Source organism: Neovison vison, chromosome 1 (genome assembly GCF_020171115.1).
Source record: "Neovison vison isolate M4711 chromosome 1, ASM_NN_V1, whole genome shotgun sequence".
Classification (NCBI taxonomy): domain Eukaryota; kingdom Metazoa; phylum Chordata; class Mammalia; order Carnivora; family Mustelidae; genus Neogale; species Neogale vison.
The window spans coordinates 121,338,853-121,590,135 of NC_058091.1; the positions used below are offsets into that span (position 1 = coordinate 121,338,853).

At 52.3% G+C, this 251,283-nt stretch overlaps 18 protein-coding genes, 1 long non-coding RNA gene and 1 pseudogene across 36 annotated transcripts; 11 read left to right on the forward strand and 9 right to left on the reverse strand.

Annotated features, from left to right (window-relative positions):
* The first annotated feature begins 13,600 nt into the window (after positions 1-13,600).
* Positions 13,601-35,922, forward strand: NOTCH4 (notch receptor 4). Of its 2 annotated transcripts, XM_044255814.1 has the most exons (31): positions 13,601-13,799; positions 14,566-14,647; positions 14,843-15,135; positions 16,562-16,909; positions 16,985-17,107; positions 17,224-17,289; positions 17,401-17,460; positions 17,577-17,732; positions 18,029-18,223; positions 19,598-19,711; positions 20,834-20,947; positions 21,034-21,156; positions 21,938-22,097; positions 22,910-23,055; positions 23,337-23,489; positions 23,694-23,811; positions 24,032-24,119; positions 24,483-24,633; positions 25,470-25,654; positions 28,164-28,416; positions 28,651-28,763; positions 29,545-30,068; positions 30,641-31,024; positions 31,134-31,309; positions 31,810-32,029; positions 32,185-32,257; positions 32,361-32,499; positions 33,153-33,448; positions 33,670-33,817; positions 34,333-34,430; positions 34,613-35,922. In XM_044255814.1, the coding sequence occupies exons 1-31, from the start codon at positions 13,742-13,744 to the stop codon at positions 35,324-35,326; spliced, it is 5,871 nt and encodes a 1,956-aa protein (XP_044111749.1). In that variant the 5' UTR covers positions 13,601-13,741; the 3' UTR covers positions 35,327-35,922. The 2 variants fall into 2 exon arrangements, with proteins under 2 accessions (XP_044111749.1, XP_044111741.1); XM_044255806.1 differs by having other exon boundaries at positions 17,224-17,460.
* Positions 35,923-37,578: 1,656 nt separating this feature from the next.
* Positions 37,579-39,391, forward strand: GPSM3 (G protein signaling modulator 3). The gene is made up of 4 exons (XM_044238137.1): positions 37,579-37,707; positions 37,917-38,025; positions 38,245-38,444; positions 38,649-39,391. The coding sequence occupies exons 1-4, from the start codon at positions 37,666-37,668 to the stop codon at positions 38,784-38,786; spliced, it is 489 nt and encodes a 162-aa protein (XP_044094072.1). The 5' UTR covers positions 37,579-37,665; the 3' UTR covers positions 38,787-39,391.
* Positions 39,392-40,259: 868 nt separating this feature from the next.
* Positions 40,260-43,292, forward strand: PBX2 (PBX homeobox 2). Its single transcript, XM_044248104.1, has 7 exons — positions 40,260-40,480; positions 41,388-41,461; positions 41,698-41,945; positions 42,033-42,223; positions 42,369-42,504; positions 42,644-42,797; positions 43,183-43,292. The coding sequence occupies exons 1-7, from the start codon at positions 40,260-40,262 to the stop codon at positions 43,290-43,292; spliced, it is 1,134 nt and encodes a 377-aa protein (XP_044104039.1).
* AGPAT1 (1-acylglycerol-3-phosphate O-acyltransferase 1) lies at positions 43,269-51,670 on the forward strand. 3 transcript variants are annotated; one of them, XM_044255930.1, is made up of 7 exons: positions 43,269-43,343; positions 48,475-48,683; positions 48,903-49,036; positions 49,327-49,502; positions 49,665-49,760; positions 49,883-49,955; positions 50,482-51,670. In XM_044255930.1, exons 2-7 carry the CDS (start codon positions 48,484-48,486, stop codon positions 50,664-50,666), a joined length of 864 nt encoding a protein of 287 aa, XP_044111865.1. In that variant the 5' UTR covers positions 43,269-43,343; positions 48,475-48,483; the 3' UTR covers positions 50,667-51,670. The 3 variants fall into 3 exon arrangements, with proteins under 3 accessions (XP_044111865.1, XP_044111874.1, XP_044111855.1); XM_044255939.1 differs by lacking the exon at positions 43,269-43,343 and adding an exon at positions 44,542-44,672; XM_044255920.1 differs by lacking the exon at positions 43,269-43,343 and adding an exon at positions 47,479-47,733.
* EGFL8 (EGF like domain multiple 8) lies at positions 51,598-56,354 on the reverse strand. 2 transcript variants are annotated; one of them, XM_044255906.1, is made up of 9 exons: positions 56,304-56,354; positions 53,689-53,815; positions 53,314-53,436; positions 53,101-53,213; positions 52,906-53,001; positions 52,630-52,800; positions 52,479-52,558; positions 52,242-52,395; positions 51,598-51,970 (listed from the first exon to the last, which is right to left on the reverse strand). In XM_044255906.1, exons 2-9 carry the CDS (start codon positions 53,787-53,789, stop codon positions 51,894-51,896), a joined length of 915 nt encoding a protein of 304 aa, XP_044111841.1. In that variant the 5' UTR covers positions 53,790-53,815; positions 56,304-56,354; the 3' UTR covers positions 51,598-51,893. The 2 variants fall into 2 exon arrangements, with proteins under 2 accessions (XP_044111841.1, XP_044111833.1); XM_044255898.1 differs by lacking the exon at positions 56,304-56,354 and adding an exon at positions 54,283-55,227.
* PPT2 (palmitoyl-protein thioesterase 2) lies at positions 55,292-63,655 on the reverse strand. Of its 6 annotated transcripts, none has more exons than XM_044255853.1 (10): positions 62,359-62,591; positions 61,748-61,798; positions 61,227-61,420; positions 60,819-60,972; positions 60,266-60,361; positions 60,069-60,176; positions 59,456-59,539; positions 59,252-59,336; positions 56,304-56,358; positions 55,292-56,116 (listed from the first exon to the last, which is right to left on the reverse strand). In XM_044255853.1, the coding sequence occupies exons 3-10, from the start codon at positions 61,410-61,412 to the stop codon at positions 55,973-55,975; spliced, it is 912 nt and encodes a 303-aa protein (XP_044111788.1). In that variant the 5' UTR covers positions 61,413-61,420; positions 61,748-61,798; positions 62,359-62,591; the 3' UTR covers positions 55,292-55,972. The 6 variants fall into 6 exon arrangements, with proteins under 6 accessions (XP_044111788.1, XP_044111806.1, XP_044111760.1 ...); XM_044255871.1 differs by having other exon boundaries at positions 61,227-61,442; XM_044255825.1 differs by lacking the exons at positions 61,748-61,798; positions 62,359-62,591 and adding an exon at positions 63,554-63,655 and having other exon boundaries at positions 61,227-61,442.
* A 188-nt stretch (positions 63,656-63,843) lies between these two features.
* On the forward strand, positions 63,844-67,716 carry PRRT1 (proline rich transmembrane protein 1). The gene is made up of 4 exons (XM_044255884.1): positions 63,844-64,200; positions 65,096-65,634; positions 66,315-66,500; positions 66,642-67,716. The coding sequence occupies exons 1-4, from the start codon at positions 64,182-64,184 to the stop codon at positions 66,816-66,818; spliced, it is 921 nt and encodes a 306-aa protein (XP_044111819.1). The 5' UTR covers positions 63,844-64,181; the 3' UTR covers positions 66,819-67,716.
* A 15,159-nt stretch (positions 67,717-82,875) lies between these two features.
* Positions 82,876-84,457, forward strand: FKBPL (FKBP prolyl isomerase like). Its single transcript, XM_044238148.1, has 2 exons — positions 82,876-83,061; positions 83,312-84,457. The coding sequence occupies exon 2, from the start codon at positions 83,384-83,386 to the stop codon at positions 84,431-84,433; it is 1,050 nt and encodes a 349-aa protein (XP_044094083.1). The 5' UTR covers positions 82,876-83,061; positions 83,312-83,383; the 3' UTR covers positions 84,434-84,457.
* Positions 84,458-84,941: 484 nt separating this feature from the next.
* On the forward strand, positions 84,942-93,336 carry ATF6B (activating transcription factor 6 beta). Its single transcript, XM_044255951.1, has 18 exons — positions 84,942-85,077; positions 85,451-85,530; positions 85,667-85,745; positions 86,206-86,297; positions 86,828-86,963; positions 88,324-88,409; positions 88,552-88,687; positions 88,775-88,906; positions 89,058-89,191; positions 89,853-90,038; positions 90,128-90,219; positions 90,643-90,822; positions 90,982-91,089; positions 91,233-91,314; positions 91,506-91,573; positions 91,797-91,908; positions 92,047-92,131; positions 92,630-93,336. Exons 1-18 carry the CDS (start codon positions 84,972-84,974, stop codon positions 92,857-92,859), a joined length of 2,124 nt encoding a protein of 707 aa, XP_044111886.1. The 5' UTR covers positions 84,942-84,971; the 3' UTR covers positions 92,860-93,336.
* Positions 93,337-98,344: 5,008 nt separating this feature from the next.
* On the forward strand, positions 98,345-154,911 carry TNXB (tenascin XB). Of its 6 annotated transcripts, XM_044256008.1 has the most exons (43): positions 98,345-98,463; positions 98,774-98,972; positions 107,989-108,399; positions 108,779-110,617; positions 111,115-111,230; positions 115,541-115,697; positions 115,894-116,157; positions 118,839-119,207; positions 120,257-120,550; positions 122,282-122,572; positions 122,924-123,229; positions 124,721-125,053; positions 127,901-128,203; positions 129,387-129,686; positions 131,153-131,440; positions 131,701-132,009; positions 132,549-132,857; positions 132,987-133,289; positions 133,697-134,035; positions 135,469-135,786; positions 136,178-136,528; positions 138,080-138,376; positions 139,764-140,093; positions 140,502-140,852; positions 144,131-144,463; positions 145,893-146,210; positions 146,598-146,948; positions 147,553-147,840; positions 148,226-148,501; positions 149,737-150,024; positions 150,783-151,106; positions 151,409-151,744; positions 152,024-152,146; positions 152,248-152,391; positions 152,551-152,670; positions 152,772-152,915; positions 153,011-153,141; positions 153,267-153,399; positions 153,495-153,646; positions 153,739-153,835; positions 153,930-154,091; positions 154,171-154,334; positions 154,619-154,911. In XM_044256008.1, the coding sequence occupies exons 3-43, from the start codon at positions 108,000-108,002 to the stop codon at positions 154,721-154,723; spliced, it is 12,156 nt and encodes a 4,051-aa protein (XP_044111943.1). In that variant the 5' UTR covers positions 98,345-98,463; positions 98,774-98,972; positions 107,989-107,999; the 3' UTR covers positions 154,724-154,911. The 6 variants fall into 6 exon arrangements, with proteins under 6 accessions (XP_044111943.1, XP_044111907.1, XP_044111898.1 ...); XM_044255972.1 differs by lacking the exons at positions 98,345-98,463; positions 98,774-98,972; positions 107,989-108,399; ... (3 more) ...; positions 115,894-116,157; positions 135,469-135,786 and having other exon boundaries at positions 119,126-119,207; positions 133,697-133,804; positions 136,298-136,528; XM_044255963.1 differs by lacking the exons at positions 98,345-98,463; positions 98,774-98,972; positions 107,989-108,399; ... (3 more) ...; positions 115,894-116,157; positions 135,469-135,786 and having other exon boundaries at positions 119,126-119,207; positions 133,697-133,728; positions 136,210-136,528.
* Positions 154,912-154,944: 33 nt separating this feature from the next.
* Positions 154,945-157,454, reverse strand: LOC122911378 (steroid 21-hydroxylase). The gene is made up of 10 exons (XM_044256019.1): positions 157,256-157,454; positions 157,076-157,165; positions 156,817-156,971; positions 156,633-156,728; positions 156,424-156,525; positions 156,237-156,323; positions 155,890-156,090; positions 155,494-155,672; positions 155,301-155,404; positions 154,945-155,210 (listed from the first exon to the last, which is right to left on the reverse strand). The coding sequence occupies exons 1-10, from the start codon at positions 157,452-157,454 to the stop codon at positions 154,945-154,947; spliced, it is 1,479 nt and encodes a 492-aa protein (XP_044111954.1).
* A 2,828-nt stretch (positions 157,455-160,282) lies between these two features.
* C4A (complement C4A (Rodgers blood group)) lies at positions 160,283-174,562 on the reverse strand. Its single transcript, XM_044256028.1, has 41 exons — positions 174,409-174,562; positions 174,074-174,272; positions 173,676-173,877; positions 173,400-173,470; positions 173,231-173,316; positions 172,973-173,055; positions 172,702-172,798; positions 172,431-172,536; positions 172,157-172,289; positions 171,610-171,725; positions 171,329-171,505; positions 170,998-171,183; positions 170,677-170,862; positions 170,358-170,516; positions 169,983-170,109; positions 169,742-169,813; positions 169,271-169,468; positions 169,066-169,177; positions 168,905-168,975; positions 168,486-168,625; positions 168,161-168,370; positions 167,870-167,921; positions 167,678-167,767; positions 167,334-167,543; positions 167,080-167,155; positions 166,759-166,915; positions 166,545-166,661; positions 166,274-166,445; positions 165,823-166,055; positions 165,581-165,748; positions 165,174-165,233; positions 164,098-164,191; positions 163,834-164,020; positions 163,607-163,697; positions 163,369-163,443; positions 161,699-161,801; positions 161,453-161,542; positions 161,255-161,353; positions 161,059-161,142; positions 160,658-160,790; positions 160,283-160,527 (listed from the first exon to the last, which is right to left on the reverse strand). The coding sequence occupies exons 1-41, from the start codon at positions 174,471-174,473 to the stop codon at positions 160,386-160,388; spliced, it is 5,229 nt and encodes a 1,742-aa protein (XP_044111963.1). The 5' UTR covers positions 174,474-174,562; the 3' UTR covers positions 160,283-160,385.
* A 579-nt stretch (positions 174,563-175,141) lies between these two features.
* On the reverse strand, positions 175,142-180,980 carry STK19 (serine/threonine kinase 19). The gene is made up of 6 exons (XM_044256071.1): positions 180,591-180,980; positions 177,336-177,431; positions 176,941-177,080; positions 175,996-176,093; positions 175,734-175,881; positions 175,142-175,591 (listed from the first exon to the last, which is right to left on the reverse strand). Exons 1-6 carry the CDS (start codon positions 180,927-180,929, stop codon positions 175,546-175,548), a joined length of 867 nt encoding a protein of 288 aa, XP_044112006.1. The 5' UTR covers positions 180,930-180,980; the 3' UTR covers positions 175,142-175,545.
* On the reverse strand, positions 177,500-180,584 carry LOC122911417. Its single transcript, XR_006385462.1, has 2 exons — positions 180,129-180,584; positions 177,500-179,191 (listed from the first exon to the last, which is right to left on the reverse strand). It is a non-coding gene; the product is annotated as an uncharacterized LOC122911417 (long non-coding RNA).
* Positions 180,981-181,110: 130 nt separating the features above from the next.
* DXO (decapping exoribonuclease) lies at positions 181,111-183,394 on the forward strand. 3 transcript variants are annotated; one of them, XM_044256041.1, is made up of 7 exons: positions 181,111-181,440; positions 181,535-181,942; positions 182,074-182,309; positions 182,398-182,617; positions 182,736-182,871; positions 183,008-183,102; positions 183,186-183,394. In XM_044256041.1, exons 2-7 carry the CDS (start codon positions 181,584-181,586, stop codon positions 183,334-183,336), a joined length of 1,197 nt encoding a protein of 398 aa, XP_044111976.1. In that variant the 5' UTR covers positions 181,111-181,440; positions 181,535-181,583; the 3' UTR covers positions 183,337-183,394. The 3 variants fall into 3 exon arrangements, with proteins under 3 accessions (XP_044111976.1, XP_044111984.1, XP_044111992.1); XM_044256049.1 differs by having other exon boundaries at positions 181,111-181,421; XM_044256057.1 differs by having other exon boundaries at positions 181,111-181,366.
* A 59-nt stretch (positions 183,395-183,453) lies between these two features.
* Positions 183,454-194,242, reverse strand: SKIV2L (Ski2 like RNA helicase). Its single transcript, XM_044256091.1, has 28 exons — positions 194,182-194,242; positions 194,001-194,104; positions 193,277-193,386; positions 193,071-193,188; positions 192,869-192,983; positions 192,671-192,745; positions 192,330-192,383; positions 192,043-192,233; positions 191,737-191,865; positions 191,368-191,513; positions 190,847-190,993; positions 190,631-190,715; positions 190,348-190,454; positions 189,874-190,020; positions 189,701-189,797; positions 189,303-189,515; positions 189,110-189,220; positions 187,148-187,378; positions 186,286-186,423; positions 185,994-186,131; positions 185,766-185,870; positions 185,267-185,414; positions 185,045-185,171; positions 184,694-184,904; positions 184,416-184,526; positions 184,117-184,335; positions 183,785-183,925; positions 183,454-183,697 (listed from the first exon to the last, which is right to left on the reverse strand). The coding sequence occupies exons 1-28, from the start codon at positions 194,201-194,203 to the stop codon at positions 183,497-183,499; spliced, it is 3,741 nt and encodes a 1,246-aa protein (XP_044112026.1). The 5' UTR covers positions 194,204-194,242; the 3' UTR covers positions 183,454-183,496.
* Positions 194,243-194,416: 174 nt separating this feature from the next.
* NELFE (negative elongation factor complex member E) lies at positions 194,417-200,264 on the forward strand. 2 transcript variants are annotated; one of them, XM_044256139.1, is made up of 11 exons: positions 194,417-194,517; positions 194,952-195,034; positions 196,422-196,491; positions 196,594-196,739; positions 197,227-197,301; positions 197,426-197,463; positions 197,652-197,995; positions 198,115-198,259; positions 198,414-198,468; positions 198,685-198,787; positions 199,953-200,264. In XM_044256139.1, the coding sequence occupies exons 2-11, from the start codon at positions 194,960-194,962 to the stop codon at positions 200,048-200,050; spliced, it is 1,149 nt and encodes a 382-aa protein (XP_044112074.1). In that variant the 5' UTR covers positions 194,417-194,517; positions 194,952-194,959; the 3' UTR covers positions 200,051-200,264. The 2 variants fall into 2 exon arrangements, with proteins under 2 accessions (XP_044112074.1, XP_044112084.1); XM_044256149.1 differs by lacking the exon at positions 194,417-194,517 and having other exon boundaries at positions 194,935-195,034.
* A 2-nt stretch (positions 200,265-200,266) lies between these two features.
* On the reverse strand, positions 200,267-206,285 carry CFB (complement factor B). Its single transcript, XM_044256105.1, has 18 exons — positions 206,080-206,285; positions 205,759-205,992; positions 205,174-205,359; positions 204,855-205,028; positions 204,503-204,604; positions 204,263-204,399; positions 203,831-203,969; positions 203,369-203,500; positions 202,968-203,069; positions 202,741-202,878; positions 202,169-202,266; positions 201,912-202,029; positions 201,625-201,778; positions 201,442-201,518; positions 201,124-201,236; positions 200,905-201,037; positions 200,775-200,824; positions 200,267-200,476 (listed from the first exon to the last, which is right to left on the reverse strand). Exons 1-18 carry the CDS (start codon positions 206,141-206,143, stop codon positions 200,321-200,323), a joined length of 2,307 nt encoding a protein of 768 aa, XP_044112040.1. The 5' UTR covers positions 206,144-206,285; the 3' UTR covers positions 200,267-200,320.
* A 393-nt stretch (positions 206,286-206,678) lies between these two features.
* C2 (complement C2) lies at positions 206,679-219,304 on the reverse strand. Its single transcript, XM_044256117.1, has 18 exons — positions 219,161-219,304; positions 218,812-219,018; positions 217,758-217,943; positions 214,943-215,116; positions 214,759-214,857; positions 214,429-214,562; positions 213,005-213,143; positions 212,018-212,158; positions 211,123-211,212; positions 208,856-208,996; positions 208,637-208,731; positions 208,430-208,541; positions 208,148-208,313; positions 207,963-208,039; positions 207,730-207,821; positions 207,400-207,526; positions 207,211-207,260; positions 206,679-207,090 (listed from the first exon to the last, which is right to left on the reverse strand). Exons 1-18 carry the CDS (start codon positions 219,204-219,206, stop codon positions 206,923-206,925), a joined length of 2,244 nt encoding a protein of 747 aa, XP_044112052.1. The 5' UTR covers positions 219,207-219,304; the 3' UTR covers positions 206,679-206,922.
* A 15,276-nt stretch (positions 219,305-234,580) lies between these two features.
* On the forward strand, positions 234,581-235,752 carry LOC122911455 (annotated as a pseudogene).
* The last annotated feature ends 15,531 nt before the right edge of the window (positions 235,753-251,283 follow it).

Sequence of the window (251,283 nt, forward strand, 5' to 3'; positions counted from 1 at the left end):
GGTTCTGTGACCAAACCCTGGAGGAGCCAGGTCCACCCCAAAGCTCATCTGAGCTCTAAACAGAGAGCAGCAGGCTGGGGCCCAGAAATCAGAGAGGGAAGCAGCAGGACCTCACTGGGAGGCCACCAGACAGGCAGCTGGGAGGGGACAGTCACCCTGAGGCCCTTAGCTCTTTCAAGTTCCATCAGGTTCTGCTGCCCCCTAGTGACCAGAACGCACAACACTGAAGGAGGACTTCCCTGGGGGAGGATAGAGAGATAAAGGGAATGTGCTATACAAACAAGGAATCTTAGAAATGTGGATGGAACACAGGAAACCAGACACAGAAGACCACCCTCTACAGGATACCTGAAAGATGAAGTTAGAGAACAGGCACAGATCTGTGGTGGGAGAAGTCGATGAGTTTCCCTGACACTGAGAGGGCAGTTAGTACAGGAAGACACCAGAGAGTGTCCTGGGGGGTGCGGCCTAATTCACATACTTACTCACTTCCTGAAGTTAGTTTACTCATTTAATTTATTAGCCCTATTTTATTTCTTTATTTTAATTGAATATTATTCATTTTTTAAGAACACAGGAAAGTGCTAGGACAATGTCAGCATCTCTGTGCAACCAAATCCCCAGACATTGGTCTGTCCCACAATGTTCCCCATTGTCACTGTTCCCCTGAAGCCTAATAGGGTGAGGATGCCCCTTCACAGACACCCCTATGGGCCCAGCACGCTTCCGCTTCACAGACACCCCTATAAACACACACACACACACGCACAACTGCACCTTGTCTTTGCAAAAGGCCCACGCACAGCAGACCTTGGCTCTGCCATTACCCCCAAACCGAAAGCTTTCTTCCCCACCTTCCCCCTCCCTTTTCACCCCTTACTGTGCCCCTAGTGAAAGGTTATAGGACACAATGCCCACACTCACTTGTTCAGTGGGCATTTATTGATAGCCAGCTGCACACATCTGGGGAAGAAAAAGAAAGTCTCTTGCCCCAAACAGTCTCACAACCTGGCCACTGATAGAACACATGGTGAAGCGGAGAAAATCCTCAGCAATATGAGCAAGAAGCAGAGACTCTGAGATACACTGAAGGCAAGATAAACCTAAGGGAGGCCCTGGGCAGAGATGCTAGAGAAATGCCCTGGATTTCCAGCCTTGACTCCCCTGGGGAAAACTCCAGATTCCCTGCACAAAGCTGGAAATGGCTGATCCAAATCTGACGTGTCTGAGAAGATAGCTTCCTTGCTGAGGAGACACTGACACAGAGTTGGAAACAGAGGTTTAAGGTAGAGGGAGAAGTTGAAGTTGGAATCCCAAGAGCGTGGGCGATGGAAAAGACGCTGAACACTCTGCCCTACGGTTTGTGGTGAGAAAGCACAGTTGTGAGTGAGGCGAGAGTGTCCTCCACCACATGCAAACTCAGTCCTTATCAGCCCAACTGAGGGCCAGAGTAAGAAGAAGAGAGGTGGACAGGCCCAGAAGAACGCAGAATTCCATCGAGAGCTCAGACAAGGGCAGTGAGGGAGCAAGGGAAAATATCCCACCTGCTCTCCTTCCACCAAAGCCTCCCTCTAGTGCCTCCCACAGGCTATACTCAGTGAGAAGCTGCCCCAAGTCCCCTGTGTCCTCCTTCCCCGTGATCAATCCACAGTGGTCAGTCTCCCCAGTTACAGAGCAGGCAGGGAAAAGTGAGAAAGGACGAGAAGAGGGGACAGACAGAAAGCAAAGCAACAAAGGGCAAAGGGACCCCGGGGGAGAAGTTAACATGAGAACCCCCACACTGATCCATCTCTACCACAAGCACCCTTCCCAGGTGACCCATTGATTGCTTCTGCCAGATGGCAACCCGCCTCCAACAAAGATAAGGACACAGGACCAACCAGTGACAAGTTCAGTGAGTGGGGAATCCAGGTGCACGTAGAGGTGGGAGAGCTAGGGAGGCCTGTTAGGGGGCTCTGGAGTGGAAAAAAACACAGCTTTTGATGTCTCCAGACCAAAACCCATAGCCCAGACCGCCCTGTGGGGCCAGCAGAGCCCCTGCCACCACTTCTGCTCCATTCCCTACTGCTGGCTTAGCCTCCTGGGAACAGGCAACCTCCTCAGCTGGGAAGGTGGGGGCCTCCCAGCAGGTGTTAAAGCAGACCTCAGGTCTGGGCTGTATGTAAGTTAACCCCCAGGAGACTTCCCCACACACAACCTCCATCTACTCCTGCCCCCACCACCACAGAGAAGAGGAAGAATTGCCCTCTTTGTTCCTTTAGTTCACACTCAAGAGGTAGAGATTTTTAGAGAATTTTGCATAGGAAATGCAAATGGGAACACATGCAGAAGGGACACAGAGAAGAAGGGTTTTCAGTGTACATGGCTCTCAGAAAACCAGTCACAGCTGACCTAGGTGCAAAGCATGGTCCCAGCTAAGGACCACCTCCTCTCCCTAAATCTCTCATCCCAGTGAGCTCTGGGGCTCTTCCTCATGACCCTGCTTCACTCTGCAAGTATGTCTCCATCCCCTCAGGACTTTCCTGTCCCATCTGCCTGCTCTGGGAAGCCCAGTGCCTCAGCTCCTGATCCCAGCTCACCTTCCCCCGTGTTGCTCTCCTGCTCCCACCCACACTGTCCTCATGTACCATCCCCCGTCCCTGCCCTCACTGCCGCCCACACAGACTAGCTTCTGTGGGCAACAACCATCCTCAATTTCCTTCCACTATGACTCTGAACCTTTTTCTGCCAGTCTATTGTGCTCAGTCCCTCCTCAAACTACTCATTGCCGCCTGGGGTCAGACAGGAGACAGAAAGGAGCACCCAAAATGTCTAGTTCATGCAATAGGCTTCACCTGTACACTAACCCTGCTCACCATTTCCCACTCTATCCCTCTACCTGTGAAGTGACACCTTCTCCTTAACTAAAATGGATGAATGGAGTGGCTCCCAGTGATTGTGACAGGCTGCCCCTTCCCAAGGCTGCCTGCCCTCCCTGGCCCTGGGATTTCCCATTTGCTTCCTCCATTTCAGGGCGAGGGTCCTTTCCTGTCCTGGGACTGCACCCAACAGATAACACAGTTCCTCTTCCAAAGGATCAAGCATGGCCACCAGCTTCTGAAGAGGTCTATGGTGCACAGACCACATCAGTGCCTCCCAGGAGACAGGGCTCAACCTGCTCCTCTCCTCCCACAGCCAAGAGTTTGGACACCCTCAGTGAGCAGAAACCAGGTGCTCACACATCAACGAGGCTTTTCCCCCAGGGAGCAAGTGACAGGTCACATTCATCAAAAGATATGCTGGGGGATGGGAGTGGGAAGTATTCCAGAAACTTCCTAAAGGCCTCCTTATTTCCCCAGTCCCCCATGCCACAGAAGGGGAGAGACTTCAGTGCTCAACAGCACCCAAGGAATTCCTATGCCCGGAAGGACAGAATCCAGAGCACCTCTGCCCACATCCAGCCCAGAGCACTTCATTGCAGGGAGGGGAATCACAAGTTTGGAGGTAGACATATTTCTGTTGACTTTCCTGTTAGACATCTTGGTGGGGAGTGGAAGACACAATTGAACATGTGGGTCTTGAGCCCATGGAAAGTTCTGGGCTGGAAACATCCATTGTTTGGCTACAGGGCCATTGATGGTGGTCAGAGCTGAGGGCATGGAGAATAGTTTTCTTCTCCCAGAGCTTCCACAAGGGATGTTTGCACCCCTTCCCTTCACATCCACAGTTCTACTTGTTATAACTGTCTGGGATCTCCCATGTAGGTTAGGAACCTCTAGAGGGCAGAGAATGGGAGGCCAAGATCCTTTAGTACAGACAGATCCTCCAACACCTAAAGCTAGGTTAGTTCCAGAAAACCTGGAAGGAAGAGGAAAAGGAAGGTAGACCAAGGCTAGGCAGCCCTTGCCCCATGACTGTTGTCCTGGGCTGGAGCCCAGGATCCAGAAGAGTCACTCCCAGCTTTGCCATCAACACAGACCATGGACTGGAGAATTTCCTCCAGTCCCAAACACCCAGGGAGGGTGGGTTGTGAGAAGAGCAGAGCAGCCCAGGAAGGTGGCCAGCTGCCAGTCTAACCACCTCTAGCTACTTTCACAGCACACTGACCTCTTCACTCCCACACCATGCATCTTGGGACCCTCTGCATCTCCACCGAGTCTGCCCCTTCATCCACCCCTAAACAGCCCCCGGGAGAGGCCCTAAAAACCGCAGCCAAATACCTGTTGCCTCCACTCTGTGTCATACTCCACCTCTATTACCTCCCTAACTCTGCCCCTCCCCATCATACCTTCAGCCATCCCACTCCCTGCCCACCCAGCAGCTCCCCCTTCCTACTCCAAACCACTCCCAACCCAGGCCCTTGCCTAAGGGCTTTCTTCTACCACTGACAAAGCACTTCCTCTGAAAATACATCTAAGGGCCCTCTCTCCTCAGCAAGTGTTCTATAAACTTTGGCAAGACAGGCAGGAAAAAAAGGAGAAAATAAACTCCCAAACCCTTTGGGTCCCTGGGGCTTTGAATTGGGGGATATTCACTAAAGATGGACCAGTTGTTTTGTTTCTGTTACTTGTCCTGCCACTCATTCGTATACTTGGTAATTTTTGGACTTAAATTTCCTCCATATTGTAATAGATTTGCTCCTCAAAGTAGACCCCAATACAAGACTGTTTTTCTCTTCAGGAAAAAATAAATAAATAATTTGTTGTGCTATCTTTAACTTTGGCCTGTTTATGCAATAGTTTCTAAATTTAAAATGGGGGATTTGTGGTGGGGGGGCGCCTGGGTGGCTCTAGTGGTTAAGTGTCCAACTCTTGATCTCAGCTCAGGTCTTGATCTCAGCATCATGAGTTCAAGCCCTGCATTGGGCTCCATGACTAGTATGGAGCCTACTTTAAAAAAAAAAAAAAAAAAAAAAAGGAGGACTTACTTTTTGAATCGGTCCTTGATCATCTATGTCTAGTAAAAATTTTAGTCTATTTTCAGGGTTTAATTGTTGATCTTTCTCGGAAAGGGATAGCCCATGATGCTGCACCTCCCAGTTTAAGGTCTTCTAGGACAGTTTCCGACACTGGCCAAGTACCCATGTATCTCCCTGTCCATCTCCATGCTCCTCATTCAGCACCCACTCACTGACCCTCATCAGCTCCTGGCCTCCACAGCCAAGGTCTGAGGACCCAGGGCCAGTTGTATGCAGGTGAACGGGTTGCGGGGGTGGGCAGACACAGCTCACTGACTTAAGAAGAACACACCCTGTGTTGTGGCAGGAGCCACTCTCAGCCCCTTCCGAATCCCAGCCCTGGAGCAGTGGCCATTTCCTCAGCCTACCACCTCCTCCCAGGTCAGGCTTTTCAGAAGGAACTACTGTGGGCTCTGACATTATGAAAGGATGTCAGCATCATCAGGGTCATCTTCAGAGCCACTGTCCAAAAGTCCAAGGGGCCCTTATCTACATCTTCCATGAATCAGATCATGGAGTGTACTCACTCCATGTAATGAATTCTCCAGAATATCCAAGATCCCTGTAACGGTCCTTTGTGGGGAGAGGGCCAGGGCAGCTGGGAGATGGATGTGGGGGGAAGCAGTCCCTACAAGGAAGGCAATAAGCCTAATTCACAAAACCCCTGGACCCAGGAAATGGAAAGGCTTCTCTGAAGCTGAAGGGAGGTCATTAGAAAATACTGAATGTATTTTAAGTATCCCACACTGTGCTCAGCACCTCCTGTCCTTGCAAGTCACTGTCTCCCCTGCCCATCCCCCACAATTTTTCCTCTTCCCAGACTTCCAGCCCCTTTGACCCTAACAGTAACAGATTCTGCCCCATTTCAACAATATCCCACTTAAATTTCGTGACCCATTGTTATAACTACCTTGCACACTCAATTTCTATTTTCCTCACTGTCTCCATCATACCAGCCTGGAAAAAATTCAGCTCTGCCTAAATTCAACTTCCCACCTACTCCATGCCTGCATCCAAGCAGCCAAGTGATTAGATAGAACTATTCAAACATGCTTATAGAATATTTATAATCACACCCTTCAAGTTGGCTGATAAGAAGACCCAGCATTTTCCTGGCTACTCACACAAACTTTCAAAGCAATTATTTCACATTTTCTTCTTAATCTCATACCCTCCCCACTCTTCACCTTCAACTGATAACCAACTCCTTCACCAGAGCACAATAGCCCAGGCCCTCTCATCTACTCAAGGACATTCCTCCAGCAACCCTCCCTCTTCTGCAATGCAAAAGATCACCCACCAGCAAGCTAATATGGTGTACTTTCTATCTTAAAAAATAAATAAGTAATAACCTTCCCTAGCACCTAAACGGAGGTCTCTTACTACCATTTTCACTAAAAAGAGGCATATGTGGGCGCCTGGGTGGCTCAGTGGGTTAAAGCCTCTGCCTTCCGACCGGGTCATGATCCCAGGGTCCTGGGATTGAGCCCCACATCGGGCTCTCTGCTCAGCAGGAAACCTGCTTCCCTTCCTCTCTCTCTGCCTGTCTCTCTGCCTACTTGTGATCTGTCAAGTAAATAAATTTTTTTTAAAAATTGTCAAGATCATCAAAAACAAGAAAAGTTTGAGAAAATGTCACAGCCAAGAAAGACCAAGAATACATGACAAATACATGTAATGTGGTATCTTGGATGGTATCCTGGCACAGGTAAAGAACATTAGATAAACACTGAGTAAGTACAAAGAAATAATGAACTTTAATGATAATTTATCAATATTGATTCGTAAATTAGAAGAAATGTACTATAGTCACATAAAATATTAGTAATAGGAAGTCACCTAGGTGGCTCAGTTTGTTAAGACTCTTGATTTCAGCTCAGGTCACAATCCCAGGGTGGTGAGATTAAGCCCCGTGTCCAGCTCTACACTGAGTGTGGAGCCTGCTTAGGATTCTCTCTCTCCCTCTCCCTTTGCCCCTCACCCCCACCCCATCCCCACTCACTCCAGGGCTCTCTTTTCTCTCTTAAAAAAAAAAAAAAAGGTTAGTAGTAGGAAGCAGCTAGTGCAGGATACATGGAATATACCAACTTCTCAATTTTCTAAAACTAAAACTGTTCTTTAAAATAAAGTGTAGGGTGCAGATTGTGGGGAGCACTGGGTGTTATACACAACCAATGAATCATGGAACACTACATCAGAAACTAATGATGTGGGGAACCTGGGTGGTTCAGTGGGTTAAAGCCTCTGCCTTCGGCTCCGGTCATGATCCCAGGGTCCTGTGACTGAGCCCCGCATTGGGCTCTCTGCTCAGCAGGGTGTCTACTTCCCTTCCTCTCTCTCTGCCTGCCTCTCTACCTACTTGTGATCTCTCTACCTACTTGTGATCTCTCTCTCTCTCTGTGTCAAATAAATAAATAATCTAAAAAAAAAAAAACTATTAAAAAGAAGAAGAAGAAGACTCTGAAAGATGGAGAGAAGGCAGACTGGCTAGGAATGTCAAGACCAAAATAACAACATAATGAGTTCCCTAGGTTTTCTTTTTGCTTCATATACATGAGACTTGGCGCTAGAAAAGCCAGAGCCAAGAAACTCTTAACGGGCACATACACACACACGCACAGACCCAAAAGTCTCTAGCGGAAGAGCCAAGAAAGGGACAGCCTAGCTAGACAGAAAACTTTTAGACAATAACAGCTATACTCCAGCCCAAATATTACAGGGGGAAAAAGAAAAAAACCTGCCAGCAAAGGTTAAATGGGGAGCCTAGACACTCACATTTACCCACAAGGTGCTCCTCCCTACAGCTGGCATGGTGTCAAAGAAGGCCAAGTGGGAAGCTGGGACTTCCAGCCCTGCCTGCTGGTAACAAGTCCCCTTCCATCACAGTGTCACTGAAAACCTAGTCTGAACAGTAAAAAGGTACTTCACACTCCCCGTCAGGATGTGTCAGCAGAGGTTTCATGGGAGCCCTATGAAGTGAGGTTGGGGGAGCCCAACCCCACCTAGCAGTATTAACATGTCCCCCACAAGTGTCAACGGAGACCAAGTGAGGAATCTGGACTTTGCCCATCTAACAGCAATGAGGCGGCACATCTTTCCCTTACCAGTACAGTGTCAGAAGATACCTGTTAAAATAGATTTAACTAAAATCCAGAGTCTTATAACATGATATCTAAAACACCCAGGATACACTTCAAAATCTCTTATCATAATAAGAACCAGGAAAATCTCAAATTGGATAAGAAAAAACAATCAACACTCAAGATGACCTTGATCTTGGAATTATCTGACACATATTTTAAAAAAGGCAAGTTTTTTTTAATTTTTTTTTAATTTTGAGGTTTTTGCATACACTTTTTTTTAAGATTTTATTTATTTATTGGACAGAGGGAGAGAGAGAGATCACAAGTTAGCTGAGCAGCAGGCAGAGAGATGGGGGGAAGCAGGCTCCCCACCCATCAGAGAACCCGATTCAGGGATCCATTTCAGGACCCTGAAATCATGACCTGGGCCGAAGGCAGAGGCTTAACCCACTGAGCCACCCAGGTGCCCCAAGAAGGCAAGTATTTTAAAGTAAGAATTAAAAACGCCTCAAAAAAGATTTATGAACTCTCTTGAAACAAATGAAGAAATAAACAGTCTCAGGAAAAGAAGAGGAAGAGGAGGAAGAAGAGGAGATAAAGAAGAACCAAACAGAAATTTTCAAACTTAAAAATACCATAAACAAAATTTTAAACTTAGTGGATTGGCTTAACAGAAGAAACAGCAGAAGAAAGAATCAGTGAACTTAAAGACAGAAAAATAGAAATTACTCAATCTTGAAAACAAACAGAAAATAGACTTAAAAAAAAAAAAAAGCAGAGTTTCAGAGATGTAGAGGACTATAACAAAAGATCTTTCATGTCATCAGAGTCCCAGAAAGAGAGGAGAGAAAAGTTATAGCAGGAAAATATATTCAAAGAAATAATGGCTTAAAGTTCCCAAATTTGGCAAAAGATACAAACCTATGGATCCAATAAGCTGAGTGAATTCCAAAGAGTGTATTTCCATGTATTTATTGGCCATTGGTGTACCTTTGGTGAAATACCTATTCAAATATTTTGCCCATTTTCTATTTCTCATGATTGAGTTATAAATTCTTTATATTCTAGATACAAGTTCCTTTGTGATATATTGCAAATATATGATTTGCAAATATTCTGTTGCTTAACTTTTCATTTTCTTGATGTGCTTTATGGAGCACAAAAATTTTTAATTTTGATAAAGTCCAATTTGTCAAAATTTTAATTTGTTGCTTGTGCATTCAGTATCATGTTGACACCACTGCCTAATCCAAGATCATGATATTTACTCTTAGGGTTTCTTCTAACAGTTTTATAGTTTTAACTCTTACATTTAGGTCTATGATTTTTGAGTTAAATCTTGTGTATCGCGTGAGGTAAGTGTCCAAATTCACTCTTTTTGCATGTAGAGAACTATTGTCCCAGTACCATTTGGAGAAAAGACTTTTCTTTCTCCCTCTGAATTGTCTGCGCACCTTTGTTTACAATCAATTGACCATAAATCAATTCTATTGCATTGAACTTTATGTCTAAACTTATGCCGATACCACACTGCCTTGATTACCATAACTTTATAGTAACTTGTGAAACTGGGTAGTGTAAATCTTCCACTTTGTTGTTCTTTTTCAGAATCATTTTGGCTATCCTAAGTTCTTCATATTTCCCTATGAATTAAGAGGACTTTTGAGCTGAGGGAGCAAGCCATACAGATAGCTGGGAAAGAAAGCAGTCCGGGCAGTAGGAAGAACAAGTACAAAGGTCCTAAGGTGTGAATATGCCCGTTTAAAGAACAGTTAGGAGGCCAATGTGGCACAGTGGACAGGAAGATGAGGTCAGAGAGGTAAACAAGTCAGGACAGGGAGGGAGTCAATATGTAGGCCCTTGCCTGCCCCGTAAGAAATTTGGCTGTACTCTGAGTGCAGGAGTGATGGGAGAGTTTTGAGCAGAACAGTGACATGGTCTGACTCATATTTTAACAGACTCACTGTAGTTACTGCATGGAGAAATTACCAAGGAAGCAGTGACAGCAGCAAGCGGGGGAAGTCAGGAGATGCAAGAGATGATGGTGGCTTGGACTGGAGTGCTACCAGTGGGATGAGAAGAGATGAGAAGTGGTAAACCAATAGGATTTAAGACAAAGTGGATGTAGAGTATGAGAGAGAGGAGTCAACAATATCTGAACAAGTGAAAGGAAAGGATGGCAAAGCCCACGTGCATTGGGAGGGAGAAGGTTTAAAGAAGCAGATCACGTCAGTTCTGGACATGACCAGGTTGAGGCACTCATGAGACACTGGAAGTACATGTTTAGGTTCAAGAGAGTGGACTGATCTAGAAACACAAATTTGGAAGTTATAAACACAAAGATAATCTTCATAGGTAATATTTAAATCTGGTAGGAGCATGAGACTAGATGAGATCACCTAGGGACAGATAAAAAATAGAAGAGGTCCAAGAGATTGCACAATGGACGCTATAGTGGTAAGAAGCTGGGGAGATGAGATGTCACCAGCAGGGAAGCAGAGGGGAGACTGAGGGAACAAAAGCAGCTCCAAGTCTTCTGAACTATATATTCACAAGTAATCTCTCAGGGTAGGACACTTGTGTATTTCTACATCTACCGTGAACTATTATCTCTCCTGTGTTTGGTCCCGTTATCAAGGCCCAGCTTAGAGATGGATCCTCTTAAAGCCAAAAGTCTGTAGGACTAAAGTGTGAATGATAGGCAAGCTTATCCTCATCTGAGATATACGATGTAAGAAAAGTCAGTTGTGTAAAACAAACCTCTATTTGATGGGCTATTGTAAGGAATGAGGTCATCTTATACCAGAAAGAACTTTCTTTGTCTTCTGGAATGGAGAAAAAAGCTCTTAAGGAATCCTCTTCTGGAATCAATCCTCTTCTGGTCCATAAGATCCTAGAGGCCAGGAGAGTGTCTGGGGCCCAAGCACAGCTCATAATACCTTTAGCAGGTGCATACTACCTTCCTTAGGCAGGGATAAGGCCAGAAGTGGGCCGTGCACCTTGCTAAACACTGTCTTTAAACTCAGGTTCTGCCCTGTCATGCCCCCTGCTTCCCCTTCCACTATCCCTGTCCCTGTTACCATTTCCTCTTCTCTCAAGCTGCAGCCTAGTCCCCCAGCCTCCTTTCTCACAAAAAGGGTAGGGTCAGGAACATGGAAGAAATGGAGAGTTGTTTTTTTCCACTCAGGTCTTCATAGTTCCATGAAGAACCTAGTGTCCTTATTTTCCTTCCCCTTCTCACAAACACCAAATCCCACACTCAGTCAGCAAACCAGAAGGTGGCAAAAGCAGGGACTTTTCACACTAGGTTTTTTCTGCCCAGGACTCCATCCCCACACTGCCACCAATTAAGAAAGATGATAGGAAAGTGACAATGACATGAATAGGACAGAAACGTGGACAGGAAACTCATGAAAAAAACAAGAATAGTCACTCAACAGAAGAAAACAATTTTAGCCCTGCAACCAAGTGCAATTTAAAATAACAATGAGACACCATTTCACCTGGCAGAGAGGTAAGTATTTGGATCCACAGGGCTGGAAACACTAAGGGCATGTGTAGACACTACTTGTCCACGTGCAGTCTTGTCTGCTTTCTGGAGACTGGCTCAGTAACACTTAGATACCAAAATCTTGTGAAATAAGTCTGTCCTTTGACCCTTTGAATCAGTGGTTTCACTTCCAGGAATTCAGCCTAAGGAAATAATTTAGACAACCATGCAAATATGTTCAAGAATCTTTATTGCAGCATATAGTGGGGTTTTTTAGCATCTAGGATTTTTAAAGTTTGAGATCCACCTAAATGCCCCCACAATGGTAAAGTGGTTTCAGTGAACTAGGGGCCATCAAATAGTGGGATACTGGCTGACCATTAAGACTGATGTTAGCCCATGTGTCTTCCAGTGGGCTGCACTGAGGATATAGCCTCACTTCGGCTGTACAACAGACATACCTAAATTTAGGAATAGTCTACAAAATAACTGACCTGTCTTCTTCAAAATGTTAATATAATGAAAGGCAAGGAATTGTGCCTATATTAAAGGATGCGGAAAGGACATGACAACTAAATGCAAGACATGATCCTGAACCAAGAAAAAGAATTCATTACTGAGGACATTATGGGGCAATTGGCAAGTTTGGGATATGGACAGTAGATTGTAGCATTGAGTCTATTTAAGTTTCCTGATTTTGATAGTTGTACTGTGGTTATGTAAAACATGTTCTTGTTCTTAAGATATTCACATCCATGTGTTTATGAGTAAAGAAATACCTTGGGTACAGCTAAGGAAAAAAAAAAATCCCGTATTTAGAGAAATAATGTCAAGCAACTGTGGTCATGATGTTGATGGGTGATTCTGAGTTTTTCTGAGAATATAATTCTCAGAATATGTAATATAATTCTGAGAATAATATAATTTTGAGAATTATATTCTTGCTCTTTCTCTGTGAGCTTTAAATGATTTTTAAATAAAAAGGTTTTTAAGAAGAAGAAGGTACTCTGGGCACACCAGGCTGCAGCATTGGGCACCCCAGTGCTGGGGGCTTTGCATGGCTGTGGATGACACCTCCTGTCACCCAGACTCTCTGTTTTCAGTGCTACTAAAGGAACTCAGTGTGTGGCTGACCCCAAAGCTGTCCTGGGTTGACTCACAAAGGTAGGATGAGTCAAGGCAATGAATTTTCTTTTGTCATTTTATTTACTACAATTTTGAATTCAAAATCTGACATTCCTGGGGCGCCTGTGTGGCTCAGTTAGTTAAGTGTATGACTCTTGATTTTGGCTCAGGTAATGATCTCAGAGTCATGAGATTAAACCCCACATGGGGCTCCACACTCACCTCAGAGTCTGCTTAAGATTCTCTCTCTCCCTTTCCCTCTGCTCCTACCCCCCACACACACTCTCTCTTTCTCAAAATAAATAACTAAAATCTTAAAAGAAAAAAATGGCATTCTTTGCATCCGAGGGATCTCTGTGGTAGAGGGAGGGAAGGGGAAGCTACCCAAATGTAGTGTTTGTTGTGGATAATCCAGACTGCAGATTTTAGTATAAACAACATTCATTTATCGTTGATGATGTTCTTACACGTTCTCGGGCAAAGGCAGGCTGAGATTTCCCCCAGAACCAGCCCAGCATCTTGCCTATTCCCCAAAAGGAGAAAATTAAGTCCCCAGCAAGGGCCAAGGTAAGGACAAGAAAGTACCTTGGGTTCCCTCCACCAAGGTTAGTAGTTTCAACTTATGGAAAGTTGCAGATTGTCCAGGAAGCACAGATACGGACCTGGAAGAGATGTCCCAGCACCTCACACCTCTGTTTCCCGGTCCTGACCCTCCCAAGGCAAAGGGCAGCCACCTTGCCATTCTCATCTCTAGAAAGGGGAGACCACACAATAAGATTCAGTCCCAGCACCACCCCCAGCCCAGGGTTCCCCTCCTATCACCTGCCCTCCAGCCCACAGTCCCACTACCCCCTCTCCCCGGGGTTGTCAGGGACAGAAGGCCCCTCCCTCATCCTCCTCAATGTTCCTCCCCCTCCCCCTCCCATCACTAGGGTGTCCAGGACATTGTGTGACTCAGGAAACAGCTCAGACGAGAGGCTTGCAGCAGGCAGAGGAGGAGGAAGGGGCCGTGGGAGCAGAGGAGGTGGCTCCGGCCACAGTGAGGGCTCTCAGGGTCCTTGCCTGAGAGGGCGGCGAAGGGCTCAGGGTCTGAGCTGGTGCTCTGGAATGCAGCCGCCTTCACTGCTGCTGCTGTTGCTGTGTCACTCAGTCGTCAAGACCAGAGGTGAGGCATGGGGCAGGGGAAGTGAGGGGACCCATCTTCCTTAAGAGGCTGTCGGTGGGTTGGGGGCAGAGGGCCAAGCCCCGTGCTTTTGAGGGGACACTGGATGGAGGAGAGTTTCACACAGGGAGGGAGGACTCTGCCCCTGGAGTTGCACAAGTCACAGCGATGGTGACTATCAAGGGAATGGGTGGGAAGGTGCCTGCCCCCACGGAAAACCCAGCTGGCCTTGGAGCCGGGGGACAGCAGGCCCTCACAATCGCATTTAGGAGGTGAAGAGGGGAAAAAAACGGACCACCTGCTAAGGGGAGGCTGCGACAAGAAAGCAGGAGATGGAGACACAGGAAGGTCAAGGGCTGACCGAGTCCGTTTCCCCGGCCCAGCTGTCCCCACCCGCCGGATGGCTCAATGCTGGGCCCTTCCGGGAGGAAATCCCTTCAACGTCTCAGCCATTCACCTTCCTGGAGTCCCTTGGGCCCCCGTCCTGAGCCCGGCTGTCCTGCTTCCCAGGGATGGAGCCTGAGGCTGGACTTGGGAGTCTGGAGAATAAACAGGAAAGGGGGTGGGGATTAAGAGCTGAAAGAATCTAGAGGCCTGGGGGTGGGAGGGGCTGGGGCTGGAGCACCACGTGGGGACCAGGAACCGAGCGGGTGGTGGTTGTGGGCACGTGTGTGGAGCTGGTGCAGGTAGGTCCCTCCAAAGCAGCTAGAGGAGGAAACAGGGAGCACAAATCTCCCCAGTCTCAAGCCATCCTCATCTCCATCCCTAGTGCTGCACTGTGGGGACTCCCCAGAGCCTTGTGCCAACGGAGGCACCTGCCTGAACTTATCTCAGGGACAAGGGACCTGCCAGTGAGTGTGCTCCCTGGGAGAGGGAGACTGGGGGTGGGGTGGGGGGCGGCGCAGGGCGGAGGGAGGACTGGGAAGGAAGGAGAAAGGGAGGTGGTAAAGGCTCTGAAGGGAAAGGAAAGCAAAGAAGGGAGGTGGGCAAGAAGGCAAAGAGGGCCCAATGACATGAGTCTTCTTCTCCCCCTTCCCCGCCCTCAGATGTGCCCCTGGCTTCTTGGGTGAGACCTGCCAGTTTCCTGACCCCTGCCTGGATGCCCAGCTCTGCCAGAATGGGGGCAGCTGCCAAGCCCTGCTTCCCACCCTCCCAGGCTCCCCCAGCCTTCCCTCTCCCTTGGCCCCCAGCTTCTCCTGCACCTGTCTCTCTGGCTTCACTGGCCAGAGGTGCCAGGCCCAACTCAAGGACCCCTGTTCTTCCTTCTGTTCCAAAATGGGCCGCTGCCACATCCAGGCCTCAGGCCGCCCACAGTGCTTCTGCCTGCCTGGATGGACAGGTGAGCACTGCAGGGGTGAGGGAGAGGGGACAGGCAGGAGCAGGGGCTGGGAAAGATAGAACGGGAGTCTGAGCGACAGGGAGCCCTTCTGAAGCCTGTGAGATCAAGCAGCTACTCTTGCTGACCATTTACCAGACACTGACCTTCACCAGCCCAGTGGTACCAATGGTTAAAATGTTGAAATATTTCCAAACCCGTCAGTGAATGGTTACTGCCATAGCCCCCTTATTGTACCACCCTAACCCTTCTCCTGGCCCCTCCACCCAGCAGCTAGAGGGTTCTTGCCCAGCACAAGGTGGGGGAAGGGGGAACCTCCAGGATTCTGCCTGATAGACATCTGAATGGCCTCTCTCTGAGAAGTGGGAGCCCGTGACAGCGCCTGGAAAAATGTGCTGGTGGAAGGGATCTGGCCCAGAGAGAGGAATGGGTGTCAACCCTGGGAAGAGGGGTGCAGCCCTGGGGCAAGGTGAGGGACCCCCGGCAGCAGGGTGTGCTAGCCTGAGGAAGCAGTCGGGAGTGCAGAACAGCGGAGAGCCCCTGGAGAGGCAGGCCCCTCTGACTACGAGGATGGAGGGGACTGGACGACTGGATAGGGTAGTGGAGGCCATGGGGGTAGGAAAGTGCGCTGTGAGCAGTGGACTAGAAACCAGGCTTCTCACACTTGGCCATGCTCAGCCCCTGAACATCCCAGAGAGGCTGATTTAGTGGGTCAGGAGTGGGTCCAGGCATGGAGATTTTTTAACTGCCCAGGTAATTCTGAGGAATTGGGGGTGAGAGGCCAGGCTGTGTGACAAGCACCATCAGTGTTAACTTGCCAGGCCCCGTGCTCGGAGCAGGGGCTCTGGGCAGCCATTCTCAGCCCAACCACCAAGGAAGCGTGTGCCCTTGAACTAGCTCTCTATGTCCTTGGTTGTCTGCTGATTTCCACATACAGTTGTTGAGAAAAGGACAGGGGCCATGCTCAGGCGGGGCTGACTTAGCTCAGTGCCAGCCACCCCCTGGCCATTGCCCCTGTGCCAGCAGCTGAGGGGGGCTCTCCTTATCATCTGGAACACTGTAGCCACCCAAAGATTAGGGAATCCAGAGGAGAGCGGCCAGAGAACTGCCCGAGGGTGCACAGCCAGCGGTGGGGAGGGGTGGGGGGCAGCAAAATGCTAAGTCTCCTGGGAGTTCCCACCTCCCCACCAAGGAAAGGTGACCCAGAGTTTCTCCGGCAGGGCCAATCAGCCATGCTCCCACCAACAACCACATGTCATATTTTCCAGAATGGCGAGGGGTGGTGGAGCAGGGCAAAGCAGGTATGGGAGGAAAGGGAAAGAAACATGAAAATCAGCCACAGAGAGAAGCCAGCCTGAGAGCTGCATTCTCTCAGATGAGCTGGGATTTGTGTAGTGCTACTGACAGCCCTCTCTGTCCTCTGGCTCAGGTGAGCAGTGTCAGCTTCAGGACTTCTGCTCTGCCAACCCCTGCATCAATGGAGGGGTGTGTCTGGCCACACACCCCCAGATCCAGTGCCTCTGCCCACCCGGCTTCGAGGGCCATGCCTGCCAACACGATATCAACGAGTGTTTCCTGGACCCGGGACCTTGCCCCAAGGGCACTTCCTGCCATAACACGCTGGGATCTTTCTGGTGTCTCTGCCCCACTGGGCGAGAGGATCCACACTGTGACCTTCAGCCAGGACCCTGCCCCTCTAGTGGCTGTTCCAATGGGGGCACCTGTCAGCTGTTTCCAGGAAGAGACTCTACCTTCCATCTCTGCCTCTGCCCCCAAGGTGTGTCCTAACCCGCAGCCCCTCTCCCTGAGTAAGGAGGGCACCTTCCCTCAGCTAATCTCATGAACCTGTCAGGTTTCACAGGCCCGGACTGTGAGGAGAACTCAGATGACTGTGCTGGCCACCAGTGTCAGAATGGGGGCACTTGCCAGGATGGGCTGGGCACCTACAGCTGCCTCTGCCCAGAGGCCTGGACAGGTGAGTCATGTAAGCCAAGTCCAGAGCACCTGCGACCCAGGTGGTCAGCCCCTGGCCTCCCCTCCTTGCAGGGCTCCCAGCTCCAGCTTTTGTCCCCTTCCCACCCAACCCTGCAGGTTGGGATTGCTCTGAAGATGTGGATGAATGTGAGGCTTCTGGTCCCCCTCGCTGCAGAAATGGTGGTACGTGCCAAAACTCGGCTGGCAGCTTCCACTGCGTGTGTGTGAGCGGCTGGGGAGGCACAGGCTGTGAAGAGAACCTAGATGACTGTATTGCTGCCACCTGTGCCCCAGGATCCACCTGCATTGACCGCGTGGGCTCCTTCTCCTGCCTCTGCCCACCCGGACGCACAGGTGTGACAGCGGGCCCAGGGAGGGGGCGGTAGAGACAGCAAGTGAGAGAGGCACCAAAAGGACAGCTGGGGGCTTTGAGCGGCCCTAGAGAGCCTCACAGCCACCCTGCCCTCCAGGACTCCTGTGCCACATGGAGGACATGTGCCTGAGCCAGCCGTGCCACGGGGAAGCCCAGTGCAGCACCAATCCCCTGACGGGCTCCACACTCTGCCTGTGTCAGCCCGGCTACTCAGGGCCCACCTGCCACCAGGATCTGGATGAGTGTCAGATGGGTAAGGCACCCCTGCCCACATCAGAGCCTCTCTCAGCCCCCAAGCAGCCTCTGCAAATTGTTTTTCAAGTGAAAAACACAATCATCTCTTTTTTCCTGATTTTGCCCAGATTTGGCATCTCTTCCCTACATAGTCTTCTCACCAATGCTCCACCCTCCAGACCTCATTTAGTCCCTCTGTGTCTTAAAGACACTGGCTCTCTCTCTAAACAGGCCCTCATGCCTTCCCTGGCAGTCTGGCCTCCTTGCCTTTCCATCCCGGGCCCCTGCGGACTCCTGACTCTTCTCTCCTCCCAGCCCAGCAAGGCCCCAGTCCCTGCGAACACGGCGGCTCTTGCCTCAACACCCCTGGCTCCTTTGACTGCCTCTGTCCCCCTGGCTACACGGGCTCCCGCTGTGAGGCTGATCACAACGAGTGCCTGTCCCAGCCCTGCCACCCCGGCAGCACCTGCCTGGACCTGCTCGCCACCTTCCACTGTCTCTGCCCACCAGGTATGAGATGCATGGGGCCTTGGGTATAGAATCAGGGGACTAATCCTGAACCCCCCAGTCATGACCCCTGCGGAATACAAACGGCCCCAGGCTAGCTAGGCTCAATTACCAAAGAATGCTTCTCATCTCCCACCCCAGATAAATGTTCTGGGATACCTGAGGCTCCTAGGAGAAGGGCTGCCACAGATGATAGCGAGCTTCACGCCGCTCAAGTCTGGGTGAGGGAAGAGCATTCATTTCATAGTCATTGTAAAGTGCACAGCCTGGTCCACTATACACAGAAGCTGCTCAAAAAAGAGCAGAACAGCAGCCTCTGCTCATGCCAACTCAGAATGTTCCTCCTAAACACAGAAACTCTCCCCTGTAGAGGCGCTTTAAATCTCAAAGGGCCTGTGTGCTTGGATTTGATACAACAGAAAAAAAGGTGCCACAGGAAATTCTCCTCAGGGACATATAGCCAATACCAGGAAGCTGAATGAAACCAGAAAAATACTAGCTTACTTCATGCCAGGAACCACCTGAGCATCTTACATGCCTTTTGTCATCTTTGCAACAATCCTATGAGGTCAGCATTGTTGCTGTGCCCATTTTATAAATGAAGAAACTGAGGCACAGAGAAGGTAAGTGAGTTGTCCAGATAGTAAGTGGCAGGGCCGGGATTCAAACCCACGGCTTCTGTAGATTTAACCACTACACAAAACAGCCTTTCTCAGTGGAGCAGCATCCAAGGTCAAAAGCGGAGAAAACCGTCCAGCAATCCAAGGGACAGGGATAGATGCCGGGGATCTTCACAAGCAGACTCCCCAGGCAAGAAGTGGGAGGCAGCTGAGGACTGGAGGCCCATCCAGTTTCAGTTTAGGGTGAGACTGTGGATACCAGGAGAAGCGCGAAGATACAGGACAAATATGGGACAAACAAACTCCCCAAATGCCCTTCAAATACCCACCTTGGGGATTCCTGGTCTCCCTGGCACAGAGGCCCACTTGGGTAGAACAAGAGACTTGAAGCTCCTCTAAGTAGATGCCCATTTGTCTCACTTGTACCTTGAGAACCTCCAGGCTCATTAGTCCAGCCGGGTGAGCCCACCTTCTGTGCAGAGAGTGGCCCCAATAGGTACTTCTTGCTGCCCCCATAGATCCCAGCAGGTGCCCCGCTCCCTGAGCTTACTCATCTGGAGAGGGCAGAGCTACACAGCAGAGCAGCAAGACCGCAGGCTCATCTCCAGCCCGCAGGCAGAGCATACCCTGGGAGGGGCTGCCTGATGGGGACACATACTGGTTCTAGAACCCGGGCCTCCTGGGCAGAAGGGGTGAGCTGTCCAGGCAGGGCTGACCTGGCTGAGCCTCAACCCGCACCACACCTCCATGTCCTCAGGCTTAGAAGGGCAGCTCTGTGAGGTGGAGACAGACGAGTGTGCCTCAGCTCCATGCCTGAACCAGGCCGACTGCCACGACCTGCTCAACGGCTTCCGGTGTGAATGCCTGCCCGGTGAGTGCCGATCCCACTCCAGCCCTCTGCCCCACTCTGAACCATAGTGCAGGCCCTGCGATCACCCCAAACCTCTTGAAGCTCACTCTGGCCTGGCCAAGGAGGCCCCCATTTCTCCAGCTCCTCTGCCCCCCAAACTCTCTTTTACCTTCCCCAGGTCTTCCCTGTATACTCACCCATCTTCATCTCTGCCCTGCCAAATGGCCCAAACTACCCTTTCCAGCCCTCCTCCAGAGTCCTCTGTGTGCTCTCCCTGCTCGTAGGGATCCGGGGCTGGTCCTGGCACCGCTCACCCTGGACACAGGGAACATTGCCCTGGCCTTCCTCTTCCAGCTTCATCAGACCCCTCTGTTCCCTGCTCTGATGATAATGGATGTTTATTGAATATTTACTCCAGGCCAGGCACTTGGCTGTGTACTTTTCAGACATTCTTCATTTAATCCTTTCAATGACACCATGAGGTATGTTCCCTTTTACAGAGGAGGAAACCGGAACCTAGAGAGCTCGATTAGCTTGCCCAAAGTCACACAGATAGCGGGTGGCTGAGCATCATTCCCTTGTTCTCTCCACCTGCCCAGGTGTCTTCTCTGGGAAGCCCTCTAGGTTCACCTTTCCTGGTGAGGGGAAGGGCTAGGACTTGCATTTATGCTTTCACACAATATATTTTTAGCCTTGATACAAATATCCAGTTACGGCTTATTTATATGAAGAATGAACTTACCAAGTTACTCTCTGTTATGTTCTCAAACTCAAATCGGTATTTGAGAAGCCCCGAAATTTGTGCCTCATTATATAATGAAACATGTAGACAAACCCCCAAACCAAGCCATCTGAAACAAGAACCTTTCCATTGCCATTTGTACCAATGTAATTTCTACATATGTAAAGAGAAGACTCTAAGTATTAACTCTAAATTTCTTATTTAAATCCATGAAATCATACCTGTACAGCTTAGTCAGAAATATTTGTAACAAACTGCCTAATGAATCTAGAGAAAAATCACTAAAAGGGAAGGAAGGAAAGGAGGGAGGGAGGGAGGAGGAAGGAAAGGAGGGAGGGAAAGAAAAAAAAAACATAAGACAACCTTTGCCATCTCTCCGCACTCACTCCCTGCCCCACCAGGATTCACTGGGTCCCAGTGTGAGGAGGACATCAATGAGTGTGGGAGCTCTCCCTGTGCCAATGGGGGGCAGTGCCAGGACCAGCCTGGATCCTTCCATTGCGAGTGTCTCCCAGGTAAACCAGGGCTCAAACACTGGAGGGGAGAGTGGGGCAAAGGACAGACTTCTGGTCAGGCTCCTTACCCTCCTGCTGTGCCACAGGCTTTGAAGGCCCGCGCTGTGAGGGAGAGGTGGACGAGTGCCTGAGTGGCCCATGCCCCGCTGGAACCAGCTGCCTGGATCTCCCCGGAGCCTTCTTTTGCCTCTGCCCCTCTGGCTTCACAGGTCAGCCAGGGAGGTATTAGAAAGGACTGGCAGGAGAGCTGAGCCCATATAGGGTGAGGCAGAGGTCACAACTGGGCATTCGAGGGCTGGGACATGAGAAGAGAAGGAGACGGGAACCCCTTGGAGTTATTCCATGCGCAACCTGCACAACTGTACAACCTGGGGCTGACGGCAGGTGTCATCCTTAGGGCACATGCTGGGCCCAATTATGAATCATGTGTGATTAGGGTTCCACAGGAAACCATTCATTTGCTTATTTAGCAAAAACATATTAAGTGTCTCCTCTGCCAGACACAGACACAAGCACAGTAAGAAAATTGCTCTCCTCAACTGGCTTTAAATCTAGAGCAGAGAGACCGCGAAGTCTTGTTGGTTATGGCCCAAAGGTACTCTAGGAGAGGACTGCACAGGATTCTATAGGAGCACAAAGGACCAGCCGACCAGACTAGAGATAAGAGGGCTTCATGGAGGAGGTGATGGCTGAGCCAAATTTTGAAGAATGAGTAGGAGTTTGTCATGATAGAGTGATTGCTTGTTTTAGCTGCAGGTTAACTGCATGCACAAAGGTGTGGAGGGAAAACTGAGCAGCTCAGCAGTTACAGGAAAATCCTGTCACACAGGGCCCTGTGTGTCATTCTGAAGAAGTTAGACTGTATCCTGAGGCAATAGGGAGCCACTGAAGGACAGCTTCATGGGGTGTGAGCAAGTCATACATAAGAAGTGGCTTTGGCCCCATCAAGGACATGGAGGGACTCTGTTTTCTCCCATCTCCCCACTGCAGGTCATGTCTGTGAGATTCCTGTGTGTGTCCCCAACCTGTGCCAGCCCACGAGAAAGTGCCAGGATCGGGAAGACAAGGCCCACTGCCTATGCCCCGACGGGAATCCTGGCTGTGCTCCCATTGAGGGCAACTGCACCTGCCACCATGGGCACTGCCACAGGTAAACTTCCAGGCCTCCCTGCACCGTCCCCCTGTCCTTCTCAACGAGGGCAGAGCACAGCCAGTGAGCAGGGAGCCTACGGGAAATGACAAAGAGAGAAGATGAAGGAGATGGCAAAGTGCTGAGCTCATTGCCAATTTGAGGGCACAACTAGTGAGTGATGTCCCATGGGGGCAGAAGTCATAAATCATGGGGGGAACCAAAGGCTAGGGGGTCAGAGCAGAAAGAAAAGCATTAGATCCCAGGGCCAATTCATCATACATTAGACAAATACTGAGCATCTACTATGTGTGGGTACTTTTCTAGGGACTGGAGAAATCACACAGAACAAAAGAGATAATGTGTCTGTTCTATTTTTTTTTTTTTAAGATTTTTATTTATTTATTTGACAGAGAGCGAGCATAAGCAGGGGAGCAGCAGAGGGAGAGGGAGAAGCAGGCTTCCTGACCCTGAGCTCCTGAGCAGGCTCCTAGGCAGGGAACCCAATACAGGGTTCGATCTCAGAACCCTGGGATCATGACCCAAGCCGAAGGCAATGCTTAACCGACTGAGCCACCCAGGTGCCCCAACACTTCTGCTCTCATGGAGCTTTCCTTCTAATTAGGAAAGAGAGACAATAAACAGTTACAGGAGAAATGTAGAGTATGGAAGGGGGACAATGCTAAGAGCAGAGCCACTGAAGAAAGGGGCCAGAGTCTCAGGGCAAAAAAAAAAAAAGAAGAGGTCCTAGGGGTTTGACCATTGATGGAGAGGATGAAGTGAAAAAACACCCACCAGAAGAAGAAAACCCTCCATTTTCTTTTCATGACCAGATCCTCATGTGTGTGTGACGTGGGCTGGACAGGACCAGAATGTGAAGCAGAGCTGGGGGGCTGCATATCCATGCCCTGTGCCCATGGGGGGACCTGCCAGCCCCAGCCCTCTGGCTACAACTGTACCTGCCCCCCAGGCTACACAGGTGAGGCCCTCCCTAAGCCACAGACATTCTGGGCTGGCCACCCTCTAATCGAGGGCAAGGCCAGTAGAGACATGTCCCAAGACTCTGGGTCTGGGTCACCACCCAGGAGAACGGGGCACAGGCTATAGGGAACACAGGTGATGTGCAAGAGGCAGTAAGAAAAGACAAAAGGTTGGATGGGAGAAAATAGGGATGGAGATGAGGGAAAGGAAGGGGAGGGGAGTGGAGGAAGACAAGAGAGAAGAGGATTCCCTCTCTCAGACCCTACTCACTTCCCTCAGGACCTACCTGCAGTGAGGAGGTGACAGCTTGTCATTCAGGGCCTTGCCTCAATGGTGGCTCCTGTAGCCCCAGGCCGGGGGGCTATTCCTGCACCTGTCCTCTGAGCCACACTGGGCCGCGTTGCCAGACCAGCACTGACCACTGTGCCTCTGGTGAGTGCCCACCGCATCCTCCAGCTGGGCCACAAGAGGATAGAGGAACCGGTCGGGGGGTGCCAAAATAACTGGGTGCCATAATGGGGTGCTGTTTTGATGGGGACAGGAGGGAGGGCGTGTGTGTCCTGTGTGTGGTGTGACTAAGGCTACAGGTCAGGTTACAGGCAAGGAACCCAAACCCTCACAGCCTCCTCTCTCCAGCCCCGTGCCTCAATGAGGGTACCTGTGTGAACAGGCCAGGCACCTTCTCCTGCCTCTGTGCTCCGGGCTTCCAGGGTCCACATTGTGAGGAAAGGACCCGTCCCAGCTGCGCTGACAAGTGAGCGAAGACCACCAAGAGGAAGGGAGGGGACCCCCTCAGCCTTCCCACCCTTCCTCTCCATCTCCTCTGGGGCTCCAGGCTGCCTCGAATTCCATATCGCAGATCCTTTCACTCTGCTTCCCTTTCTGGTTCCGCATCTCACCATCACGTCCCAACCTCCCTCCCCTTTGATTGCCCGGACTTCCTCCCACTGTGCCCTGTGTCCGTCCTGTTCCAGCCCCTGTAGGAACAGGGCAACCTGCCAAGATGGCCCCCAGGGCCCCCACTGCCTCTGCTCCCCTGGCTACACAGGAGGCAGCTGCCAGGTGAGCGGTGCTGAGCCAAGTTGCTGAGGAGGGTAGTGGCTGGAAGGCTCTGGTAGAAGGGTCTCTGGGACTAAAAGACAGAGCAGGGAGCTGGGGAGAGGTATCCACAGGAAAGGGGGTCTGGAATCTAGGAGTGGAGTGAGGTTTGCATGGAATAGAAAGAATGAAAGGATTTCTGATGCCAGGGATGCTCTGGGATGTGGGTATCAGAGGAAACCAGGGTGGGAGGGGGGCTATCACCGGTCCCCAGACCATTCAGGAGAGAGTTTGAGAAGTAAGGATTTTGAGGAGCTAGCTGAAAACCTTCTCTGGGTCTAAACACATGATATTCTGTCCTGATTCTTGCTCCCTCCCAAACCTCAGACTCTGATGGACTTATGTGCCCTGAAGCCCTGTCCACACAATTCCCACTGCCTCCAGACTGGGCCCTCCTTCCAGTGCTTGTGCCTCCAAGGATGGACCGGCCCTCTCTGTAACCTGCCACTGTCCTGTCAGAAGGCTGCTCTGAGCCAAGGTACTGACCCAAGGACCAAGGGGGAGCAGATGAAGAGAGTAAGGGTGTCCCCTCTACCTGATCCCTGATGGCATACACACACAACATTTGTCCAAAACAACCAACTGAGAGTCAAAGTAACACAAACCAAACACTATTACTGATGCTACAGCTCTTGGGGCAGCCTACCACCACTTAGCTTCTATCCCCATGCTCAACACAACTCAAGCAATACCAACCCGTCCAGCCAACAAGACTCCAGCTTAACACAACCCCTGGGACATAGCTCACTGCGAAGCAACCCAACTCTGTCATGACCAATCATAACTCACCTAGAGTGGACCACACTTCACTTCACTCAACTCAACGGCTGCTTCCCACTCACTAGGGGCCAAGCCCCTTGTAAAAGAACATACCCCTCATTCATATGAGGCTTACTATGAACAGAACTCAAGCAGGAGCCTCTTGTGGGCTTAAAGGATAGAAACCACAGTGAGGGAACATCAGAGGATGCAAATTCAGGAGACAGACTTAGCCCATTAGTTAACCCCCCTCCCAAAGTTTCCTTTGAGTTCTTTCTTCCTTGAGACTTGTTTTAAACTAAGAATACAGTTGCTTATAATGATCTAAAAAGCTTAACAGGAGGTATCTCTCCCCATTCTGGCACAATAGGCAGGAGGGGGATCTTGATGTTACAACCTTTTCAGCACCAGAAGTTACTGACTCCTCTGGCTCCAAGTGGCCTCCCCCCACCCCAGGAATGTCAGTGATCCCCAAGAGCTGCTCTAGGTCTGGGGCCCCTGAGAAACTTTCCTCTCCACTTAGCTACATCCATCCCTGTTTGCCTCTCTCCTCAGGCACAGAAGTGTCTTCCCTGTGCCAGAATGGAGGCGTCTGCCTTGACAGAGGCTCCTCCTACTTCTGCCGCTGCCCTCCCGGATTCCAAGGCAGCATATGCCAGGACAGGGTGGACCCATGTGAATCCAGGCCCTGCCAGCATGGGGCCACCTGCATAGCCCAGCCCAGCGGCTATCTCTGCCAGGTGAGCAGGCCTAGAGGAGAATGGGGAGGGGAGACAAGGGCGGGCTGCACATGGGAAAAGCCACTGGGCAGGGCACTAATGCATTCATCTGCTTTTCCTTTCTTTACCCCACACAGCCAACCTATCCCCAAATCATGTCCTTTTGCCTCCTAAATCTTTTTTTTTTTTTTAAAGATTTTATTTATTTATTTGACAGAGAGAAATCACAAGTAGGCAGAGAGGCAGGCAGAGAGAGAGAGAGAGGAGGAAGCAGGCTCCCTGCTGAGCAGAGAGCCCGATGCGGGACTCGATCCCAGGACTCCGAGATCATGACCTGAGCCGAAGGCAGCGGCTTAACCCACTGAGCCACCCAGGCGCCCCTGCCTCCTAAATCTTTATCAACTCTGGCCTTCCTCCTTCACCCTTTGTCCCACTGCCTCCGTCCAGGCCTCTGCTGCAGGCTACCTGGGCACCTGGAGCTCCCTGTCCCTGCCCTAGAGGCTCAGCCTTTACTCCACCACCAGGTGCTCTGCTGAAAATGTTAAGCTGGCCTGTCACTCCCCACTTAAACCCCTTCAGTGGCTGCCCACCTCTTTGACAGTGAAGTCCGAGGCCCTGGTGACCGGCCTGCCTCCCGGGTCTCATCCCACCCTATGCCCACACTCCTGCTCTCTGCTCCAGCAGCTGCTGGCTTCCCTGCACACCCCGTTTACTGGCTCTTCGTGCTCTTCCCCACCCCTCTTCCACTGATGGTGCCCAAGAGGTGCCTTCCTCAGGAAAATTTCCCTAACTTCTCTCCAGACTGGGTTTGGGCCTCTCTTTGGTGGTTCCAGTCACCGAGCAGCAGAGACAAAGCTGGGATTCAAGTCGGAGCAGCCTGATGCCTGTACTCCGAACTCCCAGCTTTGGGGGCGCCTGAGTGACTCAGTCAGTTAGGCATCTGACCTTGATTTCAGCACAGGTCATGATCTCAGGGTCATAAAATCCAGCCCTGCATTTGGCTCCAGGCTGGGTATGGCACCGGTTTAAGATTCTCTCCCTCTTCTTCTGTGCCACACAAACACACACCAAAAAAAAAAAAAAAAAGAGGGGCACCTGGGTGGCTCAGTCGTTAGGTATCTGCCTTTAGGCTTGGGTCATGATCTCAGGGTCCTGGGATCAAGCCCTGCATCAGGCCTCTTGCTTGTGTTCCCTCTCTCTGTGTGTCATCTCTGTCAAATAAATAGATAAAATCTTAAAAAAAAAAAAAAAAAAAAAAAAGAACCCTGACTTTGAATAAAAGACATGATGCAGATCCCCTAAACATTTTCTTTGACTTTTTAAATTTTTTATTCAAACACACATGAAAGCAATGTACTAATTAGTAGTGAACAGCCCTGCACCCATGACTCAGCTTTACCTCCCCTTTCCTGAGACTCCTTCTCTCAGACATCCCCAAAACACCCCACTCACCTGCTTCTCTCAACCCTCTGGCCACTCCCCAGATTCTCTGTTAACTCCCTCTTTTCTCCGCCTTTCGGAAGCCTTGCTGGTACTGTGTTCTTACATGCTCTCCTTTCTCTTGCAAGAACTAAGCCCATGGTACAGAACCTCAGCAATGACCCTGCTCCTACTAGCAGAATGGCATGAAGCAAGCCCCAAATGCTTAAGGGCACTGGTTAGGACATCACAGACTCGCACTGAATCCCAGCTCTGCCACCAGTTAGAAGTGTGACATGTGCAAGTCACTCAGCATTTCCAGGAATCAGTTGCCTTTTCTATAAAGTGAGAATCAAATGAGATACATCTGCTGGGTTTTGGGGGAGAGTTTTGTGAGGTTATGTATAGAAACCATGTAATAAATGCTGTCTCTCTCTTCTGGTTGAATGAGAACTTAACAGAAGTGGGGAGGAGTTCTAATTCTCTTCATATTCCTAGTCCTTAAAACAATGCCCGGCACAAAGTCTGCACTCAGTAAATGCTTACAAATTAATCAACAAAGGATGCCTGGGTGGCTGAGTCATTAAGCGTTAAGCGTCTACCTTCAATTCAGGTCTCGATCCCAGGTTCCTGGGATTGAGCCCTGCACTGGACTCCCTGCTTGCCCTGGAGGGGGTGGGGGGTTAGGGGGCCAGAGATGGGGGCTGCTTCTCCATCCCCCACTCCCTCTGCTTGTGTTCCCTCTCTGGTTGTTTCTGTCAAATAAAGAAATAAAATATTTTTTAAAAAATGATAAAGCATGACAGAGCCTGGTGGAGGTATGGTGGGGGAAGGAGGTCTTACCAAAAATGGACCTATTGCTTAGTGGCAGTGGATCCTAAGATGCTTCGGGACTGCTGGAGGGGCTAAGTTGCAAGCCACTGAACGAAGGTGTGTCATGGAGTTGAGACAGAAGGGTTGGGCTACACAGGGCTGCAATTGACAGTAAACTGAATGATGCTTTGAACTGGAAGGTGGGGAGAAGGCTGGGCAGATGATCTTGAGCTGGGTCCAAAGTAGCGCTGGGATGGGTGGGATGACTGCTTCCCTGTCTGACCCTCTTTGCCTACAGTGTGCCCCAGGCTACAGTGGACAGAACTGCTCAAAGGAATCCAACGCTTGTCAATCCCAGCCCTGTCACAACCATGGGACCTGCACCCCCAAAGCTGGAGGCTTCTACTGCACCTGCCCTCCAGGCTTTGTGGGGCTGCGGTGTGAGGGGGACGTAGACGAGTGTCTGGACCGGCCCTGCCACCCCACAGGCACAGCAGCCTGCCACTCTCTGGCCAATGCCTTCTACTGTCAGTGTCTGCCTGGATACACGGGTGAGGCCTGGGAGGGTGTGTGCAGGCACACCTGGGGCACAGCTGATCTCCCAATCCCCACCCACAAGGCAACCTAGTCACTGTGTTTATCCCCCTGCCTCCACACCACACCCTAGAGACTATGCCCAGGATTCCCCTGCCTGAGCAGGTAGGGCTGGGTTAATTCCCAGGAATGAGCTAGGGAGGAGGCAGTGACAGAAGCAGGGTGTGACATCTGATCCCACCCCATCACAGGCCAGTGGTGTGAAGTGGAGACAGACCCCTGTCAGAGCCAGCCCTGCTCCCATGGAGGGTCCTGTGAGACTAAAGTAGGACCACCCCTGGGTTTCACCTGCCACTGCCCCCAGGTGAGTGAACGCAAAGCTGTCTTCTCTGTTGCCCCCAACACTGATGCAAGGTGAGAATGCCTGAACTGGGATCCTAGAGGGGAGCCCAGGGAGCACTAGAGGTCTATTACTGTGAAAGCTAGCCCATGTTACAGTGGTAAATGATTCAGAACCAATTCAGGGGGAAAGGCAGGATCAGGTGGTAGCATGAATGGAATTTTCAGAAATCACAGGCACTGCCTAACACAAGACCCCAAAGTCAAGCTGGGTGAGACCTTGGATAAGTTCTTTTACCTGTGTGTGTGTGTGTGTGTGTGTGTGTGTGTTTGTGTGTGTGTTTATGGACTTCAGATCAGGTTAATTGTAAGACTTGGTTCATGGTACACTAACATCATTGATTTGTGCATGTCTTTCTTTGATTTCTTCTTACAACACCCATAAACCGATAAACAATAACTCACATGTGCTTATGTCTTCCTCTATCCCATTCCCCTTCCAGAGAAGGAAAAGTATATAACCCTATGTACAGCGATAAAGATATTAATTACTACCACTCTGTAGGTGGTTAGTCTCCTAGGTTGTTGCACACAGCTGTGGTTCATCTATTTTCACCACTGCGCAATATGTCATTGTGTGAAAGTACCACGGACCATGGTTTCAACATCTATAAAATGATGAACTTGATGTTCTCTGAGGCCCCTTCCAGATATGAGACTATAAGACCCACTGAGAGTCTGCTTGTCTGGGGGAGGGTTGAAAGAATAATAAAGGGCCTCCCCCAATCTCTCTCTCCTCTTCACAGGGTTTTGAGGGCCCCACCTGCAGCCACAGAGCCCCCTCCTGTGGCCTCCATCACTGTCACCATGGTGGCCTGTGTCTGCCCTCCCCCAAGCCTGGCTTCCCACCCCACTGTGCCTGCCTCCGTGGCTACGGGGGCCCTGACTGCCTGACCCCTCCGGCTCCTCACGGCTGTGGCCCTCCTTCTCCATGCCTACACAATGGCAGTTGCTCAGAGATCCCTGGACTTGGGACCCCAGGCTTCCGATGCTCCTGCCCTCCCAGCTCCCCAGGGCCCCGGTGTCAGAGGCCTGGAGCAAAGGGATGCGAGGGCAGAGGTGGAGATGGGGCCTGTGACGCTGGCTGCAGCGGCCCTGAAGGAAATTGGGATGGGGGAGACTGCTCTCTGGGGGTCCCGGACCCCTGGAAGGGCTGCCCTTCCCACTCCCAGTGTTGGCTTCTCTTCCGGGATGGGCAGTGCCACCCGCAGTGTGACTCTGCTGAGTGTTTGTTTGATGGCTACGACTGTGAGACTCCTCCGACCTGCACGTGAGCCTGAAACCCTGACTTGGGGGTGACGTGTGGGGGAGGGCAGAGTGAGGCAGGAGGAAGGACATAGATGCCTCTGGGTTGCAGTGTGAGTACAGCCTCAAGCTCCGGGGAGTTTCCACCCTAATAACCGTTGCTAAGTAGGAGTAGAAGACACTGGGCTCCAGTCCAGGGGAGTAGGGCAGCATCAATATTTAACATGGGGACCAGGAAGGAGGGCACCACCTCTGTCTGGCCTCCTCTCTCAGAGTTGTGGGACCTCTGACCTCAAGCCTCTTTCTCTGTGCCCATTGCCATGGAGTATCTACCCTAGCAACCAGCGCCCCTGGTTGGGCCTTGGACTCTCCTTCAGGGTGACAGGAGTGCTTGGGAGGGTGTGACACAAGGGTGTGACAGACATTAGAGGGTCTGGGCTACCTGCCATCCAGGACCTGACTAAGCCCGTTGCTCCAGAGCTCTCCCCACTTAGCAATCAGTACCTAGAGGCAGTGGAATATCAGACATCTCTCTGGAATGAAAAAGGGGGTCGGGTTTCTTTGGGAATCCTGAGTCCCCCTTTCCTCACCCTACAGTCCAGCCTATGACCAGTACTGCCACGATCACTTCCACAATGGGCACTGCGAGAAAGGTTGCAACACTGCAGAATGTGGCTGGGATGGAGGTGACTGCAGGCCTAAAGATGGGGATTCAGAATGGGGGCCCTCCCTGGCCCTGCTGGTGGTGCTGAGCCCCCCAGCCCTGGACCAGCAGCTGCTTGCCCTGGCCCGGGCGCTATCCCTGACTCTGAGAGTGGGGCTCTGGGTAAGGAAGGATAGTGATGGCAAGGACATGGTGTACCCCTATCCTGGGCCCCAGGCCGAAGAGGAGCTGGGAGGAACCCCGGACATCTCCCATCAGGAGAGAGCAACCCCTCACACACAGCCTGTGGGCAAGGAGACCGACTCTCTCAGCACTGGGTAAGAAGGCGGGGCCAGGGGAGCGGTGCGCCAGACACCAGCTTTTTAGTGGGTGGAGGGAAGGGAGCCAGGGACCAACACAGGGGTCTCTGGGGCACCTCCCCTACAGGTTTGTGGTGGTGATGGGTGTGGATTTGTCCCGCTGTGGCCCTGACCACCCTGCATCCCGCTGTCCCTGGGATCCTGGGCTCCTGCTCCGCTTCCTCGCCGCCATGGCGGCAGTGGGGGCCCTGGAGCACCTGCTGCCGGGACCCCTACTGGCTGCCCATCCTCGTGCTGGCACCGGTAGGTGACCCCCCTCATCTCCCCTGACATTGCTCCCGACCCACTTCCAGCAATGGAGGCCAAATGACACAGGATTGCAGGGACTGCAGATGGTAGGTGTAGAGACTGACCCTTGTGAACCTCGTTCTCTAACTGGATCTCCTCATGGCCCCTTTGCCCTTCAGTCTCCTTCCTCATTTCCCTAAGTACTTTATCCTAACCTTTATCATCTGGTCCATCCTCTACTAAGTGCAATCATCCCTCTGTCAAACAGCTCACAGTACAGGAAAGAATCATAGCCCATACAACACTTCCTACAGGCCAGGCCTTGCTCTAAGGGCTTTTTATAGTATCAACTCATTTAATCCTCCCAACAACACCATAAAGCAGGTACTATTATGATTCCCGCTTTGCATGAGGAAACTGATGAAAGAAGTTACTGCACTTGCCCAGAGGTCTCACAGTTAGTTCCCAGCCTCAAGAGAAATGGTCTCTTTTTGTGACTGTGTCTCTCCCGCCAGCACCACCCACCAACCAGCTTCCCTGGCCTGTGCTGTGCTCCCCTGCGGCCGGGGTGCTTCTCCTGGCCCTTGGGGCTCTTCTGGTTCTTCAGCTCATCCGGAGGCGGCGCCGAGAGCATGGGGCCCTCTGGCTGCCCCCTGGATTCATTCGAAGGCCTCGAACTCAGCCGGCTCACCGCAGACGCCGGCCTCCCCTGGGTGAAGACAGCATTGGCCTCAAGTAAGAGTGAGGAGGAAAGGGGTTCAGGGAGGGAACCCTTTTCTGTGGAGGCATTTATGATCAGAATTTGATGACAGAGGAAGGGGAGACGGGGAGGAAGGCTGCTGGAAGTCCTGGGGACCCTGAAGGTCCTCTACCCAAACACCCCCTTCCAGGGCACTGAAGCCAGAGGCAGAAGTTGATGAGGATGGAGTTGTGATGTGCTCAGGCCCCGAGGAAGGAGAGGAGGTGGGCCACGTGATAGTACTGGGGCAGGAATGGTCCTGAGGTAATGGCAGAGTTGAAGGGAAGAGTCAGCCTTCCTTCACTCATCCTTGTTCTGATCCCCAAGGCTGAAGAAACGGCCTCACCCTCCAAATGCCAGCTCTGGCCTCTGAGCAGTGACTGTCAGGAGCTCCCCCAGGCAGCCATGCTGACTCCTCCCCAGGAATCAGAGATGGATGTCCCTGACGTGGACACACGTGGACCTGGTATGTGAGTTAACCCAGACCAAGAAAAGGAAAATTCCCGTTGACTCTTTTAGAATCAGAAAGTCTTTTGATATTAGAACTGAGAAAATTAAGTTTAGAGTTAGTGCCTTAGAATAGTGATTCTTAAAGTGTGGTCCCGGGACAGAAGAATCAGGCATCATCAGGGCAATTGTTAGAAATGCAAATTCTCAGGCTCCACTCCAGAGCTACTGACTCAGAAATCCTACGTCTGCTGTCTTACTGCTTTACAAACTCCTGTCAATCACTGAGGTACACATTAGGTGAGTGAGAGGAAACCAGAACACTTGTTCATAGCTGAGGGTTTTTTCTTTTTTTAAAAGGCATTTACTTACTGTAATACTAGGGACTGTGTATTTTAACCACCCCTCCAGGTAAGTCTGATCCAGACTCAAGTTTGAGAACCACTGCCTGGAATGTCTAAGAATTAAGGCACACTGGCTCCTTTACAGACGAGGAAACCGAAGCACAGAAAAAAGTAAAAAAGTCATGATTAAAGACACACAAAATCAAGAGCCAGAGCTGGGCTTCCTGACACCTCCGGCTATGATTCTCCCCGAACTGTCATGTTCTCCTCCCACAGTCACGTCCTTTTGACTAACTTGTCTCCCATTCTTCATGTCTCCCATCCACAGACGGGGTAACACCCCTGATGTCAGCAGTTTGCTGTGGGGGAGTGGAGTCCAGGACCTTCCAGGGGGCATGGTTGGGAAGCCCTGAGCCCTGGGAACCCCTGTTAGGTGGAGGGGCCTGTCCCCAGGCTCACACTGTGGGCACTGGGGAGACGCCCCTGCACCTGGCTGCCCGATTCTCCCGGCCAACTGCTGCCCGCCGCCTCCTTGAGGCTGGAGCCAACCCCAACCAACCAGACCGAGCAGGGCGCACCCCTCTGCACACTGCTGTGGCTGCTGATGCTCGGGAGGTTTGCCAGGTCAGTGCACACTGGGGTCGCTAAAGGAACAAGGGATGCTTACAAGGGCAAGGCAAAAGCATCCCCTAGGGTTTGGCAGAGAGGAAGGTGATGTGAGATTGGGGGTCTGAAAGAGAAACAACAGATGGCCAAATATGGACTGGGAGCTGGTTAAGAGTGTGAGGGGCCTGAGCGAGCAGTCCAGGACAAACAGGGTTCACTGGCCCTCTCTGGACCCCCAGCTCCTACTCCGCAGCAGACAGACTGCCGTGGATGCACGGACAGAGGACGGGACCACAGCCCTGATGCTGGCCGCCAGGCTGGCGGTGGAGGACCTGGTTGAAGAACTGATCGCAGCCCAAGCAGATGTGGGGGCCAGAGATAAATGGGGTACGGATCTGGAGAGGTTGGTGTTGTGCTGTGGAGAAGTGGCACAGATGGAGTGTGAGAGAAGATGCAAAAAAAGGAAGCAGCAGAGAGTCCAACTGCAGACGGGGGGGGGGGGGGTCCCCTCCCACCTAGCCATGAGGGTGGTAAATCTGCAGTGCGACGTCAGTATGGAATCTACCCTGTGATCCTCAACAACATACCCACACTGCCCTAACCCACTGGAAACTAGGCTGAGGAAGGAGTGTCTGTGAGAAGGGGGAGAGGTCTAGTGGGGGTAGGTCTCCCGGTCCCACCGAGCCCAGAACAATGCCCCATTGTCCCTCCCGCGCGCCGGTGACGCTAAGAGAAGCAGGGCTTCCTGCCGGCCGGCGGTCACCCGGGTAACGCTTCCGCCTTTGAGGTAACCCCCGCGGGCCCAAATAAGTCCTTCCCCCAAAACCAGAATCCGTGGGAAACAGGAACCCTGGCGTCTGTTTCCCAGCCTCGGAGTAACAACCACCCACGTCGTTCCCTAGGAAAAACCGCGCTGCACTGGGCCGCCGCCGTGAACAACGCCCGGGCTGCCCGCTCCCTTCTCCAGGCCGGAGCCGACAAAGACGCCCAGGACAGCAGGGTTAGACCAGGAGCGGGCTCTACTAAAACAAAGCACAACAGGGCGTGGGAATGGCGGAAAGCGCGGGAAGCCACCCGACCTGAAGGGGGAAAGGCTGGTGCCCAAGTGGGTGGAGTCCGGAAGGACCACTCTGTGGGCGTGGCCCCCCTGACCTCGCCCCCTGGCGGTTTCCTCTGGCACAGGAGCAGACGCCGCTGTTCCTCGCGGCCCGAGAAGGGGCGGTGGAAGTGGCTCAGCTGCTGCTTGGGCTGGGAGCGGCCCGAGGACTGCGCGACCAGGCCGGGCTAGCGCCCGGGGACATCGCCCGACAGCGCAATCACTGGGATCTGCTGACGCTGCTGGAGGGGGCGGGGTCACTGGAGGCGCGTCACAAAACCACGCGGGGCCGCGGGGCGGGCCCCTTCCCGCGCTCGCGGACAGCGTCTGGCAGCTTGCCCCCGCGGGGGGGCGGGGCCCCATCGCGCTGCAGGACTCTGTCGGCCGGAGCCCCCCCGCGCGGGGTCGGAGCATGTCTGCAGGCCCAGACTTTGTCCGTAGAATGGGCGGCGCGCGGGAGCGGAGCCTACTCGCATTGCCAGGGTCTTTCGAAAGGAGGAGCTGGAGGAGGCCTGCGCCCGGGAGCCCGTAGGTTTTCTGCAGGCATGCGCGGGCCTCGGCCCAACCCTACAATAGTGCAAGGAAGATCCGGGGTCGCTTCCGGAAGCGGGGGTGGGGCCTCGGCTGATGACTGGCCCTGCGATTGGGTTACCCTAGGGCCCTGCGGCCCCACCTCCAACACTCCCATTCCGCCTCTTTGCCTTACGCCGTCCCCCGAGCGGGGATCCCCTCAAGTTGCCTGGGGTCCCCCAACCCACCAAGTAATACCTTTAAGCGCGGAAGGCGAGGGTCAAGAGTAGGACGCTACATGACAGGGAGGGATTCTAAAAATGGGCACCCATTCTGGGACAATCTGGAAAGACTCCAGATTTTAAGATCCCAGAGCCCCAAAAGTGAGGGGTCATGAGTATGCTGTCCTTTCCCAGATGAGTGTATGCCCACTCCGTCTTCCACGTGGAGAAGCTGCAGCCCTGGAAAAAGGGTTTGGGGTGCTGGAACGACGGGGGCCTAGCCCTTCTCCCAGGGCATAAGGGTGAGGGGCTACCCAAGGGTGGAGTGGAACTGGGGATGTACCTCTGAACTGGAACCAGTAACTGCAGACATCTAAGATGTAAGATGTTCTTTCCTGTATATTGTATCCAAAGGAAGCCCCTTATCACCCATCACACCCACCACCTACAAATGGCTGACAAATATTTAGAGTGCCCACTATGTGCCAGGCACTGTGTAGGTGCTGAAGTGGGGGGCCAACGCCACTCCAGCTGATGATTCCTTGCACTCTCACCACTTTCCTCAACAATCCTTTGCAGGGATGAGGCGCCATTCTTCTCACCTCTATCTCTATTTAAGAACCTTTAATCTGTCACCCCATAATAAAGCTTATTTGAAATGTTAACCCTTTTTTTTGGAAGAGTTGAGTGGGATGGGAAAAATATTAAATTACTGTATAATGTTTTCAGAATGTTGTGCCCTAAGATCAAAGTCATCCCTTTGGATGGAGGCTTTTAGTACAGTTCAAGAGCAAGAATAAGTAGATTTGGGGGTACTGTGTTAATTTGGAGTATCATCTGAAAGCAGGAATCTCTCATAGCCCAGGGAGAAACCAGACACACAAACATACACACACTAAACCATGCATATCCTTTGTCCTCTTCCAAAGGCATTTAGTTATTCCTAAAGCCTCAAGTTGGAGAGAAGCACCTCAAACATTATCCACCTTTCAGGAACATGGTTACACCTCTTTAATGGTGATGGGCCTGAGACATGGAAGCATGAGGCATTTTGAAAGCTAATAGTAGGGTACCTGGCTGGTTCAGTCATTAAGCAACTGCCTTCAGCTTGGGTCATGATCCTAGGGTCCTGGGATCGATTGGGCCCCAACACCTTTCTCCCCCCACCCCTCGCCATTCCGCTTCCTCCTCAGCGGGAAGCCTGCTTCTCCCTCTCCCACTCCCATGCTTGTGTTTCCTCGCTGGCTGTATCTCTCTCTGTCAAATAACTAAATAAAGTATTTTTTTTTAAAAAACTAATAGTGACTACCGTTTATTGAGCATTCACTATATGCCAAATTCTTTTATCACATTTAATCCTCAAATCAATTCTACAAGGCAGGTGCTATTAAAACTCCATTTTACTCTGAGAAACTGAGGCACAGAGATTTTATTTGCCCAAGATCGCAAGGCATTAAATGGTAGAACCCGATCTCATCACATTTCATGCTCTAAGCCACTCAGCTGTAAACATAATATGGCAGGTTGCCATTTAGAGGTACTAAAATATCCCTACCCTGCTCCTACCCTGGTGCCAAGCAGCCTGATCAGCACTGAGACCACGCCAGGGAGGTGGTTGTCTCCCTTTTCCATTTCTGTATCCTTCATTCATGAGTAGAGGAAAGTTACCCCTGACCCTCATCTCACATTTGGTACATATCTTGTACCCTGAATAGACTGTAAGCACCTGGAGGGCAGGGATAACTATTCAACGCACATTCATCAAATAGGTACTGTGGTGTTGAAGTCACTCCTAGAGCTATATGTTTGAGGGCCCTACATCCCTGGGCCTGAGTCCTCTGCTTCCCACTGGAACCATGCCCCTCCCAGTCCCCATAGGTCTTTGGGAAGTTGGGACACAGGGGAGGGTCAAAGCCTATATCGGGGTCCTCTTAGGAAAGGGGCCTGGGGGCGGGAGGGGGGTTCTGAGGAGTAAAACCACTTCCTGTGTAGCTAGTTCCTGTGTTGACAGAAAGAGCTGAAGGGGAGGAGGGGAGTAGAGAGAACAGAGCCTGGGGTTGGGGGGTCAACTGAGACCCAAGATGAAAAGGCCAAGAGTCCTTCCCCATCATGAACACCCTCCACTACTGCAGCTGGAGGAGCTTTTCCCAGTCTCTGTGCTCCCCTGGGGCAAGAGAGGTCGAGCAAGCAGTTTGGGTGGGAAAACAGAACTGGAGGAAGTTGACAGGGATGGGCGGGGCCCGTGGGGGGGGCTGACCAGGAACCCAGCTTCCTGCTCAGTACCCAGGCATCCAGCCCCTGGCTCACCCCCACCCCTTCCAGCCCCCACTCCCCTCAGGAACCTAGGGTTCCAGCCCTCCTCCCAAATCCCAGCTACCCTTCCCCCTTCAGTTTCTCCCCCTCAGGGGATGGAGGCCGAGAGACCCCAGGAAGAAGAGGAAGATGACCAGGTGAGCTGCGCACCGGGTTGGGGAAGCTGACACTGGGAGAAAGGGAGGTGAGAGGACCTGGGACAGCAACGTAGTGACAGGGGTTTCAGGGGACTTAGAAGGGTTTGAACAAACTGAGGCAGGAACAGAGACACAGAGAGAAGAGATGGGCTGTTGGCCTAGCCCCCTGCCCACCACACCCGGGCTTGATTGGACCGGGTGTCTCTCAGCATCAGGGACCCCATCAGGATGAGCATGACTGGCCCCCTATGAACACCAGCACTCGGCCTTGGCGATCTGCTCCTCCGTCCCCTCCTCCTTCAGGGACCCGTCACACAGGTACCCTCATCCGCCCCGGGAGCTCCCTGACCTTGGTGCCCACATCCTTCCTGATCCCATTACCAAGGCCCACTCCATCCTGGGCCCTCTCCCCACCTCCTCCTGACTCCGCATTACAGCCCCTCAGCTCTGACCCCAAGTGCCTAAACACCTTGCACCACCAAAGCTCCTGTCTGCCAATTTCTCTGGGTCTCTGAACCCTACCTCTCCTTTCCCCAGCCCTGGGGCCCCGCTCCGCCTCCCTGCTCTCCCTACAGACTGAGCTCCTTCTGGATTTGGTGGCAGAGGCCCAGTCCCGCCGCCTAGAGGAGCAGAGAGCCACCTTCCACATCCCCCAGAATCCCCCAAGCAGAGCCCCAGCCCCACACCGGCCTCTTGAGGACAGAGAACAGCTCTACAGCACTATCCTCAGTCACCAGGTGAGACACCTACCCAAAAGGCAAGATCCAAGGTTCCTGGTCTCTTGGTCCTCCCTCTCCCTAGCATCTGCCCCCTTGCCTAGCCTAGTCCCCACCATGCCCATCACAGGTATCCCCTATACCCCTTCCACCAGCCTTGGCTCCTTTCAAGGCCTGTTCCTCTTAAAACCTCACCAACACCCTCCCTTCCCTCCACTCCTCCAGTGCCAGCGGATGGAAGCCCAGCGGTCAGAGCCTCCCCTACCCCCAGGGGGACAGGAGCTCCTGGAGTTGCTGCTGAGAGTTCAGGGTGGGGGTCGAATGGAGGAGCAAAGGTCCCGGCCCCCAACACATACCTGCTGAGATTTGAGCCACCCCACCAGCCACTCCGCACTCTGGGGCTCAAAGCTGGCCAGCCCTCAACTACTGCGTGGCAGGGACACCAGAGACTGGAGGACCCGGGAGAAATCTCAATATCCATCACCCTCATCCACCTTTCCTGGGAATGGAGGGGGTGAAAGTCCTCAAAACCTGAGCATAGTCAAAGTAGGATGGTCATTTAACTCCCTCCCCTAGTGTGTGGGAGCTTGAAGCAATGAAGGAATCCCAGCCACTGAGGGACACCCCACCCCCTCCTCTGATCACAGGGAGTGGTTCTAAGTCCTGAGTTGTGGAGACATCCCCAGGGGGCAGAATCTGAGGGCTCAGGCCTCCCTATCTCCCAAGAAAAGGCAAATCTCCCAAGGTTAGGGCCTGACAGACAGTCCCACCCTCCTTCTCAGTAAGAAGACAGAGAGGGCACTGTAAAGAGACCATTCTCCCACCCACCACCAGCACCCCCAGCACCCCCAGCCCCAGGATGCGGGGCCTACAGGCTGTGAATGGACACTTAGTACTCCGCCCCCTGCCTCCCCACTGCTGCTCTGAGTCTGATGTTTTGGTTGTATGAATAAATGTAATTCTCCCAACTGAAGAAGACTGGTGTTTCGGGCTGCGGTGGGGAGGGAGGGGCAGTGGGGGGGCGGGGGAGAGGAAGGTGAGGCCGGAGGCCGCCTCTCTCCCTCGTCTGGCGAGAGGCCAGCTCCCCTCCCTGGCTGGTTAATTACTGGCTCATTAAGCAGCGGCTGGAGACCTCCCTAATTATACCCCCCCAACCCCCCTCTCCTGGTTTTAATTAAGTAGAACAGGGAGGGGAGTCATTAGGACAAGAAATATGAACTGAGCTGTCTGTGAACCCAGGCATTCTAGCGGCCAGAGGCCACAAAACCTAGATCCCTGATTCGGAACCCAGGCGGCGGTCCCCTAGCTCCAACAAGCCCCGCTTTCCAGGCCGACGACTTGCAGCCCCGTTGCCTTCGCATATTTTCCCCGTAGGTCCAGTCTCCTCCCCTCGCCCCCTCTTCCCTCTCCCCTCCTCCACTCGGTCCCAGTTCCTCTGCTTCTGTGTGTCTCTCTCCGCCCCCAGCTCCTCCCTGTTCCTCCTCTCTTCTCCCCTCCTCTTCCTCCCCGGCTCCCCTCCCCCAGCCTCCCTCCCTCGCTCCCCCCTCTCCTCCCTCCTCCCTCCTCCCTCTCTCTCTCACACACACCCCCGCTTGGGCCTCCTCTCTCTCCGGCTCCATTTTCTCCGCCGCCGGGGGCCGGGGTCTCCTGTGGGGGGCCCAGCCGGTACCCCAGGTCTCCCTTCAGGCCGGGGGTGAACCTCCGAGGGAGCCGGGAGGGGAGAAACGGGTGGGGGTTGGGGCGGAGGGAGCAGCGGCCCCACCGAGTTTGGGGGGGGAAGTAACCAGGCGGGGGGAGGGCGGAGCAGGGAGGGGGCCTCAGGGCCCCCCCCCAACTATGGACGAGCGGCTGCTGGGGCCGCCCCCTCCAGGCGGGGGCCGGGGGGGCCTGGGATTGGTGGGTGGGGAGCCTGGGGGCCCTGGCGAGCCTCCCGGCGGCGGAGACCCCGGTGGGGGTAACGGGGGGGTCCCGGGAGGCCGAGGGAAGCAAGACATCGGGGACATTCTGCAGCAGATAATGACCATCACCGACCAGAGCCTGGATGAGGCCCAGGCCAAGTGAGTGCCCCCACCCCGGGACCCTACACAGACCCAGCAGAAGCCCCATTCACAAGCTCTGAATCTTTTGGGAATCCCCACCCCCACCCCCCACTCCAGGACCCTCTCCAGGATCCTACAGCTCTCTTCTCTCCTTACTCCTGTTAGTCCTGAGATAAGCCATCCCTCTCAAACCTCCCTTCACCACCAGACCCTGAAACCTTCAAAGAGGGGAGCCCAGGGTGGTCTCACTGCCCACCCACCCCCCACCTCTCACTGACCCCTGTACCGCCCTGGAACATCCTTCCACCTCCAGAGCCCTGCTCTGGCTTTCAGACTAAGAAACTGCTATGCTGTGTTCCTAACTCTCCACCCAGCCCACCCCCATCTTCTCCAGACCTGGGTCCACTCCTCTCCACCACTTGCCCACCCTCCCAAGGGTCCTTATCCAGCCCTTAGCCCTTGCTCAGCCAGACACTAGGAGCATCAGAGCCTCCTGCCTTGGTCAGTCCCAGGACCCCCCATACACATCTGTATTGAAATCCCCAGCCCCGTCTCTGGCACCTCAAACTCTGACTCTTCTCACAGTCTCCATCTCCTTTCCTCTGAAATCTACCTAGTCACTCTCGAGTTGGCAGTCACCCCCAAATTTCCCTTTGTCCCCTTCTAGGCCCATTTCCCACAGCCCCGTGTGTGCTTGTGGTGCCTTTATCTTGCTGCCTGCACCTTCCCCCCCATCTTCCTAAAGCCAACTTCCCCACATCTCCACATTCCAAGAGCTGTCTCCCCCCTCAACTCCGTCATGTCCCCACCCCCACCTTCTACCTCCCTTCTTGTTCCCAGGCTCCCCCTCACCCTCATGGTACCCCCATCCCACCCCACCTCTGTTCTTGTAGCTTCTCAACTATTCTTTCCCTTTCCTCCCAAGGAAACACGCCCTTAACTGCCACCGCATGAAGCCTGCTCTCTTTAGTGTCCTGTGCGAAATCAAGGAGAAAACCGGTATGTGGGCCCCCCTCTGATTCCTCACCTCTGGGGACTGAACTCTGTTCTTTAGAGGGCTCAGGCCAAGAGTTTGACATTTCGGGGCACTGAGGACAGTAGGGGTTAGGGAAGTTGCTAAGGGAAAATGGGGAGGGAACCAAAGCCTAGAAACGTGGGTCTCCAGGAGACACCAGGAGGGCTACGAGCTGGCTGTGGGTTCCCTGGGTCCCTAAGTTCACTCGCCTGCATACTAGGCCTCAGCATTCGAAGCTCCCAAGAGGAGGAGCCGGTGGACCCACAGCTGATGCGCCTGGACAACATGCTTCTGGCAGAGGGTGTGGCTGGGCCTGAGAAAGGGGGGGGCTCTGCTGCAGCAGCTGCAGCCGCCGCAGCCTCGGGGGGCGGCGTGTCCCCTGACAACTCCATCGAACACTCCGACTATCGTAGCAAACTTGCCCAAATCCGCCACATCTACCACTCGGAGCTGGAGAAGTATGAGCAGGTGAGGAGACCAGGCTGGCGTGGGTGAGAGGACAGGGCAGCCCAAGACCAGAGGGCCCCTCCTCACAGCCCCTGGCGCCCACTGCAGGCATGTAACGAGTTCACGACACACGTCATGAACCTGCTGAGGGAACAGAGCCGCACGAGGCCTGTGGCTCCCAAGGAGATGGAGCGCATGGTGAGCATTATCCACCGAAAGTTCAGCGCCATCCAGATGCAGCTCAAGCAGAGCACCTGTGAGGCTGTCATGATCCTGCGTTCCCGCTTCTTGGATGCCAGGTGGGGCTCCTTCCCCCCAATTTCCCAGCCTCAGGGCCACTGGCTCACACACAACACGGTGCTTCATGGCAGTGGCGCCCTCTAGAGTGGTGCAAGACGGACGCCCTGCTGGGAGAGCCTCACCACCATTCTCCCTCTTCTGTAGACGCAAACGCCGCAACTTCAGCAAACAGGCCACTGAGGTCCTCAACGAGTACTTCTACTCCCACCTGAGTAACCCGTATCCTAGTGAGGAGGCTAAGGAGGAGCTTGCCAAGAAGTGTGGGATCACGGTCTCTCAGGTATGGGGTGGGACTCAGGGCCGGGATGTGGTGTTCGGGTTAAAAGCTCTCTGATCGACTGACTGAGGCGGTTACGGGGGCGGGGGGTTGCAGGGAGAAGGTCAGGACCTGACCCTCCTTTCTGCTCCATGCCTCACAGGTCTCCAACTGGTTTGGCAACAAGCGGATCCGCTATAAGAAAAATATTGGAAAGTTCCAAGAGGAGGCCAACATCTATGCCGTCAAGACTGCCGTGTCAGTCACCCAGGGGGGCCACAGCCGCACCAGCTCCCCGACACCCCCTTCCTCTGCAGGTGGACCCCGCTGCCATCCTGGCTGGTTCTCTTGCACACTTCCGGCCTTTGTTCCCACTTCCTATCTAGACAGGATCCCAGCAGAGAGGAGGCCTTTTGGGATGAGAGGGAACTAGCTGAGATGGGGTGGAGATGTCAGGGGACAGTCCAGCGAAGTTACTGTCTTCCAGCAAGTGGCCAGGGAGGGAGGGGGAGGCTCAGACACAGCCTGCTCCTGAGTGTTGCTGTGTCTTAGGGATAAGTTGTGTACAGTAGCACACTCCCGGAACTAGTTCAGAGGGCTTTTTGGAAACACAGGACTGTGGTGAGTCTCAGGCTCTGTTAGACTCTTCCCTAATACCCTTTCTGCTCCCCTAAGGCTCTGGCGGCTCTTTCAATCTCTCAGGATCTGGAGACATGTTTCTGGGGATGCCCGGTGTCTTTTACATCCTCTACCTCAAGGTGTGTACACTGGAGCAGGGCGAAGCTGTGTCTGGCAGCGGGGACAGAGGCTGAGGGCAGTTCCACACCCAGATACAAGGTCCCACGTGACTCAAGTGAGGCAAGGTGAGAGGCTGGGAGTTGCCTAGAGGAGGGGCGGGAGGTGAAGGTACAGGATGCCTGTATGGGTTTAGGAGAAGAGTTACTGAGAAAGAGGTGGAAACCAAGGAGAGGAGTGATGGAATGAATGATCCTGGTAAAGGGATAATGGAAGTATGGGGAAGAGGAGATCAGGGGCTGAAGAGGAAAGAGATACAGGAGTACACAATTAAGGAGGCATGCTCCTCCCAGAGTAATCTAGCGTTCTTTCTCATTTTTTTTTTAAAGCAACCTAATGCCCAGTTTCTATTGGAAAAGATGCGCCTAGATTCTATGTTGGGGAGAAGGGCAGCCTCAGCTTCAGTGACTAAGGAGACCGATAGGAAGGAACTAGAAAAGCAAAAGTACTGAGGCTAAATAAAGAGCGTGGGAGGACAGGGGGAGAGGGGCCTGAGAGTATCCCTTCTCTTTAAAGACCCGAGAGAGGGTTGAAGGAGGGAGCTGGACTGAGGGGAGATGGGGAGGGGGGGGGGGGGGAGGAGGGCAAAAGTCAAAGAGACCAGCCAGAGGAGGGCCAGGGAGATGGAGCCGTGGAGAGAAGACGACAGGTGGAGAACTCAGTGACTGGCATATAGTAGGTGCTTGAAAATGCCTGGAGTTGAATGGGGGGGGGGGGGGCAAGAAAGAGGTTTTTGGAGAACAGTTGGAGTTGGAGGGAATAAACAGCGGATAAGGGAGTTAAGGAGAATGAAAGAAACCAAGTGAAACTTCCAGGAAGAGGAGAGCTGATGAAGAAGGAATGGGCCAAAGAAGGAATACAGCACCAAGGGACACACAAGCCATATATGCTGAAAGGGAGTTGGAGGAGAAAAAAGATGCAGCTGGAGCCAGAGAGATGGCCAGAGACGGAGGCCCAGCCCAGTGGAGCTCTCGCGGGGCGGAGCTACCAAGAGGAGACTGGTCGATGCGGGGAGGAGACGCCTGGGTCCCCGGGAGGCGATTGGCAAAACGGGCCGCCCGTCACCGCCCCCTACTTCCTGGCCAGCCCCGGAAACCAGCAGGCGTTGGGGAGGGGTGGGGGGGGATAGCGGCAACAGCAGCCCCAGCCCTCAGAGAGACAGCAGGAAGGGAGGGAGGGAGCTGGGGAGACAACCCCCCCCCACCATTCCTACCGCAATGGGCCCAGCCTCCCACTCTCACCTCCCCTCCATCGGCCGGGGCTAGGACACCCCCAAATCCTGTGGCCCCCTTGGCACCGACACCCCGACCGAGGCAGAGACACAGCCACCCGCCACCACCGCTGCCGCAGCCTGGCTGGGGAGGGGGCCAGCCCCCCGGGCCCCCCACCCCACTGAGGTGGGGGCGGGAAAGGGATGGGAGGAAGCGGGAGGAGGGTGCTGAGAGGGACTTGGAGGAGGGGATGGGGGAGAGATTGGGTCTGGGAGGCGGACTGGGGAGAGGGTTGCTGGGGAAAGGAGAGGGTCCCTGAGAGGGAGGAGACCCGGTGACCCTGTGAATCTGGGATGGGGGTGTGGATAGAGAGTCCTGAAGAGGGAATTCCTGACACCTTCCCCAATTCCTTTTCCTGCCCTTTGGCCCCACGTGACTCTTAGGGGGCTGTGGCCGGGAGAAGGAGGTTTATTGCCCTCCTTCACCCAGCAGAATTTGCTTCCTAGGAATGCCCTCAGACACCTCTGTTTCCATCTAGGCACAGGACTTTCTCAGTGGCCATCCACATTGGGCTAGATCCTTACTGACACACAGATGCTTTGTGGGGGGCCATGTTTTCTACATGGAGACTGTGCCTTTGACATGTTTAATGGCTTATGTGCGGCTAGCTTCTCCCTATACTATCCATGGTTTGTGGAGAAGCAATGTGTTATTTTCCATCAGAATTGCCCATTCTCTTCTCTTATGTCCATGTCTCATGTCCAGTCTTGACATTGTTCAGGTGTGTGAGTTTTTGTATATTGCATCCAAATGTGGTTTCATGTTTCTTGCACATTTTATGCTTTTGCATGTTTACTTCTGCATGTAAAGATCAAGCCTTGTTTTGGTTCATATCTCGTATATTATGTCCATGATGCTGTTGTATGTGATAGTCCTCATGTGTGGGATCCTGTGGTTTAGTGAACTAGTGTACACTCCTGTTGTGATCGGGTTGGCCTGTTTGCTGCATGTGTTTTCCTAGTCAGAGTACACACGACATCTATGCGTGATCCTTTACTTATTTATATTTACGCTGATGTGACATGTCCACAGCATTTGTGCTTTTGGTTATACATACTACATAAATTTCATAATTTTATTGGCAGTATATTTTTGTGAGTCATATATATGCACATTAACCCATCTGGCACTCCGTGGTGCTTATTAATCCTTGGATATTTCTGCTCCGGAGAGGGTCACTTAATGTCATGTATTAGAGAAAAAGGTGACAAGCCTACATGTCCCCAGAAAACCATCCCCAGATGCTTACCTTGCTGACCTTCCTGGCCTGTGTCTCTTCACATACATTCTCTCTCCAGTGGCTATGGACAGCCTGTCTTCATGGAGCTCAGAGCATCCCACGGGGTCAGCCCTGCTGTGCACATTATCTGTTCCCCACTCTTTTTGCACAGTTGGCATCTTTTTGATGACAGCAGCATCTCTCCCCTGTGGCATGTTAATCCTCATGCTGTATGTTTCTCTTCTGTATGAAATGGGATGCTCCATCTTGATTGTTGGTACTTTCCCTTCAATGTGATGGTATATTGTTATGTGCCTATTTCAGAGTAGGTTATGGTTAGGCTTCTTATGTTCATTGTTTTCTTGGTGACTTATCTTTTCACAATTAATAGTTCTCGAGAGTGTAGCTATCTGATTCCTGATCATCTCTGTCATTAATTATGGCTGTGTGGGTGTGCACTCAGCATTATAATCTGTTCCACAGATGTTTATTGAGCCACCTCTCTGCCTCCTTCTGTCCGGGTTTTGGGAGTGCCTACCCTCAAGCTGCTTACAGACTGGGAAAGGAACAGAAATGCCAGTGAGCAGTTACATACACAGTGGTGTCAAAATCAGTGATTCTCAGACGTGTGTGTGCACCAGACTCACTTGGAGGGCTTGTTAAAATACAGATTGTTGGGCCCAAGGCCCAGAATTTCTGATTCGGGAGATCTGGGATGAGGTCCAAAAATCTGTGTCTCTACACTTTGAGATCCAGTGATCAAGATAAAAGTGTAATGAAAACTTAGGCCAGGTGGGGTTCAAGAAGGCTTCCAAAGTGTGATGCTGAGCTGTGTGAGGCGAGTGAAGAGGCAGAAGGGCATTCTAGCCAAGGGAACAGCCTGTTCACAGCACAGAAGCATGAAGGATTGTGGTGTGTCTGAGGAACTGGAGTTGAAGTGAAAAAGGCTTTTGTGGGGTTGTGGCCGAAGATGGAAAGAGAAGTCAGCTTGCCTAAAGAGCCTGTAAACAAGACAGGAAAATGCTCAGATTTGTGTCACAGGAGGATCCCTGATTGCCATGTGGATGACAAATTGGAAAGGCAGAGTTAGGATCCCGTTGCAAATACTCCACGGGAGAAATGCTGGTCCAGACTTAACAGGGGCAGTGGGATAGAACAGCTCAGAGCCTACAGCTGTAGAGTTGGCAGATTTTCCTGTTTTTCTAGGGCCTATTAGCCTTCACTGATTGGCAATGGACTTACCTTTGAGCATAGACTTTCTTGTCATTGGAAGGGAGTGCCTGTAGTCTTGCTGGGAGTGACAGGTTAACACCATTTCGTGATTTCTGACCCTGCCCCCAACAGTGGGGCAGAGTGGAGGAAGGAGGAAGAGCCTAGAAGGCAGGTTCTGTGTGCCTGCCTACACCTCTTCCTCCTGAACTCTGTCCTCTCCCAGAGAAGGTGATATGATGTGTCTTTTACTCTCTGCCCTCCTTTTTTTTCCCCCACTTAGTCAGGACTTAAATATTGTATCTGCCTGACCAGGTTGCCTGCAGTGTCCCAGGAAGAGGGGGGAAGAGGGCAGAAGGATTTGTTTGCCTGACTGTGGAGGGAGGATTGATAGATGGTAGCTACTCCTGGTATGTCCATGGGTTTATCTGGGAATGGGAAGGGGGGATGGGGGTGGCTGCCTTAGCAGAGAGGGGATTTTCTAGTTATGCATTTACTACATTCCTTCATCTGTTACTGGGCGTGACTTGAAGTTAGCCTTCTGGTGTGAGCGGGTCAGTCTTTGTGTTTGCATCAGTGACAGAGCCTTTATGCTTGCCAGTGCGCTCTTGAGAATGTCTGTGGGTGTTTTGTCCCTTAACCGTATCTGCTGTGTGTACACCTATGTGTGTACATACGAGCAGCAGCGTAACTGTGTTGGGAATACAAGCTGCTTGGGTTTAAACTAGGAAGTGCTTCTTAGGAGCCGTATCATCTCAGGTAAGTTATTTAACCTCTCCTATAAAATGTAAATTGTGTGGTTCATATTTAAGGGTTTAACGTAGTCTGTAGTTCAGTGCTAATCCAACAGAGAAATATAATGCAAGCAACATGTAATTTTTAATTTTCTGGTAGATACATGAAAAAAGGGGGAAAGTAACAAGGGGAATTTAATTTTAATAGTATGTTCTACTGAACCTAGTATTCTGAAAGGTTAAAATTTCAAAGTGTAATCACTACAAAAGATTATTATGGGATATTTTACATTCTGATTTTTATTCAAAGTCTTTGAAATCTAATGTATATTTTACACTTCCAGCACATCTCAGTTCAAACGAGGCCATTTCAACTGCTCAGCAGCCGTATGTGGCTGGTGGCTACCCTATCAGTTAGTCCTAAAACCTTACCAACTACAGGTGTTAGTTATTGCTGTTATTAATGTCCTCTTATCATATATCTGAGTTGTGGATGTCCGTGTCTCATGTCTCTTGTCCTTGTGAATATTTCTGGAGCCTTCCTGGAGAGGGGTGGGAGAGCAGTCTTGAGCTCCTGTCCTCCCCACCCCCATCGTAGAGCGGCTTCCCAGAGCGGCTTCCCTCGGCAGGTTTTGATTGGAGCCCTGACCCCATCTTATGTCTCTGGCCTTTGTCCTCATAGCTCCCCAAACCCTGCCTTCTGTGCCCTACACACCTCACTCCCCTCCAGGACCAGGCCCACTGTCCCTTGCCCTTTCCCCTGCAGGTGGCCAGAATGGAGCTGTGGCCGGGGGTATGGACTGTGCTGCTGCTGCTGCTCCTGCTGCTGCTCTTCCTGCTGCCCGCCCTGTGGTTCTGCAGCCCCAGTGCCAAATACTTCTTCAAGATGGCCTTCTACAATGGCTGGATCCTCTTCCTGGCTGTGCTCGCCATCCCTGTGTGTGCTGTGCGAGGACGCAACGTTGAGAACATGAAGTGAGGGCCAGGGGATTTTCGGTGATGAGAGAACCTAAGAGTCAGAAGTGAGCAGTGGATGGGGAGGATGTTGGGTGTGTAGGGAAAGCAGAGAGCGCCCAGGGACAGGGAAGGGGAGAAGACTGCAAAGATGCCCTGAAAGACGGTCGGATGGGGGAACTGAGGCATGCAGACGGGTATCAGTGGTTCCTGCTAGAACCCCTTGCCATGACCCCACAGGATCTTGCGCCTGATGCTGCTCCACATCAAATACCTGTATGGGATCCGAGTGGAGGTGCGTGGGGCTCACCACTTCCCTCCCTCACAGCCCTACGTCGTGGTCTCCAACCACCAGAGCTCACTCGACCTGCTTGGTGAGATCCTTCTCAGGGCACACATCCCCCAGCCATGCCCTTCGTCCTTCTCCAGAATCTCCTCTAGGGGTCCTCACCTCCCCTGCATCTGAACTTTGCCCCCTGGCTCCCTCTCCCCTTCCCCCGCACAAACAGGCTAATATATGTTTAATCACCTCTTCCTCCACTCAGGTCTTCCTGGCCCCTCCCCTCAGTCTCCTTTTCCCTTTATGTCCAGTCCTTAGTAGCTGAGACCTGCTTTCCATGACACTTTGCCTCCTTTGGCCTTCACCCTTCACCTTTTACCCTAGGGATGATGGAGGTACTGCCAGGCCGCTGTGTGCCCATTGCCAAGCGTGAGCTGCTGTGGGCTGGCTCTGCTGGGCTGGCATGCTGGCTGGCAGGAGTCATCTTCATTGACCGGAAGCGCACAGGGGATGCCATCAGTGTCATGTCTGAAGTCGCCCAGACCCTGCTCACCCAGGATGTGAGTCCCCCTGTGGAAAAGGAGGGCCGGGGGCATTGTGGAGCAGAGCAGTTGTAAATAAGCTGAGACGCAGGGCCATGGGGCCTCAGAGGTCCCATTACAGCGTCACAACCATATTCTGACCCCTCTGTGTATGTCTTCTTGACCCTCTGTCTTCCCCAGGTGCGGGTCTGGGTTTTTCCTGAGGGCACAAGAAACCACAATGGCTCCATGCTGCCCTTCAAACGTGGCGCCTTCCACCTTGCAGTCCAAGCCCAGGTAATTACTACTTCCCCTTCTGCTATGGAGCCCCCAGCTTCCACCATCCCTTTCTGTGTTGGCAGTGGCTTGTCATGGGCTTTGAAAGGAACTGTGGACTGTCTGCTTTACCCTTTCCCCAGGTTCCCATTGTCCCCATAGTCATGTCCTCCTATCAAGACTTCTATTGCAAGAAGGAGCGCCGCTTCACTTCGGGTGAGGGCCCTGAGTAGACGTGGGGCTGGGGGTGGCCAGAAAGGCCAAGGATGAGAGAGGCTAGAAGGGTGTCCCCACCAGGGAGGAAGATGGGTTGGTGTCAGAACTGAGATGTCCAAAGGATCATCCAGTGTGACCACACATCAACCAATAAATACTTAAGCACCCACCATACCCTGCTACGTGGGTAACACTTGGTCCCTCCTAGAGGGGCTCTTACTGTCCAGTGGGAGAAATAGGCCTGTGTGTGCGAGGCTGTAGTAACACTTGGCAGTAAAGGCTAAACTGAGACAATGGGGGCTGAAAGGGTGCTGTTGAGGTGTCTGGACCCCGGGGGGTTGGAAAAGGCTTTGTGCAGGAGGGTCTCAGAGCACCAAGTAGCTGGCAAGCAGAGGGGCAGTTGTCCAGGGTAGGGAGAACCGAACTGAAAAGTTGGGGAGGGAGTAGCAGGAGAGCTCAGAAACTGTGCCCCACCTGTGGGCAAAGGCCTAGGTATACAGGCCATGATGGTGCTCAACCCCCCCAGGGCGATGTCAGGTACGGGTGCTGCCCCCAGTGCCCACAGAAGGGCTGACACCAGATGACGTCCCAGCTCTGGCTGACAAAGTCCGACACTCCATGCTCACCGTTTTCCGGGAAATCTCCACTGATGGCCGGGGCGGTGGTGACTATCTGAAGAAGTCTGGAGGGGTGGGCGAGGCCCGGCTCTGAACTCCCCTCCCATCTCCCCCCACCTGGCTCCCACACCTATCAGCCCACTGTGCCCTGAAGCAGGGCCAAGCCCTCTTCCTTGTTTCTCCTCTCCCTACTGTTCCCCTCTTTGGAATCTTCAACTTCTGAAGTGAATGTGGATACAGCGCCACTCCTTGTCCCTTCCCAGCTCCCCCCTCCTATAGACTCTCCTGCCTTGGTGCATTCTCCACTCTGACCCCCCACCCACCTCCTGTGCCATTTTGTCTGTGGGATGGTTGCCTCCCCATCTCTAGTGGCTCACCTACACGAGGGTGTGAACACACCATCCTTTCCCCAGTGGACATTTTTCCTTTGTGATCTTCTCTCCCTCTCCACCCCACATTGGCCAGTGGACTCATCCATTCCGTTGACCAGTACCCTCCCACAGGTCCACAGATTCAGTGGACTCCTCACACTGTGGCTGGAAGCAATGCCTGGAACATTCCTGGCTTATCCTGGGAACACTCTTCAGCACCCTCACACTCCCTCCCATGGAGCCTCCTGTCAGTGGAGGCTGGACACCCAGGTGCCCAGGGGTGAGCCTACTCCTAGATGCCAGTTTGGTCTCCACATTTCTGCTTCCCCCTGTCCCTGTGGTACGGTTCTTCAGTGGTCCTGGCCCCAATCCAGTCCCCTGCAGCCCTGCTGTACCATTCTAACCACACACAAGGGAAGAGGCAGACATCAGGTGCTGCATTCACTTCTCCCTGGGGAGTTGGGGAAAGGGAACTGAACCCTGGCTGGAGGGGCTGGGAGGGCTTTTAATTTATTTCTCTTTCTTTTGAGGCTTCCCCTCTCTGAGCCAGTTTTCATTTCCTCCCGTGGCATTACCACTCCTGCCTCCCACCCCAGACCTGTGCCCACAAACTGGAGAGGTGGGCTGGGAGCAAAAGGAGAGGGCGGGACCCAGTTTTGCGTGGTTGGTTTTTATTAATTATCTGGATAACAGCAAGAAACCGAGAATAAAGACTGAGAGAGAGAGATCTGGGCACTTTCTGGCTGCATTTGTGAAGGCATTAAAGTGGTTCTCACCCAAGCAACCTTACCCCAGCCAGAAGACTCGGGTGGGCCCAAGGCATCCATCATCCCCCACTTCCTCAGCTCTGGAAGTTTCCATCACTCACTGCTCCTTAGTGGCAGATAACCTTATCTGCACTTCCCCACCTGGCCATCCCAGATGATTAGTGGGGCCAGTTTCTGTATAAATTAGGGGACCCGGGCTCTGGAGAGGTTCCTTTTCGGCCGTCTGAGGTCTATGCCCAGGCTGTTGTCCTCACAGGAGCCTGATGAATGACAAGGAAGCAAGCAGACACATTGGCTGCAGACTTCTGGGGCTGCCAGGGCACTGGAGAGACTCTCACCCAACAATAAGTCGTTTGGGGACAGGGTACCAAAAAGGGTAAAGTATGGCTATCTAGGGACAGTGTGGGGAGACTTAAGTGTTGGGAAAGGGCTTGGGGAAAAGAGAAAGTTGAACTACAGAAAGTATCTGAGACAGCTGGGGGCATCTACTGGGTGATGGGGGTTCAAGCAGAGAGGGGCAGGAGGACTCACAGGCGCCCAGCCTCTCCTCCAGCAGCAGCACCTGGTCACTCAGAGACTCTATCCTGTCGTTGCGGCCCCACAGCTCTGCCACCTTTTCTGGCTGTAGCTCTTCAGGGGGCATGGGCAGCACAGCCCGGACCCAGGCCCCCGCCTGACCAGCCCACTACAAAGGAAGGGACACCTCAAGTGCTGCGGGCAGAGTGGGGTGCACCCTGCTGGGAGGGCCTGGCCCACACCACCACTCACCTGCTCCAGCCGCTCCAGGCGCCCTCGCAGCTCCCGAATCTCCTGCCTCAAGTCATGCTTGTCATGTTCAGCTTCCCGAACTGAAAATAAACAGTGTCACCTACAGCCCAGTTGAGCCTGGGCCCTTGCTGCCACCTCTACTCCCACTCACCCGCCACGCTGAGGATGCTGGCACCGGCTGGCGGCTCCAGGAGACCCTCTGCACAGGTGCGCCTGTCCTGGCCCAGCACCAGACCTTGGGGACAGCTGCAAGTGAAGCTGCCTGCCGTGTTGACACAGTGGTGCGAGCAGAGGGTGACGCCAGTCCTACATTCATCCACGTCTAGTTAAGGGAAAGAGAGGGCTAAAGGATGGGGGCAAGCTGGCGCCTTGAGGGTGGTAAGGTCCTGACACCACTGGAGGGTGGGGGTGGGGAGGGAGCACTCACCCACATGACAGTGCTTCCCACCCCAGCCTGGGGCGCACTCGCACTGCTCTGGCCTGACACAAATGCCTCGGTTCAGACAGGGCTTGGCACATATCGCTGTGGGTGCAGAAGGGTGGTTCAAAACAGGACAGCCCGCCTCTCCAGCCCCCCTCTCCAGCTCGCTCTGTCCCCAGGCCTGGGAATACCCAGTCTCACCTTCGTCACAGGTGAGCGCCCCGGGATGTCGCTTCTTCCAGCCCTGGCAGCACACAACGTGGGTCTGCTGCACCTCTCTCCTCACCTCCCTCCATGCCACTTGGTATGTGGTCCTAGAACACAGGCCTGGCTCTGAACATTGGTTTATGGGCTTTGGTCTGGGTTCCTGAAGTTCCGGAAAGACCAGCAGGGTCCAGGCTCCCTAGCCCTCACCTGTAGGTGCTGCAGATGCGCCGTCCATTGCACACAGTCAGGTAGGGCTTATACACTGGCTGGCTGTAGGACTCGTTGTAGTGGAGGGGGACCACCAGCATCTGCTTGGAGCAGACCCCCTGACTGCACCCAGGCGAGGGAAGGTGAGAATACTGAGTGGGCCAGGCCCTAGGGGGCCAGGAATCCCACTCCCCTCAAGGCTCCACTGAGCACCACCCCCCCAGAGGACCGCCTCACCCCCCGCTTCCCTCCTTCTAAACGTCACTGTTTTGCCCCCTGTTGAAGTGCCACCACCCCCACCCCCACCCCGCTGTTGAAGTGCCACTTGCAGGTTTCCTGAAGACCTCACACCTGCCCTGTGCCATCTGTCATCACCTCTCTTTGAGGGATCCGCCCTTGGCCCCCTGGGCTGACATCAGTAGCAGGAGGAATGACAGTCCGCCGAAGACAGTGTACAGCTCATTCCTGGACCCCATGGTTCTCCTTTACTCCAAACTGCAGGCTGTGGGCAAGAAGAGGTTAATGGAGGCACTTTCCCTCTCCTATAAGCGCTCCAGCTCCAGCCCCTCCGGGAGCAGAGAGCAGACTGCCGGTGCCCTCTAAGGGAGTCAGCACATTCATCTGTACATACTTGCACTAGCCATCAGGATTGTCACTTTTAACATGACCCCTTTGTTCAGCACACCTGGTCCCCGAAGCATCATGCAACGACACACTCCCTCCACCCCCTCTACACTACAGTTAACTCTCCCCGAGGACCCTCCTATCTGTAACAGGCCCTCTTGTACATTTTTCTATCTTCGAAGCCTCAGAGAGGCACCATTACATCCTCTCACTCTGTACCCAAAACCAGGCACCTAGAAATTGCACCTTAAATACATCCCTACTACCTCCCACACCAACACCCCTCATACAACACTCCCCAACTCACACTCATTCTAAGGCTATTCCCCATTACAGTCTCCCCACCTGTCTTTCCCACTCTCCCGGAGACTTCAAGCAGACCAGCCTCAGCAGCAGCAGCTCAGACTGGTGGGCGGGTTAGGCAGGCTGGGAAGGAGAGGAGGGGCCAGGCCAGACAGAATGCTCCCATTCTTGCCCCCTCCCACAAGCCTTCAGAGTTCCTGCTTCATCTGCTCAGTGGTATCCAAGTCCCACTACCCTCACCACCATCCCAGCAAAGGGGCCCCTAGAAGTAAATTTCCCACCCTTTGGGACCTTATTTCTGGACTTGCCAAATCAGCAGAGAGTACTGGCTCTGTACCACCACCAGTGTCTCTGGTCCTTGCCACATCCTTCAACCCAACACAGACTTGGGGAGAACTGAGGGGGCAGGGAGAGAGAACTGGCAGAGAAAAGCACGGACAGGTCATGAGAGAAGAGGCAAGAACAGCTGAAGAAAGAAAGGAGGGCAAGTCATTACAAAAGGCCAACGGGGGGGTGGACAGCCCAGGGCATTAAGGGGAAATTGCCCCCCGTTTCTTGATGACATTTGTTAGGGCCTGGGGGGGGCGCAGAATTGAGTCAGCCACCGCCCCCCATGCATGACTAGACAGGGCCCTATTGTCTCCACCAAAATTCCTTCTTTCAAGGAAGAGGCAGCTCATTGTCCAGCCCCTCACCCAACTGTGGCCTACAAAGGTCGAAAAGGGGCACAACAAATGCCCACCCTGACCCTTAGCCCCCTTGTCTAGCCTGGGGGTGGCAGGCGCATTCCACCCATGAGGCTGGGGCACAAACCACTGGAGCTCTGGGCTCAGCCCCCCAAGCTTAGGCTGGGACAGGAAGAGAATTGTCCTCTGCAGGAAAGAACCCACAGAGAATCAGGAACCCACACAGAATGGGCATTTAGAGAGCGGAAACACCAAGGGGGGTCCCTCCCCAGACCAGGCATCCGGGCACCCAGACCTCAGGCCCTCTATCCCCACCCTCCTTGGGGAGCCAGGTCCCCCTTACCTGGAAATGAGCCAAGCCACACTGAGGAAATGGAACTTTATTTCCATTAATACAGGGTTAACACCCATTCAATGGTAGCTAAAAGAGGGGCTGGGGCCTCAAAGAAACTAGGCTCCCGGGGGTACCCCAACACTGAACGTAGGGACTGGGGGATCCCCAAACCTGAGATGGGCCTCACAGGCCATAGATATTCCCCAACACTGACATTTCAAGAACAGAACTGTCCCCATAGGGGAGCCTCAGAACCCCACTCTCATGGGTAGTCCTTCCTGGGAGTTGGGACAGCTGAGGAAAAGGGAACATGGGGAGAAGAGAAGCTAAAAATGACCTGAGTGGCCTAGAAGGAGACCCCTGTAGCAGGCAGGGGCTGGGTTCTCCTTCGGTAACAGCCAGAGATGAAGGGTTGGCGGCGGCAGCAGCAACAGCAGGAGCAGCCACAAGTTAAAAACCTGGTTTCTCTCTTCCCAACCTTGGGCTTGGGAGGCTGAGAGAGCACGGAGCAAACCCCAGACATGAGCTGGGGGAACACCAGGATTTGTCATGTACAGAGAAGAGGAGGAAGGGGTCGTGGGAGCCCTGGTTGGTGCGGGCAGTGTGGGAACAGTGGGGTGGTCCCAGGCACATCAGAGCCTGACATTTGCCTTCCAAGGCCACCGCTTGGTTTCTGGGCTGGGGAGTTCCCGGGGCATCTCTGAGGACATCCTCAGGAGAGCCAGGGTTCAATGCAGGTCTCATAAAGGGTACGGTTGGAGTGCCAGGCCGTGTGGGCGATCCCAGCCATCGGACACCTCACTATGGCTCCCCGGGCCAAGAGTGTCTTCAACCCAAAAGAATCCCGCAGATAAACCTTCAAGGTGGGCAAAGGGTCACAGCAGACAGACAGATGAAGAAACAAAATGAGTTCCTGCTGGTGTCCTGGGTCCCCTCTCCCCACAGGGTGAACCCTTCCGCGCTCAGGGGTCGGTGGGCAGGGAGGGCTACAGACTGAGGTGGGACAGAGCATGAAGAAAGGGGACACAATCCCGGGGGCTCACCGGTTGCTCCTCCATCTCCAAGACCGTCTCATTAGCGTCATAGAAACCAAAGAAGCTACAAAGAGATTGAGGGTGGGCAGAGGAGGTTATTAGGAATGCTGGAGAAAATCAAGGTAGACTAGGGGACTTCAGGAACTCATGGCCACAAGACACTCAAAATACTTAACTGGGTATCATGTGCCTCACGAGGTGATACACTGAAACTATAGCAAGGCTTTTGCAGAGTCCCATCAAAAAAGTGTGACCTGAACCTACTCCTGAGGAAACAGCCAACAAACCCTGAGGGACATTCTACAAAATGTCTGGACCACACTCCTCAAAAATTTCGATGTCAGAGACAAAGACTGAGAAGTAGTCCAGAAAAAAAGAAGAAACTAAAGAGCTATGCAGGTAAATGCGACTCATGATCCCAGGACGGATCTTGCAATGAATTTTTCCCCCCCTGGAAGGACAGGGGGAAAATACTGGACAACTGGAAAATACCTGAATCAGGTCTATAGAGTAGCCTAGCCATGTTAAGTTCCTGACTTTGATCACGGTATTGTGGCTACGTAAGGAATGTCCTGTGCATAGCAGACAGACAGACATACTGCAGTGTTAGGGATAGAGACCTCATGTCTACAACCTATTCTCAAACAGTTCACAAACACAACTATACCCTGTATCTGTAGAGAGAACAGAGGAGGGCAGAAATATGGTAAAATGTTAACATTTAGAAAATCTAAATAAAGAATACATTAACATTGCTTTTGTAATACTTTGTTAACTTATTAAGTATGAAATTATTCCCAAATATAAAGAATAAAAAGGTCTTAAGATTCTCAGAAGCAGTATTTAACTGGCATGGGCCGTGAAAGGGCACTGGCCATGACAAACAAAGGATAATAGTATTTAAAGTCCAATAGGCTACAGGAGCAAAGAGAGGCCACTCGCCTGGTTCTAGAGCACCAACAAAGGCTTCCAAGTGAGGACTCTCCCCTAGGGAAGGCTGTTCCCCAAGCAAATGAAGAGCAGGAGCCAAGGTACAGAAGTGAGGCCCAGCTGGGTGCTGTGGGGAGCTGGGCTGGAGGCCGAGAGGCCATGCTGAGTTGGGCTGGAGGCCAGGAGGCCATATATTTCACCAGGTGTAGGAGAACAGCAGGGGCACACAGACCTGGGTTTGAACTCCAGCTCTGCCGCACACTCCCAAGCATGTGTGGCTGAGCGTATTATTCTCTTTGTCCCATATAAGAATACTTCCTTTGCAGAGAGGAAGTGAAACCCCATGGTTATGTCAGATAGCCTGACTTCACAAGTTACTGACTCTATGAGGATTAAATAAGGTTTATTTGAGAAGTACTTGGAATAGTGCCTTGACATGTAAAACATGCCATGTAATTGTGAACTATTACTATCTTCGCAGGGTTGTGGAGGTAAAATGAGAAAAAACAAATCCCATCCCATGGGAGTCCCATGACTCCTTCACTTAAAACCCTCCAAGGGGGCACCTGGGTGGCTCAGTGGGTTAAGCCGCTGCCTTCGGCTCAGGTCATGATCTCAGGGTCCTGGGATCGAGTCCCGCATTGGGCTCTCTGCTCAGCGGGGAGCCTGCTTCCTCCTCTCTCTCTCTGCCTGCCTCTCTGCCTACTTGTGATCTGTCTCTGTCAAATAAATAAATAAAATCTTTAAAAAAAAAAAAAACCCTCCAAGGCCTTCCCATCTCACTCAAAATAAAAAGTCAAGGGCCATGGTTGCCAAGAGCTGGGGCAGGGGGTGGGGGAAAGCAGGGATGGGGAGTTCATGTTTAATGGCTATGGAGTTACAGTTTGGGGAAAAAAAAAGTTTTAGAGATGGATGGTGGTGATGGTTACACAAGAATGTCAATGTGCTTAATGCCACTGAAGTGTACACTTAAAACAGTAACTTTTATGTTATGTATATTTTAGGGGGAAAAAAATCAAGGCCTGACTGCCCTACAAAGGCTAAACATCACTGGATCCCTACTACCCCTTTCATCTCCTCTCCCACCCTCCCCAGCTCCCTGCACTCTAACCACATGACCTCCTTATTCCTCACACCTGCCCCAGGACCTCTATGGATGCTACTCCTTTCCCTGATTCATCCCCCTCCCCACATACCACCACCAGATTTTTCCACAGCTCCTTCCTTCACTTCAAGTTTCTACTCAAATGGCAACTCTTCCAGGACCTGGCTGGCCATCATCTGACATAGGCTCCAGTTATCTTCTAATCCCTTCCCCTGCCTTGTCTTATTACCACCTGACATTTACATTTATTACGTCTCCTACACTACCAGATCGTAAGCTACGTAATAGCAGGGACTTCTCTCTCATTTACCCCTGCATCCCAGTGGCCCAGAACAGTGCCTGGGCATACATACAGTGCTCAATAAATATTCATTAAGGACTAAATAGCTTAGGTGACATTTTAGATCACTCATGATGGGCAAGAGGCCCATACACAGCACAATGGAGCCACAGATTTTCCTGAGGTACAGGATGGAGCGGACGGGGCTGAAGGCTATTACAGAAGTCCAGGTATGTAAAACAGGTGGGAGAAAACATAAAATGGCATGGAACTATACACATCCTACCAATGACAACTTCCTGGTTTTGATACTGCGCCAGAGTTACATAGGATGCAATCGTGGGGGGAACTGGGCGAAGGATACATACCCAGGACCTCTCTACACTATCTTTGCAGCTTTCTATGAATCTGCAATTATCTGAAAGCTAAAAGTTTTTACAAGGCAAGGGTTTAGGGATGGAGAGGAAGCATAGTCTGGAGGACGTAGCGACTGGCTGGATACAAGTTGAGGGATGATGATTCCCCGTTTTGGTCTCCAGTGACAGGATATGTGGAGGGTGAGGCATGCAGGCCTGAGATAAATATTACTGGGGGTTGGGGGATGTCCTTAGCCAATCTTCAGGCCACACAGTCCCTTATTACCTAGACTGCCAGGGGGTAATAACACCATCATCAGGACCCCCAATCAGCACCAGGCGGCCCACACGAAGAAAGTTCTTCCTCCATGCTGAAGAGTGGGAAGAAAAGAGCTTGCATCAGTCACAGGGGTCAGGCCCTGTTGGGGAGGCAAACATAGGGGGTCAGAGAGGCAGAAAACGGGACCCAGGTAGGAGCCTAGGGTCTCACCAGTGGCATTGGGATGATCTCTTTCCCCATTAATCAGGGCCAGGAAGCTGCTGGCATTGAGGTATAAGTCATCATGGTGGGGGTCTAGGTACAAAGAGCAGTTAGAAAGACAGTCAGAGAAGCAGGAAAAAGAGGCAAGACCAGAGGCTGAAAGGCCAATCAGGGGACTACAATGATAGACAAGGTGACTACTAAGAGTAGAAATAATAGTAATTGTGAACAAGAGAGCAAATACCTTTATCCAGCACCTAGGATGCCAGGTACTGTTCAAAGTTTATTACGTATATTACATGTTAATTTCTTTAATCTTTACAACCCCCTATAGGGTAGATACTATATTAATATTTTACAGATACAGAAAACAGTCACAACCAAATATTTACTATCTGGCCCTTTAGAGAAAAAGTTTACTGACCCCTGCCCCAGACTAACTCTGAAGCAATAAGGTAATACACAGAAAGTGTTCTCAATAGCGCCTAGTCACACAGTTATCTTCAGCATCGCTGAAGTTATCTTCAGCATTACTGTTGGTTATGGTACAAGGGGGAGCAGCAGACCCTACCCCCCCAGGGTGCCCCTCCATGCAGACCCCAGTTTGGCATCCCCTACTCACCGTGCCAGTAGTTGCAGATGGAGAATTCTTGGCCCCAGGGGCTGTAGCAGATCCGGTAGAGGTTAGACCTCATGGAGGTAGGGAAAAGCCACTTCAAATAGTCCGTATCTGGCAAGAGAACAGCAGAATCCAGTGGCCCCAAACTTCTGTGTCCCCAAAACTCAGAGCCCTCTCAGGAGCCCACCATCCCCACTCACCTCCATACTGTCCCATTTGTGGAGAGGAGAGAGAGATGAAAGAATCCACGTTGTGCTCCTCCATGACGGACAGCAGTGCCCGGCACACCAGGCCCCCTGGAGGCAGAATGCCACGAGGCTGGGACTTAGGTACAGCCAAGCCAACAGCCTCCCCACATGCCCCTGCCCCCAGCGTGTCCGTAAGAAGAGTGAAGCCCAGAGAAAGCAGGCACACCTTGTAGCAAAAAGTTATATGTCGTGAGAGTAACAGAGCCAGAATTAGATTCTGGGTCTCCCAATTCTACCTGTATGGTGCTTTTTACTCTTCCATTATCCCTTATGTCCAAGAACCATGGGTAATGGCAAAAGGGGGCAGCAGCATGGGGAGCCTCCCTCCCACTGAGGACACAGAGAGAAGACCCAGGTGCTGAGGGAAGTCAGAAAAGTAGGGCTCAGGTACTAGGGCACTGGCTAGGAACAACCAGGTTCAGAAAAGGGGACACCAGGAAGTGTCCCTCAGGTAAGGATCAAGCCTCAGATAGGGCTTAGAAGTTGGGAGGGGGAGGGCGCCTACCCTGCGAGTAGCAGATGAGATGCACCCCTTCAGGGGCCTCTGCCATGATGGGGGCCACAGCCTCTCCGAACCCTTGCACCTGTTCCCACAAGGGTCGCAAGCTCTCTCTTCCATCGAAGAGATCGAGCACAGTCACCACAGTCCCAGGGTGTGTCTGTGGGAAGGGGGCAATGCTGCAACAGGGGATGGACTATGAAGCCCCTCCACACCGCCCCCTGGCCAGCGTCCACATGTCTATGGCGCCCTGCAATGAGAACCAGGGATCTCGTCCTCCGACTCTCCCAACGCCAGCACCAGCTCCTCTAGGAACTGAGCAGGCCCGGAAGCGCAGCTTTCAGTTCCCCATTCTCCTTCCCCCGTCACTACAGTCGCCTCCAGCGCCCCACAACCGAGTGTCCCTTGCCAGACCTCGTTGATGTATTCCAGCAGGTGGCGGAAGCTGTATGAGCTGTCAAAGAGCCCGTGCACCACGATGACCGGTTTGTAGGAAGCGCGATGGGGCGCAGGGGCTGCTGGCAGCAGTAGCGGCGGCAGGAATGGCAACAGGAGCAGGATCCCCGCCGGGGGGAGCAGCAGCCCTCTGAGGCCCAGCATGCTCCCGCCTGAGAATGGGGCGATGAGGGCCTGTGAGAGAGATGACAACACGCTCTCCCCTCGGAGCAGACGCCCGGCCCTCAAGATCCCCCCCCGACCGTGCTCACACTAGGTTCTGGTCACAAAATAGCCTACTTTGAACTTACTTCAGGACTGGAGGGAAACACACCCCCCTACACGCACCGACGCACACCCGAAACCCCGCCCCCAATTCAGCCGGGACTCAGTCCCTAGGCCCAGGGTCTTCCTAATGCATCATGCCAGCCATGCACGACCCTGGCTTTTGCAAGACCCCTGAGCAGCAGCGCAGGCTCCTAGAGAATGCAAGCTCCCACCTGGCCTACGTCCGTGAGCCTGGCTCCGCCTGCTGTTTACTTCTCCCTAGACTGGAACCCGCGGGGTGGGGGGGGGGGATGAGGGGAAGGGTGTAAGGACAGCGCGCGCAGGGGAATGACGGATGGGAGAGGGGAGGCTGCTAGGGGTCGCGCTTCGCCGTCACGTCCGGGGCTTTCCCTGGCAACCGTGTCGGCGTCCCCTGAAACGCAAGCCCGGACCGGAGGGGCAATGGAATATTCCACTGCATTCCGGGAGCGGGGGATGAAGCAGGCAGACCGATCCATTTAGGCCGGTGGGGAGAGGAAGAAGCGGCAAACATATCCTGGGAATCTAGAGAAGGCCGGTCCAGGCCCTGCTGCACCAGCGAGCCGAGGGTTCGATTTCTTGCCCTTGATTCGCCCCCACTTCCCAATTCAGGCGTCCTGCTCCGCTGCGGAACATGAAGTTCTCCCTCCCCCAGGGTGGGGGTGCGGGAGAGGGCGCTGGGGAACAGACTGGGGAAAGGCAGTCCTCCGCATTTCGACCTACGCCGGATCCGGGCTGAAGCCAGCCAAGGCGGACCCCTCCCTACCCCTACCCGCCAGCCGCCGGCCCCAGGTCAGCGCCTTACAACTGTTCATTATGAAGTGCGTGTAGTGCCCTTGTCTCCAGGGACGCGAAGAGTCCTCGAGGCCCCTCGAGCTAAAAGTGCTGGCTGGCCCAGTTTCTCCCGGCCTACTCTACTCCGCTCCCGGTATACGACCCACCTCCAAGGGGCGGAGGGCCCCTGGGGCAGCGCTGACTCACGCTAGCGTGGTTCCCACGTCTTTCAACTTGAGGGACCCCCCCCCCAACTGCCCCTGGCTGGGAGCTCTAGTGGGCGGCTTGCGACGCAGACCCTCGCACCGCATCCGGACTTCCGCGCTCCAGGTGTCCTGCACCTCCGTCCGCGACCCCTTCCCGAAACCTAGGTGGGCTTTTACTTAGCATTTAAAAGCGTTCCCCTTCAGAAAAAAGGATTTCGAAGCTTGTCTGAGTCCCTCCCTCTAGTCACAAGGTCTTTGCAAGTCTAAAGTTTCTCAATAAAACTGACGTGTGCCGAGAGGTGTGTGATGTGAGGACGGGGTGGCGGTAGGGGGTCAGGAGCGAACGCCAACGCGAAACCAGAACGACCAGTTCGGGGCCCTGACCTAAATGTCAGGAGCCTGGGACTGGTCCAAGCGAGGGCTTCAGCTCTGTAGCCTCGGCTTGGACGCGGAGGGGAAGGACACAGCCGGAGAAGGCGACTGCCTCAGTGGGGGGATGGGGAATACTAATCTGAAGGTGGAGGCAGGGGAGGGTTAATGATTCCCCGACTGTGCTTTTGCAAAAAGCCCAAGTCCTATAAATCCCGGTAGACTGCCTACCTTCACCTTCCCTCCCCTTGTAAGCGCTCACAAGATACAATGAAGAAATAAAAGCCCACAATTACAGCTGTGCTCCAACCTCCCCCCGCCCCCCACCACATACACTCCTGTCGATTCAGGAGGTGGCTTTGCGTCTTGGCAGGGGTGGTGGGTGGGTGGGATCTGAACACTGATGTGCCCAGAAACTCTAAGAAGCCCAATTATCAAAGAGGGAAAGGAAAACCAAGCACATACTCCCAAAATGGAGTTGCCAGAAACGAGCTGATCCATCCCCTCCTCCCAAAGTGCTGATCTCCTTCACTCCGGAGAAAAAGGTGTCTCTGCATCCCCCCAGCTTCCTCTCTGTCTGCCAACCCTCAGTCCCCCAGCCACAGGCCCAGCGGCTGCTGAACCACTGTAGACCCAAGCCCCCCACTTTACCTGCAGTTCACCCCAGGCCATAACCCTGGGAACTCTTCAAGCCATCGCAGGTCTCAACTCTGCAGTTCTCTCTCATATACAATTACCTTTCCTAAAAAGTGGGGGGAAGTAGAGCTAAGGATTTGGAGGAAGATCCTGAGAATTTGTGGGGACTCTGAGGGAAGCTGAGGAGGGGGGCCCCTGACTAGGGTGAACGAGATCCGGTGGGGACTGGGGTACTGAATCCACTGAGCACCTGCTCACTTCCTCCCACAATATAATCACTACAGCCAGTCTTAGAGGGGAAGACTCTAGAGAGTTCTCCCTCCCTCCTTCCTTCCCTTAGTCCCACCCGCCTCGCCTGGTCTTGCTTGCCTCCCGGTTTCCATGACAACTCCAAGGGAGCCCAAACTGGGGGCTTGAATACCAGGGTGAGAGGAGGAGAGACGGAGTGAGGGTACCTCGGAAACTGTCCCCCTCCCTCTTCTCGGTCCCTTTAAGCTCCCCCCCCTCCCTCCGCCCCCCGCCGCTGTCTTCATCTCTCCATCTCTGTGCCGCTGCCGGCTGCGCAATCTGCGCACCGAGACTCCGACGCCAGCCAGGGACCCCACTCCCGCTACAGGGACCCTGTCCCAGTGAGACCACAGGCATGTCATCGGAAAAGTCAGGTAAAAAACAACAAAACCTGCCCTTTCCTCCATCTCCAGACTCTTCCCCCCCCACCATCCTTGGCCCCAACCCTCTACCTCCCTTACCCCTGGGGGGGGTATTCTGTTTCATTCCCCTTCTGTCCAGCTCTCAACCCCCATCCCCCTTCTCCTTCTATATCCCTCCCTTCTCTTCCTTTCCTCCCTCCAATCTCAGCCTTGTCCCCTTGCCAACATGGAAAGGGGACAGGTTGAAAGGGTGAGGGAAGTAGAAGAGTGGCCTAGCATCAGCCAGGTACTAAAGGGACAGCAGTATTGGGAGTGACAGATGGACAGATGACACTGGCTTGCATGGGAACATGCAGTGGAGATATATAAAGATATGATCAGACAGAGGTTGTTAGGGGAGTAAAACCCAGAAGACCCTTCTTTATCTGCCCTAAAAGAGGTACTGGAATTCCCAGAGAGGCTAGGGCACCCCTCCCCAGGGCAAAAAGGCAGAGTGGAATATGTCGTCCTCCATGTGTTTATACAACTGTTGAATTAAGCACATGTTAACACTGTGTTGCATGTCTACACATGTGCACACACAGGACTAGCTCAGATGGGCAAGTCGGAGGCAGCCATAGCTTTGCTGGCAAGTGAAAGCTCTGGGCACATTACTGAAGACAGGGAAGAGTGGAGGAGAGTTGCGACCTCAAAATCAGATTGAAAAAAGGAAGGGGGGGGTAGATGGCCTAGATCCAATCCCTTTCCTGCCCCAAGACCAAGAGATGCCTTCTCACCCATCTCCTCTGTCTCTCCCATTATCTTTCTCCATCCCTGGCCCTCTGTGTCTCCCCCTTATCCCCTTCCTTATCTCTTCTTTGCTGTCTTGCCTCTGTCCCATACCCTCTCCTCCGCTCACCACCCCCAGGCCTCTCAGACTCAGTCCCTCACACCTCTCCACCACCCTATAATGCCCCCCAGCCCCCAGCCGAACCCCCCGCCCCACCCCCACAGGCAGCCCCCTCCTCTCACCACCACCACCACCACCACTACCACCAGTCCGGGACTGCCACCCTCCCGCGCTTAGGGGCAGGCGGCCTGGCTTCTTCCGCGGCCACTGGTCAGCGCGGTCCCTCATCTTCCGCCACTCTGCCGCGGCCACCACACCACGCCCCGCCCGGCCCGGCCGCTGGGGCGCCCCCACCCGGCTGCGCTACCTTGCCCCGCATGCCACCCGACCCTTACCTGCAGGAGACTCGCTTCGAGGGCCCACTGCCCCCGCCGCCGCCAGCCGCCGCCGCTCCGCCCCCGCCGGCGCCCTCTCATACTGCCCAGGCTCCGGGCTTCGTGGTGCCCACGCACACGGGGGCGGTAGGCACGCTGCCACTGGGGGGCTACGTAGCCCCTGGCTACCCCTTACAGCTGCAGCCTTGCACCGCCTATGTGCCGGTCTACCCGGTGGGCACGGTGAGTACAGGGTGGACAGGGGCCCGGGAGGAAGGGGTGGGGACACATTGCGGGGGTAGGGGTGGGGGCTGGTGGGATAGAGAAACAGAGCCAGGGGACGGTGCAGGTTCCTAAGACAAGGCCTAGAGAGAGGAAGGACTGAGGAAAGCCTTGGGAATGTGTGTGTGTGGTGTATGTGGGTTGCAGGTAGGGGCGGGGGGTGGGTGTCTGGCAGTCAGTTGGGGTCAGAGATCAGGGTCTGGGAAGGGGAACGGAGCACAGAAGTCCAGAGGAGTTTCGAAAAAGGGAAAGGAGAGAGGGGGAGAAGAAATGGAATCCCAGGACCAAGGAGGAGAAGGGAAAAGAAACCTGGAACTGACTGATTAGGGAAGGCCAGGCAGATATTTGGGGAGAAGAAACAAGGTCTGGAGTGAGCCAAGACAGCGCTGGTATGGCCATTCCTTACGGGGAGGGAATGTGGAGACCACTAAGAACATAGGGCAATCACAGTAGTGACGAAAAGAGAGGAGCCTACAAGGAATTTATGGGTGTCATGGAAGGGTAGTGGATGATAAGTTCTTTTGAGAATCAACGTCCAAGAATGGTGCTTTAAAAACCACCCTGCCAGACGCAGAATGTTGGTGGGCTGGGAGAGGATGGGAATGACGTCCTGTCCTCTCCCTGCAACCTTCCTTCCACAGCCCTATGCAGGCGGGACCCCGGGGGGAACAGGAGTAACCTCCACGCTCCCCCCGCCGCCCCAGGGCCCAGGGTTGGCCCTGCTGGAGCCGAGGCGCCCGCCGCACGACTACATGCCCATCGCGGTGCTGACCACCATCTGCTGCTTCTGGCCTACGGGCATCATCGCCATCTTCAAGGCAGTGCAGGTGGAAGGGGAGTCGAGGGCGGCATCTGGGAAAGACGGCCTCACTCGGGTTTTCCTATTCTGACGGAGTGCGGGATGTTCAGGGGAGCATCTCAGAAGGAACAGCGGCTCTGATCCTCTTCCTTCCGCCCTTCCCCCGCAGGTACGCACGGCCTTGGCCCGCGGAGACATGGTGTCTGCCGAGATCGCTTCACGCGAGGCCCGGAACTTCTCCTTCATCTCCCTGGCGGTGGGCATTGCAGCCATGGTGCTCTGTACTATCCTCACTGTAGTCATCATCATCGCCGCGCAGCACCACGAGAACTACTGGGATCCGTAAGGGCTCACCCGGCCCGGCCCCACCCCGCGCCCCTCAACTTCCCGAGCGCGTTCTGCAGCCACGCCGCGGATCCAGTGGGTGCCCCGCACACCTGCCTCTGGGGCCACCAAATTTCGATACAACCTAAACTCGGCCTCCACGGAACTTCTCGCCTTGAGGGCACGCTCCGAATCCAGTTCCTCAGGAACCCCGGAAAAAAACCCACCCCCAGAAATGCCACTTCCCGGGATCCCCGCCACATGCCCGGCCCTCAGTCACTCCAGTCCCCCGCCTCTAAATGCAGCGCCCCCAGCCGAGCTCCCTCGGTCTCAGCTCCCCAGCGGGAGACAGGTCCCCAAAGCCCCGCCTCCTCTATAGGCTCCGCCCCGGCTCTGACAAACCCCGCCTCCAGGTCGGCAGGCTCCGCCTTCTTTTCCGTCCCCGCGGGGTGATTCAGTCCAGTGATTGGGTTGTGGCGCTAGGTCTTCCCCACAGACTGATAGACTCTTCCCCTTCTCCCCGCGCAGGGGTCCTAGCCCGGGGTAGCCACGCCCCTACGCTCTCATCTTTTCGTAGTACAGTTTTGTCTCCTCCACCCCGGTCTCTTGCTATTTTCTTGCTAATCCCAGCACCTCTACTTTTGGTATTTTTGGAATGAGATTTGGGAGGTTCCCAGTTTAGGACCTTTCATCCCGGGATGACGAAAGTCCCCGTTCTCTGTAAATATTCCCTTCCACCTATCCCAACCAGCGGGCAGCTGGGCAGAAGGTAACCCAGTGTACGTACTTCCCAACGTCCGGAGGAGCCAGTCTGCTCCCCGCTCCCCTTGGCAGTCCCCACGTTGTTCTGATTTGTGTGTGAGTGTGTGTGTGAATTTCTGAAAGAATATTAAAGAGACTAAGTGGATTTATCACCCGCACTTCCGAAGACTGCAGCCTTGCAAAGGCCCTCCTCTTTTGTTTGCCCCTTTTACCTCCCCTTAGCTTCCCTTCCAAGGGAAAGAAAGATAAAAGAAAACTGACAGAGACAAAAGTGGAGCGGGTCTCCAAGACACCGGAAAGGCACAAATGTGGGGGCTGGGGGCAGGGGGACATCTCCTTAGGAATCCCACCAGGGTGATCTGGTATGAGGTCCATTCTTGGTGGGGATTTCTTTCCCTAGCATATATTTTCCACTTCCTACTAGACTGGGCTTAGGGCTTTGAAGAGAGAGGATTTACAAGTAGACCCAACTATCTATCCCCACAACTCCAGGAAATCAGGAGAACAGGACAGACTATTCTGAAGAAGTTGGTCAGGGATGGGTTGACAGGGAAAACATGCCAACTGCCTACAGCTGTTCCTGCCTTCAGGCCAGAGGGTGGCAAACAGCCTGGATTGGAGCCCTGCATGGTTTGTGTACCTGTATAGGCGAAGGGAGCAGAGTGCTATGGAAGGCTATCCAGTATTACTGACTGGGTGACTTAAAAGCAACAGAAATTTATTTCTCACAGTTCTGGAGGCTGCAAGTCTGAGCATAGCATAGTTGGGTGAGGGCCCTCTTCTGAGTTACAGACTTGTCATTGTATCCTTACTTGTTGGCAGGGGCAAGAGAGCACTATAGGGTTTCTTTTATAAGAACACTAATCCTGTTCATGAAAGCGCCACCCTCATGATCCAAGCACCTCCCAAAGACCTCACCTCCTAATACCATCAACTTGTGCAGTATGATTTCAACATGCAAGTTTTGGAGGGACCACAAACATTCAGATCAGAGCAGAGCCCCAGGGAGGAGGTCACTAGGCTCTCAAAGTCCAGCTGGACCTAGTTGCCCTCTCCCACCCTGAGGTCAACCAGGAGGCCTCTGGTGGGGGTGGGGCAGTGCATAAACAGTGGACTTGATATCTTCAGCTGTACACCTGCGGGCCAGAGTTCTATGCTGAATTCATGCATTCATACAACGTGCGTCTGCAAGATGCCACAAAATATCTGCTAAAACAACGGATGTGAACACTGACCTCGGGGTTTATGTGATGGGGTTTATGATCTAGAAGGAAAGCCATGTGTTGAGACAGGAGACACGGAGGAGGATGGGATGGAGTATGGAAGTCGTGGGCTCTCCTTTGGACTTTTCAGATTTTATGTGTTTTGCTCACCAAACAGCTTGAAAAAAGAATTCTCATTTGCATATTGTTTCCACTTCCTCACCACCTACTCACTACCCCCCCTTAAATAAGTATTGTCAGGGATGTGTCTCTGTCTCTCTTTCATACCCACTATTTCTTAACCCTTTTTTAAAAAAAATTTAAAGCTTTAAAATATGCTCCCATTCCCTACTCTACTCAAACCGCTCTCTCATATGTACCCAATGACCAGAAGTTATCAGGAATCCAAATCAGCGGTATTTGCCTAGTATATGCACACTGCCTCTCTGAACCCTCCTATGTCTGTCCCTTGACCCTAGATTCTCCACTCCCCTGATTTAGGGACATGTAATCCCCCCACCAACTTCCACATATATTTCTAATCATCCCTTCACCTCTCCTTTTTTTCTCCTCCCTTCCCCTAAATGTCTATCTCCAGATTTTTTCTTTTTCTGAAATCTTCCCCTGAAAATCCCATCTGCTCCAAATTCAGATATCATTTCTAACTAAATGTTTCTCTGCTATAGAAAGAACAATTGTATTCTCCCCCCAAATTCATATGTTGAAATCTAATCCTTATGTGATGGTGGGGACTTTGAGAGGTGATTAGGTCATGAGGACAGACGCTCACAAATGGGATTAGTGTCCTTATAAAAGAGACCCCGGAGAGTTCTCTTCCCCCTTCCACCACGTGAGGACACAGTGAGAAGACAACCTTCTGTGTACCAGAGGGGGCTCTCATCTTTTTCTTTTTTTTTTTTTTTTAACTTATTTGACAGACAGAGATCACAAGTAGGCAGAGAGGCAGGCAGAGGGAGAGGAAGGAAAGTAGGCTCCTTGCTGAGCAGAGAGACAGATGTGGGGCTTTAACCCACTGAGCCACCCAGGTGCCCCGAGGGGGCTCTCATCTTATACCAAATCTGCCAGCACCTGGATCTTGGACTTCCCATTCACCAGAACTGTGAGAAATTTCTATTTATAAGTCACGAAGTTTATGGTATTTTGTTACAGTCGTCTGTGTTGACTGAGACATTCTCCAACCTATATTCATGCAGGCACTCTTTCAGTGCCAGGGCAATACGGCCACAGGGACCATGCTGCTTGCTGATCCCTAAATTCAAATTGTTTCAAACAAAATGATGAAATGCCACGGAAAACCTGTTTTCCTCTTCCTGTTAACGGCACCATTTCCCTATCCCCTTATCTGAAAACTTGATGCTTTCTCTGTCTCCCTCCCGCCTTTACTTTCGGTGGGCTGTCAAGCCAAATCAATTCCATCATCGTAATATCTTTTGAATCTGTAACTTTTCCCCAGCCCTTGTTGGAAAAAATGACCTCATCTAGGATTGCTGCAACAGCGCCTCTAAAAAAATCTCCCTATTTCTTACCTCTCGCAGCTCCCAGTCTCCTTCAACAGTGCTATCCCTAAACACATTTCTTTTATAACTCTGCTGCTCAAAAGCCCTTCAAGATTCCCTATTGCTTACTCAATTATTTATAAAACTGTAATCTGGCCTTCAACCACTTCCATAATTTAAAAACATCCAGCTTTCTCCCTTCAACCTAATCTCTAACCAAACTGAATTACTCATCATTCCCACCCCCAGGTCCTTGCCCAGCTGTTCTCAAATCTTAGACCTCTTTCTCTAAACTCTGTCTCTTACAAACCAAATTGTTTGCTGCTTGCCATGTGTTTCAGACCATATCTGAGCTGGTGCTCATGATGTTCTCCTCCTTCACGTCTGCATCTCCATTTGGCCAAATTTTACCTATCTTTCAGGGCTCAGATCAATTTACCCCCTGACTCAAGCCAGAAGGGATTTCTCTCCTATGGGTTGGACTAAAGCAGGGGTTTCTAAACAGAGCTCCAGACGTTCCCTGGAGCACTGATTCCCACCCCCTGGCTCTATATTAGAGTCATCTGGGAGCATTTAAAAATCCCAAAGCCCAGGACACATCCTGAACCAATTAAATCACAATCTCTCAGGCATTAGTATTTTTTTAGCCATCCCCAGGTAATTCCAAAAGACAGATAAGGTTGGGAATTACAGGCTTAGAGGCAGTTGAGGGACCACAAAGGGAGAAGGGGGAAGCCCAAAAGGTATGGCTTCAACTAGAGCAACTTTCTTTAATAGAAAGGTATGCAGGTCTAACACCCATACATTGTTTACTTTATCTGCATTTTCCCATCTCTTCCCACCTGAGATCTTGATGTACATGTTTTACTTTGAGAGCTCCGTGAAGGCAAGAGCCAAATTTGGCTTATCTCTGGTTTTTAGTTCCTCCTCAGGTAAAACATCTTGTACCCATATTTGAACTCAATTGAATGGAAAAGAATTAGGCAGAGGAAGAAATGAATCACAATGGCTTCTTCCAGATCATTTCCCCCAGCCTCCTGGAGTGAAGTGAAGGCATATTCCAATTTGATTCTCCACCCACTTTACCTCAGTTCCCTCCCTGCGTGGTGCACAACGATGAACAGAGATTCCATCTTCTAGGAGAGGCTCTGGCCCCTTCTAACATCTACTTGGGAGATTTAATTCCCCCATGATTTGATTCTGGGTCATCATTCCCCCTCATTCATTGAAAATTGAGTGCCTAGGTTACTGCCTTCCTCTCTATTCATTATTTTTGGTGGCTTTGATATCCCTGTAGATCACCATCTAGCATACTGGTCAGTTCCTGGCCTTCCTCACTTCCACTGAGGTTTTTCCCCCACTCCCCACTGTCATACCTTCAACTTGGTTACCATCAATAACTGCCACCTCTCCCAAATCTGTTCAGTCTTTGCATGTTACCTTTCCGGGCTAGACCATCCGCAGCTCCTCCATTCAACACCCTATTCCAAAAATTCCTCAATCCCACCCAGATCTTCCATCCATCAACTCTCTCACTCCTCATTGATATTTGATCCCCTCAATTCTTCATTCCCCTCAGTACCCAGTGTAGATCCCAAGGTTCAAAACTATCATTATGTCTCAGCCCTTGTCCTTATATTCTTGGCCTCTCTCCTTCAGACACATTTGAGTCCCATTTCAATCCAACTCTGTCTGTTCCATACCTGCACCCAACAGCTAAATATGTCTGAGGAAAAACACACAGTCATATTGTCTGGTCTCACTTCCTTTCAGCCCTCAGTATGGCCTGCTCACGTCACCCCAGGCAGTTCACATTCCCCAAATCTGAGACCACAGTTTCACAAAATGATGACCTTTCTTCCTATTCAGTGACAAAATGGAAATTTTCAGGAGAACTTCCTCCTGGTTTCACTCCCAAATCTACTAGGCCACCTGCGTCTCAGCTGTATTTATTGTCTTCTCCTTGTTACTGCAAGAGAAGCTGACCTGCCCCCAGACTCCATCTCATCTGTGTAATGGGATCCTGTCCCTTCTTACCTCTCAGAAACAGAACTTTTGAAATTAACTCCTCTCTCTCCTGCACAGTTTTCCCCCTTAATGAAACATCCCCACCATTATACAAAGATGTATGAAAATATAGTTCCTCTTTGAGAAGAGAAAAAAAAAAAACCCTTATTTTCTATTCACCTGTGCAGTGAAAGCACAACATTCAGAAGGATGGATACTGGGGCCCCACGGAGCTGAGGTCCAGCTCCACACTGGGCTCCCTGCTCGGCAGGAGGTCTGCTTCTCCCTCTCCCTCTGCTGTTCCCCTGCTTGTGTTCCCTCTCTCAATGTGTCTTTCTGTCAAATAAATAAATAAAATATTAAAAAAAAAAAAAAGAATGGATACCCCTTGGCAGGAAAGGAATTCCAATCAGAGGGGAATATATACAGGAAACTTTAACAATAACAGGAAATTTTTTTTCTTTTCTTTTCTTTTAAGATTTTATTTATTTATTTGACAGGCAGAGAACACAAGTAGGCAGAGAAGTAGGCAGGGTGGGGGGCGATGAGGGAAGGAGGCTCCCTGCTGAGCAGAGAGCCTGATGTGGGGCTTGATCCCAGGACCCTGGGATCATGACCCAAGCCAAAGGCAGAGGCTTTAACCCACTGAGCCACCCAGGCACCCCTCTTTTTTTTCTTTTTTTTTTTAGATTTATTTATTTATTTTAGACAGAGAATCTCCAGCAGACTTCTGCTGAGCAAAGAGCATGACACACGGCTTGTTCCTAGGACCCTGAAATCATGACCTGAGCAGAAATCAAGAGTCAGATGCTTAACTGAGTCAGCCACTCAAGCACCCCAGGAAGACTTTATTTCTTAAGCTGCATGGTGTTCCTTAAATTAGTTTGTAATATATTTGCACCAAGATTGAGAAACTTGGGCTAGACCGTCTACAACTTTTGACACAGTTGAATACTCCTTCCTCCTTGAAATGCTTTCTTCACTTAAATACTCTTTCTGGATCCAACTAAAGAAAGTATTATATTCCCTAGTTCCTTATTTGCTACTCCTCTGTCTTCATTGACAGCTCCTACTTCTCTTCCAGACTCCCACATATTAGATGGCCTAGGAACTCTTCCCTTGATCCTCTCCCTAACCCAAGCTCCTATGCTACCATTGTCCCTTGACTAGCCCCTTAACTGGATTTTCTCCTTCCGTTTGTGACTGACACAGTCCTTCCTCCATGCAGAAATCAGAATGATCTTTTAAATTACCAGATGATATCGCTCATCTTGCTCAAACCTTCTGATGGCTACCATGTATACACTTAGAACAAAATCTAAAATACTTACATTGACCCATGAAGCCTACCAGACCATGTTCTTCCCTACCTCTTTGACTGCATCTCCTCCCACCTTTTCCCTTGCTCCACCCACTCTGGCCTCCTTGCTGTTTTCTTAGATGCTATAAATTTAACATAAAAGTCCTATTCCCTCCTACCTCAGGGCCTTTGCACTCCTGTTTTTCTCTTCCTGGACACTCTTCCTCCAATTGTCTGCACACCTGTTTCTTTACATCATTTGTGTCTTTGCACAAATATCACCACCACAAGGAGGCTTTCCCCTCATCACTTGATTAAAAACAGCACAGTGCCCGATATTGTGGTCATAATGTATGGTCATGACTCAGTAAAGAGCAGCTCTCATCATTAAATGTTTCACTGTGGAAAAGCCTGCCTTTCACAGCTTCATCCTGCCTCAAAACATGGCTCATAAAGGATATGCAAGCAAAATGCTTTGGGAGCAAAGACGAGGGAGGAACAATTTTGATATAAATCCCAGAACAACTAAAACCACAGAAACCACCAAAGCTATACAGAAGGGGAAATTTATTTAGCCTTTGGAAAGCTAGAGTTTTTGTCTCTCATGCTGATGATAAATGGCAGAGAGTAAGTGCAGCATATGGTTCCATGTGGTGAGTATGGAATGCAGGGGAATGTGCGGGTATAAAAAATTCCAACCAGCTTGATGCCTGGTGACAGGACAGCCTGCATGGGGTATTGAAATAGTCTGAGAAAGCTGAGATTGACAAGCTAGAGATGAATATTACTGAATGCAAAGTGGCTTTCACTTCCGTATCCCTCCTGCATTGTATTGCTTCCCTCACCTGCAATAAATCCTTTCAATCTCTGCAGATCAAAACTATGGCCATCCTCCAAAGCTCAACCCTCTGGACTCCTTTTCAGATCACACCCCAGTTGGGAATAACTTCCCCGATACTTATCACTTTCAATTTTGCATCTGGAGCTTTTGTTAACTATGACACCTTACTCTTTATTAGACTGCTGGTGGGGATCTCTGTATTTATCTCCATTTTTCTTATTTATTTATTTATTATTATTTTAATTAACATATAATGTATTATTGGTTTCAAAGGTACAGGTCTGTGATTCATCAGCCTTATATAATACCAAGTGGTCATTACAGCACATGCCCTCCTTAACTTCCATCACCATTACCCCATCCTTCCAACCCCCTCCCCTTCAGCAACCCTCAATTGGTTTCCCATGATTAAGAGTCTTTTATGGTTTATTTCCCTCTCTGGATTCATCTTGTTTTATTTTTTTCCTCTCTCTCCAGATGATCCTCTATTTTCTTTCTTAAATTCCACATATCAGTGAGATCATATCATTGTCTCTCTCTGATTGACTTATTTTGCTTAACATAATACCCTCTAGTTCCATCCACATCATTGCAAATGGCAAGATTTCAATTTCTGATGGCTGCATAATATTCCTCTGTGTGTGTGTGTGTGTGTGTGTACGACATCGTCCTTATCCATTCATCTGTTGATGGACATCTGAGCTCTTTCTATAGTTTGGCTATTGTGGGCATTGCTGCTATGAACACTGGGGTGCAGGTGCCCCTTCGGATCATTACATTTGTGTGTTTTTAAAAAAATTTTTTGAAAGATTTTATTTGAGAGAGAGAGGCAGGGATACTGACAGAGCATGAGCAGGGAGAAGAGGGAGATGGCGACTCCCCGCTGAATGGGGAGCCAGATATGGGGCTCAATTCCAGAAAGCCAGGACCATGACCTGAACTGAAGGCACTCACTTAATCGACTGAGCCAGCCAGGCACCCTTCATTTGTGTCTTGTAAATATCCAGTAGTGCAATTGCTGGGTCATAGGATAGCTCTATTTTCAACTTTTTGTATCTCCATGTTTCACTGATAAATTCTGAGTACTCAATAAAGATTAGTGAATGAATAAGAATCTTACTTTACCCATTTAAAGGACAGGTGTCACATGCTTTGTGTGTGTAGAGACAAGAAGTAACAACCACCAGCTCACAAATTATCTTGCACCAGCTCCTAAACCTCTTCTCAACTTGTGCCATCAGGTTAGATCTTTGATAAAGGCAAAACAATGCCCCCATAGAGCAGACACAGACCCATAACAAACTGATGGTTGCCAGAGGGGAGGGGGCCAGGAGATGGGCAAAGCTTATGAAGGACAGCGGGGGATACAAGCATCTGGTTATGGAATGAATAAGTCACAGGGATAAAAGGTACACTGTAGGGGATATGGTCAGTCTTATTTTAATAGTTGTATGAGAGACAGATGGTCTCTACACTTGTGGTGAGCATGGCAAAGCATGTAGACCTGTCCAACCATTACATCATATACCTGAAACTAATGTAACATTGTGTGTCAACTATACTTCAATTAAAAAACCCACACACAAAATGCCCTTTTTGGATAGGGCAAGGAGAGTAGCAGAATATGGCCAGATCCTCTGAGCCGTCTTGGAAGGAGGTGACTCAGAAAGAAGGACGGATGGATGGAAATGACTCCAGGTGAGATTTAAAAACATTTATAGGCAAATCCTTAGAAACTTGTCAAATATGGGGATTTGCATCAGAATGATCTTCAACAGCATTAAATGCCTCCTACAATGACTTGGATGAAGGGAGAATTGTTCCTGCATAGGGTTTATTGTCCATTTTCACATAGGGTTTATTGTCCATAATCACATAGCAGAGGCAGTGACACCCACCCCCAAGTCCTTCCATTATCCCAGATGTCCCTTTAACTTTGACTTTCTTAACAGAGTCTTCCTTAATCACATTCCCTTTCCATAGGTTCCTGTGTGTTGCTCCCCACCCCTCATCCCTCTCACCTGAGGCAGGGGAAATGTCTTAAACAGGCACAGGGTTAAGTCATGACCCAAAGCATCCATAGAATTAGGTGTTGGTGAGGCTTTGTCCTTGCAACACCAAAAGAAGAGAGAGAACAGAGGTCACTAGTATTAGGAAGTTGGGATTGAATCTAGTCACTTGGATAAGAAGGTTCCCTAACTCTAACCCTAACCCTAATCTCCTTCCCTCAAGGCTTCTCTTCTTCCACTTCATTCTCAAATCTTTAGGGGAAAGAGAAAGGAAACATTGCTCCTTCCTCACTCCCCCATCCAAGGTTCTACCCTAACAGGTAAGCAAATTTTCACTTGTCATCCTCTTTTTATGTCCTCCTCAGATCCCATGTTCTCTACTCAGGCCTGGGAATATAATCCTCCTAGCTTGTTTCCCTGCTTCTTCCTGATTCCTCGGTGACTATCCCTAAACAGCTGAGCCCCAGCAGAATGAGGCTCAAGGGGCAGGGAACCAGAAGAGAGCAGGCAGTAGGTCAGTTAATATTTATGCAGCAACACTTTTGTTTTGTTTTGTTTTTTAATTTTTTTTTTTAAAGATTTTATTTTATTTATTTGAGAGAGAGACAGTGAGAGAGAGCATGAGCGAGGAGAAGGTCAGAGAGCGAAGCAGACTCCCCATGGAGCTGGGAGCCTGATGTGGGACTCGATCCCGGGACTCCAGGATCACACCCTGAGCCAGAGGCAGTCGTCCAACCAACTGCGCCACCCAGGCGTCCCTGTTTTTTAATTTTTAAATAAACATATAATGTATTATTAGCCCCAGGGGTACAGGTCTGTGAATCACCAGGTTTACACACTTCACAGCACTGACCATAGCTCATACCCTCCCCAATGTCCACAACCCCAACCCCCTCTCTCGAACCCCCTCCTCCCAGCAATCCTCAGTTTGTTTTGTGAGATTAAGAGTCTCTTATGGTTTGTCTCCCTCCCCATCCCATCTTGTTTCATTTATTCTTTTCCTAACCCCCAATCTCCCCACGTTGCAGCTCCACTTCCTCATAGCAGGGAGATCATACGATAGTTGTCTTTCACCGATTGACTTATTTCACTAAGCATAATACCCTCTAGTTCCATCCACATCGTCGCAAATGGTAGGATTCCATTTCTTTTGATGGCTGCATAGTATTCCATTGTATATATATACCACATCTTCTTTATCCATTCATCTGTTTATGGACATCTAGGTTCTTTCCATAGTTTGGCTATTGTGAACATTGTATGCAGCAACACTTTGTGGAAGAACCAATTCCCTGCCCTATTTCTGAGTCTCCATATCTTGGTCCCTTCCTGTTTCTCAATTTGAAACCTGGGGTAATCTAAAGATCTATGGATTTCTCCTCTGATGAGTCCGAGTCCTCTTTCATAAAACCTAAAACCTAAACTCTGTGTTTTCATTGTGACGAAATTCAAATTTTATTTATTTAAAAAATAAAAACATTTTCATTTTGGGTGGTTTGGATTACTTTTTTTAGGAGTTTATGTGCTTATGTTTGTATGTGTTTTTATAGTCAGGTGACGAGTGATCACCTGAAGAGACACAGTCAACCACTTAATTCAGTGGTTTTCAGTATGGGGTCTATATAGAACTGCGATTCAATTCTAACTCATTCTTTGAATAGTAGCAAAAATGTCTCACCCCCAAGGAATATCCCTTAATCCTTCATCCACTCTCATAGCATCTCAGGCTTCTTCATGCCACCGTAATTAGTATTTCCTTGACCAGACTCGAAGTTTCCTGAGAGCAGGGACTGTGTCAGTCTCATTCCTCTATGTATTCCCACTTCCTAGCATGCTGCCTGGAACAGAGCAGGTCCTCAATAAGTATTTGTTGAATGAATGAATGAGATGACACAAATGAAACTGAGAAAAGGCCTCTGTTCTGCAGAGTCTTTTGGAACTGAAGCATACACACAAAAAATAAGAGAACATTACAAAGCACAGAGTACAGTAACAGAGTTAACAGAGTACAGATTCTTCTCATTGAGAGAAGCTGAACTTTGAAGGGTCATCAGAGTGGCCCTCTCAGTTAAGGCACACAATACAAATTAGCAAACTTTGTCCAGGGATTAGGGTCCAATCAAAGATTTTGTGACTCATTCTAAACAACCTGCCTTTTCAAAAAATCCTTGAAATGGAAAGGGGAAAGGGGAGGGAGAAAAGGTAGATTAATTTTCCATAGGAGATCAGGGATTATAAGAATCACAGTATTTAGCCATAAGGGAAGAGGTAGTAGTGTGGACTACGGTTATTCTGACACAGAAACTAGAAATAAAACTTGAGGAAAAGTCTAGGTTAGTGACTTGAGTCTCAGTACAAAACAGGAAGAGGGCTATTTTGACATAATTCTGTTTGTACTGATGAAACTACCTCCCCTTCCAGCTGTCCTGACATGGTCCTTGTAGTCTGGGGCACAATGGCAGGTAATTAGAGAGCCAACTGAAGAAGGAGCCAAAGTGATGTACTAAGAACAGTATTCTCATTCCCTGAAGAGCTCAGCCTGTGCTGGGAGCTGGTCAAGCAAGGTTGAATCACAAAAGGGACCAACATCTTTTAGAGGAGTAGAAGGACCAGTTTTCCACTAACACACCTAGTGGGGCAGGTTTTACCAGTTATATATGTAAAATATAGTACAAACTGAAGGGGCACAGAGCAAAGGTGACAAGAATGGGATGAGTTATTCTAGAATCATACTATTCAAAGTGTTGTCCGTGGATCAGCAGCACCACCATCCAAGAGCTTGTTAGAAATGCAGAATCAGCACAAATGAACTATTGGGACTTCATCAAGGTAAAAAGGTTGTGCACAGCAAAGGAAACAGTCAACAAAACTAAGAGGCAACCTACAGAATGGGAAAAGATGTTTGCAAAGGTCCTATCGGATAAAGGGCTAGTATCCAAAATCCATAAAGAACTTACCAAACTCTACAACCAGAAAACAATCAGTCAAGAAATGGGCAGAGGACATGACCAGACATTTCTCTAAAGGAGACAAACAAATGGTCCACAGACACATGAAAAAAATGCTCAACATCTCTTGGCATCAGGGAAGTACAAATCAAATGAGATGCCATATCACACCAGTCAGAATGGCTAAAGTTAATAACTCAGGTTAGCAAGGTTGTGGAGAAAGGGAAACCCTCTTACACTGTTGGTAGGAATGCAAACTAGTGCACCCACTCTGGAAAACAGTATGGAGATTCCTTAAAAAGTTGAAAACAGATCTACCCTAGAACCAGCAATTGCACTACTAAGTATTTATCTAAAGGACACAAACATAGTGATTCAAAGGGGCACTTGTACCCCAATGTTTATAGCAGCAATGTCCACAATAGCCAAACTATGGAAAGATCCCAGATGTGTACTGACAAATGAATGTATAAAGAAATTATACACACACACACACACATACACACACACACACAATGGAATACTTCTCAGACATCAAAAGGAACAAAATCTTGTCATTTGCAACAACGTGGATGAAACTAGAGGGTATTGTGTTAAGCCATATAAGTTAGTCAGAAAAAGACAATTATCATATGAATTCACTCATGTGGAATTTAAAAAACAGAACAGACTAATATAGGGAAAGGGAAGGAAAAATAAAATAAGATGAAAACAGAGAGGGAGGCAATCATGAGAGACTCTTAACTGTAGGAAACAAACTGAGGAGGAGAGCTGGAGGAGAGGGAGTGGGAGGAGGGGGTAATTGGGTGATGGGAATTAAGGATGTAATGGGCACTGGGTATTATATGCAACTGATGGATCACTAAATTCTACCCTTGAAACTGATAATACAGTATGTTGGCTAACTTGAACTTAAATAAAGAATTTTAAAAAGGTTTTAAGTAAAAGAGCATCTCTTGAGAAGTACAAAAGTTTGGAAAAATAGGGCAGACAAACTCAAAGTCAAGAAGAGCTAAGGAAACATGATTAAATGGCATGTGGTATCCTAGGTGGGATCCTGGGACATAAAAAGGTCATTGGACAGAAAGTAAGAAATCTGAATAAAGTAAACTTTAGAGAAGGAAGGGAGGGAGGAAGGAAGGGAAGGAGGGAGGGAGGCAGGGAGGGAGGGAATGCAAAATTATAGACCCCACTCCAGACTTCCTAAATCCGAACCTGAGATTTAAATTTCCCCAGGTGATATGAATGCACATCAAAGTTTGAAAAGCACTAAGACTTCCTGAGGAAAAAGACTTGAGAGCCAGTGATGAATATGAGGGAACAGGTAAGGAGAAGCTTCAGGGATCCCAGGAGCAGAGGCAGCTGGGAGAAAGAGGCTTGAAGGTTTCTCTTGCAGCACCCGGGACTGAACCAGCGAAAGAGCAGGCTGGATGGCTCTGGCAGGGAACACAGGGATAAGGAGTAGCACAGGTGGGCCTGTGGGTCTTCAGAAAAAAAGACTGCTACCGCCTCTTTGTTTTCTTGACTGTTTCCTTTGCTGTGCAGAAGCTTTTGATTTTGATGAAGTCCCAAAAGTTCATTTTCACTTTTGTTTCCTTTGCCTTTGGAGACATATCTTGAAAGAAGTTGCTGTGGCTGATATCGAAGAGATTACTGCCTATGTTCTCCTCTAGGATTCTGATGGATTCCTGTTTCATGTTGAGGTCTTTTATCCTTTTGAGTTTATCTTTGTGTATGGTGTAAGGGAATGGTCCAGTTTCATTCTTCTACATATAGCTGCCCAGTTTTCCCAGCACCATTTATTGAAGAGACTGTCTTTTTTCCACTGTATATTTTTTCCCGTTTTGTCGAAGATTATTTGACCATAGAGTTGAGGGTCCATATCTGGGCTCTCTACTCTGTTCCACTGGTCTATGTCTCTCTTTTTATGCCAGTACCATGCTGTCTTGGTATCACAGCTTTGTAGTAAAGCTTGAAATCAGGTAACATGATGCCCCCCATTTTATTTTTGTTTTTCAACATTTCCTTAGTGATTCGGGGTCTCTTCTGATTCCATACAAATTTTTGGATTATTTGCTCCAGCTCTTTGAAGAATACCAGTGGAATTTTGATCTGAATAGCTTTAAAAGTATAGATTGCTCTAGGCAGTATAGACATTTTAACAGTGTTTATTCTTCCGATCCAAGAGCATGGAATGGTCTTCCATCTTTTTGTGTCTTCTTCAATTTCTTTCATGAAATGGGAGAAGATATTTGCAGATGACAGTACAGACAAAATGTTGATATCCAGGGTCTATAAAGAACTCCTCAAACTCACACACAAAACAGACAATCATATCAAAAAATGGGCAGAAGATATGAACAGACACTTCTCCAGTGAAGACATACAAATGGCTATCGGACACATGAAAAAATGTTCATCATCACTAGTCATCAGGGAGATTCAAATTAAAACCACATTGAGATATCACCTTACACCAGTTAGAATGGCCAAAATTAGCAAGACAGGAAACAACATGTGTAGGAGGGGATGTGGAGAAAAGGGAACCCTCTTCCACTGTTGGTGGGAATGCAAGTTGGTGCAGCCTCTTTGGAGAACAGTGTGGAGATTCCTCAAGAAATTAAAAATAGAACTTCCCTATGACCCTGCCATTGTACTACTGGGTATTTACCCCAAAGGTACAGATGTAGTGAAAAGAAGGGCCATCTGTACCCCAATGTTTATAGCAGCAATGGCCACGGTCGCCAAACCAAGGTGCCCTTCAACGGACGAATGGATAAGGAAGATGTGGTCCATATACACTATGGAGTATTATGCCTCCATCAGAAAAGACAAATACCCAACTTTTGTAGCAACATGGACGGGACTGGAAGAGATTATGCTGAGTGAAATAAGTCAAACTTATCATATGTCAATATGATAAGTTTGAGAGTCAATTATCATATGGTTTCACTTATTTGTGGAGCATAACAAATAGCATGGAGGACATGGGGAGATAGAGAGGAGAAGGGAGTTGGGGGAAATTGGAAGGGGAGGTGAACCATGAGAGACTATGGACTCTGAAAAACAATCTGAGGGGTTTGAAGGGATGGGGGATGGGAGGTCGGGGTACCAGGTGATGGGTATTATAGAGGGCACGGATTGCATGGAGCACTGGGTGTGGTACAAAAACAATGAATACTGTTATGCTGAAAATAAATTAAAAAAAAAAAAAAAAAAAGACTGCTACCGCTGTCATTCGCCACCAGCTCCGTCATCAGCTCACTCGCCCTCATGAACCCCAATCCCATTCCAGGACTTCTCCAGACTTTTAGTCTCAATAACCTGGCCGGTCAGACCCCGCCTAGCTCGGTTTGATTCGGCCAGGATCGGTTGCTAAGGCCTAGAGCTTCCCGGTTGCGGCGGGGGGGGGGGGGGGGGGGGGAGGAAGTGATGTCAAGTCCAGAAGGCGGGCCAACCAGTCCTCTCCCTCCTCCGGATTGGCTGACAGGAATTTGATTAGATTCGCAGCATGGCGGGCTCCTGCGTTAGCTGTCATTGTCCCCAGATGCCCCTCGGCCGTCCTCTCTGCCTGGAGCAAGACTCTGAGAACTGTACTTAGGAAGCACTTAGCTTCGGAAGGAGAGGTGATTCGAATGGTCCATCTGTTGCCACCAGGCTAGGAGTTTTGACTGCCCAGGTATTTTTTGACTCGATCCGGTTCTCGTAGTTGGGGCGGCTACCCGAGCCGCAGGGATTTGTGGAATTTATAGTTCTGGATTAGTTCGTGGGTGGACCGGAGAAGGCTCGAGCCCGACAGAGATTTTTGGAGGAAAAAAAAAAAAACAAAACTGAAGACTGGGGGCCTGGGTCCCAGAAGGACGGGAGAGGAAGAAGAGGGAATCTAAATAAGAATACGGCTATTAGCATTGTTTTGGTTTTCTTTTCAGGTGCTGATCTGAAACTGATCTTCCCATTGGGCCCAAACTGTTCACCCCGGGTGGAAAGGACCAGGCAGCCAAATGGAGACGCCACCAGTCAATCCAATGGGAGAGAAGGACACCTCGCGACCCCAACAACAATGGGAAAAGAAACCCCAGGAGAACCTTAATTCAACTACTCAGATTAGCCAGCAGCCCCAAGACCCTCCTACTGAAATCCTTGAGCTGAGAGTGAGCCCAAATCCAGCCAGCCAAATACTACAGAAACCTCAAGGGACTGAAAAACTGGCAGCTGGACTTCAGGGAGACTCTGCTAAGTCTTATGGATCAACCAGTGAGATACCAGAGCCCCTTCAAGCTTCCGATCTCTGGTACTGCCCCGATGGGAGCTTTGTTAAGAAGATCATAATCCGTGGCCATGGCTTGGACAAACCCAAGCTAGGCTCCTGCTGCCGGGTACTGGCTTTTGGGTTTCCTTTTGGGTCAGGCCTGCCAGAGGGCTGGACAGAGATAACTGTGGGGTTGGGCCCGTGGAGGGAGGGGACTTGGGGGGAACTCATAGAGAAATGCTTGGAGTCCATGTGTCAGGGTGAGGAGGCAGAGCTTCAGCTCTCTGAGCACTCTGAATCTCCTTTCAGGCTCACACTGGCCTCCTTCACTCAGGGCAGGGACTCCTGGGAGCTGGATGCCAGTGAGAAGGAAGCCCTGGCCAGGGAAGAACGTGCAAGGGGCACAGAACTATTTCGAGCTGGGAACCCTGAAGGGGCTGCCAGATGCTATGGACGGGCTCTTCGGCTGCTGTTGACTTTACCTCCACCTGGCCCTCCAGAACGAACTGTTCTTCATGCCAACCTGGCCGCCTGTCAGTTGTTGTTAGGGCAGCCCCAGCTGGCAGCCCAGAGCTGTGACCGAGCACTGGAGCGGGAGCCTGACCATTTAAAGGCCTTGTACCGAAGAGGGGTTGCCCAGGCTGCCCTTGGGAACCTTGAAAAAGCAACTGCTGACCTCAGGAAGGTGCTGGAGGTAGACCCAAAAAACCGGGCAGCCCAGGAAGAGCTGGGAAAGGTGATCATTCTGGGGAAAAAACAAGATGCAGGTCTGGCTCAGGGTCTGCGCAAGATGTTTGGCTGATTAAAAGTTAAATTTTAAAAGAGACAGGAACCTGTGAATTGTGGTTTATGCTGTGAGATTTTGAGGAGACCCAGATGGAGGGTTTCAGCCCATGTCCCATTCCCAGCTTTTGCCTTCCTAGGGAGGTAGCAGTGGTTTCAGTGCACCTCTTTCACTTCTTCACCAATAAAAAAAAAACCCATATGATCACGTGTGCTACTTTGGGGCGGGGTGGGGGCTTATCCATATCCGAAGAGAATGCAAGATCCATAAACGACTAACGTTAGGACTGACTAGGGAGATGGCAGGCCTTTAAATCCCGGGAACTACACCTATTTCACTGGCTCCCGTTCGGCGCATGCGCAAGCTCTACGGCCCGGTTGAGTGTGACAGCTCCTCTCCTGCCGCGCTCCCATTGGCCGGGCCTGTCCAGCCTCCTCATGTACTCAGCACGCAGGTCTCTTACTGGTCGGTAGAGCTTCCGGGACGACCCCCCTTTTTTTTTAAGAGTCAACTGATTAGTTGGTGATGGGGAGAGGCGGGCCTTGGGAACGGTCTCATGGTTGGGGGGCGGGCGCGAAAGATGGCGGAACTGATGCTCCTCAGCGAGATTGCGGACCCAACACGTTTTTTCACGGACAACTTGCTGAGCCCGGAGGACTGGGGTCTGCGTAGTGAGGCCTCGGGGAGGGAGGAGGGCTGTGGCATGCTGTGCTCCTGAGGCACGCAGGGAGGAAGCGGAGGTCCACGGAAAAAGGCTGGGCAAATACTGAATCCATCACCCGAAGGAGGGCGGAGCAGGGGGCCTCGTTGTGCTTTCGGGGGATGCGGGAGTTGGGAAAGACCTCTACTCCCCGCGGAAACGTCGAGTTGTTCCGGGGTGGGGGAAGGAGGGGCTTTAGTTCTCCGGCGGTATCACGTTTCAAATGGGCGGGCTGTAGGTCTGGCTGAGCCGAGCCAATGAGGGATGGGCCCAGGGCTGTGTGTGGATCTGTAGGCTGGGCCGACAGACGACCCCCTTGACGCTTTGCATTGCAGACAGCACCTTGTACACTGGCCTGGATGATGTGGCCGAGGAGCAGACGCAGCTCTTCCGCTGCCCGGAGCAGGATGTCCCGGTATTGCTACCTCAGTCTTGTCTTAAACCTTTGGCGGGTGGTAGTTGCCCTGGAGCCAGGACTCAGCCCCAGACCAGAGCTTATGGAGCTGTTAAATTCTTCACATTCTTGCTGTCTAATGCCCTCCTTTATTCAGTTTGGCAGCAGCTCCCTGGATGTGGGGATGGATGTCAGTCCCCCTGAGCCACCTTGGGACCCCTTGCCTATCTTCCCAGGTAAGATATCCTTTCTGAGGGGCACCTGGGTGGCTCAATTGGTTGAATGTCTACCTTCGGCTCAGGTCATGATAGTTAGGGTCCTGGGATCCAGCCTGCATCAAGCTCCCTGCTCAGCGGGGAGTCCACTTCTTCCTCTGCCCCACCCCCATTCTCTCTCTCTCTCAAATAAGCAATTGGAATCTATATCTATATCTGTATCTGTATCTATATCTATCTCCTTTGTGATTCCCTCATCCTTCCAAAACCCTCTTTCCACTGTTCCGCAGGAACTACAGAACTCCCTGTATCCTCATATCTTCTCTTCATAAGTGCCTGTGCACTCGTCTCTCCTTCAGTCCTTTATGTGTTCTTTCCCTTTGCCCCAGGTGAGGGGATCCTGGACACTTTTTGGACATTACACACTTTTTGGACTACTCAGGCTCTGCTTCCTGATGATTCCCTAACCCTTTTCTTCCAGATCTTCAGGTGAAGTCTGAGCCATCTTCCCCCTGCTCCTCTTCCTCCCTCAGTTCCGAATCATCCCATCTTTCCACAGAGCCCTCCAGCCAGGTGAGAGCCATCTCCTTCCTTCTACTGTTTGTGACAGGGACTGTGTTCCATTCCCTTCACACATAGATACTGAGAAATTTTTTGTGTGCTATAGGTCATGGAGTAGTTGTGGTGCCTTTGAATTTCTTTAGTATCCTCCTTTTATGTGTGTCTCTGCTGTGGTTGTCTAAAAAAAAAACAAGGAGTCTTTTAATATACAGAGATAGGTGGCAGCCGTGGTAGGGCTGGGAAGAAGAAAGCTGTTGACTGCTGAGAATTCTAGAATTGCTCTTGCCCAAGTTGTCCATCTTAAGGCAATATTTAAAATCATGGGACGTCATCAACCCTCCCAGGAATAAAGTAGGAAGAGAAAATGAGGGGCCTGAGACAGCTTTGGGAGATACTTAGTACCATTCAAACCAGAATGTCAAATAATTAGAAAGCTCTAAAGCTTTTGTTCTTGCTCTTGCTCTCAACACCTTCCCTTTTTTTTTTTCTTTTCTGTGCCGCCGCTCCCGCTCCCCCACCATTCACCTCCCACTCTCACCTAGGCCTCTGGTGTAGCGGAGGTGCTGGTTGTGAAGACAGAGTCCTTGGCGCCCCCACTCTGCCTCCTAGGAGATGATCCAACATCCCCATTTGAAACCGTCCAGATCAATGTGGGTCCCACCTCTGATGACCCCTCAGGTAATAAGAGTCTGCCACCACCCCCAGGCTTTACTAAGGCAGAGTATGTGTGTGTATAGATGGGGGAAGGAATGCAGACAACAAGACAGGGAAGAAAAGGTAGGGAGGGGAAATGGCAGATGACCAGGAAAGAGGCCAGGAAGGGGAGGGAGAATTTTAGGAAACCACAGGAAAGGCAACCCTGAAGAGATGGGGATGTTTTTTCTTTCTTTTTCTCATCCCTAGTATCTTGTTGTATGGCTTAACTTCCTATTGCCTTGCATTTGAAAACAACAACAACAACGAAACTAATGGAGTTTAGGGCATATTTATTATTTTTCCCCCAATGTTTTATTAGAAAATTTTTCAAACATATAGAAGAACTGAAATACCATACCCAACTCCTAGATTCTATAATTAATATTCTTTGTGCTATTTTTGAGTGTTGCCAAGTTTATTTCCTCTTACATGTTTACACAGTAAGCCTTTACTGAGCACCTACTCCATACCATATACTAGACAGGGTGCCAGGGATGCAAAGATGAAAAGGAAGTGAGCGCCACGATGACCCAAGAATCCTGGAGTGTGATGGGAGGGGAAAGATGTGCACCATTTATTGAAGGTGTGGGAATTCCAGGATAGACATCACAGGTTGCCACAAAAGCTCAGAAGAGGGGCAGCTCACCTGATGGGGGCTGGATCAGGGATGTGCTCCTGGAAGAAGGGTTTCCTGAGCCAAGTTTTGAAGGACATAAAGAGATTAGCCAGAAGATGAATGGATGAATGTGGAGGTGGGCGTGTGTGTCTCTAGGGAACTTACATCTCTTCAGACTGGATGTGAGGAGGGAGTGGGAAATGGCAAGAAGTTGCAGCGGCTACAGGGCCTGGGGGCACCCTGCTAAGGGACTCTTAGCTTTTATCCTGTGGGCACGTGGGAACCTCTGAAGAGTCAATCTGGAGAGCAATGTGATTAGGATGACTCTGGTGGCAGAATAGAGAGAGTGGATTGCGGAGAGGCAGGACCTGATGCAGTTATTTGAGGCTATTTGGATGCCAAAAGGAGGCAGAAAGAATGAGGTAGAATGGATGAATTGCAGTGACTTCCTGCATAGTATTTGTGGGGCAGAAACACGGACTTAGCTGTTGTCAGCACAGGGTCGCGTGATGGTTTCTGGAGCCCAGGAAGGAGAAGGCAGGGTCCTGGATAAAGAGATGGGAAGGGAGCCAGCAGATCAGCAGCCCATGGTTCTTCCTCCTTAGGGATTGCATGCCTAGGGCCAGCTTTATCTTTTGGTACAAGGAGAAATCCTTAATCTTAATCCTCTTCTCCTTCAGCGTTTATCTGATATCCAAAATTTTGTCTCATCCTGACCCCCCACAGATGTCCAGACCAAGGTAGAACCTGTCTCTCCATCTTCCTCCATCAACTCTGAGGCTTCCCTGCTCTCAGCAGAGTCCCCCAACCAGGTGAGCATCAGCTTTTCTTTCTCCTTCCACACACTTCAGTGAGTTCCTTCCGACTCTCAGAAGTATGAAAGCATTCTCTTTTTCAGCTCCTTCTCCTTGACACTCCTCCTGACTCACATATCTTCTGGAATGCCCAACACAGGCTTTTATAGGAGAGGAGGTACTGGAAGTGAAGACAGAGTCACCGTCCCCTCAAGGCTGTCTCCTGCAGGATGTCCTGGGCCCCCCACTTGGAGGTGTCCAGATCAGCATGGGCCCACCCTCTGATGGCTCCTTAGGTAATGGGGCCTCCTGACACCTTGGGATCCCTGGCAAGAAGCTTCACGTCCTGACATTCCTTCCTTCCTTCCTTCCCCTTCCTTCAGGCAAAGCCCTGCCCACCCGGAAGCCACCCCTGCAGCCCAAACCTGTGGTGATAACCACCGTCCCGATGCCACCCAGAGCTGTGCCTCCTAGCACCACCATCCTTTTGCAGCCCCTTGTCCAGCCGCCACCAGGTACTAAAGAAGGCAAGGAGGTGCTGGGCTGAATTTCTTGGGGAGCTTGCAGCCACTGAGGCTCCCAACCCATGAGTGCTCAGGTGCGGGTGTGAGCACAAGAATCCACTTCGCTCTACAGCTCTCACCTCCTCTTGTTCACTTGCCCCAGTCTCCCCAGTTGTCCTCATCCAAGGTGCTCTTCGGGTCCAGCCTGAGGGGCCGGCACCCCCTGCTCCAAGGCCTGAGAGGAAGAGCATTGTTCCAGCTCCTATGCCTGGGAACTCCTGCCCACCAGAAGTGGATGTAAGTACTGGGGAGGAGACGGGTAAGGCTAGCTAATGGGAAGGGAGGAGGGAAGTCTATCGGGGGCGAGAAAATTGTGGAATGAGGAGGGAACAGAAAGAGTGAGGAAGCAAACTCATAAAATGATCCTGAAGGTCAAGTGGATCCCAGTTCATACATGAGTGTCAGCATCAACTCTATGTAGTTTTAGGATCCTTAGTTTTGCTGTCACTGTAGATGGAGAAATGGGAATGGTGTCCGTAAAATCTAAGGCAGGGAAGTCATACTGTGTTATGATTGTGGCAGTAGTTGGTAGAGGGAGGCTGTTTCCTAGGGAAAAACCAGGTAAATTTAATTATATTAAAGTTAAGCTGTGGGCCTTTAAAAAGGAGAACTAGGAGAAAGGAGGATCCTCCCCATCCAAGGAAAGGAACTGAATTTCCACCAGGAATCAGGATGGAGGAAGTTCTTCCTGTAGTCTGACTTCTCTCAGCTCTTGAGGACCAGGAGCATGGAGTGGTTGAGAAAAAGGCTCTTTCTGGAGATGTTTTAGCAGAGAGGAACAACCCCCCTCTGGCTGTGTAGGTAGAGGACTGGAAGGCAGGAGAGTGGCCAGCGTGAACAGTGGGGTCGGGAAGCATAGTTCCCCTCTCCTGCCCATCTGGCCCTCTCGGTACCCTAGGCAAAGCTGCTGAAGCGGCAGCAGCGAATGATCAAGAACCGGGAGTCGGCCTGCCAGTCCAGGAGGAAGAAGAAAGAGTATCTGCAGGGGTTGGAGGCTCGGCTGCAGGCCGTGCTGGCTGACAACCAGCAGCTCCGCCGGGAGAACGCTGCCCTCCGGCGGCGGCTGGAGGCCCTGCTGGCTGAGGTGAGCTGCTCTGTCCTGGGAGGCCAGTGGCAATACCCGCTCCTCTGGGAAGACTTACCCTCTCTCTCGGCCCTTTCTCTGCACCTCAGAACAGCGAGCTCAAGTTGGGGTCTGGAAACAGAAAGGTGGTCTGCATCATGGTCTTCCTTCTCTTCATTGCCTTCAACTTTGGACCTGTCAGGTGAGACCTTCCTTGCCCCCAAGAAGCTTCAGGGTGGAGCCCACCCTCCCCACTGCCTTCCTGGCACAGTGCCTTTCATCGCACTTATGCACAGACGACACGGGTGTGTCCTCAGCACCGACGGTGCGTCCGGCCAGTCCCTTCTCTCTCCCATCATTTCTCTCAAATTATGTGTCCTCACCTGGAGCCAATGGTGCTGATAAGATTGACAAAAATAGTCCCTTTGAAGTGCTTACCGAGTTCCTCAGGCTTCCTGGCTTTCTGAGGTACTGATGGCTGACCTTCCCATCTCACACATGAGGGGATTCACTCTTGTAGAATAAACTGGAGCCCAGACGGACTGTCTGCAGAGCCCAGGATCTTAAGTAGCCCCTCCATCCAGCCGGAACTCCTCAGACCCTGTCTGTCCTTCCTTATCCCCAGCATCAGTGAGCCTCCTACGGCTCCTATCTCTCCTCGGATGAGCAGAGAGGAGCCTCAGCCCCGGAGACACTTGCTGGAGTTCTCAATGCAAGAGCCAGTTCAGGGAGTTGAACCTCTCCAGGGTTCTTCCCTGGGCCCTGAGGAGCCCCAGCCTAGCACTCCAGGCCGGCCAAGTTTCAGGTGAGGAGAGGGCCCTGTCTTTGGGCAGTGCTGAGGGTATCTTTTCCCCAAAAGTCACTTTCTTTTTGAGGGGAGCCAGAGTTCTCTTACCATCATGGCCGATTCTGCTGGTGGAAGGGTACAGCCTCCAGTCATCGCCCCCTTCCTCCCTCACTCCAGAAACCTGACAGCCTTCCCCGGGGGTGCCAAGGAGCTGCTGCTGAGAGACCTGGACCAGCTCTTCCTCTCCTCTGATTGCCGGCATTTCAACCGAACCGAGTCCCTGAGGTGCGGGGGATTCCTGGCAGGGGCCCCTCTGCGGGCGGCCTGACCGGTTTGAGTGCTGAAGCACCAGCCCTCCCTGCCCTCCCTTCCCTCTGCTGTGTGCAGGCAGGGACAGTGGGAGCCTTGTCCCTCCTCTGCTTCCCTAGGCTTGCTGATGAGCTGAGCGGCTGGGTCCAGCGCCACCAGAGAGGCCGGCGGAAGATTCCCCAGAGAGCCCAGGAGAGACAGGTAGGAAGGGCTAGGGCTGGCTCAAGGAAGGCCCACTGGAAGACTAAATGTCCTAGGGATTTTTGTGGAGGCTTGAGGGATTATCTGGGTAAGTTGAGGGGTGGGTGCGAGCTGGCATCAGCTTCCAGGGGCCGTCTCTCTTTCCCTTTTGCCTTCACCCTCTTCACATTCTTAGATACTTCTCCTTCCAGAAGTCTCAGCTGCGGAAGTCACCTCCAGTTAAGGCAGTCTCCACCCAACCTCCCGGGCCCCCAGAGAGGTGAGTCGATGGGGGTGCTTGTCCGTCACTAAGGGAGGTTTCACTTGAGAGATCTAAACTCCCAGAATCTGTCCTGTGTGCATCATCATTGCCACCAGTGGCGTTATGCCTTCCTCATCCCCTGGGGTCTCCTGTCTTTTTCTCTCCTCCTCTCCCGCCTTCCCCAGGGGGACCTGGGCATTAGGCTGGGCTCCTCCCAAATGCTTGTTCCCCACCTGGCTAGGGATTCTGTGGGCCAGCTGCAGCTGTATCGCCACCCAGACCGTTCGCAGCCAGAGTTCCTGGACGCCATTGACCGACGAGAAGACACATTTTATGTTGTGTCCTTCCGAAGGGTGAGTGACTCCTTGCCCCCTCCCTGTCACCCTGGGTTCTCTAGCAGTCTGTCTTCAGGTGGAGGCTCTAGAGTAGGCCTGGGGAGCCTGTCCACGTCTCTTCCTCCAGCCTTCCAGCCTGACCCCTTTGTTTTCCAGGACCACTTGCTGCTTCCTGCCATCAGCCACAACAAGACCTCTCGGCCCAAGATGTCCCTGGTGATGCCTGCCATGGCTCCCAATGGTAATTCTCTCCCTGCTGGGTCTGGAGAGGGGCCCTGAAACTGAAGAAGGGGGGGTTCTCATAGACCCAACAATGAGGAGTTTAGGGGGAAATGGAGGGAGTGGGCTGTTCCAAAAAGAGGATAGACTCCTGGATGAGAAGAAGCAGGAAATGGGTGGAGAGAAAAACAGAGCTCGGGAGACATGGGAGGAAGACAAGGGTGCAGGCTGTCCCCTGGAGGGCCCGAGAGTAGGTGTGGGCAGAGGGGATAGGCTGGGAACTGCCAGATTCTCACCTCCTGTTTTCTCTTGATGTCCTCTCCCCTGTGACCTCCATCATATGTGTTCTCTGTCACTCATCAATGTCATTTTCTTTTCCTGCCCCTCTCCTCTCCCTGTGCCAACTCTATCCCTACCTCTCACTGACCTCCTGCTGCGGATCTGCCTCCTCACCATTGCCCCTCCCTCCCTGTCCTCCTCTACTTTTCTCCTGTTTGCCTGCCCTCCCTCCTTCTCACAGAGACCCTGTCAGGCCGGGGGGCCCCAGGGGACTATGAGGAGATGATGCAGATCGAGTGTGAGGTCATGGACACCAGGGTGATTCACATCAAGACCTCCACGGTGCCCCCCTCGCTCCGAAAACAGCCAGCTTCCACCCCAGGCAATTCCACAGGTGGCCCCTTGCCAGCTTCTGCAGCCGGCCAGGCCCATCAGGCCTCCCACCAGCCTCTCTACCTCAGTCACCCCTGACCTCTGCAACTCACACTGACTTAGAGCTGGGGGGTGGTGGGAGGTGGGGGCAACCAAGTGGGGTTTTCCAAGTTCTCTGATCCCTGGGCTTGGGGCAATTGGTAAAGGAAAGACAGGGTGTGGGGTTAAGCACTTATTTGGAGATGAGTGGGTTCACCTCTCTTCTTACCCCCTTTTAGGAATATAGGGCTCCTCTCATTTCTCTGAACCCCTAATTCCTGCTTCTCTGTTTGAGGGTATTGAGTAAGATGAAGTTTTGGAGGTGGGTGGCCGCCTACACACTCTTTATTCTTTTGTTTCTCTATTTTGGGGAGGGTGGTAGAGGTGGGAATTAAGTCCCCAGGAGGGACGAGGGACATTTTTACATTTTGGAGCTAGTCACTGGGAGTAAAGGAGGGGTGGTGGTGGGAGATCAGGTTTATGTATATGTACTATCTTCTTTTTTATTATTAAATAAACAACTTGGAGGGAGTTGAAGGATTGGTGGCTGCCTTTCTGGCTCATGACAGAGAATTTGGGGAAACTGGCTTCCGTAGGGCCAGTGTATCAGAGAACCAAGCGCTGAAGACATAGCTGGCTCTGGGGTGGGGGCGGGGATGGGATCCCAGACCTCATGTCATCCCCTTGTCCCCGCCCCTACAACTCTGGGATATGTCTGTGTCTAATGGGGGGATGAGGGTGGGATGTCTCATGGCGTGACAGCCCTGAGGATACAGATCCCTGGAATGTGTCTGAGTAAACAGGAAGGACAGAGGGCCCTACGCCCTTTGGGGTGAGCAGCCTCCCTGGGTCCCCTGCATTCTAGCAGGTTCTCTCTCCCTCCCCTTGATTTCCAGGACAAGCTGCTTGCACAAACAGCAGAGCTGCGGCCAGAGGGCTATAAGCCAGAAAGGAGGGGCCACAGTGGAGAAGGGGGTCATGTTTGGAGGGAAGCGGGCATGTTGAAGAGCATCTTCTCGGCCCTAAATTGGAGGACACTGAGACTTGAGAGTCCTGTTGAAAGAATAGGATGAGAACGGATCCGGCAAGAAAGGCTGTGTTTCTGATTAGGAGGAAGGGGGACAGGACAGAGGGTGAGGGGCCAAACCTTACTCCACCTTGGGGGGATCCCGTCAGCGGCTCCTGTCCAGCAGTGCCTCAGGCCTGGCTCTGCAGGAGTGTCCTGGGTCAACTAGAGGGTGTGGGCTGGGCCTGGGCTCAGTGCCCAGATGACTGGACAGGGGCCTCCCGGGCCACAAGCCCAGGCCTGAAGGAGGAGGGGAGAACCTCACGTGTCCAGCCAAGCTCCCCCACTCCCCATTACTGTGTTTGGGGTGAAAACAGACTGAGTAACTATGGCAACCTGGAACTAGGGCTCCCAGGAACTAGGCCTCTCCTCCCTCCGGAGCGCGGCCCTGGCTTCTGGGCCTTCCTGTTTCCATGTCCCTTGAGCCTCATGGAAGCAGTGAGCGCAAGGCCAAGGACTGGGGAGGCAAATCACCTGAGCTGGATTCCCTGCTTTACCTTTCATTAGTGGATGTCCTTGATGTGTAACTCAAACACCCTGGGTCTGAGATTCCTCACCAATAGCATCAAATACTCCTGCATTCTTCTCAGAGTGGGTGTGGGGGTGAAAGAGGTCCACAGTGCCTGGTTCATGAAAGGCACACCTGCTCCTTGTCCCTTCCACCTGTCTACGTTGCCCTTTTCTCCTCTTCCTTCACTCTTACCCAGCTGGCTTCATCACTGCCCCGCCTTACCATCACTCCCCCTGTCTCGATGGCAGTGCAGGGAAGTGCCTGAGGGCTGTCTCTGGCTGGGGGCCCTGGGGTGGGGCCTACTATACCCCCCACCAGTGACAAGGGACCACTGGCACTGATGTGAACTGGCAGTCGACTGTTGGCTGAGTTAGTGGAATAGGGGAAGGCGTGGGAGGGGCATGGGGCCAGAAGGTGCGAGGTGGGAGGGTGAAGGCAGGTCAGTGTCTGGCCGCTGCATTCAGCCCACACAGATCCCAGGCCACAGCCCTATCCAAGGCCACCAACCCCCATCAGTTTGTGGCCATGGTCACTCCTGTTGTCCCCTCCTGTCCTGGGCCCACTCTCTCTGTTGAGCTGCTTTCCTGCCTCAGGATCTGGCCTTTTGTTCCTCTCATCACTTCTAACCCTTAGACCTATCACCTCTCCCACTTTGCTCTAGATTCCTCTCCCACTTCTCTTTGCCCTCCTTTTGGCCAGGAGTCCTCACCTTGTCTTTTGGACTCTTGTCTGTTCCTCCTTCCTTTTGTGTTTTGCCCTTCCTCCCCACTGCTTCACTCTCTTTTCCATTTATTTTTTCTTGTTCTTCTCCTCTCCTGCTGTTGACCCTGTGCTCAACTCCTCCCACTTAATGCCACCCCCTCCCCAGTTCCCTTTGCACTCCTTTGTCCACATTCCTGGTCCAGGACTTCCTCTCTTCTCCCCCGCTTCGGCCCTCTCCCTCTCCCTCCTTCTTCCCCACTCCAATTGCCTGTCCTCTTCCCAGCTGTGGGGGCCAGGACTGGAGAGCCTAATGTTTGCCTCATCGTTCTGCTATGGCTTCTGGATACAGCACATCTGGATTCCGGAGCCCAGATGTGTGGTTGCCACAGCGACCTCCGTCCCTCTGGTAAATACAGGCGCCCACCCGCCCCAGAGCAGAGAACAAAACAATTGTGTGACTTTCTTTTGTCACGAGATAGCAATGTCCTCCCTCCTCCCTTCTCCCCACACCCGTGTCTCCAGGCAAAGGAAGTCTGAAGGGTCCAAACCCTTCCTTATGTGGCTCTGTTGCCCCCTTTCCAGTCCTAGCTTCTTGGTTCTCTCCCATCTCTCATCTCAGGCCGTCTCTTCTCTCTGAGTCCCCCTGCCCCACCATCTCCTTGGTAGTGGAATGTTGAGTCCCCCAGCTTAGACTTGGTGATTTCTTCTTACTTAAGCTGCATAATAACTGGATACAGAAAAATGTTTTAAAGAGCCAGATCTTCTACCCTTCCTTCTCAAACAAGTTCTCCAAGGATCCCCTTCATTCATTTCTGCCCTAAGTCTTCCATCTTTCCAAGGCTGTTCCTGGGGGAGGAGAGAGTATAGGCTTTGGAATCAGAAAGCCTGGGTTGAGGGCCACCTTCTCACCACCACTAGCAAAGTCCCTTGGACAGGTCACTTGATGTCTGTGATCCCCCATTTTCTCAGCCACAAAGTGGGATTAATCACATGCCTGCTCTCTGTTGGAAAGTGTTTTGTCAACGGAAGCCCAGTACAACTGTTTTCTCTCTTCCCCCGCTCTGGGACTGCTCCCTTGGATCACAGCCCCGGCCTCTCCTTGTTCCTTCTCTTTTCCTTCAGGTCCTTGCCCTTAATTGCCCTCATTCTTCTTTCTGTTCCTTCCCTTCTCCTTGTCTTTCCCTTTCCTTCCCATCTATACCTTTTATCCTGGATCCTCCTGAGGTGAGGAAACAAACAAGGAGGTTCATTCAAGGATGGAAGCCCAGAGCTGAAGACAGCTGGACTGAGGATTCTGAGACCAGCCAGAGCACGTGGACAGCTGTCAGCAACCCCAACCTATCTACCCATCACCTGAAACACCTCAGTGAAGGCCACCAGCTCTGCCCACCAGGCCTCCCTGCCTCCACACCTGGGGCTCCTTCCAGACTCCCTTTCTGCATCCTTCTCACCCAGTCCTTTCACAGTTCGATAGTGATAAGCATTTATTAGACACCTGTGCTAGGTCTGGTGATTTCCTGACAAGATGCAAACATATGTAAGATGGGAGCTTCTCCAAGAGGCTAAATCAAGGGGCTGAATCAAATTTTAGACAATGATGACCTCGGAACCTCAAATTATGTCTGTTAAGCTTCCAGGGGCTTTCTCAAGTGCCTTGTAACCTTGTAAATGTTTGCAATCCCACTCTTTTCTCTGAGAATCTGTTATCCCTTCTGTCCCTTGCTGTGGACTTCCAAAACACCCCATGGCCATCCTTAGAGCTCTCACATCTCCAGGGTCCCCTGGCCACTCTGTGGGCCAAGTGTATTTATGGCAGCCATACTTAGTAAATAATAAAACCAAGATTAAGTCATAGGGCAAACAACAGATATGACTGTGGGACAGAATTACTGAAATCTAGGGATTTAAGATGAAATACATCCTATGTGCAGTCTGCTCTCCCTAAGAGATGCTGTTTCAGACTCTCCGTCACTCTTTCATGTGCTTTCCCCTCCCCACCCCCACTCCCACCCCCGCCCCCCAGGATCAGAAGGAAGTTGTTACCTACTCCAGACCCTGGGGGCTTTGGGCCAAGGCAGAGGAAGGAAGCTGAGCCCAGTTCCGTCCAAGATGCTGACTTCATCCTCCCCATCAAAGCCAGGAAAAAAATAGCCACACGCACACCCAGACACACGGGGACACCCACGCGAGAGTCTATGCAAACCTTTGCCCTCAGCCTCAGGTTGCTAACTGGGCGCATGGCCGCCACACGCTGTGCCAGTGTGCCCTGACCCCGGAACAACATGGCCCTGCAACCAGGGGGATCCAGTCTGGGGCACAGACACCTGTATCCACTCCCGTGGCAGACTCAGACACAGTTTCCTTTACATCCCTTTCCCCATCACCTATGACGAGGCCAAGCCCTTCTCCGATGGTAAGGTTTGTAGCAGGGTAGCAAGGACTCCCCTCATGATACTTAGGGTGGGGATGCCTCAACCTGGGTATTTCCCTTCTGTGGCAAAAGTCTCTTCAGCCCCTGGTCAGGGTAGTGAGCAACCGAGGGAAATGGGGCCAGAGAAACAGCCAGCGTCCTTACATGTTGGTGTGCCTGCTGCCCTGTCCTCTGGTGTCAGTCTTCTTGTCTCTGCCTGAGGTCAAAGTGCTTTCTTCCTCCAGCCCCTAATTTTCCTTCCCCCTGCTGCTCCCCTGCAGGACCCAGACATTGACCCTGTTCCTCTGACTTCACCCTGCCATTCATATCCCCACCCCCATATCTGCCTCTCACCTCTAGCACTCTCCATCCCTAAGCCTCTCTCCTAAACCTCCTTCCTAACTTTCTGGCTTCCCTTCCCTGTCTCCCCTGAACCCCAACTTCCTTCCCAAGTCTTGTATATCCTGGTGTTCAGCAAAGCCCTCGTCTAGCCAGTACCCAAGCCTCATCTGCCATTTCTCTGGAATTTGCTGAGGTGCGACAATGAAAAGGGGGCAGTGATCCCAAGCTGAGAACCGGCAGTGGACTGAGCAGAACAGATGGGGAAAGGCAATGCCTCTCAATGGGGACAGGGCAAGTAGAAATAGAAGAGAGAAGACTCAGGTGGGAACAATGGGACCAGGCAGGGATAGGTGGGGACAAGGAGTTCCAGAGAAGGCCAACTGCTGGGGAGGGATTTGGGCTTGGGAAGGAGGTTTCTTTCCCCACCCCATCCCCCACTCTCTGCTCCGCATTGCTAGGAGAGAATGGCAGGAAGAGAAAGAGCGGGTGCTGGGCAACAGGCAGGTGGGGCAAGATCCAAGCTGGAGCAAAGTGGTGGGAGAGGAGGTGCCAGGGAAGGAGGAGGGAGAGGGGCTGGCCATGGGCAAGGGTGTTGTTCCAGAGGAAAACTTGGTGAGAGAGCAGGAGCATCAGGTAGGGAAACGGTGAGGGGAAAGGAGAAATGGCATAAGGATGGGGGATGTCAAGTTGGGTAAACATTGGGACGGGAGAAAGAGTACAAATGGGACAGGGAAAGGATGTGGGAGGTAGGACCAGGGACCGGGGGGCAAGACGAAGGTATTTGGGACTCAGTGATCCCAGACAGGGAGGGGAGGAGGGGTGGCATGCGATGACGTTGGGAGGGCCTGGCAGGGACTAGAGGGGTGGGAGGACCTGCCCTATCTCCGCTCCCCTCCCTGACCTCATGCTGGTCCTCCCCTTCTCCTCCCCCTGCTCACTGCAGGCTCCCTCCTTCTTGCTGTCGCTGCTGAGATCGACAGTTGGGTCGCAGCTCAGTGAGCCCCTGCTGCAGGAAACAAGCAAGGGGACCTCCAGGGAGCTCAGGCTGCCGAGGCACGGTAGCCCTGCCCTATCTTGAGGACTCCCTTCCCAGGGTCAGGAACAGGGCAGGTGCAGAGGCACTGCAGTCGCCTGTTGCCCAGGTAAGGAACAGAGCTCTGGGAAGAACAAGGGAAGAGCTGGGAGCAACGGGGGCTCTATCCTATCCCTATCCTGGCAGAGGTGTAGCCGGAGAGCTCACAGGAGAGCCTCACAGAGCAGACTTTCTGTTAGGACAGAGGAAATGGGACCTTGCACTAGGGACTAGACTCCCTGCGGAGGGTGTGTCTGGAGGGATGGGTCAGCGTGTGGTGTGTGGGGGAGACGGGTGTGGGCACGTGGAGTGGGGGCTGTGGGTGACAGGGTTTGGACAGGATCAGTGGGTGGCAGCAAGGTGGAGGTGGTTATCAGAAGGTAGGACTCAGCTGTGGTCAGACTTGGGCGGGGGGGGGGGTACCCCGGGCTAGAGGCTGAGCTAGGGGACAGCTGAAGCTCAGGAGGAAAGTGCTGGTGGAACCCCAAGTGCTCTGGTTGGAGCGGCTGAGCTAGAGCTCCAGGAAGGTGCCAGAGGGAGCCTCTCAGCATGTGGGTTGCAGGGTCTGGGAGGGAGGTCTGGGGGTCTTAAGCCTTTAGGAAATGTTGAAATGGAGCAGAGTCAAGATTCCCAGGTCTGGGAAGGGCACAGAGCCTGTGGGGAAGATCCTAAAACTTGTTGTTGGCTGAGAGCTCTGCACCCATGACTCACGGTTCAGTGGGGTTGGGCTGACTGAGAGATGCCTCCAGGGGCACAGGGGCTCCGTCTTCCTTCCGTCCGGGTTCCAGGCTCTCCCTGCTTCTGTCCGTCTAACCCCCGCCCCACGCCCCACTACACGTGACACGCCCTGGGTGGGGTGGGCGGGCCCCTTATCTCGCCTGGAAAGAATTTAATGGCTTGGAAACAACTGGAAATGGAACTGAGAGGAACTACTGGGAAGCAAGTCGGAAACACCACAGCTGCCGGCTGTCCCCTGTCCGCTTCCAGACCCCGCCCCCCACATCCCTGGCTCCCTCCTCCCCCCTCCTCTCTCTCTCACTGCCTCCAATCCCTTGGGGACCTGGCACCTCAGTTCCTCAAACTCCTTTCCCTTTGAGTCCTGGTCACCCAGTGCAGCACCAGAACCTGCCTTGCTGTCCCTCATTGCCCCCTTAACTCTTCCACTGGGGGCCCAGAAATCCTTTCTCTTACTTTTTCCATTCCTCTGGCCCATTAGTTCCCCAGAATAAGGGACATCTGGATCCCCCAACTCTCTCCTTCTTGGCACCTTCTTACCTCCTGGTTCCAGTTCAATATGTGGAACCCTCCCTCATCTCCCTCCTTCCTCTCATGGTCCTGGAATCCTTCTACTTTCACCCCTCATGTGGCAGGAGGGGCAGAGGGAGGCAGAGGGGTGGGGCCCAAATCCCCCATCTCTGGAACATCCCTCATGGAAGCCAGCCCTTCTCCACACCTCTTGGGACCAACAGTCCCTGATGAGCGAAGTGTCAAAGTTGGCCACCACATGAATACCAGGCAAGCTGAGTCACAGCTGGGATGATGCCCCCACCTCTGCCACCCTCCAAGTGTGGGGACAATGCCAAGGGTGTGAGGCCACATCCCCCTTCCCCACCACAGAAAGGAGCCCCAGACAGCCATAGGGGGGTGATAAGGGGGAGATACAAGAGACATCCAAGTTCTTTCCTTTCCTAGTGCTGAGAGAAAAGGGGAATTCTTCCAAGAGTTGGAAGTGCGAAGCTGGAGGGGTGGCTGTGACAGGACAGGAGAGGGGATGGGGAGGGAGACGCTGGGTCATGAACTATGGAGGCTACTCCTCTCCTCTCAGAACTGCCTCACTACTTTCCCAGTCCTCTCCTTCCTGTTACAAAGACTCTCTTCCCCTCTGCCCCAGCCTTGGGTAAGATGCAGGATCCAATGGCTGGGGTGGGTTCCAGACAACTCGCAAAGACCCCCCGGGCCTGTGGGGCACCAGGAATCTTCTGCTTCCCCCTGGGGAAGGGCTTCCTCTTTGGTTCTCCTCACTCCACCTATGTTCTCTGACTCACACACTGCCCTCTGAGAACCATGAGAAATTGACTTTCTTAGGCATCACCCAATGAATGCGTGTGGAGGAAACACGAAGAGGAGATTGTGTGTGTGTGTGTGTGTGTGTCCATGCGTGCGCACCTCCGCACACATGTGTGCCTGCAAAATGCAGGCTAATTTGGATGGATGTGTGTATCTGTGTACCAGTGTGTTCATATTTGTATTTGTGGATGAGCGCACACTTGGGTGTACTTGTATATGTCCGTGTATTTGTGTGTGCACACACCTCTTGGTTTGCATGGCCTTAGACAAAGCGTGAAAGTTTTTGAGGGTACCTCAGAACTCACCTTGTACCCAAGGCTACACTCCAAGCTCACAGGCTGAGGGGCCCAGGGATGGAGCACCGCCTGCCTGCCTGGGCTTCTCCCTGGGCTTCTCCAGCCTCTTAATGCAGAAATGCTCTTTCCCTGGCATCCAGCTTTCCTTCCGTCTCTTCTGGGCTGGTGGCTGTGTGAAGGATGGCTGGTCGCCCTGAAACTCTTTTTTCCCAGACTTGGAAGAGAAGTTTCAGAGTAGCAAGCCAGGAAGTGTGTGTGTGTGTGTGTGTGTGTGTGTGTGTGTGTGAGGCATCCTCCCTTCCCTCCTCACCAGTCAGTGTTTTCACACTTGCCAGGCCTTCCTCTCTCTGCCTCTCTGGTCCCAAAGAACTGGGCAACCACCCACACCTCTGCTTAGCCCTTCACCCCAACTGAACCCTCCACATTCCACTGCTCACCACAGCCCCCTGTCCTGGCTCACCCTGAACATGTTTCTAACCCTGGTCTCCCTGTGCTCTTCAATCCTTGCCCCAAGGGGTCCCACGAACAAACACAGCTGGGCACCAGTCCCCAGATCAAGAAATAGGATATTCTTAGCACCTCAGAATTTCCCTGCCCTGCCCTGCCCCTGCTGTCACTACTCCTCCAGGAGCACCACACTTCTGACTTGCGACAGTACAGATTAGCATAGTTTCTCCTCAGATTTCATATACATAGAATTTTTAAAAAAGATTTTATTTGTTTATTTCAGGGAGGGAGAGAAAGAGAGCAAGCATGAGTGGGGGAGGGGGAGAGGAAGAAGCAGACTCCCCTGCTGAGCAGGGAGCCAGACACGGGGCTCAATCCCAGGGCCCCAGTATCATGACCGGAGCCGAAGGCAGACACTGAACCGACTGAGCCACCCTGGTGCCCCCGTGTACATAGAATTTTACAGCATGTTTTCCTTTGTGTCTGGCCTCTTCTGCTCAACCCCTTATTGGTGAGATCCATCCCTGTTACTACAGAGTTGTGGTTTGTTCCCATTGCCTTATTTTATTTTGCTGTATGAATAAGCCACACTTCATTTCATCTATTCCACTGACGTGAGATATTTGGGTGGTTCCCAGACTGGGGCTATTAAGAGTAGTACTGCTATGGTGGGTATATTGCTGAGGGTGGGATTGGTGGATCCGAGTGTTAGCATATAGCTCTGGTAAATTTGGGGGGATCATGCTCAGCACTTTCCCAAAGTGCTTGTTCTACCTGGCCCTGCCAGAATCCACACCTGGCCTTCTCTCTAGCCTGGCTTCTGCCTGAGCTGCTGTTTCTGTCCAACTTCCTGTCCTAGACACTGTCCGTGGTTCTAGCCCTGACCTTGGTCCTGTTATTTCCAGCCCTGATGCTAGTCTTCAGCTTAAATTAAACTTTTCATTCACTCATATGGTCAGTATTTATCAAGCACCTAATACATGCTAGATGCAAGGATATGACAGCCAAGAAAAAAATCGAGTGCCATGCCTGCCCTCATGGACCTTACAGTCAAGTGCATAAGACTGAGTATGGGCAAGAAAGCATTAAAATAATCCCATCAATAAATATATAAGTATAAATTGTTACACATGCTACAAGTGGGAGTTACATGACTCTTTTAAAAATCAGTCCTGTTACAGGACTCTTTGATATAACATGTTGGGGAACCTGGGCAGGAAAGGTTCCCTGAAGAAGCAGTGTGAGACTGAGATAGAAGACGAGGCCATGAGGAAAGGGAAGAGCACTTCACACAGAGGGAGCACCATATACAAAAGCCTAGGATTGGGAAGGGTGTGAGAGATGTAAGGTCCACGGGACTGGAGTGGAGAGAGGGAAGGAAGTATTGTGGGAGATGGGGTGGGAGAGGTCAGCAGGGGCCAGATGATGTAGGACTGTTTGTCAGTGTTGGAAGGGGATTTAGAAGGGAGACACTGGAGAGTTTTTAGGGGGAGTGGGACATCCTAGCTGCCTTTATGAGAATGTCAGGGGCAAGAGTAGAAGCAGAGGGACAAGCTAGGAGGCAAAAGCTAGATGATGGCTTGAATTCTAACTCAAAGAGAGAAAGAGAAATAGGGAAATTAAAGAGATGTTTATGAGAAAGTAAGGGAAATATCACAAAATGTGGTGGCATTGATGGGGGTTAGGTTCCTAGGTTGTAATGCTGGATGAATGGTGGCGCCGTGAGCTGCAGTGGAGAACACAGTGGAGGAGGGAAGGGATACAGGAAGGGTGACCATGAGTTCATTTTCAGGTATGTTGAATTTGAGGTGCCCAAGAAGAGTTGCCAAGTAGGTAGTTGTATACATCACTTGGAGTTAAGGGGAGATGACCCGGCTAGTTTATAAATTGGGATATAGTTTGGAAATTAAAATCCTGGGTCTGGGTGAAAGCACTTAGGTGAGTGACTAGAAAAGTAGGTCTCGACTTTAGCTGCACATAACAATCACCTGGGGTGCTTTTAAAAAATACTGGGTAGGGTGCCTGGGTGGCTCAGCAGGTTAAGCCGCTGCCTTCGGCTCAGGTCATGATCTCAGGGTCCTGGGATCGAGTCCCGCATCAGGCTCTCTGCTCAGCGGGGAGCCTGCTTCCTCCTCTCTCTCTGCCTGCCTCTCTGCCTACTTGTGATCTCTCTCTGTCAAACAAATAAATAAAATCTTAAAAAAAAATTAAAATAAATAAAATAAAAAATAAAAAATACTGGGTAAAATTCAGTGCTTCCATTACTCTAGGCACATTTCAGGTGTTTGAGATCCATATAGCCCTCCTCCTGGCTACTACACTGACAGCCGAATAGAAAAGGCTGTGAAATGGAAGATGTAGTCAGCGGTATCCAGCGATTTTTGAGACATGTTAAGGAAGATGAAGACAAATGTCTCTCGGATTTTGTGACACTGAAATCTTTGGGCAAGCTTAGGGAGAGCTGTCTGATAGGTTGAAAGGAGTTGGGGAAGCCATATGAGAGAGCACTGAGGTATGCATGGGATGGGATATGGGGAATTGAAGCAGTGAGTACAGATAAATCTTTGACAACTGAAGCCATGAAGTAGAGGAAGGAAATATGTGCTGGCTGGAGGGAGTATGAGATTGGGGAAGATTTTGGTTGTTGCTGTTCAGAGAGAAAGCAAGAGAGAGAGCATGAGCACGTGTGTATGCATGAGGGAGGGGGAAGGGGCAGAGGGAGAGAGAGAATCTCCAGCAGACCCAAAGCGAGCCTCGATCTCACAACCCTGAGATCATGACCTGAACTGAAATCGGGAGCTGGATGCCTAACTGACTGAGCCACCAGGTGCCCTGTTGTTTTTTTTTAAGATAATACTTTCATATTATGAAATACACAAATCTAAAGTGTATAGCTCAATTAATCTTTGAATATGTATACATCTGTTTAACCACCACCCAGATCAAAGTGCAAAATATTTCTAGTGATCCTGTCTTCTTTTTTTTTATTTTTTAAAAACATTTTAATTTATTTATGTATTTGACAGATCACAAGTAGGCAGAGAGACAGACAGAGAGAGAGAGAGGAGGAAGCAGGCTCCCTGCTGAGCAGAGAGCCCGATGTGGGACTCAATCCCAGGACCCTGAGATCATGACCTGAGCTGAATGAAGGCAGAGGCTTTAACCCACTGAGCCACCCAGGCGCCCCTCTTTTTTTTTTTTTTTTAAGATTTTATTTATTTAGCCCGATGTGGGACTCGATCCTAGGACGCTGGGATCACAACCTGAGCCGAAGGCAGAGGCTTTAACCCACTGAGCCACCCAGGAGCCCCTGTGATCCTGTCTTCTAATAGTAAAGATTAACTGCCTGTTTTTGCACTTCATGTAAATACCATCACTCACAAAGATCTCTTTTTGAATCTGGTTTCGTTTGCTAGCATTGCATATATGAAATCGTCTCTGTTATTACGTGCAGCAAGAGGGTGTTTTCATTACTGTGTTTCATTGTGTGATCATGCCACAATTTATCTGTTCTACTATTAATAGAACTTGTTTCATTTGGCTAATATGAAAAAAAAATCTCATGTACATTCTTGTACATATCTTTTGGAGAATATATGCAGTCATTTCTGTTGGATATTTACCAAGAAGTGGAATTGCTGGATTATGGAATTGCTTTGTAGATACTGCCTAACAGTTTTCCAAAGAGCTTACACTAATTTATGTTCCTGCCTTCAATTCAGGAGAGTTCCAGTTGCTTCACATTCTTGCCAATATCAAGCAACAACATTTTTAATTTTAGCCATTCTAATGACGATATAATGGCATCTTGTTGTGGTTTTAATTTGCATTTCCCTGGTTACTAGTTTTGTTATACACCTATGTATGTTTGTTTTCCATGTGTTTATTGGTCCTTTGAATATATTCTTTTCTAGAGTAACTGTTTAAGACTTTTGTCAATTTAAAACACTGGGTTGCCTGTCTTTTTTTTTTTTTTAAGATTTTATTTATTTATTTGACAGAGAGAGAGTGGAAGAGGGAACACAAGTAGGGGCACAAGGAGAGGGAGAAGCAGGCTTCCGGCTGAGCATGGAGCAGGGCGCCAGGGCTAGATGGCAGAACCCTGGGATCATGACCTGAACCCAGGTCAGATGCTTAATGACTGAGCCACCCAGGCACCCCTGAGTTGCCTGTCTTGTTTTTTTTTTTTTTTCTTTTTTAAAAAAATTTCATTTATTTTTAAAATTTCTTTTCAGTGTTCCAGAGTTCATTGTTTATGCACCACACCCAGAGCTCCAATACGTGCCCACCACCAGGCTTACCCAACCTCCCACCCCCCACACCCCCAAAACCCTCAGATTGTTTTTCAGAGTCCATGGTCTCTCATGGTTCTTCTCCCCCTCCAATTTCCCCCAACTCCCTTCTCCTCTTGCCTGTCTTGTTTTTGTTTGTTGTTTTGTTTTGCAGGGGTTTCTTATTTTAGATTTTAATCCTCTCTCTCACTCTCAATCAATATCTGTCTCTATCTCTCTCTCCCAACCCCACTACCTCCCAGCATTTCTCATACATCTTATCCCAGGTATGACTTGTATTCTTATTCTCTAAGTGGTGTCTCTAGATGACCAGAAGTGATCAATTTAACGAGTCCTAATGTATCCATCTCTTTTTTATGGTTAAGTTTTGTGTAAAATCTTTCATGGTTAAATTTTATGTGGTTAGGTTTTAAGAAATATTTGCTTACTCTAAGGTTGTAAAAATTTCTCCTATTTTTCTTCTATATGATTGTTCTGAAAGGTATTGCTTGGCCTTTCATAACTAGGTCCATTAGATTAACTTCAAATCAATTTCTGTATGTGGACATAAGGTAGAAATAATTTTTTTTTTCATTTGGATCTTTCCTCATTTATCAAAAAGAGCATCTGTTTTCTTTTCTTTTCTTTTTTTTCCTAGTTTTATAGTAAGATTTTTTTATAATTTCATTAACAGATAATGTATTATTTGCGTCAGGGGTACAGGTCTGCGAATCATCAGTCTTACAGAATTCACATCACTCACTATAGCATATACCCTCCCCCAATGTCCATAACCCAGCCACCCTACCCCTCCCACCCCCCCACACCTCCAGCAACCCTCAGTTTGTTTCCTGAGATTAAGAGTCTCTCATGGTTTGTCTCCCTCCCTGGTCCCATCTTGTTTCATTTTTTCCCTCCCTACCCCCCACAACACCCCATCCTGCCTCTCAAATTTCTCATATCAGAGAGATCATATGATAATTGTCTTTCTCTGATTGACTTATTTCGCTTAGCATAATATCCTCTAGTTCCATCCACGTTGTTGCAAGAATCCATTCTCTTTTTAGTTGCAGTGCCACCTTTGTCATTTTATCAGATGACCACACATGTGTGGGTCTATATCTGGACACTATTCTGTTCTATTTATCTATCCTTGCACCTTTATCGGTTTCTATATTTGGTAATATAAGCACTGAGGAAGAAGGATTTTTCCCAAACAACAGGAGATACTTGAGCTCCTATAAAAGCTGACAGAAGGATTTAGTGGAGAGTGAGGGATTGAATAAAAGAAAGAGAGAGGATAGTCTTCACCTAAGAAGCCAGTAGGAGCTGGATGGCAGGTGCTTGTGAAAGGATTGGCCTTGTACACTCATCTGCTAATCCGTTCAACAAAAAGATGTTGGGCAGCCCCTGTGTGTCAGACACGGGCATACAGCAGTGCCAGGATAGACGAGGTCCCTGTTCTCACATTGGTAGTGGGAGAAAGAGAATAGACAAGGACCCACAGGAACAGGTGATTCATGCAATAGTAAATGCCATGAAGAACATGGGCAGGATACTGCCACAGAGTAATGGAAGCCCATACCCACAGGGCACCAGGGAAGGTCTTGGGATGTAAGAAATGTGAGGTCACATTTAAACCAAGACAGAGCCAGTCATGAAGAGCATCCCAGACAGAACATACAGCTGAAAGGCCTAGACTAATGTAAGCTTGTAATATCTGTAGAACAAACAAAAGACCAGTGTGGATGGAAAAATAGAGACAAAAAAGTGGGAGGGGGGCAGGGAGCTGGGTAATCAGATAGCATCAGAAAGCAAGGTAGAGACCAAATTGGCCCAAGGAGGCTATCCCTTAAGTTTGGGCTGAATGTGGAGTTTACCATGCATAGGAGTTGATAGATTAGTCATGGGTGGTGGAACTGTGGGTGTGTATATTGGGGGAGGTGGGGAGCTATCTTGTCTCCTTCTCTGAAAAGCTGCTCACATGTGCCCTCTCTCCCTGCAGCCTCCTGAGTGATGCCAGCCCAATGGTTCCTAATCTCCAGACTGGCCCTCTTGGTACTGCTGGGCACAGTCAGAGCAGGCCCTTTCTCTCCACGGTCCAATGTGACACTCCCAGCCCCCCGGCCTCCTCCCCAGCCGGGGGGCCGCACAGTGGAGCCCGTTGGGGGAAGCCCCTCTTCTCGGCTTTATGAACACACAGTGGAAGGAGGGGAGAAGCAGGTGGTTTTTACCCACCGCATCAACCTGCCACCTTCAGCCGGTTGTGGTTGTCCCCCGGGCACGGAGCCCCCCGTTCCTGCTTCAGAGGTACAGGCCTTGAAGGTCCGGCTAGAGATCCTGGAGGAGCTGGTGAAGGGGCTCAAGGAACAGTGCGCTGGGGGATGTTGTCCCGCTGCAGCCCAGGCTGGCACAGGTGGGTAGATGAGGGGAGAGGGCACCAAAAAAGAGGAAGGTGGGGAAGTGGTTCAGGTTTAGGTGGGCATCACTTGTCCATAAAGGACCTTGGTATGAATTAGAAAAAGCATCTCTTCTTTCCCTTTGGGGGTGGAGAGTGCAGCCCCCAAACTCAGAGAGAGAAGTCACTAGGCTCTGTGTCAGCACTTCCCTCCCCTATCCCCAAGCATATGATAGGGCCTTGGGAGGCCACATATATTGACTAGAAGTACCTGGAAAGAAAGATGACCTTATGAAATGAGCCCCGCCTTGCTGGAGGGGCTCACGCAGGGGAGCACCGCACGGGCTTCTTCCCCCTCCCCAGAGAGATTGAATCCTGCCTCTCCCTCTTACTCCAGGCCGGACAGATGTCCGCAGCCTCTGCAGTCTCCATGGCGTGTTTGACCTGAGCCGCTGTGCCTGCTCCTGCGAGCCAGGCTGGGGTGGGCCCACCTGCTCAGACCCCACTGGCGCTGGGGTGCCCCCCTCCACCCCACCCTCAGTCTCCGGGTCCTGCCCAGACGACTGCAACGATCAGGGTCGCTGTGTCCGCGGGCGCTGCGTGTGCTTCCCTGGTTACAGCGGCCCCAGCTGTGGCTGGCCCTCGTGCCCCGGGGACTGCAACGGCCGTGGGCGCTGCGTGCAAGGCGTATGCGTGTGCCGCGCGGGCTTCTCCGGGGACGACTGCAGCCAGCGCTCCTGCCCCCGGGGCTGCAGCCAGAGGGGGCGCTGCGAGGACGGGCGCTGCGTGTGCGACCCCGGCTACACTGGCGACGACTGTGGGAAGAGGAGCTGCCCCCGAGGCTGCAGCCAGAGGGGGCGCTGCGAGAACGGACGCTGCGTGTGCGACCCCGGCTACACTGGCGACGACTGCGGGGTGAGGAGCTGCCCACGGGGCTGCAGCCAGAGGGGGCGCTGCGAGGACGGGCGCTGCGTGTGCGACCCCGGCTACACCGGCGACGACTGCGGCTCGCGGAGCTGCCTGTGGGACTGTGGCGAGGGCGGGCGCTGCGTGGACGGCCGCTGCGTGTGCTGGCCCGGGTACGCGGGCGAGGACTGCAGCACCCGGACGTGCCCGCGGGACTGCCGGGGCCGCGGGCGCTGCGAGGACGGCGAGTGCATCTGCGACGCAGGGTACAGCGGGGACGACTGTGGAGTGCGCAGCTGCCCAGGCGACTGCAACCAAAGGGGCCGCTGCGAGGACGGCCGCTGCGTGTGCTGGCCGGGGTACACGGGGCCCGACTGCGGCTCGCGCGCCTGCCCCCGTGACTGTCGGGGCCGCGGGCGCTGCGAGAACGGCGTCTGCGTGTGCAACGCGGGCTATAGCGGCGAGGACTGCGGCGTGCGCAGCTGTCCCGGGGACTGTCGCGGCCGGGGCCGTTGCGAGAGTGGCCGCTGCGTGTGTTGGCCCGGGTACACAGGTCGGGACTGCGGCACGCGCGCCTGCCCTGGCGACTGTCGTGGGCGCGGGCGCTGCGTGGACGGCCGCTGCGTGTGCAACCCCGGCTTCGCGGGCGAGGACTGCGGGAGCCGTCGGTGCCCTGGGGACTGCCGCGGGCGGGGCCGCTGCGAGGATGGCATGTGCGTGTGCAACGCGGGCTACGAGGGAGAGGACTGTGGCGTGCGCAGCTGCCCAGGAGGTTGCCACGGCCGCGGCCAGTGCCACGACGGGCGCTGCGTGTGTGACGATGACTACTCGGGAGAGGACTGCAGCATAAGGCGGTGCCCGCGCGACTGCAGTCAGCATGGCGTGTGCCAGGACGGCGTGTGCACCTGCTGGGAGGGTTATGCCGGCGAGGACTGCGGCCTCCGTACCTGCCCCTCCAACTGCCACCAGCGCGGCCGCTGTGAGGACGGGCGCTGCGTGTGCAACTCAGGCTACACCGGCCCCTCCTGCGCTACCCGCACCTGCCCGGCGGATTGCCGGGGCCGCGGGCGCTGTGTGCAGGGAGTATGCGTGTGCCACGTGGGCTATAGCGGCGAAGATTGTGGGCAGGAAGAACCTCCCGCCAGCGCCTGCCCTGGGGGCTGTGGACCCCGGGAACTGTGCCGCGCTGGCCAGTGTGTATGCGTGGAGGGCTTTCGAGGACCTGACTGCGCCATTCAGATGTGCCCTGGGGACTGCCGTGGCAGGGGAGAGTGTCGTGAGGGCAGCTGCATCTGTCAAGATGGTTATGCAGGGGAGGACTGCGGGGAAGGTGAGCAAGCAGCCTTCCCCAGTACCCTGGGAACTAGAGCCAGTGGGAAGGCCTGAGCCTGAGGCTTAGGAGCCCAGGCACCCGGAGGAAGAGGGAAGGAGGTGAATTATTGAGCAGAGGGGCGGAGGGGGAGGGATGTTTGTGTGGAGGGGGGCAGTCCAAGTAGCCAGAGAGCCGGTGTCCACTAGGGGCAGCAGAACCCCGGGGGCACACCAGCAGGCAGGCCCTGCTTCAGATCTCTGATGAGCAGCTTGGGGGCTCCTTTAGTTGCTTTTCCAAAGATTCTGTGTTTCTGGAGATGGCGGTTGAGGGGGGGAGGTAAAGGAAACCCCAAGGCCTGTTCAGACCTCTGCCAGTTTTGCATCACCTCCAGAGAGGAGCAGGAACTGGGATCAATCTTGCAGTATGGTCTGAGTACTGGGGCCTCCGATGGTAGGGTTGGGGGATGGGGGCTGCCTTGGGCTAACCACATCTCGGTATCTCATTCTCCTGAACAGAGGTTCCAGCCATTGAGGGCATGAGGATGCATCTCCTAGAGGAGACAACGGTTCGGACAGAGTGGACCAGGGCTCCTGGCACTGTGGATGCCTACGAAATTCAGTTCATTCCCACGGTGAGAGCTAAGCTGCAGGAGGTTGAGTGGGCCGGACTCAGAGGGGAGAGAGTGCTCACCTCAAGCCAGAAGTTCTGGGTAGTCAGCGGCCGAGTCCAGACTGGCTAGACTCCTGAAGCTGCTGTGAAGGCCTCCTCATCCTACCCCACACTTGGTCCAGAAGGCCTGTGCAGCATCATTTCACGGCTGCTGGAATGACCTCTGGTGACCATGAGCTCTGTCCTTCCTGAGGCTGTCCAGTCTGTTGCTGGTCATCACTGGTAGTTCTTTCTACCATCTAGAGCTGCCCCATTCTACATCTGTCCATTGGCCCTAGGTGGGCCCCCACCAGCATCAGAATGTTGCCTTTGCTTTCCCCCACAGCTTCCGCCACAGGCTTTCAGGTATTTGGAGACATCAGCCATCACCACACTCTTTGTTCTCTCCAGACCAACTCCCCTGCTCTCTTCACCCCTTTTCCCTAAGGCTTTGTTCTCTGAATTCTTCACATCCTGGGTTCCCTCCTCTAATGCCTCATGCTTTTTGCATTTGCCTCCAAAATGTGAGGGCAGACAGTCCAGTAGTTCTCCTGGCTAACTCGGGAGAGCCTGGCAGTTTTCTCAGAGTTGATGTGTATTAACTTGTGGTCACAAAAACTGTTTTGATCATATTTATTTCTTTAAGTGACTTTTATTATAAAAATCATGTAGGCTCAGTATAGACACTGTAGAAAATATAAATGAGGAAAAGAGAAAGAAAGAAAAGAAAGAAAAAAGATGACATTGGACTGTGTACACTTTTGTAGCCTAAATATAGGCCTTTACATGTGGCTCTGTTCAGTGTTATCTCTTTTGGTTTAGGCCAAGCTGTCTAGGCTGTTGCAATAATTTAAGTCTGTGAACTGGTTCTCCTGCCTCTATGTCATCAGTGCACTGCAAAGTATTCACTGTGTCTCCTTCCAAATTGCTTTTAAAATATTTGGGAGCACCCAAAGGACAAAGCCTTGTGGCCTCTCACTAGAGGCCCCCTTTTATGCAGATTGTGCTTTTATGATATGTTTGGCCTCCCAGTTCCCAATCATATGACATTTCTACTGTCTAACTCATGTTTTCTTGAATCTTCACACAAACATCACGGCTGATCTCCAAAACTCTGGAAGAATGAATAACTCCCAGGGCCTAAACCCTAGGAGGGCTCTAGGACAGAAGGAACAGCTCAGAGGTGCTGGCTGCCATCCCCACGCTAACTGGCCTGGTCATGCCAGACCCCTACTATGCTCTGTCTCTCCTCACTGGCTGGGAGAAGCAGAGGCAGAAGTCCCTACTTTGCAGCACAACCAATAGAGCTTGGGTTTTTTCCTTCTGTTAAAAAGTTGTTTTTTGTTATAAAAATAATTTAATCACAAGACAAGAATTTGGCAACTAGTGAAAAAAACAAATAATTCTTGGCTGCTTCACACTAAAACAAGCACTGTTAACATTTTTAAGTGTTTCTCCCACTCTATTCTTCTGTGTGTATATTATTGACATAGTTCTGATCTTGAGAGGTTGGGACTTTTAAAAGGAACTTTCCTAAGAAACTTCAGGGAAAAAAGAATTAAAATAAACACTTGGGAGAGAAAGAGCATGCAAGGCAGCATTGTCCTCTGCTCTTAGTAGATAGGAACCCAACCTTGAATGTTTCAAGCTGTGGGTCTTCCCAGCCAAAACCCTAGGCTTCCTCCCTCTGCATGTGCCAGGTGGGGTCTAGTTGGCCCATGCCCAGCTCAGCTTATCTCTGGGTATGAGCCTTTGTCACATTCTGGGTTCTCTTCGAACCCGAATGTGGAAAATACCCCTGTAAGATAGGTCCCCAGATAGCCCTTTTGCACTGCACCTTAGCCTGTGCTACTGGCCCTCCGACAGCTTTCTAAGCTTTCTGTGGCTGGCCCCTGGAATCGTGCCTCCTGTCCTGGCCAGCTCTCTCTGTCCATTTCTGGGGGCACAGAGTGTATTGGTAGCTGGCTGTCCTCTGGCACCGCCATCTTTTCAGAAGCCTATCTCCACCTAACCCTTTCCCTTTTCCAGAAGCATTTCTGTCTCAAAGCCCAGCCCTTTGCTGTTCCTGGCAAAGGGACACACCTAGTCACTGGAATGCTCTTCAGAACACGGAAGAGGAACATTCCTCCTTCTCCCTGACTCAGTGGTTCTCAAAGCGTATTCCCTGCACCTGCAGCATGGGATTTACCTGGAAGCTTGTTACACATGCAGACCGCAGGACTCCAGCCCGAGCTACTGAATTAGGAGCTCTGTGACTGGAGCCCAGTAGCCTGAACTGTAACAAGTCCTCCAGGGGATTCTGCTACACCAGAAGCCTGAGGACCACTCAGTCAAGGAATGTTGCTATTTTGCAAAAAGTCTGGTTCCTCTCTGAATGTGAGAGGAAGCAAAAGGTAACTGAGGGTCAGTTGAAGAGGAGGATCAGGCACTCTGCAGCTTAGAACCTGGGCTGTGCCACACTTTCACTGGGACACAAGACCTCGTAGCCCCGGAAAAGTTTGTGTTTGGGGTCTGGTCTGAAAGAGGGAGGAGGGGGTGGTAAGCTCCAGAGCCCAACCAAGATGGTGCCCCCACCTGGAACCATGACATTGGTATGGAGGACTGGGTTAGAAACTCACCAAGGATAATCGGTGAAGCGGCAGAGCTGTCAGCAAGGGGAGCCAGCATCTGCCTAGAGAGCCTGTCTCAGACCAGACAGATGACAGATATGGGACTTTGAGGGATTTGTTCCCAAATGGATCTTAGGAGAGAATAAGAGGTGTCTAAAAGGCTCACGTACGTGGTCTGAGGGAGAAGGAGAACTCAAGATGGGCTTGTCTCCCTGGAAGAACCAGACACCATCAGGGAGCACCCAAGGGATGTGTATGTGGTGGGGGCGGGGTGTAGTTATGTGTGTCAGGTTGGGTTGGGGCATAGGGGAGAGAGAACGAAAGAGAAAGTTCTGGCAAGGATGAGGACTTCACAGGCCTTCAGTTGAGATTCCTAGGCTGGACTATCCTAGGGCAGGGTGAGTAGGAGAGGAAGAGGGGGCCTGTGTGCCCAGGAAAACTTTTCAGCCAACAGAACTCTGACAAAGCTTTATTTCATCCTCAAGTCTACGTGGCCTCTCATCTGGTTTTATACTTTGGTATTTACTGTGTTGATTTCCCCACAATTTTCTTGGTTTAGGAGAGTACCTTTTGAAATTTCCAATCCTACTTGGCTGAATGGAGGTGTCCCCATCACGGCCAACATAGCTAAGCAGAACAGAGCGTCCTTATTAGCTGTCCTAGCTAGACAGCCCAGTGAAATTCAGGGCAGTTAGACTGCTCACAGATGTCCATTCCTCCTATTTCCCAGTGGCTGGCCCTCCAAGAAGACCCTGCTGGAGCAGAGGCTGGCATATTCTTGGTGGGGTCATCATGGATAAATCATAATACCTTCAATGTGTCCTTGGAGGGTAGTCATTTGCTCACAGGCATGTATGGCTCAGAGATTTGGGGAGGGTTTCGAGGCACCTTAAGATGTGGCCATACATTTAGCTACTAGAACATGAGATGAGGCAAGAGACTTCTTTCATCATGCCTAGCATGATGCCAGGTACAAAACTGGGAAACATATTTGTGAGGCTTAGAGCAGAAAGGCTTTGTTTTTGAGGGGCCTGCAGCCCTGCTCAGGAGACAAGAAAAGTACCTAAAGGGAAACGTCATGAACAGGGGTCACACCCACGTTACCAGCCAGGGGCAGGGTCTGTGGGGAGGAAGTGAGACTGGGAAGGTGCGTTCCTCAGTGACGTCATCTCTTGTGACAGGAGTGGCCTTGGGAGGCAAGGTGGGCAGGGTTGCATGGGGAAAGCCCAAGGGAGGATCCTGGCATGTGATGGGCAGATTTGGACAAACAGCTGATGAACCAGCTTAAAAGGTAGCTCCTGTGAGAGGGGGCTGTGAGGTCACACTGACTGGGGGGTCGAATCCCTGACACGTTCTTGGTGGTGGGGACCTTGGGCAAGTTATTTAATCCTTTTGTACCTCAGTTTCTTCATCTGTCCAATGGGAATAGCATGACCTCCTTCATAAGGTTCTTTTGAGGATTAAGTGAGTTCATATGTGTAAGTTGCCTAGTCCAGCATGTGGTAGATACTGAACGTTTTAGATGTTTTTGCTGCTACTGTCCATGCTCTCCAGCTGTATAGGAACCAGCTCCGCACAGCTCCATGTGGACAGCACCTGGAACTGGAGAGAGAAGACATAAGGGAGACTGGGTAGTAGGGGTGAGATAACGAGCCCTGATCCACTTGGTGCTCCTTTCTTGCAGACGGAGGGGGTGAGCCCCCCATTCACAGCACGGGTACCCAGCTCTGCCTCAGCCTATGACCAGAGAGGACTGGCGCCCGGTCAGGAGTACCAGGTCACAGTCCGTGCCCTTCGAGGGACTAGCTGGGGCCCTCCTGCCTCTAAGACCATCACCACCAGTGAGAGCTGGGGCTGTGGGCGGGGTGCTGGTTGGAGATCTGGATTTGAGGGTGGGTGGCTAGGAATCTGCCCCACCCCCGTCCCAACCCCAGGAAGGCAGAAGGGAGTGGTGGGGTGGGGACAGAGCTCTTAGAGGGAAAGCTGGTGACTGAGGACCTGACTCGCCCCGACCCCTCTTCTCTCTGATCTGGCTAGTGATTGATGGCCCACAAGACCTCCGGGTGGTGGCTGTGACACCAACCACACTGGAGCTCAGCTGGCTGCGACCCCAGGCAGAAGTGGACCGATTCGTGGTGTCCTATGTCAGCGCTGGCAACCAGAGGGTGCGGCTGGAAGTGCCCCCAGAGGCGGATGGGACAGTGCTGACTGACCTGATGCCAGGCGTGGAATATGTAGTGACTGTCACGGCAGAGCGGGGCCGGGCAGTAAGCTACCCGGCTTCTGTCAGAGCCAACACAGGTATGGCTGGCCAGGCTTAGCCAAGGTGCCGTTTCTCTGTACAGCCGCCCCTTCCTTGGGGGCCCATGTCTAGGGTTCACAGTCTCCTCTGAACGTGCCTTGGCGGGGTGTGTTGGAAAGCACCTGCTGGGGCCTTGCTGTGTGATGGCTGCCCTGGTACCTCAGGGGCTTGGAGTCCTGCAGGAAGGCTACGGGCTGGACCACAGGAGGAGCTGCCCCTGCCCCTCTGCCCCTAGGGAAGCAGGAAATAGGAGAGGCTGTCTGACCCACCAGCTGGGGCTGCAGGCGCTTGAAACAGGCACTGGGACAGCCCTGTGTTCACGGTGGTGGTCAGCCCTTGTAGGGACTGGAATCAGGCAGAGCAGAGATCGGCGTTGCTGGGCACTGTAGACTGGGGTTTGGGGAAGTTAGGACTCAGAGCAGTGATTTTCCACTAATCCTCAAGGTCTCTTAACAGATGGATATTTATTTTCTTTTCCTGTGACAGAGGGACGCCCACCTCGCAGTAGCTCACATTCTCTCCTCCCACTCCCCTTTCTCTCCTTCAGACACAGGGCCCCACCTGCTGGCTTTTCTCTTCTTTCTAGGGCACCAACAGTGGCGGGCTTGGAGGGCGAGCGGGGAGGGGCTCCCGGGACACTGACTCCTTTCTCTGGTTCTCTTTCCAGGTGGGGCTGGGGCACAGGCGAGAGGCCTCTGGCTCCCGCGGGGGGGCGGGGCAGGGGGACGGAGGGAGGGGCTGCCGTGGGGAGGGGCTGCTACTGACCTGCTCTCCCCTTCCCCCTTTTTTGCCCCCGGCAGCACCAGGCCACTACAGTTACCCGGAGGTGCGCCCCCCAGCCCCGTCCCCCAAGCCCCGTCCCCGGCCGGCTCCGGCCCCGCGCCCCCCGCGCCCCGCACGCCCCGCTCGGCCCTCGCGGCCCGCAGAGGAGGGCGAGGAGGAGCCTGGGCCTGGGCCTAGCCTGCCGCAGCCCCCTCGGCGGGCGTGGGGCAACCTGACGGGCGAGCTGGGCCGCTTCCGCGGCACTGTGCAAGACCTGGAGCGCCACCTGAGGGCTCATGGCTACCCACTGCGAGCCAACCAGACCTACGCGTCCGTGGCGCGGCACATCCACGAGTACTTGCAGCGGCGTCGGGTCGCCGCCGCCCCCGTCGGGTCCCCCGCCCCCTCGCCCCGCCGCCCCCACCCCACCGCCAGCCCCGACCCCGGCACCTGGAAGCGGGACTCCAACCAGGGCATCTACGGCCTCTCGCCCGAAGGCGTCAACCGGGTGGCTGCGCCCCGCCACCCCAAGCCCGAGGTTCTGGGCAGTTCTGCCGACGGCTCACTACTGGTGTCCCTTGACGGGCTCCGCGGCCACTTCGAGCGCGTGGTGCTGCGCTGGCGGCCCCAGCCGCCGGCAGAGGGCCCTGGCGGGGAGCTGACCGTGCCGGGCACCACTCGCACCGTCAGCCTACCTGACCTCAGGCCCGGCACCACCTACCACGTGGAGGTCCACGGGGTGCGGGCAGGGCAGACCTCCAAGTCCTACGCCTTCATCACCACCACAGGTAGCATGGGCTGGGGCCACGGGATTACCCATCCCCTGCCCAGCCTTGCCTGCCATTGGTGTCTGCATCCAAGAGTGCCTCCCACCGCCTCACTGCTCAGACCACCACTCCACCCCCACCACACCTCTCGGTCCAGGCTCCAGGGGACCCCAGCACAAAGCATGCCCTCCTGTGTCTCTGTCTCCACCCCAGGGGCCTCAGGGATACCCAGGGCGAAGGAGAGCTGGTCTTTAGCATTCCCCAGACACTTTGCGGGATTGCCATCCTGGGCATTGGAAGGGACTTTGGGGGAAGGAGGCGGGTCTACGAAAACACATAGGAGCAATATGAGTGGGGCACCCAGTGAAACCAGCACTTCCCCACTCTGACTCACTGTGGTGAGGATGGCTGAAGGCTGTGGTCAGTGGTTACTGTTTTCCACAGTTTGGCCTTGACCTCAGAGGGACACATCAAAACTGTGGGGATGGCCTTGGAGCCATCAGGCAGCTTGTGTCTGTGAGAGGTGAAACCACTGCTTCTTGAGCTGCCTTTCCAGACCTCTTGGCTCACGTCATGCTTGTCTATTCCACAGGAACGATGCCGGGCTCAGGGGAGGGCTGCCCTAGGGAGGGTTGTGGATATATTTTCCCCCCACCAGGGCCCAGATGCCACCTGAGCTGGATGTACCCCCCCACACACACACTCTCTCTCTCTTCCCTCTCTCTTCAGTACCCACTCTTCCCTTGCATCTGCCTTCCTTCCCTAACACCACATCTCTTCCTTTCTTCCAGGCTTCTCACTGCAGCACTAATGGAAGCCACGACCACCACCCTCTGGGGAGGGAATGTGCTTAGGGAGGGACATGGAAGTCTGTGGGGGCTGGAGGTCCCCTTGTGAGGGGAGGGATGGCTGGCTTTATTGCTTTTATTTATTGCCTGCAGGCCTGTCTGTTCAGAAATGTGGTTGACAGGGGTACTGAGAGGGCTGGGTAGATCACTGGGAGGATGAGGTGGCCCAGGGAGTGGACTCAGAAGCAGAAGAGGGCAGGTCTGTAGGCTCTTAGAGGCTAGAAGGCAGAACCTGGGGGTTGGGATTTCCTTTCTCTCTCTCATTCTCAACCCTCCTGTTTTTCTCACCCTGCCCTTTCCCAGGGTCCTCTCCTTCAGGCCTCTTGGGAGCCACCGATGAGCCTCCTCCCTCGGGCCCTTCCACGACTCAAGGGGTCCAGGCCCCAGAACTGCAGCAGCGCCCGCAGGAGCTGGGGGAGTTGAGGGTGCTGGGCAGAGACAAGACAGGGAAGCTCCGCGTTGCTTGGACTGCTCAGCCTGACACATTTGCCCACTTCCAGCTCCGCCTTCGGGTGCCCGAGGGGCCAGGGGTGCATGAGGAACTACTGCCAGGGGACGTCCGCCAGGCTCTGGTGCCCTCACCCCCTCCTGGAGTCTCCTATGAGCTGTCACTTCGTGGGGTCCCCCCGGAGGGCGAGCCCTCTGCCCCTCTCATCTACCAAAGCATTATGGGTATATCCTGAACTCTGCTCAGCTCACTGTCCTGAGGATGGGGGAGGGGCTGGGCCATCAGGGCTTCAGAGGAGGGATGGGGACTGAAGGGTTGGGCTAGTGTTTGGGTTGGAATGGTAAGAGCAAGGAGAGAGAAGGTTGGAGTTGAAGGTTCAGAGGAAAGAGGAACAGAGGGAGTCTTAGAAGAAGGATGTGGGGTGTGGGGCAGGGGAAAAGAGGATGGGAGGAGAAAAGTCAGAGGCTGGGACTGGGAGTCCAAGAGAGAGGTGGTAGGCTTCTGGCTTTCCACCTGCAGCTTTCTTTGCCCTGTATTCTCCCTAATTCCTGGTCACTAATAGATCTCTGCAGCTAGGTGTGGGAAGGCCTCCAGCCCTGAGGATACAGGCCTGTAGCCCCCTCTGCCCCTTCCCTTCCCCACAGCCCTGCCACCCCCACACTGGGTAGGCTAGGACAGTGGCCCCCCCGCCCTGGGAGGCTGGCCTGCGGTGGACAGTGCTCCATGGTTGCTCCAGCCCGTTTCTGCTGGGGACGAAGGTTTCTTAGCGTAGGGCGCTCCCGGCCAGCAGGGCTTCAGAGATGGATGAGGTTGGTGGAAGCAGTGAAACACTCACTTGCCCTCCCGGTCTCTCTTTATGGGACTTGGGTCTCTGCTCTGCCTGCTCCTCCAGGTGAAACTCAGCACTAGGAGAGAGGGCGGTAAGGGAGAGAAAAGTCCAAGTGGGGGACGGAGAGTCTCCAGCTGCTCCAGAGCAGCAGTGAGGAAGCTCTGACTCAGGAACAACCTGGAGGGGGGGACCCAAAACTCCCCCAGAGCTCTTGATGTGGCGAGGGATGCTTGCAAGGGATGGGGAAGCTAGCACAAGGGAAGGGCCAAAGCTCTCACTGCAGAACAGAGGGCTGCTCATGGAGGCCTGGGGGGGAAGGAAGTAGAGGCCTTGAGGGATGGAGATGTCCAGGAAGGAGGGACCCAGTGGGCTGAGGAGAGGGAAGGAGACCAGGGACAAAGCAGTGGTCGAGGCCACCTGCTTTACTTTTGCCCCACATTCTAGACAGGGATGGGGCGAAGCCTGGGAAGCCCTTGGCCCAGCCACGCCTGGGCGAGCTGATGGTGACTGACCCAACCTCCAACTCTCTGCTCCTGCACTGGACGGTCCCTGAGGGCGAGTTCGACTCCTTCGTGATCCAGTACAAGGACAGGGATGGGCCCCAGGTGGTACCTGTGGAGGGATCCCAGCGCTCAGCCCGCATCACTAACCTGGACGTCGACCGCAAGTACAAATTTGTGCTATATGGGCTCCTGGGCAAGAAGAGGCATGGGCCCCTGGTGGCTGAAGCCAAGATCTGTGAGTGAGAGCAGTCACACCCACCCCTACCCCTGGCCCCTGTTTGGTCTTGAGGGAGGTCTTCCCAGTGCTTTGGAACTCCAGGAAGGCTCCCTGGAGGCCATGGTGCCTGAGATGAATCCTGAAGGAAAAGCAGTGGTAGGTCCAGCAGAGGGGTTGAGGAGGGTGGTGCAGACAGAGGGAGACATGGAGAGTGAGGCAGGAGCGAGTGTGGCCCTGGAGGAGAATCCGTCTATTTCCTCTGGATGGAGAGCAGGACACCTGGGGAGCAGAAGGGACGGGGCTTGTGTGTGTCTGACTGAAGAGTTTGGAGCTGCTGTGAGGGTCCCGGCCGGTGTGGGGAGGGCTCTGAAGGGTTTTAAGTGGGAATGATGTGATTTGCTACTTATCTTACAAATAACAAGGGGGCTGCTATAAAGAATTGCTGGAGAAGTGAGTTAAGAGCCAGCAACAAATGATGCGGGTCTGCCTGGGATGGAGGCTTGTGGGAGGTGAAGGACAACGAGGAGGCCCAGGCACTCCCGTGTTCCTAGAGCAGACAGACAGTCCCTTGCGCTGAGGTGAGGAACAGAGGAGGTGAGGACCAGCACAGCTTGGGACCCTTCGATAAACCTCTTCGGAGCATTTGTTAACAAGATGTTCTAAGTGTGTCAACACACTTAGTGGCTGTAGCAGCCCCGTGAGGCAAGCCCATTTATAGATGAGGAGAGTCAAGGCACAGAGAGAGAGAAAATGGCGGGGCCGCGGCGGGGATCACTGCTGCCCTCACAGGTCTGGAGAGCAGAGAGGAGGCCTGAAGAGTGGGCATGGGGGACAGGAGACAGGGTGATGGCATGGGGGAAGCAGAGATAGTGGCTAGCACTCAGGGCATGGGCAGAGGAAGAGGAGCCTACAGGGCAGCCCGCGGGGGTGACTCGTGGAGATGGGCACAGCCAGGGAGAGCAGTGTCCCAGATGCCAAAATGAAGGGCGTGGTCAGATTCCATAGGAGTGACTCAGAGCTACAGAGCGTCCACAGCACTTAGCAGTGGCGAGGTCGCTGCTGGCCCTGGTGAGAGCTGCCAGTGGAGGGTGGAGCTCGATCGAGAGTCTGATGGAGGTGAAGACATGGCTACAACCAGTGTAGACGGCTCTTTCTGGAATCTGGGTTGGGACTAGAGAGCAAGGAGGGAGGCTGGAGGGAGCTAGCAGCCAAAGAGAGGAGCTCCTGCAAATGCCCGTGGCTCAGTGGGGGGTAATGAAGGGTTGGTGGTGCAGGGTGGGAGAGAAGGAGATGGGGCCCCAGCACAGGTGTGGGAGGCTCTCCCACATTCAAAAGCTCCAGAGATGGTGCTTCCCTCTCTTGGAGGAGAAACCAGCTAGTAGTTAGCACTGGAAGCAGTAGAGATTGTCCTGGAAGACTTCCCTGGCTATGGAGACACAGAGGGAGATGGCTGGGCTCCCTTCTCTCTGAAGCGCCTCACTAAGGTGCAGATAGGGCCACACTAGTCCATGTGGCACGTCTGTGCTATTTAGAAGAAGGCACCTTGCCTTAGGTGAGCATAACTCTGTGCCAGGACACACAGCTTGGCAAGCAGAGGCTGGCTGGATTTCAGTCCCTTAGTGCTCCCTCAGTCATGCACCTTTGTGCAGTGAACAGCCTGCACAACCTCACACAGCATCCTTCTGTGGGAGATGGAGTACCCCTCTTTCTTTGACCTGTGTTCCTCCTTTCTCTCTACCTCTCTCCCAGTGCCTCAGAGTGATCCTAGCGCAGCGACTCCACCCCGCCTCGGCAAGCTGTGGGTGACAGATCCCACCCCAGACTCACTGCGCCTTTCCTGGACTGTCCCTGAAGGCCAGTTTGACTCTTTCGTAGTTCAATACAGGAATAGGGATGGACAGCCCCAAGTGATGCCCGTGGAAGGGCCCGAGCGCTCGGTCATTGTCTCCTCGCTGGACCCTAACCACAAGTACAGATTCACTCTGTTTGGGGTTGCCAACAAGAAGCGTCATGGCCCCCTCACAGCCGATGGGACCACTGGTGAGTGGTGACAACCTATGCCCCCCATGGGACCCCTCCAATCCTTCCCCACACTTGACCTCAGCCAGGAACCAGGTGGGGCCTCCCAGTGTGATGGCTGACTCTGAATCCTGGCCCCACTCCCAGGCTGAGGGAGAGCCAGCCTCCCCCGTCCTGCTGGGTCCCTTCCATCCCATTCAGCTGCTCCCCAAGGCCCAGAGGATGTGTCATACCCTGACTGTGCCAGACTTCCCAGGAGTTCAGCACTTCTAATTAATGCTAGTAGTGACCCCCAGGTATGATGACCCATCCAAACCCTAAACCCCAACCTGGGGCTGCCAGCACAGCCCTCACTGAATCCTCTTATTTCAGCCTCAGAGCAGAGAGCGGAGTCCCTCCACCCAGAGTCCCCAGTGCAGCCCCTGCTGGGGGAGCTGTCAGTGACTCAGGCAAACCCAGACTCCCTGCGCCTGGCCTGGACCGTGCCCCAGGGCTCCTTTGACTCCTTTGTGGTCCAGTACAAGGACGCACAGGGCCAGCCCCAGGTGGTGCCCATCAGGGGAGATGAGAACGAGGTCACCATCCCGGGCCTGGAGCCCCACCGGAAATATAAGATGAACCTCTACGGGCTTCATGGCAGGCAGCGTGTGGGACCTGTGTCCGTGGTGGCCACCACAGGTGAGTCAGGGCCACCCAGGCCTCCCTCTGAGCAGGACCCTGCCTGGGGACTCCTTCAGACCTCCCTCCACCTTCTCCTTCTGGGCTCCAATCCTTCCAAGCGCCCCACATCCCAGGACCTCTCATCCAGCCACCAGCCCCTAGCCTTTTTCTCGGCTCTGCTTCTCCATCTCCAAGAATAGGTCCCATTTTCTCCCACCCTGAACACCTGGAGCACCTCCACCCTGGCCTGGCTGGGGTGGCTGTCACTTCTGGCTCCCACAACCGGCTGCCCGCACCCTCCCACCATTGCTGCTCTGCTTAGTGCCAGCAGATCCAAGGCACAAGAGTCCCTCGTTTCCCCCAGCTTCTTTCTGGCATGAAGACACCTTATCCAGCACCCGCAGATCCCTAACTCTCAGCCAGCCAGGAGCAGGGCAAAGGGCCCCCTTTCATTCCACCCACCGGCCCTCATTCCTCCACCCTTTCAGCCTTCCCCGGTCAGCATCGTTTTCGTGGTTGTGTAGCCTCGTGGTTGGGAGCTCAGGCTCTGGATCCCGCTGCCTGTATTTGAAGCCTAGCTCTGCCATTTGCGACCTGTGGGACCTGGTGTAAATTACTGAACATCTCTGAGTTCAGCTTCCTCATCTGTCCAATGAGGATAATGGTACATGCTTCACAGGGTCATTAGAATTAAATCAGTGTACAAGCATACATGCTTAGAATAGCACCTGACATCAAAGCTGCTATTCAGGAGTGAACTGCTATTTTTCCCTGACTTTCTCCCTGCCCAGTATCCTTTTCTTCTCATCTCCCTACTTTGTCCAGCCTTGCCTGCTCCCTCCTCGATCTCCTGTCCTCTTGGTGGTACCCCATGGACCAGGGAGTGGGTCACAGAAGCCAGTCTCCCTTCTCCATGGAACCTCAGTGAAGACTGAGTTGCCAGATGGTGGACAGGTGCCCCTGGGGCTGTGGTTCTAGATGCAGCCAGGGAAGGGCACGGCTCTCCCCAGCCCCTTCATCCCCACATCTTTCTCCCACCCTTGTCTGAAGTGGAAGGAGGGACAGGGCTGCCTGAGGAGGACTTAGCCAGGGCACATTCTGTCTGGTGTCCTGTTAAGTGGAGTGGGGCTGCTGAAAAACCCTGTGGGGGTGCTGGAGCCAAAAGGGAGGAAGGCAGATGGGAAGAGGCCTTATGGTCCCCTTGATTGCCAGAGGTCAGCACTGTCTATGGATGCAGTAGAAAATTCCTCAGGATTTCCTCTCTTCCCATCTCAGCTCCTTTCTCAGACATGAGCCCAACTTAACAGATGCCAGCAATTTAATCCTTCCAGCAGTACTGACAGGGGCCAGGGGCCTGTCCCAGCGTCCTGAGTTACTGAATGGCTAATACAAAGGCTACCGAACCCCAAAGACTACAGCTTGAGGACTTTGCTGAATGTACTTTATTGTCATAATCAACTAACAAAGCAAGTCACGCTGCAAGCCTGTATCCCCTATGTATTCTCTCAGCCCCCCAGGACCTTGTGGAGGAGACGCCCAGCCCCACAGAACCCAGCACGGAGGCCCCGGAGCCCCCCGAGGAGCCCCTCCTGGGGGAGCTGACGGTGACGGGATCCTCCCCAGACTCGCTGAGCCTCTCCTGGACCGTCCCCCAGGGCCACTTCGACTCCTTCACTGTCCAGTACAAGGACGGGGACGGGCGGCCCCAGGTGGTACGTGTCAGGGGTGATGCAAACGAGGTCACCATCGGGGACCTGGAGCCGGGGCACAGGTACAAGATGCACCTGTATGGCCTGTACGAGGGGCAGCGCCAGGGCCCAGTGTCCACCGTGGGCATCACTGGTGAGTGTGGGAGGAGCCTGCCTCCTTCTCCTCCCCTCAGTGGCCCCCAGCTTCCCCAAGGCCATGGCTCTCCCTTGCTGCAGTGGTAGCATGACCACGCCCCATTGCTTGGGGGACACTTGGGGACCAGGCTATAGCCAGCTTTGTGACCTTGAGCAATTTTAAACTTTCTGTGCCTCTGTTTCCTCAGGTGCAAAAAGAGGATAGTAACAGGCATCCTGCAGAACTGTAGTGGGGATTAAATGAGTTAACAGACAGGAAGCACTAAGAAAGGGTCAGGCGCAGAACACACATGCTGTTGGTGTAGCCATAAGGAGGATTATAATTGACCTTGGTCTGGGTCTGCTCTGCCCCCTGTGGCTCGTTCCTCAGCTTAGCTAATCAGATGAGCATGAGACGTCAGCCTGTTTGTCAGTGCAGCTGGAAAGTTTCTTTACGGATCATCCAGTGAGTGACTTTATAGCAAAAAGGGACATCCCTTCCATCTCCTCTCAAGCACCACAAAGGACCCAGCCCAGGATCTCCTCTCCAGAGTTTCAGCACCAGGCGCCAGAACCGTGGCAGGCCGCTGGGACTTGGGACTCTCTTGCTGACCTGCCCAGCTTGGCTATAGCAAGGAGTGTCAGTCTCTTTTCCCTTTGCTCAAAGACACACCTTTTGCAAAAACATCTTTTACTACAAGGGGAAAGATTAAAAACTTAAAAGCAGAGAAATGGGTTTTCAGAACATGGTTCCTGTACTTCCATAAAGCCCAACCTCACAGTGACTTGGCTAGTTTAATTTCCAGAAACTTCTACTCATTTCTTTTCATTCTTCAAGTAGCTCTGAGAGTAAGGAGAAGGGAAAGCCACCCTGAGTTACTGTCCTGTGGGCCCAAAGAAGCAGGGTGGGAAGCTCATGCCAAGCCCAGATATGCTGCCAAGGATTCTTTTCAGGTGCTCCTCTGTCTGCAGCCTTTCCCAGGCGGCCACACTGGGCTCTGTGAGTCCCTGGCCCTGGCCCCCAGGGAAGAACTGACTGTGTTGGGCGCTGACTGAGGCAGTGCAGTAAAGGAAAATGGAGATCAGGTATTTGACAGACTGAGTTCTGTTTATGGCTCCCCTGGTTCTCAGCTTCATGATGGAGCATGACGTTCATTGTCAGAGCAGGAAGGTGATGGGTAGCCAGAGCCTGCTGAGCTGTCCAGGGGGCTGTGCCCGGCCCACGGCAAGTGCTCTACCACTGCCAGGATGAGAGGCTAGTTAGAAACATTTCTAATAAGAAAAATATGATGTCCAGTGCAGCCTGGGGAGCGCCATGTTCATGGGTTGTGGTAATTCCACCTTTTTCCAGTTAAGACAACCCACAACAGTCAGGCTCATTTGATGGTGATAGACCATTTCTCTTCCTCATGGGAAGACACGGCAGAAGTGAGCCAGAAGTGGATGGGACAGGAGGGATCAGAGCTGCAAGGAACATGAAACACTGCCAGGCCTGCTACCTGGTCCCTAGTGTTAGATGTTAGATGTTAGATGCTTGCTAACATGGTGGCCACTCCTAGTGGCCCTCAGCTGCCTTCATCCCTGCCCTCCCCACGTAGACTCAGTTGTCTTTCTGAGGCCTCCCAAACAGGTTTTCCTCTGCTTGTAGCCCGAGTTTATCCTCCCACAGAAGCCAGAGAAAGCAGCTCTTGGAAGCCACCCACCCCCGCCACCCCCTCCACTGTCTTACTTCTGGGGACCACCTTCCATGTTTGGTCACTATTGAGGAGTGCCCCCCAGACTTAGGTGATTCTTGCATGGTGGGGCCCACTGGGTCCTGAGCGGGGCCTTTCCCAGCCAAGTCATGCAGACCACTCATGAGTTTAACAAATGTTTGTGGAGCACCCACTATGTGCTGGGCAACAGGGACACAGCAGTAAGCAAGGCAAAGCACCCCCGCTGGGAGCTCATGTTCTAGTAGAGGGAAACAGACTCCAGACTGCCCATATCTGTCTGTGGTACCGTCTGTGACAGTGATGAGCCCTGGAGAAAAGTCTAGCAGGTGAGATGGTGAATGGGTGGGAAGGAGGTGGGAAAGGGCTTCCCTGAGGTTAGAGCAGAGGGAGGGACAGGACAAGGCACGTGCACCTTTGGGAAGAATATCCCGGGCAGAAGAAAGTGCCCCGACCCTCTGTGGATAAGCCAGAAAGGTCTGGAATGGAGAGCAGCTATGTGAGAGGTGATCGTGGGACCTCAGAGGTCATTGTAAGGACTTGGTTTTTGCCCTGAGTGAGATGGAAGTCATTGCGGGAACAGGCTCTGACTAATGGGTCAACAGAGATCAGAGGCAGGGGGAGGGTGGAGGAGGGAGAGGATTTAGGAGACCCATGTAGCCCAGTGGGACTAGTTGTGCCTGGAGATGGTAGCAGTGGAGTGGAGTTAGCGAGGGGGATTGGCTTCTGAAGGTCCTGCCAACAGACCTTCCTCGCCGGCTAGGCTTAGAGTGTGGGGGACTCGGGGACAACACCCAGGATGAAGTGGTGGCTTTGCTGGGGTGGGGAGGTCATGACCAAGCAGGTGTGGGGGGCAGTCCATGAGCTTGCTTTTGGACTTCATGAGTTTGAGACACAGACCAGGCACCCAAGGAAGATGCGAGTCTGCAGGTCCTGGGGTAGGGGACTTGGAGCCAGTGACATACACCCCTCCCCAACCCCAGCACAACTTCAGGTCCTGGCAGGAACTTAGTGAGGGCTTGTGGCCAGGCAGATGTCGCCAATCAGTGTAGTTCTACATCAGGACAACCTCGTGGATGCCGCAAAAACAGACGTAATTAATAACAAGGGAAAGAGGAGCTTTTCCTAACAGCCTTCCACCGTCTCTGTCTCAGCTCCACACCCAGAAGAGACCCCAGCCACAGAGCCGCCCCTGGAGCCACGCCTGGGGGAGCTGACAGTGACCAATGTGACCCCCAGCTCCGTGGGCCTTGCATGGACAGTCCCCGAGGGCCAGTTTGACTCCTTTGTGGTCCAGTACAAGGACAGGGATGGGCAGCCCCAGGTGGTGCCTGTGACGGCAGACCAGCGCGAGGTCACCATCTCTGGCCTGGAGCCTGCACGCAAGTACAGGATGAACGTCTATGGGCTACATGATGGACAGCACATGGGCCCCCTCTCTGTAGTAGCTGTGACCGGTGAGTGAGCAGGGGTGAGGCAGCTCACATCCCTGGCTACCCAGAATCCCCCATCCCACAAACCCTCTCTCAGGTTCTGCCTTGCAGGCCTCCATAGGTCCTTCCTGAGGTCACAGGCACAGTAGTCTGTTCCTTGACTCCTTGGCCTCTTCCCTAAGCTAGAACCTTCCCTGTTCTCCAGTCCCTCTCCATTTTGCCTTCTCCCTCAGGCAAGAATGTCTTGCTTCCATCTGACCTAAATCTGACTCTGTCTGTCTCCCCTAATTGTCCACAGCTGTTCCCTCCCTTTCTCTCAAAACCCTGCTGTGACTTGGCCACAGCCAACAACTTCCCCTGATGTTCTTTTTCTGTTGGGCTTCAATGACACACATCCCTTAAATCTCTTCTCAGAAGCCCTTAGTGCCCCGAGTACTATAGTCTTCCTTTCTCCTGGAAGTGGCCCTTGCTGTTGGGTCCCTGGGGACAGGGTGCTGCCATTTTTCTACCACGGTGTCTGATGAAACCCATGGACCCCTCTCAAAGCAGGGCTTTAAATTCTATAACATAGGGGTGCCTGGGTGGCTCAGTCATTAAGCGTCTGCCTTCAGCTCAGGTCATGATCCTGGGGTCCTGGGATGTAGTTCCACATTGGGCTCTCTCCTCAATGGGAAGCCTGCTTCTCCCTCTCCCACTCCCCCTGCTTGTGTTCCCTCTCTTGCTGTATCTGTCTCTCCCAAATAAATAAAGAAAATCTTTTTAAAAAATCTATAACATAAATGCATAAGGTTAGAAAGGAAACCAGTTATATTGATGTTCAATTATCAAAATATTTTAAATTCAAATTAGTAATTAAATTCAAATTAGTAATACAGGAACTCTTTATCAGTTTATTAAATAATAAGTCTTGGGGCATGTGTCATAACCTACCCACATTTCAAAGGAGGGAAGAGTGTAAACAGTACTTTGAAGTCTGCACAGTTATTCTAAGGTGACATGAACACAGTCCTAGGTATGCTGACACCACAGTGAGCACCAGAGGAAGTGCTACATTTCAGTGAGAGGTCAGGGAAAATATCGAAGTGACTGTGTCTCATCTAGCTCAAGGTCCCTTTAGGCCCTGGGAGCCCAGGAGCCCTTCAGGGTTGGGGGCGGGCGTTCTCCTGCCCAAGGACTCAGCCACGTTCTGTGTTTTTCTGGATTCTAGCTCCCCTCCCCACAGCCCCAGCCACAGAGTCCCCCCAGGAGCCACAGCTGGGGGAGCTGACAGTGTTAGACATGACCCCAGACTCCGTGACCCTCTCCTGGACGGTCCCCAACGGTGAATTCGACTCCTTCATGGTCCAGTACAAGGACAGGGATGGGCAGCCCCATGTGGTGCCTGTGGCCGCAGACAAGCGTGAGGTCACCGTCCCCGGCCTGGAGCCCGGCCGGAAGTACAAGTTCCTGCTCTATGGGCTTCAGGATGGGAAGAGACACAGCCCAGTCTCTGTAGAGGCAAAAACAGGTGAGAGGCCCCCAATCCCCCAGCAGTCTGCCCACCCTCTTCACACTGCCTAGTCTCTCCTTCTGCTTGCCTTCCCTGTGTCCACCTCTTCTGTTTTGTTTAAAAAGCCATACTGCTGGGGCGCCTGGGTGGCTCAGTGGTTAAGCCTCTGCCTTCGGCTCAGGTCATGATCCCAGGGTCCTGGGATCGAGCCCCGCGTTGGGCTCTCTGCTCAGCGGAGAGCCTGCTTCCCTTCCTCTCTCTCTCTGCCTGCCTCTCTGCCTACTTGTGATCTCTGTCTGTCAAATAAATAAAATCTTCAAAAAAAAAAAAAAAAAAGTCATACTGCCGACCCCGGTTCAGGGCAAATGAGAACCAGGGAAAACAGGGCCAGGTCTTGGGTCTGTGCTTCCCACTGACTTTTTCTCTCTTCTCATAATTTTCACTGCTGTTGAATGGGGGAAGTCCCTTGGGACCCTTCCTGGAAGGTGGGACATGGGAGACTGGGAGTGCTGGGGGAGGCCCAAGGGAGTCAGGAGCCCTTTCCACCTGCTGGGCCTTGCAGCCCTCAGCCTTGTGCAGCCCTCACCTCCTGAGAGTTTTGCCATCACCCTCTTTCTTATCCTACTGGCTCAGGCCCATCGGGTCCCCTCTTTGCCTTCCCTAGAGGGCCCTTTTCCTCCTGTGCCCTCTTCCCAGGGCCTCAAAAACTGGGAAGCAGAGGAGCCCAGGGCTGGAGTCCTGGGCTGGGCCCGAGAGGAGCCCAGGGCTGGAGTCCTAGCCAGGCCCATTCGGGCCCAGCCCAGCTGTGCCCCTTTCCTGGGTTTTAGTCCAGGCCCTCCCCTGCCCCTGGGGGCTCCCTGATGCCAGAAAACTCTAGCAATAACAATGCTGTCAGCGTCCTCACTGGCCAAGAAGGCAGCAGGCCAGCTCCTTCTCAGGCCTCAGGATGGCTTTGGGGCAGACACCAGATCCTTTCTCCATGTGAGCTCCCCTCCTTCTCCCTCCCTCCCCACACCAAGTAGACAGTCCCTACTCCTCCACCAGGCCCTAAGAGGGCCACCTCCAACATAACATCCTCCTTTCTCATCTGCTGTGTATACTTGTCAGGGATCCTGTGCCCCCTCCGATGTCCTTAGGACCTCAGATTTCCCCAGGGGCCAGGCAAATCACAATGAGAGGTTCCTTGGTAAAAGGAAATAAGTAAATCAAGCTGTACCCTGATAGGAACAAAGTCTCTAAGAAGTGGGAAGACTCTGGACAGCAGGAGGAATAAGATAAGCAGGAAGCTAGCGATTCTTTTTTCCCCAGAGATGTCCCGTTGGCTAAGTGGAGGGAGGCATGGGTCAGCAGAGATGGGAGGGTGATGGAAATATTTTGGGGAAGCACTGATCATTTGGGCAGTCCTGGGTTTTTCCAACTCTAGTGGGAAGCAGTCAAAGAGTCATTCTGGAAAAAAATAAACAAGAATCTTTCCTCTCCATCAGCTGCGCAAGGTGACGCCAGCCTCAAGGCCCCCCCGCGCCTGGGGGAGCTGTGGGTGACAGATCCCACCCTGGACTCACTACACCTCTCCTGGACTGTGCCCGAGGGCCATTTTGACTCCTTTGTGGTCCAGTTCAAGGACAGAGATGGGCCCCACATGGTGCCCGTGGAAGGCCACGAGCGCTCGGTCACCGTCACCCCTCTGGACCCTGGTCGCAAGTACAGATTCCTCCTTTATGGGCTCCTGGGCAAGAAGCGCCATGGCCCCCTCACTGCTGAAGGCACCACAGGTGAGGGCATCCCTGCAGGGCCAACCTCTTCTCCTGGAGCTCCCCTGGGGATGGCAGCTGCACCCGGCCGGGCCAGGGAAGAGGGTGGTCACTTGTGCTGGCGTCCATCACAGCACTTACTCTCCTCACACAGTCCCATAACACTAGCCCTATAGGACTCAGCTATGGCAAAGCCCTGCCCCTAGACCTCTCAGCCCTGCCCTTTGAGATCACCCACTACCAGAAACAGCTCAGCCGCCTTCTCTCTGTCTCCCTCTCAGAGCCCAGGAGTGGTGTGGACGATGCTAGAACAAGGCACCCCCCAAAACCCCGTCTCGGGGAAGAGCTACAGGTGACCAGCGTGACACCAGACTCTGTGAGCCTCGCGTGGACGGTCCCTGAGGGCCACTTTGACTCCTTTGTGGTCCAGTACAAGGACAGGGACGGGCAGCCCCAGGTGGTCCCTGTGGAGGGCAGCCTCAGGGAGGTCAGCGTCTCTGGCCTGGACCCAGCCCGCAGGTATAAGCTGCTGCTGTACGGGCTGCACCAGGGCAAGCGTGTGGGTCCCATCTCTACCATCGCCTTGACCGGTGAGTGAGGCTGTGGCCGGAAGTCGCTGCCCCGCCTTCCGGCTTCAGCTCTCCTGGTCTGACCGAGCCAGGGGGTTTCTGAACTGCTTATTTCCCTTCTTTTAGGGGAAGGGATAGCCTTATTGAGGCATAATTCACATACAATTTTATATGAACAATGAGTTTTGGTAAATATGTAAGTTATGACACCATTACCACGATTGAGATACAAAAGATTTCTGTTTCTGGTTCCCAGAACCCATTTCCCCATGCCCCTTTGCCATCAGTTCCCCCAGTGCCAGCCTCTGTCAGCCACTAATTCCTTTCTCTCCTTATACTTTTACCTTTGTAAGCCTCTCACTTAACAGACTCATACAATACATACTCGGGGCTTGGTTTCTAACACTTAGCATAATGCTTTGGGAATTCATCCTCATGTTCCATAGTTGGTCCTTTTTACTACTGACCTCTAGCCTTCACCTCCTCCCCTCCTTCCCTCTCACTGGAGAGCCTTGTGGAGACAGACGAGTCACCTATCTCTACCTGTCTCTCCGAACCAGCCCCCAGAAAAGATATCGAAGCCGAGGTCCCAAGTCCTCCAGGGCCTGAACCCCTCTTAGGGGAGGTAACTGTGGAGGAAGTGACACCAAACACCTTGCATCTCTCCTGGACTGAGACTGAGGGCGATTATGACTCCTTCGAGGTCCACTACACAGACCAAGATGGGCAACTCCAAGTGGTCAGGATAGATGGTGACCGGAATGATGTCATCCTCTCTGGCCTGGAATCTGAGCACAGATACCTAGTGAACCTGTATGGTTTCCGTGGCCAGCAGCGCGTGGGTCCTGCCCACATTGAGGCCCTAACAGGTAACCAAGGAGAACTCCACTATAGCTCCTTCCTCCAAGTGGCTGGGAGAGCCCAGAGGAGACAAAGTCCCCATGGTCGCCCGGCCCCTCTCTCAGGTCCAACTTGTTCTCTCTCATGTCTCTGTTCAGCCCCAAGGGAAGAGGAGGATGAACCTTCAGAACCTCCCACCAAGCCTCGCCTGGGGGAGCTAGCCGTGACTGACCCCACCTTTGACTCCCTGCACCTCTCCTGGACCGTCCCCGAGGGCCAGTTTGACCACTTCCTGGTGCAGTACAAGAATGGGGACGGGCAGCCCAAGGCGGTGCGCGTCCCGGGGTATGAGGAGGGGGTCACCGTGTCAGGCCTGCAGCCAGACCACAAGTACAAGATGAACCTGTATGGCTTCCACGGTGGCCAGCGCGTGGGCCCAGTCTCTGCCATTGGGGTGACAGGTGAGTGGATGGTGGAAGCCCCAGGGCAGGGCCAGTGAGATGATCTCCCTCTCTCAGGTAATAGGTGATTGGGTGCAGAAGCCCCCATGCTTGAGGCTGAGCCATGGGGCCTTTTGCACCTCCCTCCTTCCCTGGGGGCTTCCTGAGGACAGAGGGTTCCTCCCATGCAGACTGGAGCCTCTGGAGGTTATGCTGCTGGCTGGCCAGTGTCCCAACGGCTGACCCTGTAGGCTCCCAGGCATGTTTGTGAGATGTTGGCGGAGCGAACCCACCCAGCCCCAAGGGTGGCCTTCTCTGAGCTAAATTTGGAGGCCCCTGGCCCTGGTCACAGCTTCTCCATCCTTCTCGCAAGACCTGAGGCCGTCTCCTGGGGCTCCTGCCTCACCTGCTCTGTCTGTCCTTCTCAGCTGCAGAGGAAGAGACCCCAGCGCTCCCCGAGGTGGAGGAGACGCCCAGCCCCACAGAACCCAGCACGGAGGCCCCGGAGCCCCTCCTGGGGGAGCTGATGGTAACAGGATCCTCCCCAGACTCGCTGAGCCTCTCCTGGACCGTCCCCCAGGGCCACTTCGACTCCTTCACTGTCCAGTACAAGGACGGGGACGGGCGGCCCCAGGTGGTGCGCGTCAGGGGTGACGAGTATGAGGTCACCGTCCGGAGCCTGGAGCCAGGTCGAAGGTACAAGATGCACCTGTATGGCCTGCACGGGGCGCAGCGCCAGGGCCCCGTGTCCACCGTGGGCATCACTGGTGAGTATGGGCGGGGACCCTAGGGAAGCCGACCCTAAAGGACCATGGGCATGAAAACATATACTCTAGGCAGCATGTCTCTTTTGCACATCATGTGGCCTGGGGATCTCGGTAAAGGGCCCGTTCAGGTGCCACAGGCTGGGGCAGTGGCCAGAGATTCTACATCCATGACGCGATGCTGGTGCTGCTGGTCCAAGGATCACACCTTTAGTAGCAAAGCTCCTCAGGACAAAGGAACGGGACGCTTTCCCAGAGTCTGTTGGAGAGAGCTGTCCAGGCATCCCTGATTCCTCCCGGAGGCTCTGCCTCCCTGTAGTTCCCTGGAGGCTGGGGGACAAGCCAGAGGGGGCTCTGGATGTAGCGTCCTGATCAAAACATGTCCAGGCCTCGTGGTTTGGGTGCTGTCAGACCTCTGCTTCCCATGGCCCAACAAGACTGAGTGGCCTGAGCCAAGCACTGTGGGAGTTCACTGGGGTGAAGCTGATCGTGGCAGAGGAGAAGTTCTTATCGTAATGGGGCTCCAGGGCATGGGGAGACAGGCCGTGAACCAGCAATCAGGCAAAGGGGCATATGCCTATGACGGGAAGGCCCGGGGCCAGGCCAAGACCGGGCAGCAAGCCTAAGGCAGTCCGCCCGCAGGTGTCCACGAGACAACTGACACCAGAGGGCGAGCAGGTGTTCACTTGGTGAGAGCACTGGAGTCAGAGCTACGTCACAGCTGGTGGCAAGGCCTGGAGACTAGGCACATCATGGCCCATGAGAGGGGCCGAGAGGGTCTGTGTGAGATCCTCTGAGTGGGGGAGAGTCTTGAGATGGGGGTAGAGCAGCAGAAGCAGCTCAGGGGCCTGTCCCGGCGTAAGGGGGCTGTTGCATGGTGAAGCCAAGGCCGACACCGTCAGATGTGCTGTGAAAGGCTCGTCCTAGGAGGCCCCTGTGAGGAACAGAATGGGGGGGAGTCAGGGAGCCCAGGAGGGACACGGTGACCCAGGTGAGAGGCGATGGGGCTGGGGTGGAACCCAGGCCTGGCTGGTGGGGCTGCAGAGGTGGGGAACCCAGGACGACCTTAGCTGGACTCTGAGTGTGATGGCCGCTGGGGACAGGAACCGAGCCAGGAAGACTCCAGGTTTCTGGTTGGGGAAGGGAGTTCTGAGCTGTTTGGGAGCAAAGACAGGAACCAAGGGGAGTGAGATGGGAAGGGGACCCCAGTGGAGGGAGGCTCAGGGCACAGTGTGTGGGGAGGTGGGTGCTGGAGAGAGCAGGAGAGGGGGCGGGGTGTGCGTAGGGGTAAGATGAGGGTAAGCGGCCGAGCAGGCTGCCATTAATGGACTGGGAAGGTGACACTCTGCTCCTCGTTATCTTATTTTGTAAGACACCCACTGCCGTGCTGACTTGCGTGTCCTCACCCGTCTCTGTATGTCTCTGTCCACTTCCAGAAAACGAAGCTGTGACCACTGAAGCCTCATCCACCGTGGCCCCCGAGCCTCCAACCAAGCCCCGCCTGGGGGAGCTGGCCGTGACCGATGCCACCTCCGACTCCCTGCACCTCTCCTGGACCGTCCCCGAGGGCCAATTTGACCACTTCCTGGTGCAGTACAAGAACGGGGACGGGCAGCCCAAGGCGGTGCGCATCCCGGGGTATGAGGAGGGGGTCACCGTGTCAGGCCTGCAGCCAGACCACAAGTACAAGATGAACCTGTATGGTTTCCACGGTGGCCAGCGCGTGGGCCCAGTCTCTGCCATTGGGGTGACAGGTGAGTGGATGGTGGAAGCCCCAGGGTGGGGCCAGTGTGAGGATCTCCCTCTCTCAGTTGATGGGTGACTGGGTGCAGGAGGCCCCCATGCTTAAGGCTGAGCCATGGGGCCCTTTGTGCCTCCCTCCTTCCCTGGGGGCTCCCTGAGGACAGAGGGTTCCTCCCGTGCAGAGTGGAGCCTCCGTGAGCTATGCTGCTTGCTGGCCAGGCTCCCAGGCATGTTTGTGAGATGTTGGCAGAACGAGACCACCCAGCGCCAAGGATGGACTTCTCTGAGCTAAATTTGGGGGCCCCCGGCCGTGGTTGCAGCTTCTCCACCCTTCTCTCAAGACCTGAGGCCCTCTCCTGGGGCCGGCTTCTGCCTCACCTGCTCTGTGTCTGTCCTTCTCAGCTGCAGAGGAAGAGACCCCAGCGCTCCCCGAGGTGGAGGAGACGCCCAGCCCCACAGAACCCAGCACGGAGGCCCCGGAGCCCCCCGAAGAGCCCCTCCTGGGGGAGCTGACGGTGACAGGATCCTCCCCAGACTCGCTGAGCCTCTCCTGGACCGTCCCCCAGGGCCACTTCGACTCCTTCACTGTCCAGTACAAGGATGGGGACGGGCGGCCCCAGGTGGTGCGTGTCGGGGGTGATGAGAATGAGGTCACCGTCAGGGGCCTGGAGCCGGGGCGCAGGTACAAGATGCACCTGTACGGCCTGCACGAGGGGCAGCGCCAGGGCCCCGTGTCCACCATGGGCATCACTGGTGAGTGCAGGCTGGGCCTTCAAGACTGTTTTGGGTAAGGTCTCGTTGTTGGAGCCTTTAGGGTCTCCACAGTTCAGTGCGGTTCAGCTGCACTGAACCCATCTTCCGCCCAGTAGCATACAGGACAGGCATGCAGTGGGTCAGGACGTCCGAGTGCCAGGCGTGTGCCAGAGAAGTCCTCGGCTGGAAGCCTTGAGGCAGCGATACACTGACCCATATGTGGCTTTCAGCTTTGCCGGAAACTCTGGAAAGATCTTTTTTCTGTGGTTGGGGCAAATGCCATGAACTATTCAACCATTCAACAAATATTTTTTATATAAGATTCAAGCTTACACACAAAGAGGAAGAACAGCGTTGTGAACTCCCTAGGTCTGCTCTGCTGCAGCCTGATACTAACTCCTGGCCGGCCTGACTCATCCCCACCTGCTCACTTCCTGCCCCCCTCGCACTGGAATGTGTTCTTAACTAACAGCTTACTGAGAGTAATTTACATACCATAAAATTCATCCACTTTAAATATGCAACCATCAGCACTAACTAATTTTAGAACTTTCTCTGTAGAGCTCTAACACTATCTAATTTTAGGACTGTATTTGTAGATTTGCCTTTCCTAGACATATCGGATAGATGGTATTGTACAATAACGTGTTCTTCTGTGTCTGGGTTCTTTCATCAAGCTCATTTTGGGGGTTCATCCATGATGTAATGTGTAGCAGAACTTCATCCCTTTACAGTCAAATAGTATTCTGCTGTATGCATATACTGCAAAGGTCCCAAATGCTCAAGATTTCATCCTATACTTCGTGATTTCATATTTAAGTGTATTGCTCCTTTTTAAAGGACTATTTAAGGGATGCCTGGGTTGTGCAGTTGGTGAAGCTTCTGTATCTGGAGCGGGGCTGGATCTCATGACCCTGAGATCATGACCTGAGCTGAAATCTAGGAACAGAAGCCTAACCAACTGCAGAGCCCTGCGCTGGGTGTGGAGCCTGCCTAAGATTTCTTCTCTGTTCCTCCCCAACTCTCTCTCTCCCGAAAAAAATTTGAAAAAGTATTTAAAAATAATTGCAACACCATTATTATACCTTTAAAATTGAATGTTAATATCAAACATTAAGTATGTAGGTAGTGTTAGTTTCCTGGTTGTCTCATAAGTGTTGTTTTCCAATTTGTTGCTGGGATTGAGTCCAAAAAAAGGGGAAAACACTGCAATTGGGAGAATTGGAATTTTAGATAGGGTGGTCATGATTGGCCCTGAAAAGGTGACATTTGAACAAAGACTTAAAGGAAGTGTGTACTTGAGCCATGCAGACATCCAGGGTCAGAACATTCACACAAAGGGAACAGTCTGTGCAAAGGCCCTGAGGTAGGAGGCTGCCTGGTAAGTTTGACAGACCATGAAGAGATCATAAAAAGACTTTGATGAAAGCAGAAATGGATCTTAAGTTAGGCCTACAGAGCCGGCCCACCTACTGGTCTGAATCCAGGAGAGCCAGGACCTCAAGTACTTTTTCCAGCAATAGGAAATATTCTATTTGCATCTATTCCCAGACCCCGAAGAGGAGCCCTCGACCAGCACCCTCCAGAAGCCACACTTGGGAGAGCTAACCGTGACAGATGCCACCCCTGACTCCCTGCACCTCTCCTGGACCATCCCCGAGGGCCAATTTGACCACTTCCTGGTCCAGTACAAGAACGGGGACGGGCAGCCCAAGGCGGTGAGAGTGCCAGGGAATGAGGACCAGGTCACCGTGTCAGGCCTGCAGCCAGACCACAAGTACAAGATGAACCTGTACGGCTTCCACAGGGGCCAGCGTGTGGGCCCGGTCTCTGCTGTCGGTTTAACTGGTGAGTACACAGCAGGACACTGGGCCCTGGACACTGGACTCAGTTGCTCCTTCATGTCAGTATTCAGGTGTTTTTGTCCCACTGTCCCTGAGACTAGAACCTCCCAACTTCCTAAGGATGGTTCTGCTTGTGTCTTTACTCCAAGACTTTGGTGATGCCCCAGCCAACTTATCCTTTACACGCAAGCTTTTTATTTTTTATTTTGTTTTTGTTTTTAAATTAATCTCTACCCCCAACATGGGGCTGGAACTCACAACCCTGAGATCAAGAGCCACGTGTTCTACTGACTGAGACCGTCAGATGGCCCCACACACAGACTTTTTGGTCCTTGAAGAGGCAGAGTACCAGGGAAATAACAGACTCAACCTGGGGTTGACCCTAGCCTTAGCCCGTTCAAGCTGTGTGACCCCAAGAGAGTCGCTCCAACCTCTCTTTGCCTCCCTTTCTTCATCTGCAAAGAAGAGGAAGAAAATTAGTTTCTGAAAACTCTTAGGATGAATTCTCATAATTGTTGATTTCAGTGGGTACAATGATCTGTGTTTCCCAACCCAGACTGATCCCCATTTATGCCAAATGAGCAGGAATCCTGCCACCACGGATGCTCTTACTCTGATGGTTAGTACTAGTCGTATGCAATTCCACAAGGCACCGTCCCTTCCTTCATTACTTGCTAACAGGGCCGTCCGTTGCTTCCATTAAGTTCTCTTGGAGCTATTACCCTTCGATGCTTAAGACCCAGTTTCCAAACAGAACAGATAGGAAACAAAACAATTTTGTAATCGGTGATTAAGGAAGAATGAAATCCTATGCAGAACAGAAAAGCCGAGAGAAACCTGGGGGTGTGATGAGTCATCTGCACCATAAATTACCAAGAGAGTAAATACAGGGTCCAAAACCACCCAGGTACAAAGACGACCTCCTGCCTCTTCTTTTTGGCCTCCACTGTGAAATCTAAATTTGCCTCTATAAAGTACTCAGAAGGCTTCTAAACCAGAAGAGGTATTTAAAGTACTCACGAAGTAGATATTCCGAACCTGAGTAGCTGTAACTCCTGATGGGACCCGTCAGGTGCGCTTGGTAGTGTTAGGAAGCCTTGGTCCTGTCCCTCCATGCAGATTTGCTCTGCGGCTCCCAAGGGCTCAGCGCCCACTCCACATGTACAGTACCATGGCAGTCCCAACCTCCCATCATGATGTCTCCAGGAGCACGCTCTGTCCCTTGGTAACTGAACATTCAAACCAGGGATTGAGGGTTGGGTCTGTGGGGCCTGGAATCTAGGCTGTAGGACCTTGATGTGTCTTGATGGGTCTGGGAGAAATCTAAGTATCCTTCACTGGAAGCGGGCCCACAGGGCATGTCCACACATTCTCTTCGTCTCCTGCTCCAGCCCCAGGAAAGGACCATGAAATGCCAGCCTCCACAGACGTACCCACCTTGGCCCCCGAGCCTCCCACCAAGCCCCGCCTGGGGGAGCTGGCCGTGACCGACACCACCTCCGACTCCCTGCACCTCTCCTGGACCGTCCCCGAGGGCCAGTTTGACCACTTCCTGGTGCAGTACAAGAATGGGGACGGGCAGCCCAAGGCGGTGCGCGTCCCGGGGTATGAGGAGGGGGTCACCGTGTCAGGCCTGCAGCCAGACCACAAGTACAAGATGAACCTGTATGGCTTCCACAGTGGCCAGCGTGTGGGCCCAGTCTCTGCCATTGGGGTGACAGGTGAGTGGATGGTGGAAGCCCCAGGGCAGGGCCAGTGAGAGGATCTCCCTCTCTCCGGTAATGGGTGAGTGGGGTGCAGGAGGCCCCCATGCTCGAAGCTGAGTCATGGTGCTCTTTGTGTCCCCCCTCCCCCGGGGGCTCCCTGAGGACAGAGGGGTCCTCCCATGCAGAGAGGGGCCTCTGTGAGCTGTGCTGCTGGCTGGCTAGGGTCCCCACGGCTGACCCTGCAGGCTCCCAGGCATGTTTGTGAGATGTCGGCAGAGTGAACCCAACCAGCCCCAAGGGGACCTTCTCTGAGCTAAATTTGGGGGCCCCTGGCCATGGTCGCAGCTTCTCCATCCTTCTCCCAAGACCTGAGGCCATCTCCTGGGCCTTCTGCCTCACCCGCTCTGTGTCTGTCCTTCTCAGCTGCAGAGGAAGAGACCCCAGCACTCCCCAAGGTGGAGGAGACGCCCAGCCCCACAGAACCCAGCACGGAGGCCCCGGAGCCCCCCGAAGAGCCCCTCCTGGGGGAGCTGACAGTGACAGGATCCTCCCCAGACTCGCTGAGCCTCTCCTGGACCGTCCCCCAGGGCCACTTCGATTCCTTCACTGTCCAGTACAAGGACGGGGACGGGCGGCCCCAGGTGGTGCGTGTCGGGGGTGATGAGAACGAGGTCACTGTTGGGGGCCTGGAGTCGGGGCACAGGTACAAGATGCACCTGTACGGCCTGCACAGGGGGCAGCGCCAGGGCCCCGTGTCCACCGTTGGCGTCACCGGTGAGTGGAGGGGCAGGACTCATGGGTCTTCAGGGAGAACTGCATTTTCTCACGGGTGCCCTGGATGACTATTCTGTTCTTTTGCTAGTCCCTAAGTTTCCGGGCCTTGGCTCTCATTTCATGCTTTTCCTCCAGGGCTCTGGGCTGTGCCCTGTGTCTAGGAGTTTAGCATATGCTAACCTGGAGCCCCACTGTAGACATCAGCATGACCTCCTTCTGATGGTCAGCTGCTGGGCACCTCTAAGAGTACAGTGTGTCTGGCACAGGCCAAGCATGCGCACACGCACATGCACCCGCACACACAAGAAGGAAAGAAACAGGACAACTTCCAATCACACTGGGATGATTAAATAATTAGGGAACATCTGTAAGATGAGCTGTTATGGTATCACCAAAATGGTTTAACACTAGACAATTGCTTGATAATATCATGTTGAAAAAGGAGCCTCCAAATTTTGTAAGGATGCTAATCACAACCACTGGAAAATAACATGCATGGCAAGAAAACTGGAAAGAAACCCATCTCACAGGATGCATGGTTTGTAGGACAGGATAGACTGTTCCAGCTCTTTTTTTGTTTTATTCTATTCTGTGTTGCTCTAAAGTTTCTTTTATAATCTGGAAATATTTATTTTAAATATAATATCTTCTTCTCCCTTAGACTTCTTCCATCTTTTCCCCCATCACTCTTGCAACTTATTTTATTTCTAATTCTGAAAAAGTTATAATTTCTAGTCCCTAAGAAATTAGGGGGACAAAATCACAAGGTGAATTAAATTCTAGAAGGACAGTCAGGATGGCTTATCTGTCAGTGTCAGCCCAATTCTTTTTTTTTTTTAATTAGTTTCAAGGGTAGAATGTAGTGACTTGCCAGTTGCATTACCTCATGTGCCCTCCTTAATGCCCATTCCACCACCCACCACCCCTCCAGTGACTCTCAGTTTCTTTCCTAGAATTCAACATCTCTTACGATTTTTCTCCCTTTCCGTTTTTGTCTTTGTTTATTTTTCCTTCCTTTCCCTTATGTTCATCTATTTTTTTCTTTTATTCCACATATGAATGAAACAATATGATAATCGTCTTTCTCTGATTGACTTATTTTGCTTAGTTCAATACCCTCTAGTTCCATCCATGTCATTGCAAATGGCATCATTTTTGATGGTTGACTAATATTCCATTCATCTATTGATAAACATCTGGCTTTTCCATAATTGGGTATTGTGATCATTGTTGCTATAAAAATTGGGGTGCAGGTACCCCTTCAAATCACTATGTTTGTATCCTTTGGAAAAATGCCTAGTAGTTTAACTGCTGGGTCATAAGATAGCTCTATTTCTACCTTTTTGAGGAGCCTCCCTACTGTTTTCCAGAATGGCTGCACCAGCTTGCATTCCCATTAACAGTGTAGGAGGGTTCCCCTTTCTCCACAGCCTCACCAACACCTGTCATTTCCTGACTTGTTAATTTTAGCCATTCTGACTGGTGTGAGTTGGTAATCGTTGTGGTTTTGATTTGTATTTCCCTGATGCCTAGTAATGTTGAACATTGTTTCACGTGTCTATTGGCCATCTGGTGTCTTCTTCAGATAAATGTCGATTCATGTCTTTTGCCCATTTCTTGATTGACTTATTTGTTCTTTGGGTGTTGAGTTTGAGAAGTTCTTTATAGATTTTGGATACTAGCCCTTTATCTGATATGTCAGTTGCAAATATCTTCTCCCATTTTGTCTGTTGTCTTTGGTTTTGTTGACTGTTTCCTTTGCTGTGCAGAAGCTTTTTATCCTGATGAAGTCCCAATAGTTCATTTTTGCTTTTGTTTTCCTTGCCTCTGGAGACATGTCTAGCAAGAAGTTGCTGTGGCTGAGGTCACAGAGGTTGCTGCCTGTGTTCTCCTCAAGGATTTCGATGGATTCCTGTCTCACACAGAGGTCTTTCATCCGTTTTGAGTTGATCTTTGTGTGTGGTGTAAGGAAATGGTCCCGTTTCATTCTTCTGCATGTGACTGTCCAGTTTTCCCAACATCATTTGTTGAAGAGACCATCTTTTTTTCCATTGGACATTCTTTCCTGCTTTGTCAAACATTAGTTGACCATAGAGTTTGGCCCATTTCTGGGCTCTCTGTATTCAGTGTCAGCCAGATTCTGATGTTCTGTGAGAACAGAGTTCCTCTGTGCACCATGCAGGAGAGCCCAGTGCCCTCATGAGTGCTTCTCTCTAGGCCTGGGGCTTGCTGCCTCTATGACACCACATGAGAGGATCCATGAGGTTCTGTCTCCTCTCCTGAAGATGCTCCAGACAGAGGAATGACTTCATATAGCCCCTCTGACTCCTGGGGGATCGGCCTCCTTTCTCTATATGCATTTGCAGGAGTGTGACAGGAGGAGGATGTGAGAATGAAAAAATAGACATTAGAACAGCTCCCACCCTGAGGGAAAGCTCTTAACTCTCATCTGCTGTTCAGTGTTATTACTGTCATGGCGGATCCCAAGTTCACATGAAGTAAGGAGGGCAGTGGAAACCCATGGCCCTTCTCCATAACCCCCACCAGATTATTAATTTTTAGAGTTCAAGGTTTCTTTCTAAGTCCACATTATTCTGGGGAAATGAACATCAACTCTGTGGAATATTTTAAAAATAGAGGGAAAACTCACATCACATCGCATCACCTTTTGATGCAGTCACTGCCATTAATGCTAATGCCCGTAAAGGCAGGCTCTCCCTGCATCTTCCCTCCAGGGCATGTTCTCAAACTGCAGCGCCTTCATACAATTCCTGGCTCTTCCTTTGTTTTTGTACATAAGTTACAACATGAGCATGTATTTTGAGGCCGAACAACTTGCATTAATCATCATCTAATGGTTATCTGACACTGGGTGGTGAAAGCGCCTTAGCACAGTGAATCATCGTCTCGGGGCCATTTGGGTCCCTGACGCATTTTGTTGTCATGAATAATCTCACAACAGACTCCCCTGGCACAACTTTTCCTGCATTTTCATAATGTTCTTAGGACAGCTGTCGAATGGGAGAATTGGGTCAAAGGAAATGAGTAGTATTTTGACTCCTATGCACACATCCGAATTACCTTCTGAACATTTATTTACGGTGCCGGCCAGTCAGTGCGTGAGGGGCCCGGGGACTGCCTCAGCATCAGCAGGAGTTCCCAGCCCGCTAACCCCAGGGGCTCCTTGACAGCTTCACAGGGACTGCAGCTCTTTGTCGTCCTACCCCCATGAGTGGCAGAGCTGACAACTAAGCCTCCATCCCCATGTCTTCTCTCAGCCCCACAGGACTTTGTGGAGGAGACGCCCAGCCCCACAGAACCCAGCACGGAGGCCCCGGAGCCCCCCGAGGAGCCCCTCCTGGGGGAGCTGACAGTGACAGGATCCTCCCCAGACTCGCTGAGCCTCTCCTGGACCGTCCCCCAGGGCCACTTCGACTCCTTCACTGTCCAGTACAAGGACGGGGACGGGCGGCCCCAGGTGGTGCGCGTCAGGGGTGACGAGAATAAAGTCACTGTCGGGGGCCTAGAACCAGGGCGCAGGTACAAGATGCACCTGTATGGCCTGCACAGGGGGCAACGCCAGGGCCCCGTGTCCACCATGGGCATCACTGGTGAGTATGGGCGGGGACCCTAGGGAAGCCGACCTAAAGGACCATGGGCATGAAAACATATTCTCTAGGCAGCATGTCTCTTTTGCACATCATGTGGCCTGGGGATCTCAGTAAAGGGCCCGTTCAGGTGCCACAGGCTGGGGCAGTGGCCAGAGATTCTACATCCATGACGCGATGCTGGTGCTGCTGGTCCAAGGATCACACCTTTAGTAGCAAAGCTCCTCAGGACAAAGGAACGGGACGCTTTCCCAGAGTCTGTTGGAGAGAGCTGTCCAGGCATCCCTGATTCCTCCCGGAGGCTCTGCCTCCCTGTAGTTCCCTGGAGGCTGGGGGACAAGCCAGAGGGGGCTCTGGATGTAGCGTCCTGATCAAAACATGTCCAGGCCTCGTGGTTTGGGTGCTGTCAGACCTCTGCTTCCCATGGCCCAACAAGACTGAGTGGCCTGAGCCAAGCACTGTGGGAGTTCACTGGGATGAAGCTGATCGTGGCAGAGAAGTTCTTATCGTAATGGGGCTCCAGGGCATGGGGAGACAGGCCGTGAACCAGCAATCAGGCAAAGGGGCATATGCCTATGACGGGAAGGCCCGGGGCCAGGCCAAGACCGGGCAGCAAGCCTAAGGCAGTCCGCCCGCAGGTGTCCACGAGACAACTGACACCAGAGGGCGAGCAGGTGTTCACTTGGTGAGAGCACTGGAGTCAGAGCTACGTCACAGCTGGTGGCAAGGCCTGGAGACTAGGCACATCATGGCCCATGAGAGGGGCCGAGAGGGTCTGTGTGAGATCCTCTGAGTGGGGGAGAGTCTTGAGATGGGGGTAGAGCAGCAGAAGCAGCTCAGGGGCCTGTCCCGGCGTAAGGGGGCTGTTGCATGGTGAAGCCAAGGCCGACACCGTCAGATGTGCTGTGAAAGGCTCGTCCTAGGAGGCCCCTGTGAGGAACAGAATGGGGGGGAGTCAGGGAGCCCAGGAGGGACACGGTGACCCAGGTGAGAGGCGATGGGGCTGGGGTGGAACCCAGGCCTGGCTGGTGGGGCTGCAGAGGTGGGGAACCCAGGACGACCTTAGCTGGACTCTGAGTGTGATGGCCGCTGGGGACAGGAACCGAGCCAGGAAGACTCCAGGTTTCTGGTTGGGGAAGGGAGTTCTGAGCTGTTTGGGAGCAAAGACAGGAACCAAGGGGAGTGAGATGGGAAGGGGACCCCAGTGGAGGGAGGCTCAGGGCACAGTGTGTGGGGAGGTGGGTGCTGGAGAGAGCAGGAGAGGGGGCGGGGTGTGCGTAGGGGTAAGATGAGGGTAAGCGGCCGAGCAGGCTGCCATTAATGGACTGGGAAGGTGACACTCTGCTCCTCGTTATCTTATTTTGTAAGACACCCACTGCCGTGCTGACTTGCGTGTCCTCACCCGTCTCTGTATGTCTCTGTCCACTTCCAGAAAACGAAGCTGTGACCACTGAAGCCTCATCCACCGTGGCCCCCGAGCCTCCAACCAAGCCCCGCCTGGGGGAGCTGGCCGTGACCGACGCCACCTCCGACTCCCTGCACCTCTCCTGGACCGTCCCCGAGGGCCAGTTTGACCACTTCCTGGTGCAGTACAAGAACGGGGACGGGCAGCCCAAGGCGGTGCGCATCCCGGGGTATGAGGAGGGGGTCACCGTGTCAGGCCTGCAGCCAGACCACAAGTACAAGATGAACCTGTATGGTTTCCACGGTGGCCAGCGCGTGGGCCCAGTCTCTGCCATTGGGGTGACAGGTGAGTGGATGGTGGAAGCCCCAGGGTGGGGCCAGTGTGAGGATCTCCCTCTCTCAGTTGATGGGTGACTGGGTGCAGGAGGCCCCCATGCTTAAGGCTGAGCGATGGGGCCCTTTGTGCCTCCCTCCTTCCCTGGGGGCTCCCTGAGGACAGAGGGTTCCTCCCGTGCAGAGTGGAGCCTCCGTGAGCTATGCTGCTTGCTGGCCAGGCTCCCAGGCATGTTTGTGAGATGTCAGGAGAGTGAGCCCACCCAACCCCAAGGATGGGCTTCGCTGAGCTGAATTTGGGGGCCCCCGGCTGTGGTCACAGCTTCTCCATCCTTCTCCCAAGACCTGAGGCCCTCACCTGGGGCTTCTGCCTCACCTGCTCTGTGTCTGTCCTTCTCAGCTGCAGAGGAAGAGACCCCAGCGCTCCCCGAGGTGGAGGAGACGCCCAGCCCCACAGAACCCAGCACGGAGGCCCCGGAGCCCCTCGAAGACCCCCTCCTGGGGGAGCTGACGGTGACAGGATCCTCCCCAGACTCGCTGAGCCTCTCCTGGACTGTCCCCCAGGGCCACTTTGATTCCTTCACTGTCCAGTACAAGGACGGGGATGGGCAGCCCCAGGTGGTGCGCGTCAGGGGTGACGAGAACGAGGTCACTGTTGGGGGCCTGGAGCCGGGGCGCAGGTACAAGATGCACCTGTACGGCCTGCACAGGGGGCAGCGCCAGGGCCCCGTGTCCACTGTGGGCATCACTGGTGAGTGTGGGCGGGGACCCTGTCCCCAAGGTCTCCTTCCATTTTCTCTTGTTCCCCACCTTTGGATCTCAGCACCTCAGAGATGGTCCTTTAAGTTCCTCTCCTTTCTCTTATGACACTAATGATCCTGCGTCATCCTTTAGTTGAGTGAGGATGGTGGAGATGGCGTTCTCCGTCTGTTGGCGTATATACCTTGTGCTTCATACAAATTGTACTTGTCTTCTTGATCTTGCTTTGTTCTTCATATATGGCCTCCTCAGGCTTCGGGAGTATTTTACTGACTCAGAATGCAGCTGTAGGACCAGATTCTCTGGTTTGATTCCTGCTCTAGACGAAGTGATTGTATGAATTCATGAACATTTCTTAACTTCTCTGTGCCTCATATCCACGCAGAATGGGGATGCTAATGGTAATGGCATCTCCTTCGTATGTTGTGTGAGGATACGTGTACCACTGTGTGAGCTGCTTACAGCCATGCCTGGGACACATTAAACACGTTAGAAGAGCTTGCTACAAAATGTTTATTTCATAGCCTGGGGAAAGCACTCCCTCACTTTTGAAGGGTCCTGCCTTTGGCCCCTCAGCCTCCTCTGCTTTGTTCCAGGCTCCCTACCCACAGAGCCCCCTGTGGCACCCCGCCTGGGGGAGCTGGCTGTAGCAGCTGTGACCTCCGATACAGTGAGCCTCTCATGGACAGTGGCCCAGGGTCTCTTCGACTCCTTCCTGGTCCAGTACAAGGATGCGCAGGGACAGCCCCAGGTGATGCCTGTGGGCGGACACCTCCATGAGATCACAGTATCGGGCCTGGACCCAGCCCGCAAGTACAAGTTCCTGCTCTTTGGCCTCCGGGATGGGAAACGCCATGGCCCAGTGTCTGCAGAAGCAAAGACAAGTGAGTGAGGGCTGGAGGCTGGAGGCCGTCTTTGGCACTAGAGCCTCCTGAGTGCGCTTTCGCCCCCTTGTGCTGACAGTTAGAATTTCCTGTTGCTGTGCTCCACGCTCCAGACCTCAGGGCCTGTGGACCTGCTTATTTCCTAGGTCCAGAGCACCCCCCTTACCCTTCTCATCCTTCTCCCTCCTCTTCCTCCATCCTGAGAGACGCTGCTTTCTTCCCTGGCTCATCTTTTCATCCCTCTGCTGTCCCACTTCCTGCCATGTGGCCTAGCCACCCCCTCCCAGCTCCCAGAACCAGCTCCCAGAGCCCTTGCACCCTGGGGAAGCTCTGCCAGCCTGTCACCATTTCTGTCACTCTCCATACACCTCTCTCTCTTTTCCAGTCTCAGACATGAAATCTCCCCGTCTCGGGGAGCTGACAGTGACATACGTGACCCCAGACGCCATGACTCTCTCCTGGACGGTCCCTGAAGGTGAATTCGACTCCTTCGTGGTCCAATACAAGGACAGGGACGGGCAGCCTCGCGTGGTGCCCGTGGCCACAGACCAGCGCGAGGTCACCATCCCCGGCCTGGAGCCCGGCCGGAAGTACAAGTTCCTGCTCTACGGACTGGCAGGCAGGAAGCGCCTGGGCCCCATCTCTGCCGATGGTACCACAGGTGAGCCCCCGCACTGCACCCCACCTTTTCTAGAGCTGCCTTCTCTTGTGCCCCCAGAGCCAACCCCCCACCAACCTATCCATGCCTCTGGCCTTTATTCTCCTACCTGCATTTGTTTTGCAGCAAAAACAAATATTTACTGAGTCTTGGTCATGTGCCAGACACTTTCCCAAGCATGTTATAGGCATTATTCCCTTCATTCGCTGACTGCTGATGTCATAAAAAAAATCCAGTCTTTGGAGCCAGGTAGACCTGTGTTCAAATTCCAATTGCTGGTGGTGTGGCCACAGACAGCCACTTCCTTCCCTTGAACCGCAGTTTCTGTACCTGCGTAGGCATAATAAATACGGATTGGCACTCTGTAAATGTTCCCATCCTCTTGCCTCTGTCTCAGCTGAGGCAGGAGGTGGAAAATATGGAAGGGTTTGGCTGCAGAAAGACTATGGAAAAATCTGGTGTCATTGTGCCCATTACTCAGCCCCCTGAGGAAAGGGTGGAGGTGGGTCACTGACCCTTACCCTACTCCCAGGACTGTGAGTCACCCTGGCCAGATGGGGATGGAGCACATGGTCAGTTGGGGCCTGGTACCCTGAGACTGCCTAATTCTCTTCCCTACCCCCTATTGTGGGGAGCGGATATAGGCTTCTCTGACCCTATCAGCCAGCACCCATCCCCACTGGGGCAGCCTCTTCTGCATTCTGCCCTCCATTCTCCCAGTGCTGCCCCGCCCCACTGCCCTGGTCCAGGACTAGTAGTGCAGGGCTGGGCAACTGGGTAGAAGGACGACCCAGGCTGATAGCAAGGGAGGGGGAGGTCATGGCCAAGCTCTGGGAGCCCATCAGCTTGGCTGGCTGCCAGCCCAGCTCTTAACGTTTAGGGGTGTCTCCCTGACAACCCAGATACACTCTGGGAGCCTTTCTGGGCTCCGGCCACATGCCTGCTCAGGGGGACAGGGAGAAACTAAGGCCCTTCTCTACCCCCCCCAGGGGCCCTATGTCACAAGGTGATCTTTTATGCATTTACTGCACCCTGGTCACAGCAGGGAGGGAGTGGGGGCAGGAAAGAGTGAGGGCAGTGGCCTCCAGAGGAGAGATGGAGCTTCTGGCTGCCTTCCTTTGGGTAGATCGAAGCCACACTGCAGGGATCCTCTCCTAGAACCTCGTGCCTCCCAGAAGGCGCCAGGGCTGCGGTAGAGGTAGCTCTTGACGGAGTTTCTCCTCCCGCTCTCTCCACAGCTCCCCTGGAGAAGGAGCGGCAGCGCCCACCCCGCCTCGGGGAGCTGACAGTGACAGATGGGACCCCAGACTCCCTGCGCCTCTCATGGACGGTGGCCCAGGGCACGTTTGATTCCTTTGTGGTCCAGTATAGGGACCCCGCTGGGCAGCCCCAGGCAGTGCCTGCAGCCAAAGACCAGCGGGAAGTCACCATAGAGGGTCTGGAGCCTGGCAGGAAATACAAGTTTCTGCTGTATGGGCTCCACGGGGGACAGCGCCAGGGCCCCGTCTCTGTCCTGGGAGTAACAGGTGAGTGGAAGGTCGAAGTGACTGGCAGGAGTGGGCCTGGGGGATAAGGAGGCCTGCACAGAGGTCGGGAGGCAGGGAAGTGCGGTGGGGCCAGCCCAGACGTAGCCACGGAGTCTGTGGAGGTGGGCCCAGGGCAGGCGCAGGAAAGGCCCTGGCAACGGCCCCCAGCCTCCCAACACCCCCCCCCTCGCCCCATGCTGACAGCTGTTCCCCCGTAGTCCCTCTCCTGAGGCAGCTCTTACTGGACAGAGGTAAACCCCCTCCCGTGAATGAGTCAGGAGCCTTTTCTCTCAAGTGGAAAATAACTGGAGAAGGACATAGCCGAGAGGCGCTGACAGAGTGGGCTCCTCCCTAGGACCTGCCAACACCCTGCTCAGCTCAGCGGGATGCAGCACTTGGGCCCTTCTCTGTCCTCAGCTCTTCTGCAGAGGCCACGTGCCCGAGCTCAAGGAGTGACCAGCAGCACAGGCACCTGGGGGTGGGGGGTGGTGGCAGGCTGCACACACACCTTTGGTGGGGGGCAGCGCAAGAGGCTGCGGAGGTGGAGAACGGGAAGCAAGGGCAGGACTCGACACAGCAAACCTTCCCGCAGAGGGGTGATGGGGCCACAGTGCTGGCACTCACAGGAGCCCAGCGGTAGCTGGACTCAGTGCCACCGCAGGGAATGGCAGGTTCACGAAAAGGAAGATGGCCGAAGAGCCTCGGTCACCACCACCACCACCCCTGCTCAGCTTCTCCCCTGGGCTTCTCCCATGCAGCCCCGGAAGTGGACACACCAGGCCCCTGGCACCCTGCCACAGAGGCTCCTGAGCCCTCTTCAGGGCCCCAGCTGCAGACACTGGCAGTGAGCGACATAACCCCAGACTCCCTGCGCCTCTCGTGGAGTGTGGCCCAGGGCCCCTTTGACTCCTTCGTGGTCCAGTATCAGGACACAGATGGGCAGCCCCAGGCCTTGCTCATGGACGGCAACCAGAACAAGGTGCAAGTGTCAGGCCTGGAGCCCAGCACCTCCTACACGTTCTTCCTCTACGGCCTCCACGAAGGGAAGCGCTTGGGGCCTGTCTCCGCTGAGGGCACCACAGGTATGGCCAGGGCCCTCCACCGAGGCCTCCCCACATCTGCTCTGGGACCGGCAGGGCTGATGGGGTGCCCTGGCATGGTGACTGTAGCAACAGAACGCGAGGAGGGCTCTGCAGAGGGGGGTAAGGTGTGCTGACAGCCCCCGCTCTACACACACATGCTCACTACGGGTCCCACCTGGAGCGCTTGCCCCTCATTAGCTCCATTCACGGATGACAAAATCAGGGTGGGCCCAGGACAGAGCCAGAGCCCCACCCTAGGCCACTGAGGCTGTGTGCTTCTGTCCCCCACCCACTCTATGCAGGGCCTGCTCCTGCTGGCCTGACCCCCGGAGAGACAGGGCCCCGCCTGTCCCAGCTGTCCGTGACCGATGTGACCACCAGTTCCCTGCGGCTCAACTGGGAGGCCCCCTCAGAGGCCTTTGACTCCTTCCTGCTCCGCTTTGGGGTCCCATCGCCAAGTACCCTGGAGCCGCACCCGCGTCCCCTGCAGCAGCGGGAGCTGACAGTGCCAGGGTCACAGCGCTCAGCTGTGCTCCGGGACCTGCGCCCAGGGACCCTGTACAGCCTGACATTGTATGGGCTGCGGGGGCCCCATAAGGCCGACAGCATCCAGGGCACAGCCCGCACCCTCAGCCCAGGTAAGGCCCTGCAGGGGTCACCTTCCTGTGCTGCCCTGAAGTAAGGGGTCTGTACTTCATAGGGCGGGACCTCGTGTCTCAGCCATCTAGGGGCGGTGCTTGGCGGGTGGTGGGGGCTGGAGGAGTCTACAGAGACATTCTCTCCTGGGTCTAGAGGAAAGGGGTAGGTGAGCAGGGCTGGAGCCACTGGAGACCCGAAAGAGGCAGGGGTGGGGATCCTGGGTCAGGAACCTTGCTGCCGTGTGCCCTTACTGCCATCTCGACACACCCTCTCTGCAGTTCTGGAAAGCCCCCGTGACCTCCAGTTCAGCGAAATCGGGGAAACCTCAGCCCAGGTCAGCTGGATACCTCCAGCATCCAGAGTGGACAGTTTCAAAGTTTCCTACCAGCTGGCAGATGGAGGTGACACCCTTTTGCCCATGTCCTCATTTGCCCTCATCTCTCCTGCTCTATTCACTCTGCTCACTTCCCAGAGCAAACCCCTGAGGCCAGTGTGTTTTCAGGGGAACCACAGAGTGTGCAGGTGGACGGCCGAGCGCGGACCCAGAAACTCAAGGGGCTGATCCCAGGCTCTCACTATGAGGTGACCGTGGTCTCTGTCCGTGGCTTTGAGGAGAGTGAGCCTCTCACAGGCTTCCTCACCACAGGTAAGGTGGATTAGGTCCCAGCGGGAGGTAGGGGGAGAATAATGGGGAGGGGGAAGGTGTCAGAGGCTCTGACTGTCGACAAGGGGCCAATGGAGCTTGGAAAGGTGGGGGTTGGAGCGGGGGGCAAGGGACAGCTCTGAGCCCCCTCCCTTCTCCCAGTTCCTGACGGCCCCACCCAGCTCCGAGCGCTGAACTTGACGGAGGGATCCGCTCTGCTGCACTGGAAGGCCCCCCAGACCCCTGTGGACAAGTACAAAGTCCGGGTCACAGCCTCAGGGGGTGAGCAGGGCTGAGGCCTCTGGGGGAACTTGTTCGGGGAGGGGAGAGGGGGTCTGGCAGGGCACAAAGGGGGCAGATGCTGATGCGCAGCCCACTGCCAGCCCCCTCACTACAGGGCTCGGCCCCCGGCAGTGCTGTGGAGTACCCTCTGAGTGGCCTCGAGCTCCATACCAACTACACGGCAACCGTGCGTGGTCTTCGGGGCCCCAATCTCACCGCCCCGGCCAGTGTCACCTTCACTACAGGTGCGGCTTGGAGCTGTGCACAGCAGGGCAGGGGAGGTTCAAAGGAGGTAGGATGGGCCTCGTCTTCATTTTCTCTTCCCACTTTCCCCTCGCAGGGCTGGAGGCCCCCCAGGACTTGGAGGCCAAGGAAGTGACTCCACGCACAGCCCTGCTCACTTGGACTGAACCCCAAGTCCTGCCGACTGGCTACCTGCTCAGTTTCAACACCCCCGGTGAACAGACCCAGGTGCCCCCATCCCTCCCTCACTGGCCAGCTCCCCTCCCAGCTTCCATTCCAGGAGGTGCTGCCCCATCCTCTGGCCCTCCCAGCGGGGCTCCCTGTCCCATGACCTGCTCCTTGTCTGTCCACAGGAGATCCTGCTCCCAGGAGGAGTCACCTCGCACCGGCTGCTGGGCCTCTTTCCCTCCACCCCCTACAGCGTGTGGCTCCGGGCTATGTGGGGCGAGAGCCTCACACCGCCGGTGTCCACCTCCTTCACCACTGGTATTTGGGCCCTGGGACATATGGCCAGGGGCTGAGCAGGCAGCAGGGGTCTGGGGTTTAGCAAAAGGACCAGCCCCTCATTCTCCTCTCCCCAGGTGGACTTCCAATCCCCTTTCCTCGGGACTGTGGGGAAGAGATGCAGAACGGAGCCAGCTCCTCGAGGGCCACCACCATCTTCCTGAATGGGAACCGCGAGCGGCCCCTGGATGTGTTCTGTGACATGGAGACCGATGGGGGTGGCTGGCTGGTGGGTGGAACACGGAAGCCCCGGGGTCTGCCCGGGGAAGGGGCTGCCTTGCCAGGAGCCATAGGCCAATGGTGCCTCCGCCTGCTTCTCAGGTGTTCCAGCGCCGCATGGATGGACAGACAGACTTCTGGAGGGACTGGGAAGACTACGCCCATGGCTTTGGCAACATCTCCGGGGAGTTCTGGCTGGGTCAGTGCCCCACAGGACTCCAGGGCCAGGGAAGAGACGGCAACCCCGTGGACACCAGGACCCTGATGAGAGCACTGTCCCTCCCTCCCCGCAGGCAACGAGGCCCTGCACAGCCTGACGGCAGCGGGTGACTACTCCATGCGCGTGGACCTGCGGGCTGGGGACGAGGCCGTGTTCGCACAGTATGACTCTTTCCGGGTGGACTCAGCCGCGGACTACTACCGCCTTCATCTGGACGGCTACCATGGCACCGCAGGTCAGGCCTGGGCCTGGGAGCGGGGCAAGCTGGCACAGAGACCAGGGTGGCCCTCACTGTTCCTCTCACACCTGGCCAGGCGACTCCATGAGCTACCACAGTGGCAGCGTCTTTTCTGCCCGGGATCGAGACCCCAACAACCTGCTCATCTCCTGCGCCGTCTCGTACCGCGGGGCCTGGTGGTATAAGAACTGCCACTATGCAAACCTCAATGGGCTCTACGGGAGCACCGTGGACCACCAGGTGAGGGGCCGGGAGTGGGGGGTCCTGCTGGGCTGTGAGGGCAGGCTTGGGCCCTCACCTGTGAAGTGGGATAATAATGCCAATCTCACCAAGGCATCTTGAGGGAGATTTATTGGACGTAAAGGTCCAGCTCAGATGAAGCCTCTGGGTCTTGGCAGTCAAGGATCTTGGAGTGGGGGAGGCGGTAGGGTGGCTGCTTTCTGGGAACCGTCTCCTCAGAGGGGCAGGGGTGAGAGCAGAGGGGATGTGTGCCTTTGACTCTGTGTCGACATCTCCTCTCCCAGGGGGTGAGCTGGTACTACTGGAAGGGCTTTGAGTTCTCTGTGCCCTTCACGGAAATGAAGCTGAGACCAAGAAGCTACCGGCCCCCAGCGGCCCAGAGAGGCTGACCGCTGCTCACCTCTCCAGCGCCCCAGAATGACTGCCGAGCACTGAGGGGTCGCGCTGAGAGAAGAGCCAGGGGCCACTGTCACCACCCAGCCACCAGAGGGAGCCTTCTCCATCTGCGATCTCACAGCACCATGTTTACAGGGGGGAGGGCAGGGGTTTGTACGGGAATAATAAAAGGAGAAACCGAGGCGTGTTTATGTCCAGCGTGCATTCTGCCCTGTCATGGGTGCTGGCCCAGCGCCCGGGCCCCCGCCCCCCGGGGCTGCAGCTGCACCTGGAAAGGCCGCATGGTGAGGTTGACGCCACAGTGGGCCCGGGGCTGCAGGGAGGGCAGGGTGCCCCCGGGTGGCAGCAGCGTGAAAGCCCGGAGCAGCCGTGCCAGCACCACGAAGAGCTCTAGGCGCGCCAGTGGCTCCCCGAGGCACACGCGTGCCCCGCAGCCGAAGGCCAGCACTCTGGGGCTGGCGCCGGGGGCCAGGAAGCGATCTGTGGGCAGAAGGAGAGACCCAGGGTTCTGTAGCCGCAGGGCCGGGCCCCTGCCGCCCCCACACCGCAGGCACCCTCCCAGCCACGCACCAGGCCAGAACTCTTGGGGCCGCTCCCAGACTGTCTCATCTAAGTGGGCGCCTTGCAGGTTGGGGATGACGACCATGCCCTCAGGGATGTCGTAGCCCAAGATGCTGAGGGGAAGGTGGAGTCAGAGCCTGGCCAGCACATCCACCACTTCCACCCCTTTCGGTCCCACTCATCCCTAGCTCTCAGGAGTCACCTGCTGGGCCGAGTGGTGCGGTGCGGCAAGGCCAGGGGCACGGCCGGCCGCAGGCGCAGCACCTCCGCGATGGTGGCCGTGAGCAAGGGCAGCCGGGCGGTGTCTCTGTATGGGACTTGGGAGCCTGAAGCTTCAGGGCCCAGCTCACGATCCAGCTCTTCCTGCAGTCGCTGCTGAACCTGGGAAATGGGAGCAAGCCTGGTGTCTGGGGCTGGAACCCTGAGCCTGCTGACCCAGAGCTACCTCACCTCCCGGCCTGCAGCTGCCCCCTGCAACAACCCGCCCCCCCAGCCTCCATGCGGACCAGCAGAAGCCACGGCCTGGGCCAACACAGGCCATGGGGGGGTGCAGTGAGCTGAGGTCCTGGGGCCTGGCCAGGCCGCCCCCAGGGTGCACCTCAGGGTGGTGAAGCAAGAACGCCACGGCCCAGGAGAGGGTGGTCGCCGTGGTCTCAGTGCCACCAATAAACAGGTCCACCACAGACATATGCACATGTCCTTCAAGGAGCTGTCCGTGGCTCTCTTCTGCTGTTGGCTTCCCCAGTCTTTGGAGCATATAGTCAGTCAGGTCCCTCCACTGGCCTGCCACCATGCTCTCCTGTGGAGGAGAGGAGGGCCCAGCCTCAGCTCTCAGGGGAGCCACAGGTCCAGGACGGTGGGATGCTGGAGACCCTGCCCAGCTCTGGGGCAGGAGGCTCCCTGGCTCTGCGCCACGGGGGTGCCAGGGACACGCAGTGTTCCCACCTTGTGCTGCCTCAGCTGCTTCTCCACCATGTGGTCCCTGTTCTCCAAGGCCTGCTTCAGCCTCCAGAGGCCTGGGTTGGGGAAGAACTGGGGCGGGGAGCAGGAGAGTGTAGCTGTTGGCAAGAAAGCCTGCTCCCCAGCCCCTCTTTCTCCCAGGACCCAAGGAGTCTGGGCTGCACCTCCTCACCCTGAGAAAGGGAATGATGTCCAAAATTTGGATGGACCAGTGCTCCCAGGTTTTCATCAAGTCTTGGACACAGTCATGAACAGCATGTACCAAGGCGTCCTCCTGCCCACCCCACCCAAAGAGGGAATCCTTTCAGTTCAGGACCAGAGAGAGAGTCAGGGAGGGGCTAGGGAAGGGCACCAGCATAGGGAGGGCAAGAGAACAATGACCTTGTCTCCGAAGGTGAGGTGACAGATGATGGTGCAGGTGAGGAAAGAGAACTCCTCCTGTATGGCCACAGGGGTGCCGGCCCGGGCTCGCATGCGCTGCGGAGAAGTATAAGGAGCTAAACAGGCCGGGAGTTGCCGGGAGAGCTGAAGCTGCCCTGGGGCAACTGTGGGCATCCAGCCTCACCTCACAGAACTCCTGGGTCAGCTGCTCCACCAGCGGCTCCATGGAGTTGCGGAGGCCCAGCAGCAGGGCTGAGCGGGTAAGCTTCTTGTGAGCCTTCCAGAGCAGGGAGTAGTCCCCGAGGGATAGGTCTGGGAAGTGCTGAGACACCAGCTGATCTGCAAGTAGGAGAGGGGTTGGGCAGCCCAAGGAAGCCACGGGCCTGACATCCCCTGCCTCCACCAGCCCATGTCTTCCCTCGAGACCAGCCCTGAACACTTACAGGATGCTGTCTGGGGTCTGCCGGCGAAGTCCACCCACTTCCTGATCATGGCTTCCTCGATGGTCCTCTTGGAGTTCAGCACCACCACATCTGGGGGATGGCCAAAGCAGGATGTCAGCAGGGAGGGGACCCCGATTCTCCCCTCCTCACCCTGTGGTGGAGGGGATGGAGCCAATGCACCTCGCAGACCAAGGCGGAGCCTGTAGACAGGCCCCAGTTTCTGGGTCAGACCCAGCAGGTAGAGGGGAAGGTTGGGCTGCAGCAGGTGCAGGAAGCCTGGCACGAGAGGCGGGAGATGGAGGCTGCGGAACTTCCACTTGTCCCACAGCAGGCGGGCACCAGCCAGCAGGGTCAGCAGCAGCAGCCCGAGGAGGAGCATGGCCAGAGCCCCGAGCAAAGGCCCTGGCAGGGCCACTTATAGTGTTGGAGGCCCCCCATCCATCTTGCTGCTCAGGCTACGCTGGGGCCTCCTTTGACTCCCCCCGGGGCCCTGCCCATTGTCCTGCCCACAGATCCTGGAAGGGCACAGTCCGCCTGGCCTTGGGGAGTCCACATGTCAAAGAATCGGCCTTTCATCCATCAAGAAGAAAGGAAAGGGGATGCGACCCTGACCTTTCTCCCACAGCCGGAATCAGCTTCCTGGCTCCACATCAACCAGGCGGGAAATACAGTCACTTTCCAGCCTGAGCCCTCTCGCATTGCCACCCCACCTTGGACCACTTTCCTGTTTTACCTCAGAGAGACAATAGCCATCCCTGCCTCACCAGCCGTCAGATGAAAAAGGGCCTGCATGTTTTTCTTTCAACTTGCAGATGGGGTGACCTTATGGCCAGGTCTGTCAGGACCACCCTAGTTTATACCTGTAGTCTCAGTGTAACGATTAACCATGCTCCATTTCCATCTCAAAAGTTGGAAAAAGATGAAGAGCTCTACGTCCGACCCCCCCCCCCCAGTTTGGGGGCTCTACTATACTCTACACTCTTCAGTTGCAAGAGAAAGGGACCAACCCAAGCTGGCTTGAGCCAAAAAGAATTGCTGTACAAATATGGGGGCATCTCAGAGAACTGAAGAGAGCAGGAGAGGGGGGTTTCTTGGAAGCTAGGGATAGGGGGACGCCACAGCTGCAGCAAGGGGCCAGGTCCTCACTCTTGGCTCCTCCCTCCTCCGTGTCCGCCACCTGCCCTTTCCTCTCACGGGCTGTTTGCACTCCCAGTTGCAGGTGGGATGGGACTTCCTCCAGGGTCAGAGTCCACAGGTTACAGGCCCAGCCCCAGCTCAAGAGAGAGTTTGCTGCACGACTGAAAGTTCCCCCACCGATGCCGAAGTTCCCAGGAAGGGGCCGGAGAGCCACAGCTGGGATCAGGAGGTCCAGCCCTATCCTGGGAGCTGTTGCCATAGTGGGTTGGGTCCCGCTGGACCAGGTGGGGCAATGAGGAACCACTTTAATGGGTCCCAGGAGGCAGATGAGAGGCTCAAATGTGGGGGACAGGGCTTGCCAAGAGACCACGCCAAAGAGGTGAGAGTGCTCAGCGAGAAGTCAGGGCTGCCTAGGAGTGGGAGTGAGGGATCAGAGGGCCTAAGACCCACATCATCCCCAATTCCCTATCCCTGGGTCTGTAAACTGATCCCTGCACCTGAGAGCGGTTAGGCCACTCCCAGAGCGCACAGGCTTTGTGGCTGGAGGCCCTGAGTCCAGACACTGGCTGTGCCACCCACCAGCTTGAGGCAGTAACTGCTGGGGGTCGTGGGTGGAGAGGCTCGGGCTTAGCCTGCATCCACACCCAGGACTGAGAGGGAGAAAGCAGCAGTGGCATTTCAAGGAATAGGCAGTCACCGCTGCCCCTGCCTCAGGGTTGACCTCCCAAACTGTGGCTGTCTTGCCACAACTGCAGCTGAGTCCCTGGCTCTCATAAATGGCTTTCTGCCACCCCTGCTGACCAGCTTTGGGGACAGAGATGTGATGGGCAGACACAGGGCCATGGGGACGACAGTCCTGGGGAGCCTTGGAGACAGAACCTCTCAGAGCTGCAGGGCATCAGAGGGGGCTCCACTGGAAAGAACAGTGACCTGGAAAACTGGCCTGATTGTGAACAGACTTTCATCAACTGACCTGGTTCCCTTGCCAGCCCCAGATCTTCCACCCCACCTCCAAAGCCCAATCTCAGACACACTGGAATTATACGCAGTGCCCACAGATGGGCTCTGTCCTGCCCCTGGGTCTTTCCTATTCTCCATCATCTGCTCAAATACCCTCACCCATTCCCACTCTCTGCGTGATGCCTCAACTTTCAGAACCCACGTTAGAGGTCACCTCCAGGAAACCCTTGCCTTCTCCCTGCCCCCAGATTGGATCAGGTGCCCCAACTACATGCCCCACAGGACCAGGCAGCTCCCGAACATCCCACGTCTCAAGGATGGGGACCTGGCATAGGGCACAGCCTGGAGGGAGATCAGCTACCCGATCTGAGGCCAGGCTGCTGCAGACTCTGCTTCTGTCAACCCCGCTTTCTATTTCATTTTCTTAAATGAAGCTCTGAGAGGTTCTGTCTCCAAGGCTCCCCAGGGCTATCGTCCCCATGGCCCTGTGTCTGCACATCACATCTCAGCAGCCCATTTCTCTAGCTGGATTTCCAATCAGCCCTGATGACCCAAGGGGTGCCACCAAATGGGGGAGAGTGAGGCAGGCAGGTGGGGAGATTGGACCCAGTACAGCTGCGGACTCAGTGTATTAACACCCAGACCAAAGTCACTGCACAACGCCAGGAAAGTTCCCTAACCACTGGTAAGGAGATCAAGTGTCAACCATCTGCTTTCAAGAAACCAGACGTCAGCTACAAGCAGGAGACCCCAGAACTCAAAGCTGCACAAGGGCAGAGTGGGAAACGTGTGGCCGACAGCCACTCATCAGGTGGAAGGGCAGTGGCGTTCAGCTGAGCTCGAGCATCGTCTGAGGCCACAGGGACTGGTGGCAGCAGGGCTGTGGAGGGAGGCCTCGCTGTGGTGCCAGACCCTTAGGGTGCAGGCTGCAGGGGTCCCAAGTCCGCTCAGCGTGCTTTGCAGATGGACTGAGCTCCCAGAGAATGATCTGGGAGTGACAACCCCAAGGGTAATGCAGGCTCTGGGAGCCTCAGATTAGGCAAACCCTGGTCTCATGGCTGGCAGGGGTCTGGGGGCACTGCTCTCGATCCTGGAGACACACACTGACACTCTGCTGCCAAACGCCTTTATTGAACCCCTGGAACCACCTGGGGCCGTGTCCACTGGGCACAGAGACCGTCCAGGCATCCCCGGGGGAAGAGGAGGGCAGCCCTTACACCTGGCAGCCCTGAGTGCCGTACTCCTGGAGGAAGTTGCTGAGCTGGGCGCAGGCTGCCCGATGGCGGGTGCTCTGGCACAGGCGTTCAGAGGGCATCTCCTCTACCCAGGTATTCGAGTCCAGCAGGTACTGCGGACTGCAGAGGCAAAAGGGCAGTCAGCAGGGGTGGGGAGGATGGGCACCTGGCTTCTTGCGAGGCAGGGTCTGCATGCTGGGGATCCATCCATTCCCTCATGTGGGAGGAGAGCAAGGCGCAGAGAACTCACTCTCCCTTGAGGTCAAAGGTAACTCCATCCAGACCCATGATTAAATATTCTTTCCCAGGTTCCAAGCGAAGACGGCAAGAGGCTCGAACCAGGAAGTTTCGGGTCTGACGGACAGTGGCCTTGGTGTCCTTGGCTGAGAGGATAAGGTGCATAGGAATTGTAAGAGGCTAACGGAAGGTACAGGGCCAGTGAGGGCCGAGGGCTGTGCACGAAGCCTCTTGCTTAGTCCTCACTGCTCCTAATGGGCATGTACGACTGCTTTTCGATTTATGGCCAAGTCCAGAGCTTCCAAGAGGCTAAGAGGCTTTGAGCTCAGCCTCCAAACATCTGTTGTCCCGGGCACCCGGGCCGTAAACCCCAACCTCGGCTCCCTAAGTCCCCCAGCCCCAGACCCTTCATACTGAAGTGCAGGACTTGGGTGATTCTGGTTTCGAAGAGGCGGAAAGCAGCTCTGCTATCTTCTCGGAGGACCTTCACCTGGAAGCCTGCGAGGGAGTTTAAGGGAAGGGAGCACAGGTTTGTTCCAGCAGCGGTCATGAGGCGCAAGCCCAATTACAGAGCTGGGCCGGGGGGGCGGGGGGGGGCGGGCACACGGACCGTAATTCACGCGGGGGTGGTAGCAGGCGAACTTCATCCTGTAGCCAGCCTCATCCTGCAGCCCCCGCTCCAGGGCACGACGCTGTCGAGGGCACTTCCCTGCCAGGAGTGGGGGTCGGGGGACAGATGAGCCAGTGCAGGCTCCAGCCTCACTGGCTTCCCCTCACCCCGCCCCCTGCCCCCAGCCCCAGCTCTCACCCTCAGCACACTGGCAGACATCAGCAGAGCACAATGTGGATAAGAGTTTGCTCTTAGTGGGGGCTCCGTAAAATACAGAACACTTGCGCTCTGCAGGACAGAGTACAGTTAGAATGCACACCCCCCCAACACTGTCACCCCTGTCCCAAGGGGGACATCACTGCCACCCGGCACTGACCCCCCCTTCCTGATGTCCCATATGGGGACACCTACTCCAAACCTGCCGAGAGCCCCCCAAGTGCTCACCAGGGTTGTAATAATCATACACAGCCGCGCTGGCCGGCTGGACGAGCCCCACAGGCACTTCCTGAACAGCTCCAAAGCCCACGCACTCCCGGGAGGTGGGGACCTGGCAGGGTGGGGAGGAGATGTCAGGACGTACCCCCTGGGCCCTGCATGCCGCTGCGCCACATCTCCTTGACCTGTGTCTGGTCTTATCTTCAGTGTCTTTCACATGCTAGTACCTTCCGGCTCCGGAACTCTAAAAACTCTAAAAACCCCGAGGTCTCTGCTCACGTCACTGCCATACAGTGACCTCGTCCCAGTCTCCAGTGCCCTCACATCATGGACACGTTCTGCATGAAACTCTCTGAGCTCAGGGTTAGCTTCTGGCCATCCCTGGTTCTGACCTTGTCATGCCTGACCATCCCTCTTCTTCCCTCCCAGAGGCACAGTCCCTGGCCCTGGCTCCTCGGGTCCACCGCGTTCCCCTGAGGAGGTCTCAACCGCTCCTTGGCTTTCACCAAACCCTTCCAGGCTGATGATTCCCAGATTAAACACTCAGCCTCATTCTTGCAGTAGGATTCTTGTGGGACATAGAAATTCCCCAAATTCACTCTGCCTACCCCCAGAAGCCCACCTCCAAGTCCCATCACAAAGGCCTTGCTTCGTTACTGACGCACCCAGGCCCCCCTTTACGTGTTATAACATAACGGCAGGTGCTGTCACTTGCCCATCCTCATGGCCTAGACCCGGACCCCTCTCCTCACACCCACACTACACTGCTCTGGTCCAATCCGGTTCCCTACCAGTCTCCCTCCCGAGCCATGCTGCTTAAGTCAACTCCTCATCCAAAATCTTCCTGGCTTCTCATCTGCCACTGTGTTCAATGAAACTCCTCTTCTTGACTTCTCAGGCTAATGGGGTCTGGCCCCTCTACAAGCACTGGGCTGGGGGGGCCTTCCTCAACCCCTACACACCTGGCTAAAGGTGTTACAGTATTACATCTTTTTCACATTTTCTCCAAGAGATTACAGCTAATGCTCAAAAAAAGTTTGAGGGCCATCAGAGGGTTAATGATTCTTTGTTTTAGCCAAAAATGGCTTGGAAAGGCAAAAGCAACTCCTCTATGACTGTCATCACTTTGGAAAAGAAAATATACTTCAATATCAAAAACAAAACCCAAAAAACTAGAAAGGTCAACAACAAGCAACAAAGGCGGCCTTTGAGTTGCGTAAATTCAGCTTTATGAAGGGCTCACTCTTTTTTTTTTTTTTTTTTAAAGATTTTATTTATTTATTTTATTTGAGAGAGAGACAGTGAGAGAGAGCATGAGCGAGGAGAAGGTCAGAGAGCGAAGCAGACTCCCCATGAAGCTGGGAGCCTGATGTGGGACTCGATCCCGGGACTCCAGGATCACGCCCTGAGCCGAAGGCAGTCGTCCAACCAACTGCGCCACCCAGGCGTCCCTGAAGGGCTCACTCTTGAGTCCTTCCTGCAGACGGGCACCAGCCCTGGAGCGGCACCGGAGCTCGGCCCCCATCGCCCACAGGCAGGGCGGCCTCCGGGGCCTGCCCCTAACTCTGCTCCAACACACTCTCATCCTGTCTCCCTGCTTCCATCACACGTCCTCTCTCAGGTCACCCGTGCTTAGTAAACCCACGGTCACCCTACCTGTGTCGCCCCTCTCTGCTCACCGAGTCAAAGTACAGCAGGACGTGGGGACCCTCGGTCTCAAAATGACTCACGTAGCGGTCAGAGAGGGAGGTCAGCTGTGGGGAAGGACAGATGGTCACAGGGAGGTGGCCCCGGCCCCTACACAAGGCAGGGCTCAGCAGCTGGGATAGCTTCAGGGATGGACCCGAGCTCCTGGGGCACAAGGAGTCCCATCCTCCCAACCGCCCCCGCTCTTCCCGCCTGGGCAGCTGACTGCACCTTCTCCAGGTCGGCACGCAGGGCGCTGAATCCACTCAGGAGGGTGATATCGGCAATGGCCATGCCCGACAGCCCCTCCTTGCCATTCCGCCTGCAGAGAGACATGTCCAGGGCCCACATGCTCTGGGTGACAGACACCCAGCCCCGGCCTCTGCCCTGCCTCTATCTCCTGGCCTAGCAGTGCCCCATGTCCGGCGTAGCCACCCACCCCCGCCCCCTGCGCTCACCAGATGCACACTGTGTACTGCACTCTGGACTCCTGGTCATCAGGCACCCCAGGGGCCTCCCGCCTGCGGCGATTCCGTCGCCTCTCAAACAGCTCCAGAGGTGTCACAGTCTGGGAACCGGCATCTGGGTCATCCTTGGCTGGAAGCTCCTCATACACATAGTCCTCGTAGTCCTCATTGGCCTCCCCTGCACAGGGACAGTGGGGTGGCTTGGCTGCTCTCCGGCCCCCTCGGGGCCCAAAGGCCTGCAGCCCCAACACTCACTTGTATATTCAACATGGCCCATGACGGTAACTTGAATCTGAAGATCCTCACAGGTCGTGTTCTTCAGGTCCAGGACATTATAGGTACGAAGGATCTAGCTCAACAAGGGGTGAGAACAGGGTACATTTGGGGCCCAGACCTTTCTCCCGGGCCACATCTGGACCATCCCCTAGGCTGAGGGGTTCCAGGCCTTCCACTCCTCTTATCCCTCCTGACCAGTCCATTAAGGCGGGTGGCCCAGGGTCTGCGAGACCCGGCGAGACCAGGGACAGGGGCCTGCCTCAGGGGCGAGCACTCTACATGGGGCCCAGAAGAGGTTGGAATGGAAAGCTCAGGAAAGGCTTCTGGCCAAAGCTTGCAGGAGAAGAACGAGTTTGTCACTTGGGACAAAGGAAGGGAAGGACACTCAAGGGGAGGAGATCTGTGTACATGAGGGGATTTGTCTGGCGAGGGAGGTGGGCAGATGCTCAGTTGTATAGGTGGAAGAGTCTGACTTTTCTCCAGGGCTAGTCTGACTAGTGTTTTTGGAAGGCTGATCTCACGGTAGTGTGCACAGTGGATCAGAGGGGTGAGATACAGGTTAGGGAGAAGTTCCAACACCATCTTAGCAGAGTCTAGGAAACAAGTGGCATGGGCCCTGGGCAGCAGGGGAGCCGAGGACGAGATGCTGGGGCCATAAGGAAGGGTGGGGGTGGGGACACTAAGATGGCCTCCAGAGCAGTGGCTGGGCTCCTGTGGGGAAGGGGCCCCGTCGGTCAGGTGAGGGGACCCGGGAAGAAGAAAGGGTTTGAGGTGCTGTGTGACATGTGGGGCCTGTGGCTCAGGCGAGAGGCCTGGGTTGAGGTGCTGGGTGTGTGTGCCATCAGCACTGATCAGGGGAGAAGGAGAGGACAGGTGCCCAGAGAGAGCAGAGACCAGAGTCGGGGGGAGCACCCAGACCAGTAAGGGGGACCACCCACTCGGGGGCATCTCCTTCCTTCCCTCCCTGCTCACCATGAGCTTTCCCTCAGGCCTCCCACTCAAGACACGGCCCCTCCATGCTGGGGTCCCAGGCATTCAGTGCTGCTGGCTCTCACCTTCAAGGTCCCTTTGCTGTTGCCTCCCACCTTCACGTTAATCTTGCTGCCCAACGAAAACTTGCAGGAATGGACAAGGGAAAGGGATATCAGAGGGGCACACAAGGGCACACGGTTGTTCCAGTTCATCTCCTCTCCCACCCACTCACAGAGCTGACACCTCACCTCAGCCTCCTAAAAACCCTGTCGGGTAGACTACCCATATATGAATTTTGAGATGAGAAAAACGAAGCTCAGAGATTTGGTGACTTTCTCCAGGTCACGTGGCAAATAGGTCTTCCCACAAGGACATCAAGCAGAGATGCCATGGGGATTCCACAAGGGTGAGGGGAGGCAGGGTTGGCTTCCAGCCTGGCCACGGGAGGCCCAGGGGTGTGGGAGGCAAGCCAGGTGAAGGAGTGGCTCACCTGAAGCTCCTCCTCCAGCCCCTGAATTTGGTGGTTGTTCAGCTGCAGCTCGTGGGACTTGAACCCACTGCGGCCCATGGAGCTAAGAGTCACGTTGAGTGCCCTCTCTTCAGGGGTGTGGGAAGCAATCCAGTATGCAGACAGAGCATCCAAGGCTATCACTGTGTCCTGGGGAGGTGGGCTGGCACTCAGGCACTTGGTCTTGGGACCACCCACCCCCGAAGCCCCCTGGCAGTCCCTACCTGGGTGCTGCGGAACCCGCCTTGGAAACTGCCCTGGTGGGTAAGCCAGGCTGCAGCATAGTCGGCCATCTCTGACTTGCCCTCCCGAAGCAGCAGGTGAAGTAGGCCATAGGCTGTGGTTTCAATCCACACGGCTGGGGCTTGGGGTATGGGGTCTGCTGGGCCTTGAGGAGCCAGGGTGGGTGGGATGACATTGCTCTGAGAACCAGGGACTGAGCCCCAGTACAGGTTATCTGGAAGTAAAGGGAGACCCACAGGTGAATGGTGGACAGGGCTAGTTGCCTGGCCCTCTGACACTCCCCATATTGAGCTCTCCCAATTCTGCCCAATTATCCCTTAGGCTTTCCATTCCTTCTTGAGGTCTTCATTCAATTTCTCCCTTTGGGCATACTCAGCGGTCCCAGGTCCCCCCAAGACCCAGGATCACTACCAGGACACCCTTGGCGCTCACCCCCGGTCTTCTGGGCCATGGCCATGAGGTTGCGGTGGGCAACATCCCGCAGGTCCTCAGAAGCCTTGGTGAGAGTCAGGGCATAGGCCGTGATGGCAGCAGCGTGGGCACCCAGGGTCCCAACACTTGCTTTCTCCCCCAAGAAGGAGTTCGCTCTGATGATGGAGGTTTCCTAGGAGAAAGTGGGGAGGAAGGTCAAGAAAGCTGGACACTTGGGTTCCTGGGGAGAAAGGGGGAGAGCTGGGGACCAGGAAAGGGCAAACACTCTTACCACTTTCTGCTTCAACTGCTCTGCAATGTCATCCTGGAAGACAGCCAGCCCATGCTGAAGGGCGATGACCACAAAGGCTGTGAGCGCCACAGTCTCATCATCTCCCACCAGGCCCCCCTAGTTGAAGGGGATGGAGAGAAGATGTCAGCCAGGAGCAGGGAGGAGCAGGGAGGGGCAGGGACCGCCCTCCCACCTCTGTCCCCCAACCCCAAACCTGCATGTCCCTGTGTAAAACTGGGCAGGGGTCCTGGAATGACCCGTCCGCCTGCTGCTGGGACAGCAGCCACTTGGCCGTCTCCTGCAGCTTCTCAGGTGAGCCGCCCACCTGCTCCTGGGCCAGACTCAGTACCTTCAGCACAAACGCCGTGAGCCTGGTGGGGAGGGAGGAATGGCTGGGGACAGTGACTGGTCCCCGTAGGGGACACATCCTCACTCACCCAGGCACCTGGTTATTCACCCTCCCACTATATCTGGCTCTGCCCCCTCCCCCAGCCCTGGCCCCCGCAGAGACCGGGAAACACTCTCCCAACCTCACCAGGTGCTGCTGTCCCGATGCAACCAAGCCCCATAGGAACCATTTGTTTTCCGAAACTGCTGGATCCGCATGTAGCCTTGGGGACAAGAGGCAGCTGCTGAGGCGATGCTCGCTCTCCCACCACATGTACCCAAGGCCACACTCCCCATTCCCATCAGGCACCCCCTTCCTTCTCCCTTCTAGCTAGGTGGTCTCCCCCTTTGCCTTGAACTGCCCTCTCCCAGCCCCACGCCTGCTTGCCCCATGCCCAGAACCTTTCTGGATCAGATCCACAGCATGGTCCTTTGTCTCAGGGGGCAGTGTGCTCCACTGCTCCGTCTTGTCCAGGTATCGGGAAGCAGCCAGTGTTGGAGCCAGTAGGAGCATGGTTTGCTCCCCGCAGCCCTGGGGAAGCCTCAGGAGGGAGGCCAGGCCTCCTGGTGACAAGACCCCCTTAGAGCCCAAAGTGTCCAGTGGTTCTGAGGCTATAGGGGGAGATGGAGGTTTAAGGGTCAGAGACCAGGTCTGGGGACCCGTGGAGTCATGGGATCAAACAGGGGTCCCTGGGTGCCACATGAATCTGAGGCTGCCCCTGGGAAGAGACGAAGAACACTCCCACCTGTAACCCTGACAAAGCTGCTGAAATCTCCATCTGGGATGACATTGGGGTCAGAGTTGCCAGGAATCTCCAAGGTCCGGGCTCGGTGATCTGTGGGGGATGGGCCAAGATGGCCATCTGGTTGGCTGCCAGCATCCCCCCCCACCTACAACCCCATTAGGACTCTGGTGGCTGGAGGAGGGGGCCACTCACCCAGGGGATTGAGCTCATAGACAATCTCCTCCGTGTGGATGGACCCTTCTCTCTGTCTCGGGGGAAACACAGTTATGAGAGGCCACACAGTACTATGACCTGCCCCTCCCAATGCATATTCTCTAGGACTTGGAGTTTGAGCATCAGGGGCAGAGTGGGATCAGAATTATAGAAGATGTAAACAGACCAAGGCATGGTTTCAGGTGTCTGGCCAGCAGAGAGGGTATGGGGTTGGGGGTGTGGTGTAAATCTGGGAGTCTGAGGGGCTGGATTCGGGGCTGCTCCAGTCACCTGAATTTGTAGAACCTTAGACACTGCGTCCCCTACAGGGAAGTCCGAGGACCCTTGAGCCACCACCTTCAGGGACATAGCCGCCGCCGCCGTGGGCACCACAGAGAAGCCAACAGGCCGGGCAGAGCTTGCAGGTACCAGGACACTTTGGGCCAGCCCGCCACCTCCAGCCAGGCACAGCCCCTCCACTGGGGACACATGGACGCTCACCTAGGTGCAGGAAGACAGGGATGGCCGGTGCCTCAGGCCGGTTTGGCCCCCCACCCTCCAGCTGCCCCAGCTCCCAACCACTTCCCTGTGTGCTCGGGCTTCTGCAGGGCCTCACAGTCAGATTTTTATTCAGGTAGTTGTAGAGGACAGGCCGCAGCTCCAGCTGCTCAAAGCGTCGAACAGAGACAGGCAAGCGGAGGTGCAGGTGGAATTCCTGGAACACTCGGATCTGGGCCGGCGTGGCCACACACAGGCCTGGTGGATGGGGGTAGTGGGTGTAGCAGAGGGGGCAGAGACCAGAGGCCTGGGGGTGTCATGGCCACAGGGTCCCAGGAGGGCGGGGCAGGGGGTGACCCATTTCTGCCCCCCACCTGCTGCCACTTCCTAGCCTCCCCACCCCAGCACATGCCAGTGCAGACGTCCCCAGGGGTCTTCCCCCAGTTCTGTATGAAGAGCGAAGGGCTCAGTGGGAAGCCTCGGTCAGGGGGGAGATGGATGGGGCAGGGGACTGAGGTCCAGGCAAAACCGTCTCACCTGTCTTTCCAGACAAGCTCACAGCGTGGATTTCCCATGTGGTGAGAGAGTCAGGGAGCATTTGGGACAATCTGCAGTAGGAAAGGCGAGAAGCCCTGTCACACCCTGGGCTGGGTCCAGACCAGCCCAGAGCCAAGGCCAGGCCCACCACACCCACTCACTGGAAGAAGCGGTCCACTTTTTCCACTCTCCAGAGCCAGTTCTCTGGGAAGAAGCTGCGCACAGGAATGTCATCCTCATCAATCAGGTCTTCCTCTTGCAGGACCTCCAGAGCTAGGGGACCACAGCGTGGGGGAATCAGGAGGGGAACCATTCTGCCCTTCCAGAGAGACTCTTGCAGTCCCCCAGCCCCACCCAGAGCCTCACCTCGGGCAAGGCCCACCTGGCCCCTGGAGCGGGACTTCTTGCGCAGGTTCTCAGCAAACTGGCAGCAGGACAGGAAGGGCGCCCGGCAGGCCGCCTGCCGCACCCGAGCCGCCCGCTGCTCACAGGAGCGTATCATGGGCAGCCTCGTCAGCCCATCCTGGCAGCAGCGCCGGGCTTCTGGGGAAGCATACTGGCCCACTGCAGGGCCGGGGGAGGGTATGCACAGGGGAACCCCACAGAGACACATCTCATTTCCCACCCAGACCTCTAGATACACAAGGTCTCACCCTGAGAGACCAGGAACTCAGGTTCCTGGCCAATGGAGAGAGTCTCCCTCCACCTTCAACCCCAGAATTTGGGTCTCTGGCCCCAAATACCATATACGGGCTCACTGAGGAACAGAGCAGCCAAGAGGGAGACCCCCCATCACCCTAACCCTTGGGCCAAGTGGAGAGCTGCACCATAACTCACACTTCTCATGAATCGCCTTTTGGAAGTTCACGTTTCTCTTATTCCGGGTTTTCTTCTTGGGACAACTCAGACCTGATAGAAAGCAGGACTGCAGCCCAGCACAGGGATAGGGGTCCCACCTCCCCTTCCCACCTTCTTTCCCTGGACCCGCCCTTCCCACCAACCCTTAACTTACACCCTCAGGCCCCTCCTCCTTCCTGATTGTCCCACCACCCAACTCCCCTTCCTCCTCTGTTCTCACTCTTTCTGGACGAGGTCAACAGTTCTCCATCAGAAAAGGCCAGACCAGCTGTCTCAAACACCTGAAGGGCATTGTCCCCACCTCCAGGACCGCAGCCAAGGTCATAGCTGTTCATAACTTCCAAGACCTGGCAAGAAAAGGCCGGGAAGTTGCAGACGAGTTGAGGGACCCAGATGGGCCACCCAGCTCTGGGTGAGCAGGCAGGGCATGGGCAACCCTAAAGAGAGTGGGGAAATAGAGACCGCAGGGCCCAGGGCTTGAGGGAAGCTCAGCAGGGAGTCTGTGGGGAGATTGAGTGAGACCTCAGGGCTGGGTCCGGGACAATGAGCCCCACAGGGGAGGGAGGGCTGGCGAGAATGGAGGGTCCAGACAAACCTTGGCCATGTTGAGGGGTTTGTGGGAACTCCCGCCCACAGCATACAGAGCCGTATCCACGGCCCCCAGCGCCACCAGGGCTGGCGAATCTGTTTGCAGGCGGAGCTTTACAAACTCTGCAGGACGATACTCCCTGATGCTGTCCACATTCAGCTCCAGCTGGCAGAGGTGAGAGGAGGGGGGCATCAGAGTGGGGAGAGCTTCCTTCAGCCCTCAGTGTACCCCAAACCAAATCCATGCCCTGCTCACAATCACTCTGTCTTCTTTCTCTCTTGACCCCCTAACACACAGACGTGCTGCCTCTCCGAATGCCAGTTACCTTGCCCTCGCAGTCCCCTGCCTGGACGTCCACGCGCAGGGAGTTGGCCACTGGGACGTCCCCATGATAGTAGAAGGCCACAAAGTAGAAGGAGGGTACCAAGTTATGGTTCACAAACACGGAGACTGAGGTCAGGTCCGTCCTGGCTTCTCGAATCATAGACACAATCTGGCCCCGGGACAGGATCTGAGGCAAGAGTGGTTTCCTCTTCACTGCACACCCCCAATCCTGAAACAGTTCCCTCTACCCCAAGGGCTCTCTCCTCCCTGAGATCCTCTCTGCACCCCACCCTCCATCCTCAACAGCCCAGCTTCTGCGCACCATGTAGTAGTAATGAGAGAAGCTGTCCTCACTGACGCCCAGAGCTCGCAGGTTCAGGATGAGAGTGTCCCCAACACGAGGGGGTCGAGGATCCAGCCGCTCAATGGACAGAAACTTGGAGCCTCCTGAGAGTGGGGCTCTCACAGTGAGCCTGCCTACAGCTGGATGAGGGGAGCCTGCAGACACCTAGAAAGAGGAGCAGGGCAGGGGTACGGTCAATGCCAAGGACCCTGGTCACCAGCTTCTTCCCCCAGTCCAGGAAGTGGATTCTCAGGAAACTGGCCAACCTTTCTTTCCTTCCCCTACCCTGTCCCATGAGTGAGAGTCCTACCAAGAGCTGCACTTCTGAGACGGACTTTGACGTAACGATGGGAACAATGACTTGGCCGCGCTCATCTGTGTTTTGTTCAAGGTCCTGGATTCTAGAAGCAGATCCGGGAGACAGAGTGGCCAAAACTTTGACAGGAATGCCAGAGGCTGGGAAGCCAGATATATCTCGGACCAGGGCCTAGGTGAGCCGGGGAGGGACAGATAAAGAAGACTGTTCAGTGAAGCCCTGTACCCTCCTGACAACACCCCACCCCCAACTCATCCTCCCCCTCCAAAAGAGACCTGCAGCAGAAAGGGGGCCCCAGGCACAAGGTGTCGCTTGGTGTTGCTAAGATCCAAGGTGAAGGGAGATGACACAAAACGCCAAGATGTGAGCTCTGCTTCCTCCATCTCTCCCCCTGCAAGAGATGCGGCAGAGAGAGGTGGAGGACAGAGAGTCACGGAGAGAGGAGTGGGAGAGCCAGGGTGACCACAGCTCCAGTGTTTCCTGCCCACGAGACACTCAGCTCCTCAGACTCCTGAGGGCACGGGCCGTCTTGTACTCGTCTCTGTGTGCTGAGGCCAGCACGGGACCTAGCCACGGACGGAGTGTATGTCTGCCGGATGGACGGAAAGATGGGTAAAGAAAAAAAAAATTGAGACAGTGAAAGGGTTACCTTCTCCTGAAACCACCCAGAAACACAGCTGGGGAGGGACAGTCTCCTGGGTCTTTCCTGGCTTTGGGTACAAGACAAGGGTAAGAGTAGGGAATGGTGTCGATGCTGGAGAACAGAGGGTCAGCTCGAGGTCAGAGGCGGGGCCTGGGGTTACAGTCAGGGAGGCCTCTCACCTGGAGACTCAATGATGGCAGCGGCAACGTAGAGGCGCAGCCCAGGGAGGTCGGCAATGTTAACTTGAAGCTTCTCCAGGGAACCCTGAAACTCAGCCTTTGAGAGGGAAATATGGCACTGGCCATCTACCAGCTGGAGTGAAAAAGAAAACAGGGCCTGGGGTGAGATTTGTCTCCCTCCTCCCCACCCTGACACCCTCCTCCCTTCCCCCACACCTTCCTCCCCTCCCCAACACTCTCCTCCTCTCCCCCACACCCCCACCCTCCCTCCTACCTTAGTCTGATTCTCCAGCCCCCGAAGGAAAGTCTTAGCACCATCCTCACCCAGGAGCCCGAAGCGCACGTACGCCACCCCCTGCACTGGCTTCCCGTAGATGTACCTACCACCACGGAGAGAGTGGGAAGAGGGTGGGTCTAGGAAATAAGGCCAATGTCTCAGGTGGGGGCAGGGGGCAGAGCGGGGAGGCAGGGCTCCCCAGCTCCTTCAGACTGAATGGGGAACCCTGGGTGCCCCATGTGGAGGACACGGAGGATGGGAGAGTTACCTGGCCTGGATGTCTAACTGGATCTCATCGAGAAAGCCAGGCGCTGTCAGGATGTAGGGCTTTCCAGGAATAATCTTCACCTCAAAGTTGGGAAGGACTGACCCAGTGTGAAGGGGTGGCAGGTCAGACTAGCGAAAGGACCCTTCAAAGACTTCCCTTGCGGCTGTGGCACCCATACCTCCCTGCCCCTGCCCTGCCCCACCGCCTCCCCCTCTATCCGTATCTCCTTCAGGAAAGGAGATGCCCGTCCCATGCCATCTCCAGCTCTCACCATATTTCTTCACCTCAAACTGGGTACTGCTGTTAGAGTCTCGGCCATCTGAGAACCGGGCTGAGATCCTCCATGTCCCTGGCCTACAAATGGGGGAGGGACTCAGCCCGCTTGTGCAAGAGGCCCATGGAGAGCCAGAGGACCAACTAGGGTAAAACCAGAGCTGTGAGAGGGGCTCAAGGTCTGACTGGGTGCTGGAGGCAGAGAGCCATGGGAGATGGGCACAGGAGGGACCGTCACCAGGTGGAGGGAGCTCACTCTGAGATATCGGGAATCACAAAGTCATCCTGGAAGATGGAGGAAATGTACACTTCCCTCTTCCTCACACGGAGGCCATGAGAGTTCTGCAGTGGGAGTAGAAGCAGTCATGGATGGGAGGTCAGATCAGCAGCCCTGCTGATGAAGGTCAGAGAGCTCAGGGACTCACCTCCACTGTGACCGTAAGGGTGTCAGAAGATGGACGCATCTTTTGATCCAGAGCAAAGATCCGGTATCGAACTGGGAGAGAAGGGCAAGAACTGAGCAGGAAGCCATCTGCAAAGGTGGGCCTCGGCCCCCACCGCTTCCAGGGAGCAAGGGGGAGGGCAACAAATATTTGCCAAGCAGCCTTCCTGTGTGGCACCGTCCAGGCTGTCTCACGGGGTACCAAACGTGCCTTGAGCAGGCTGGGAGTCAAAGGCAGAGGCCCTGGGGTCCGACTCACCCCGCTGGCCAGGGTTATAAACTGGCTGGTCGGTCTGCAGAAAGAGGTGTCCACGGCGAGAGGAGAAGAGCAGGTTGACGCCCTGAATGTCTGTCTTTCTAGACAGAGAGTTCTTCAGCCATGGTGACTGGGCCACCAGCTGGACCTCAGGGCCACGGAGGAGGCGGTAGAGGCCACAGGTCTCTGCATCTCTTGGGGAGATCTGTCAGGAGAGGCAGAAGGAGCAGGTCAGAAACAGAGCAGAAGGAAAAAACAAGAGATGGAGACAGAAACAGAAAAGGTAACAGTGTGGGGAGTGGGGGGAGAAGAGGTAGGCCAATGAGATGACCAAACAGAAGACAGAGGGGAGCAGGGTGAGAGTGACTAAGAAGCAGTAGAAGGGAGTGGAGGCTAGTTACCTGGAGGCTAAGGTGTACGTTGTCTTTTTCTGAGCTGAGGGAAAAGTCCACCTTTGGGGAGCAGACGGCATTCAAGTTGGATGGGTTTCTCAGGAACACTGATCCTGTCACTACTTGTCCCTGGGGAACATTCTCGAGCTGCACCCTCACTGAGAGGGGGACCCCCAAGTGAACCACAGAAGGCGAAAACAGGAGCAACCTAGGGAGAACAGGAAGGGGTCCGCATTCAGCGCCCCTGGGCCCCTCCGTTCCTCATTCCTCCATCACGTCCCCCATGTCAGCTCTCCCATGACCAGCCCTGTCCCACTCAAGCACTAGTGTCCTTCTTCCAGGACCTGGGCTTCTGCAGGGATAAGGCGAAGAAGCTGGTCACCCAGATCAGCCCCCAGAGGATCCTCATGGCTGGAGGACCCAAGAGGGATCAGACCCGTCTGCCTGCCTACTCCTCTCTGGTCAACCCAGGGCTTAGAGCAGATTTGACTCTGGAACTTGCTCCTCCCCTGGCCCAGCACAGCCGGGAAACCATGTGACAGGCAAGAAATGCAACTGGCCCCAGGCCCAGTATTTAGTAGGGGCAGGGGGAGGGAGGACAACACCCCGGACACCTGGGTCTCTGAGGGAATGAGGAAATCATGGCCCAGAGTTATGTTCTGTCCTTCTGTGTTAACCCCTCTCATCCCAGTGCCCCGGATAGCCCCCGTACTAGGTGTATCTGAGGGCACACACACACACACACACACACACATTCTCCAGTATGTGCGGGCATAGTTCAATGTACATGGTTGGAGACACAAGCTCCTTCATAAAAATCTTTACAAAACAAGGTACAAGAGGCTTATCTCTAACTACAACCCCCACAAAACCTGAACGACACCAGACCTTTGCTTTGTGCAGGCCCTAACAGAAATTCTGTTGTTTAGATCAGGTATACCTTTATCTCCCATAGGGAGAACTGACCTCAGTGTCCTTTTATCTCTCTGAACAACGAGGCAAAGCTCAGGCTCAAGTCTGGCTTTAACTCTACCCACAAATGAGGCGCCAAGATACACATCACATTAAACAAAGACATCCAGGGAATCGCATAGGCAGAAGTACTTTATTTGGCAGTTTTACCTTGATATATAGAACAGAGGACTCTGCCCTCCCTCACCAGCCTCCCCAGAAATCCTGTCTTCCTATCCCAAGAGAGAGACAGCAGACTTTGCTACAAGAAAGGCAACAGCCATGGCCTTGGCCTGCTTTCTGGCTCCACTTCCATAGAAAGGCAGAGAAGCATTGCCCAAACCCCACCACTGGGTCAGAGCCCAGGTAAACAGCAGCAATCACATCTGACCCTTTGAGCAGAAGCAAGGCCAACACTCATCTGGGCTCCCATGCCTTGCCAAGGTGACCCTGTCTCAGCCACCACTGGGCAGTACTCCTGGGTCCCTCTCACCCCCCTCTGAAGAGGTATGCAATGACGAGGAGAATCCTCATGTCTCCGGCAAGCGGAGAAGAGTTCCAGAAGTGGTGGAGACACTGCAAAAGAAAGACGAGGCTGGAGCCAGATCCCCAGGCCTAAGTCCGGGGAAAACTCAGAGCTTGACCTGGGATATGGCAGAGGGAATCCAACCTTGGGTCACTGCTTGGTGATCTGCCAGAGGCTGGGGGTGAGACTCACCAGTCCACCAGCTGGGCCCCAATGAGGTCATGCACGTGGTAGGTGAGGCCGAGTCGCACCGTGGCAGGTGCCCGCCGGCCCAAGAGCTCTGATAGGAGTAGCTCCCGGTACTTGGCCTTCCGGACCATACCAAGGACAGCCTGGCGCCCTGGAGGAGAAATGGCACAGAAGAGGGGAAAGGGGAATAAGGCCTGGGCCCCGAGAAACTACCCAAAGGTGTTTGTTCTTAAGCGGGTGAAGACTTGAGATGCGGATAGAATACCTTTAACAAAATATTTAATGAATCTCCCAGCGCCAGGCACGGCCAGCCACCAACTCCCAGCATCTCGGACGGTGAGCACTCCAGCATTCACTAGCTGCCTAAGGAGGGTGGGGAGTCAGGAGAGAGAAGAGTTGAGCTCTGAGAATCCTATCCCTGCCCACTGATGCTTGAACAGTCTCCCCAAATGGACAACCATGTAAGGGGACTAAGGAACAGAAGCCCACCCTGGAATGGTTCTCATTCCCACCCTGCTGTTCAGTGCCCGGCCTTGCTTCCATTCCTCTGCTTGGATTGTCCCCCGCTCCTACTCCCCACCCCCTTTCTTTTGCATTATTATTACTTGTTCAACTAAATCACCTTCTGCTTCTAGAAGCCCTCCTTGACCACATGCCCTGACACAGCCTCAGCCCAACCCCAAGGGTGAAACAAGGGCCTTTCTTCTGGGCTCCTGCCTCTGCTGATGTATACCTCATCATGGCTCCCCCATGTCTTACTAAAAAGTTTATAAAATGCTTTCACATTTGCCTTGGGTTACAAAATAGGGAGCCTGAGCCAGATAAGGCCCCCTGAAATGGAATCTTTATTTTGCCCTTGTCTGGTCACTGCTTTTTAATGTAGGTTTTAGGGACATCCAAGCTCCTACCATTCTCAATTCTCTTAGTCTCAGCAGGGTTCACAATAGGCATTTATGGTGCCTGCCAGGCCTCTAAATTCATTGGATTAGTCACCCAGATCTCTTGAATTCTAGACTAGGGCTCTTTCCAAGGACTCAGATAAAAACAGGCCTCCTCTCTTGTGGGCGGAGCACAAATTAAGGTCATTTTCCTAAAAAGAAGAGTCCATCTATCTTTTTGGCAGGTTCACCAAAAGGACAAAGCTGGATGGGACTGGGTGGATACAGGGAAGTCTCAGATGCCTGAGCTCTGTTACTCCCCCAAGTCTCACGTGATCTCTGGGTCCCTGAAGCCGAAGGTCTGTGTCATTTGGTCTTGCTGGAAGCTAAGGTCCCCACAGGCTGGAAGTACCAAAGCCAGAAACTTCTGCACTGCCCCAGCATATGGTCGGCCATCGCAGGCCTTGAGGACCTGGAACCACAGATGAGAGATGAGGTCTGGCCCCAACCTCAGCCTCTACTGACCACCTCCAGGATATTCCTCCTCCCATTTTCCCTTTTGCTCATGTCCTTCTACCTCCTTTTCTTCTCCTTTATATTACTACGGACCAGAGCTCTGTGTCCTCTCTGTAACACACAGAGTGGAAAAACTGTCTCTTTATTTCCATTCTCCAACTTCCCTGCTTGCCCCCCACACCCTATGACACACACACACAGTTACACGCACTCTGGTCCTGTAGTCCTCAGTGAAGATAATTCCATGGGCGTCCAAGTCAAAGCCTAGTTGGATGATTCTGATCTCCCCCTGCTCTTGAAGCTCCTTCTGTCTCCAGAGAGATGGGAGTAAAAAGAAGGGTATCAGGGTAAGATACTCTGATATATTCTGGGCACTTTTGGGCAGGGATATTTTATTGCCAACACTGGGAATTTTTCTCTAAGCAAAGAAAAAACTGTGGGGAGAGAATCAGGTGGATTACTAAATAGTCTTTTCAAATTAGTTACCCACCTTCCCATCCACCCACCTCATCAGCTGCCTATCAAGCAATCAATATATATTTTCCAATCATATGCCAGACACTAAAATAAGATAGTGATTAAGACATGGAGCCTGCCTTCAAGGAATTAACAGTCAAGAATTTGGGTGAGGGAAGGTGAGAAGGTAGGGAAAATATTTGAAAAGATACTAGCAAATCCATAATCACAAAAGTTAATTAATCCACCTCTCATAAACTCATAGAACAAACAGGAGTAAGGAAATAACTTGCATTAACTTTAGTTACTAAGAAACTAATAATTGAAAAATATATATTCTCTTCAAATATATATAGAATATTTAGCAAAACTGAACACATAGCACAAAGCAAGTCTCAATAAACTTCAAATGACTAAAATCATATTGTTTATGTTCCCCGACCACAGTATCTTTTGTGTCAGAAATCAGTAACAAATAGGTAATATGAAAACGCACATATACATTAAAATTAAAGACAGATTAAAATTAAGACATACATTCCTAATCAACCCTCGGTCCAAGAAAAAACATGATAAAAGAAATTAGAACATATTTTAAACTGAATGGTAGCCAAAAATATATACCAAAATTACATATATATATATATATATATATATATATATATCTGCACATGATTAAGATAAACTACAACTTGACACGCATATATTAGAAGTGAAGAGAGGATGAAATTAATCAGAAAAAAGTAAAATAAACACAACAGTGGAGGATAAACACTAATAAAATAGAAAATATGTGTACAAGAAAACAACAAAGCCATTTGATAAAACTATTAAAATTGATAAGCCACTGATGAGACTGACCAAGAAAATGGTTGGGGGGGGAGGGATGGGTGGACTAGATAAAGCAGAGATAATCAATATAAAGAATGAAAAAAGGATCATTGCTACACATCCAATAAACAATAAAATGAGACTACAAATTGTATGCCAATAAATTTGAAAATTCAGATGATAGATTGCCTAGAAACATAATTTTTTTCACTAGAACAAAATGAGACATATTCACAAAATAGAAATCTATGAAAGTAAATGAACTATTGCAACTGAACTATTTGAAACTGAGAATTTCAAAAATATTCTCCTAATGAAACAAGATATAAATATAGTACATACATATATACAGTATGATTTTGTTTATCTCAAGGTCAAAAATGGATAAAACTAAGCTATGTCATTTACAGGTAATCACACAGATGGTATAAAGCAAACCAAGGGAACGATTATCGTACCAGTTAGAACCATAGTTACCACCAAGGGACATTAAGTCCTTTTGACTGGAGATTGATGTATGTAGCTATAGTTGGCCTTGGGTAGTGGTTAAATGGATATCTGCTTTATGAACATTTTTTAATTGTGTATGTGTTTATATTTTCTTTTATGCATTTTTAAAGCTTTTTTTAAAATTTAGGCTAACAACAGTAAATTAAAAAAACAACAAATAGTCTGTAAGGAGTGGTTCCATCTAACTCACTTCCTCATGAGAGTGGAGCTAGTCTCCATCTTCCTTTTCTTCCCTCCTTTCATCCTGACAGGATGCCATTAATCTTCCACCTGCTAAATCCAATGGACAGATTTTGGATATTATTTTACTTAATCCCTATATTGACCACTGTCTTAAATCACGGGTTCTAACACTGCCAGCTACTCCACCTCCTTGACAATCTATGTGATTTCTCAATACGCCTCTTCCATGGTTCCTCCTAACTCCGGCAATTCCTTCTCAGCTTCTTCCAGAGACTCCTCTTCCTATGCTTTCCCATTTGGGACCCACGTCCCAAATCTTAAGGAAGAATCACTTGAGATAGTAATTCAAAATGTAGATTCCTAGGTCCTACACTCAAAAGATCTGCATCTATTAGCTTTAGGTGAGTCCCAGGAACCTTTATTTTTGAATAGGCAGCCCAGATAATTCTGAAACAGGCAGAACTCAGGACTGCCTTAAACGTAGTTATCTCTCAGCTTTGTAGATTTGGCCCCTTCACTCTATACTCAACATCCCCTCCCCCCCCCAAAATGCACATACATCTTGTATGTATGTGGCACGTATACATTTTTGTGAGAAGAGTCATAACTTTCATTATCTTTTAAAGTTTGTAAAAAGGTTACAAATTACTCCTCTAATATTTGTAATATTACAAATTACTCTCACTCTTCCTACCCAATCTCACCCACATCCACAGACTGAACCACTGCTCATACCTCAACCACTCCAAACCTAGTATCACTGGCCCAGAATTCTCTCCAGTCCCTCATATCCAACTGGCCACTACACACTTGCCTTTGGATGCTCCCCATGCACCTCCAACTTGTACAAAATCAAACCTATCATCCACCCCAACAACTCAGTGCCCTCCTCTTCTATTCACTCCACCAACCACTCAATCCCCATCATCCAGAAAATCTGACTCTTCCTGGACTCTTCCCTCTTCCCCACTCCCCTCACGTTCACCCACCCTCGCCCTCCCTACTGCTCTCCCCTCATTTAGACCTTCACCAGTTCTCCGATGCGGTATCTTCCTCACTGATCTCCCCGTCTCATCTCACTCCCTCCAATCCACGCAACACAGCGTTCCCTCTCCTGATTAACATTCTCTGCTAGCTTATCGCCTTCCGTGTTAAGGCAGAAACACCACCGCCGCACAAGGCCTGCCGCGACCTGACGCCCGCCTGCATTCCCAGCGCTGTAAAGCTCCAACTGTGCCCGATGACTCCGTTTTCCCAAGAGTCGCTCTTCCACTTGCACGATGTGGCATGCTCCCTACTGCCGCTGGGTCTTCTAACAGGGTCTGTGGCATTTTCCTTGGCCCCGCAAGGACCGGCCCAGAGGGCCCGAACGCCCGCTGCGCGGCCGAGGGCCGGCGGAGCCACCGAGCGTCTGAGTGATGGGGACCCTCGGGAGCGCCCGCGAGGCCGGGAAGCTGCTTCCGTCTGTCGCTCCGACGCCGCTCACCAGCTGCCGGTCGGCCACCGTCCGGTCCGGCAAGAGGCTGTACACCTGGCTCCTCAGCGCTATGGGCGGCAGCGTGTCCTCGAACAGGCCTCGCGGGAACAGCTGCACCAGCTCGGCGACCGCCGCGCGCGCCGACCCTGGGCGGAGAGACCGGGTCACTGCGGCGGGAAGGAGGGCGGGGGGCGCCGTTCTCCCACCGCCCGCCGCTCCCCATCTCGCCCTGGGGCGGCCGCGCTTACCCGACTCGCCCCTCAGAGGATCCGCCTCTGCCTGTCCTCGCTCCCGCCGCCTCTTCAGCCCAAAGGCGTCCGGGACCAGGCGCTGTCTTTTCCGGCTCATATCCCGGGATGTCAGGCGGCCGGGGAAGAGGTCTGTGTTGAGACAAGGGGCCAAGGAGACAGCGTCTTCCGGCGCAGAGCAGTGACCTCAGGCTCCCGGGAGGCCCGTCCGCCCGGCGGAAGAAGGATGACGTGAGACCGAAGAGGCGTCAACTTGCCTTTTCAGCCGGCGGGGGAGGAGCGTCGCCGCACGCCTGCCGGGATCGGCTGCGTCCGCCGGCTCTCAGGGTCCGGAACGCGTGGGCGGCGGGATGAAGCGCACCCCGCCAGGCGCCGCTGAGGGGTCTGCCAGCCACTGTCGCTGAATGATTGCGTCGTGGAGGGCGGAAAACCACTTTTGCGTGCCACCCCGTCTTCCGGACGTACCTGCCTTGTCGCTTTAGCTCCGCGGAGGTGGAGGTCGAGGTTGGCGGGCTTTGGGACAATCCGATCCTTGCTGTGAGCCCGGACAGCCTTCCTCAGCTTACTGCGTTTGGAGCATCTGGAGGCGGGGGTATAGGGCAAGGGAAAAGGTGGGCTATGCACCTGGCCTTGGTTTTGTTCCAGGGCCAGAGCCTGGCCATCAGTAGGCTCGCCTAGTCCTAACCCAGAGTCTCCCTTTTCCAGGGCTCCTCTGTGAAAGGATAACTTCCCAACCTTCAGTTCTTAGGACCTCATGGATCGCAGAGAGAACAAGAGAAAATTGGAGAATGTAGAGGTAGAATGTGAGCCTCGGAACAAACTCACCAGCCCAGCATCCTCGCTGCCCACAGACCCTGCCCTCTATACTGGGCCCTTTCCTTTCTATGGGCGCCCTTCCGAACTGGGCTGCTTCTCTCTGGATGCACAACGCCAGTACCACGGAGATGCTCAAGCCTTGCGCTACTACAGCCCACCCCCTACCAATGACCAAGGCCCCAATTTTGACCTCAGAGATGGATACCCTGATCGATACCAACCCAGGGATGAGGAGCTCCAAGAGGGGCTGGACCACCTGCTGCACTGGCTCCTGGATCACCGAGGCAAGCTGGAGGGGTGAGCAAAGTACAGCACACAGATCTAGAGATCTGCGCCTACCCTCTAAGCTGGAGTGAGTTCAGTCTTTAGAAGGAATGTAGGCTCTTGGGGAAATCATCTGAGCTAATGCTTCTAACTCCTCCCTTTAGGGGTCCAGGCTGGCTGGCAGGGGCCATAGTGACATGGCGGGGGCACCTGACAAAACTGCTGACGACACCGTATGAGCAGCAGGAGGGCTGGCAGCTGGCGGCCTCCCGCTTCCAGGGGACACTGTACCTGAGTGAAGTAGAAACACCAGCAGCTCGGGCCCAGAGGCTTGCCCGGCCACCCCTCCTCCGGGAGCTTATGTACATGGGGTACAAGTTTGAGCAGTACATGTGTGCAGGTGAGAGTTGCCCCTGCTTTGTAGCCCACACGCTCTACCCCAGAGATTGAAAGTCCCCACCCTTGTTGCCATTTCTCTCCTTGTGCAGACAAACCTGGAAGCTTCCCAGATCCCTCCGGGGAGGTTAACACCAATGTGGCCTTCTGCTCTGTGCTACGCAGCCGCCTGGGAAACCACCGTCTGCTCTTCTCAGGGGAGGTAGACTGCATGGACCCCCGGGCCCCATGCACACAGCCCCCTGCCTGCTATGTGGAGCTCAAGACTTCCAAGGAGATGCACAGGCCTGGCCACTGGAGGAACTTCTACAGGTTCAGAATGGGGTTGGGTAGGGTGAGAGCCTAGAACAAGACAGCTGGAAAAGGGACCTGAGAGAAGAAGCTGGAGGGTGGAGGAAAGGTCCTACTGACCCCTTGCCTTTCCTGACAGACATAAGCTCCTAAAATGGTGGGCTCAGTCATTCCTTTTGGGGGTCCCAAACGTCGTTGCTGGCTTCCGTAACCCAGAGGGTTTCGTCTGTTCCCTCAAGACCTTTCCTACCATGGAGATGTTCGAGTATGTCAGGGTAAGGCAGCGGTGTCGCAGCTCCCACCTGCATCCCCCACACCAGGGCCACAGGTCCAGTGTTCCTGGCTGCAGTCCGTCTTCCCCTCCCTGCCCCCTCACTGCCTATCTTCTCCCTCCTCCTTGGCCCTCTTTAGAATGACCGTGATGGCTGGAATCCCTCCGTGTGCATGAACTTCTGTGCTGCCTTCCTTAGCTTTGCCCAGAACACAGTTGTCCAGGATGACCCCAGGTGAGTCTTTCAGCTCTGTCCCTGCCCCCTGGTCCCCGGAGCTCTCCTCCAGCCCTCAACTTGTGACTCCATGTGCCCCCTAGGCTTGTCTATCTCTTCTCCTGGGAGCCTGGCAGCCCAGTCACAGTGTCTAAATATCAAGACGCACCCTACGCCTTCCTGCCCACATGGTACGTGGAAGCTGTGACCCGGGACCTCCCATCAGCCCCCAAGACACCTTCCCCCAAAGACTAAGACCTTGAAAGGGCTGGTCCTGTCTCTGCGTGCACAGATAATAGCATATTTCTAGGTGGTTCTTCTTGCTATGTCTTTTGCCTGAGTCGACCGTGCCCAGCACCTCCAGTACACACAGGTGGTTTACTGTTTTATTACTACATTTTTACACAAAGGGCATTCACTGAGTGTACAGGCTGGCTGCAAAGACGATGTCCCTCCGTAGCAGGGTAGCTGCTGTCTCCATCTTGGCACCTAACACAGGCTCACCTACAAGGCGGGCTGCCCCCCTCAGTGAGCGACACATCTCAGCCAGGCGCTGGATGCAGCGGACCACCAGGCCCTCAGGGGTCCCCGAGAGCCCCGCCAGCTCGGAGAAGGGCTGTGAGGGAAGCAGGGTGAGGACTGAATGTGGTAGACCTGGGCAGCCTCTCCCCAACCCGCCACCCACAAAACCCCAGTGACTCACCATGCCCCGGGCCCACTCGTACACAACCTCGACAAGCCCAAAATTCAGCTCCCCCACAAATTCCTCCACTGTCTGGTTCAAGCCACAGGCCACCTGGACCTCACCAATCCGCTTGGCCACAGCCCGGACACGTTCAACTCCCTGCAGATGGGAAAGGAGAGGCTCAGACCCTGCCTTCCTTCTCCAGGAGTGGGGAGTCCCAGCTCAAGAAAGGCAGCATCCCAGCTCTTAGGGACACTTAACAGGGCTTGAGGCATCACCTGGAGAACACCCAGGGATGGGAATTGGGAACACCACAGCCAAGGGGGAGAAGTGGGTTGGGTGTCCCCTACCTGTTTGAGGGTGCTTGGGAGCTGCTCCCCTGGGTCCCCAGGGCTCTGGCAGACCAGGCCGGAGAGCAGGGCTGCAATCTCCTCCGGCCGCAGGGCACTCAGAGCATTGTCAAACATGAGCTCAGTGAGGAGCAGCTCATGGCTGCTCATGGCACAAGCCACCCGCCCTGCCAGCTTCACCGTGCCCACCTCGTCTACATAACCCAGGGTTCGGAGCACCTGAAGAAAGATGGTAGGTGTTGGGAGCCTGCTGTCTTCTCCCTCACTAGCCCCTCACCCCCCACTGCTGCCCCTCCGACCTCTACTCGCTGGTGATACTCTGGGAGCAGCAGCAGTGACTGATCCGACAGCAGGAAGCGTAGTCGCTCCATCTCCTTCTGTATCTGCACACGCTCCTGCAGCTTCAGGTACTGCAGAGAGCCACCAGCGGAAGCACGTTAGCCTTCCCCGTGCCCCAGGGCAGGAGAGCACCAAGGACAAGGGCAGAGATGGGACTAGCCAGTGTACAGGGGTCCAGAAGGGAAACCCACCCCCCACCCCCACCTCTCAGTTTGGGCACTGGCATCCAGGACCCTACCTGGGCAGAGAAACGAGGGCTGTGCACACACTGAGCACCGCCAATCAGCTCCTCCAGCTTCCGGGCTCGGAGCCCCCCCTCCACCACTGATACATCTTTGAGCTGCAGGTCATTGACAGGGTCAAGGGTAGGGGGTCCCGCTGGGTAGGCCTGAGCCAGACGCAGCAGTTCCTGCACAGCAGTGGTCACAGCTGCAATGGGAGGATCCTTCCTGAGGAAGGAGCAAAGTCTTGAAAACTAAGGCAGAGTCTTTTCTTCCACAGAAGCCCCTACACCCCAGCCGCACCTCTCCACACCCGTTACATGGTCCCTCCCCAGGAAAAGGAGGATCCCCCGCCCAGCATCCCTGACTTGAATTTTGGTTGCTGCCTCCTGCTGAAGTCCTCCAAGATCTTCTCCCCATTCACCCGGAGAACCTTGGTGGTGATGGCAGCCACATCTCCTGGCTGGAGCTTGGCCACTGTGTGGTCACAAGGTCCTGTGAAAAGGGGAGAGCAGGACCAAACATTACCATGAACCCAGGCAAGCAGCCCACACTGTTGTCAGGAACCCGGTGAACTGCCCCATGTTCACCTTCAGGCAGGAACAGCTTGAATCCCACAAGATCATCGGGGTAGGGCACACTTGGGGTGGCTGGTGCCCTCTCCTGTGGGTCCTCAGACACAGGCTTATCACACAAGACCAGGGTTGTAAATACCCTGCTGGTGGAGTTCGAGGAGACCTACGGTAGATAGGGGAGGCCAGGCCAGGGCAACGTGAGGAGCGGAGATCAAAGATCGGGAGCAGATCCCCACCCTCGGGCAGTGATCATGAAGCAACTGCAGAACCACCAGTATGGACTGGTAACCAAGTCAAAACAGTCTTCGGGAGGGTACAAGGAGGTAGGCACAGAGTGGAAAACAACAGGAAAGGAAAGCAAGAACGCATATGAGTATACCATTGTGACTACGACTACCCCCAGCCAAGTGGGGAAGATGGGGATGAGGTTCCTTCCTCCCTCCTCCCAACCCAACTCCTTCCCCATTCACTCCAACTCCCCCCCCCCCGGGGTCCGAGTTTCCATTACCCTCACCTGCAGGATCACACCCAATGTGTTGTGATACTCCTGATTCTTCACGACCACCACCCTTCCCGCTGAGAGAGACTTGAGCCCATTCACAGACTCCATGATGCGCCGCTAAAGAGTGGGGAGAGAGAAGGAAGCATCACGGACACAGAGACTAGGCTGGGATTAGGTTCAGGAGCACCCAAAGTGTTGCATTCTCTTCCCCTCTTTCTCCATCACCCCCACAGCACACACCTGGATCAGGCTCCGGGTCTCTGTCAGTTCCTCCCCCCAGCTGTAATACTCAGGCAGGTCAACCAATTGGCCAGTCGTGTCAGGTTCCTCCAAGGCCCCTAGTCTCTTGGTCAGTTCAGCTAGAGCCTGTTCATGAGCCTGGGTCGAAGTGGGGGAAGGTGTGAAAGGACAGTCCCCAGTGTCCCACCATCCCCACCTGCACCCCCTGGTCTCCAGATGTCCGCCCCTTCCCAGCCCGGCTTCCCTTGTCCCAACTGCCTGCCCAGTATACTGGTCATCCCAACCTCCTCACCTTGCTGTCCTTGCGGGATGGAAACTCGGAGAAGCTTCTCTTCATCATGTCCTCCACCCTGAGGGCGTCCACCCGCAGCAGGTTCAGGATCATGGTATATGTGAGTCGGAACTGGGACTGCAGCTGTGATGGCTTCCCCTGGGCCAGGTCAGAGAACCCAGTGAGATGGAGCCGGGGGTGGGTGCTGGGGACCAGCTGCCCCCCAGCCAGCCCCTTAGGGAGCAGTTCTACTCCCAGCAGATCTTGTCCCCTCTCTGCAACCATAGGACCTTAGATAAACCGCTTACTCACCTCTGCAAAATAAGGGAAGAAAACTAAATACTCTCCAAGGTCCTACCTGGCTCTGTCTTCACACTGACAATAAACTAGAGATGATAGTCTAATCCTCAGATCTGCTCACTCTGACCTTGATTTCTCCCAGGCAAAAGAAAAAAGTACAGTCAACCCTCGAACACCATGGGTTTGAACTTCATGGGTTCACTTATGCATGGATTTCTTTCAGTAAATATTGTATAGTCCTATAAGTATTTTCTTTCTTATAAGTTCCTTCATAACATTTTCTTATCTGTTGCTTTATTTTAAGAATACAACACATAATATGTGTAACATACATATAGATGTTGATCATCTGGTACCAGTAAGGCTTCAAGCCAACAGTATACACTATTAGTAGTTAAGTTTTCCAGGAGTCAGAAGTTGTACATGACTATCTGACTGTGCAGGAGGTCAGTGCCCCTAACCCTACACTGTTCAAGGGTCAACTATGCAAAGAAAGGGGAGGGGGAAGAGGGCTGGAAGAGAGAATTGGGCCAGTAACCGGAGTTGGGGCCCTCCCAGCTCAGCCCATCCCACCCCGGCTCACCATCATCATGCGGTGCAGGTCTGCCATCTCAGGCACACGGCCCTTGCAGAGCAGGATGACTGTGCCGGTGGGGTCCAGGCCCCTCCGGCCTGCCCGGCCCGCCATCTGCACGTACTCTCCAGGGAGCAGGTCCCGGAAGGCGGAGCCATCATGCTTCCGCATGGAGTCAAACACCACTGTTCGGGCAGGCATATTTACACCCATGGCAAAAGTCTCTGTGGCAAACAAGACCTGGAATGGGGGAAGAGAGCTTCAGCAAAGTGGTGCAATACACACCCCTCCCTAGCCAAGTGCACCTTACTTTGTAGCCGAGGCTAAGTCCCAGACAGTTAACTTGCAGGATCATTTAACTTTCAGGGCCAATCATAGTGTAAGCACTGTATTTTCCTCATTTTATCTATTTAACTATCTACTTTGGTTTTTTAAGATTTTATTTATTTATTTATTTGACAGAGAGAGAGAGAGAATAAGCAGGGGGTGTGGCAGGCAGAGGGAGAGGGAGAAGCAGGCTCCTCGCTGAGCAGGGAGCCCAGTGCAGCTCAGTCCCAGGACCCTGGGATCATGAGCTGAAGGCAGACGCTTAACAGACTGAGCCACCCAGGCACCCCTCTACTTCTTTTCTTGTAACCCTCATAGCTCACTCCCATCTCTCCACCATCAATCATCCCGGTGTAGAGTATCTTTCTGTGTGATTATATTCTTGCAGATTGTACCCTATTCTGAGTGCATGAATTTATAATCCATGTTAAAGGCAGTTATACCCTAAGTCAAGAAATAAATGATAGGGTACCTGGGTAGCTCAGTTGGTTAAGCGTCCGACTTGACTTTGGCTCAGGTCATGATCTCAGGGTTGTGAGATCAAGCCCTATCATCCCTGTGTTGGGTTCTGTGCTGGGCATGGAGCCTGCTTAAGATTCTCTCTCCCTCTGCCCCTCTCTCACAACTCACTAAAAAAATTTTAAAATGATACATGCACCCTTATGTTTAGCATAAGGAATATAGCCAATGATACTAATAAGAGCAACGGATAGTGACAGACAGGAGTTACACTTGTGGTAAGCACAGCATACCAGGTAAACTTACATCTACTGTATAATCAGAAAAAGAATTACCATGTTTTACATCCAAAATTAATGTAACACTGTGTGTGTCAACTGTACTCAAATGAAAAGTAATAATAACATAACAGCAGTCATGCATCTCATGTTTTCTTTTCTGCCACAGTGTTTTCAACACCCATCCCAGTCCCTGTGGTTATACCAAATCCACTGTTGCCCGGGGCTGCAGAGCAATGTGGGGCGTGCCCCTGACAATGCCCTACCACTCTTCCGGTGATGGCACCTTGGTGCCACCAGCACCCTACCACAAGATTACAGGCAACAAAAGAAGGAAGAGTGGACATTTTCACTCACAGAGCAGGGTAGGAACTTCTTTGCATTATATACCCAGAAACAGAATTTAGGATCAAAGAGTATATTATATATAGTTTTGCCTCAAGAATGCCAGGGTGCCCTCCAGATGTGCTACACCTATATGAGAATTCCTATAATCCTATCATCTCTGACATCTGGCAACACCTGGCATTCGCCAGTTTCCTAAATGTTAGCAGTCTTGTGGCTGTAAAGTCATTTCTTGTTGAGTATTTTAAATTATGTTTTTCTAATGACTAACTTTATAGACACTTGCTAACTTTTTGGGTTTCTCTTCCAAATACTGCCATACCTATCTTGTGTACTGCCATTTTAAGACAGGAAAGCTAAAGCTCAGAAAGATTAAGAGTTTGCCTGAGGTCCCACAGTAAGTAAGTAGTGGAGTGGGGATTCACACGCAGGCAGTCTGGACCCAGAGCCCAAGTTCTTAACCACTACACTGTCTTGTCTAAAACCCTGCCCCTCCACCCTCCGGGTGGCCTTGGAGCAAGCAGCAAGTGCTGAAGAGCCCCCCTTCTACCACTGTGTGTACCTTGACCAGGCCTCGACTGAAAAGCATCTCCACGATCTCTTTAAGAATAGGCAGGATGCCACTGTGGTGCACACCCAGGCCGCGGTGCAGAAGTTCGGACATATGCAGGACCTGCAGGAAGCCAAGGCCCATGGTCAGGAAGAAGGTGGTGGAGAATCCTCTCCCAACCAGTCTCCAAGACCCCCATCCATACCTGGGGCAGCTGGCGGTCAGAGCCACGGAGGCGGGCAAGGCAGCGCTGCAGGAAGAGGTGAATCTCACTCTTCTCTGAACTTGTGGTGAGGTCAAGGGAGTTGAGGCCCGAGGCTTGCTCATCACAGCGACCCCGGGAGAAGGTGAACACCACCACAGGCAGCTGTGCGCGGGTGCGGAGGGAGGCCAGAAGGGACAGGTATACACCACGGTCCTGCAAAAGGGGGCAGAAAGGGGCAAAGGCTGAGTCCTTGAACTAGTCAGGGCCAAAGCAAGGGGAGGTGAAGCCATGTCAAGTTGGACAGTATTCAAAGCTCAAGTCCAAACCTCTGGAGAACGTAGGAACAATGGACAGAGTTGAAACAGGTGGTAGCAGGTAACAAGCCTCCAAGTTCTCACCTGTGCGGGCCCCCCCTGATGAGTGGGCTGCTTGGCCCCAAAGGTCTGGGCATGTTTGCTCATCCGCTCCTTCTTGGCCTCCACAGCAGCATAGTACCTGGAACACGGCGCGGGTCGGTGATCACAGTCACACCCGGGGTCACAGCGCTGACTGTACCCCATCTCCAGCTTACCCCTTTGTGTGGAAGGTGCCTCGGGAGTCCAGCAACAGAAAGAGCTCCCCCTGGGTCTTGGGGCTGTTCCCCGTGAAGAGATAATGCTCCAGAGGAACGGGGCGCGCAACAGTGCTGATCACATATATCTGGCGACGTTTCAGTCGCCTGAGTGGGGAGAAGAGAGCAGGTCAGGGGCGAGAGTGCAGGAAGGGATGCACATCCCATCATATTCCCCCTCTGGCTTCACTCAATCTTTTCTGGGAGCCAGACTGGAAGGCTGTCCCATCATCCCCTCTCCCAGTGCACAAAATGATCTGGACCCAAGCGGGGTCCTGCAGCCACTAGAGTCAGACACGTGGCCCAACCCATCCCTTCCTTCTCTCCACCCTCAAGACCTGACCACTGTCCTCGCTATGGTCATCTTCACCCTCTCCCCCAACCAAGGAGAGCCATGGTGCCATCCACCCAAGCCTCCCAGGGCGCGCATCTCACCCGATCCAGTCGGCAAACTCGAGGGCATTGGGGACGGTGGCACTCAGAAGGATGATGGAGACGTGGTCAGGGAGCATGATGAGCACCTCCTCCCACACAACCCCACGCTGGGCACAGAGAAAGAACACCACTCACCAGCAGCTCAGAGGGGGCTGCCCTTCTTCTCTAGGGATGCGCACAGGGTTCCATTCGGGGGGCAAAGAAGGCAGTAAGGTCCACAAGGGTGGGTGATCTAGGCCCACAGGAGAGGACTACTAGAGCCTGGGGCCCCCATGCCTCCTACCTCAGCATCATTGATGTAGTGAACCTCATCAAAGATGACCCACTCCAGGTCCCGGATGACATCTGAGCCACTGTACAGCATGGAGCTGGGAAGAAGAGGCCACAGGCTGACTCCCCAGGGGCTCCTGACCCCACCCTTTTCTCAGTGAACATGCTGTCCGGAGCAGCCTCACCTTCCTGACCAAAAATCCACCCGTGTTGAATGCCTATCTCTCACCGAAGGATCTCTGTTGTCATAATGAGGCAGGAGGCCTCTGGGTGCAGCTGCACATCCCCAGTGAGCAATCCCACATCCCCGAATGTGTTTCGAAAGTCTCGGAACTTCTGGTTGCTCAGGGCCTTGATGGGCGATGTGTAAATGGTGCTGGGAAGAGGACATGAAGTCAGCGAGTCAGCACCCCCACAGCCTCCCGGACAGCACACCTCTTCCACCCTGAGCCCTCCCAGAGGCATGCCAGAGCCCACGTGTCCCCGATCTTCCCCAAACTGCCTTCACATTCTCCTTCACGACACAACCCTACAGAAACTCTGTAGCCCAACCCCTTCCGAACCTGACGCGGGTCTTCTAACCCCTCTCCCCACCACACCCTCCTGCTTCGCTCTAGTCCTGTCTCCGTTTCTCCCCAAACCTCTCATCTCCAGGAGGAGGGAGAGGCGGGGAAGAGATAACAAGCAGAAAGGGTGTGGGAGAAGCCAGGACCAGCTGGTGAAAGGGGAGTCTGGGGAGGGGACCTGTACCGAGTCATGTGTTTCTGGGCAAGGGCAATGGCATATTCAGCCACAACCGTCTTCCCCGCAGATGTGTGAGCCGCAACGAAGACAGAGTCATGCCGCTCCAAGTGCAGGATGGCCTGCTTCTGGAACACATCCGGCTCAAATGCCCACTGTGGGAGAGAGAAACAGATGGCAGCTAGAGAAGGGAAAGGGGCCCGCCCTCCTGCCTCCTACTCCTGGGGCGCGCAAGGTGGCAGTTGCATGCCAGAGTGAAGAAGGGCCAGGACTGAGGTCGAAGAAGGACCTAGAAGGCATCTGGCCTGGGCTGGCAGAGGAAATGAAGTGAACAGTGGGAAAGAGGTAGGTGAGGATGTGAGGACCAGGCCAGCCTACCTGGAAGGCCGGCTGGGGAATGAGGCGGTAGAAATCACCAACAGGGGAGGTGACATCCACAGGAATCGCCCACTGCTCCTGAGGCAGGGGTTTGGGGGGCTCTGGAGGGGATACAGCTGGGGATGTTTCCTGCAAAAGCCGTGGAAAGGAGGGATAAAGATACAGTCAAATAGCTCTCCATTACCACCCCTCCCAAAAGATGCTCCAGTCTTCCTCTTAGACCCAACCAACCCAGCCACCCCACCTCACCCTCAGCCCCCCAGTAAGGCCCCTTCTTTCCTGCCTCAACTGCCCACAACCACCAACCTTCAACACTAGGTCCTCCAAGCTGCTTGCTCGGGCCATGGAAGCACTGCAGGGGGAGGCGGCCACCGTGTCCCCTCTGGGAATTCCTGGCTGTCCCACTGCCTCAGTTTCATCCTCGTCTCCCCCACCCAAATCCAGAGGCTCCAGCAAACGGCTGAGGCTGAGCAAGCCAGAAGCTGGAGCTGGGTGATCTGAGGAGCAAGAAAAAAAGGAAACCTGGTCACATCCATCTCTGTTCTACAGGAGAAGAGCACCACTTCTATGCCCATCTCAAAGTTAAAACTCACCCTTTGGTGTAAAGTCCACACCTTTTTTGAAGCCAGGCGGAACAGTAAGAAGATCTGAAGGACAAGGACAGACAGAATCACCACTACTACACAGAGTCACACAAGTCACACGTTACTCAAACCTACAGGATGCCATTCACAGCACAGATGCTGAAAATGGGATACTTAGGACAACTTTCTGACAGGTGACAGTAAACACTGTTATGACAAGGATACCTTTCCCTAATTGTCTCAAAGGCACAGAAGGGCAAGGAGCAGCCCTATGATAGGCTGGGGCCCCTCTTCGCCAGGGCCCAGACTCACAGTCCCACTCCCAAGAGTCCATGCCCACACCACCTCACCTTGCTCAAAGTCTATCTCCTCCTCAGCCTCCTCCCGAGTGCTCAGATCTGTTATGGTGGGCTCATCCATTCCACCTAGGGAGAGGGTGGACAAAAAGGGATTCATGGGGTGCAGGGGTAGAGTTACAAGATGGGTGGGGAACCCTTCCTGAAGACTGAGGGCACTCTCCCCTACCATTCCATTTCCATAAAAGTCACCTGGCCAGAAAGGGTACTGTGTTGGATTCCCCCACAGGGACTGGGAGATGGGCCCTGGGGGCCGGCGAAGAGACAAGGAGGTGGTGGCTGATAGGTTCGTATTCTCCAACAGGACCTGAGGCAAAAGACCACAACCCCAGTGAGGCTGAGATTGCCTCTGATCCCTTCCCTACTCTGCTTCTTGTGGTCTCTGACCTCTTACCTCTTTGTAGCCCAGAATCTGGCCTGTGGTTGGGTGTCTCTGGGCCTGAAGGTCGGAGGGCACTGGGGCCCCCTGTGTGGCCAAGAGCGACCAGGGATCCATTTTCCTCTGCCATTTTCTGCAAAAAGGAAAACAATTTTCATGTGTTCCTTCTTTCCTGTGCCAGTTTTCTTCAGGGGCCTACCTCCCTAGTCCAGACTCCTCACCGGGCGGAGTGCTCCACACCATGCAGAGGCAACCAGGCTGGAGATGACAAAAACAGCTGTTCTGCTTCCTGCTGCAGATCTGGGGCACACGGAGGGAGGCCGTGGGGAAGCTGGTAAAGGATAAGATGAGAAACATTAAGTAAAGATAGAGCATAAGACACAGACAAAAAAAGAAACTGATGGAATTTGTGTTCAAATCAGAAGCAGCAGACATTCCTGACCAAATAGGACAACCAAGCAGAAACAGTATCTTCCAAAGATCATCCTGTCTTCCAGGGTAAACTACCTGCTACTGATTTACCGGCAACAACAATTACTGATACATTACAATACAACACAAAATACGGTAATTTCACAATCTCTGGGATTGGGCTTAGGAATTTGTATTCTTAAAAACCCCCACCACTAATTACAAGGTACACTTAAATTTGAGAATCACTAGTCTTAGGGAAAGGGGGCCCAGAACTAAGGATGAGGCAGGGCCTCAAAGGCTAGCCATCAACCAGTGCCTTGGTGCTTAGAGACAGAAGGTGACTCCAGAGAAACAAGACACATTTGAAAGAGTAATTCTCAGAGCTCAGGTATCCCCAGCACTCCCTGCTCTGTCTACATATGAGCTCTGACCCATAGCTGGTCCACTGGGCTGGGGTCTGTTCGGCACAAGGCAGGCCCAGATGACAGGAGTCCAGAAACAGAAGAAATGTTAGGGTCAACATTCACTCACGGTGCTCTCTGGTGCCCCAGGCACATTGAGCAGCTCCCAGCGCCCCGTGCATCCCAGCTCCACCGGCCGAAGGGGCAGATCCAGGGGATCTGGAGGAGGTAGCACTACAGAGGGAAGGTCAGAGATCAGAGGTCAAGGGTCACCCCCTGACTACTCCTTCGTTCCACCCCCTCCCCCTCACCGAGTCGCTCGGTCTCCATCATCTTGGAGCCACGGCAGCGGCAGGGCAGACCGGAAGTGCAGCAAGAAGCCTTGGATCGAGCCCCGCCCCAGAATGGGCGGAAGTGGAGGCGACTTCCGTCACACACAGCCGGAGAGGACAGAGATGAGCGTTACAGAGAGGCTGACCTGAGCCGAGAGGGGCGGGCACGGCCGGGCGGAAGTGTCTGGCTTGGGCCGCCTTGGTTACCGCGTTCTCCGCCCCTCGCTACGTCATCGCTCTGAGCCAGCTCTCCGTTCCCCGCGCGGGCGCCGCCCGAGACCGTGGGACACCCACCCCGGGTTACCGCCCCCTCAGGTAAGGTCTTCTCCTTCTCACCCTTCGCCCCTTTATTCCGAGCTCCTTCTCTTCTTCCCCTTTTGGTTGCTCTGCGAGCGCTGCGCGGGTTTCACTGCCTCCTGTGCCGTTTGGACCCCGCGGTTGCTATACCCCCAGCGGGGGTAGGGGGTGTCTGATGCCATCGTCTTGGCGGCGGAAGGGGTGCTTCCCCTTTCCCGGGCCACTTGGTTCCTCAGCGCTGGTGGCCGTGATTGCTGGAGAGAAGAGGGAATGCTGATCGATCCCGACGAGCGGGGGCTTGGACAGCAGCCTGGTTTAAGCAAGGGGTAGGGAGAGGCAAAAGACAGGAGTAGGTAGGCCTGGAGGGGTGCGGTTGGGTACTTTGTGGACGGCGTGTGAACCCTGGGCGGTGACAGTGGAGAAAGATGTCTTGGGCCCTGCCCCTGAACCAGGAGCCACCATGTTGGTGATACCCCCCGGACTGAGCGAGGAGGAGGAGGCTCTGCAGAAGAAATTCAACAAACTCAAGAAAAAGGTGAGGGAGTGTGTGGAGGCGTGGCCCAACCTTTCACAGACTCTACACTCTTGAGAACACCTGGGGTGAGTGTGAGGGGTTGGGGGGGCGGTTGTTCCAGCTCATACCTGGAGACATATCTCCTCTCAGTGTAGCCTCATAGTTGGGCTTTTTCCCAAGTCTTGGTGTGTACCTTCTCTTCTGTGCATTCTGCCATGCAGCTGTCTTCCTTTTCCATGGCTTTCAGTACCACCGAACGGGTGGTAGTCTCCAGGTTTGTTTTTTCACTTCTACCCAGTCTGTTAGTGATAGCCCCCAGGTATCCAGTGTTGCAGCTGTCATCTTCCTATCTACTCTAATTTAGTTCCTTCCAAATAGGAGTGACCACAGTCAGTTCTCCCAGGTGTTTGGAATCAAAATCTCATCTCTGACTTCTCCACTTTTTGCATAGTCAAATATTTGCCAAGTCTTCTTGATTCTTTCTTTGAAGTAATTTCTTTAGTTTATTTTTTCCTGTGTATTTCATAGATCAAGTTTTTTGCTGACACTCATGTAGACTGCTGAATGGTTTCTCAAAAAGTTTTTCAGTGTTTTTTTGAACAGATTTCCTTCATTCTTATTCAAATGAACTACTGAAAACAGAAAACTCTGCCTCTTTTTTTCTCAAAACCCGTAAGTGGTTTTTCATTGTCTGTAAACCAAAGCCTTACCTTGGCATCCCTTTCTTGTCAAATAGAACTATTCATTAGTCCCAAAACGTGCATTCCCAAAGCCTTCTTATTTCTTCGTCTTTGCCATTCTGTTTTCTTTGCATCCCTTTTCTTTCCATCTGTTTTGCGTAGATTGTACCCAGGTACCAGTTTAATAGCCATTTGGTGTCAGATAACCTTACTTGGTTTCAGCTACAAACAGCCTGCATCTCTTATAATCATTCTTGATAATTGTCTCTAATCATCTTGTTTCTCAGGCTTTAAGCTTCTGGAGGGGAGAAACCATGTCTCATACTTTTGCATCGCTCTGTTACAAAGTTATGGTGTGTTCTTGTTAAACATGCAGGGGATGGATGGATGCAGCCCCTGAGAAAGGCACGTAGGCGTATACTTACTTGCAGCTTGTATCTTGGGGCTCTGGTCCATGGCTGAAATCCTTGTCTTCAACTTCAAAACCCTGAGACTCTGGAAAGCCTTTGGATACCCTGGTTTGGTAGATTAAGTATTGCTGGTTTTGTAGATGATCCAGTGGACCATGTGTGAGAGGCAGGGCTGCCTCAGCATACCACTCCAGGGACACCATTTATACTGTTTCCTGAGAAAGGTGTCCCCTGGAGTGAGGTGCCCAGGGACCTTGGGAGCAGACTAGGCCAGGGACTGGCCCTCACCAATTCCTTTCTTCTCACTCTTGTTCCCAGAAAAAGGCATTGCTGGCTCTGAAGAAGCAAAGTAGTAGCAGCACAGCCAGCCAAGGCGGTGTGAAACGCTGTGAGTGACAGGGGAAATGGGGATAGACTGGAAGTGGGCACCATGGGGCAGACATCTCCCACAGCTTGGCCAAAATAATGCCTCCTTCCCTCACCACTCCAGCACTGTCAGAGCAGCCTGTGGTGGACACAGCCACAGCAACAGAGCAGGCAAAGCAGCTGGTGAAGTCAGGAGCCATCAGTGCCATCAAAGCCGAGACCAAGAACTCGGGCTTCAAACGTTCTCGAACCCTAGAGGGGAAGTTAAAGGTAAGCAGAAGCAGAATGATTGTTCAGGGGACCCTTGACTTCAGAGGGCATGTTTCCAAGTTGGAATGGAGGTAAAATGGGGGAAAATAATGTCAATTTAGTCATGGATAAGTTGTCATATAGGTCTGAACTTCAGATTTCTTATCTGTAGTGAAGACACTGGCTGACTTTTCCATTTTCCATATTACATATTCTGTGGCTTTAATTTATCACATATTCAAGTTTCTAAGTTTTGTCATTCTGGGGAGTTGAACAGGTCAGAGATGTCAGTAGATTCAAGAAACATTCAGATTAGCTACATACTATAAGTATATGTTAGGTCATTCATGAAAAATACATAATCAAATAAGAAATGCACAAAGGAATTAAAGGAGAAGAAAGAGTAGAGAGGAAACCAAGAAGAGGGTGAGGGAAGAGGAACCCCTCTGTCGCACGGTTAGGCTGCCTCCTGCTCTCACGCTGAAGTAGATCTCTACAACCTTCCCAGGATCCTGAGAAGGGGCCAGTCCCCACTTTCCAGCCGTTCCAAAGGAGCATATCTGCCGATGACGATCTGCAGGAGGTATGGTTCCTGGTTCTCTGTCCCAGGGGGCCTAGGGAATGAGGAAGATGAGAGACCCACATATTTGGGGTCACATGCCAGCAACTAGGACTCATCTTAAATGTCCTTGTTTTTTTTTTTGCAGTCATCCAGACGCCCCCAGAGGAAATCTCTGTATGAGAGGTTAGAGAGCTAGAGAGACAACTGGGTCCCAATTGGAGGAGTGGGAGAGGGTTGATTGCCTGGATCCTTGGGAGGTTTCGGGCTGGGGTGGAAGGAACTGGGACTGCAGAGGGGGTGTTACATCTCCACAGGGTCTGGGAAGTTGAGGTAAAGACCCCCTTTGATCCTCACTGTCTGTGTCTCCCCAGTTTTGTGTCTTCCAGTGATCGGCTTCGGGAACTGGGGCCAGATGGGGAAGAGGCAGAGGGCCCAGGGGCTGGTGATGGTCCCCCTCGAAGCTTTGACTGGGGCTTTGAAGAACGTGGTGGTACCCGCTCCTCAGCCTCTCCTCCCCGAAGCCGCAGCCGGGACCACAGTCGTGAGCGGAACCGGGACAGAGACCGAGATCGGGAACGGGATCGAGACCGTGATCGGGAACGGGATCGAGACCGTGATCGGGACAGGGACCGTGATCGGGACAGGGACCGCGATCGGGAAAGGGACCGCGATCGGGACAGGGACCGTGATCGAGAACGAGAGGGCCCTTTCCGCAGTGAGTGATCTGGGCTGGTGGGAAAAGTGAAAGGGTTTAGACAGGTCCTACTAAAGTGGCCTCTTAAAGCAGAGGCTGAGATGGGTTGCATCTTGTGACTGTGACTCCTGATCCCACAGGGTCGGATTCGTTTCCTGAACGCAGGGCCCCTCGGAAGGGGAATACTCTCTATGTATATGGAGAGGACATGACGCCCACCCTCCTCCGTGGGGCCTTCGCTCCCTTTGGAAACATCATTGACCTCTCCATGGACCCACCCAGAAAGTAAGGATGACAGTGGGGGAGGTTGATAAGTCCTGGGAGCACCTGGGTTTGATTGAGAACACCGGCCTGTCCCCAGCGGCCTCTGAGGACTGGGTTTGGTTGGGTCCATGAGAGCCCATAGGCCCTCTACTGACCCTGTTTTCTCTCATCCCAGCTGTGCCTTCGTCACCTATGAAAAGATGGAGTCAGCAGATCAGGCCGTCGCTGAGGTTGGGACTTCCTCATGTTTTCTCTTTAAAATACTGAGAGCCAGGAGGAGATCATTTCCTATTGACAGATAAAGTCTCTTCCTAGTCACACAAGAAACCTTGTATTCTCAGATCCTCATTCAGTCTGTTTCTAGGGTGACAGCTGTTGGAATGCCTCCCTTACTTTGTCTGCAATGTTTCCCCCCATCCTTTGCCTCCTCCCCTCTTCTGCCCCAGCTCAATGGGACCCAGGTGGAGTCCGTACAGCTCAAAGTCAGCATTGCCCGCAAACAGCCCATGCTGGACGCTGCCACTGGCAAGTCTGTCTGGGGCTCCCTCGGTAAGAACAGATTCTTCCTCCTTCATCCTGTTCCCCACAGCTCACTCCTTCCGTTTGTTCCCCTGCATGTCCCAGGATCCCATGGAAGTGATAGAGGCCTGGATCTGTGTGGAGGATATCAGGCCTTCTGTCAGTTAGAGGTAGGAGTGGACAGAAAGAAAAGGATTGAGACAACTCCCAAAGCAGTAACTGGAACAGTGAAGAAAGTAGAATTAAGGGAGGTTGGTGCAGAAGATGAGCATGTCACATAGCTTTGTTCATTTTGAGATGGAGTGTGGTTGGTTTTATAAAATAAGCATTTGAAATTAAAGATCTGGAACTTAACTTGGGTGTTAAGTGAGGAATGAAAATACGGATTAGAGTTCTCTGTATCACAGAGTGGCTGCAAAATGGAAGTATAAGTATACAGAAGAATTACCAGTCCTGGGCATGGGGAATATTCAGGAAGCAGCCATTAAAGCCAGAGGACACAACCTTTGGGAGAAGGGGTGTGATCAGCAGTGTCAGGGTGCAAAGATCAGAGAGAATGGAGGCTGGTTTGGGGTGAGTCAATCTAGCCCCAGAATGGCAGGAATAGAATCCTTGGAGAAGGGGTGAAGAGAGGGACACGTCTGCATAGAGAGGAAAAAGAAAGAGAGGGAACAGCTTGAGGCCGGAGGAAGAATGCTTTGGGTCAAAGCCACACCCAGAATGGTTCTCCCATTGGGGCCAGTAGCATTTCTTAGTTTAGTGCAAATAGCCCACTGTGCCTGTTGGCTTTTCTAGCACAGGAGTAGGCAGAAAGGGGTGTTCAGAGCAAGAGTGGCCCTCCAGACGAAAGGAGGGAACAAGAAACAACTAGCATGTCAACAGAGGCCTACGGAGATTTTCTAATGGCTTAACATCGTTCATTTGTCTCAGTAATGACATCTGGGATGGTTCTAAGAACTTAAGGTATCTGCATGGGCCACAGTAGCAGGATATGCTCCTTGCCACCAGGATGGGTTGGTAGCCCCTGAGGAGGCTAAAGGGAGCCAGGCCATCCTGGCCACCAGAGGGCAGCATTGAAATTGGGCTTTCAAGGGCCAGCAGCCAGGAGGGAGCTGGTCAGACTCTTGAGTTGTGGCCTCAGTAGTGCTCAGATGCAGTGCTACAAACCTTAACCAATCCTTTCCTCCTTCCCTAGCTGTCCAGAACAGCCCTAAGGGTTGCCACCGGGACAAGAGGACCCAGATTGTCTACAGCGATGATGTCTACAAGGAAAACCTTGTGGATGGCTTCTAGGGAATGGAGCTGGATTCCGTGTGCCTCATCTGCGTCAGCACTGGTCTCAGTAAAACACTGAGGTGGAAGCTCACACATCTTCCTCAGCCTCTGGTTTTTCAGCACTTGGGATGGGGCTTGAGCCTTTAAAAACGGCTGTTAGATTTTATCTCAGTTGTAACACATGGCCAGTGCACGTTCCCCTCTCCCTTCCCCCAAAAGGATCTTGAACACAGGTATTGTCGCATCTGTTTTAATTTGATCTCATACCCCTTTCCAGCAGGAAAGCCCTCACAGAAAATCCAAATCCTCATCTTTGAGTTTGTCCTTGAGCCAGGGCAGCACTTGGAAGAGGTTGACGTGAAAGTCTCGGGCATGCGTCGGCACCTCCTGCCACCGCTTCTGGTTTTTACAAACATCCACAACGCCCCAGCTGATCACGCCAACCTGGAGAGGGCAAGGGGATGCCACAGATCATTTGATAGAGTTCCTTCCTGATCCCAGGAAGCTCAGCAATTCCCAGTTGCATCTGAGTTGACCTAGAAGAATTAGACTGGGGACCCAGCTCAGTCCTGGTCTCTCAGCACACAGGCCAGACACAGGACCTTAGCCGGCCATTTCAAGGTACAGTTGTAGGAGGCAGGCTTTGCCCTCCTCTTTCCAGCCACACCTCTGGAGCTTTCCTGCTTCAGGGCCCATGCTGACCACTTGGCACCTCCCTACAGATAGGAGAGGAGAAACTCACTTGAATGAAGCGGTTCCTCTTGTGAATAATCAGGGGACCGCCAGAATCACCTACAGGAGAAGAAAAGCTGTAGGGAAAGTGGTTCTTGGGCTTCAGAAACATGCAGCACAACGGCAGAACCTTCTCTTACCTTTGCAAGTATTGGGGTCAGCATAGGGATCCACCCCTCCAGTGCAAAGGAACCTAGGAGTGACCACCTCAGAGATGTCTTTGACTTTTTCGTAGCCTGGGGCGAATCGAGCATCTCTCTCACAGCTGGTTTTCTATAGGTGAGGAGAAAGTGGTGTTAGATAGAGCATGCTCAGGAAGAAAGGGAGCCTAGAGGACCTGCTTAGAATCCCATCCTCACCTTGTCCCCATTCTTGATGTAGACCTCCTTCCGAACCAGCATCTTCTTGCTATCTTTGAGTAACTCTGACACAAACATAGCTTTGATATCCTTTGCGGGGAGCAGCTCTTGCACTGGACAGATAGACAGACTGGGTCATTTTCGTTCTTCCTCCTCCCTATCCTCTCCCTATTGCCTTTGTCACTCAGCAAATGTTCTTCAGCCCTTTCCTCTGAGCTAGGGACCAGGCTGGCCATCATCTGCTCCCACAGCTCCCCACCATGCCCCACTTGTTAACTTGGTACCACACCCTTGTGCTACTCTTCCTAAATGTCTTACTCTGTTGCTGGCAAGTGGTTGACAGTGGAAGCCTCAGAGCTTGATTTGTTCTCTCAGTGCAAGGGATACAGATGGGCCTGTTAAAGAGAGATGGGGAAACTGAGGGACAGCACATTGGACCTGGCCTAGGCCTGCAGCACCCCCGTGCCTGAACTTTTCTACTCAGGGTTCCAGAGTACTCACCTGACAGTCTGGTCATATGTCAGCTTCTGCCGGAGCTTGATAAGGGCCACATCATAGTCATAAAATTCATTAATGCCTTTTTCTTTTTTCCCGTTGATGTTATAGTCGGGATGAAATAGGACTTCCTCTATATCCAAATCCTGCCTCCTCCCTCCTAAGGTAGGAGAATGAGTATGTCAGGGCATCCCGTGTCTGCCTAACTCAACTCTGCCCCACCCTCAAGTTGTCCAATGTGCCAGGAGGAAGCTGCTGTGAGGACAGGGGGAGTGGGCTCGCTGCATCCTTACCCACGCTGACCTTGATCGAGTGTGCCTCATCATGCACTGTGAAACAGTGTGCTGCCGTCAGCACGAAGTACTCAGACACCACGGCCCCCATGCAGCTCTCATGTCCTTTCGAAGGGCGCTGGGGACAGAATGGCAGAGGGGAAAGCTCAACTTCCACAAACCCCGCAATCTAACAGGAACATCTGGCCCTTCCCCTGCCCTCATTCCACCCTGACTTCACCTCCCGTGAGTCTCCGCAACCAGGAAGCTATGCTTACGGTGACAGAGATCTTGGCCTGCCACGGTTGCTTGTGGTAATCAGTGCCTTCCTTGTGCTCCCAAACCATCCCACAGAGCCCCAGCGTCCGGGTCTCATCTAGAAAGAAAGGAACATGTGCTGAAAATTGTGATACTTCATTTCCAGATGGCAGCAGCCTTTGGGGGGGGGGCATCTGCACGTTTATGAGGTGCAGAGGCCCATAAGGAAGGGGAAGATGAGGGCATTTGTTTCTTAACACTGTGAGCAAGGAACCATGGTGGTAGAGAGAAAAGGACTTGGAACTAAGAGGTGGGAGACCTGGCAGCTTTTAGGTCCAACTCCAGCTAGTTTGCTGTCCCTAGGCTGTTCTTGGCCTCTTTCCCCACATGTAAAATGACAGACTTGAGGAAGCTCTCTGATGTCAGTCAGAGCTCTGTGATTCTAAGATTAGGAAGTGCATAGTGCCAGGAGATGAAAATATGACAGAGAAGGAGCAGTGAGAGCCTTCCAGACTGCCAGGGCAGTTATGAGTGACCTTGGGGGACCTGGGGAGTTTCCTGACCTCTTTACACCCTTCTGATATCTTCCTACCAAGCATTTGGATGAAAACATCTTCCAGGTTTTCCATGTCCTTGACTTTGAATACGTGTTGTTCTTTATCCTTCTTGGAAGCCAAAGCATTGATGTTCTCTTGGTTCACCAGAGGCCCAACCCCAAACACATAGATATCTGAGGGAGAATAAGGGAGGGTGAGTGTCCAGGACCTGGGGACAGGAGCTGAGAAAGCAAGGTACTGGATCCTGGGCAGTAAAACTCACCCAGGTAATCCTCCCGTAGGTTTTTGCGATCCCTCCCAATGTTCAGGAAGTCCCGGATCTCATGAATGACAGAGACTGGGTCCCCACCCATGTTGTGCAAACCTGTAGAAGAGATGGCGCATGAAGGTGGGAGGCAAGTAAAGAAGAGGGTCAAGGAAAGAAAACTGGAAGCAGTGACACATGGCTGGGTAAGCAAGTTGAGGGGATGGAAGTGACCTATCACAAAGAGGCCTAAGAAGGGGTTCCTCCTTGTAAAGGGTCACAGGAGAGATCAACATGGTTGGGGCCCCGAGCAGCACTCAGGGCCCCAACCACAAGTCTAGTGTTACGTGTAGACCAAATGGCAACACGCTGGTACGAAAGGGTCGGGAGTCCAGGGCAGGAGAAGGGTCCCTTCTGACCATCAGTCATGAGGATGATGACATGGCGGGTACGGTTCCAGCTTTCAAGGGCCCTATTCGCTGGCCAGCTCATCATGTTGTATACTTCCTGGAGGGCCTTCTTGGTGTTAGTCCCTCCCTTATGCTTGTGATCTGTGGAAAGGGAAGAAATCACCTTGCCTGGTCTTCTAAGTCATCTGTCAACCCTAGAGGCCTATCAACAACTGAAATCCCACATCTTTCAGCTTTTTGAATTGTCACCCCCACTGACTTCCCTTTGGCCACAGTGACTTCCGCCCCCAATAGGTCCCCAGTGACCCATATCCCCCAGTGATGAGCCTGCCTGCTCTCCAACCATAGTACAAAGTAGTTTGCCCTGCCTTCCCATGTGATCTTACCACTCCTTCCCCACAACAACCCTGAATCTTTTGACCTGACTCCAGAGTAAACCACCCCCAACCACTCCCTTCCCTGACTTCTGACCTTCATAGCTGATTTTGTTGAGTGTCCTTGTGACCCAGTCTGCATCACTGCTGTTTTCATCTCTCACTTTGACCCAAACTTTGGGGTCTGTGGCATATGTCACTAGACCGTATTTTGGCTTTACCCCATAACTTGCCACCTGTGGGTTAGGGGAGCAAGGGGTCATGGCATTGAAAGAATATTGTGGTTGGGAGAGGTCGGCAGCTTCTCTGGGACAGAGAAAATTATAATCAGAAACTCAGGGCTGATTAGTCATCCTGAGGTTCAGCTTGGTGATTGGGTTAAAGGTCAACAAACTGCTTCAAGTAAAAGGGAAGAAGGACAAAATAGGACCGGAGGTTTCTGGGATCCTGTGGCTCAGAGGCCTGGAAACATCAGGAAACTAGTCCTGGCAGGGCAGTGAGTTCATATTCAGGGCAGAGGGGGCTTCACCTTCTCAATGAAGTCTCTGAGACAGTTCTTGGCCCTTGTGAAGTTGCCGATCCCAATGCTGTCTGATCCATCCAGCACCAGATAGATGTTCATGGAGCCCGAGGGGTCCAGGACAATCTTCCTCTTCTTTTGTTCCCCTGGGTGCCACCAGAGAAACTCAGGCTCCAGCATGCATGATTCTCCTGCCTCCTCTTCATCCTCCCCCAGTTCCCTGCCTCCCTCCCTTCTCTGCCTCCAAACCTGGGCTGTGCCCATCCTCAGCATCAACTCCTTCTATGGTCTCTGTCAGGGAAGACAGGAAGGCTTCTGCTACCTCTTCAGGAGTGTCATACATAAAGGAGTCTGGGAGAGGTCAGAAATCAGGTCAAATGTTAGGAAGGGTGGAAAGGGGAGGGTCAGAGACACATTGGCCAGAGTGAGCGGATGGTGGGGTTCTGGAGCCAGAAGGGCTCAGTAGTGAGGAATTTCTATGGGCAGGTTTAGAAGAGAGAGAGGATCTGGGCTGTGTTACGGGTAGGAGACAGTGCTCTGGTATACAGACATGAGGATGAAAGGGCAGGATCTGAACCTGAGGGCGTGGATCAAGGGTCACCTTGGCAAGAAGGCTCTGTTCCACTCCAAGAGCCCCCTTCCTGGCATGTTCGCCTCTGGGAGCCACGCAGAGTGAGTCTCCTGCTGCAGTAGTAGGTGACACTGTCTTCAAGGCGGTACTGGCTGCCCACCTTCCTTGTGCCAATGGGGATGCCAGGATTGGGGCAGTACCCCGCTGCAGACACGTGAGACATAGAGGTGAGGACCAAAACCTGAGGCCCGGATGGCACAATAGAGCACAAGAGTTGTGGGGCCAGTTCTTCAGGGTGGAACATGGTCAGGGAGGGGACACCATCACCAGGGACGGGGATGCTTCTCACCTCCATCGTCACAGATGGCCGTTTGTCCATCCCACCGACCATTTGCTTGGCAGGTGCGGTTGGCGGAGCCCCGCAGAGTATAGCCATCATAGCAGTGGAAAGAGATCTCATCACTCAAATTGTAGTAGGGGGCCCGGGGCCAGTATTCCCCATTCTCAAACTCCTGTGGTCTTGGGCAGCGAATTGCTTTGGGGGAGGGGGACAAGTAGAAATTACTGAAAAGGAAGGGCTTCTCTTGAGAGTATCCCTTCTGGACTAAGGGACCCTGTCACAGAGAAAGAATGCTTGTTTGGTCCCACAGAACCAGCGGCTACCCTCAATCCAAGCTTCTCCTTGCTCCCCATTTCTGAGTGTTCTTTTCACTGCCAGGGTGCCTGGCACAGGGCAAATGCTCAATGAAGATTCACACCCTTCCTACTCCCTCCTTCCCTGCTTCAGCCCTAAACAGCTCCTGCACTTGCTCAGCTCCCCCTGAGTTCCCCCTGCTTGACCTCAACACAATTCTAATTGCATCCTAGCCTGGCACTTGGCCACCACCTGCTTCACCCCTCCATTGCCCCGTACCCACCCTCACTGCCCTCCAACCTCTGCATTCTGCCTTCTTGACAATCTTTTGGTCTTGGGTCTGCAGGGCACTCCAGGACCCCGTGGATCTGCAGGTGCGGGCCTGCACAGGGTATGGGTAGAAGCCAGAAGGACACACGTACTCCAATGCCTGGCCCTTCTTGAGAAGTTTGAAGAAGCCACCTTTGATCTCTACTCCCTCCAGAGAGCAGGAGCTTTGGGGCCTGTCCCCAGACAATGGCGTTGTACTCCCACCTAAAGAGAAAGGCTAATGAGCCCAGCCTCACAAGGCCAAGGAGGGGTGTTGGGGGTAGCAGGAAGGGGGTGGTGACCCTCTCTTACCTTCAGACAAGAGACCCAGCACCAAGGGTATCAGGCAGAGTTGGGGGCTAAGATTGCTCCCCATGGCGATGGAAGGCAGGAGAGAAACTGGGGGTGGGGGCAAGATGGCCTATCCCAGCTTGTGCTGCCTGTCTGCTTGGCTCACTCTCCTCACTGAAACTTCAGACCTGGGCCTGATCACAGTCTCTTCCCCTGCCCCCCACAACCTCCAGCCTTTTATGCAATCTGCGTCCTGGCACTTGTGGCCACCCCGCCCATCTGACCCACACCACTTTCCGGAATATCCAAGAGGGAGGGCCCCACTGAGCTGCCAGTCAAGGAAATAGAAACTGCATAAGCCCTGCCCTTTGCAGCCCATGATCCAGGACTGAACCCTTCAGTGCCTCCTCTCAGCCCAGGTCCTCCCCAGAGAGCCCAGACTGCGTGCCCCCTTAGGCATGAGAAATAAAGGCTGCCTCACTCCCTGTTGACTCTGTTGTGGGGCAGAGTCCAGTCACTGTTTGTCCAGCAGGGTCTGTGACCTGCCTCCTGGCGGTTCCTGGAATCATTCTGGCCTTCCTCACCCCCCTGGCCAGCCCCCAGATAGAGGCACAGACGGATGAGGAAATCCTCGATTTTTATTAATTTCATAACTGGGAAATTCCACGTGAGAGTTAAAGGAAAGTGAGTCCAGTAAGGCAGGGAGTGTGCTCCCAGGGATTCCCCAGCTTGGAAGTGCTGCACAGGACGGGGTTGGAGCTGGGAGCACAGGTGAGTCACGGGGTCTGAGGGTGGAAGTTCAAGAGTAGGAGACAAGACAGATGGCAGGTGCTGGCAGGACAACAGAGGAATCAGTGGCCACAATTAGAGGGGCAAAAAGTTCAGGATCCCCTCCAAGTGCTGCCTCAGCCAGGGCTGCTGGCGAAAGAGACTGATGTGAAAATCTCGTGGTATCTTGCCTTTGGGGGCCCTTTGGCGGGAGTTTTTATTATTCTTGCAGGGGTTGTAGAGACCCCAACTCACTAGACCGACCTGGAAGAGAGAGAGAATGGGGTGGGAAGCTATTACAGCCCCAGCTCCAAGCCTCAACCTCCCCAGTTCCTTCAAAGGCCTCCTTCATCTTCCTGAAGGCGAAGACCCTTCTCTTCTCACCTGAAAAAACCTGTGTCTCCGTTCCAGGAAAACTGCTCCCCCAGATTCTCCTGCCAGAAAAGGAGGGACACGAAACTGTCATCCAGACTCTCCTTCTTCTCCCATGTCATCAGCGCCATGCATGCTGGCCACGGGGACAGCTGTGGTCTTTCTATCAGGAATTCAGGAGTGGGAATGGGAGGGACTCACCCTTGCAGGGATTGTCATCATTCTCAGTCCCACTGCATAAGAACTGGTCTGTCACCACCTCTCTGACATCCTTCAAGTCAGGGAATGTGATTTTATCTTGGGAGACGGCCTCAATACAGCTTGTCCACTGCAACAAGGGCAGAACAGGACAGAGGGATGAAATGAGCTGTCCCAGGGGCTAGCAGGCAGGTGCTAGGCCAGGAGGAGGAATGGCACAGGGTCAAATGGAGAAAGCAGCCAGAGCTGGAGGAGGAAGGGACAAAGAGAGACCTTTGGGGAGAGCCACAGGGGTCCCATCCCCCCACGGCATCCCAGACCTGAGATCCTCACCTCTGTCCCTGTCTTGAGGTTAATGTTCATTTTGTTCCCACTCAAGGCCACAAAATGAGCAGGAATGCTCAGTTTGTTCAGAAGTTCACTTTCTGCATTCAAGGAGAAAGGGATGTGGTGCTGGTCCCCTTACCCAACATCCAGACTCCAGACTGGAGGCTGTAGCACAGTCCAGGTCATCTCTCCTAAGCTCTGGTCCCAGTTCCTCGTGTGCCCTGAGCCCCAGCACTCACCATGGTCTCGGCAGGTGCTGCCTGGGGGTCTCCGCAGAGCCAGATTGGCCTCCACCGTGCAGGGGAGGCAAATGGGCCTGAGGAGAAGGACAAGGGTCACATGGGCCCGTCCTCGGTGTCCCCTCCTGTGGGACTCCCAGAGCACTCTCCCCCAGAGGACGCCCTCTCATTCCAGACTCTAGCACCTGGCATGGGTAGACATCTTCACTTTCTCTGCCAGCTTCAACAGGGCAATGTCATCACCGTAGAACTCTCGGATCCCCTGATCCTTCTTGGCAAAGACGTCAAACCCCGAGGAGATCACCACCTTATCAATACTGAAGTCTTTGCCCCACTGGGACTTAGGATCCCCTGGGAACAATATGGCGGATTAGGCTGGGCCAGGGCTCCTGAAGGTGCCAGGGGTAGGGACCAATGGTGAGAGCTCTGACCACAGGGTCGGGAACCTGGTGTGGGCCCTGCCTTACCCACACTGACCCTCCACAGAGAGCTGTTCTCGGCATTGCGGAAGCAGTGAGCAGCCGTCAGGACCCACTGGTCTGAGATGAGAGCCCCCCGGCAGGTCTCCTGGCCCTTAGGCTGCAGGAAAAGAGGTGATATTCAGGGACTGCTATGTCTCTGGACCCTGGCCTCTTCCATCTCTGGGTCCAAGCCCCCTCCCTCCTTCCTGATACCTTAATAGTGACATGCCACGGTGTCCTTTCCTGGACAGAGGCATTAGCTGACATGTTGCCCACCCCACAGATGGTGTCTGTGAGCTGAGAAACATCTGTAGGTGTGGGAACAGAGGGGGAAGGAGATCTGTGAGGAGCGCTGTGAGCAGGTTCCCAGCCTGGGCCCCTGGCTGGCTCCATACCACCCATGTCACTCTGAAGAGGGCAAAGCTCACTCACCCAGCATGTGCTCAAAGACCTGGTACAGAGCCTCTGTGTCCTGCAGAATGAAGGCGTGTCTCTCACCATCCTTCTTGGACCCCAGCTCATTCAGTTCTCTCCAGTCCACATCCAGCTTGCCCACCCCAATGGCATAGATGTCTGATGGGGAGAAGGAAATCACCAGAATCTTATGGCTAAGGGGCTACCCTGTGAGACAGGAAACTATTATTTGGAACTCACTGGATCCTACAAAGCCCTAATTGAGTGGGACTCCCCACCCCCATCTGACCTTATTTCCTGCCACTCCTCACCCTTCTCTCCATTCCATAGAGCCTCCTTGAAGTCCCTCAGATTTGCAGGCATGCTCCCACCCCAGGCCTTTTGCACGCGCCGCGCATTTGCCTGGCCCACTGCTTCCCAGACTGCCCACATGGCTCACTTTCTTATCTTTTTTTTTTTTTAAAGATTTTATTTATTTATTTATTTGACAGAGAGAAATCACAAGTAGGCGTAGAGGCAAGCAGAGAGAGAGAGAGGAGGAAGCAGGCTCCCTGCTGAGTAGAGAGCCCGACGCGGGACTCGATCCCAGGACCCTGAGATCATGACCTGAGCCGAAGGCAGCGGCTTAACCCACTGAGCCACCCAGGCGCCCCACTTTCTTATCTTTTTAAGTCACGACTCAAATGTCACCATCTCAGCGAGGCCTTCCCTGGGCTCCTTGTCTAAAACCACAGTGCCTCAGCCAATTCCATTTCCTCTCTGCTACATTTTATACCCTCCATTTGGCATGGGCCACTTTCCACCACCCCCTACACGGTCCTTATTTACCTTGTTTAATGCCCAGAGTGGGTAGAACTGTGTCCCTCAAAAGGATATGTTCAAGTCCTAACCCCAGTACCTGTGAAGCTAAACTTATTTGGAAACACGGTCTTGGCTCATACCTTAATCTTGGACTTCCAGCCTCCTGAATGGGATAGCATAAGTTTCTGTTGTGTTAGGCCACCCAAGTTTGTATAATCTGTTGCACCATCCCTAGGAAACTAATACATTGCTCCTCTGGAAAGACAACCCCAGCGACACATTTTTGTCAGTTTTGTTCACAACGGTATCCTTAGAATGTGCCCAGGAGGGACCTTCTAAGTACATTTATAAGGCTGAATAAAGAGCTCGTGAGTGTACATAGAGGCAAAACTTCAGATCTGGCTCCTCTGTAAGGTGTAGGCTCCGAGAGAGGGGCCTGGAGCCCCCTCTTGCCACTGGAGACCCAGGGCCCACACAACCAACCCTACCCCGCCTCCAATCAAGCATGGGTGCCAGTCAGATCTGCCCTGGAGTGACCGCAGAGTCCAGTCTTCTCCCATGCTTTGCACCCCTCGAGGCCCTTTTTTGGCTCCCAGGTGTCCCTGGCTGGTGTGTAAAGAGCAAGATGCTCAGACAGACTGAAAGAGAAGGCTTTCCTCAGGTAGCAGTGTCGCCCTGGGCTGGCCAGAAGCAGTCACTGTGGGATCTGGACAGTTAGGTCCCAAGTGTTTTCTGTGACTGTCTTTTCAGTTTCTGCTTCTTTTTAGTAAGGTGTTTTTAAGCATTTAACCCGAACCCAGTGATGCCAAGGAGTTAAAGAGGAGCATTTGGCCTTCACCTTCCCTAGGCCAGAGTTTTAAAGAAGAATCCACTTGCCCCTGAGGGGCAGGTGGGGTTGGGGGCATGAAGAGAGGCCCCAAGGGGAAAGTGAAACTTGGAGGCTGAAAAGCAACTGTCCTCGCTTGTCCGGAACACTTCCGTCTAAAATTCTCTTCTGGTCAAAGGTCAATGCAATCTGTGTTTAGTCTGAACATGAGAAATTGTTCCTTTCAAGGCTGCAACTGCCAAAATCTCAGTTGGTTATCTGTACCGTTAAAGGAGGAAACACCAGGGACAGTCCCTACGAGTAATCCAGGCCCTTCCTCCCTGGAGAAGTTCAAGGGAGCGATGATGGCAGCAGCCACTGACATACACTGTTCCATACATTGTTCCTCTGTTGCAGGAAACATCTGGGCATTTGAGGTGGATTCTAGCACCATCCCCTCCAGCAAAGGCAGAAGCCGCCCGGGGGCCACAGCCAACCGAAGAAATCAAGGCTGCAACCACGGGGCCGTTTGATTCCAGACTCTTCAGCCTGACTCTCAGCAGCCTTCACACAGAATGACACAGCTTGTGTCCTCGTTGGAAATGAAGGCAAGCTCCCCGCGCCCCTCCCCCGCGCCCCCTGCAGGGGCAGCAGAGCTGGGAGTGGCGCCAAGCCTCACCCAGATAGTCGCTCCTCTGCTGGTTAATGTTCAGGATCTCTTTGATATTGTCCACAGCCAGCTTGGGAGAGCCACCCATGTTAGACTTTCCTAGAACGGAAGAAAAAGAATTGTCCATCAGCTCTGGACAGGACTGCCCTCTGTCCCAGAGGAGGGGCAGGTATTCAGCTTTGGGAACGTTCACAATTAACCCTTTCCACATGAGTTTCAAGATGTTATTTACTGGGCAACCCTCTTGGGCCCCCTCCCTCTTTGGGAGCTTTGTACCCTATCAATTTAAAAAACTTTACTATTGCTCAACAGACCTTGCTTTGCTGCCCCCCAAAAAAAGGTGGAGGGGAAGATATGTTATTTACTGAAATTCTCTACATGCCAAGTGCCATGCCAGGAATGTAATAAACTTCATCTCATTTTAACTCTCATGAATCCTCAGGTAGTGTGGGTATCTGCATTTTATAGGCAAGAAAACCAGGTCCGAAGGCGCCCTATGCTGTTTGGACACAATGGAGAGATAAATAGCCCAGCTCCACCCCTCAGTCCATCCGTCCATCCCTGCGCCTTGACACGCCCGCTTCAAAGCCACCCCCCACCCCCATCTAGCTGACTCTAGGCAACCTCCCACCTAGTAACAATTGCTGGTATCTGTAATCACAAAGCACTTTTACACAAACTGCTTCAACTGCTCTGCATAAAAATTGTGGAAGGATAGGCGGACAGCTGCAATTATCACCACCATTGCTGTCCTCCCATCGAGGTCATCAACACTCCCTCTACTTTACAGATTAGAAACCGAGGCCCAGAGTGGCAGAGGGAGAACCAGCGTGCAGGCCTTCTGACGCCACACGGGTGCTCCTTCCACTGTGCCAGACTCACTCGCGGAGGCGACGGCACCCACCGTCTGTCAGGAGGATGATGGCATGTCGGATTTCCTGCCAGGCCGCCGTCTTCATTCCGAGGCGTTGCATCTGGTTATTCATCATGATATGGACGCTATTTAAAGCTGCATAGGTGTTTGTCCCGGTCCCATTTTCATGGTCTGGAGTATGTGAAGAGGAAGGACTCGCTTAGAAACATCCCACCTACCACCTGACGGAAGGAGCCACTCTATTCTCCTAACCATTGGAAATGCTTTTATCAACTGGCTTGATACATTCAGACCTTCGCTATCTAGACAGAGATTTGGCATCGCTGTCTTTTCCCTTAGAAATGCTCATTGCAGGGGTGCCTGCATGGCTTAGTTAAGTGTCTGACTCTTGATTTTGGCTCAGGTCGTGATTCGGGGTCCTGGGATGGAGGCCCATGTAGGGCTCCACGCTCAGCCAGGAGTCTGCTTGGGATTCTCTTTCCCTCTCCTTTTGCCCCTTCTCCCCCTTCCTCTGTCTCTCTCTCTCTCTAAAATTAATAAATAAATCTTTTTTTTTTTTTAAGAAAAAATGCTCATTGCCTGTCCCCACTGATGGCCACTCAAAAGTCTCAAGACTCAAAGATGGGGTTCCCAAAATACTCGGGTTGTTGCATCCACCAGCTATCTCTCACCCAGGCAGCTTGACCATAGCATGGGGAGACTACCGTGTTGAGCCAAGAAAGCCAGCCCACAAACATCTGGCATCAGGAAGGAGTCATAGACCTGCATGACGCATTTGGATACGTAACGTGATAGAGTAAGCCATGAGCTGGTAGGAGCTGGGACTCCCCCGCCAGGAACCTGAGCACCAGAGCTCTGGGACTAGAATGCCACCAAAGGTCGGTCTCTCTCTCTCTCTCTCTCTCTCCCTCTCTCTCTCTAAAGTGTCCAGAATCTCTTTGCAGGTACAGAGAGCTCATCTTCCCCCCATCCCCTCTCCCTGCCCGCCTCATCACCTTCATTTGACGACACCCATACCTTTATAGTTGACATTGTTCAGACTGTTGATCACTTCGGTCACATCCCGGGAGTTGTCGTACAGAACAGACGTGATGACTTTGGGCTTGGATGCAAAGGTGATGATGGCGACGCTAACATTGATCTCAAAGCTGAAGATCTGTGAAGGGCAAGGGAGAGGCAGCATGAGAGGCCTTGAAACAGAAGGCAAGAGAGTAAGAGAGCAGGCCAAGGGCCCCAGAGGAGGCAGAGAGCCTGGGCCACTTGCTAAGACACTGCTGCTTGCGGGAGCCAGGAAGCTGACATCCGCTGACCATGTCCTCTCTGTGATAGGCCTCTCGCTCCTCACTGCACCCTCACATCAATTCTGTGAGAGGGCGAGATGGTCCCTCTTTTATAGATGAGGACATTGAGGCTTGTTGCCTTGCCCCAGACTACACCACCGGTACAAGGCAGAGGTTGAATTCAAACCCGTCCACACAAATCTGAGGCACTTCTCTAACTGCTATGGTTTGCAGCCTCAAGGCTTAGTAGTTACTGTAAGTCTTAAGGAGAACAAGGAGCACAAAAATGGCCTTCTTTAAAATGTAGCTGGGGGGCACCTTGGGGGCTCAGTGGTTAAGCGTCTGCCTTCGGCTCAGGTCATGATCCCAGGGTCCTGGGATCGAGCCCTGCATCGGGCTCTCTGCTTCTCCCTCTCCCACTCCTGCTTGCGATCTCTCTCTCTGTCAAATAAATAAAATCTTTAAAATAAATAAAATTTTAAAATATAGCTAGGAAGAAAAACATGTGTCTATGTAAACTATTGTGAAAAGCATAATTACCAAGCAAAGTGCTGGCAAGGGATTTAAACTAGTGGCTTCCAAACTCTCCTGTTCATGCTTCACATCAGAAAAACATTCTGGGCATATAGCTCAATATTGGTGCATATATTTATAAAAACCCACTCGGATCTATAAAGTGCACCACTATTCAAATATATTATACACCTTTTAAACACAAAAAATTGGAATTTTTAAGGGAAAGTATTAATTATTAAGTTATTGATAATTTAAACTAAAATTATTCAACAAGGATACCAGTACTTATCTACCACACCCCGGTGGGTTATTTTGTGTATCCTTCTGTGGAGACCGTCCTTCTAGATGATGGGTGCCTAGGAAACAGGACCTCAGGAACAGAATAGGACCTTGTTCATTCTTTGGTATCTCCCAGCACCCAGCACCCAGCACAGGGCCAAACACACAGAAGGTGCTCCAGCAGTGTTTGTGTGTGAAAAATACGATCCCGTAAATTGAATCCATGATTCCTGCATGACATGCAATAATCTGGGAGGACTTTTTGGAGGAGGTAAGCTATGAGTGGGATTCGGAGGAAGGGAAGGAACCAGGGACAGACAAGGGTGTAGGAAGGCGTCCTCTGTGCACAGAATCCTATTTTCGGACCCTGTCCACCATGAGAATGGCGCTCTTCTTGAAGATCTGAAAGTCGCCTTCTGACACACTCTGGGAGGCATCCAGGAGCAGGTAGAGGTTCAGGTGGCCAGAGCGCTGGATTTGGATTTTACGGCCCAGGCTTTCTGGGAGAAATGTGCAAAGGGCAGATTCACATCTTGACCTCCCACCTGCTCTCTTACCATGGGGTAGGGCTTCCCTGCCTCCCCTCCAGTCAGCTCAGCCCCACTGAGCCTTCCCGAAGCTCTCAGCACCCTCTGGGAAGTCTGCTTCTCCCCATGCCAGGCCCCGCACCCTGCTGCCCCCACCTCAAGCACTTACTTGTTTTCTTCTGGGTGGGATTGGTGGCTCCAAGCAGGTGGGAGAACGAGGTGCCCATGGCAGGGCCCACATCCTCGGGAAAGTCATAGGAGTAGGGCTCTGTGGGAATAGTTGTTGGGGTCAGCCAGGGTCAGGGGTAGGGTGCCCAGGATTCTCTGGAGGGTCAAGGTGGCTGGCTACTCACGGCGGCATATGGGCTCTGTTCCGCTCCAGGCCCCATTGGCCTGGCACTCCCGCTCCGCAGACCCCGTCAGCACCAGATTCGAGGAGCAGCGGTAGCTGACTTTGTCTCCAAGTCCAAAGCGGGACCCGGTCCGCACAGCGCCCACTGAGATACCGGGGTTGGGGCAGTGACCAGCTGCAAGTCAACAAGGGAAGACAGCAGTGAGCAGGGACGCCCCTCCTCAGCCTTTCTGCCCTGCTCACCTGCCCTCTCCCTCTTCCTTCTCTCCAGACCCGTGGAGCCTCCGCAGGTCATTTGGCCTCCCCCTAGGGAGATACCACACCCCTGTGTCCTAAGAGTGTGGGTGGCACATCTTTAGCAGGGCAAAATGTTTAGAACTCATTGCCCTGGGTTGCCAGTTAAAGTGTCCCAGAGCCAACCTGCGGCCTCAGCCTGCATCCATCCCAGAGCCCCAGGGAGGATGGTGACTGAGGAACCCAGACTGAAAATATGGATAATTCCTTAATTTCCATTTCGCTGGGGTGACAATTGGGAAACCGCCAGTCTCTACTAAAACTAAATGCATCCCGGGGGCCTGGGTGGCTCAGTCGGTTAAGCATCCAACTCTTGATTTCAGCTCAAGTCATGATCTCAGGATTAGGAGATTGAGTCCTGCTCCAGGCTTGTGCTGGGCATGGAGCCTGCTTAAGATGCTCTCTCGCTGGGTTCCTGGGTCACTCCATTGGTTAAGCATCTGCCTGAAGGCAGAATAGGGATCGAGCCCCACATTGGGCTCCCTGCTCAGCGGGGAGTCTGCTTCTCCCTCTCCCTCTTCCTGCCGCTCCCCATGCTTATACTCTCTCACTCTCTTTGTCAAATAAGTAAAATCTTAAAAAAAAAAAAAGAAGAAGAAGTTCTCTTTTTCTTCCCCACCCCCCGTTCGCTCTCTAAAAAATGCTCAGTTGGTTGAGCGGCTGCCTTCGGCTCAGGTCATGATCCCAGGGTCCTGGGATCGAGTCCCACGTCGGGCTCCTTGCTCGGCGGGGAGCCTGCTTCTCCCTCTGCCTGCCTCTTTGTCTGCCTGTGCTCGCTCGCTTTCTCTCCCTCTGTCTCTGACAAATAAATAAATAAAATCTTTTAAATAAATAAATAAATAAATAAAATTGAAAAAAAAAAACCACCTAAATGTATGACAACCTGTTCCACTCCTAGACAACATGCTCAAGGGAGGCAAATTCATATGTGCACTAATAATTTCATACATGGACACTCAAAGGGCTTTACTCATAATAGCTCCAAACTGGAAAGAACCTAACCGCCCACCGAGAAGAGAACCCATAAATAAATTGCAATCTATTTCTATAATAAAACTACACAGCAATAAAAAATAACATGGACACCTGGGAGGTACAGTTGGTAGTTGAGATCTGACTCTTGGTTTTGGCTCAGATGGTGATCTCAGGCTTGTGGGATGGAGCCCAGTGTCAGGCTCTGCCCTCAGCCCGGAGACCTGAGTCTACTTAGGACTCTCTCGGCCCCTCCCCATGGCTCTTTCTCTAAATAAATCAATAAATCTTAAAAATGAATAAACTTTCTGCTACCCAGGACCACATGAGTAAATCTCACAGGCAGAATGTTGAGTAAAGGAAGCCAGCCATGGGACAGTCATGAATATGAGTAGGAAAACGACTGGGCTGTGGGGGGACGGGATGATCCTCCCACCTCATGGACTCCGTGTCTTCTGTATTATGGGTTCTGAACTATCATCCCGGAAGCTCCTGTAACCCAGGGACTCCTAGGAGTCCCACTCCTATCACGCAGAGCCCCTCACCATTGACAGGGCAGTGATAACTATGACAATCTCCAGGGACTCTTCAAGACGCTTACTAATGTCAACTCAATCCCACAGCAACTCCACGCAGTGGCCAGTCTTACTATTTCTATTTGAGATGGGGAAATTGAGGCATCATAGAGGGGCACCTGGATGGCTCAGTCAGTTAAGCATCCACCTTCAGCTCCGGTCATGATCCTGGGATCCTGGAATCAAGCCCTGAGTCAGGCTCCCTACTCAGCGGGAAACCTGCTTCTCCCTCTCCCTCCCCCTCTCCCTCTGCTCATGCTCACTCTCTGTCATTATCTCTCTTGCTTGCTCTCTCTCTCAAAAGTAAATAAATAGTGCACCTGGGTGGCTCAGTGGGTTAAGCCGCTGCCTTCGGCTCAGGTCATGATCTCGGGGTCCTCGGATTGAGTCCCGCATCGGGCTCTCTGCTCAGCGGGGAGCCTGCTTCCTTCTATCTCCCTCTCTGCCTGCCTCTCTGTCTGCTTGTGATCTCTCTCTGTCAAATAAATAAATAAAATCTTTTAAAAAAAAAGTAAATAAATAAAATCTTAAAAAAGACAGAGATAGAAAATTTGAGGCATATAGAGGTTAAATAACCTTCCCAAAGGCTGCCAAAGTCGAGTAGCTTGGACCCACGCTGGCTGCAGAGGTGAGGGACTGGAGCACAGCGTTAGGTCACTCTCTCACTCAGCACCTTGTCCCTACAATAGCCCACTGGGTCTGGAAACCTATCTTGCTTTGAGGCATTTGGAAAAGCTGGACAGAGTGCGTGGAGCCTTTATGTTGGATCTAAAGCTTAGTGCCAGCTGCCTCTGCTGGGCTCCCTGCAGCCGGGTGATGTGTGACCTGTAGACCTCAGTTTACCAAAATCCAGGAATATCACTTTGGCATCAGAGACCCAGGCCCCTATCCCCACAGAGGCACCCTGGGCATGCATCTGACTCCGAAGTACCTGGGAGACCCCAGCCCCTATTCAGCTGGGGGCAGGGCACTCACCCCCGTTGTCACACACAGCTGTCTCCCCATCCCACATGCCATTGGGGCGACACTGCCGCACAGGAGAGCCCCGCAGGGTGAAGCCGTCCTCACACTGGAAGCTCAGGTTGCCACCCACGGGGTGGGACGCCAGCCGAGGGCTGAACATGCCATTCTCAAAGGAGACTGGAGCTGGGCAGCGAACACCTGGAGGGAGAGAAGGGGAGGAGAATATGGGGATGGATGGAAGACACCTGGGCTGGGCTTGGAGGCGTGGGAATCGCCAACTAGTGGTCCAAATATTGGGCTGTTGCGTGTGAAATTGCTGCTTGTGGCAGCTGGTTGAATATTGGCAATGTCACATGGTTCAGCCTAATAGACTGGTAACCACTTCTCTCAGCTCCCCGAGGGCCATGGCCACCCCAGCCCCTCCCCTGCGGTCCTCAGGGGCCCCGTGAGTGGACTATTAGAGGGGTAACATCAGGCACAACGGGAGACCCCTTTGAACAGTCGGAATTCTGAAATCCATTGTTAAGTATTAAAAAACCACATCGAGGGGCACCTGGGTGGCTCAGCGGGTTGAGCCTCTGCCTTCAGCTCAGGTCATGATCTCGGGGTCCTGGGTTCAAGCCCCGCATCAGGCTCTCTGCTCAGCAGGGAGCCTGCTTCCTCATCTCTCTCTGCCTGCTGCTCTGCCTACTTGTGATCTGTCTCTCTCTCTCTCAGTGTCAAATAAATAAATAAAATCTTTAAAAAAAGAAAGAAAGAAAGAAAATTGTTAGCTACTATGAAGGAATCCACTGTACTCCTAGTGAATCACTAATAACCTTCTCTCACTTATGGAGGAACAGTTTAAAAAAAAAAAATCACCCTGAGAATTCCAATCATCCCCATCAAAGCCTTCTTCCAGTGCCTTGGTATGGACAAGGAACAATGTCCTACTCTTTCGAGAAGCTCTATGGAAGAGCTGCTTTTGCCGGGGAGGGGGGGTGGTAAGCCCCATCCGGAGCCGGTCCTAAGCAGAGGCTCTGGAGTAGGTGGCCCCACCCCGAGCCAGGCCCTTGGAGAGCCTCACGTTTGCAGGCTGCCTTCGTTAGCTCCTTGGATCCCAGGGTCTGCCACCGCCCGTTGCTGTTGCACAGTCGGGAGGCTGGAACTGGGTAGTAGCCCATCGGACAGGAGTAGGTGAGGACACTCCCAGGGGCCCAGCCATGGCTAAGGGTGAAAGTGCCACCGGAGATATTCACATTCTGAGGGCAGGAGGGAGCCTCTGCAGCCAAGCCTGTGAGCATGGGACACAACACAGAAATGCGGAAAAGATGAGAACAGAAAAGCAAGAGCAATTGTCATTTCCAAGTGGGAACTCGATGTGGCCAGCACCAGCTTCTTATGTGGACCTCAGCATTCCCCTCCCCAGCTCCTACCTGGGTACAGGGGCAACAGGCAAAGCAAAGCCATCAGTGGGTCCATGGTGTCCACCTTGGGGCAGAGTGGCAGAGAGCCGGCAGAGCGAAAAGGTCATCTGACTTCCCCGAAACCCTGAGCTGACTCAGCAGCTGATTGGTTTGCTGCCAGAGAAGGAAAACCAGGGAGTGGCAAGGGGACTGTGCTTTTTTTTTCTTTTTTTTCTTTTTTTTTTTTTTTTTTAGATTTAATTTATTTCAGAGAGAGAGAGAGAGAGAGAGCATAAGCAGGGAAAGGGGCACAGGGAAAGGAAGAAGCAGACCACTCACAGACACCACCCCCACCCCCCACCCACCCCCCCGCAGCAGAGAGCCCAACTCGGGGCTCAATCCTAGGACCCTGGGATCATGACCAGAGCCAAAGGCAGACGCTTCACAGACTGAGCCCCACCAGGCGCCAGGGTGGTTGTGCTCTTGGCAGGAAAAAATAATCAGGGATTGGGGACTGAGCTGGGAGGACAAAGCCCTTGCCCATCTCCCTAATCCCAACATAGCCTGCTCAGTTGATCTGCACCATGGACTTGACAGACCACTCTCAGCCTCCATCCCCCTCCCCAACACACATGCCCTTGCTCTAATAGTCTAAAGGACACAAACCCTCAAACCATCCACGATATTGCAAAATTGTTTATTTAAGTCTCAGGTTTCTCTTAGGTGTTGCCAAGTGGCCTCTTGAGAGAGGACTGCAATAGTCTTTTCTTCTGGAACATAAACCTCCAAGAGACTGAGGCTAATTTTCTTAGAAATTCTTGCTATAGGGGAAGAACCACAATCTTTTTACTCCTTGTAACACTTCCGCAGCAAGAATCTAGAGATAAAAATGAAATCAACATTTAGTTTTTGGAGACTAGAAAATGTTTAAAACACTTTTACGGAAAGTAGAAAAAATTCCCAACCCATCAAATAAATAAGTCTGGGATTGGTTACTCAAAGGAACAAAAGTATTTTGCAATTTTGGACATGCTTTTATTTTTTTATTTTTCTCCTTCTTTTTTTAAAATTTAAATTCAATTAATTAACATATAGTGTGTTACTAATTTCAAACGTAGAATTCAGTGCTCATTACATCACATGCCCTCCTTAAGGCCCATCACCCAGTTCCCCCACCTCTCTCCCTTCTGGCAACCCTGTTTGTTTCCTATGATTAAGAGTCTCTTATGGTTTGTCTCCCTCTCTAGTTTCATCTGGTTATATTTTCCCCTCCCTTCCCCTATGTTCTTCTGTTTTGTTTCTTAAATTCCACATATGAGGGGCACCTGGGTGGCTCAGTCATTAAGTGTCTGTCTCCAGCTCAGGTCATGATCCCAGGACCCTGGGATTGAGCCTCGAGATGGGCTCTCTGCTCGGCAGGAAGCCTGCTTCTCCCTCCCCCACTGCCCCTGCTTGTGTTCCCTCTCTCCCTGTGTCTCTCTCGGTCAAATAAATAAATAAAATCTTTAAAATTTTTTCCACATATGAGTGAAATCATATAATTGTCTCTCTCTACTTATTTCGCTTAGCATATACCCTCTAGTTCTATCCAAGCTGTTGCAAATGGTAAGATTTCATTTTTTATGGCTGAGTAATATTCCTGTGTGTGTGTGTGTGTGTGTGTGTGTGTGTGTGTGTATCACATCTTCTTTATCCATTCATCTGTTGATGGACATCTAGGTTCTTTCCATAGTTTGGCTATTGCGGACATTGCTGCTATGAATATTGGGGTTCAGGTGCCCCTTCGGATCACTACATTTGTATCTCTGGGGTAAATACCCAGTAGTGCAGTTGCTGGGTCATAGGGTAGCTCTATTTTCAGCTTTTTGAGGAAACTCCATGCTGTTTTCCAGAATGGCTGCACCAGATTCCCGCCAATAGTGTGAGAAGGTTCCCCTTTCTCCGAATCCTCGCCAACATGTCATTTCCTGACTTGTTAATTTTAGCTATTTTGACTGGTGTGAGGTAGGGTCTCACTGTGGTTTTGATTTGCATTTCCCTGATGCTGAGTGAGGCTGAGCACATTTTCATGTATCCGTTACCCATCCAGATGTCTTTGGGGAAATGTCTATTCATGTCTTCTGCCCATTCTTAACTGGATTTTTTGTTTTTTGGTTGTTGAGTTTAATATGATCTTTACAGATTGTGGATAAAGCCCTTCAGCAAATAAATTCTGCAAATAACTTCTCCCATCCTGTACACTGCTTTTTAGTTTTGTTGCATTGTTTCCTTTGCTGTGTCAAAATTTTTTATCTGGGTGAAGTCCCAAGAATTCATTTTTCTTTTGTTCCCCTTGTGTCTGGAGATGTGTCTAGTAAGAAGTTGCTATGGCTGAGGTCAAAGAGGTTGCTGCCTGTGTTCTCCTCCAGGATTTTGATGGTTTCCTGTCTCACGTTGAGATCCTTCATCCATTTTGAGTCTATTTTCGTGTGGGGTAAGGAAATGGTCCAGTTTCATTCTTCTGCATGTGGCTGTCCAATTTTCCCAACACCATTTGTTGAAGTGACTCTCGTTTTTCTGTTGGACATTCTACCCTCCTTTGTCAAAGATTAGTTGACCATAGAGTTGAGCGTCTATTTCTGGGTTCTCTATTCTGTTCCATTGACCTATGTGTCTGTTTCAGCTTTGGTTTTCTTTTTCAACATTCCCCTGGTGATTTGGGGTCTTCTCTGGCTCCATAGAAATTTTAGGATTATTTTTCCAGCTATACAAAAAATGTTGATGGGGACACCTGGGTAGCTCAGCATTTAAGTGTCTGCCTCTGGCTCAGGTCATGATTCCAGGGTCCTTGGATCAAGTCACACATTGGGCTCCTTTCTTAGCAGGGAGCCTTCTTCTCCCTCCCCCTGCTTGTGCATGCCCTCTCTCTCTCCCCCTCTCTCTCTCTTTCAGAGGAAGGGAGGGAGGGAAGAAGGAAAAACATTGACAGTGTTTTAATATGGATTGCATTGAATGTATAGATTGCTCTGGGTAGCATACACATTTTAACAATATTTGTTCTTCCAATCCATGAGCATAGAACATTTTTCTATTTTTTTGTGTGTGTCTTGCTCAGTTTCTTTCACAAGTGTTGTATAGTTTTCAGTATACAGATTTTTTGCCTGTTTTGTTAGGTTTATTCCTGGGTATCTTATGGGTTTTGGTACAATTGTAAATAGGATCAATTCCTTGATTTCTCTTTCTTCTTTCTCATTGTTAGGGTACAGAAATGCAACTGATTTCTGTGCATTGATATTATATTCTGCCACGTTGCTGAATTCCTGTATAATTTCTAGCAATTTGGGGGTGGAATCTTTTGGGTTTTCCACATAGAGTATCATGTCATCTGCAAAGAGTGAAAGTTTGACTTTGTTGATTCAGATGTCTTTTATTTCTTTTTGTTGTCTGTTGTGGAGACTAGGACTTCTGGTACTGTGTTGAACAACAGTAGTGAGAGTGGACATCCCTGCCATGTTCCTGACCTTAGGGGAAAAGCTCTCAGTTTTTCCCCACTGAGAATTATATTCACTGTGGGCTTTTTATATATGGCTTTTATGATATTGAGGTACATTCCCTCTATTGATGTACCTTTAAATTACAACCTGCAATTGTATGAAATATAGAAGTAAAAAGACCCTAAGCTAATGTGCTAACCCTCCATCCCACAGAAGTCTCTTTAATACTTTGTCAAACAATGTGGGATATGAAAAAAATAAGATTAATTAAAAATGAAGATAAAACATTTCTGAAGTGATCATTTAAGTCTGTGAAAACTCTTTTGACTTATGAATAGCTTCTAAAAACACATGCAAAGTGGGGATCACCTTGGACAAAACTGACTGAATGCAAGAAGACCATGCATGATACCCTTGGTGTTAGGGGTCCCAAAGCTTCTGGGGCAGAAGAGTTCATGGTGACTGCCTGGCACCCAGTGTCGGTTCTCTCTCCCTCCTTCTATAGTAAGATGTTTAGCAGGACACATCGTCACCCAGCTAAAGACTACATTTCCCAGCTACCCTTGTCTCTAGGAAATGGGTGACTTGGTTCTGGCCAATAGGAATTGAGTAGAACTGAAACATGTAATTTCCAAATTAAGCTGCTAAAATAAAAGGGGACTGTGTCCTCCCCCTTTCCATGGGCTAAAATAGAAATCTAATGATGATTCAAGAGCAACACCCTGAGGATGAAAGACCAAGCAGAGAAGAGCTTGGGTCCCTGACACTGTGTTGATGTCATACCAGCCCACCCCACCTACTCAGACTGTTTCCAGAGAGAAACAAACTGTATTAAGGGTGGTGGATATTAGAGATATTCACAAATACTCTGGCTTTGTCACCCTTTGGTCACATAGTGGATTGAGCTTCCCTATCCATTTGCATTGCCCAATGAAATATTAGTTTGAGTGACATGTATCGTTTCTAAATGGAAGCTTTATGGGTCAAGACAGTCCTCACCATGCTCTTTTCTGCTAGTATGGCAACATTTGAGGTGGTGGCTGCTCCATCAGCCATTCCTGATTGACACCAAAGGCAGAGTCTCTGCTGACCCTCACAGGACATGTATGTAATATGAGCAAAAACCAAATCTTTGTTTTAATCTATTACATTATCACTGGAGTAGGAAAAAAGTAAATACCACCCAAAATTTGGGGGGGCTGGAAAAAATGATTTATTCTTTCTCATGCATTGGCCAGCTGGTTCTTCAGGGCTCACTCATGCAGGCAACGAAGGGGTGAGTTCAGCAGAAGAGTCGGACACCAGGAGCTCTCTGTCCCATGGTCTTTCATCCCTAGCCTTGCATGGCAAGAGCAGTCTCAGGAAAGCATCCGAAAAGATCCAAAGCAAAGCTGCATAGTCTCTTGAGGTCTGTGTTCAGAAGTCACATAACAACACTTCCATCCTGTTCTACTGGTGACAGCAAATCAAAGGGCCAGCCCAAGACACCAGGGTGGGGGAAACCTTATCTCACGATGGGAGAAATGGCAAAGTCATATTGCAAAGAGGCATACACACTAGAATAGGAGAGATTTATGGCTGTATTTTGCAAACCACTATGGCAGCCAAGATTTGGGAGTTGTCTGTCATCAGAACACAATGAATTCTCACCTGGCAGAATACTTAAGCCATCGAATTTTGAGTATCTTCTTTAGACCACTGCTAGGAACTGAATCATGTCACCCCAAATTCATATGCTGAAGCCTTAACCCCCACTGTGACCATATTTCAAGATGATAGGGCCTATTAAGAGGTAACTGAGGTTAAATGAGGTCATAAGTGTGGGGCACTGATCCAATAGGCTAAGCATCTTTATAAGAAGAGACAGCAGGTTGGCAAGGATGCAGAGAAAGGGGAACCCTCCTACACTGTTGGTGGGAATGCAAGCTGGTGCAGCCACTCTGGAAAACAGGAGGTTCCTCAAAAAGCTGAAAATAGAGCTACCCTATGACCCAGCAATTGCACTACTGGGTATTTACCCTAAAGATACAAATGTAGTGATCTGAAGGAGCATGAGCGTCTGAATGTTTATAGCAGTAACATCCACAATAGCCAAACTATGGGAAGAACCTAAATGCCCATGAACAAATGAATGGATAACGAAGATGTGGTATATATATACGATGAGATACTATGCAGCCATCAAAAGAAACAAAATCTTGCCATTTGCGATGATGTGGATAGAACTAGAGGGTATTATGCTAAGCGAAATAAGTTAAACAGAGAAGGATAATTATATGATCTTTCTGATATGAGGAATTTGAGAGGCAGGGCAAGGGGTTGTGGGGGTTAGGGAGGGAAAAAATGAAACAAGATGGGATCAGGAGGGAGACAAACCATAAGAGACTCTTAATCGTACAAAATAAACTGAGGGTTGCTGGGGGGTGGGGGGGATAGGGATAGGGTGGCTGGGTGTTGGACATTGGGGAGGGTATGTGCTATGGTGAGTGCTGTAAAATGTGTAAGCCTGAAGATTCACAGACCTGTACCCCTGAAACAAATAATATATGTTAATAAAAAAGGCAAAAATAAGAAAAATTAAAAAATTTTTTAAAAAAAGAAGAGACCGCAAAGTGCCCTCTCTCTCCTTCCCTCCCCAACGGCCTTCCCTCCCATCCCTGTGCCTCACAGAGGAAAGGCCAAGTGAGGATGGCTGTCTGTAAGCCAGGAAGACACCAACCAGACACCAACCATGATGGCACCTTGGTCTCAGACTTCCAGCCTCCTGAGCTGTGAGCTAAGGCATTTCTGTTGTTTAAGCCACCCCTTCTAGGGCATTTTATTATGGCAGCCCACACACACTAGTATATCTGCCCAGCTCACACGTAATAGCTGCCTTTAAAAAGGGGGTGATGCTGAGTGAAATAAGTCAAGCAGAGAAAGTCAATTATCATATGGTTTCACTTACTTGTGAAGCATAAGGAATAACATGGAGGACATTAGGAGAAAGAAAGGAAAAGTGAATTGGGGGAAATCGGAGAGGGAGATGAACCATGACAGACTGTGGACTCTGAGAAACAAACAGGGTTTTGGAGGGAACAGGGTGGGGGGATGGGTGAGCCTGGTGGTGGGCATTAAGGAGGGCACATATTACATGGAGGACTGGGTGTAGTGCATGAACAATGAGTCTTGAAACACTGAAAAAATAACCTAAAAAAATTTTTAAAAAGGAGGGTACCTTTCTTTCATGAGTTTCTTCCAGCATTCATTGAGTTAAAAAACTTAGCAGTGTATCAGAATTCGTTCTTCCTTCTTCCTTAAATTTTAAATTTTTTTTCAAGATTTTATTTATTCATTTGACAGAACGAGATCACAAGTAGGCAGAGAGGCAGGCAGAGAGAGAGAGAGAAGGAAGCAGGCTCCCTGCCAAGCAGAGAGCCCAATGAGGGACTCAATCTCAGGACCCCGAGATCATGACCTGAGCCGAAGGCAGAGGCTTAACCCACTGAGCCACCCAGGTGCCCTAAATTTTAAAGCTTACAAATTTTCCACTGGCCCCATGGGGGATGCCCTGAAAGAAAGGGGTATGTCCCTCAATTTTTCTTTTCCCCTTCCCACTGGCTGGAGTGCAGACGCACTGGTGGAAGCCAAAACAGTTGCCCTAAAACCACAAGATGGAAGTCACATGTTGATGATGGCAAATCAACAAAATCAAAGAAGCCCTGCTTCCCAATCCTGCTATCGTGACTGCCCTGCACCGTTTATGCTCAGCCATTTAAGCCACTGTTATTTTAGCCCCAGTTTTAGCTGCCAAACATGTATGCAACTAAGATGCTTAGCCAGAAATCAATATGGCAGCCAAAGGCAACACCCACAGACATGTGCTTATCAGGGTCTAATCTAAGCTGCTGGAATAAAGACCACCCAAAACACAGTGCTTTACATAAGGCAGAAGTTTGCAACTCTTGCAAATAAGACAGGGTAAGCAGACAGGGCTGATCTGGCAAGGGTAGCCCTGGCTGGCAGGGCACCGCTGCTCATCAGTATCACTCGGGATCCCAGGCTCCTTCCATCTGGTGTCTCTGCCATGCCACTGAGGACTGTCCTTGTCTGCATGGTTGAAGTCTCCATCAAGCCGGCATTCCAGGAACACCTGGGCAGCTCAGTCAGTTAGGCATCTGCTCAGATCATGATCCTGGGGTCCTGGGATCGAGTCCTGCACCGGGCTCCTTGCTCATCGAGGAGTCTGCTTCTGCCTCTGCCTGCCTCTCCCTGTGCTTGAGCTCCCTCACTCTCTCTGTGTCAAATAAATACAAACTTAAAAAAAAAAAAAAAACTCTGCATTCCAGTCCCAAGGAAGTAGAATGAAAGAAAAAATAGGGAACAAGTGATGACATGGAAAGTCACCCAAATCTTGCACTTATATTCTGTTGGCAAGAAGTTGATTATATGAGAGGCTGGGAAATGTGTCCCTAGTTTGCCTACCATGTGCACAGCTGGAACTCTAATACATATTAGAAGAGAATGGATTTCGGGAGACAATTGCCCATGGAAAGGCTACACTGCATAGTGAGAAATGAAGGTGAACAAAGGGGAACCTGGGTGGCTCAGTTGGTTAAGCGACTACCTTTGGCTCAGGTCGTGATCTTGGAGTCCCAGGATCAAGTCCCACATCAGGCTCCCTGCTTGGTGGGGAGTCTGCTTCTCCCTCTGGCCCTCCCCCCTCTCATGCTCTCTCTCTCTCTCATTTTCTCAAATAAATAAAATCTTTATTTAAAAAAAAAAAAAAGAAGGTGAACAAAGAAGTGGATCATTGGAGTTGGGTCCCAGTTCCAGTTCTCCATGAGGTCCAGTCCAGTGTGGAAGGACCACGACCCGAGAGGCTAAGAGCCTGAAGACACCAGATCTTTATTCCCCTCTTTAGATTCCCAAGTAGATTTTCAGTAGACCCCATTTGGTGAAGGTGACCTTGGCTAGTCTATTTTTGGCATCATTATAAAGCCTGGCAAATGCCCCCTACATTTTCACTCCAGATGGAAAGAAGGAGGTAAGTAATACTTTTTTTTTTTTTTAAAGATTTTATTTATTTATTTGACAGAGAGAAATCACAAGTAGATGGAGAGGCAGGCAGAGAGAGAGAAGCAGGCTTCCTGCTGAGCAGAGAGCCCGATGCGGGCCTCGATCCCAGGACCCTGAGATCATGACCTGAGCCGAAGGCAGCGGCTTAACCCACTGAGCCACCCAGGCGCCCGGTAAGTAATACTTTAAATGAGAGCCCCTCCATTCCCGCAAGTGCCTTCCCTCTTATCCAAATTTCTTATAAATTCAAGGTTTCTAATACATACTTTCAGGGGACCAATTCTTTTTTTTTTCCTAAGATTTTATTTTTTTAATTGGCAGAAAGAGAGACAGCACAAGCAGGGGGAGTAGCGGGCAGAGGGAGAAGCAACTCCCTGTCCAAGCAGGGAGCCTGACATGGGGCTCAATCCCAGGACCCAGGGATCATGACCTGATCCAAAGGCAGATGCTTAACCGACTAAGCCACCAGGCACCCCCAGGGGACCAATCTTAAAGAGAAGAAAGCAACACCCTATATTCTGCAACTCATCTTCTATTCACAGGTTGAAAAAAAGAAATGATGACATGATGGTCTCTCGGGATGTCTTACTACTACTGTGGGGACCTCAACTCCTTGAAAATTTTATATGAGGGGCGCCTGGGTAGTTCAGTTCATTAAGCATCTGCCTCCGGCTCAGCTCATGATCTCAGGGATTGGGTCCTCATAGGGCTCCCTGCTCTGCAGGGCTTCTGCTTCTCCTCCTCCCTCTGCCTCCTCCCCCGCACCCCACCATTCATGCACTCTCTCTCAAATAAATTAATAAAATCTTAAAAAAAAAAAAACAAGAGTCCCTGTTCCTATTCTCCAAATGAAAATTTCATATGAAAAATGGTTGGCCTATGGGACAGGCAGGGCCCTTGTAGTATAGTCTCCTTTTGGACAGTCTATTCCTTGTCCAGTCTGGGCACTTAACGTGGACCTAAGAAACATCATAGGATCTGCCCCCCTCAACCTCCAACCGCAGGGCCAATTCCCATTTTCAGATCACCCCCTGGCTTGGAAACCAGGCCGGCTTGGCCTGCTTCATAACCTACTGTGTGACTTTAGCTATGGATTCAACATTACTCAGCACTCCTCTGTTTGTAGGGGATCTGTTCTTGCCTCACTCACATTCTTTGGGCCCCACCACTGGGGAGGGCCACTGACTTCCAACAGTAATGTCTCCATCTCTTGCCTGAGGGTGTCTCAGGTGTCCCATGCACAGAAACCTGGGAATGTCAGAGAATGAAGGCCCCGCTGAAAGCAGCCTTCAACCTGTGACTTCAGGGAATGGGCATATAAATATCACAGCTCACTCACTCCCCACCACAGGACCACTCTGAAGTTCTACACCCCAGGCTTCTCCAGGGTTCCTCAGTGGGGCTAATCTCTACTCATCTGCAATGATAAATTTGCTTGATGACACGCCTTTTATTAACTGCCTTCCTTCCCACTCCCCTACCCTGTTTCCTGACACCACCTCCTTTGCCCTTGAATCCTTGTCTCACAGGCTGCTTCTGGGGAAGAAGACTTCATATGAAGGAGGTGCTCTGTGCCAGACACTATTCTAAACCCTTTGTGTGTAGAGGCTCCCTTAACCCCCACGAATAGCCTATGACACAGTTTTTGTCATCACCCCCACTTTACAGATGGGAAAGCTGAGGCACAGAAATGTTCAGTGACTCACTCCAGATTCACACAGGTGCCAAGTGCAGAGCCACGGTTCAAAGCTAGGCAGCATGGCTCCTGAGTCCACACTCACAGCCCAGTGCTTCATGCCTCTTCCTAACCCCTTCTCTGAAGAGGCTCATCTGAGCTTCCTGAATTCCCCTCCAGTCCCAGCTGCCCAACCACCTCCTTGCACAGTGCCTTCCTGAGCCCTCCTTCCCCTGGTTGCTTGCCTCTGGCTACCCCCTGTCCTGTGACATCTTCTCCATTCTTCTCCAATCCCTCATCTTCGAGGAAGCTCTCTATAGTTCTCCAGATTCCTACAAGGCCCACACAGGATGTGCTGCCTTCTAGTTCTTTGTGTGCTTATCTCAACCTCTCCTAAGAAAGGACCATGCGTTTCTGTTGAAATTATGAGCTCCCTGAGTAAGATCAAGGCTCATGGTTATACCCCAGCCTCAAGATTACACCCCAGCAGAACCTCCTCTCCAGTCCTATTCTTGCTCCGGGTAAACAGCACCCTTTAGATCAGCAACAGAAGTGTCTTTGGTTTCTAATCCTTCCACTTTTTTTTTTTAAGTTTTATTTAAGTAATCTCTCCCCCAATGTGGGGCTTGATATCTCAACCCCAAGATCAAAAGTCACATTCTCCTCTGAGCCAGTCAGGTGCCCCCATCCATTTCTTTTAAAAAAAAATATGTTTACATAAGGTTGGACCCCACCCACGTCCTCTGGAACATGCCACAGTTAGGGCTTAGGTACACAATGCCCTCATTCTACTGTGCATTGACCTACATACATGGAACTAATTGCCCAACTGTAACTGTGAGAAACCTTTACATAAATCACCCTTGGAGCCTTGGGAAAGGGTTATGCCCAGTCTCTAGCCCCTCCCCCACCCCAGGGTCCTCCAGGCCTCTGAACCCGAGGCCAACTTGCAGGCCTAGACTCTGGGTCAGGACACTGAACCTCTCTTCTCACTCATCCATTGCACAAACAGTTCCTGAGAATTAAGCAAGACATCAAAGGCAGAGTGGAGACCTCCCAAGAAATAGAAGGCTTGTCTGTGACCTCCTGTAAGGAGCCATATCCTTCATATGGAAACTCAGTCTCTGGAAACAGACAAGCCTGGGATACACCAGTACGTCTGTCTCTCCACAACACAGCTCTCACCTCACCTCTGTCCATCCCATCCCTCCAAAGTCTCCCAGTCCTGGGTAGCCATTGATGCATGTCACTCACCCTCCTTCACTTTTTGCCACCTATGAGGAGGCTGTTCTTCGTAGCCCAGGTGAAATGGTGGTGACCATGACTCTGACTCATGTGCTCAGGGGTCAGCTGGAAAAGGGCAAGGGGAGAGATGGCCTCAGGCCATACCTCCCTGGATCCTGCTCTCACCACCTCCATCCCCCAGACCTGGACTTATTTTTGGTGGGAGGGGGGACCTTACCATCCCTCCTCTGCCCTTTCATTCAAAATGCCTCCCGGGGTGCCTGGCTGGCTCAGTTGGTAGAGCACGTGACTCTTGATCCCGGGGTTGTGAGTTTGAGCCCCACACTGGGTATAGAGATTACTTTAAAAAAATTATTTTAATAAATAAAAAAATATGCTTCTGTAATGTTTTTCTCCATATCCTGGGGAATGTGTGTGTTGTGGGGGCAGTGCAGGGGGGATGCTTCATCTCTTTTCCTCTTCTGGATCCTAGCTCCCACCTACCAAAAGGGCAGTGCTGGGGTTCGAAGAAGGGCAGTCTCCCACCCCCTAATGCTGCCAAGGGGCAGGGAGAGAACTTTCCAGTGTAGAAGGGACATACATTCATGCCTTGCTTTTCTACCAGACTCAAAGCACTCCAGCAAAACTCCTTGTGTCACCATATCTGGCCCCAGCCCCCGTGTGGTAGAAGGAATTCAGGCTTTGACTGAAGATGGCCTGGAACCTCAGGTTTGGCTTGACAAATTTATTAGCCATTTCACAACCTTACTTATCCTGTTTTGTCATCTGTCACACAGGGAGCCAACAACATAATCCACTGTCCTTGAGGCTACCTGTGAGAATTAAATTAGGGCCATGAAAATGAAAGCTTCTTTTCCCTTATAGGTGTGGAAGGGGGGTGTACAAAGCTATTCACCACGGCATTCATTGTCAGCACAAACAAATGTTTGGAAATAACCTACATCCATTAGCAGAGGAATAACACTCCACTCCTTGTAGTTTGGACCATGGGTTGTTATGCAGCTTCCGAAAGCTTTCATGCTTATGTATGTATGAAGTGCAAGGTCTCAAGATATTATTCATGAGATGTACTTTTTAACTAAGCTGACATTCAAAAACATAAATGGTCTGTTGCCATTTATGCAGAAAAGTGGGGGCAAAGAGGATGTAGCTACATCTGCTCTTTCTATGTGCACAATTTCTCTGGCAAGGTGTACAAAAAACGGGATGACAGAGTTGTCTTCAGGGAGACCTAGGGGCTAGAAAATGGGGTGTGGGGCAAGGAGAAAGATGCACTCTTCTCAAAATCCCCTCTCTTTCTCTTTGCACTCTTGTTGGGTACATGTGGTACAAATTCAGACAGATGGAGGGAAACATAAGGAGCCAGAGGAGAAAGTTCTGGAACCAGGCAGGAAGACTCCTGCAGAGGCTCTCTGGGGGAGTCAGTGCCTCTTCTGTATCCTCGGTCTGTCCCCAGTGGAAGTCCTGGAAAAGCCATCTTACAGGGAAAAGTGGCTTGAATGTTCCAACACACCAAAGAGTCACCCTGCTGAGCTACTAACAGGAGTTCCTCACACAGTCTCTCCACAGACAATTTAAGTTTTGTTTTCTAAAACTTCAAACGGATGCAAAAATAGAGAAGAGTATAACAAACCTCCATGTACCCACCACCTAGCTTCAAGGGTCCTCAGTATATGGACACTACTGCTTCATCTCAGACCCACCCACTCCTTCTGGGATTATCTTTAAACAAATTCAAGGTATTATATTACCTTTCACCTGTTAATATACATAGGTATGTACCTCTAAGAGAGAAATACTCCTTTTTGAGAACACAATGATAATACAATTATCCCACTTTTTAAAAAATCAGCAATATCAAATCTATTTTTAGGGGTGCCTGTGTGGCTCAGTCATTTGAGTGTCTGCCTTCAACTTGGGTCATGATCCTGGGGTCCTGGGATCAAGCCCCAAATTGGGCTCCCTATTCAGCAGGGAGTCTTCTTCTCCTTCTCCCTCTGCCCCTCCCCCTCCACTCATGCTCTCTCTCCCTCTGCCCCATCAAATAAACAAATAAAATCTTTAAATAAAGTAAAATCAAAAAATTGTTTTATTGTGGTAAAATATACATAAGATAAAATTTACCATCTCCCGCATTTTTAAAAAGATTTTATTTATTTATTTATTTGACAGAGAGATCACAAGTAGGCAGAGAGACAGGCAGAGAGAGGGGGGAAGCAGGCTTCCTGCTGAGCAGAGAGCCTGATGCAGGGCTCCATCCAATGACCCTGAAATCATGACCTGAACAGAAGGCAGAGGCTTAACCTACTGAGCCACCCAGGTGCCCCACATCTTCCACATTTTTTTTAAAAAGATTTTATTTATTTGTTTGACAGAGAGAGATCACAAGTAGGCAGAGAGGCAGGCAGAGAGAGAGGAAGGGAAAGGGAAGGGGGCCCCCTGCTGAGCAGAGAGCCCGATGTGGGATTCGATCCCAGGACCCTGAGATCATGACCTAAGCCGAAGGCAGCGGCCTAACCCACTGAGCCACCCAGGCGCCCCATCTTCCGCATTTTTAAGTATACAGTTTAGTGGTATTAAATACATCCACAGAGTATTGTGACATCATCAACCAAAAGGAGTAGGAGCAGAGTTATAAGAGAGCAATCTTTGTATGATATTGAAGTTAAGCCAGTATAAATACAAATTAGTGTTATAACGTTATGATATCAAAAGTAATCCCCATGATAAACACAAAGAAAATAGTTACATAATTTATACAAAAGGAAATGAGAAAGGAATTTAAAATGTTTCACTACCAAAAAATCAACTAAACACAGTAATGCAAGAAATGAAGGACAAATAAAGTTATAAAGCATTATAGAAAAGAAATAGCAAAATGATAGGAGTAAGTACCTCCTAATCAGTAATTACCTTAAATGTAAATGGATTAAATTCTCCAATCAAAATACAGAGATAGGCAGACTGGATTTTAAAAATATATGCTCTAACTATATGCTGTCTACAAGAGACTCAATTGAGAGCCAAAGACAATCTATCAAGATAGATTGAAAGTGAAAGGATGGAAAAGGATACTTCAAGCAAATGATAGCTAAAGGAAAACAGGGGTAGGTATACCAGTAACTGAGCCACCCAGGCACCCCTGGTCAGATCTATTTTGAATAATATGTGTGACACACCGACTGGTCCTTTTCTTAATTGAGATATAACACACATATAGTGCACAAATATTAAGTATACAATGCATTGACTTTTTAAAAAAGAATTTATTTTGGGGGGTGCCTGGTGACTCAGTCAATTACACATCTACCTTCAGCTCAGGTCATGATCTTAGGGTCCTGATATTGAGCCCCATGTTGAGTCCCAAGTTGGGCTCCCTGCTCAGCAGGAAGTCTGCGTCTCTCTCTCGCTCTCCCTACTTATGCTGTGTGTGTGTGTGTGTGTGTGGTGTGTGTGAGTGTGTGTGTGAAATAAATGGATAGAATCTTTTTTAAAAAAGTTAAAATATAAAAATTTTAAAACCGGGCGCCTGGGTGGCTCAGTGGGTTAAGCCGCTGCCTTCGGCTCAGGTCATGATCTCGGGGTCCTGGGATTGAGTCCCACATCAGGCTCTCTGCTCAGCAGGGAGCCTGCTTCCCTCTATCTCCCTCTCTGCCTGCCTCTCCGTCTGCTTGTGATCTCTCTCTGTCAAATAAATAAATAAAATCTTAAAAAAAAAAAGAATTTTAAAACCCCTTTTGACCATTAAGTGACTAAGATCAAACAAGTAAATAAAAAGACTAGAAAAGACACAAAGACCCTGCTACACAATAGGCTATGTCAAAAATATCAAACAAGCCTCCACCAGCGCCCACCGGAGCCTGTTCATGTCGACTGACCAGAGTCCGTGAATTCTCCCCTCCGAGCCGGTCCACACTGCCCCGATCCCAGCTTTCTATCCTTTGAAAACACTAAGAATAATGTCCCTACATCAGTTTCTACTAGAGCCAATCACCTGTCATGCCTGGAACAGGGATCGTACCCAGATTGCTCTTAGCCCCAACAATCACGAAGTCCATATCTATAAGAAGAACAGGAGCCAGTGGGTGAAAGCTCATGAGCTCAAGGAGAACAACGGACACATTACAGGTATCGACTGGGCTCCCAAGAGTGACCAATCATCACTTGTGGGGCAGACCGCAATGCCTACCTCTGGAGTCAGAAAGATGGTGTCTGGAAGCCAACCCTGGTGATCCTGAGAATTAATCGTGCAGCGACTTTTGTCAAGTGGTCCCCGCTAGAGAGCAAATTTGCTGTGGGAAGTGGAGCAAGACTCATTTCTGTTTGTTACTTTGAGTCTGAAAATGACTGGTGGGTAAGCAAGCACATTAAGAAGCCGATTCGCTCCATGGTCCTCAGCTTGGATTGGCATCCCAACAATGTCTTGCTGGCAGCAGGATCCTGTGATTTCAAATGCAGAGTGTTTTCTGCCTACATTAAAGAAGTGGATGAAAAGCCAGCCAGTACGCCCTGGGGCAGCAAGATGCCTTTTGGTCAGCTGATGTCAGAGTTCGGGAGCAGCGCACCGGTGGCTGGGTGCATGGGGTCAGCTTCTCTGCCAGCGGGAGCCGCCTGGCCTGGGTCAGCCACGACAGCACCGTATCCGTTGCTGACGCCTCAAAAAGCCTGCAGGTCTCAACTCTGAAAAAAGAGTTCCTGCCACTCCTGAGTGTGTCATTTGTCTCAGAGAATAGCGTTGTAGCCGCAGGCCATGACTGCTGCCCAATGCTCTATAACTACGAGGACCGTGGCTGCTTGACCTTCGTCTCCAAACTAGACATTCCAAAACAGAGCATTCAGCGCAACATGTCTGCTATGGAACGCTTCCGCAACATGGACAAGAGGACCACGACTGAGGACCGCAACACAGCCTTGGAGACGCTGCACCAGAATAGCATCACTCAAGTGTCTATTTATGAAGTGGACAAGCAAGATTGTCGCAAATTTTGCAATACTGGCATCGATGGAGCCATGACAATTTGGGATTTCAAGACCTTAGAGTCTTCCATCCAGGGCCTCCGGATAATGTGAAGCTGAGTGAGCCTCCCAGATCCAGCATGACAAACTGACAGACTGACAAACTGACACATGCGCTGACACAGCCCCGCCGTGTGCGTGGTGGTGAGGAGAGCCAGCCACAAGGAAACACTGAAGACACGTTTCGCGCAAATACCGTGTGTGTTTTTTGGTTTGAATATAATTGGTGACAGTGTTGGTTTTTTAAAAGCAGCAGTGATATGGGGTTATTTTCTTTTTGTTTTTGCTATTTCATTCCATTCTTGACCAAAGCTTCTCTTTAAGTAGTTTATTATGGAAAATTGTCACACTAACTTAAAGGAGAGGGTGGGAGATACGTCAATTGTCGCCTCAACAGTTAAATAAAAGTACTGAATGTGTTTAAAAAATATCATTTATACATTAGACTTCCATGAGTGTTATTGGCCTGAGCCAGTCCTTCGGAGCCCAGTCATATCTGCATTTTTAAAATCCCATTTCTGAGATAGACCTTTTTGGAAAACGACCAGATGTAGGTCAAGCCACCCCATCAGAGCCACCCATCATGCTTGCTCTGATGACATGCTACCATCTTTCTATAAGTTACCACAAAACTTACTCCATGAGGTTTCTGTACTAGAGTAAGGTGCATAAATTAGCACCTAGCAGAGTAACTGACAGAAAGCAGTAATTTAAGAAACGTTAGGTCCCGGGACGCCTGGGTGGCGCAGTTGGTTGGACGACTGCCTTCGGCTCAGGGCGTGATCCTGGAGTCCCGGGATCGAGTCCCACATCAGGCTCCCAGCTCCATGGGGAGTCTGCTTCGCGGAGTCTGCTTTGCTCTCTGACCTTCTCCTCGCTCATGCTCTGTCTCACTGTCTCTCTCTCTCAAATAAATAAATAAAAAATCTTTAAAAAAAAAAAAAAAAGAAACGTTAGGTCCCCTGTAGCCGCCACTTTTTGTGCACTGTATCTTCTCTGCCCCTCTCTGATTTCAGCTGTGGCTGAGGTGGACAGTTCTTTGGAGCGCAGACTCATCTTGTGCTAAATCATCCCAGCCTGGGTCTTTTCCAACACCTTGGTGCCCATTGGTGGCTAAATGCTCCTGCCTCCTGTCCTTCTGGTGGGCAATTTCTGGAGACTGTTCTATTTCCCTCCTCAGAAACTTCCATGGCGCCTAACAGTAACATCGTCCTCAATGGGCTTTTCCTTCTTCACGATATCACACTACCTGACTTCTGCATTCTAGAATCATCTAAATTAACTGCCTAAACCTACATCTCAGCCTCCAATTTCAGGGACACACAAATTAAGACTGTCCCTTTCCCACTCTCCTCTCCCATAATCCACTGTTCTTCTTTCACAGGTTTTCCCCAACCAACACGCCAGCCAAACCTGGGCTGTAACAGGAACATGGAGAATTACAATCCATTGATTTTCTGGTCTTTGCCCATTCCTAGAGCACAAACTGCTCAAGGGCAAGGACCCTGTGACATGCTTGGGACCCTCAGTGTCCAATGGAAGAGGAGGCAGTTGTCCCATGGAAGCAGGTAGGCACTACACCAAGCTGTGGTAGTCACTGAGGCTGTTCTGTAAGGGTCTGCCCCTCCCAGAGGAACTTGCTTGTGGACCCTGAATGTAAGGGTGGGGCAGACTGAGTGGAGACATCCAATCAGTGAGGCGTATGTATATCTATGTATATCCACTGGGGAAATTGGAATTCAATTGGCCGCCTGTGTGGGGGCGGGGCTCAGCCACCCCCATAAAGGTTGCTCTGCCAGGCTGTCCCGGGGTTACTGCAGTGGAGTTGGCGGAGAGCAGGGGAGTCAACGGTGAATAGAAGAGCTGTAACAGCTCTTATAAGAGCTATAACCGCCTCTGGCGGTCCAGCTTCCGGCGGTCCAGCCTCTGGCGGCCGGAGCCCACCCGCAGCCTCCAGCCTCCCGGGGCCCCGAGCTGCCGCCCACAGTCTCCAGCCTCCGGCGGCCCCGAGCCGGCGCCTGCAGCTTGCAGCCTCTGGCGGCCCTGCCTTCAGCAGCCCCGCGAGCTGCCGAGACCCCAGTGGTCCAGCGGTCAGTGGTCCCGATGCCTACAGCCCCTGGACGCCAGCGGTCCCGAGGCGCAAGCAGCCCTGAGATGCCAACGGCCCCTAGACACCAGCAGCCTCGCCATAAAATGCCTCAACACCCCGAACCACAAGTGGCCTTGTCCGCAGTGGTGGCTTCCTCTGGGTGGAAGCCTGGTCAGAGTAGCATCGTGGGGAGCAGAGTCTGTGTCATCCGGGTTGTCCTCCTTGTCATTGTTGCTGTCATTGTTGCTTCTTCGTCATTAGGAGTGGCCTCATCCAGGAAGTGGTCTTGTCCAGAACGGCCTCTTCTTGGGAGCGGCCTTGTCCGGGGAGCAACTTCATTGAGCAGTGGCCTTGTCTTGGGAGTGGCCTCTTCTTGGGAGCGGCTCCAATCATGGAGCGGCCTCATCTGCGGAGCAACGTCATCTAGAGCGGCCTCATCCGGAGTGGCCTTCTTGGAAGTGACCTTGTTGGGATCATCGTCACCGCCTTTTCGTAAGAGGTAGCTCTAACCGGTCGTTTGATTCCTGATGCTTGGTGCGAAATAAAGTTTTGCTTGACCTTCGCTTTGTATCAGTCTCGTTCCTTTGATCACGGACCCTAACAGTTCACCAGTTTGTCCTGTTTTCTGCCTTCTTCCAGGCACAAGGTGACACTGAATTTCTCTCAGCACTCTAGAAGTTAGGCATAGCCATATAGCTTGCTCTCACCAATGAAACGTGAGAATAAGCCATGTGTGCTGTTTTTTCCAGGCAGAAGTGCTCATTGCCAGTGTGACCGGAGCTATTGTGGCGCCCTCTTTTGGTGGTACCTGCTTTAACCTGGATCCCAAGTGACTTGTCATCAGAGGCCCCCAACACCATCACACTGCCAACAGGTAGCGTTCGAAAGTAATAAACAGCTGTGTGAAGCTCCTGAGATCATGGTCCTGTTTGCTACTGCAGCGTTGCTTAGCCATTCTGACTGATACAAGCTGAGATAGGAGTGCATCTAGAGGTTACAGAGACACAAAGGAAAGGGAATCAGATCTCTCAGAGGTTCAGATACGCTACACAGGGGAATTGGAAATAAGCTTTAAACGAGAAATATTCAACTACTGGAGGAGTGAGAGCAGTCCAGGCAAAGCAATCTGTGTGGGGAAAGGCTTGGAGTCTGGAACCCCAGAGTATGCTAAGGAAACTGCAGGTAGGTTAGCAAGTTGTAGGGTGGAAGAGGGAAGGGGAGGCGACAGTAAGATGAGGCTGGGGAGGAGAGTCTGCCCTACTCAGGAGCCACATTGGTGGCTTGTAAGGAATTAGTTATATGGCATTTTAGGCAGGGTAGTGAAATGATTTCATCAGCATTTCAAAAAGATTCTTCTGGAACTGTGGAAGATGAAGAGGAAGACCAGTTAGGGGACATTTATAATCCTTCCAAGAGACCAGGGGCTACACGGAAGCAGAGTAGTGGGGAAGGAGAGCCAGGATAAGTGCTGAGGGGTAGATCTTAGAGGCCCCTCTGTGCTTTCTGCTGGGCTCTCACGACACCCAGGCTGCCCGCATCTCAGTGCTCACCCCAGCATATTCTGGTTACATACTTATTAATTGCAGTCTTCTTAAGGGTAGGAAATGTCTTTTTCTTTCGTTTTTTGTTTTGTTTTTGCTTTTAAAGATTTTATTTATTTATTTGACAGAGAGAGAGACGGCAAGAGAGGGAACACAAGCAGGGGGAGTGGGAGAGGGGAGAAGCAGGCTTCCTGCTGAGCAGAGATCCTGATACGGGGCTTGATCCCAGGATGCTGGGATCATGACTTGAGCCAAAGGCAGACACCTAATGACTGAACCACCCAGGCACCCGTTTTTTGTTTTTACAGATTAACATTCTATTATTCAATTTAAAAGGCAGTGAAATATTAGAGAGATTTTAGCTTCCTGGGAAACCAACAAGAAAAGCAAAACATGTCCAATAAAAAGACACAGGTTTTTAGCTTTTAAAGAGATAGCTTTCTTTTTCCAGAGTTATATTTGACAGGACAATTTTTTGTATTAAAATGATTGCTCCAGGGTGCCTGGGTGGCTCAGTCGGCTAAGGGTTTCACTCTTGGTTCTGGCTCAGGTCACGGTCTTGGGGTTTTGGGATCAAGCCCCACATCGGGCTCTGTGCTCAAGGAGAGCTTTAGGTTCTCTTCCCTCTCACCCGCACACACACACTCTCTCTCAAATGAATAAATAAAATCTTTTTTAAAAAACCTGAAATTCTATACCTATTAAACACTAACTCCTTGTTTTCCCCCTCCCCAGCCCTGGTAACCACCATTCTGCTTTCTGCCTCTATAATTCTAACTGTTCTAAGTGTCTCATATAAATGGAATCATACAGCATTTGTCCTTTTGCATCTGGCTTATTTCCCTTACCACAAAGGTCCTTAAGTTTCATCCAAGCTGTAGCATGTGTCAGAATCTCCATCCTTTTTAAGGCTGAGTAATATTCTATTATATGCATATCCACATTTGGCTCATCCATTCATCTGTTGATGGGCATCTGGGTTGTTCTCATGTTTTAGCTACTGTGAATAATGTTGCTGTGAATATGGGTGTACAAATGTCTCTTTGAGACCCTGCTTTCAATTCTTTTGGATGTATACCCGGAAGTGGAGTTTCTGAATCACATGGTAATTCTATTTTTTTTTAAGATTTTATTTATTTATTTGTCAGAGACAGAGGGAGAGAAAGCGAGTGAGCACAGGCAGACAAAGAGGCAGGCAGAGGCAGAGGGAGAAGCAGGCTCCCCGCCAAGCAAGGAGCCCGATGTGGGACTCGATCCCAGGACCCTGGGATCATAACCTGAGCCGAAGGCAGCTGCTTAACCAACTGAGCCACCCAGGCATCCCGTCATGGTAATTCTATTTTTAATTTTTTGGAGGCACCACCACAGTGTTTTCAGTACCATTTGGTATTCCCACCAACAAGGGTTTCAGTTTCTCCACACCCTCAGCAAGTGTGTCTTACTCTCCTCTGAACCACCTGCACTAGCTCACCATTGGCACACTGTAGGAACCCATATATTTATTGAATAGAATGGGAAGAGATTTGGTGGTAAAGAACACATGAGGGATGAAGGGCAAAGAGAAATCTGCATCGAATCCCAAGTTTTTAGCTTGGGTAATGGGATGAATGGTGACATCTATATGGAGAAACAGGTTGGAGAGAAAGAGAAAGACATTGTCCAGGACATATCGTGTTTTAAGTACTTCTAGAACATTCAGGAGCAGGTGGATATTCTAAACCTGAAACAGGAGGCAGGTCTGGTGAGAAACAGAAACATGGGACTCTGTATCAGTCATGGTTCTCCAGAGAAGCAGAACATAAATATAAAGAGACTGGGGCGCCTGGGTGGCTCAGTCGGTTAAGCGTCTGCCTTTGGCACAGCTCATGATCCCAGGGTCCTGGGATTGAGCCCTGAATCAAACCCACGTTGGGCTCCCACCCAGCATTAAGCCTGCTTCTCCCTTTCCCTCTGCCCTTCCCCACTTCCCTCCATCCCCGCTCATGCTCATTCTCACTCTTGCTTGCTCTCAAATAAATAAAAATAAAATATTTTTAAACAAATATATACAAAGAGATTTATTTTTAGGAATTGGCTCATGCATTTATGGGGGCTGCCAAGTCCAAAATCCATAGGGCAGGCCAGCAGGCTGGAAACTCAGAGAAGAGTTAATGTTGTGGTCTTGAGTTCAAATTTGTAGAGTAGGCAGACAGGCTGGAAACTGAAGTAAGATTTCCATGTGATAGTCTTGAGTTTCTCTGGGAAACTTTGTTTTTTGCTCCTGAGACCTTCAACTGATGGATGAGGCCCACCCACGCTATCAGGGAAAACCTCCTTTGAGTCAACTAAGTGTAGAAGTTAATCATATCTACAAAATGTCTCACAGAAACATCCAGAGTGTGTTTGACTAAAGCACTGGGTTCTATAGCCCACCCAAGTTGACACATAAAACTAACCATCACAGAGTCACCCGGGTGATAACCCACCTCTTAACAGCACAAGCGATGGCCCATGGAGAACAAGGAGAATAAAGGCCAAGGACACCAACAGTTAAAAGGTGGACAAAGGAAGAGAGTGAGGGGTTGCAGAGGAGTCTGAAGTTGTATAAGGAAGGGAAGCCAGAAACCAGGGGAAGGCAGTGTATCTATCAGACACGCACGATCAAATGTGCCCCGGGCTGCAGAAGGCTCAAGTGAGGTGAGCTCTGGAATTCAGGAAGCTTGTGGTGACCTTTTCACAAGCAGCAGCAGGGCCACTGCTGGGGAGTGTAAATTGGTACGACTACTTCAGAAGATACTTCAGCATCAGACAGGGGAGTGAAGATGTGGAGATGTGAAGATCCCATCACCCAGCAGCAGTTCCACTGGTAGGAATACAGCAGTACCCAACCCCTTATCCGCAGCAGTAACCCCATCGACGGCAGTAACCCCTCATCCGCGGCTGCTGTGTGTGGATGCTTGCTACTCAGTCTGGTCCACAGACCAGCAGCCCTGGCATCGCCAGGAGCCTGTAGAATGCAGAGCCTCCCGCACCAGCCAGACCTTCAGCCTCAGAATTATGCATGTAAGCACATGTCCAGATGATTCATGTGCCCAACAAAGTGTGGGCACCTCATCTTCAACCTTTCTTGCTCATGGTTTTTTTTTTAAGATTTTATTTATTTATTTGACAGACAGAGAACACAAGTAGGCAGAGAGGCAGGCAGAGAGAGAGAGAGAGAGAGAGAGAGAGAGAGAGGAGGAAGCAGGATCCCTGCTGAGCAGAGAGCCAGATGTGGGATTCGATCCCAGGACCCTGGGATCATGATCTGAGCCGGAGGCAGAGGCTTTAACCCACTGAGCCACCCAGGCGTCCCTCTTGCTCGTGTTTTAAAAAGTTTGTAGAGGCACCTGGTCATAAGTAGGCAGAGAGGCAGGCAGAGAGAGAGTGGGGGAAGCAGGCTTCCTGCCAAGCAGAACCTGATGCGGGCCTCGATCCCAGGACTCTGAGATCATGACCTGAGCCGAAAGCAGAGGCTTAACCCACTGAGCCACCCAGGCGCCCCCACCCTTGCACATTTTTTTTTAAAGATTTTATTTATCTATTTGACAGAGAGAAATCACAAGTAGATGGAGAGGCAGGCAGAGAGAGAAAGAGAGGGAAGCAGGCTCCCTGCTGAGCAGAAAGCCCGATGCGGGACTCGATCCCAGGACCCCGAGACCACGACCCGAGCCGAAGGCAGCGGCCTAACCCACTGAGCCACCCAGGCGCCCCACCCTTGCACATTTTTATGCTATCATCTAAAATGTTCCTGAAATGTTTAAGTTGTTGCAAAAAGATGCAATTTCTAGTGTGTTGTAAACACTAACCCTTTTAAAAAGTGCTATTTCCCTCTTTTAAGGACAGCCTCTCTGATTCATTAAAAAGCCCACAACCACTCTCTTCTATAACAGTCAGAAATTTCACGTTCCATTTCATCTGAATTCATATTTCTCTTCCGACCTATCAAAACATTATCTTAATAAAATATGGCTTGTGTCTCAAAGTCTACTATACTCTGCAATGAAAATATGTATATAGATAAAAATTGATTTTGATCAATTTCAATTTTTATCACCCAGCCAGGGGTGCCTGGCTGGCTCAGTGGGGAAAGCATACAAGTCTTGATCTCAAGGCTGTGTGTTTGAACCCACATTGGGTGTAGAGCTTACTTAAAATAAAATAAATAACCTTTCTTTAAAAAAACTAAATTTTTAGGAGCACCCAGGTGGCTCAGTTGGTTAAACATCAGATTCTTGATCTCAGCTCAGGTCTTGATCTCCGGGTCATGAGTTTGAGCCCCAAGTTGGGCTCCACGCTGGGCATGGAGCCTAGTGAAAAAAATATATATTTTTCTTAATTTTCTGTGGCCTTAAGGCTCTAAGTTTCAAACTTTTCCTTCTGGATTAAGTAATTATTATGATTATCATTAATAATTAGTTTGTCAAAACAACATGCATATATGATAAATTTTGCTAAATAATGATTAAGCAAAAATAAAATAAAATTACAGGGGTGCCTGGGTGGCTCAGTTGGTTAAATGTCTGACTCTTGATTTCAGCTCAGTGATGTCAGCTCATAATTTGAGGGTCTTGGGATGGAGCCCTCTGTAGGGCTCTGCATTCAGTGGGGTGTCTGCTTGAGATTCTCTCGCTATTCTTCTCCCCCTGCCCCTTCCCCCATACACACTCTCTCTTTCTAAAGTAAATAAATAAATCTTCTAATTAATCAATTAATCAGATTAGATTAGAAGTGCAATTCTAGGTGCACCTGGCGGGTTCAGTCAGTAAAGCAATCAACTTTTGATCTTGGGGTCATGAGTTCAAGCCCCACATTGGGTATAGAGCTTAAGTAAATAAATAAATAAATAAATATTTTAAAAAATAAGTTGGTAACATATAATATTTTTTTAAAAAGAAGTAGAATTCTAAATAAGATCGTTGGGCCCTTTCTTTTCAATTAGTTCATGTATTTATGGATGAACATTACTTACCATTAGAATTAGATAGGATTCAGTATGAATTCTATTCTAGTTTTCATTTTTTTTAAGATTTTATTTATTTATTTACTGTCAGAGAGAGAGAGAGAGCAGAAGCAGGGGGAGTGTCAGGCAGAAGGAGAAGCAGGCTCCCTGATGAGGAGGGAGCCTGACACAGGACCTTATCCCAGGACCCTGGGATCATGACCCAAGCCAAAAGCAGACGCCCAACTGACTGATCCACCCAGGCATCCCTCTAGTTTTCATTTTTGTAGATTTAAGAACTGAAAATTTTGTTCCCATAAATATGTAGATATAAATAGAGTCTTGTCATAGCAATGTCACTAAGTTCTTTGAAATCCTATGAAGTTATATACCAAAACACAGTGACTTATCATCAAAAATCAATCAGCTGGTTTCTTCAACAAATGGTGCTGGAAAACTGGATATTCAAAAGCAAAAGAATGACGTGGAACCCCTACCTCATGTTGAATACAAAAATTAACTCAAAATGGTTCAACAACCTAAATATAAGAGTTTAAGCCATAAAACTGTTAGAAGTTCATGACCTTGGATTTGGTGATTTTTTTAAGTTGTTGTTGTTGTTTTTTAGTAATCTACATGCAATGTGGAGCTCAAACTCATGACCCTGAAATCAAGGGTCGCACACTCTCCTGACCAAGCCTTCATTGATGGGTTCTTAGATATGGACACCAAAAGCACAAGCAACAAGAGAAAAAATAGATAAATTTGATATCACCAGAATTTTAAATATTTGTACTTCTAAAGACTTTAGTAAGCTCTTACATCCAACATATAACTTGCACTCATGACCCCAAGATCAAGAGTGGCACACTCTGCTGAGTGAGCCAGCCAGGTGCCGTGATCTAAAGACATGTCATCAAGAAAGTAAAACAGACAACCTACAGAATGGAAGAAAATATTTGTGAATCACATATCTTATAAGAATCCAATATCCAGAATACATAAAGAACTCTTACACTTCAACAACAAAGAGGCAAATTAAAAGATAATAAAAAAAATAAAAAATTAAAAAAATTTAAATATGGTCGAAGGACTTGGATTGGTATTTCTCAGAGAAGATATACAAGTGGCACCAACAACCACATGAATAGAGACTCAACATTGTGAGTCATTTGGGAAATGCAAATCAAAACCACAATGAGCTACCACTTCATACCCACTAGGACGGCTTAAAATACATATATATGGAAATAAGTGATAGCTACGATGTGGAGAAATTGGGACCCTCATACAATGCGCTGGTGGGAATATAGAATGTCTCAGAGGTTGTGGAAAACAGTTCCGTGTTTCCTCAAAAGTTAAATATAGAATTAATATATTACCCAGAAATTTGACTCCTAGGTACATATCCCCCAAAACACTAAAAACAGGGGCACCTGGGTGGCTCAGTGGGTTAGGCCTCTGCCTTCAGCTTGGGTCATGATCTCAGGGTCCTGGGATCGAGCCCTGCATCGGGCTCTCTGCTTAGCAGGGAGCCTGCTTCCCACTCTCTCTCTGCCTGCCTCTCTGCCTACTTGTGATCTCTCTCTTTCTCAAGTAAATAAATAAAATCTGTAAAAAAATAAAAAGTAAATAAAAACAGGTACTCAACAAATGCATGTGCATAGCAGCACTATTCACAATCGCCAAAGGCCCAAACACCCATCAGCAGAGGAATAAATAACCCAGTTGTGGTATATCCATACACTGGAATGTCAGTCAGCTGTAAAAAGGAAGGGAGTACTGATCCATGTTTCAGCGTGCATGGACCTCAAAAGGCATTATGTCATGTAAAAGAAACCAGACCCGGGGCCACATAGTATACGATTCCATTTATACAAGATACCCACAATAGGTAATTTAAGAGAAACAGAACACATCCTGGTGGTTGCGGAGAGCTGCAGGGAGGAAGGGAACAACTGGTTAACGGGTACAGGTTTCTTTTGGGGTGATGAAAATAGTTTGGAATGAGACAGGTTGCACAACATTGTGAATATACTAAATGCCACTGAATTGTTCACTTCAAAATGGTTAATTTTATGTTGTGTCGATGTCCCCTCAATAACAAAAAGGATAAAATAATAAATAAATCAGCTGCCACTCACCTTTGTTGAAAGGACAGACAAAGTAGCTGACTTGCAGAATGATGTTGCTAAGCCACTCACTTTCTCAGAACCAACACAGATTCTGGAACTGTTCCTTTGGAGCCCTGGTGCTTCGACCTTCCTGAATGCCCCTGGGACCTAGTTTCTGTGGTAAGGGAGGGCTGGGCAAGGGGATGGGGACACGTGTTTCTCCTTCACAGGGGTCTCCTCCGGACCCCATGCCTTTTGGGAGAGCCAATCTGAAAAGGGCTCCCTTACATCTATCCAGGTCCACCTACTCCTTGGACAGCCCTCTTGCACTACCGGGATACGCATCCCTAGTTTGAAGCCACTGCCCTGGAGAAGCATACAGGTCCCACTCAGAGAAGTAAAAGAGAGCTCACAGCAGCATTGCAATGATAACCACCAATTTAAACAACAAAAATAGGGGGTGCCCAGGTGGCTCAGTTGGTTGAGTGTCTGACTCTTGATTTCGGCTCAGGTCAGGATTTCAGGATTGTGAGATCAAGCCCTGCATCAGGCTCCATGCTCAACAGGGAGTCTGCTTTAGATTCTCTCTCCCTCTCCCTCTGCCCCTTCTCCTGCTTGCTCTCTCTCTCTCAAATAAATAAATTTTTATCAACAGGATAAAGGATTGTGGTGTAAGCTTGCAATAGAAAGTGAGTGAATTACAACTATACAACTCAACAAAATCAGAACCAGTTAAAAAGTCTGCTCCAGAAAAACACAACATATGATCCATGTGAAGATTGAACATACAAAGCTAAACAGCATGCTATTTAGGAATACCTACAACATGCATAGAGAGTGAAATTATGAAGACAAGAAATGGACATATATTTAAGAAATTCAGGGTAAAAGTCATCCTGCAAAAAGGGAGAGGAATACAATCAGTGTGCAGTCCACAAGACATCTAAGGTCCTAGGAATTTATTTCTTAAGTATTCTGTTTCATTTGTCTTTTTTTTTTTTAACATTTTATTTATTTACTTGTGAGAGAGAGCATGCGCAGGCAAACGAGGGAGAGAGCACAGCAGGGGGAACAGGGGAGGGAGAGGGAGCACAATGCGGAGCTCAATCCCAGGACCCTGAGATCATGTGTCTGACCTAAAGGCAGACACTAGGGGCGCCTGGGTGGCTCAGTGGGTTAAAGCCTCTGCCTTCAGCTCAGGTCATGATCCCAGGGTCCTGGGATCGAGCCCCGCGTGGGGCTCTCTGCTCAGCGGGGAGCCTGCTTCCCCCTCTCTCTGCCTGCCTCTCTGCCTATTTGTGATCTCTGTCAAACAAATAAATAAAATCTTAAAAAAAAAGAATAGGAGCTAGGAAGGGTGGAACAGCTTTCAACAGGCTCTGAAATTAGGGAAAGGGAAATAAGGATAAGCAAAGAAAGAAATGTTTGGGGTGTGAAGGAGGGCACTCCAGTCTGCTGAGAGAAGAGGATCAGGAGAGGAGGGGTCAGGGGCTCGGGCAGAGGGCCTCTTCCAGGTGCATCAAGGGGCCCAACTGCAAGGTGCTGCTAGGTCAGGTCAGAGCAGCTGAGCGGTGCACATGAGTGCTCTCTTGGCCAAACAGGGAGAAAGGGGAAGCTGAGACCCCTGATGGTCTTCCTGGGGAGTGGGGCAGGTATACTCACTGCCTCGGGGGTGGAGGGGGGGGGGCGGAACCCGAGGGCTACTTAGAGAATGGTAGAGGATGAGCCTGGCAAGAAAGTGGATGAAATGGAGTGAAGATAAAAGTTGTCCAAAGGTCGGGGCGCCTGGGTGGCTCAGTGGGTTAAGCCGCTGCCTTCGGCTCAGGTCATGGTCTCAGGGTCCTGGGATCGAGTCCCGCATCGGGCTCTCTGCTCAGCAGGGAGTCTGCTTCCCTCTCTCTCTCTCTCTGCCTGTCTCTCCATCTACTTGTGATTTCTCTCTGTCAAATAAATACATAAAAAAAAAAAAAAAGTTGTCCAAAGGTCAAAAAAAAAAGGTTGTCAGAAGTTCAAACAACTTTGAAGAAACCAGTAATACTGGTGGCAGGGAGGGCAGGAGAACTGGGTGAGGGGTAGCAGGAGGCCTTTCAGTGTGTACCCTTTTACCCTTTCTCAATTTTGTGGGTTTAGGGGTTTGGGGTTTTATTTGTTTACTTGGTTGTTTGCTTTTCAGAATTTTGTTTTGGTTAGTTTGGGGTTTCGTTTTGTTTTTGGAGTGAAGGAAAACAAGCTATTTACTGGTGCGCCATCACGCTGGAAAACCGAGAGCTAATGCTCAGAGGCCTAAACTCCCTGTCAGCTTCCAAGCAGCGGTTTTTAAAGGGTGAAAATTGGGGTGCCTGGGTGGCTTAGTGGGTTAAGCAGCTGCCTTTGGCTTGGGTTCATGATCTTGGGATCCTGGGATCAAGTCCCACATCGGGCTCCCTGCTCCACAGGATCCTGCTTCTCCCTCTCCTTCCGCTGTTCCCCCTGCTTGTGCTCTCCCCCTTGTGTGCTCTCTCTCAAGTAAATAAATAAAATCTTTTTTTTTTTTTTTTTTAAAGGTCTGAGGTGATTGTTCTGCTGCAGGGGCCTGGTTGTTCCTCCTCAGGGGCCTGGAACTACAAAACATTCTTGGCAGATTCTGCTTAGTGATCATGACCTGAGTCAAAGGCAGATGCTTAGCTGACTGAGGCACCCAGGTAACCCCCTCCATTTCTTGAAGAGAATACTGAAACCTCTGGGACCTTGATGGCCTCCAACCTCAACTAGAACCTAGACTTTCTGTCTCCTACTTGTTCCTTGCTCCCTAGTCAGACTTTATTTGTCAAGCCCACTAAGAATCCTGAGTTTACCCTTCCTTGACACTACACTTGGCAGTTCAGTACTGCTAGCCAAGGACTGGAGGGTCCCTTATCTCACCCTCGCAGAAGTCTGGAACCAAGGGACAAGCATGTAGATACCCCTACATGAACTATGTGGGGAAACATCCCGTAAAGCATCTGTCTACCAGGCTGCACAGGAGAAGGCAGCCTTGTTGGGCACTACGGTTTGTTTCCATAGAAAACTGTAACTGGGAGGGCCTGGCATTTGAAGGATTCATCAGCTCACAACTCTACCTGCCACCAAGAACCTGTCTTAAATCCCAAGCTGAGATGAGGCCGCTTGTCCTGTTCACACTCCCCCAGAAAGGAGAAGTAGCGAGAAGGTGACAAAATACAAAAGTTGACAAACTTCAGTTCTTACTTGGACAGGCTGTGTATTTCTGATTTCACTAGAGTGTGCACTATTCTTTTGAGAAGTCTGGCAATGAGGGAAAGAAGAGATGAGACAGGGAAACAGAATATACAGTTATAGTTCTTTTGAAGACTTTATAGTCTCCCAAATAGGCAAAGGGAAGAGAGCTATCTCTTCTAGCACCCACTGTATACCAGGCTCCCTTAAACCTCAAATTAGCCTTGTGAAAAACCAGGGTCTCCAATTCAAAGACAAAAATGCTGTGATTCAGAGAATTGAGTAACTTGCCCAAGGGGCCTCTTTTAAAACGTGATGGAATATGGGTGCACCTGGTGGCCCATGATCTCAGGGTTCCGGGATCGAGCCTGGGGTAGGACCTCGTGCTCAGCAGGGAACTTGCTTCTCTCCTGCCCCACCACCCATCCTTCCTCTACAATAAATAAATAAATCTTAAAAAAAAAAAAAACGTAGTGGAATATGACTTTGAGCCTAGGTGTGTCTGACACAAAAGCCAAAGTTCTTGCTTGGATTTATACGGCCTGACTACAAAGGAGATTTCTACAGAGAGTGCATTTTAGAATAAAGAGAATTGGGTAGAGGCATAAAAGGCAAAGAATTTAAAAGGGAAAGCAAGGAGTTGAGCACCACCTAAACATTGCCCTAACTCTCCCACCAAAGGTCATCCCTCTGAGTTCAGGAATTCAGTTTAAGTCAGGAACAAACTTTTTCTGCGTGGATGCTGGCTGAGCTGAAAAGGAACGACTTCAGCAGTCAGTCATTTACTGCATGCCTTTTATTTGCAAAACTCATGACATAATTCCTGCAATCAAGTAGTTTACAATCTAATGGGGGAAACCAGATACTGAACCCATTATATAACAAGCAGTTTCCTCAAAATTGATGTGTAAGAGAAATGCTCTAGTCTCCTGGAGTATGTAACCAACCAGTCCAACCAATGGGAAGCAGGGGCTTTTACACCTGGGGTTGGATGGGTAGGAAGGGGAGTGTGCAAGAAGGGGCGGGGAGGGCAATCACCCTTTGCCCAACGTGCTAATAAATTGTGTTGGCAAAGCTGTGGAGACCGCAGGTTAGTTGGGAGTGACAGAGAAAGAGATAGTAGAGATGCAGAGTTGAGGAGAGCTTTTATTTAGGGCGATGGATCTCTGACCTTGCCAGAGACAGCTGCAGTTGGAAAGATCAAAGATGGTGAAATGGTATTGATACAAATAATCGCATAATTAGAAGAATTAGTGCTAGGGCTAATTATACAATAGGGGTGAAATGGGCAAGGTCATCGACAGTACACACAGTGGAGGACCTTTGCCTTGGCAAGAAGTAGGATCAGTTCTTAGAATGCAGGAGAAGGTCGGATGGGTGGGATGATACACTATTATTAAGACAGAGGCAAGTGGAAGGCACTGGATTGTTACTGTAGGAAGTTAAAACTTCGTTTAGGCCAGGAGGACTTAAGTGGCCACTGACTTCAGAAGAGTTGGAAAAAAGTCTTGAAGTGTGGCCGGAGGGACTGTGAACATACTCAACAGAAGATGCACGCGTGGGCAACTGCGACCTGAGCTCTGATAGCCGCGGGACGGTCTGGGTCCCTGGGAGAAGCTGCAGCCCTCTCCCCCACGGCACAGCCGGGCCAGAGCTGCACCCGCCCTGCGAGCAGGTGGCAGCACGGTCGGCGGGAGACTGGCAGGCATGGAGCGCAGGCGGGAGCGCGCTGGGGGGCGCGGAGCGGAGGGCGCCGCGGGCCGCCGGGA

Coding starts and splice junctions, on each gene's coding strand:
- C4A (XM_044256028.1), bottom strand. CDS start 174,473: ATGAGGATCCTCTGGGGGCTGATCTGGGTGACCAGCTTCTTCGCCTTA. Junction 172,290..172,430: donor GGCTGGAGAATCAGACTAAG/GTAGGAGGGAGG, acceptor TTTTCACTCCAG/CTGGTAGATGGCCAGTGCCA. Junction 167,156..167,333: donor TGTGGATCTGATCCAGAAAG/GTTCTGGGCATG, acceptor CTTGTCCCCAAG/GCTACATGCGGATCCAGCAG.
- ATF6B (XM_044255951.1), top strand. CDS start 84,972: ATGGTTGGGGGGCGGGCGCGAAAGATGGCGGAACTGATGCTCCTCAGC. Junction 91,315..91,505: donor AGAGAGCCCAGGAGAGACAG/GTAGGAAGGGCT, acceptor TTCTCCTTCCAG/AAGTCTCAGCTGCGGAAGTC. Junction 91,909..92,046: donor ATGTTGTGTCCTTCCGAAGG/GTGAGTGACTCC, acceptor TTTGTTTTCCAG/GACCACTTGCTGCTTCCTGC.
- PBX2 (XM_044248104.1), top strand. CDS start 40,260: ATGGACGAGCGGCTGCTGGGGCCGCCCCCTCCAGGCGGGGGCCGGGGG. Junction 42,224..42,368: donor TCCCGCTTCTTGGATGCCAG/GTGGGGCTCCTT, acceptor CCTCTTCTGTAG/ACGCAAACGCCGCAACTTCA. Junction 42,798..43,182: donor GACACCCCCTTCCTCTGCAG/GTGGACCCCGCT, acceptor TCAATCTCTCAG/GATCTGGAGACATGTTTCTG.
- GPSM3 (XM_044238137.1), top strand. CDS start 37,666: ATGGAGGCCGAGAGACCCCAGGAAGAAGAGGAAGATGACCAG. Junction 37,708..37,916: donor AAGAAGAGGAAGATGACCAG/GTGAGCTGCGCA, acceptor GGTGTCTCTCAG/CATCAGGGACCCCATCAGGA. Junction 38,026..38,244: donor TTCAGGGACCCGTCACACAG/GTACCCTCATCC, acceptor TCCTTTCCCCAG/CCCTGGGGCCCCGCTCCGCC.
- C2 (XM_044256117.1), bottom strand. CDS start 219,206: ATGGACCCACTGATGGCTTTGCTTTGCCTGTTGCCCCTGTACCCAG. Junction 214,858..214,942: donor AACAGAGCCCATATGCCGCC/GTGAGTAGCCAG, acceptor CTATTCCCACAG/AGCCCTACTCCTATGACTTT. Junction 208,314..208,429: donor TCTGTGGAGGGTCAGTGTGG/GTAAGGCAGGGC, acceptor TATTGTTCCCAG/GGGATCCTAAGTCCCAGTGG.
- STK19 (XM_044256071.1), bottom strand. CDS start 180,929: ATGAGCCGGAAAAGACAGCGCCTGGTCCCGGACGCCTTTGGGCTGAAG. Junction 177,432..180,590: donor CGGTGGCCGACCGGCAGCTG/GTGAGCGGCGTC, acceptor CTCTGGAGACAG/AAGGAGCTTCAAGAGCAGGG. Junction 175,592..175,733: donor GGGGCCCAGCTGGTGGACTG/GTGAGTCTCACC, acceptor TTTCTTTTGCAG/TGTCTCCACCACTTCTGGAA.
- FKBPL (XM_044238148.1), top strand. CDS start 83,384: ATGGAGACGCCACCAGTCAATCCAATGGGAGAGAAGGACACCTCGCGA.
- DXO (XM_044256041.1), top strand. CDS start 181,584: ATGGATCGCAGAGAGAACAAGAGAAAATTGGAGAATGTAGAGGTAGAA. Junction 182,618..182,735: donor CACTGGAGGAACTTCTACAG/GTTCAGAATGGG, acceptor CTTTCCTGACAG/ACATAAGCTCCTAAAATGGT. Junction 183,103..183,185: donor GTTGTCCAGGATGACCCCAG/GTGAGTCTTTCA, acceptor TGTGCCCCCTAG/GCTTGTCTATCTCTTCTCCT.
- EGFL8 (XM_044255906.1), bottom strand. CDS start 53,789: ATGGGGTCCAGGAATGAGCTGTACACTGTCTTCGGCGGACTGTCATTC. Junction 53,002..53,100: donor GGCGCTCACCTGTGACGAAG/GTGAGACTGGGT, acceptor CTGCACCCACAG/CGATATGTGCCAAGCCCTGT. Junction 52,559..52,629: donor CAGCATCCTCAGCGTGGCGG/GTGAGTGGGAGT, acceptor GTTTATTTTCAG/TTCGGGAAGCTGAACATGAC.
- PRRT1 (XM_044255884.1), top strand. Junction 65,635..66,314: donor CGGTCTACCCGGTGGGCACG/GTGAGTACAGGG, acceptor TTCCTTCCACAG/CCCTATGCAGGCGGGACCCC. Junction 66,501..66,641: donor CCATCTTCAAGGCAGTGCAG/GTGGAAGGGGAG, acceptor CTTCCCCCGCAG/GTACGCACGGCCTTGGCCCG.
- PPT2 (XM_044255825.1), bottom strand. CDS start 63,574: ATGGCCTGGGGTGAACTGCAG. Junction 61,443..63,553: donor TGGCCTGGGGTGAACTGCAG/GTAAAGTGGGGG, acceptor TCTCTCTCACAG/GCCCTCATCGCCCCATTCTC. Junction 60,362..60,818: donor TCTCATCTGCTACTCGCAGG/GTAGGCGCCCTC, acceptor TTCTGCCTCCAG/GGGGCCTGGTGTGCCGGGCA.
- NELFE (XM_044256139.1), top strand. CDS start 194,960: ATGTTGGTGATACCCCCCGGACTGAGCGAGGAGGAGGAGGCTCTGCAG. Junction 196,492..196,593: donor CCAAGGCGGTGTGAAACGCT/GTGAGTGACAGG, acceptor TCACCACTCCAG/CACTGTCAGAGCAGCCTGTG. Junction 198,260..198,413: donor TCCATGGACCCACCCAGAAA/GTAAGGATGACA, acceptor CTCTCATCCCAG/CTGTGCCTTCGTCACCTATG.
- LOC122911378 (XM_044256019.1), bottom strand. CDS start 157,454: ATGCTCCTCCTCGGGCTGCTGCTGCTGACCCTGCTGGCTGGTGCCCGC. Junction 156,091..156,236: donor AGCAGCTGAGGCAGCACAAG/GTGGGAACACTG, acceptor TCTCCTCCACAG/GAGAGCATGGTGGCAGGCCA. Junction 155,211..155,300: donor GCCCCAAGAGTTCTGGCCTG/GTGCGTGGCTGG, acceptor TTCTGCCCACAG/ATCGCTTCCTGGCCCCCGGC.
- AGPAT1 (XM_044255930.1), top strand. CDS start 48,484: ATGGAGCTGTGGCCGGGGGTATGGACTGTGCTGCTGCTGCTGCTCCTG. Junction 49,761..49,882: donor ACCTTGCAGTCCAAGCCCAG/GTAATTACTACT, acceptor CCCTTTCCCCAG/GTTCCCATTGTCCCCATAGT. Junction 49,956..50,481: donor GGAGCGCCGCTTCACTTCGG/GTGAGGGCCCTG, acceptor CAACCCCCCCAG/GGCGATGTCAGGTACGGGTG.
- NOTCH4 (XM_044255806.1), top strand. CDS start 13,742: ATGCAGCCGCCTTCACTGCTGCTGCTGTTGCTGTGTCACTCAGTCGTC. Junction 16,910..16,984: donor TCTCTGCCTCTGCCCCCAAG/GTGTGTCCTAAC, acceptor TGAACCTGTCAG/GTTTCACAGGCCCGGACTGT. Junction 33,449..33,669: donor ATGCTCGGGAGGTTTGCCAG/GTCAGTGCACAC, acceptor CTGGACCCCCAG/CTCCTACTCCGCAGCAGACA.
- CFB (XM_044256105.1), bottom strand. CDS start 206,143: ATGGGGAGCAATCTTAGCCCCCAACTCTGCCTGATACCCTTGGTGCTG. Junction 205,993..206,079: donor GCTGGGTCTCTTGTCTGAAG/GTAAGAGAGGGT, acceptor CTTTCTCTTTAG/GTGGGAGTACAACGCCATTG. Junction 204,400..204,502: donor TGAGGATGGGCACAGCCCAG/GTTTGGAGGCAG, acceptor GGTGGCACCCAG/GGGAACAAAAGAAGAGGAAG.
- SKIV2L (XM_044256091.1), bottom strand. CDS start 194,203: ATGATGGAGACCGAGCGACTCG. Junction 192,384..192,670: donor GGAGATAGACTTTGAGCAAG/GTGAGGTGGTGT, acceptor CTTGTCCTTCAG/ATCTTCTTACTGTTCCGCCT. Junction 191,514..191,736: donor TTCCCCAGCCGGCCTTCCAG/GTAGGCTGGCCT, acceptor TCTCTCCCACAG/TGGGCATTTGAGCCGGATGT.
- TNXB (XM_044256008.1), top strand. CDS start 108,000: ATGCCAGCCCAATGGTTCCTAATCTCCAGACTGGCCCTCTTGGTACTG. Junction 132,010..132,548: donor CTCTACCATCGCCTTGACCG/GTGAGTGAGGCT, acceptor TCTCCGAACCAG/CCCCCAGAAAAGATATCGAA. Junction 133,290..133,696: donor CTCTGCCATTGGGGTGACAG/GTGAGTGGATGG, acceptor TGTCCTTCTCAG/CTGCAGAGGAAGAGACCCCA.